Source organism: Cricetulus griseus (assembly GCF_003668045.3).
Source record: "Cricetulus griseus strain 17A/GY chromosome 1 unlocalized genomic scaffold, alternate assembly CriGri-PICRH-1.0 chr1_0, whole genome shotgun sequence".
Taxonomy (NCBI): domain Eukaryota; kingdom Metazoa; phylum Chordata; class Mammalia; order Rodentia; family Cricetidae; genus Cricetulus; species Cricetulus griseus.
In genome coordinates, this window is record NW_023276806.1 from 129,313,541 (window position 1) to 129,556,114 (window position 242,574).

At 48.7% G+C, this 242,574-nt stretch overlaps 13 protein-coding genes, 3 long non-coding RNA genes, 1 other non-coding gene and 2 pseudogenes across 47 annotated transcripts; 11 read left to right on the forward strand and 8 right to left on the reverse strand.

Moving 5' to 3' along the window:
- The first annotated feature begins 3,632 nt into the window (after positions 1-3,632).
- Positions 3,633-26,382, forward strand: Erbb3 (erb-b2 receptor tyrosine kinase 3). The gene is made up of 29 exons (XM_035451355.1): positions 3,633-3,940; positions 5,440-5,499; positions 7,152-7,348; positions 8,121-8,307; positions 8,971-9,096; positions 9,696-9,761; positions 9,910-10,028; positions 10,142-10,283; positions 11,798-11,911; positions 11,996-12,116; positions 13,857-13,930; positions 14,439-14,529; positions 14,902-15,107; positions 15,289-15,421; positions 16,069-16,159; positions 16,331-16,485; positions 17,491-17,544; positions 19,529-19,664; positions 20,590-20,709; positions 20,834-20,932; positions 21,155-21,340; positions 21,459-21,614; positions 21,843-21,918; positions 22,110-22,256; positions 22,360-22,457; positions 22,545-22,733; positions 22,835-22,906; positions 23,103-23,403; positions 23,542-26,382. The coding sequence occupies exons 1-29, from the start codon at positions 3,751-3,753 to the stop codon at positions 24,069-24,071; spliced, it is 4,236 nt and encodes a 1,411-aa protein (XP_035307246.1). The 5' UTR covers positions 3,633-3,750; the 3' UTR covers positions 24,072-26,382.
- Positions 26,383-27,918: 1,536 nt separating this feature from the next.
- Positions 27,919-35,602, forward strand: Pa2g4 (proliferation-associated 2G4). The gene is made up of 13 exons (XM_027392163.2): positions 27,919-28,158; positions 30,225-30,353; positions 30,587-30,692; positions 30,784-30,853; positions 31,033-31,125; positions 32,590-32,653; positions 32,853-32,931; positions 33,444-33,522; positions 33,604-33,737; positions 34,300-34,394; positions 34,479-34,606; positions 34,740-34,793; positions 34,925-35,602. The coding sequence occupies exons 1-13, from the start codon at positions 28,071-28,073 to the stop codon at positions 34,988-34,990; spliced, it is 1,185 nt and encodes a 394-aa protein (XP_027247964.1). The 5' UTR covers positions 27,919-28,070; the 3' UTR covers positions 34,991-35,602.
- A 6,484-nt stretch (positions 35,603-42,086) lies between these two features.
- Positions 42,087-46,437, forward strand: Zc3h10 (zinc finger CCCH-type containing 10). 3 transcript variants are annotated; one of them, XM_027392164.2, is made up of 4 exons: positions 42,088-42,367; positions 42,808-42,877; positions 43,133-43,196; positions 44,500-46,437. In XM_027392164.2, exon 4 carries the CDS (start codon positions 44,549-44,551, stop codon positions 45,854-45,856), a length of 1,308 nt encoding a protein of 435 aa, XP_027247965.1. In that variant the 5' UTR covers positions 42,088-42,367; positions 42,808-42,877; positions 43,133-43,196; positions 44,500-44,548; the 3' UTR covers positions 45,857-46,437. The 3 variants fall into 3 exon arrangements, with proteins under 3 accessions (XP_027247966.1, XP_027247965.1, XP_027247967.1); XM_027392165.2 differs by lacking the exon at positions 42,808-42,877 and having other exon boundaries at positions 42,087-42,367; XM_027392166.2 differs by lacking the exon at positions 42,088-42,367 and having other exon boundaries at positions 42,379-42,877.
- Positions 46,438-62,544: 16,107 nt separating this feature from the next.
- On the forward strand, positions 62,545-75,946 carry Esyt1 (extended synaptotagmin 1). The gene is made up of 31 exons (XM_027392710.2): positions 62,545-62,959; positions 65,042-65,083; positions 65,678-65,812; positions 65,919-65,992; positions 66,112-66,184; positions 66,327-66,416; positions 66,639-66,694; positions 67,320-67,443; positions 67,526-67,702; positions 67,807-67,889; positions 68,357-68,405; positions 68,528-68,614; positions 68,703-68,795; positions 69,000-69,071; positions 69,175-69,261; positions 70,540-70,689; positions 70,934-71,080; positions 71,182-71,358; positions 71,497-71,579; positions 71,657-71,705; positions 71,792-71,881; positions 71,959-72,054; positions 72,234-72,305; positions 72,389-72,475; positions 73,638-73,778; positions 74,082-74,236; positions 74,324-74,422; positions 74,507-74,638; positions 74,882-74,987; positions 75,175-75,224; positions 75,535-75,946. The coding sequence occupies exons 1-31, from the start codon at positions 62,597-62,599 to the stop codon at positions 75,572-75,574; spliced, it is 3,279 nt and encodes a 1,092-aa protein (XP_027248511.1). The 5' UTR covers positions 62,545-62,596; the 3' UTR covers positions 75,575-75,946.
- LOC107979708 lies at positions 68,750-84,657 on the reverse strand. Its single transcript, XR_004771674.1, has 3 exons — positions 84,041-84,657; positions 76,891-77,022; positions 68,750-68,879 (listed from the first exon to the last, which is right to left on the reverse strand). It is a non-coding gene; the product is annotated as an uncharacterized LOC107979708 (long non-coding RNA).
- A 111-nt stretch (positions 84,658-84,768) lies between these two features.
- On the forward strand, positions 84,769-89,892 carry Myl6b (myosin light chain 6B). The gene is made up of 7 exons (XM_027392740.2): positions 84,769-84,905; positions 86,161-86,377; positions 86,916-86,943; positions 87,189-87,332; positions 88,859-89,032; positions 89,419-89,496; positions 89,607-89,892. The coding sequence occupies exons 2-7, from the start codon at positions 86,207-86,209 to the stop codon at positions 89,633-89,635; spliced, it is 624 nt and encodes a 207-aa protein (XP_027248541.1). The 5' UTR covers positions 84,769-84,905; positions 86,161-86,206; the 3' UTR covers positions 89,636-89,892.
- LOC113833039 lies at positions 87,819-87,918 on the reverse strand (annotated as a pseudogene).
- A 198-nt stretch (positions 89,893-90,090) lies between the features above and the next one.
- On the forward strand, positions 90,091-93,197 carry Myl6 (myosin light chain 6). 3 transcript variants are annotated; one of them, XM_027392760.2, is made up of 7 exons: positions 90,091-90,230; positions 90,427-90,454; positions 91,295-91,438; positions 91,623-91,796; positions 91,887-91,964; positions 92,269-92,313; positions 93,014-93,197. In XM_027392760.2, exons 1-6 carry the CDS (start codon positions 90,228-90,230, stop codon positions 92,295-92,297), a joined length of 456 nt encoding a protein of 151 aa, XP_027248561.1. In that variant the 5' UTR covers positions 90,091-90,227; the 3' UTR covers positions 92,298-92,313; positions 93,014-93,197. The 3 variants fall into 3 exon arrangements, with proteins under 3 accessions (XP_027248561.1, XP_027248560.1, XP_027248559.1); XM_027392759.2 differs by lacking the exon at positions 92,269-92,313; XM_027392758.2 differs by lacking the exons at positions 92,269-92,313; positions 93,014-93,197 and having other exon boundaries at positions 91,887-92,011.
- Positions 93,198-94,489: 1,292 nt separating this feature from the next.
- On the reverse strand, positions 94,490-122,089 carry Smarcc2 (SWI/SNF related, matrix associated, actin dependent regulator of chromatin subfamily c member 2). Of its 13 annotated transcripts, none has more exons than XM_027392685.2 (29): positions 121,929-122,089; positions 119,848-119,967; positions 118,804-118,889; positions 117,976-118,057; positions 117,789-117,881; positions 116,143-116,212; positions 115,844-115,913; positions 112,901-112,976; positions 112,626-112,757; positions 112,408-112,538; positions 112,002-112,126; positions 107,591-107,650; positions 107,419-107,456; positions 107,045-107,175; positions 106,740-106,811; positions 102,063-102,176; positions 101,540-101,693; positions 100,761-100,853; positions 100,394-100,510; positions 100,244-100,306; positions 99,704-99,962; positions 99,320-99,481; positions 98,982-99,046; positions 98,435-98,576; positions 98,180-98,346; positions 97,718-97,852; positions 96,574-96,934; positions 95,842-96,270; positions 94,490-95,252 (listed from the first exon to the last, which is right to left on the reverse strand). In XM_027392685.2, exons 1-29 carry the CDS (start codon positions 122,037-122,039, stop codon positions 95,176-95,178), a joined length of 3,735 nt encoding a protein of 1,244 aa, XP_027248486.1. In that variant the 5' UTR covers positions 122,040-122,089; the 3' UTR covers positions 94,490-95,175. The 13 variants fall into 13 exon arrangements, with proteins under 13 accessions (XP_027248486.1, XP_027248487.1, XP_027248485.1 ...); XM_027392686.2 differs by having other exon boundaries at positions 98,435-98,570; positions 100,394-100,513; XM_027392684.2 differs by having other exon boundaries at positions 100,394-100,513.
- A 653-nt stretch (positions 122,090-122,742) lies between these two features.
- Positions 122,743-122,824, forward strand: Trnas-cga. Its single transcript has one exon. It is a non-coding gene; the product is annotated as a tRNA-Ser (tRNA).
- A 7,498-nt stretch (positions 122,825-130,322) lies between these two features.
- Positions 130,323-134,954, reverse strand: LOC118239466. Its single transcript, XR_004771673.1, has 2 exons — positions 133,513-134,954; positions 130,323-130,482 (listed from the first exon to the last, which is right to left on the reverse strand). It is a non-coding gene; the product is annotated as an uncharacterized LOC118239466 (long non-coding RNA).
- A 1,674-nt stretch (positions 134,955-136,628) lies between these two features.
- Rnf41 (ring finger protein 41) lies at positions 136,629-160,619 on the reverse strand. Of its 2 annotated transcripts, none has more exons than XM_035450704.1 (8): positions 160,437-160,619; positions 156,185-156,370; positions 147,925-148,037; positions 140,642-140,913; positions 139,611-139,746; positions 139,125-139,228; positions 137,841-138,222; positions 136,629-137,488 (listed from the first exon to the last, which is right to left on the reverse strand). In XM_035450704.1, the coding sequence occupies exons 3-7, from the start codon at positions 148,012-148,014 to the stop codon at positions 137,871-137,873; spliced, it is 954 nt and encodes a 317-aa protein (XP_035306595.1). In that variant the 5' UTR covers positions 148,015-148,037; positions 156,185-156,370; positions 160,437-160,619; the 3' UTR covers positions 136,629-137,488; positions 137,841-137,870. The 2 variants fall into 2 exon arrangements, with proteins under 2 accessions (XP_035306595.1, XP_035306596.1); XM_035450705.1 differs by having other exon boundaries at positions 160,356-160,619.
- Positions 160,620-160,711: 92 nt separating this feature from the next.
- On the forward strand, positions 160,712-170,359 carry Nabp2 (nucleic acid binding protein 2). 5 transcript variants are annotated; one of them, XM_027392746.2, is made up of 7 exons: positions 160,712-161,022; positions 162,668-162,769; positions 163,204-163,342; positions 163,441-163,512; positions 163,682-163,763; positions 163,853-163,916; positions 169,864-170,359. In XM_027392746.2, exons 2-7 carry the CDS (start codon positions 162,691-162,693, stop codon positions 170,061-170,063), a joined length of 636 nt encoding a protein of 211 aa, XP_027248547.1. In that variant the 5' UTR covers positions 160,712-161,022; positions 162,668-162,690; the 3' UTR covers positions 170,064-170,359. The 5 variants fall into 5 exon arrangements, with proteins under 5 accessions (XP_027248547.1, XP_027248543.1, XP_027248544.1 ...); XM_027392742.2 differs by lacking the exon at positions 160,712-161,022 and adding an exon at positions 161,316-161,337; XM_027392743.2 differs by lacking the exon at positions 160,712-161,022 and adding an exon at positions 162,124-162,268.
- A 23-nt stretch (positions 170,360-170,382) lies between these two features.
- On the forward strand, positions 170,383-175,957 carry Slc39a5 (solute carrier family 39 member 5). 8 transcript variants are annotated; one of them, XM_035450700.1, is made up of 13 exons: positions 170,383-170,400; positions 170,499-170,788; positions 170,888-170,970; positions 171,619-171,971; positions 172,336-172,519; positions 173,272-173,434; positions 173,605-173,774; positions 173,987-174,127; positions 174,487-174,580; positions 174,669-174,839; positions 174,989-175,069; positions 175,176-175,366; positions 175,693-175,957. In XM_035450700.1, the coding sequence occupies exons 4-13, from the start codon at positions 171,688-171,690 to the stop codon at positions 175,834-175,836; spliced, it is 1,623 nt and encodes a 540-aa protein (XP_035306591.1). In that variant the 5' UTR covers positions 170,383-170,400; positions 170,499-170,788; positions 170,888-170,970; positions 171,619-171,687; the 3' UTR covers positions 175,837-175,957. The 8 variants fall into 8 exon arrangements, with proteins under 8 accessions (XP_035306591.1, XP_035306592.1, XP_035306593.1 ...); XM_035450701.1 differs by having other exon boundaries at positions 170,499-170,584; XM_027392722.2 differs by lacking the exon at positions 170,383-170,400 and having other exon boundaries at positions 170,495-170,584; positions 170,729-170,788.
- On the reverse strand, positions 175,914-195,991 carry Ankrd52 (ankyrin repeat domain 52). Of its 2 annotated transcripts, none has more exons than XM_027392712.2 (28): positions 195,835-195,958; positions 195,428-195,559; positions 194,898-194,976; positions 194,641-194,711; positions 193,437-193,637; positions 192,266-192,353; positions 191,952-192,094; positions 191,465-191,677; positions 191,155-191,233; positions 190,779-190,893; positions 190,491-190,573; positions 190,291-190,408; positions 190,033-190,101; positions 189,757-189,897; positions 189,599-189,679; positions 186,117-186,228; positions 185,870-185,941; positions 184,847-185,048; positions 184,540-184,627; positions 184,310-184,427; positions 183,321-183,540; positions 183,093-183,180; positions 182,919-183,002; positions 182,686-182,831; positions 182,379-182,461; positions 182,114-182,196; positions 181,847-181,938; positions 175,914-181,443 (listed from the first exon to the last, which is right to left on the reverse strand). In XM_027392712.2, exons 1-28 carry the CDS (start codon positions 195,859-195,861, stop codon positions 181,193-181,195), a joined length of 3,279 nt encoding a protein of 1,092 aa, XP_027248513.1. In that variant the 5' UTR covers positions 195,862-195,958; the 3' UTR covers positions 175,914-181,192. The 2 variants fall into 2 exon arrangements, with proteins under 2 accessions (XP_027248513.1, XP_027248514.1); XM_027392713.2 differs by having other exon boundaries at positions 181,193-181,443; positions 195,428-195,511; positions 195,835-195,991.
- Positions 195,992-202,599: 6,608 nt separating this feature from the next.
- LOC113833019 lies at positions 202,600-207,102 on the reverse strand. The gene is made up of 3 exons (XR_003480565.2): positions 206,154-207,102; positions 204,500-204,639; positions 202,600-202,884 (listed from the first exon to the last, which is right to left on the reverse strand). It is a non-coding gene; the product is annotated as an uncharacterized LOC113833019 (long non-coding RNA).
- LOC103164104 lies at positions 203,207-203,711 on the forward strand (annotated as a pseudogene).
- Coq10a (coenzyme Q10A) lies at positions 207,080-214,804 on the forward strand. Of its 2 annotated transcripts, none has more exons than XM_027392747.2 (5): positions 207,080-207,222; positions 207,773-207,919; positions 212,746-212,938; positions 213,779-213,880; positions 214,101-214,804. In XM_027392747.2, exons 1-5 carry the CDS (start codon positions 207,080-207,082, stop codon positions 214,266-214,268), a joined length of 753 nt encoding a protein of 250 aa, XP_027248548.1. In that variant the 3' UTR covers positions 214,269-214,804. The 2 variants fall into 2 exon arrangements, with proteins under 2 accessions (XP_027248548.1, XP_027248549.1); XM_027392748.2 differs by lacking the exon at positions 207,080-207,222 and adding an exon at positions 207,229-207,392 and having other exon boundaries at positions 214,101-214,268.
- A 701-nt stretch (positions 214,805-215,505) lies between these two features.
- Positions 215,506-237,804, reverse strand: Cs (citrate synthase). Its single transcript, XM_027392728.1, has 11 exons — positions 237,597-237,804; positions 225,262-225,312; positions 224,196-224,303; positions 223,294-223,359; positions 221,929-222,060; positions 221,574-221,762; positions 219,501-219,700; positions 218,633-218,762; positions 218,405-218,506; positions 217,785-217,994; positions 215,506-216,955 (listed from the first exon to the last, which is right to left on the reverse strand). Exons 1-11 carry the CDS (start codon positions 237,636-237,638, stop codon positions 216,785-216,787), a joined length of 1,401 nt encoding a protein of 466 aa, XP_027248529.1. The 5' UTR covers positions 237,639-237,804; the 3' UTR covers positions 215,506-216,784.
- Between the last annotated feature and the right edge of the window lie 4,770 nt (positions 237,805-242,574).

The following is a 242,574-nucleotide window of genomic DNA, read 5'->3' on the forward strand; positions in this document are numbered from 1 at the left end:
TACTCTCGGCATCCCTAGGAGCCTGTAGTTCTTAGTGTGGGTTGAGACCCCTGTCTTTCCCCCATGTACTTCTGTCTGTTGTTGCTGTCCTCGTTCAGCTCGTGTTTGGCCGGTCATGTTGGTGAGACTTTATGGGAGCCGCCGCTGACATTCGTAGGAGACAGTAAACTCTCATCCTGTGGCTCTTACAATCTCACCACCTGTTCTCCTGAATGTCCCCTGAGACTTAGGTTCAGGAGTTGTTTTGTCGATGTGTCTACCCGAACTGGGCTCCCGATGATATAGTTCAATCTGTGTGCACCTTTTTTTCAATTTTTTGAGTAAGACTTCAGGAACCCGAATTGCCTCATTCGGACACTGACCATTGGAAACAGTGACACAGCCTCTAGCCAAGAACTGAGACAGTAGGGTTGATGTAAGTTTGAGGTCTCAAAAACAAAACAGGGCCTAATGATATGACTTTCTCACATATAAATAGATAGATAAAAATAAATGTAATTTAAAAATTATTAAGAGTCCGGTGGAGGTTCATGCCTTTTAATCCCAACACTTGGGAAACAGAGGCAGGTGGATCTCTGTGAGTCTGAGGCCAGCCTGGTCTACAGAGTGAGTTCCAGGACAGCCAAGGCTGTTACCGAAAGAAACTGTCTCTAAAAATAAAATAATAATAAAATAAAGGCACCTGCTGTCAAACTTGATAGCCTCAGTCTGGGTCCTCAGGATCCACTGGTAGACAGAGAGAACTAATCCCCCCCACAAGTTGTCTTCTGATCTTGGCATGTCCACGTGCACACATGCACACACACACACACACACACACACACACACAAAAGTTGGGGGGGGCAAGAATGAAGAAAGATAATGGGATGCAGGAAAAATAGACAGTGTTCACAAAAGCCTCCCTTCTTTCAATTAATTTATTCATGGCAGAGATGAATTTATTCATAGGAGCCCTTAACAGAGGCAGTCAGCAACACAGCAGTTTTGTGCACTGTTTATATTCCAGATGCTTAGAATGCTGTTTCACTTAGTGGGGAAGAATGAACTGAAGTGCCCAGAGCGAATATATCTTGGGTCTAGCTGGAGTGGTGGAAATGAGGATAACACAGCAAGCATTCACTAAATGCTTCATAAATGTTGAGAACAGCGTAGTTACTGGGGACTCTTGGCCTGCCTCTTCCTTATTTATTTGTTGTTTGTTTATTGCCTCCCGAGTGCTGGGATTAAATGCTTGCGCCACCAATGCCTGGCTCACTCTCTCTCTCTCCTCTCCTTCCTTCCTTCTTCTTCTTCCTCCTCCTCCTTTTTCTTTTTTCCAAGACAGGATTACTCTGTGTATAGCCTTTGCTGTCCTGGCACTCACTCTGTAGATCAGGCTGGCCTTGAATTCAGAGATCCACGGGCCTCTGCCTCCTGAGTACTGGTGATTAAAGCTGTGTGCCACCACCACCTGGCTGGCATATTCTTAATTGATGTTCCCTCCTCGAAGATGACTTCAGCTTGTGTCAGATTGACATAAAACTGCCCAGCACACCCATCAAATTGAGATGAATGTGTGATGATGTGAAGCCACGTGGTGGTGGCACACGCCTTTAGTCCCAGGGCTCGGGAGACAGAAGCAGGTGGGTCTCTGTGAGTTCAAGACCAGCCTGGTCTACAAGAGCTAGTTCCAGCCTCCAAAGCCAGAGAGAAACCCTGTCTCGAAAACAACAACAACAAAAGAAAACTATTTGATTGGGGGTATGCAGGTGGGACAGGAGGCCCTTAAGGCCCTTGTCACCTGATGGGAGGTACTCCTCCCTGTTGTGCTGGCTATCGAATCTCAATCCATGCCTACAGCTAAGCAACATTTGAATACTGAATTACATCCCAGCCCTGGAAAGAGTTTGAATATGACCAGATGAAGACTTGGTATACTATCATAAGAAACCCTAGGTCGCTGAACGGTTGTAGCCCACATCTTTGATTCTAGCACTCAGGAGGCAGAGGCAGGTGGATCTCTGCGAGTTTGGGGCTAGTGTGTTCTACAGAGCGAGTTCCAGGACAACCGAGGCTACACTGGGAAACCCTGTCTTGAAAAACCGAAAGAAAACAGAAAGAAAGAAAGAAAAAAGGAAAGAAAGAAAGGAAGAAAGAAAGAAAGACGGGGAGAGAGAAAGAAAGGAAAGAGGGAAATCCTGGGTCAAACTTTGAGCTCCTCCTCTTCTGTCACAATGAATCACATAGATAGATCTGGAGAAAATTCACAAGTTTCCAGTTCTGAAAAGATGAGGTGACATCCCTAGCTCATGTATTCTTTTTTTTTTTTTTTTTTTTTGTGGGTTTGGGTCACGTGTTTGTGTGAATTTTGTAAATTTTCTCCAAATCTACGTATCTATGTGGTACATGGTGACAGAAGGGGAGGGGCTCAAAGTATGACCCAGCATTTCTTTCTTTCTTTTTTGGTTTTTCGAGGCCAGCCTGAGCTATATGAGACCCTGTCTCAAAAAAACAAAACGAAAAAAACAAAAGAAAGGTTTTTAGCTAGTAGCTTTCGCCCAGGGGCAAGGGACAGTAAGTTCTCCAGGCAAGATGTGGAATGCCAACCTAAGGGATGGGAAATGCAACGGGCTGGGCACCAGGAGGCGCCCGTCGGACCCGCCCGGGACCTAGCAACCCAGGGTATGCGAGGCGGGAGGTCCCGGGAGCTGTGCGGTTCCTAGGCGCCTTCTGTAGCCACCTCTCTGCGCTCCTCTTCACTGTCCCCTCCGGGTGTGAGCGCCGCGGTGGCGACGGTGGAAGAGAGGCGGGAACCACGGACAGACGGACGGCGGGACGGACGGACGGCGCGGTCGGTCGGTCGTCCCGGCGTGGACTCGGTCAGAGACAGCTGTTCTCTGCGGCGGCCGTGGGGGGCAGCAGAGGGGACCGCGACAGGTGCGGGAGCCCCTCCCAGGGCAGAAGTGGGAAGGCGGGCTCCGGGGTATGTTCCCAGGCTGGAAACCACCCCCGCCCCCCAAACAAATCCCCCCGAGAGGCCGGGCCGGCGCCGGGTCTGCGGGAGGAAGCGGCCGGAGACAGTGCAATTTCACGCGGCCTCCGGGGCTCGGGTTCCCGGGCCGGATACTTGAGTTATGGGGCTTTGCGTACCGGGGAAAGGGAGGTGGCATGGACTCTAGGCTAAAAAACAACCTCCCACTCAGAAAAGTAGAAATATTCACACTCCAAAAGAAAAGAAAAAAACAAACCCCTCAAGTGATCCAACCGGCTAGGGGAGTTGGGTGATTTGGTTAATGGGCGAGGCCAGCTTTCAGGGGGCTGGGCTTTGGCGCTCTCCCCACCCGCATCCACTACCTTTCCCCGGCCCGGGGACATTTGGGTTCTTGATGTCTTCTTAGCCATCTCCGGGGGAAATTGCTAGAGTGAGACCCCTCCTTGACCCTCTTGGCCAAGCTGCGGGCTGGCGGGGCGCGCTCCGGGCGGGTGTCCCAGGCTGCAGCCACCGGCGACTCCAGCCTCGCACAGGAGGGGGCGCGGCCGTGACTCACACCCCCTTCCCCCTTCCCCTCCCTCCGTCCCTCCTTCCCAGACAGACACCCTCCTCTGCCGTCCCGCTCGGGACTCCGACTCCGGCTCCTGCTGCAGTTTGCAATCTCCGATTGCCGCCACCACCTATGCGCCGGGCTGCTCAGGTGGCTGTCGCTTCGATGTCCTAACCCAGGGGCCCCCGGGCCAGACTCGGCTGGGCTCCCTTCACCCTCCGCTGCAATCATGAGGGCGATTGGGACTCTGCAGGTGCTGGGCTTCCTTCTCAGCCTGACCCGGGGTTCCGAGATGGGCAACTCTCAGGCAGGTAAGCGGCGCGGGGAGCCTCAGCCGGCTGGAAGCGGAGAGCGAGCGCGACCTGAGCGCGCGCAGACCCTGGGCAAGGGGTTCGGGTTCTGGCGCGCTCAACTGCGGGGTGCGACCCCGAGTCTACCGGGACCACCTTGGAGGGGAGCGTGTGGCTTGATTCTCGGAGTGGGCTGGGCAGGGACTGCATTCCTGGATGCCTTCTCCCCTTCTCCCCCGGGGCGTCGCTGACCCTCTGATTGGTGTTTTTCTGATCAGGTTGATGTGGACAGCATCTGAGGGCCTTGCAGAGAGGGCGGGCAGGGACCCTTCTGCAAACCCGAGGAGCCTTGACTTGAAGGGTCTCGGTTTGCTCTCTGGCTCCCTGGTCCCCACCCCACCCGCCCCAGGTTTCAGCAACCCCCAGTTTCGTTGTTTTGCCGGCAGGGCGGAGCTATGCAAGGGTTGAAGTTGTTGTTTTCTGATGTTGGAAAAACAAGAATGGCACCTCCTCTTCCGTGAGTGGGGCTGCCTTGAGAAGGCTGAGATTAACCTGAGGGCCAAGTCCAGGTGACTTCAGAGTGAGAGGCCTCACGGAGGCTGGCTGGCTGCCTTCCCACAAGATAAGCTGGTCCCCAACTTAGCCAGTTTCTCTTTACCGAGGCCGGGTCAATTCAATTAACATGTGGAGCATCTACTATGTACTGTACTATTTCCTGAGCTGCAGGTGTGGGGGAAAGGACAGTTAGCCCTAGTTCTCTCTCTCCTACCTTCTGAACATCCTATTCCGTGAACTCGCTCCTAGACCCAACTTCTTCCCTTCCCCCATTCAGTTGTCTAACTTCAGACAGAGGCTAGATTTTACTTCTCTATACCCCCATTCCACGCCGTCTGAGCCCATTCCTCTGGCTGTCTCTGGGACTAGGGGCACCTGGAGAGTTCTGGGGCTGGTGTACTTCGAGTCCCGTTGATCTCGCTTCACGCCCACCCCATCTCATCTTGGGGTACAGCCAGGGCCCCTTCCCCAGAGTGGGAGTGGGAGAAACCACCTGTGCTTCCCCCACAGTTGCTGGGCCTAAATTTAGCCCCTGGGATCTTGAGGCGTGAACACTCCCAGCTGGTGGAGGGGGTGGTCTGGAGACTGGAGGGGGAGGTGCCAGGGGAGTGACCGGATCACTCTTCCATCTGATTGTGTGCTCTCTCCCCCTCTGTCCCCCCCAACCAGGAACCCAGGAGTCCGGGATTCCCACCACCCTCCCCGAGAAGCAGGGAGCAGGCATGGTTGAGTCTCTCTCTACCCTTTATCTCTATCCTGCAGCCTCTGGGCATCCGGCCCTGTCTCAAGCCTTGTATAGCCCCTTTGTCCCCTTGTGTGTGTGGCTGGGGCAGTGGAGGGGAGACTTCTGAGGGGCTGCATGTTCTTGCTCTGTCCAACCCCAGTCTGTGCTCTACATATAAGAAGGGCTCTGACATCGCTCCTCTTTGAGCTTAGGTCCCACCAACAGGCAGTTCTTGCTGCTTCCTTGCCGCCGGTCCCCAAGTTGCCTGGCTCCTCCTGGGTAGTTGTTTATACTCCCGTCCTGCCCAGGCCCTTTGCCCCTGTTTGTGAAATATGGACTTTGCCCTCAGGGTGGCAGGTAACCGAGACCTGTAAGGCCCTTGCAAAGCATAAGACGCAAGGTGTACAAGGTACTGTGGGCAGATGGGATGCGCTGGCCACTTGTGATACGTCTCAATACAGACTCCAGGCAGGGCCAGAGCGATATATGTTTCTGAGCCGGGGAACTGTGTACATGTTGGTGCACCAGTTGTGCACGGTGTGGCAGTGCTCAACACACGTACACACCACTTCCCTATACAGAGATCCTAGCTCCTCCCTTATCTGGGAGAAGGGTTGGCAGAGGGGTGTCCTGCCAGGAAGGGGACAGGGGTGGGGCAGTTTCAGAAATGACTAACCTTCCTAGTCTTTCACTTCAGCCCGAGGACCCTGGGGTTCCCAGGTGCCTCTGGGAGCCTCCAGGCTGTTCATGCCTCCTTGCTGGGAATAGCTCACTCTTTCTGTTATGGAGACTGATAGGGAAGAGGGCTTTATTTATTTATTTATTTATTTATTTATTTATCGGTTTTCCGAGACAGGGTTTCTTTGTTTAGCTTTGGAGTCTATCCTGGCACTCGCTCTGTAGACCAGGCTGACCACGAACTCACAGAGATCAGCCTGCCTCCTCCCAAGTGCTGGCCTAGGGATAAGGATCTTAAAGAAGGGGCCAGACCAGAGGTGTATGTAGCAGGAGGAGCTGGGGCCTCTGCTCTCTCTCCCACTGTTATGCTCTTGCCCTGCCTCAGGGAAGGGTGGTGAAAGCAGGTGGTTCGCACCCCTACCTCTACCCTCCCCATATGCTCTTCCTCTGTGTCAGAGGAAAGATCCATAGAGCACCAAGGACCAAGACTTCCCTTTTTACAAAGGAAAGTGAAAGCCTGAGACTGGAGTGTACTGGCCACTCTTCTGGCTCTCCCCTGGAGCCATCTCTCCTGCTGAGGAGCATTGCCACTGTTAGAAGTCTTTAATGAATCCTGCTGACAGTGAAATTGGGAAGAAGGCTTCAGAGGGTGTGAAGGGTCTGTTCTGTTTCTCTCCGGGGCTGGAGAGGTGCTGGGGGAGCTGGAGCATGTTGGCTTAGGGGAAGGGAGTAGAAGAGAAGCCAGAATTCAGGAAAGGGGAGGTCGCCAGCTCCTTATCCAGCTTTGGAGACAAAGCTCCCATTGACCCCCACCCTACTACCAGGGCTTGTCCCTGAAGTGAGGTCACTTGTCTGAGCCCAAAGCTCCGGGGTAAGAGGGGGGTGCTGCTGAGGATGGGGTGTCTGGGATAGGGTGGGGCAGCCCCCTCCTCCTGGATAGAATCGACTCATTGTGGGCTGAACTGTGTGGCCCCAGGCACTGCCCCCATCCCACCCTCTGTAGACACAATAGGGGCTGTGTGCTAGCCCCAAAGAGATGTTTATTCCAGGGCCTTAGAGAGAGGCAGGATGGGGGCAGAGAAGTAAGTGCCTTAGTTGACGAGGAGAGGAGAGGGCAATCAAAGTTTGATCCCTGCCTAATGTGTCCTTTCCAGGGAGAGGAAAAGTCCCCTGATGTCTTCCTTCTGTATTAACCCCTCAGTGCCCAAATTAGTCCCTGAAAGAGGTCCATTGGGGACCCTGGTGAGGAAAAGCACACATTTCACCTTTCTGTTTGGAATGGCCAGGGGATCGTGGAAGTGAGGAGACCCCAGCCTTGGAGTTCTAGTGGGCAGGGTCAGAGGCAACCGAATGTAACTGAGGGCAACTGAGGGGTTTATATAGAGGGGACATCTAGCTTACCTGACTGCCCCACCTCCATTTTTACAGTGTGTCCTGGGACTCTGAATGGGCTGAGTGTGACTGGCGATGCCGAGAATCAATACCAGACGCTGTACAAGCTCTACGAGAGGTGTGAGGTGGTGATGGGCAACCTGGAGATTGTTCTCACAGGACACAATGCTGACCTTTCCTTCCTGCAGGTGCGGTGCACAGCCCCTCCCTCAGCCTGACTCCTCTTGGTCCCTCCTGCCTTCCCCTAGAAAATGCCTCCCCTTTCTCAGGACCACCCTCTGCTGCACTCAGGAGCTCTGAAGGCTCAAACCTCTATCCTTAGGAAGACAGTGACTATAGTGGGGGGGGGGGGGTCTGGTCCTGTAACCAGGGACGTGTAGAAGCTGGTCACAAGAAAGAACAGGTGGTGTTCTAGTATACAGAACTATACAGTAAGCCACCCAAGGACACAGAGGCATCTGGAGAGATGAGGAAGGGACTAAGCTAGAACCTTCCTGTTATGAGTGACTCTGAGAAGAAATGTGGACCCTCAGTCATCTCTGTGGCCGTTTGTTCACGAAAGTGGCACAGTGGTGTGACAGCCTACTCCCTACAAATTAGGAACTAGAAGGAATTCAGAGCTGGGGTTCTAGCTCAGTGGTGGGCTGCTTGCAGAACATGCTTGAGGTCCTGGAATCAGTGTCTTCCTCCCCCTCCCCCTGAGGCTGGGTACAGTGACATGCACTTGCAAGCTCATCTCCTGAGGAAGCTGAGGTAGAACAATGCCCAGGAGTTCAGGGCTAATGAGTTCAGGACTGGAGTCAAAGGGCCACTGTGGCTCAGTGGTAGAGCACTTTAACATTAGGATAATAATAATAAAATAAAAAGAGTCAAGGGTTTCTTTCTCGGTGCTTTAAGGGACAGAGGGGCCCGAGGCCTTAGCCCCTGTCCCTGTCACTGATGTGACCTGCTCTGTCACAGTGGATCCGAGAAGTGACAGGCTACGTCCTGGTGGCCATGAATGAATTCTCCACGCTACCCTTGCCTAACCTCCGAGTGGTACGGGGAACCCAGGTCTACGACGGGAAGTTTGCCATCTTTGTCATGTTGAATTACAACACCAACTCCAGCCACGCTCTCCGCCAGCTCCGCTTCAACCAGCTTACTGGTTAGTGTCCGTGATCCCTTCTGGTCTTGTCCTCTCTGCCGACAGGCACATCCTCGATGACGACCTAAGATAGCTCACTCTAAGCTCATCTGCTCAGCTACCCACTTCCGTGGTGGCCTAAAAGCCCACCGTGCTTTAAGCCGTAGAGGGCCCCAGGAGGGATCTGGGGGCATCTGCTGCAGGAGGGAGGGACTTTGTGTGACTGTGGGGCTGGAATCGGATCTGTTGCCCATTCCTCCAACTTTGAAGTATAAGAGTCTCTTGATATCCCTCCTTCCCTGGGATCTTGTCTTTGCTCCGACCAGCTGGAAGAGCACAGTGGGTTAAACACCACCCAGGCACCCTGTGCTCATCCCCTGCTCTCTCCTTACACTCAGGTAAACCCGGGAATGAATCAGGATGTCCTGTCCTCCTCTCTCTGCCCCTCCCCCACTGGCTAAACCGGATCTAGACAGGTGTCTGAGGAGGCAGGAGTTTCTTTAGCCTGGCTCCTCCTCTGCTAGCGAGGGTCAGCCAGTTTTTCCTGAAGCCTGAATCTGATTGGACCACCTGTGGGTCAGGCCCATGATCCCCCTGGGTCTGAGTGTCCTTTGGATTGGTAGGAAGGTAGAGAGGAGGAGTTGTGCTGTGGTCTCCAGCCTGTGGCCTTTCTTCCCACCACAGAGATTCTGTCAGGGGGTGTCTATATTGAGAAGAATGACAAACTTTGCCATATGGATACAATCGACTGGAGGGACATCGTGAGGGTTCAGGGTGCTGACATTGTGGTGAAGAACAATGGTAGAAACTGTAAGTGGTGGTGATCAAGATGGCCCCGCTTGCCCCCAGCAAACCAAAGAGACTCCTTTCCCATCCCTGCTAGATCCTTTATCAGAACCCAGCTCCCCCAGACAGTTTCCTCAGGCCCTTGACCCAAGAGCCTGCCTCCCAGGAGGGACCAGGTCAGCCTCCTGGAGCTCAAACTAGTGTGTCCAGAGAAGAGGCCAAGCTTGTCTGGATGCTAAGCAGGGAGACCAGAACTCTGGACTAACCCCTGTTGTTCCTGACAATATGACATCTCTGCTGCTCTGACCTAGTCTACTCAGGCACAGGATCTGTTTGTCTGGGAGGAACCAAGTTCCTGGGATGACACTGGGGCTGAGGTTGGCATCTGCCCCAGCCCCTCCCTTTCAGCTGCCCAGTGGGTAGTGTGGGGGAGTGGCTCCACCCCTTGTTGACAGGTTCACTTGCGCCCAGCCCTGCTCTCCAAGGGCAGGGAGGGACACAGCCCAGGGCTCTTGCTTCCTGGGATTGAGGTGTTTGTGTGCTGACATCATACCCTGTTGATTCAAGTGAGCCTTTCTCAGTCAGCCCTGATGGTCCTGTGTGTTGTCCTGTTTCCCATCCAGGTCCACCCTGTCATGAGGTCTGCAAGGGGCGATGCTGGGGGCCTGGCCCAGAAGACTGCCAGATATGTGGGTTTGAATTTCCTTCTAAAGAGTTCAAGCTCACACCCTCTCATACCCCTACCCATGCAATCCTGCCTGTGCCAATCCTAACCGTTAGAATGGGCGATGGCCTCTGAATTCAGCCCTGACTGCCAGGCTTTCTCTCTTTTCCTAGTGACCAAGACTATCTGTGCCCCTCAGTGTAACGGACATTGTTTTGGGCCCAACCCTAACCAGTGCTGCCATGATGAGTGTGCAGGAGGCTGCTCTGGGCCCCAGGACACAGATTGCTTTGTACGTAATGGTACTGACTGTCTGTGATCTGAAATGGGGGTATAGGCTTTGGGGAGCAGTAGAGGTATATAGACAGTATAAATGTTAGCAATCTTTTTTTTTTTTATCCTCAGGCCTGCCGACACTTCAACGACAGTGGAGCCTGTGTGCCCCGGTGTCCACAGCCTCTTGTGTACAACAAGCTAACATTCCAGCTTGAACCCAACCCCCATACTAAGTATCAGTACGGAGGGGTCTGTGTGGCCAGCTGTCCCCGTAAGTGTTTGAGGGGAAGGGACAATAATAGTGGACCCAAGATTCTAGAAACAAGTTTGGAATGCAAAATTGGGTTGTTAGATGTTAACTAGGGGAACCTAGATGTGATCATGTGACCTCAACTAGTGAGTGACTTCTATGTCCATGCTCCTCACTGCTTCCCCTAGACTTCTAGCTGTGGCCAGTTGGAACAACAAATGGCAAAGGGGGCTTCGAATGCAGCTTAGCTGACAGAGTGCTTGCCTAGTGTGCACAAGCCCTGGGTTTGAGAACTCCAATACCATAAACTGGGCAAAATAGTGTGCTATAACCCCCAGAGATAGAGATGGGGGTAGGGAGGATGATCAGAGACTCCTGGTTATCCTCAGCTACATGAAGAGTCTAATGCCAGGGCTAGAAACACAGCTCAACAGCTGAGACCAATTGCTGCCCTGTATGTAGTACCCATATCAGGACTCAGCCCCTAGTACCATTATCAGGCAACCCATGGTAGCCTACAGTTATAGTTATAGGGGATATGGCATCCTCTTCTGGACTCCTTGGGTGCCAGGCACAAATGTGGTACACAAAATAAATTTTGTATATATACACAAAATAAATAGGAAGCTGGAGAGATGGCTCAGTGGTTAAGAGCACTTGCTGCTCTTCCAAAAGACCTGAGTTTGATTCCCAGCACCCATACAGGGGTATCTGATGCCTCTGACCTTCAAGGGTACCCATACACACACAGACAGATGCACATACACATAATTAAACATAACAAAAATATTTTTTTTTCCTTTTGGTTTTTCGAGACAGGGTTTCTCTGTGTAGCCCTGGCTATCCTGGAGCTTACTCTGTAGACCAGGTTGTCCTTAAACTCAGAGATCCACCTGCCTCGGCCTCCTGAGTACTGGGATTAAAGGCATGTGCCATCACTGCCCTGCTAATTAAATTATTTTCTAAAAAAAAAGTTTGAGACCATTTTTTAAATTTCCTTATTTATGTACTTTATATATATGGGTGTTTATCCATATGTACATTTGCATACCAGAAGAGGGCATTGGATCTCATGGGATTCAGATGGTTGTGAGCCACCATGTGGGTGCCAAGAATTGAACTCAGGACTTCTGGAGGAGGAGCCAGTGCTGTTAACCCAATGAGCCATCCCTCCAGCCCCTAGAGGGCATCTTAAAAACAAAGAGATGTCTAATTTATAGGACAGACCTGAGAAACCCTAGGTTGTAGGTGGGGCAAATCCAGTGCAGGAGAAACGGGTGAAAAGGAGCAGTCTTAGAAGTTGGCAGTATAGGGGCTGGAGAGATGGTTAACAGCACTGGCTCCTCCTCCAGAGGTCCTGAGTTCAATTCCCAGCAACCACGTGGTGGCTCACAACCATCTGTAATGAGATCTGGTGCTGTCTTCTGGTGTGCAGGCATACATGGGGGCAGATTGTTGTATACATAATAAATAAATCCTTAAAAAAAAAAAAAAGAAGTTGGCAGTATATCTAATGGTGATTTCCTCTTTCCTAGATAACTTTGTGGTGGATCAGACATCTTGTGTCAGGGCTTGCCCTCCTGACAAGATGGAAGTAGATAAAAATGGACTCAAAATCTGTGAGCCTTGTGGAGGGTTGTGCCCAAAAGGTGAGCTGGAAGCAGTGAGAATTATACCCACCCTTTTCTCTAAGGTGACCCAGGACCCAGCACTGAGACTCTTGTGTTTTACAGCCTGTGAGGGGACAGGCTCTGGAAGCCGCTACCAGACTGTGGACTCCAGCAACATTGATGGGTTTGTGAACTGCACCAAGATCCTGGGCAACCTTGACTTCCTCATCACAGGCCTCAACGGGTGAGAGACTCTGCTCTCCTGCCCTACTCCCCCCCCCCCCCGCCCTCCGCCACACAACCCTTTCAATGGCTTAAACCCTCCATGCAGCTGACTAGAAATGTAAGGCATTAAAAACTCTTAGGTGCTACAAAGGACCTGAGAGAATGTATAACTCCACCTTCCACCTGGAGCTTGCATCCCTCAAGGGGCATCCCCAAGCAACACAGTATTACCCTGAGGAACGGTATGTGCAGGGACAGTGTAGGCCAGTGTGTGGACCAGCTAAAGTTTTCTACAAGTTCTTCCTTAAATCTAAATAAGAGGAAGCCAGAGATGTAACAGTTTACAGAGACAGGTTAACAGCTGTCTATGTCTCTAGCACACCCACCCACACACCCAAAAAATGATGAAAACAATTGTCTATTTTTAATTTTTTTACATTTATTTGTTTATTTTGTTTTTTTGAGACAGCGTTTCTCTCTGTGTAGCTTTGGACCCTGTCCTGGCACTCACTCTGGAGACCAGGCTGGTCTTGAACTCACATAGATCCCCCTGCCTCTGCCTCCCAAGTGCTGGGATAAAAGGTGTGTGCCACCACCGCCCAGCTGCTTTTGCTGATTTTATTCTATGTGTATCCACATTTTGCCTGCATATGTCTCTGAACCATGTGTGTCCCTGGTGCCCACAGAGCTCTGAAGAAGACACTGGATCCCCTGAAACTGGAGTTAGGGATGACTGTGAGCCATTATGTAGTTGCTAAGAACCAAACCCAAGCCGGGCGGTGGTGGCGCACGGATCTCTGTGAGTTCGAGACCAGTCTGGTCTACAAGAGCTAGTTCCAGGACAGCCTCCAAAGCCACAGAGAAACCCTGTCTTGAAAAACCAAAAAAAAAAGAACCAAACCCAGACCTTCTGCAAGAGCAGCTAGTGTTGTTTTCTCCAGGCAGGGTTTCCCTGTGTAGCCCTGGCTGTCCTGGAACTTGATCTGTAGACCAGGCTGGCCTCAAACTCAGAGATCTTTCTGCTGCTACCTTCTGAGTGCTGGGATTAAAGGCAAGTGCCATCATGCCCAGCTACATATGTTTTTGTTGTGTTTTGTTTTTGAGCATTGTTTTAAAAAATCATTTCTCTCTTTTCCTCCCTATACACACAGGCACGTACACCTTTACCTCAGTTTTGTTTTGATTTGTTTTTCCAGTGAGATAAGGTCTCCATATGTAGTCCAGTTTGGCCTTCGACCTTGCCACCCTTGTTCAGCCTCCTAAGTTTTAGTGCTGACATTGTAGGCGTGTGCTTTCACCTTTGCCCTGGTTTGTTTATTTTTTTTTTTTTATGCTGTATGGGTGTTTTGCCTCTATATATGTCTGTGCACCGTGTGCATGCAGTGCCCGAGATGACCAGAAGAGGGCGTCTAATTCTATGGAGCTGGAGTTACAGACAGTTGTGAGCAGCCCTGGGCCATTTCTTTTTTTTTTTTTTTTGGCGAGAGATGCTCCGGCCGCATGTATTTGTTTGTGTTTCCCACACCACCAGCACCTCTCCAAGGAGTTCTGTTTCCTTAGGATGAAGACTATGATTTAGGAGCCAAGAGGCTGGGTTATAATACCACAGCTTGCTTAGCATATTTAAAGCCCTGGGTTTGATCCCCGGCACAGCAGGGAAAAATGACATCTGGAAACTGTGTTTTGAGGTGTGATGTGTTTATTACCACTGAGTCATGCATGCCTCTTCTTTGTTGAAAAGTTTTCACTATTCCCCCAGAGACCCCTGGCACAAGATCCCTGCGCTGGACCCAGAGAAGCTCAATGTTTTCAGGACGGTCCGGGAGATCACAGGTGAGGAAGATCAAAGACTTCCTTTGCTGGAAGGAGCAGATGACCCACCGACATGCATTATAGTTAAACCACTTAAGAGAAGTCACACTCGAGGACTGGAGAGGTGGCTCAGAGGTCCTGAGTTCAATTCCCAGCAACGATATGGTGGCTCACAACCATCTGTAAGGAGATGTGGTGCCCTCTTCTGGCATGCAGGCATACATGCAGGCAGAATGCTGTATATAAATAATAATAAAAAAAAAGTTACACTCTTCTGGACAGAAGTGGCGCACGCCTTTAACCCCAGCACTCGGGAGGCACAGGCAGATGGATCTCTTTGAGTTTGAGTCCAGCCTGGTCTTCAGAGAGAGTTCCATACAGCCTTCAAAACAATACAGAGAAACCCTGTCTCGAAAAAAAAAAAGGAAAGAAAAAAAAAAGTCACACTCCAAGGCACAGTGGGACAGTGACAGGGAACCTGAGGGCAGGAGAAGACTCCCTGCTTATATGCCTCTCTCCAACCCCTCAGGGTACCTAAACATCCAGTCCTGGCCTCCTCACATGCACAACTTCAGTGTGTTTTCCAACCTGACAACCATCGGGGGCAGAAGCCTCTACAAGTGAGTAAGGTGGAGGTGATATCTTCTCCAGACATTGCGATGGGCGTCTCCTTATGAAACACAGCGCGTCTCCCAACCAACAGCCCCCAGTAGTCTGCTAACACAATGGGGGGGGGCAAATGTGGGGTTGTAACCTTAACATTGCAGAGGCTGACCCAGGAGGGTCACAGCAAGTTCAAGACCAGCTTGGGCTGCATAGTGAATTCCTGACCTGCCTCAGAGATGTAGTAAGATCTGTCTCAGAAAACAATCCCGCCAAAAGAGGGAATCCCTCTCCATGGCTCTAACTTAGCCTGGAGCAAATTTGTTGAGTGGAAATAAATCCCACTTTCCCTTTATAGTCTGCCTTCTAATTCTGCCTCCTTATTCCAGCCGGGGCTTCTCCTTGTTGATCATGAAGAACCTGAATGTCACATCCCTGGGCCTCCGGTCCCTGAAGGAAATTAGTGCTGGGCGTGTCTACATAAGTGCCAATCAGCAGCTCTGCTACCACCATTCTCTGAACTGGACAAGACTGCTCCGGGGGCCTTCGGATGACAGACTTGACATCAAGTATAATCGGTCTCCGAGAGAATGTGGTGAGAGGAAGGGCCTACCAGGAGTAAGAACTGGTGGTTGGGGAGGTGAGACCCTCAAAGTGGAGTAGGCTTGAGGGATGGAGCCAGTAAGGACGTGGGACGTGGCAGCAATGAAGAACTGTTCAGAAGAAGGCTTCCTGGGAGTCCTGAGTCTTTTCTTAACCTGTCTGTTCTTTTCCAGAGGCAGAGGGTAAAGTGTGTGACCCACTGTGCTCCTCCGGGGGATGCTGGGGCCCAGGCCCTGGCCAGTGCTTGTCTTGTCGAAACTACAGCCGGGAAGGTGTCTGTGTGACTCACTGCAACTTCCTGAAAGGGTACAGTGTGGAGGATGCCAAGAGGGTGGAGTAAGGCCCAGGGATGGATGGAGGAGTTCAGGCGCTAATGAACTGTGATTTTCACTCTCCCTTCCCCCCCTCCTCCCACCCCCCACTCACTCTGTAGCCCAGACGGGCCTTAAATCCTTCTGTCTAAACCTTCCAAATGCTGGGATTACAGCTATGAGCCACCGTGTCTGGCTCGATCGAAGGGAGCAAGGGAGTGAGGGAGTGGGGGCAGGGAGAGACAGACAGACAGGACCTTATAGTCTTGGCCTGGAACTTGCTATGCAGGACCAGACAGGACTCAGAGATCTTCCTGCTTCTGCTTCCTGAGCGCTGAGGTTAAAGGTGTGCATGACCACATCTGGTCCTCTATTTCTTTCTTGTTTGCTTGCCTGCCTGCTAGCTTTTGTTTTTATACAGGGTCTCACTCTGTAATCCAGGCAGGCCTTGAACTCATGGAAATCTTCCTGCCTTAGCTTCCAAAGTTCTGGGATTACAGATGTGAGCCACCACCCCTGGCTTTGTAGGCAGCTTTCTGCTTGTGTCTTGGTGAGCATGAAGCAGAAAGCCCTTATTACAGAATAAGGGCATGAAGGTCAGAACTTTGGAAGTGACCTCCCTCTGTCTGTCCCCCACTGCAGGGAGCCTCGGGAGTTTGCTCATGAGGGTGAATGTTTCTCCTGCCACCCAGAATGCCTTCCCATGGAGGGCACCAGCACGTGCAATGGCTCGGTACAGTAGCAGCCTTGGGATCTGTGAGGGAGATGGGCAATGTCTACAGAATGATATGGCCAAATTCCCAGGGGAGCCTGAGAACCCTGGGATCTGTACATGAGAATCCTGAAGGGATAAAGGCTGGAATTAATACTGAGATCTCATTCTCCACAATCCTCTTCTACTCAGGGCTCTGAGGCTTGTGCTCAATGTACCCATTTCCGTGATGGGCCCCACTGTGTCAACAGCTGCCCCCATGGAATCCTAGGTGCCAAGGGTCCAATCTACAAGTACCCAGATGCTCAGAATGAATGTCGGCCCTGCCATGAGAACTGCACTCAGGGGTGAGTGATGGGATGAAAAGGAGGTGGGGGAGTGGGGACATTTAATTAGGATGAGGGGAGAAGCAAGAAGAGAGGTTCAGCTACTTAAGACTCACTTCCAGGGCTGGAGAGATGGCTCAGTGGTTAAGAACACTAGCTGGTCTTCCAGAGCTACTGAGTTCAATTCCTAGCAACCACATGATGGCTCACAACCATCTGTAGTGAGATCTGGTGCCTTCTTCTGGCAGGCATATATGCAGGCAGGACACTATATATATAATAAATAAATAAATCTAAAAAAAATTCACTTCCAGCTACAGAGTAAAGGACTGGAGGAAGAGAAACTCACAGCACGAAAGTAGACCACCGTTAGGGGAAGCTAGAATAAGCTCGGGAGTTTAATTCAAGAAAAATTGTAGTGAGCCAGAGATGGGGAATGAGATACTCAAGAGGGGTGGGAGTGGAGTCTCCTCTGTTTAGGAGCTCAGTTTGGGGCTCCCGGTGCCACAATAGGTTTGTTCTGAAAGAAGCTTTTATATGTAGAGGTTCTTGGACCTGAGTCTCTATTGTCTCTTAAAAAATTACTTTTAGGGCTGGAGAGATGGCTCAGAGGTTAAGAGCACTGACTGTTCTTCCAGAGGTCCTGAGTTCAATTCCCAGCAACCACATGGTGGCTCACAACCACCTTGAATGAGATCTGGTGCCCTCTGCCGGCATGCAGGCAGAAGACTGCATACATAATAAATAAAATCTTTTAAAAAATTACTTTTATAGGAGTTGCATGTAAAAACAATTACTTTATAAATATTTATTGTGTATATGGGCACAGTGTGTGCATGTGTGCTATGGTGTGTGTATGGAGATCAAATGACAACTTAAGGAAGTTGACTCTCTCCTTCCCTTATATGGTTTCCAGGGATCAAACTCAGGTCCTCAGGCTTGGCAGCAAGGACCTTTACTGCTGAGCCACCTTGTTGGCCCAAACCTCTATTGTCTACCCACTAATAAGGTGGTTTTCTTTTCTAGGTGTAAGGGACCAGAACTACAAGACTGTTTAGGCCAAACAGAGGCATTAATGAGGTAAGATGAACTTGGAGATTGTGGAACCCAGGAATATTTGGGAGAAAGACTGCTATTCATTCTGCTTTTTTTTTGGGGGGGGGGGCTGGGATCAAAGGTGTGCACCACCACTGCCTGACTCATTCTGCCTTTTGAAAAATGTTATGTGTATGGTTTTATCTGCATGTATATCTTTGCGTGACTTGTTTGCCTAGTCTCCTTGGATGCCAGAAGAGGGCATGGGATATCTTGGAACTGGAATTATGGATGCTTGTGAGTCATCGAGTAGGTGCTGGGACTCGAACTCAGGTCCTCCACAAGGGCAGCCAATGCTCTCCAGTGTCCCATTCTGCCCTTGTTTTAAAACTTATTATATGTATATATTTTAAGATTTATGTATTTATTTTGTATACAGTGTTCTGCCTGCATGTGTGCTGGCAGGCCAGAAGAGGGCACCACATCTCATTACAGATGGTTGTGAGCCACCATGTGGTTGCTGGGAATTGAACTCAGGACCTCTGAAAAGAACAACCAGTGCTCTTAACCTCTGAGCCATCTCTCCAGCCGCTATTTTTTATATTTTTTGTTGATTTTGCTTTTTGTGCTGGCTGGCACAAAACTTGTTATGTAGACCAGACAGGCCTATAACTCAGAGATCCACCTGCCTCTGCCTCCCTAATACTGGGATTAAAGGTGTGTATCACTACATCTGCCTTTTAAAATAATTATTTTTTATTTTTATATGTGTGAGTAATGCCTGAAGGTGTGTGTGTGTGTACCATGTGGGCCTGGTGTTGGGGAAGGCCAGCAGATAGCACTGGAGTCCCCTGGATCCGGAGTTATATATGGTTATGAACTATGATGTAGCTTCTGGGAACCAAACCTGAGTCCTCTGAAAGTGCTCCTAACAGCTGAACCATCTTTCCAGTCTCTTCCCTGCTACCCCTGCCTTTTTTTTTTTTTTTTAAGATAAAGTCTTATTTTATTTATTTATTTATTTATTGGTTTTTCAAGACAGGTTTTCTCTGTGTAGCTTTGGAGCCTATCCTGGCACTCGCTCTGGAGACAAGGCTGGCCTCGAACTCACAGAGATCCACCTGCTTCTGCCTCCCGAGTGCTGGGATTAAAGGTGTGCGCCACCAAAGCCGGGCTCAACTTTTTTATTTTTAATTACATGTATTTGTGTGACTCAGAAGAGGTTGTCAGATCCCCTGGAACTGGAATTAAAGGTGGTTGTGAACCACCATTTGGGTGTTGGGAACTGAACCCAGGTCCTCTGCAGGATCGGCCAGTGCTTCTAACCTCTGAGCCATCTCTCTAAACCCCCCTCACTACCACCCTTTAAATAATATTTGTTACTTATTCTTTTTGTTTTGTTTTGTTTTGTTTTTGTTTTTCCAGACAGGGTTTTGCTGTGGCTTTGGAGGCTGTCCTGGAACTAGCTCTTGTAGACCAGGCTGGTCTCGAACTCAAGAGATCCGCCTGCCTCTGCCTCCCGAGTGTTGACATTAAAGGCATGCGCCACCACTGCCCGGCCTTTTTGTTACCTATTCTTTGGAAATTTAGTACATTTATATAATGTATTTTGATCATACCAATCCACCATTATCTCCCACTAGGTCCCCCTAATGCCCTTAGCGTGTCCCCTTCCTGATTTCCTGTCCTCCTTTTTACTATCACTATTAATAATCCTGAGTCCATTTAGTGTAACCCATATGTGTGTGTGCGCGCGCGTGTGCACGAGCTGAACCGTCCACTAGGGTCATTCTTTAATTTATATATATATATATATATATTCCACCATCACTGGACTCAAGAATCATGGCTTCCGGCATTCCCTTCCTAAAATTAGCTTACACTAGCTTAGAAGTCTCATATTTAGGCTGACTCCTTCAGTGCTCATGGATATTTGTAGAGGTGAATGCTAACTCAGATGTATACCATATAAGTGACATTTGTGAAGCTGCTGTAAACTTAGGATGCTGGTCTTTTCTATATCCCATAGCAAAACCCATCTGGCAATGGCTGGGATGGTCGGACTGCCCGTGGCTCTTCTGATTCTGGGAGTCGTTTTTCTCTATTGGCGTGGACGTAGGATTCAGAATAAAAGAGCGATGAGGCGCTACTTGGAACGGGGTGAGGTAAGTATTAGCTTGACTTTGGGAGACACCCTTACAATCTGCTCCTGGGGTAAGTGGTAGGACATGGATGCTACTCCTCTTCTCTTTCCCTAGAATATAGTCCCTTTCTTTAAGAGGACAGTGTAGAGTGATGGATGCTTGCTCAACATATGCGAAGACCTGTCCAATCCCAGAAACACACATGTACATAGATGTACACACCAGTCCACACCAGAAGTGGGAACATGTATTGTCATCTTGCTCTTGCCATTTGCCATGACTTTGAAGGAACTGCTTTCCTTGTCTGTGCCTCAGTTTATGTAACTTAGATATAAACATTCATATTCATCGTTTATGTCTGATGGGTAGATATAAGGGCTGATGGGTTAGAGTGGTGTGGGGAGAGCTTGCTCGACAGATGTTTTGGAACATGGTGGTAACTCCAGAACTTAGAAGGCCGGGGCAGGGCAAGCCAGTCTGACCTATACAGCAAGCCCTCATCTTAGAGTGAGGGGAGAGAGGGATAAACAACAAGAACCAGCCTTGTGTGAGAGGTCTTCAAGTTGGAGTACAACTGTATCTCCTCCCCTCATGCTGCTCAGAGGGAAACCAAGCTTCTGGGTTCTTCTCTTGTAGACCAGGCTGGTTTCGAACTCAAGATCTGCCTGCCTCTGCCTCCCAAGTGCTGGGATTAAAGGCGTGCACCACCACTGCCCGGCAAACCTCTGGGTTCTTCTCATCAGCACAGTTTCCTCAGTCCTGTTGTTCCTTGAAGGACCTGTTGTTCCTCAATGAAACTACATTACTTTCCAGGACTAAAGACTGTCTTTCTTCCTGCCCTCAGCTCTGGGCTCTGCTGCCCTTGGCGTCCACCTGTGGGGGGCAGGTGGGAGTGGGCTTGTGGGAGTAGGCTTTTCTAAGTGTCTCCTTCCTATTTGCTCCTCAGAGCATCGAGCCTCTGGACCCCAGCGAGAAGGCAAACAAAGTCTTGGCTAGAATCTTCAAAGAGACAGAGCTGAGGAAGCTTAAAGTGCTGGGCTCTGGTGTCTTTGGAACTGTCCACAAGGTGAATGACTCACGGAAGCCTGGAGAAGCGGGGAGAAGACGTCAGAAAAATGGGAGAAGGATTTTGGCAAAAGATTAACATGAAAAGAATGATTTTTTTTTTATGTCTACCCCAAACTTTTCAGGGGGTTTGGATCCCTGAGGGAGAATCCATCAAGATTCCAGTCTGCATTAAAGTCATCGAGGACAAGAGTGGGCGGCAGAGTTTTCAATCTGTGACTGATGTAAGTGAAGGAAGGCAAGCCCGAATGCCACTAAAAGAAAGGCAGTGCTGGATCCAGGCATGTAGACATACGATCTTGTGTTGGCAGGCAGTGTGTGAGATCCATGTTAGGCATGCTGTACTTGTATGTTAGAGGGATCTCTGGATTGGGTGGACTGGGTGTGCTTTTGTGGAGTGAACCTGGACCTGTTTCTTCCTGGCTAATACCTCCTACGTTTTGCAGCATATGCTGGCCATTGGTAGCCTAGACCATGCCCACATTGTGCGTCTCCTGGGACTATGCCCAGGATCGGCTCTGCAGCTTGTCACTCAGTACTTGCCTCTGGGCTCCCTCCTTGATTATGTGAGGCAGCACCGTGGAGCACTGGGGCCACAGCTGCTGCTCAACTGGGGAGTACAAATTGCCAAGGTGAGAGGAGACTGTGATAGCCGCCGCTGACTGGGGAAAGTCAGGGCCTGCCTGAGGTCTGAGGACACGGGGTTTGGGCAGCTTCTGTTGCTCAGTGACTGGCCGGCTCTTCCTCTAGGGTATGTATTACCTCGAGGAACACAGCATGGTGCACAGGGACCTCGCTCTCCGCAATGTGCTGCTCAAGTCACCCAGTCAGGTGCAGGTGGCAGATTTCGGTGTGGCTGACCTTTTGCCACCAGAAGACAAGCAGTTACTACACAGCGAGGCCAAGGTAAGGTGACAAGGGTGGGGATGTCCAGTAGGAGGAGCCTGGAGTACGGAGTAGTGGGGGCTCTTTCTGAGATATGTAGGTGAGCCGTGGTCAGTCTGAGGAGAGGGAACTGAGAATGGCAGAAAATGTTAAGTTCAGAAAACAAAGGATGGTAGAGAACTTGTGGTTTAAAGACAGTAAGGACATTTGTGAAAATTAACTGATAATACCTTTATCTTTCATCTTCAGACTCCAATTAAGTGGATGGCCCTTGAATGTATCCACTTTGGGAAATACACACACCAGAGTGATGTCTGGAGTTACGGTGCGCATACCTGGCTGCCCCCATGTCATCAGCCCAAGTCCCCCACTATCTTTTGTGTCTCCTCTTCTTAGGAACTCTCCACCTAACTAACTTTTGATCCTTGTATTAAAGCAGTCTACCTCCCCTTTACTATTTTTAAATAGCCTGTATCTATTTTTCATACTTTACTAGTTCACTTCTTTCTACATCAGGTGTTACAGTTTGGGAGTTGATGACTTTCGGGGCAGAGCCCTATGCGGGGCTGAGACTGGCTGAGATACCAGACCTGCTAGAGAAGGGAGAGCGGTTAGCACAGCCCCAGATCTGCACCATTGATGTCTACATGGTCATGGTCAAGTGTGAGTTGTTTGCTGACCCCTGCTTTTCTAGCTGACTGCCTTCCTTTCTCCTCCATGGCTGGCTCTCTTCTCTTCTGCACTAACCCCTCCATCTCATCCACAGGTTGGATGATTGATGAGAATATCCGCCCGACCTTTAAAGAACTAGCCAATGAGTTCACCAGGATGGCCCGTGACCCACCTCGGTATCTGGTCATAAAGGTGAGGAGGGGTTTGAGGGTGCCAAGTCATTTAGAGAGAAGACCTGGTTGGAACTAGAATCCACCTGATGGCTATCTGCTCCTGTAGAGGGAGAGTGGGCCTGGAATGCCTCCTGGGGCAGAACCCTCTGCCCTGACAAACAAAGAGCTGGAGGAAGTAGAGCTGGAGCCTGAGCTGGACCTGGACCTGGATCTGGAGGCCGAGGAGGACAACCTGGCGACCACACTGGGCTCTGCCCTCAGCTTACCGCTGGGAACGCTCACCCGGCCTCGTGGGGTAGGACACCTTCTTAGTGCAGAGGATTCTGCTCCATGAACCCTCCATGCTAAAAGAGTTCTTCCTTCATTTTAACCCTTTTCTTTCCTTTCTCATCCTAGAGCCAGAGTCTTTTAAGCCCCTCCTCTGGGTACATGCCCATGAACCAGAGTAATCTCGGGCAGGCTTGTCTGGTAAGTCGGCAGCTGGAGGCTGGGGTGGCAGAGAGTCTTAAGGGCTTGGAAGTGTTGATAGAGATATGGAGGGAAGACGCTTCAAATCTTGAAGGTTTAATCAACACCCTGCAATAGAGAAGGCCTTGGACAACCACGCCTCCTTCTAAATCAGTTTAACTCTCCTTGTATTGTTGCCTGTTATTTTCCTCCTTAGGATTCTGCAGTTCTGGGGGGTAGCGAACAGTGCCCCCGTCCCATCTCTCTGCATCCAATTCCACGGGGACGTCTGGCCTCAGAGTCATCAGAGGGCCATGTGACAGGCTCTGAGGCTGAATTCCAAGAGAAAGTGTCGGTGTGTAGAAGCCGGAGCCGGAGCCGGAGCCCTCGGCCACGTGGAGACAGCGCCTACCATTCACAGCGACACAGCCTGCTTACCCCTGTCACCCCGCTCTCTCCACCAGGATTAGAGGAAGAGGATGTCAATGGCTATGTCATGCCAGATACACACCTCAAAGGTACCTGGCTTTTTCTCCAAGCTCCCCTAGATTCTTTCATATTTTCTGATGTCTCCTAGTCATTTGTTTTGTAACTTACCCCATTCCTTGTTATTTCTCTGAAGTTCTATACATACTTGTAATTTTTCTCAACCGCAGGTACATCCTCCTCCCGGGAAGGTACTCTTTCTTCTTCGGTAGGTCTCAGCTCTGTGCTGGGTACTGAAGAAGAAGATGAGGACGAGGAGTATGAATACATGAACCGGAAGAGAAGGAGCAGCCCACCTCGGCCCCCTAGGCCTGGTTCCCTTGAAGAGCTGGGTTACGAGTACATGGATGTGGCCTCAGACCTCAGTGCTTCTCTGGGCAGCACGCAGAGTTGCCCACTCCATCCTGTGGCCATCGTGCCCTCTGCTGGCACAACTCCAGATGAGGACTATGAATATATGAACCGCAGGCGCGGTGTAGGTGGTGGCGGGGGCGATTATGCGGCCATGGGGGCCTGCCCTGCAGCTGAACAAGGGTATGAAGAGATGAGAGCTTTCCAGGGGCCTGGACATCATGCCCCCCATGTTCGATATGCCCGCCTCAAAACTCTGCGTAGTTTAGAAGCCACCGACTCTGCCTTTGACAACCCTGATTACTGGCATAGCAGGCTTTTTCCCAAGGCGAATGCCCAGAGAACTTAACCTCTGCTCCTTGAGACTCTCGGGGAGCATTTGTTGGCAGCTAGTGCCTCTTGAGGGTACCCCTTCCTCACCCCTCTCCCTCAAGTCCCATTTCTCCAGTCCTAGACAATGCCGTCCAGTCTTTGGAGACTTGTAAACATATCCTCACAAAATTTTTGTGGTATATAGCCAGATGTGCACTTTCTTCTCTTACTCCAACCCCAGGAGAAGAGAAGGTTTTCCTATTTGTCTACTTTCCCAGTCCCATCCCTCGGCTTCCTCAGGGAGACTCCCTGGAGAGATGAAGGATTACTCTCTAAGCCCCTTTCTCTCAGGCTCTTACTTGTTAGGATTGGACTTGGCCTTCGTTTCCCATCAGACTGTCCTAAGGAAGAAGAGATTTAGCAGAGCTGGAGGAAGAAAGTAAACTTTTGGCTCATGAGACTTTTTTTTTTTTTTTTTTTTTTTTTTTTTGAGACAGGGTTTCTCTGTGTATCTTTGGAGCCTGTCCTGGCACTTGTTCTGGAGACCAGGCTGGCCTCGAACTCACAGAGATCTGCCTGCCGCTGTCTCCCAAGTGCTGGGATTAAAGGCGTGTGCCACTAAAGCCGGCGCTCATGAGACTCTTAATCCCATGGAGAGACTGAGAAGCTTAAAACATGTGGAGTAAAGAAAGTTAGGTGTAGATACCAATAACTATGAATTGAACATTTACTATGAGCCAGGCATCATCAAACTGAACTCTGCCTGCATTATCTCAATTACAGTCTCCACAGCTTTGTGAGGTAGAGCTCATCACATTTCACCAATGCAGGAGTCCCCCTGAGTGTTCCAAAATAGCCAATACGTCCCTGAGTCTGTGGATAGTACTGAATCCTGTAGTGTTTGTTTGGTTTTTGTTTTTTTTTTTCGAGACAGGGTTTCTCTGTGTTGTCCTGGCTGACCTGGAACTTGATCTGTAGACCAGGCTGGCCTTGAGTTCAGAGATCCCCTCTGCCTCTGCTTCCTGAATGCTGGGACTAAAGACGTGCATCACTATCACCTAGCCTATAGGTTTTTTTTTTTTAATATTTTAGTTGGTTTACAAAACTGAATGTTATAGCTTAGTGCCTTTTCCGTCTTACCTAAGAACTTATCATCCATTACGGCCGTCATTTTTTTAGTTTGAAGTGCCACAGCAAAAGTAGTATTTGTCTATCTTCATAATTTCATGGATTTGTTATTATAGATCTTACCATATGACCCCCCCCCATATGAAGTCAAGAACTTTGACCTTTTTTCAAACAAATACTTCTCGGAATTGCCAGCATCACTACTCTTGCATTCTAGGCCCATTTGTAGGTAAAATAAGGGTATTTGAACACAAGTACTGTGATGTCACTGTTGGTCAGTCTAATAACAGGTGGGTCGTGAAGTGACTAAGGATATTTGGTATGGATGCCCTAGGCAAAGAGAGGATTCGTCTACCAGGTGGGACAGAAAAGGATGGTTGTAGTTTCATCATGCTATTCAGAATGGTGTGCAATTTAAACTTGAGGGACTATTTATTTCAGGAACTTGTCATTCAATATTTCAGATTGTAGTTGATCGTGGGTTATTAAAACTGTGGACAGCAAAACCTCAGATAGGGGACTGAGCCATGAAGAAATTAAGCAGCAGGTCTAGGATTCAAAATCTTCCCAATTCTAATGCCTGTACTTTTTACTATAAGGTATCAAGGAGTACCTGTGTCAAGCCCTTGTAAGGTGTGTGTGTGTGTGTGTGTGTGTGTGTGTGTGAGAGAGAGACAGAGACAGAGACAGAGACAGAGATAGAAACAGGGTCTCACTCTGCAGAGTGACCTGGAACTATGTAGCCCAGGAGGATGGCCTTGAACTCAACTCACAGCAATCCTGTCTCAGCCTCCCAAGTTGTGAACTGCCAGACTCCTTGTTTGTGCACAGAATCAAGCAAACGCCAAAGGGCCACATTTTCCTCCAGCACACAGGCTTCTCATCTCAGGAAGGAGTGAAGACAACACAGAAGGACAAATAACTGGACATTTTCATAGCCCACATATGTTGTGGATAATATACACTCCTTACAGTCAATTCACAAAGGTTCCAAGACTCATTTTAGGAATTATTCTTAACCAGTAATGAGAAACTTCTTGTGGGATAGAAAGAGGATCCATCTTCAGACCTCAGTCTTCCTGGATGGGAACTGAGGGAAAATGTCTTCTTGTACCATTAAAGTTTTTTTGTTTTGTTTTTATACATGTCTGAATAAAGATGCCAAGTTTCTTTTGGATTTTTATCAACTGAAGAGTGCATTGAGACCATCCCTTTTCTTTGCTTCTTAGCAATCAGTAGCTTCCTCTGCTCCTGACATTCCCAATTTTTTATTTAAATGTTTTTTTAATAATTCAACTTTATTGTGTTTGCATTGGTATGAAGGTGTCAGATCCTCTGAAACTGGAATTACAGATAGTGCGTGCTGTCAAGTGGTTGCTGGGAATTGATCCTGGGACCTTTGGAAGAGCAGCCAGTGCTCCTAACCTCTGAGCCATCTCTCCAGCTTTATTTAAATGTTAAGATCTTATTTATTTATTTATTTATTTATTTATTTATGGTTTATCGAGATAGGGTTTCTCTGTGTAGCTTTGGAGACCAGGCTGACCTCGAACTCACAGAGATCCGCCTGCCTCTGTCTCGTGAGTGCTGGGATTAAAGGCGTGTGCCACCAACGCTCGGTTTAAGAGTTTATTTTTAAACCTGGGTAGCCGGGCATTGGTGAACAAGAGCTAGTTCTAGGACAGTCTCCAAAGCCACAGGGAAACCGTCTCGAAAAACAAAAACGCAAAAAAGCATACAAACAAAAAAAATGGGTATATGAGGGAGTAGGGGCTGGCAATGGTGAGTGCAGTGCCCAAATTACAAGCTGCTTGGCATGGTGCTGCGAACTCCCTCCACAGGAATACCAGGTTATAAACGCTGAGCCTTTTCTCCAGACCCTGTTTCTACTCCTTTTTATTAACCCGTTTTACTGGGAATCGCTACAAAGTAGCAAGTGTAAACAAGAAAAGCCAAAGCGCTTGCTTGGGAAAAGAGAAAAACCCCAAATCTTGTTTGTTTTTTCCTACATAGGTTGAATACTGAAAGCCTGAAATAATTCAGAACTCATTCTCTTTGGAGTGACCAAATACCTCCTAAACATTTCCCTTAGATGCCCCCATCAAAACCTACCGCTGGAACAATAGTGCCATTTTACTCTAGTATAGTAGCAAGTCTGGCCTTATTAGCAGGCCACGGTAAATGAATAATCTTTCGGACTGTCTAGTTAAGTCTGTTCAGTTAGTCCCTCGCTCCCAGCACCGCCTCCGCTCGGCCCCTTCCTGTTCTCCCAGCAGAGGAGGACTGGACCAGCCAGGCCGGTCACGCTTGCCTACCCGGGAATCCGAAGCTGCCCGCCCTAGGTGTACCAACAGTGACCCTGGTCCTCTAGCTCCACCCTGCTCCACCCTGTTCCACCCTGTTCCGCGGCCTCTAAACCCTCTTCTCCGCTTAGCTCCGCCCCGCCTCGCTTAGCCCGCCCCCCTCTGTTACGAGTTCTGGCTCCGAGCTCCCGTGAATGAGGTTTTTCCCGTAGAGACCACGCTTTCCCTCAAGCTCCCCAACGGCTCCGCCTTCCCGCCGGAGCCAGACCCTTCCCAGCGTGCCCGGCGATTCCGGCGTGCGCAGACCTGGGAGGGCAAGGCCCCAGGGCCTGGCGGCGGGGCGCGAGGAGCAGGCTGGGAATTGTAGTTCCTGAGCACACGAGGGCGGCTGGAGGCTGGACGCCGGCCGGACTCATTGTCCCAGCGTGCCCTGCGCTTCAGCCCGCGCGCTCGCAGCTTCTCGCTCTCTGCGCCCGCCCTCCCGCTCCCTTGCTTGCTCGCGCTTTCCTCGCGGATCGAAGAGACTCTAGCTACAGCTTGTGGCTGGAAGGGAGACGGAGGCCGCAGCTCAGGGAAAGTGAAGCTGCAGTAGTGGTGGTAGGAAGATGTCGGGCGAAGACGAGCAGCAGGAGCAAACTATCGCCGAGGACCTGGTCGTGACCAAGTATAAGATGGGGGGCGACATCGCCAACCGTGAGTGCGGCCTCGGGGGTCTTGGAATCGAGGCTGAGAGGGAGAGGTTTGGGGCTGTCTCCCGAGGGGCTGGAGCGGCTGGGTCTTGCGGAGTGAGCCACCGAGGGGCGCGTGCCGACGACCAGGGGCGACGTGGTGGGGAGATCTGGTGTCGCCCCGGGGACTGAGCAGCCATGCCTGGGCTGGAGAGAGTGGAGGTGCGGGCCGGCGACCGCGAGGAGCGCAGAGAGGGGCCCAGACATGCTCCGACCCTAGGCGGTTGGTAAGGAGGCAAGGCGCGTCGTCTTCTGCCCGTCACCCTTCGGTCTGTCGGGATCTCTGCTTCCACTGACTGGCAGCTGTGAGGCTACCTCGGAAAGGGTGCTGCTCCCAGCTGTTGGCGACATAAGCGCCCCTCTGGCAGTCGCGGGTCCTGACCCGTAGGAGCCAGGCCGGCACGTGTTGCCAGGTCCCTGTGCGGATCGCTGGCTCCCCACTTCCTCTACTACCGTGCTTCCCCACCACGTGCTTCAGAAAAGTCTCAACTTCAGGTCCCCCTGGTGGGGGCCCCCTTCTCCCCTGGCCTAGCCCGAGGGACCGTTGAGGGGCACGTCTGCAGCTTCTAACACAACTCTTAAAGACAATCGGTTTTCTACACTAGGTTGATGACTGCTGCCCCAGCCTGTGAAATGGCCTTGAATATTTGTTTTTAGAGGCTTGACAGTGTTCTGAGGTCCTGCTTAGAACACAGCTAGGCAAGCCTGTCAATAATGCTGGGACGGGACGGAGAGGAACACTGATTTTTTTAGGGTTATTATAAGTATTTCTTGCTCTTTCTCAACAGTTGTCTGCCACTTGGGCTCTTTCCAGTTGTCTCTTCGTGTCAGTCCCGTCCCGTCCCATGCACCCCCTCCCGGGGGTGGGGGGGAATTTCTGTCCTACTCTTGTAGACCAGGCTGGCCTCAGATCCGTCTATCTCTTCTTCCCAAGTGCTGGAATTAAAGGCCTGTGCCACCAGACCACACCCGGCTCTCTTTTCCATTTTTTAAAAGCCTCTTAATAGAGATAGAAACTATTAGGACTTTAAAATGGTCTTGACAAAATTGAAGAAGGTATTTAGGATGCCTTTAGTTAAAACCGAGTTGTTTTTTTTTTTTTTTTTTTTTTTTGTATTCCAAAGAATAACCAAAACACTATTAAGCCTTGAATCCCCATGGATCATAGAGAGGACGGATACAAAATAATATCCCTATCTGGGGTAGTTTTAGTATTTGATATTATTGGTTTAAATCAGACAAAATTTCTATCCGTACTATTTGAAGCTTTAGGCAATTTGACTTTAGATAATAATTTTGAAACTGATCACGTTTCCTTGAGATCTCAAAGTAAACCTTGAGTCTCCTGAATCTTTGAGACCTTAGATTAATTCCCCTGGTCTTATATGCTTGTATATGGGGAAATGCATCTACATAAATTGTGATTACTAACACCTAATTAGAGTGTCTAGGGAAGGGAAGAAGGTAGCATTTAACAATGCTTCAACTTTGACTCAGCAATTCTATGTGTACCTTCCCTTGTCCCTGACGCCTATAAATTTCTTCTGCTCTGCTTGTGCATATGGGGTGTCTTGAGCACAGTTCCCTAACGTTCATGATTCTGTATGCCATAACATCTTTGGTAGGTGCAAGACTCTCGTCTATCCAGGTGTCAAATAATTTACAGAAGAGAAGTAAGCGCTGGCCTTTTTTATTTTAGGAAAGGAAGGTAGAAAGGAAGACTGGGCGTGATAGTGCCTGGTGCCAGCACTTGTCGGGGAGACACAGGCAGGCCATCTCTTGAGTTCCTGTCCAGCCTGGTGTACATAGTTCTAGGAAAGCCAGGGGTGTGTCTCAAAAAAGCAAAATAAACAACAACAAAAAAAGGTAGACATTAAAGTGGATAGATTGTACCAGGACACAAAATTTGTTTCCTTTCCACTTCCTGCCTTAAGACAATGACACTAGGGAGTATTAGAAAATGAATTCAACTTCACATCTAATTAGATGATGAATGCAAGCAGGACTGACCTGATGGGATTCTGTCTCCAGGGGTACTCCGATCTTTGGTGGAAGCCTCCAGCTCAGGTGTATCAGTGCTGAGCCTGTGTGAGAAAGGCGATGCCATGATAATGGAAGAGACAGGGAAAATCTTCAAGAAGGAAAAGGAAATGAAGAAAGGTAAACGGGAAAGAATACTCTTCTTAATTTCTCCCATTTGACCGTATCCATCTAGCCCCGCCCCCCCCCCATTGTAAAGTCCACGCCATCTCTGATTAACATATTTGGAAATCTGGAGTAGCAAATGGGATGGGTGTAGTTTCCTCTCCTGATCTACACTGAGTAAGTTTAAGGAAGGCAGCGGGTGCTGCCAAGGCAGAGCCAGGCAGTAAGGTTGATGGTTCTTTTTACAGGTGTTGCCTTCCCTACCAGCATTTCCGTAAATAACTGTGTGTGTCACTTCTCCCCTTTGAAGAGTGACCAGGACTATATACTCAAGGAAGGTGACTTGGTAAAAATGTAAGGTTAAGCCATTCTGGAGTATTTGTCATTTTCCTACACATTTAAGCAGGGTCGGTTCCTAATGAAGTGTTCTATCCTTGCCTTTCAGTGACCTTGGGGTCCATGTGGATGGCTTCATTGCTAATGTGGCTCACACTTTTGTAATTGGTGTGGCTCAGGTGGGTAGCATGCCTTTTCAGTGTTGGTAAGGGGATATGCTCCACTCTGTCGTACCACATAATCTTAAGAGTATCCAGAGAAGCAAAAAGAAACCACTTTCTGGTGTGTTGTGTGATTGGCTGGCCTCGAATATGAACATAGTGAGCTTTGCAGTGATACTAGTTATATTTCTCCACAGGGGACCCAGGTAACAGGCCGGAAAGCAGATGTCATTAAGGCAGCTCATCTTTGTGCCGAAGCTGCCTTACGACTGGTCAAACCCGGAAACCAGGTAAGGTGCTTCCTTCCTGTTGCAAAGATGAATCAGGCACCCTGAAAACAGCAAATAACTAAGTATCTACCACAGTACATGCAAGGTGTAGGGAATGTGACTTCTTACCGTGGAGCCTATAAAGGCCATTTTTAGATTTTGTATGTGCACTTTCACCCCAAAATAATTTGGGGTAGGTAATGAACAATGAAACACGTTTCTTAAAACTGTGCATGAAAAGGATAGAAAAAGTGCTGGCAAATTCGTGCCTAACAAACAAATTCTTTTGTTGTTTGGAGGGGGGAGCGTATCAGGAAGCCCAGATAGGATAGAGTTCTTGTGAACTAACATTAATTGTGTTAGATTGTTGGTGAACATTATTCAGAAAACTACTGAAAACTTAAGACTGTCTTTTTGTGTGCCCTTCTTTTTGTTCTGTTTGTATTTAATCCTTATAATTACTTAAGTTGCATACTTTTTACTTATAATTCTGCCTTTGTTTCCTTATAATACTATTGACTAAAGAGTTGTTTTCAAGCCTAGCCTATAGTAATTTCTGAAATTAGTTGTTACTATTATTTTTTATTGGTTATTTGCATAATGGTTAGTCTATAGTTGTGGAATCATGCAATCTATGCGTCTTATTGTTTTTTTGAGACAGGGTAGGGTTTCTTTATGTAGCCTTGGCTGTCCTGGAACTCACTCTGACCAGGCTGGCATCAAATTCAGAGAGATCTGCCTGCCTCTTCCCAAGTTCTGGGACTAAAGGTGTGCGCTGCCACGGCCCAGCACGTTTAACTTTTTTTTTAAAGTCACCCGCCCCAACCCAATCCCAAACCCCACCCTGTGTCACTGATTCTGTCTTCCTCCCCTGAGATTACAAGTGTGTGCCACCACACTTCACATTTGGTCAACAGTAGTCTTGAGCTCAAATTTCCTCAAAATAGGAGAAATGAAATTGAACCATGGCTCTTGTATCAGAGGGATTAAATTAGTGTCTTGGGTAAAGAGGAATAATTAGGACCAGAAAGGACTCTTGTTGCCAAGCCTGCTGACCTGTTGGTCCCTAGGACCTACCTGACCAAAAGTGAGAACTGACTCCTTTTGTTTATTTTGAAACACGTCTTATACTGTGTAGACCAGGCCGGCCTTGAACTCAGAGATCCTCCTCTCTGCCTCCCAAGTCTGGGGTTAAAGGTGTGCACCACCATGGCTGGCACAGAATTTAGTTTTTTGAGGCAGGGTTTCTCTGTGTAGCCCTGGCTGTCCTGGAACTCACTCTGTAGACCAGGCTGGCTTCTACACCATAGCCTAACTGCATTTTTACTATACATGTTTTATTCTGTAGGAATGATAAGATTGTGAATGAGAATCACTGGTACTTGACAGGGGTGGAGTGGGGGGGGGGCATGTCAGAAAATCTATTATGAGAGTAAGTTGGAAAGAGTAGTTATCTCACCTTTTCATTTGCTCTTGTACTTCTAGAACACACAAGTGACAGAAGCCTGGAACAAAGTTGCTCACTCATTTAATTGCACACCAATAGAAGGTGAGACTTCAGATAATGGGGTTAAAGGTCTGGTGGTGAGTGGTGTGGTAGGATTAAGGATCCATCCTAGCTCCGGCTTTGTTGAAGGAAGAAATCTCTCTGTGCCCCGTTTCCATAGCCAGGCATAATGGAGCCATTAAACTAGATTTGGAAGCTGTTAGGGGGCCATATAAGGTGCCATGCTTTCTCCTGTCTGCAGGTATGCTGTCACACCAGTTGAAGCAGCATGTGATCGATGGAGAGAAAACAATTATCCAGAATCCTACAGACCAGCAGAAGTAGGTGCCAGCTCCATTCTTTGCCTTTTACCATGCTGTAGTCGCTGTCAGGGTTATTTGTCCATGCCCATACTTTGATCATGGTTACCTTCTTTTTGTGTGTTGTTGGGGCTTTTGTTTGTTTCTCAGTGTAACAGTGCTATTTGTCCTGGAACTCTGTAGATCTGTCCTAAAGTGCTTTAATCCCAGATACTGGGATTAAAGGTGTTCACCACCACCGCCCAGTTAGGATTTTAATTATATCTGTCTAAACAAACACTTAAGTGCAGGTACCCTTAGAAGCCAGAGGCATCGATCTCTTTGGTGCTTGTTTGGGTGCTGAGAATCGAACTTGGGTCCGAAGGAGCGGTATGTGCTCTTAATTACTGAGCCATCCTTCTTCTGGGCACTAGTCACTGTGTATGTAGTCCTGACTGGCCTACATCAGTCTGCCTCTTGATGCCTGGGATCATAGGCTTGCACCCTTTATGTATATGCCTGGCTTACTCTTAGGGTTCCTGTATTCATTTTAGGAAGGACCATGAAAAGGCCGAGTTTGAGGTACATGAAGTTTATGCTGTGGATGTCCTAGTCAGCTCAGGAGAAGGCAAGGTAAGAATTCCATAGTTAGCAAAAGGGATAACTTGAAGGTGTGTTCAACAGACCATATTTGACCTAACTTAACTCTCTTAGGCCAAAGATGCAGGACAGAGAACCACCATTTACAAACGAGACCCCTCTAAACAATACGGCCTGAAAATGAAAACTTCACGTGCCTTTTTCAGTGAGGTGGAAAGGCGTTTTGATGCCATGCCATTTACTTTAAGGTACTGCATATAGCAAGAACAGGACTGGGAACCAGTCTGACTCAGTGTGTACACCCAGAAGCATCCTCCCTTCCCTTGGCCCTCCCTCCCTCCCCCTCTCTCTCCTGCCCAGACTTGTAGCTCTTGCCTGAATGCATGTCCTCTGTCCTGCCCATCTCCTTACTGGATATAATATACAAGAGCAACCCCAGACAGTTTCTGCATGAGGATAGAGGTGATTTAAGAGCATGCTTGACTAAGTGTGGTGGCAAATGCTTGTGATGCAACACTCCAGAGGCTGAGGCAGAAGAGTTTTAAGTTAGCCTGAGCTGCACTAAGCAAGAAATTGAAAACAACAGGACCAGTTGCTTGTGCAGTCGCAGGTCAAGAGCTGTGCAAGACCCAAGTTCAGCCCGTGAAACCTATGCAGTAGTAGAAGGGTAAACCAACTTCAAAAGTTGTCCTCTGGCCTGCACACCCATGCCCTGCCCTCCAGCCCCTATCATACCTGCAGTCACACTAATAAAAATAAGTCTTAACAATATGGGGTCATTAAGGAGACCTGAATGTTGTCTCTTCCCAGAGCATTTGAAGATGAGAAGAAGGCTCGAATGGGTGTAGTAGAGTGTGCCAAACATGAGTTACTACAGCCATTTAATGTTCTCTATGAGAAGGAGGGTGAGTCCTAAGAAGGGTTTCATTTTAGAGTCCCCTCCCTTTAACTTCAGAAAAAAAGTGTGACTGGGACTTGTTTTCCCGTAGGTGAATTTGTTGCCCAGTTTAAATTTACAGTCCTACTCATGCCCAATGGCCCCATGCGGATAACCAGTGGTCCCTTTGAGCCTGACCTCTACAAGTCTGACATGGAAGTCCAGGATGCAGAGCTAAAGGTTAGTGTTGGGTAGGAAATGGTGAACATGGGGCACCTAGGTACCTGTGAAAGTCCCGAAAGGAATTGCAAAGCAGGAGAAATGCTTTATCTATCCCACGTTTCTCAGGGTTTGCCTTCTTCCTGTCTTCTAGGCTCTTCTCCAGAGTTCTGCAAGTCGAAAAACCCAGAAAAAGAAGAAAAAGAAGGTGTGTGATGATCTGGTGGGAATCTTTCTGATAGTGGTGGGGAATGAGCCCACCCTTCTCTGCTTCAGGATAGATACTTTGGGAGTTAGTGCCAAAGAAGTTGGGAATTGATGTCTTGTTTTGGAATGTAGGCCTCCAAGACTGCAGAGAATGCCACCAGTGGAGAAACATTAGAAGAGAATGAAGCTGGGGACTGAGGTGGGTCCCGTATCCCCAGCTTGCCATTCCTGCCTCATCCCCTTCCCACCGCACCCCAGGCTCTGTGAAGTGCAGTTCGTCTTCTCCACCCAAGACCACCAGCAGAGTGAGCGGGGTCTTCTGCCCCACCCAGTTCCCACACACATTCGCCCACCCACTCTTTCCAACAAAAAACCAGCTCCAACTGACTCTGGTCTTGGGAGGCCAGGCTTCCCGGCCAGCCACTGAAGACTACTTTCAGTAGAAAAAGAAATTGAATAATAAAATCAGGAGTCAAAACCCATCGTCTTCAAGCCCCCTCTTTCTGGCCTTTTCTACTCTGCTTGGTCAAGGTTTGTGGCTCTACAACAGAACAAAGGAGGCTAAGTTAGCCACCACCACTAAAACCTCAGCTGAAACTTTTTATGTCACTGATGTCATTTTTCTCATTCTTTTGGGGGCTTTTCTGTTTCCCACTGTCACTGGGTATTTAATCTGCCTTCAAGGAGGAGGACCGGTTGTATTTTTTACTCACCTGTGGCAGATCCTTCATGATAAAGGGTACCTGGTTAGACCCTTCCCATTTTAGATACTGAAGTCTCCATTAAAAGATTCTTATCTCTCATTAGTCATTTTTGTTCTTCAGTTTTCAGTTGTAAAGCAGTCGTCATCCCCACCATGTTGTTGGTTTTGTTCCTTCCGTCTCCCCTCTCCCGAAAACCAGTGGGTTTTCCTCAGGGTCCACCTTAGAACCTACATTGAAAATCCCACTGTGAGTTTTTTGTTCCAGATTTGATTTTTTTTTTCTTCTTCCTATTTTTTTGGTTTGAGACAGAGTCTCACTATGTAGCTCTGGCTATCCTGGAACTATGTAGCCCAGGCTGGCCTCAAACTTGGAGATCCACTTGCCTCTGCTTCATGAGCACTGGAACCAAAGGCGTGCGCCACCACGCCCGCTTCCTGTTTGAAATATTTTGAGTTCCCTCCCAAGAAAGAAAAACCAGGAACCAGAGGAGTAGACTGAAGAGAACTGACTTTCAGATTGTGGACTTGGATGGCTCCTGGGGATTTGTAGAGAAAAGGTTACAATTTGTACCTCTGGCATGCTGTCCCAGGGAACCAAGGCTCCCACTAACTTAAGCGGTTTTTGAATTGACATGGCATTAAAATAAATTTGGATTTGCTTATAATGTAATGCATTTGTTCTTTCTTTTTTTTTTTTTTCCTTTGTAGCAGTGGTGTGTATGGAAGTTTCTCTATAGTTTCTCTGTGTAGCTCTGGCTGTTCATGAAAACTGCAGACCAGCCTGGCCTTGAGCTCAGATCTCCCAGCTTCTGCCTCCTAGTAGAACTAAGTGCATATACCACCACTGTGTAGCTGAGCTACCTCTTAAGCTTTTTCCCTCCCTGTTGCTCAGAGGTTGGAAGACTCATTCAAGGAAATGATCAACTGGAGGACTGTCCGTTTAGGAAGTAACATCTTGTTTTATATGTAGCTGGCTGTCCCGGAACTCTGTGTAGACCAGTCTGGCTTTGAATTTTCAGATCCTCCTGCCTCTGCCTGCCTCCCAAGTGCTTGAATTAAAGGCATGTGCCGCCATACCTGGTTTTGGAATCTCAAAATAACTACTTACTCTGGAAGTTTGGTAATTCAAAGTATGCAAGCATTGTTGTGTTAGGACTGGGGCACTTACTGTGTATTGGCAGAGGCAACACAGCAAGTTTGCCTTAGTTCATGAGTGCTGGGATTACAGGCATAAGTCAAGTACACCTCATTTATTCAGTGCTGGGGGAATCTTTTGTGCATTCACGCTACCAACTACATCCCTAGTCACCCAAAATCTGTTAGACAAGTTTTCAGTGTGTGATGGTCTTGAGTAATGTTGCTATATTTGAAGCCCTGTTGAACTATGAATGCTTGGGTGAGCAAAAGCTTAAGGGTGAATATGTACAACCTCTGTTACAAAGTACAGAGGTTTGATTTGGTATTCCTCAAACTCATGGTAATAATCCTGCCTCAGCCTCAGCTAGTGTTCTCAGTGTGCCAAGTCTGATTGGCTGGTAGTAGACACGCTTATTGAGAGAGTATGTGGGGACAGAGAATAATGGGGGAAAGTCTTCCTTAATTCTTCTGCAAACCTAAAACCATTATAAACGTGAGCCATGTAAACTGGCAATAAAGATTTGTAAAATGTTCTTATTTTGAGACACACTCAGGCTATAAAATCATTCTGTTAAGAGTTTTTAGAGCCAGGGTGGTGGTGGCACACGCCTTTAATTCCAGTACTCGGGAGGCAGAGGCAGGTGGATCACTGGTCCTATCTGTTGACCAGTGTCTGAAAAAGGAAAATTGAAGGGCTAAAAATGGGAATAGGTCAGTTAATAGTTCAGACCCAGCAGTTTGTCCTCTGACTTGTGTTTTGTTTTGGGGAATCTCTTTATAAAGTCCTATCTGTTCTGGAACTCACTATGTAAACTAGGTGACCTCAAACTCACAGATCCACCTAGTGTTAGGTTCATACACACCATGACTGGCCACAATGAGGAAATTTTCAGGAAACTACTGGGAAGGAAGGATTATAATTTACATACACATAAAAATCTCTTAAGTATGGAGGCTGGAAAGATGGCTCAGCGGTTAAGAGCACTGACTGTTCTTCCAAGAGGTCCTGAGTTCAATTCCCAGCAACCACATGGTTGCTCACAACCATCTTGAATGAGATCTGGTGCCCTTTGCTGGCATGAAGGCAGAAGACTATACATAATAAACAAACAAATAATAAAATCTTTAAAAAAAATTTCAAGTATTGAGCCAGGTGTGGCTTTACACACTTTTTTTTTTTTTTTTTTTTTTTTGTTTTTTTCGAGACAGGGTTTCTCTTTTTGGAGGCTGTCCTGGAACTAGCTCTTGTAGACCAGGCTGGTCTTGAACTCACAGAGATCCCACTGCCTCTGCCTCCCGAGTGCTGGGATTAAAGGCATGCACCACCAACGCCCAGGGGCTTTACACACTTTTAATCTCGGTTCTTGTGAGACCAATGTCTTGAGTCTGTGGTTATTGTCATCTATGGATCCTGGCTGGCCAAAGCTACAACACAATGAAACCTTGTCTCAAAAATATCTGAAGTATTTTAACAAGATGAAGTCTTCTATACTTGTTTCTGAGTTTTTTATGCAGGCTAGCCTTGAACCTGCTGTGTATCACAAGCTGCTTGCATAGAATTTATGATCCTTCTGCTTCAGCCTTCTAAATGCTAAGATTGCAGACAGGCATGTTGCTACTATGCCTGTTCTCCCTTTCTTTGGAATTCAAGACATCCTCCACTACACCTGCCTTTTCTCCCTGTCTTTTTTTTTTTTTTTTTTTTAAGATTTTATTATGTATATAACATTCTGCTTCTATGTATATCTGCACACCAGAAGAGGGCACCAGATCTCATAACTGATGGTTGTGAGCCACCATGTGGTTTCTGGGAATTGAACTCAGGACCTCTGGAAGAGCAGTCAGTACTCTTAACCTCTGTGCCATCTCTCCAGCCCCCCTCTCCCTTTCTTTTTAAATCCTTAACTCTTCTAGTTTTTTTTTTTTGGGGGGGGGGTTGGTGGTTTCCCACCCGGAGACAGAGTTTCTATGTGAACAGCCCTGGCTGTCCTGAAACTCAGGTTGTAGACCAGGCTGGCGTTGAACTCACTGAGATCTGCCTCCCTAGTGCTAGGATTAGAGGTGTGATCCACCCACACCCATCTTCCCCCATGCCTCCTCCACACACAAAAATCTTAAGTAGCGTAGGCAAACCTGGAACTCACTGGGTAGAGGAGACTGGCCTCAAACTCATCTCCTTGCCATCATCTCCTGGGCGATGGGATTAAAGGTGTGTGCCACTATATCCTGGTAGCCAAATATAATAGGAACTGCTTTCATTAATTCAGGTAATTATCATCTGACAATAAGACTGGAAAGAAGGTTTAGCCATAGCTGTCCTCACAGCGATCCACCTGTCTCTGTCTCCTTAGTGCTGGGATTAAAGGTGTGCTGCACCAGCTTTGCCTAGATGAGAAAATGTAGCTTCCAGAAACTGGGTCACAGTTTCTGCTGGAATCCTATGTAAGGACATGGAAGAAGGAAGCCTTTGCTCTTTGCCAGCTTGTCTGTGCCTGCTAGCAAGCTCATTCCTGCACTAGCATTAGAGCTGACTTCTTCAGGATTCCAGCACAAATTGGAGAGCGGCTGAGACCTCCACCTTGTGGACTGAGCAACATCGAACTCTTCAGTTTCTCTATTCCCAGCCAGCCAGAGTTGGATTAGCTGGACTGCAGCCTGTAAATCATTCCAATAAATCCCCTTTTTATAAACTCTGTTGTCCTTGAGAACCCCAATACATTACCCTAAAAGAGGAGTTAAAGGACACCTCCAGGCCAGGACTGGTGGCACGCACCTTTAATTCCCAGCACTAGGGAGGCAGAGGCAGGCAGATCTCTGTGAGTTCAGTGCCAGCCTGGACTACACATCACATTTCAGAACAGCTAGGGCAACACAGAGAAACCCTGTCTTGAAAAACCAAGAGTTCTAAACTCATGAGACCTTCTCAAAACAAAGCAGTGTAAGTGACAGGTGGGGTCCAGAGGACCTGAGTTCATTCCCAGCACCCATGCTGGACAGCTCACAACAGCTTGTGAAGATGGCTTCAGGGAATTCAAATGCCCCTTGTGGCCTCAGCTGGCACCTGCATGCCCCTGCATATACAGAGACACCAATTTTAAAAATTCCTAGGTATAGTGGCTTAAAATCAAAGCACCACGAACGATAATGTCTCTTTGTAGTAGGGAAGCTTTCTCAACTTGCCATTTTACATCCTCCTGTTTCTAATTTTTTGGGGGACTGTTTTGTTTTTTTGATACAAGGTTTCTCTGCATAGCTATGGTTGCCCTGGAACTCACTCTGAACACTAGGCTGGCCTGGAAGAGAGCGGCCTGTCTCTGTCTCCAGAGTGCTGGGATTAAAGGCGTGCCGTACCTGCATTCGTCTGTTTCTAAAACCTTAAATCTTTAGAATTTTGGAAATCAAACTATTTACACAGCAACATAACTGGGGTGGGGGTGGGGGTTCTGGGGCAGTTAAACCAAAATGAAATTAGGAATTATTTATGCATTTATTTAGGTAGGGCGTCATTATGTAGACTATGCTGGTCGACAGATATTTGCCTGCCTCTGCATCAGACTCTCAAGAATCCCAAGAATGGGACCACCAACACGCCACTCCAAAACCAGTAACTTTTTTTTTTTTTTTAAGCTTTTCGAGACAGGATTTTTCTACAGCCCTGGCTGTCCTGGAACTCACTCTGTAGATCACGCTGACCTTGGTCTCAGATATCAACCTGTCTCTGCCTTACGAGTGCTGGGATTAAAGGAGCCTATCCTGGTACTCGTTCTGGAGACCAGGCTGGCCTCGAACTCTCAGAGATCCGCCTGCCTCTGCCTCCCGAGTGCTGGGATTAAAGGCGTGCGCCACCAACGCCCGGCTAAAACCAGTAATTCTTATTACAAGCCACACCTAATCGTAGTAAAATGGAGGTATTTACCAAGAAACTGCAACTCCCAAGAAGCAACGTGGGAGTAAACGGAAGTTAATTTTTCCTCCATCTACTTTTTCATTCCCATATGGGAAACGGGTGCGCGTACTGAAATAATACAAGGCCCTTAAAATAAACCTTAGAAAAGGTGAGGCTTGGTAACTCGCACTCAAAATATTTTGTTTTCCTCCCGTAAAACAGCCGGAAGTCACCGTTCCTCGCTCGAGCCGCCCTGCCCCGCCCCTCGGGGGAAAACAGGAGGGCGGGGCGTCGTCGGAAGTGACGACACTAAGCACGCCCTTAAATAGCAGTAGGCCGCTCTCCCCGCTCTCTCGGCCTTAGCGCCATCTTCCTTGGTGAGTGGCCGTGTTCCTGCCTCCCGGGCTTTGGAGTGCAATCCGTTCACATCGGACCCCTGCGTCTACCATCATCGCAGCAAACTAACTGTAACCTTTTTCTCTTTCGCTCCAGGGACTCCTGCGCCATGAGAGCGAAGGTGAGCATTTCCTAAGTGCTGAGCTTGGGCGGTGGGAGGAGGAGGTCCAGCCAGGGAATCTCCGCCATCGTTCCTCTCCTGGTTTCCGAAGGTGCTCAGGGGACGGTTGGGAGAGGCCGGCCTGAGCCTCGGTAGTCCCCGGTGGGGAGAGGATGGGGAGGAGAGCCGGTGTGTAAACACCGCCGCGATTCCTTCCAGTTCTTCGTCAGGGCTGGTTTCCTGTTGTCCGTGGCTAAGCCTGTTGCTAACATCTCTTTTTCCCCCCTCACGTGATCGGGCTTCTAGTGGAGGAAGAAGCGTATGCGCAGGTATGTTGACGACTACGGAGGGCAGTGGGGCGAAGCATGGTGGGGTCTCGTTGAGCCCAGGAAAAAAAAAATAAAAAAAAGGAAACCGTAAGCTGGAAGTGTTGGTGGCGGAGGCAGGCGCTCCCACACGTCCATGCAGTGCGAGCTCCAGCGCCTGCGGATCCCGCCAGCCTTTTCACGTCCTGTGAAGACGATGGTTGGAAGGAGGAACCCTGCAGGTTTGTCTGCTTTCCGTTGCAGGCTGAAGCGCAAGAGAAGAAAGATGAGGCAGAGGTCCAAGTAAACCTGCGGGTGCACCCAGCGAGGCCGAGGAGCGGAAGAGGAGGCCGGGGCGGGATGCTGGTACGAGCTGCTGGACCGACCGTGCCGCCGCCGGTCTGAGTCTCGACTGAGGGACCCGGAGCCCGCGGACACCGCCTCCGAGGCCGGCCTGCCTCCCTACAACAACAGCCCACGGTCCCCACAACAGCGGGCCTGCGGCGATCTGGACTCGTTCTGTTCTCACTGTGGCCCCGTGTAACCCGTGTACAATAAACCATCTTTCTCACTGTCTGAGCTGAAGAATCAAATGGCTGTTACGTGTTTTTTGCGGCTCGGTGGGGTGGGGAGGTTTTTATTAGGTGGTGTAGTTTGGTCTGTGCTGTCGAGTGAGTGTCCCGGAGCCGGCAGGGGCGACGGGCACCCCGGGTGTTTTGTGATCCGGCTGGAACCGGGAGTCGTCCGCATGGCTGTGCGCCTGGGGTCGCGGAACCAAGTTGCCTGCGTCCCCCGTGGGCGCCGTGCACAAGTTTACGCGGTTTGTGTTCCGGGTCCGGCTGGGTCGTGTTGCCATGGTGACGCGCAAGGCTTGCTGGGAGCTTCCTGCGGCTAGCCGCACTCGGAGTAGACCATAGAGTGTGGTTCCGGGTCTGGCGGCTGGAGCGTCCCTCCTTCCGCAGGAAGCGGAAGAGCCGTGGGGTGGGCGGCTCTTTGTCGAAGCTAGAGGACCGGCAGGCGGCAGCAGCAACTACGGCGGCGGCGGCAGGTGAGGGAGGCGGGAGACTTAGGTGGAGGCCGCGCCCGGAGGGGAGGAGTCGGGGCTGGCCCAGCGGCTGGGCTCTGCCGGGCCGCACGAGTCCCCCTCCCCTCCGAACCGGCCTGGCTCTCCCTGGCTTCCCAGGACAGAGCCCCTTCTCTGACCCCGCTTCACGAGCAAACGCCAGCTCCGTGACGTCACAGCCCTGCCCATCCCCTCAGCCTGATGTCACCCCCTCCCCGCTCACGGTGCGCTTCCTTAGTGTCCTAGTCACCTGGTCCACGGCCGAGCGCTGGCGCCACTTCGCGGAGCCGGCCAGGCCAACCAGACTTGCAGGGAAACTCGTAGGACTTTTCGTGAACTCCAGGGTGCTGGGGACCGTTTTAGTCACCGCCCTCAAGCCTAATCTCGCCTTCCCACTGTACTGTCAAGTTTTTGCCCTTGTCCAGCTTTCAGGTTCGGCGTCCCGAACTCCAACCCTAGATCGGACTCTGATCCCCATATCCTTCTCATCTTGAGGTAAAGCTCCCCCTCACCCTTCACCGAGAACTGTCTTTTTTTTTTGCAACCCAGCTTCCCAGGCTTTATTGGTCGGTTCTAGCCCTTACCCTTCTCCCTCTGAGAGGTGACAACTTGTAAGAGAATCCTGAAAAGCCACAGAGCTCTTAACGTTCTGTCAGCATTCATTCCAATTCATGAAAACCACCCCATAAGCCCTTCATGCTTTTTCCCTCTTCCACCCAAATCTCTGTTTTTTGTTTGTTTCTTGTTCAGAACCCAGCAGTGATGTGGAAGTGGAGACTCAAAGGAGCCCCGGACTTCACCTGAGCTACCTCAGGTATTAATTCTAGGGTAATTGGGTGAGAAAAAGTGTCATATCCGGTATCTGCTCTGGTAAGACTTAGACAGGTCAGGCTTTGAGGACATTGTTCACCTGGTCTTTTATCTCTACTAAGGGTTTGTCATCTCTTTACCACTTGTTTCTTTTATTCTGAGGCTACTCTTCTTCGTTGTGCTGATTCCTGTGTATCTCTGGCCTCTGATCTGATTAGTCATTTTAGGAAAATCTAAAGGCAAAGTCAAGGAAACGGTATGAATGGGATAATAAGTCAAAGCCAGGAAAATAGAGAAAGATATCCTTATGCCCAAAGGGAAATGTATGAACTATTTGGACAGCAGGGGGAGCCTGAATACTACTTAGGAACCCTTAGACACGTGGTAGCAGGGACTCCCAGTCTTACTTGGGGAATAGAGAGAAGGGAGGGCTAGAATTAGGGCAGTGGACTGACATTCCAGAGCTCTCTTGGGAAACAGGAGACTTAAAAAGCTTTTATAGAGTCTATAAATAAAGAGGATTTTTATGGGGGTAGGGAGGTGCTATGGTTTGATATTAGTGGGATCTTTTCATGGAGGGAGGTGTGGAAGAAAGGTCACCACCGTTAACCCCTTCCCACCTCCACCATGCCGCAGTTTTGCCCTAGGGACCTAGAGGAAGAGATTTGAGATCAGAGCCTCTTTCCCTGAAGTGGAGGGGTCTGTGTGTGTGTGTGCGCGTGCGCGCGCGCGCGTGCGGGTGTGTAACAGACTGGGAGATTAACAGCTTTAAGGACCGCCCTCCAGCTGGTGACAGTAGTCACCTGAAGAGTCACACAGGATTTCTAAAATACATGGAGACTTAAGCTAAGTTCACATGGAAGAGGGGTTAAGGGACATTTTGTTACTGATACTCCTCTATCTACAAGTTCTCAAAGCTAAATAGCCTACCTTAGAGCACTGTTTCCAGTCTGTCTGTTCACGAACCAACACCTTTTAAATTTCTCTCCCACGACTTCAGTGAGCAGGGAAGGTAAAATCTAACACTAGTCTCTCCCTGCCCCCTCCTGGCTCATCATTAGTAACAGTGGTTTCATCCCAGCTCTCTCCCTCCTCCGTTAGCCAGACAAGTGTGAATCATGCCAGCCAAGACCAGGTGCACAAGGGCCTGGGTGGGACTTCTTGCAAGTCAGCCAGGCCAGCTAGAATTCTTCTCCTTCAGATTCTCCATCTCCAAAGCCATTGCCCTAGAAGACTGCCCACAGTATAGTCAGGAAGAGCAGGAGCCCACTGGAGGACCTGTCTGACACAGTTCTCTTTTTTAACAGTCACCAAGAGTGGCAAGAAAAGGAAGAAAACCCTGAGTTGGGGACCAGGATGCCTGACCGGGACAACTATGCCAACGGCACTGGGAACAGCAGTGGAGGCCCTGGAGGTGGTGGCAGTGAGGAGGCCAGTGGGGCAGGGACAGGCAGTGGGGGGGCCACCTCAGACGCCATCTGCAGAGACTTCCTGAGGAACGTGTGCAAGCGAGGCAAGCGTTGCAGATACCGCCACCCAGACATGAGTGAGGTGTCCAACTTGGGGGTGAGCAAAAATGAATTTATTTTCTGCCATGACTTCCAAAACAAGGAATGTAGCCGCCCAAACTGCCGCTTCATCCATGGCTCCAAGGAAGATGAGGATGGGTATAAGAAGACAGGAGAACTGCCTCCTCGGCTGAGGCAGAAAGTGGCCGCTGGGCTGGGTCTTTCCCCTGCTGACTTACCCAATGGTAAGGAGGAGGTCCCTATCTGCCGTGACTTCCTCAAAGGTGACTGTCAGAGAGGTACCAAGTGCAAATTCCGTCATCTGCAAAGGGATTTTGAATTTGATGCCCGAGGTGGAGGAGGTACTGGAGGTGGAGGCTCCACAGGCTCTGTTCCCCAGGGACGACGCCATGATCTCTACGATATCTACGACCTTCCTGAAAGGGGCTTTGAGGACCATGAGCCAGGCCCTAAGCGCCGGAGAGGTGGATGCTGCCCTCCTGATGGCCCCCATTTTGAATCCTATGAGTATAATCTGGCCCCGCCCCGTGGAGTGGAGTGCAGACTGCTAGAAGAGGAGAATGCCATGCTCAGGAAACGAGTGGAAGAGCTAAAGAAACAAGTCAGCAACCTGCTGGCCACCAATGAGGTACTTCTGGAACAGAATGCCCAGTTCCGAAATCAGGCCAAGGTCATGACCCTGAGCTCCACTGCACCAGCGACTGAGCAAACCCTGGCCCCCACTGTGGGCACTGTGGCCACTTTTAACCATGGCATTGCCCAGACTCACACTACTCTGAGCAGCCAGGCTCTACAGCCTCGCCCTGTATCCCAGCAAGAACTAGTGGCCCCTGCTGGAGCCCCAGCTGCTCCCCCAACCAATGCTGCACCTCCTGCTGCTCCACCACCCCCACCTCCACACTTGAACCCAGAGATCACGCCTCTGTCAGCCGCTCTGGCTCAAACCATCGCCCAGGGTATGGCACCCCCACCTGTCTCCATGGCCCCTGTAGCTGTGTCTGTGGCTCCTGTGGCTCCTGTGGCTGTGTCCATGGCCCAGCCCTTGGCAGGAATCACAATGAGCCATACTACTACTCCTATGGTGACTTACCCCATTGCTTCCCAGAGCATGCGTATCACAGCCATGCCACACTGACAGGACTAATGGACACTCTACTCCCTGTCACAGCGTCCGAGGGCTGGGGTCCAGGGGGGGCCTTCCAGGCCGTGTCTGAAGGGCCACTCAAAAACTAGGACAAGAGACTGCAAGGAATATACTTTGTAGGAGCATCTCCTGAGGCAGGGTTGTGCCTGTGTGTTCTCCCCATTATTGAGAGGGTCCTCTCCCGTCCTTCAGGCCTCACTCATACAGAGGCTTGCATAGGGAAGAAAGGACTAAGGGACCGTGTTCGCTCATAGGAAGTTGGAGATGTCCCTGGTCTTGTCCTCGCTTGTGAACAGCACAAGTCCAGCACTGGTATGGGAAGAGAGAAATTCCCCACCCAGAGGGACAGCCAGGAAAGATGGGGAAAGTGGGCGGTCAGGAGAGAAGGCCTCACACGAGCCTTCAGATGGTTTGGGGCCCAGAACTACTCCTGGGCCCCTGGGAAGGCTGGGACCATAATACTCCAACCCAAAGACTAGGGGAACATTCACTTACCAAGCTTGGCCTGGAAATCTGTAGGGCAGTGCCCACTACTTTCCAAAGAAATAAAAGATTATTTTTTAACAAAGGAAGTAAGTGAAAATTGCTTAGGTGGCTGTTGGGAAAGATGGGAGCATAAAGTAGACTTCATGCCAAAAATAAGGGAAAGAGCTACCCTTGTAGCTTGTGTAAGTTGGGTAGAGATGTAAAATGGCCAATGGGGCTTTGGTCTGGGGAAGGCACTCTGTGGGATAAGAGAAATGGAGCCACCCAGTCTAGTTTAAAAATAGCCCCATCTGTTTCTAGTCTCTGTCTTCATGTGCTGTTCCCAGGTTACCTTAGTAACCAGGGCTCTTAGGGTCATTTAGGGGGGCAGGTACTAAGGAGGGTGTATGTACTGAGAAATGGGGATCTGGGGTGTTAGGTGCTTGACAGATAATTCCCTCATTCAAACAGTAGGACAGGTGGTGTTGCCTCTTGGAGTTGTTGATGGCAGTTTGTGGCCTTCTGCTCCAACACTGCTTCGTGGCCAGAGCTTTAAGCTTTCCAGGCTTCAGACATGCTAGGAAAAGGCATATGTGGTATTAGTAGACCTCTAATCCTAGAACTGGGAAGGAGGAGGCCAGAGGATCATGAGTTCAGGGTCAGCCTGAAGACTCAGCTCAAAAAAATAATACAGGAAAAGGTGTTGATCCTTTCTTCTCTCGCTACACAAGACCAGGAGGTTTTAAACCACCCATGGGTTGTTAAGACAATGACCCCAATAGCTAAACTGTCTCCTCCATCTATGGCTAATGGTAAGGGGACAAACATGATTGTGCTTGCTTCCTCCATTGCATTTCCAGTTACCTATCGGCTCTATTGTCTGGTTGATCATTCAGGGTGGTCACACCTGGGTTTGGAGACGGGGGTTGCTAGATCATGGTCAGTCCTTGAAAAATAATTTTTTAAAGTGGGGGAATGGTGTAGCACATGCCTACAGTCCCAGCTACTTAGGAGGCTGAAGTGAGGAAAGGAGAGCACTAAAGACAAAAGTGTGGGTCAGTTGGAATGGTGAGATAGAGAGTTGAGTGGGTAAAGGTACCTGCTGCCAACCACACTGGCAACCTGAGTTCCACATAGAGAAGAACCAACTCATATAAATTGGCTGTGAGCTCCAAACATGTACTCTAAACTGTACAGCCTGTACATGCTCCCACACTATGCACACTTGTTTTTTCGAGACAGGGTTTCGAAAAGCTTTGGAGCCTGTCCTGGCACTCACTCTGTGGACCAGACTGGCCTCAAACTCACAGAGATCTGCCTGTCTCCCGAGTGTTTTTTTTTTTTTTTTTTTTTTTTTTTTTTTAAGATTTATTAGTGTACAGTGTTCTCCCTGCAGGCCAGGGACCAGATCACATTATAAATGTTTGTGAGGCATCATGTAGTTGCTGGGAATTGCACTCGGGTTCTCTGGAGGAGGAGCCAGTGACTGAGCCATCTTCCCACCCATCCACCCACCCCTCTTTCTCTCTTTTTTCTTGAGGCAGGGTTTCTCCATATGGTCCTGGATGTTCTGGGCTTCCCTCTGTAGAACAAGCTGGCCTTGAACTCAGAGATCCAACTGCCTCTACCTCCCAAGTGCTGAGATTAGCACAAAAGGTGTGTGCCCCCATATTTGGCACCTACAATTTCTTAAAATGGGCAAATACTACTTATGGATTTTAGAAACATCTTTGTTAAACTTAGGGTTTTTTTTTTTTACACCATTTTGGATTATTAGAAGAGATAGCTTATGAATGGTTAGGAATAAGATTACACATACCATCATGAATTCTCAAATCCTACCTCCATTTCCTTCATGCCAAATGTCTAAGTAGTAGTGATTTGGCAACTGTAGATACCAGGTGTGTGAATGCACTCAAGTTACAGATCATCAGCTATACACATGTTGGCCACGTTGGGTTTAACGCTCATTGCAATGAAAGGGAAAGTGAAACGCTGAGCATAGGAGTATGCCACAACAGAAAGGCGGTAGAAATTAGAGGGGCTAGGGCATGGAGGCACAAACCTGCCGTCCCAGCACTTGGAAGGAAGAGGCAGAAGGTGCTCCTGCAGAGAACCTAAGTTTGGTTCCCAGCCCACACTGGGCAGCTCTCAACCATCTGTAACCCCATCTCTAGGGGGGTGTCTGACATCTGGACTCTGAGGGCACCTGCACTCCACATCCACATACCCCACACAGATACAAATGTCTACACACACATATTTTATTTTAAAAGGGGAGAAACTTCATTTGGGATTTGGGTAAGTGGTTTGGGGGTTTAGGGAAGTGAGTGTTCTTCTGGATTGGGTATTGTCAAAGGAGGCAGGGGTCATTCTACAATTGGGTGTCTTTATCTAAAAGGGTTGGCCACGGGTGCTAAAGCTGTGATGGTGACAGAGCAGCGATCACTCCAGCTTAGAAGCAAATGTTTGCTTCTTTGTGGCTTACACACTAATCTTATGCTTAAAATTGTGAATTGGTTGTATTTCTTTTTTTTTTTTTTTTTTGGTTTTTCGAGACAGAGTTTCTCTGTGTAGCTTTGGAGCCTATCCTGGCACTCCTCTGGAGACCAGGCTGGCCTTGAACTCACAGAGATTCGCCTGCCTCTGCCTCCCGAGTGCTGGGATTAAAGGGGTGCACCACCACCATCTGGCCATCACAGTCAGTGTTGACAGTATTGGGCTGATATTTTGTATTTGGTTCAACACTAAACCTGTGAACCCATCAGCTCAATGATAAAACCTGGCTGGCTCTGTCAGGCCAGCTCCTAGACATCAGGAGATAATGGGTGTGTTTGTCTCTGTGTGTGTGTGTGGGGGGGTGCGCTTAAGTCATGCCGGTAGTATGTGCATGTGTGTGCTCACACTTGATCAACCAGGTTCACATTCCCAGTTCTAGTACCCCACCTCCCCCAAAACACAAAACTGGAGAGATGGTTCAGTGGTTAAGTGAATTGGCTGCTCTTCCAGGGGACTAGGTTTGATTCCCAGCACCCACACAGCTGCTCCCAGCAGTCTAACTCCAGTTCCAGGGGATGCAACACCCTCTTCTGGCTTTCGTGGGGCTCCACAAACAAGTGGTACAGAGACATGTACTCAAGCACACACAAATACCCATAAAATAAATGATCAACAACAAAGCATTCAAGGTCAGCCTTGGCTATTTAGCAAGTTCAAAGCCAGTCATGAGACCCTGTTTTAAAAACATAAAAACCACACCATGTGAAACTTTCCCTGGGAAAAGGTGAACAATCCCCTTATTCACCCCAGGGTAGGAACAATAGACCCATAATGAGCAATTTGAATCTAGCTTGATAAGCCAATGAGTTCATTAGGTTTAATTAATTAAGTAGGCTTTTCTCTGTGTAGCCCTGGCTGTCCTGGAATTCACTCTGTATAGCAGGCTGGCCTCGAACTCACACAGATCCACTGCCTCTGCTGGGATTAAAGGCATGCACCACCACTGCCCAGCTCATTAGGTTTACTTTGAGGAACATGAGTGAAGCGATACCCAAACAGCCCTACCAAAGTGTCCCCTCAACGTGGGTCTTCCACTCCTGCTTTATGTGCTGTATCGCCTCCTCTGAGACCATGTGACATGGGCAGGGTTCCTTGGAAAGGACCACACAGGAGGAAGTGAATTGCTGGGATCTCACTTGGAGGGATGTAATAATGACCCTATACCGTCTACGGGGCAACTTCAGCAGGATGAAGATCTTGCTGAGGGGTTTTTGTAGGGTACTCATAGCTGCTTTGATGGAGATAGAAAGAGGAGATGGGGGCTAAGACAGGAGGAACCTCAAACCGAGTGGCCAAGAGGGCAAGAGGCAGAGACCCCAGCAGCCAAAATGGCTGTTTCTATAGGAATCAGAGAAGCTGGGGGAAGCAGTCCCTGGGTTAGAGTTTGGAGTAGGTGGCACATATGGCAGCCAGGACTCTGTAACAGGTAGGGACTATTCCCATCTCTCCTAGAAGGAGGCAGGAGGGTCAAGGGACCCTCACCTGAGTATCCAGCCAACCCTGCCTACCAACTGTATGCAATTCTGCCCTAATTGCCTTGGGGTATTGGTTCATGGGGGCGGGGCTAGAGGATAAAGGTGGGAGAGGCTGAGGGGAAGGGGCCCTCTCAGCCATGAGACGGCCCTGAGGACACTGTCATCCCTCCTGAGTGCTGACTGCCCGGTGTGGCTGCTTTAAGGTCACCACCTATGCTCTTGCTCATAGCTTCTCACTCGACGTTCTGTAGGTGAGCCTAATGACTCACGGGTCCCACTCCTTCCCGTGAACTTCGGTGGAATTTTGGGTTGTCGCTGGAACTTTAGAATGAGGGGATAAATATTGTGTCTCCCCCAGAGGTGTTTTAGCCACACTGCTCTTGCAGAGGACCTGAGTTTGGTTCCCAGCACCCAAATCAGCAGTTCACTACTGCCTGTAATTCTAGACACACACACACACACACACACACACACACACACACACACACACCTGTTTGTATGGGTTTATGTGCATATTCACACGCGTGTGTGCTGATTCACGAGGATGGAGGCCAGAAGAAGGCAACCCCAATCCTGGCACCCACCTAAGAAGCTGGGCCCCTGAACAAGCCTATGCATCTTTCCCAGAGGGACAGAGAATCAATCGCTGGGTCTTGCTGGTTTATAGCCAACCCAAGAACCCACCAGCACCAGCTTCAGGGTTAGACTGCCTTAAGAGAACAGTCAAAGCTGAAGAGGAGGATCAGGAATTCAAGGACAGTCTCAGCTACATAGCAGGTTCCAGGTCAACCTGGGCTACAAGAAACCCTAGATCAAATAAAGAAAATTGGGTCTAGAGAGAGATGAGTTAGAATTACTGGCTGTGCCTGGAGGTGGTGACACACACCTTTGATCCCAGTTCTCAGGAGGCAGAGGCAGGTGGATCTCTGTGAGTTCAAGGCCAGTCTGGTCTACAAAGTGAGTTCCAGAACAGCCAGGGCTGTTACACAAAGAAACCCAGTCTTGAAAGAAAGAAAGAAAGAAAGAAAGAAAGAAAGAAAGAAAGAAAGAAAGAGAAAGAAAGAGAAAGAAAGAAAAGTAAGCACTGGCTGCCCTTCCACAGGATCTGGGTTCTATTCCCAGCACACACACTCACACACACCACTACTCACAACCTCCTGTAACTACAGTCCCAGGGGAATAACACCTTCTCCTAAACTCCTCAGGTACCAGGCACTCATGTGCCACACAGACACACACACACACACACACACACACACACACACACACATATATATATATATATATATATATATATATATAATATATATATTTTTTTTTTTTTTTTTTTTTTCAGACAGGGTTTTTCTGTGTAGCCCTGGCTGTCCTGGAACTCACTCTGTAGACCAAGCCACCTGCCTCTGCCTCCACCCGGCTATAAAATAAAAATAAGGAATTGAAAACAAAACACGTGTATATTCTGCTAGGTTTCCATTACTAAGGAATCGGGCCAGCATTCAATTAGGGAGTCTGACTCCGGTCTATAATAAAGCTATCCGACTGACGGTAGCTTTTGAAGATGAGTAAAGACGAAAGCTTCCAAAATCCTGTCTCCCCTCCCGTCTTCTAGAGTGTGTTGAGATCGAATACCACATCCGACCCTGTGCTTCCCGTCGGAAGCAATGATGGTTCATACGTGCACCCAGAAGTCCAGGAAGTGTAGGTCCCCTACTCAAGCCTTGTCCATCGAGATGCTGCTTTTTACAGTATATAACCACCAGGTGGCGCCCGAGGCGCAAGATTGACAACAGACGGAGCCCCACCCTGTTTGTACTGATAAGGCATGGCAGTTAAACCTGTGGCTCCGGTGTCGTAGCTGTGACAAAACCTTCCTGAAGATGTTCTATGTGGAGTCTTGAGAGATCTCACGATGGGGATGGATGAGGAAGGGAAGCCAGAACTGCGCCTCCAGAGCTCAGCCTGTCTATTCAGCAGGCTCCTTTTCCTCTGCTCTGGTTTTGGTGACCAGAGAGCGCTCCAACTAAGGAAGTTCCACTCTTTGCAGTCACCATTCTCTTCCAACCTCTTTTCCTGCTTGCTCACGTCTGGGAATGTGGAGCGCCTGAGTAAGAGAGACAGAATTGTGCCTCAGGAAGTTCTGAAATGGGATGGGGCAGTCTAGAGAAAGGAAAGTAAAACTTAGATTGCTTTTTGAAGCAGTATAGAAGGTGAGTCCTGTGTTTTTCTGCCTAGCAGAGGAAGTTGGGTTGGTTACTTGGGAGAGATCAGGTCTGTAGCTTTGTGTGTCTCAGTTACTGTCCTGCTGTGAAGGGACCAGCAAGACCAAGGCAGCTCTTACAAAAGAAAGTCCTTAGAAAATTCCAGCACTTGGGAGGCAGAGGATCTCTGTGAGTTCAAGATCAGCCTGGTCTACAAGAGCTAGTTCCAGCACAGCCTCCAAAGCCACAAAGAAACCCTGCCTCGAACAACAACAACAAAACAAAACAACAACAAAAAATGTAGCCCAAACTTTATGGGTCTGATTCCAGCCAGGACAGATCAGCGGTGCCAACCATTGCAACCCACACATCTCTCTGTCTTGAAGCAATCCCTCAATGATTCCACCTTGCTGACCTACTCATAGGGAAATGCAGAGATAATAATAACAACAATAGTAATAAACCAAACCTAAAGCCAAAAATAAAAAGGCAGGGCCAATGAGTCAGTGCAGAACACACCCAAGACACCAAGTTCTTAGCACAAGGAGATTTATTACCCTGGATGGGGGGGGGGGGGCTGCCTCTTGATTGGACAAAGGCAGACAGCAAGCAGCAGGTGTTTTGTTTTTTGCAGGAGTGGGTTTTTAAGGAGGAAAAATGAGAGGTCTGTGTTAGAATGAGTACCTTCCTGCTGAAACTGAGGCATCTTTGTTAGGGACCCAAGGAAACTGGAATGTTAGTCAAGGCCCGGAAGAGAGGGCTGTGCCAGTCGCTGTCCAGGCTCTGCAGGACCCTCTGGGGCTGGAACATCTGGGGCTAGCCACTTTGGAGCTGTCTAGGATGCAGATTCTGAGGGAACACCTGGAGTTGCTTAGCTGCTGGAGCAGTCAGGGGCTGATTTGAAATCTACTGGGACAGGTAGACCAGGGACAGAAGGTAGAGTTAAGGAGTTTAGGGGAAAAATCTTTATCTTGGGTGAAATTTTTAGGCCCATGGTCTTGGTAGTTGTGGGAAGAGAGACCAGGGAAAGGGGGAGAGATCCCTTCTTCAGGAATAGACAGATGGGGAAATGTAGGCCGTTGGTTGGTGGGAGAACCTTACCTGAAGCCCATTTGACTGTGACAAATGGATTCAAGTTGATTTCCTGAAGTTTATATGAATTTTTTAAGTTTAGAAAAGAGATAAAAGTTTTAGATGTGGTCGGACGGTGGTGGCGCACGCCTTTAATCCCAGCACTCGGGAGGCAGAGGCAGGTGGATCTCTGTGAGTTCGAGGCCAGCCTGGTCTACAGAGCTAGTTCCAGGACAGCCTCCAAAGCCACAGAGAAACCCTGCTCTGAAAAAAAAAAAAAAAAAAAAAAAAAAAACCCACACCTACAATGTATGTCAGTGAACTAACCCCACCTCCATTATATAGCCTTTCCTGCTCACCAAGTTATAAAGGTCTGAAGTTATGACAGTCTAAGAAAATGATACGAGCGAAGAAGTTGGAGAATGTAGTCTGTAAATGAAAGCTCTAAGGTCTGAGGTATAAACGCTTCAGTGAGTTGTGAGGGTCTGAGTAGTCCTGGCTGTCCTGGAACTCTCTCTGTAGACCAGGCTGGCTTTGAACTCACTGAGATCCGCCTACCTCTGCCTCCCAAGTGCTGGGACTAAAGGCGTGCACCACCACCTGGGCTGTAAAAAGGTTTTATCTGGGGGCTGGAGAGATGGCTCAGCAGTTAAGACACTGGGTTCAGTTCCCAGCACCCACACGGCAGCTCACAACTGTCTATAACTGCAAGAGCTGACACACCCCACGCAGACATACATGCAGGCAAGACACCAATGCACATAAAACTTTACACACACACACACACACACACACTTTGTTTTTATTTTATCTGCCTGGATGAGAGTCAGGTGGGTTTGGAGAAAGCACAGAAGGGATTTAGTATTTGAGTGAAATATTTGATATCAGCAGCAAATGACATCCTGTGTGGAAGGGTTAGAGATGTTATATAATACGCAGCCTGGAGGGAATGTGTGAGTGGTGAGGGATGGAGAGCAGCTGGATGGACAACCATGTCAACACTATCATTGCCTTTAGTGAGAATGGAGGGTTAGTCTGATGTGCCTTGTGGTGAACCAGGCCAGTTTGAGAGGGCAAGAGACTCCAGGAGGCTATGGATATATGAAGAGTCAGTAATTTTGTTGTCTTTGTTGTGGTTGTTTGTTTGGTTTGGTTTTTCAAGACAGGGTTTCTTTGTGTGTATTCCTGGCTGTCCTGGAACTCACAGAGATCCGCCTGCCTCTGCCTCCGGAGTGCTGGGATTAAAGGTGTGTGCACTACCATGGATGTTTAGAGTCAGTCTATACCACTAACAATGTATTTTTGGCAATTTGGAAGGCTCTGACAAGGGCTGCTAATTCTGCCTGTAATGTGTGGGGGTAAAGAGGATGGCACCCTCTGAGACCACTGCATACCCTGCAATATTGTATGATGTTTTGGCTCTTTTGCTTTTTTTTTTTTAAGATTTTATTTATTTATTTATTATGTATACAACATTCGGCTTCCATGTATATCTGCATATCAGAAGAGGGCACCAGATCTCATAACGGATGGTTGTGAGCCACCATGTGGTTGCTGGGAATTGAACTCAGGACCTCTGGAAGAACAGTCAGTGCTCTTAACCTCTGAGCCATCTCTCCAGCCCCCTCTTTTTGCTTTTTTTGAGGGGCCCACCACCCAGCTCCCAGGGAAATCACACACAGAGACTCATTCTTAGTTATGAGTGCCCAGCGTTAGCTTGGGCACTTTCTAGCCAGCTCTTCTTAAATTATCCCATCTACCTTTCCCCTCGGGGCTTTTCTCTTTCTTCCATATACCTTACTTTCCTTCTTACTCCACGGGTGGCTGGTTTGGTGGCTCAGTGAATGGACCCTGACGTCCTCCTCTGTTTGTTCTCTCCTTGCTCCTCCTCTTCCTCAGTTCTCTGTCCTCTCTGCCCGCCAGCCCCGCCCATACCTACTCCTGCCTCCATAATGGCCGTTCAGCTCTTTATTAAAACCACTAGGTGTTTTAGACAGGCAAAAAATCACAGCTTCACAGAGTTAAGCAAATGCAGCATAAACAAAAGCCACACACCTTAAAATAATATTCTACCACACTGCAACACAGTGGCCGTCCGACAGAAAGGAGTGGCCATCTGTATAAAAAGTGTAGGCAGAGGCAGAAGTAGTTAAAGGGCCCTCTGGTATGTGCCAATAGGGGAGGGCTCTTCCAGGCTCTGGGAGGGAGTGGAGAGGATCTGGGGAACGTTGAGGCAGATGGATAAGCTTGGATGGGTTGAGGAGAGGACAGTAAGGGATGTGAGCCATGTGTGTATGATAGAAGTTTGCAGGGGCAGAATCCAAGGCGGTGGAAGGCACTGGAGTCCTCTGTAAGTTAGGAGTGAAGAGTGGTGGTACTAGGGTGTGTGGGGTGGATCCCAGAGTTAAGTTGTTAGATTTAGAAAGGAAGAGAGAGACTGGCAAGGCCACAGAAGGTGTTGTCTAGAGTTTTGGAATGGCAATCCACACGGGCAAAGGCTGCCCCTAGAAAGTGTTCCAAGACTCTAAGGGCACAACCTAGTTCTTTTGAAGAATAAAGATGGAAAGGCCTGTGTAGGTCTGGGAAGCAGAGAGCCAGGGCTAAAAGAAGAGAGGCTTTTTTTAGATATATAATTTATTTATTTTTATTTTATTCGCACGTATGTCTGTGTGAGGGTGTCAAATCTTGAGAGTTACAGACGGTTTCGAGCTGTCATGTAGTTGCTGGGAATTGAACCCAGGTCCTCTGCAAGAACAGCCAGTGAGGAGGGAGTTTTTAAGTTTAAAGAATTTTTCAATGGGAGGAAGAGGCTAATGGGAGATGTAGAAGTGCGTATCCATGATCAGAGGAAATTGGCCGTCTCTAAAAAGGAAATCAGTTTGGATCTTGAGGGCAGAGATAAGGAGTGAAGACGGACAAAGTGGGCTAAAATGAGGCGTTTATGGGTTGCGGTGAGACAGAACCCAAAATAGGTGACTTGGGGAGAGGAGAGTTTAGCTTTGAAAGGTGAGACCCAGTAACTCCTGGAGCTGAGAGAATTGAGCAGTGAGGTGACATCAGATTGGCTGTCAGAAAGGGAAGGATTGTAAAGGAGGAGGCCATCTACACACTGAAGAAGGTGGGAGGGGGGAAGGAGGACACAGGCCAGGTGCCTGGCCAAAGTCGTGGGGAAGGACAGCCCAGGTCGGTTGTCAGGATGGGTGAGTATCGGGTCTGTCCAAGTAAGACAAAAAGATCTTGAGAATGAACACCTAGGGGTATTGAGAAAAAAAAAATCTTTAAGGTCTAGGCCTGAGAAGTGAGTAGTGTTTCCAGGGATATTAGATAATGGTTGAGGACCCGAGGGTGGAGAGGGACAAATGGCAGTGTTAATGGAGAAAGGTCTTGGACTAGGTGGAAGGTTCTGTTAGGGTTTTTTGACTGCCAGTATGGGAGTATTGTATGGTGAAGAGTTGGAGAAGCACAGAAACTTCCTTTTTTCCTTTGAGACAGGGTTTCTTCATAGCTTTGGAGCCTGTCCTGGAACTCACTCTGTAGACCAGGCTGGCCTGGAACTCACAGAGACCTGCCTGCCTCTGCCTCCCGAGTGCTGGGACTAAAGGTGTGCGCCACCACCGCCCGGCTGCATAGAAACTTCTTGAATAAAAAGGATTGAGTGGCTGGGCGGTGGTGGCGCACACCTTTAGTCTCAGCACTCAGGAGGCAGAGGCAGGCGGGTCTCTGTGAGTTTGAGACCAGCCTGATCTACAGAGTGAGTCCCAGGACAGCCCCAGAGCTATTACACAGAGAAACCCTGTCTTGCACATCCCGTCCTCCAGTCCCCTCCCCCAAAAGAGAGGCTTGGATGTGGGTTTGAAGCCTGAGGCTGGTTAAAGGTAGGGGTGTTGGTGTTTGTATATACAGACGGGAGAGTCTTTAAGTGTAATGGAAAGGGGTTCTGGGGGGTGGGGGAGTGTACAAATGGAGGCTGGAGAAAGGAGAAGGAGGGACATAGGGGTATTTTAGGAGCTGTTGTCGGGGTAGAAGTCAAATTTTCAAATTTTATGTGAATTTGGGAAAGGGTATCTGTTTTTTGTTTGTTTGATTTTTTTTTTGTTTTTTTTTTTTGTTTTTTGTTTTTTTTTTTTTGAGACAGGGTTTCTCTGTGTAGCTTTGGAAGCTGTCTGGAACTAACTCTTGTAGATCAGGCTGGTCTTGAACTCATAGAGATCCGCCTGCCTCTGCCTCCAGAGTGCTGGGATTAAAGGCATGCACCACCACCGCCGGCAGGTATCTCTTTCTAAGGGAATGGGGAGAAATGAGTGGGAAAAGGAAAGACCGGGCACAGTGCCACATGCCTGTAATTCCAACACTTGAATTGATGAGGCAGGAGGATCAGGAGTTCAAGGCCAGTCATAGCTCCTCTGAGTCTGAGATAGGAAAGCCTGTCAAGTCAAAAAAAACCAAAACCAAAAAAGGCCTGTAGAGATGGCTCAGTAGTTAAGAGCATATACCACTCTTCCAGAGGTCCTGAGATCAATTCTCAACACCCATATTACATAGACCATGACTCCAGGGGTATCTGATGCCTCAGGCACCTGTACACATACATCCACACACAAACACATTACACATGATTAAAACAAAATAAATAAATAAATAAATAAATCTTGGCTCCAAGGGCTCTTCGAGCCTGTGTAGAGCGCCCGCTCCCTTTCTGTCTCCCCTGCCGCCATGGCGTCCATGAAAAAGCCTATGGCGAGGAGAGGCAAAAAAAAAAAAAAAAAAAGAAGAAGAAGCAGGTTTTGAAGTTCACCCTTGACTGCACCCACCCTGTAGAAGATGGGATCATGGACACTGCCAATTTCGAGCTGTTCCTCCAGGAGAGAATCAAGGTGAACAGGAAAGCTGGGAATCTGGAGGGGTTGTGACCATCGAACAGAGCAAGAGCAAGATCACGGTCACTTCTGAGGTGTCTTTCTCCAAAAAGTATCTGAAATATCTCACCAAGAAATACCTGAAGAAGAACAGGGTGTGAGCTGTTGCCAACAGCAAAGAGGGCTATGAGATGCACTACTTCCAGATTAACCAGGACGAGGACGAGGAGGAGGATTAAGATGCATTGGTCTGCTACAAGGATGACAGGAGCTGACAGTCCGGGCAGTGGAGGAGAGGATGGCCTAGAAGCCCCTCCCCTAGAATGAGAGTGATGACTACTCTCTATGCTATCCTAGAGCCCTCATCCAGTGGCTGATGGAAGCAGAGACAGACATCCACAGAAATACACTGAGCTGAAATCTGGAACCTAGTTGTAGAGAGGGAGGAATGAAGATCGAAGGGGTCTGTACCAGGTTGGAGAAACCCACAGAAACAGTTGGCCTGTAAAAGGGAAAGCACATCGACCCCAGACGCTGTCTGAGAGGCTAGTGCGGGACTAATCCAGCCCCCTGATCATGGATGCCAATAAGGAGGCCCCTGCACTCCGGGGAGCCTCCAGAGGTGGACTGGCATTTTTTCCCTGGTGTGTGTGGGGGACTTTGAGAGCCCATCCCACGTGAAGGGATGCGCTCTGTCTCTGGACACATGGGGAGGGGCCTAGGCCCAGCACAGGAAGATTTGGTGGACTTTGTGGAGCCCCGGTTGGGGGCCCTACCCTGCCTGGGGAGTGGTGGGTGGATGGGGTGGGGGGTAGGTTGGAGGTGGGGGAGAAGGGATGGGGTGAGGGGAGGGAGAGGGGACTTACATGTGAAACAAGCCTGTTCCCTAACTTGAATTAATAAAAAAAAAAAAAGGGAAAAGAAAAAAAAAAAAAAGAAAGCAACCAGTGCATTCTATTCAAAAAACTGATATGTTAGAAACCCATAGAGCCAGGGCTACTTCTTTGCTGTGGGATCTACTCCAAAAACTATGTGGTCTTCACCCTGACCTCACTCCACTATATACCAGAAGCCCCCTTCTAAGTTGTGACAATCTGAGTGGCCTCCAGATGTTGCCAGATATCCCCAGGGAGCAAAGTCACCCTGGTTGAGAAGCACTGCTGAAGAGTAATACAAAACTATAAATGTCTCAATGATCTGATGAGGATGTCCTTCTGTGTATATGTTTCTCTTATTGGTTGATGAATAAAATACTGTGTGGCTAGTGGCCAGGCAGGAAGGATAGGCGGGGCTACCAGAGGAGGAAAATTCTGGGAAGTGTAGGCAGAGAGAAGAAGAAAAAAAAAAAAGATGCATTGGTCTGCAATGTTTTGTATCAATTCATAAATAAAATTTAGGAACAAAAAATAAAAATAAAAATAAATCTTTAGAAAAACAATGAAAAACCTAGAACTCTTTGTCAGGCTTGGCAGAGCTTCAGTAGATAAAAGTATTTGCTATGCAGAGCCAGTGACCTGAGTTCAGTCCTTGGGCCCAAGATGGAAGGGCCAACCCCTGAAAGCTGTCTGTCCTCTGAGCTCTACATGCACACATACACAGTATGTATATGTGACTATATGTATCATATATAAATATATATGATAGCTATATATATATCTATATATATATGGTAGCTATATATATGGTAGCTATATATAGATATAGATATAGATATATAGATATAGATATGGTGTATATATATTCCATGTAAAAGTGGGGAGAGAACAAACTTTACAAGGTTATTCTCTTATCTACCCATGCACACACTACACATAAAATATATTTTTTAAAGGCAAGGTTTGGTGGTATATAACTTTAATTTCAGCATTTGGGAGGCAGAGGCAGTTGAATTTCTGTAAGTTCTGTAAGTTCAAAGCCAGCCTGCTCTACAGAGTGAGTTCCAGGCCAGCCAGGGCTACACAGTGAAATCATTTTTGAAAGCTGTGTATGTACTACGGGGTTCATGGTAGGATCAGAGGACGACTCTCAGAAGTTGACTTTCCACATCCACCACGTGGTCTGGGGCATTGAACTCAGGTCATCAGGTTTGGTGGCAAGTGCTTTGTCCACTGAGCCATCTCTATGGCCCTCCATTTTAGAATAAGTCTCACTGAGTTGGAACTTGCTAATTAGGCTAGACTGGAAGGTCAGCCAGCCCTAGAAACCCTCCCTCAGCCTTCCCAGAGCTGGGACTCAGGCACATGCCGCCACACTCAGGGGTGTGTGTGTGCATGTGTGTGTGCATGTGTGTGTGCATTGCATGTGTGCATTGTGCATGTGTGCATGCGTGTGTGCATGTGTGTGCATGTGTGTGCATGTGTGTGTTGGGGGAGCCATGTGGAGGTCAGCCTTCAGCCTTCAGATGTCAGCCCTTACCTTTCTGCTTCCGAGGCAGGATCACTCTGCTGCTTCATAAACCTGGCGCTGGCTCTGGAGCCATTGGAGGGTCTCTTGTTTCCATGTCCCATTTCCCTAAAGGTGCCAGTGAGATTACAAATGCTCTCACAGGAGTGCGGGGATCTGAACTCAGGTCCTCAGGCTTGCAGAGCATAGACCTTTACCCACCAAGCACTTGCTTGTGGGTGCTGGGGACCTAGCTTAGGTCCTCATGGGTCACATGGACTGAGGCATCTCCCAGCCTCCTCCTTCCCTCCTTCTGTATTCCTTACCTTCCTTTGGTTTTTACTATGTATCTCAGGTTGTCTTAGCCTCCCAAATGCTGGCATTACAGCTGTGAGACATCCTGCCTGGCAGAATTCATTGTAGTGTCTTAGAAATCCCCAGTTGTGCTGACTAGGTGTTTTTTGTTTGTTTTTTGTTTTTGTTTTTTTTGTCGACTTGACACAAGCAAGAGTCATCTGAGAGTAGGGAACCTCTATTGAGAAAATGCCTCCATTAGATCAGGCTGTAGGTAAGCCTGTAGAGCATCTTCTTAGTGATTAGTGGGAAGAACCCAGCCCATGGTGGGTGGTGCCATCCCTGGCTGGTGGTCCTGGGTTCTATAAGAAAGCAGACTGAGCAAGCCATAGGAAGCAAGCCAGTAAGCAGCTCCCCTCCACCGCCTCTGCACCAGCTCCAGCCCCCAGGTTCCTTCCTAGTTTGACTTCCTGTCCTGGCTTCCTTCATTGATGGACCACGATGTATTAAGTGTGAGCCATAGACCCTTTCCTCCCCAACTTGCTTTTGGTCAGCAGCAATAGTCACCCTGACTAAGACACCAAGCATCAGAAAGTTATTGGAAAATGTAATTGCTTTGGTGTCAATTTAGTCTTAATTTGCCCCCTGTGACAGATGACTAACTGGGAGATTCGAGAGACAAAACCTCGCTTCTTATGTACTCTTCTCCCCTTCCCCACTTCCTCCAAGCCTGGGACATTAGAACTCTCATTATTAGAATATTAAAATTCTCATTCTCCAGCTGTTTAGTTGTGCCATCTCACAGACAAGGTAGATGACCGAGGACAAGGATCGACAGACAGGGTCGGTCACCCGAGGCTCTCATTCCAAATAGGGTCAGATCCCTTACTTTTTGTGAGGGCAGCCAGGAAGAGCTCAGAACATAAAGGCTATTCTTAGACTCAGAACTTGGGAAAGTTGACAGAGTGTGTGTCAGATTCAGGCGGAGACTGCCAAACCATCGGAATGGGTGGAAAGGCAAAGAATGACCACCGGCTACCCTCGACACCAGCTGACTCTCAACTCAGAGTAGCGGCTCTGCATGACGTCACTCCACAGGCTCTCCAATCCCACGTGGGAGGAGCCGTTGCTACCACCTCTTTAAGTGGGACGCCACGCCCTGTTCTTTCTCGGACCAGTCAAATGCTGTCTTTTGGTTTCTTTCCTCCTTTTCCCGCCATCCAGCCCGCCCATCTTGACCCGCTGGTCCAATCACGGAGGTCCTGTCACCCCAAGCCCCCTGGCTTCCCAGGTCTACGCGGCCGGCGCGAACCAACCCCAGCGGGCAGGGGCGTGGCGTAGCTTGAGGTCCCCCCGGAGCACTATTTTGCAGCGGGGAGCTGGCCCAGACGCCAGTCAGTCGGGAGGGTGCTGCGAGAGGCCGGCCGCCCCATGGAGCGCCCCCCTGGAGAAGAGGGCGCTGGCTCCGCGCCCGAGGAGCAGCCCCCTGCCACCGACCCCACGGGGGGCCCGGGCTCCGGGGTCCCTCCTGCCGGCCCTGGGGCGGCGAGCGAGGCCCTGGCGGTGCTGACTTCCTTCGGGCGGCGCTTGTTGGTGCTGGTGCCCGTGTACCTGGCCGGGGCAGCGGGTCTCAGCGTGGGCTTCGTGCTGTTCGGCCTCGCCCTCTACCTGGGCTGGCGCCGGGTCCGCGATGGGAAGGAGCGGAGCCTGCGGGCGGCGAGGCAGCTGCTGGATGACGAGGAGCGGATCACGGCCAGAACGCTTTATATGAGCCACCGGGAATTACCTGCCTGGGTGAGTTGCCACTTCGGTCCTTGGTGCAGTAGAGCTCTTTCCTAGTCCTTCAGCCCGGGATCTCCCTCCTTGTGAAGCCAGCTCCCCGCTCGGGACAGCGGGGGGGACGGGACCCCCAGTCTTCACCTCGTCCGTCCCGTCCCGTTAGCGCTTGCTTGCTGGGACGCCCAGCTCTTGGACCGGACTTCACTCGCTCTCTCCGCCCACCCTTGCCGCAGAGCGGATGCTTCCACAGAATCGGGACTTACTTCTTCCTCGGTCTGCTCCGACTACGGCAGTGCATCTGAGCGGCCGCTCCCAGCCAAGCAAGCGTGGAGCGCTCGCGCCTCCTGACTGTGTTACTCGCGCCTTCGCCACGCTGCCTCTGGGGATCCCTCCCCACCCCACCCCATCCCACCCCATCCCCGTGATCGCTCAGAGGTTCCCTCGCCTCGGCTAGCTCTTTCAAGGCTTTTTATCCACTTAAGGACATAAGGGTGTCCCGTTTCCTGCCTTGCTCCTAGGTACCCGCTGAGACCCAACCCTGCGAGCATTGTCCAGCACCTGGAAATGACCCGCCGCAGTCGCCTTCCAGCCTCAAGCCAGCCGGGCTACGGGGCGGCCAAGGGGAGGGAGGGTGTTGCTGGGAAGAGAGAGGGTATTGCGGCTGGCCGCCTTTTGGTTTCTGCTGTAGTTCCCGCTGCGCTCTCTATTCGCACCCTGGGCGGCCCCACCCTTTTCCGGACTGTGGGCATCCTTCGCTTGCTTGCTCAACTGACCCAGGCCCTATTACTGTACCCTGTCTCCTGGGCTGAAACAGATGCCTCTCCCTGGCCTTGCTAAAGCTGAGCGGGCTACCAGCCCCTCCCTGGTACCCTGCTAGTTAGGTAGAGAGTGGCAGACACAGTCACGCTCACCATGCCCTGGAGAGAAAAAGGAAGGAATGGTTCTATCTACCCCAAGCAGCAACTGTTACTCCTACCCCTTATCATAGGAATTAATCCAATTAATCCTCTCTCTCCCCACTCCTTGCAGAGCACAGGTGTTCTTTCCCTTAAAAGGAGTCACCCAGGGAGAGAGAGGAGAGAGGAGAGAGAGAGAGAGAGAGAGAGAGAGAGAGAGAGAGAGAGAGAGAGAGTAGGTAGGAAGGGAAAGAGAGAGAGACCTCTGCGGAGGCTTGCGCAGGCACTAGCGCACCAGCGCACCAGGCCTAAGTAGCTCTTTCAGCCCCTCCCTAAGGTTATCAAAGGGTTGGTTTCTTCTTCACCTTCTTAGACAGAAGCCTACACCCAGTCCCAGGGGAGCAAAGAAGGCTGGACAAAGGAACCAGGACTTCTTCATCCCAGGATTCCTTAGAGCTCTGATTTGACAGGATCTCCTCCTGAAAGAATGTGCCCTTCTCTTTCAGACTCCTCCCCCTCCCCCTCCTTTGCCCCAGAAGCTGCCATTTCATATCTCTGAGCTGTCTGAAGCATCTGTATGTAGCCTACATCCCACCAGCCCTTACTAAAGGAGCCCGTGTGACCAAATTCTAAGGACAGACGTCTCCTGCCCCCAGGATTGTATGTTTAAATATGCATTAAAACCTTTTTCTTACTGGGTATGGTAGCATAAATCTTTAATCCCAGCACCCGGGAGGCAAAAGCAGGTGGATCTCTGTGAGTTCGAGGCCAGCCTGCTCTATACAGCAAATTCCAGGAAAGCCAGGGCTACATAATGAGACCCTGTCTACAAACAAAAGGAAACAACTTTGCACTTTCATTCATATATATATATGTCCATTGCATCAATGGACACAAAATAAAGAAGTTAAAAAAAATATAGCCCAGGCTAGGTTTGAACTAGGACCCTCTTGCCTCTACCTTCCAAGTGTTGGGAATATAGGTTTGTGTCCCTGTGCCCAGCCAAAACATTTTCTTAACAAACTCAGGTTTTGCTTTAAAAGGGAGAGGAAAAGAGAGGAAGGGAAGAAACCCCAGCACACCCAGCCAGAGGGACATGGCCCATCTCTGGTGCGCCCCCCCCCACTGGCCTCATAGGAAGCACAGACGTATGTATGTATGTATGTATGTTTGTCCCTGATTTTGCCATCCCCACTTCCAGGTCAGCTTCCCGGATGTGGAAAAGGCTGAATGGCTAAACAAGGTGAGGACTGTTTTGTTTTTGATTTTCACTGAGTGGGGTTTATTACTCTTTCCACACCTCGGTTCCAGCTTGAGCCTAGTCCCAAAAGCTGCCCGTGGGGATGACTCTATCTTCCTGCCCCAAAGGGGGCCCCAGACTCTTTTGGTCATCCCAGCTCAGCATCACTGCCCAGAAAACGGCTATGTGCTATCATGTCCAGAACTTGCCTTTAGACCAGTGCTTCTCAACCTTCCTCATGCTGTGATGACCCCCACAACCATAAGATCATTTTCTTTAAAGATTTATTTATTTATTATGTATACAACATTCTGCTTCCATGTATATCTGCGCACCAGATCTCATAAAGGATGGTTGAGAGCCACCATGTGGTTGCTGGGAATTGAACTCAGGACCTCTGGAAGAGCAGTCGGTGCTCTTAACCTCTGAGCCATCTCTCCAGCCCCCCATAAGATCATTTTTGTTGCTACTTCATAACTGTGATTTTGTTAGCTATGAATCATAATGTAAATATCTTTGTTTTCTGATGGTCTTAGGGGTTGAGAACCACTGCTTTAATGGGAAAGCAGACTCTTCTGATTTTTCTTTTCCTCCCAGATTCTGGCCCAGGTATGGCCCTTCCTTGGACAATATATGGAGAAGCTGCTGGCTGAAACGGTGGCGCCAGCTGTCCGGGGTGCTAACCCCCATCTGCAAACATTCACATTTACGAGAGTGGAGCTAGGTGAAAAGGTGTGTAGGGGGCGGGAGGATATAGATAAGGGTTTGGGGAGGCGCCCCAAGGGCTGGGATGTTCCCCTTTCCTCCTGCCTCTTTCTGAGATTGCCTCTCTCTTTAGCCAGCACGCATCATCGGAGTCAAGGTTCACCCTAGTCAGAGGAAAGACCAGATTCTATTGGACTTGAATGTCAGGTAGCTCACCACCCGCCTGGGTGGGTGGGTCCTGGTCACCCATGGCTGCTTTGTTCCCCCTCCTCTCCGATAAGCCTCGCACTAACCTAACCGTTATTCTTTCCCTCACTGCCTCCCAGCTATGTAGGCGACGTGCAGATTGATGTGGAAGTGAAGAAATATTTCTGCAAAGCAGGCGTCAAGGGCATGCAGGTGGGCGGATGTCAGGGGCCTCCTTACCGGGTCCACCCGAAGTTTCGTGGGCTGTGGGAAGAACAGTCAAGGTTGGGAAGTACGGGAGGTCATGGGGTCTCTTCTGGGGAAGACTTTTGTCTCCTTGCTCTTCTTGCTCTAGCTCCATGGCGTTCTGCGGGTGATTCTTGAGCCACTCATGGGGGACCTTCCTATCGTGGGGGCTGTGTCGATGTTCTTCATCAAACGCCCGGTAAGAGAGACCATCGGTGGGAGATGAGAAACAGGCTGCGGGGGGGAGGGGTGTGAAGAAGAAAGGTGGCGCAGAAGGTAGCTACAGGGATTGAGAAGACTGATAAAAAGCCAAAATGACTAAGGGGCGCCATGCATGCATACCACGCATGGGCACATCAGTCGGCTGAGTGCAACCTCACTCTCTGGGATCCATCCTGACTCGTCTGCCCTGTTCTTCCAGACACTTGACATCAACTGGACAGGGATGACCAATCTGCTGGATATCCCAGGACTTAGGTATTGAGGACCTTTGAGTATCCTTCCCAAATATCCCAGTTGGGGGCCGAGGGTTCAGAGATGCAAAGAAGTGAAACCCAAGCCTGTGCCCTCAAGACCTCACTGCAGTTGTGGAGATCAGACATAAACTCCAAGAAAGTTTCAGAATGGGATTTTTTTGTCTCCCGTGGAGGGATGTGTATACTTTGGTAGGGAATTAGAGATTCCTCAAGCCGGGGGTGGGGGTGGAGACACAGCGAGAAAGGTTGGGAATGGCAAGGGGGGGTTAGCGTCCAAAGAGGACTCTCAGAGTCTTCCACTCTGGTGAGATAGCTCAGTGGGCAAAGGCATTCGACGCCGAGTCTGATGGGTACTGCTTGGCTGTCGTCTGACATAGGAAACAAGTGTGACTAGGAGAAAGAGAAAGACTGCTTCCTAAACTAGGTGTGGTGGCACACACCTGTAATCCCAGCAGCTGGGAGTTGGCGGCAGGCAGAGTTCAGTGCCAGCATGGGCTATATAACAGATCCTAACCCAGCCAGGGATATGCAGTGGGATTTAAAAGGTTGAAATCTCTCTCTGCCTTAAGAAACACAGTGGGGGGCAGCTAGAACTTGAGCCCTTTTTCTTCCCTGCTCCCTTTCAGCTCTCTCTCTGACACCATGATCATGGATTCTATCGCTGCCTTCCTCGTGTTGCCCAACCGACTGCTGGTGCCCCTCGTACCTGACCTTCAAGATGTGGCCCAGTTGCGCTCCCCACTGCCCAGGGTATGATATCTGAGTAGACTGATCTCTCTCAAGACTCCTGTGCTGGGTTCTTAGTTTCTCACCAGCTGGTTACTAACTCCAGGGCATTATTCGGATTCACCTTCTGGCAGCCCGAGGGCTGAGTTCCAAAGACAAGTACGTTAAAGGCCTGATTGAGGGCAAATCAGACCCCTATGCGCTTGTCCGTGTGGGCACCCAGACATTCTGCAGTCGTGTCATCGACGAGGAGCTCAACCCTCACTGGGGAGAGACTTATGAGGTAGGAAGCTGAGGAGCAGGGGTGGCGGGTGGCGGGAGAAGCTGCTGATTGGACGGCCCTGACAGCTGCAGCCCATGAGACCTGTAGTCCACTGTGCTCTCCAGGTGATAGTGCACGAGGTCCCGGGACAGGAGATCGAGGTAGAGGTATTTGACAAAGATCCAGATAAAGATGATTTTCTGGGAAGGTAAGACTGCACATTTTAGATTCTAAAGTCCCAGTACGCCCCAGAGTCTGGAGGTAGTAGAGCATGTGCACACACACACACACACACACACACACACACACACACACACACACACACACACACACACACACACACGTCTCCCCTCCTCCCAACCTTAGTGTAAGATCCTCATGAGGCTAGAGAGATAGCTCAGCGGTTAAGCATATGTACTTAAGCATGAGTCCTCTTGCAGAGGACTCGAGTTTAATTGCTAGCACCCATGGGAGGTTACAACCTCCTATAACTCCAGCCCCAAGTCCTCTGGCTTCCCTAGACACCTTCACACAGACCACACACTGAAGTTTTACAAATAAATAAAAAGGGTTCTCTGGTTATTTCTGGAGGGCTACTGGCTTGCTATTAATTATCACTCCCCTTTTCTCTCCCCTGCCCTCTCTTTTCTCCCCCACCCCCTCCCCACTTTCCAGAATGAAGCTGGATGTGGGGAAGGTATTACAGGCTGGAGTCCTGGATGATGTAAGTTGGGAGAGAGGGATGTGGGAGGCACCTCACCCTGTGGGCGACTGATAGCTGCTGCCTTGGTGAAGAGTGGTTGGGTGGGTGTCTGATCCCTATTCACTTTCTTCTACTTCCTTCAGTGGTACCCTCTGCAAGGTGGGCAAGGCCAAGTTCATTTGAGGCTAGAATGGCTATCGCTTTTGCCAGATGCAGAAAAATTGGATCAGGTAAGCTGCTTAGGAAACAGGAGGCAGGCAGGGAGGTGACATTTGGGGGTCAGGATGATGAGGTCTGACCACTGTTCCCTCCTCCCAGGTCCTACAGTGGAATCGGGGCATCAGTTCACGACCGGAGCCACCATCAGCTGCCATCCTGGTTGTGTACTTGGATCGGGCCCAGGATCTTCCTGTGAGTTTGGCTTGTGGAGTGGTGAACAGAGCCTTGGGGAAAGGATGGCCACTCCTTCCTGGCTGAGCATGAGGGTGCCCCTGCCTGCAAAGGAGTAACGCAAAGGTTCTAAGGAGGAAGAGTGTGCTGGGCCTACATTCCTTCATCAAGCCCCAGACGTGCAGCATGCAAAGGATAATCTCTACATTCTGTCCCCCAATACAGCTGAAGAAGGGAAACAAGGAACCCAACCCCATGGTGCAACTGTCAGTTCAGGATGTGACACGGGAGAGCAAGGTAAGAACAGCACGGGCTCTTCTTCAGGATGCTTGCAATTGTAAGTACCAGCCCAAAGGAGAATGGTGCTGGGTACATGTCCTATGCCATCATCACTTCTCAGGCTACCTACAGCACCAACTGCCCAGTGTGGGAAGAAGCCTTCCGGTTTTTCCTGCAAGACCCTCGCAGCCAGGAGCTTGATGTGCAGGTGAGAGCCGCCTTATCCTGTCACCTCCATGTTTACTGGTATGGCTTGTTCCCTCAATGTTTTACTTTACTTTCGAGCACTCGTGTGTGTGTGTGTGTGTGTGTGTGTGTGTGTGTGTGTGTGTGTGTGTGTGTGTGTGTTCACGTGTGCATGTGCTCGAGTGTGATGCTGGGGATTAATTCAGGGCCTCATCTGCTCTAGGCATTAGGTTAGGGTTTTCTGTTTTATTTGGAGACAGGGTCTCTTGATATATCCTGCTTGTTACAGAGATCTTCTTGCCTCTTCCTCTCAAGTGTTGGGATTAAAGGCATGAGCAGCCACATTCAGTTTTTTTTTTTTTTTAAAGATTCATTTATTATGAATACAACATTCTGCCTCCATGTCTGCCTGCAGGCCAGAAGAGAGCACTAGATCTCATTAAAGATGGTTGTGAGCCACCATGTGGTTGCTGGGAATTGAACTCAGTGCTTTTAACCTCTGAGCCATCTTTCCAGCCCCCCAGTTTTGTTTTTTTGGCATTTACCTGCCTCTCTGCCTTAGTGCTTAAAGGTATATGCTACCACACCAGGCCTAGAATTCATTTTTATAATTGGTAACTCTGTACTTGAGATGAGTAACTTTTATGGTATGTAGATTGTGCCCCAATAAAACTAACATTTTAAAGGTCATAGGAAAAATCCTGAAACCCAGTATCATAGCTTCCTTGCTCACTGGTCAGTTTCATAGAGGAAACACGTACGTGCCGATTGTACCACCCTTGAAGATGCCCAGAGAAGACGTGGGGGTGGAGCAAGTAGGATTTGGAGACTGGGGGCTAGCGAAGCACTGGCTCAGTGGGTAAAGATATACAGCCTGGTGACTGCAGTTCAACCCCTAGAATATACATAGAGGTGAAGAGGGAGCCAACTCTCACAAAATTGTCCTCTGACCTGCACACATGTGCACGGGACACATCCCATCCGTGTAAGTCATGCACTCACACCCAGTGAACAGTGTTGTATTGTTTTTTCAAACATTTATAGAGTTTGTGAAGGAACAAAGATTTCAACTAAACCTAAAGGATGGATAAATAGGGTTGAAATAGGCAGGAGGGAGAGAATGAAAACTCCCTCAGGGGGACAGAATGAGCAAAGGTAGAAGGGATGGTGGTGCTGAAAAATGATAGCTCTGCGTGGAATGAAAGGTTTGTACCTCGGGTGAGTGGGGTGTAGGAGGACAGCTGGAGTCACACTATAGCTTCCTCAATCTGGCTTCGCCTCACTCCTTCTGTACCGGTAGGTGAAGGATGATTCCAGGGCCCTGACATTAGGGGCACTGACTCTCCCGCTGGCTCGCCTGTTGACTGCCTCTGAACTCACCCTGGATCAGTGGTTCCAGCTCAGCAGCTCGGGCCCAAACTCCAGGCTCTACATGAAACTGGTCATGCGGGTACGGTGATTGGGGGGGGGGCAGGTGCTGGGGGCATGGGAGGGAGGAGAGGCCTGTGGGTCCCTTGGTATTCAGAGCATGGGAGGGGAAGCATATTCAGATCAAAGGATCTAGCCTCTGTGGATGTGTCTGAGGCACATTAAAAAATGTTTGTTGATCTGACCTGAGGAAGGAATGAGAGGAGCCCAGTGGAGGCAAGGCAGCCTGCACGGTGATTTATCGGCCATCACACTGTTTTTTGCAGATCTTATACTTAGATTCATCTGAAATCTGCTTCCCCACTGTACCCGGTGCCCAAGACCTGGACGGTGACGGCCCCCAGACAGGCAGCAGTGTGGATGCCCCACCTCGGCCCTGTCACACAACTCCTAACAACCACTTTGGGACGGAGGTAAGTTGGTACCTGGAAACAATAAGGCCCTGTTTGCCCACACTGTGCCAAGCCTGCTCTAGGGCTGGTTCTGAGCTCTTGTCCATCTGTCCTTCCTGCAGAGTGTTCTTCGGATCCATGTACTAGAGGCTCAGGACCTGATTGCCAAAGACCGTTTCCTGGGGGGGTTGGTGAAGGGCAAATCAGACCCCTACGTCAAACTGAAGGTGGCAGGACGGAGTTTCCGGAGCCATGTTGTTCGGGAGGACCTCAATCCCCGCTGGAATGAGGTTTTTGAGGTCAGAACCGAGTAACTGGACTCCTGTCTGCCCCACAGGGGCTGCCAATCCTCCCTAGTCAGGTGGTAGGGGGTGGGCAGACATGACATATGGAGAGGAAAAGAAGTCCCTTTCATCTGCACTGTCTCCTCCCATTAGGTGATTGTCACATCGATTCCAGGCCAAGAGCTTGAGATTGAGGTCTTTGATAAGGACTTGGACAAGGATGACTTTCTGGGCAGGTAAGAGTCAAGAGTTCAGGGGGACAGGAAACGCTGGCCTGTATCACCCACCAGCCCCTTGTCTCCATTCTCCACAGGTATAAAGTGAGTCTCACCACAGTCCTCAACAGTGGCTTCCTTGATGAGGTGAGCATGAGGTGAGACCCATGCTGCCTCCTCCTCCTCACGCACCTGGTCTCATCCTCAAGACTTTTCCCTGCCTGTCTCCACAGTGGCTGACCCTGGAGGATGTTCCATCTGGCCGCCTGCACTTACGCCTGGAGCGTCTGACCCCTAGACCTACTGCTGCTGAGTTGGAAGAGGTGAGGACACGTGGGGACAGGATGGAGTGGGCTGAGCCCCCTGCCAGCTCCCACCCACGGCCCACTCTGTGTCTCAGGTGCTGCAGGTCAACAGCCTGATCCAGACCCAGAAGAGCTCAGAGCTGGCGGCAGCCCTGCTGTCTGTCTACTTGGAACGGGCAGAAGATCTGCCAGTAAGAGCAGCTCCCCATGCCTCCCAAGAGCAGTTCCCCATTCCTTTGCTTTGGCTTCATAGCCCCTCTTCAGGCTCCCTTGGGTTTGAGTGAGCCTTGGGGGTGGGGGCTATGAAGTGCAAATGGAGATGTGGTTATGCCTTTAATTTGTAAATCTGTGACCCATGCTGTCCCTCCAGCTCCGGAAAGGCACCAAGCCCCCCAGCCCATATGCTACTCTCAGCGTAGGAGAGACTTCCCATAAAACCAAGGTAGGCGCAGATGCTTTGTAACGGGATCCTTCACTGCTAAGAATGAGTGATCACCACTGACCATAACCCCTCTTCTCCAACAGACTGTTTCCCAAACGTCAGCCCCCATCTGGGAGGAGAGTGCCTCATTTCTCATCAGGAAGCCACATGCTGAGAGCCTGGAGCTTCAGGTACTCAACTCACTGCAGACTCCAACCACAGCTATTATAATCCCGGCACTCGGGAGGCAGAGGCATTCCGATCTCTGTGAGTTCGAGGGCAGCCTGGTCTATAAGAGCGAGTGCCAGGATAGGCTCCAAAGCCACAGAGAAACCCTGTCTTGAAACAAACAAACAAAACAAAACAAAATTTTAAAAAAATTATGAGCTGGACAGTGGTGGCCCACACCTTTAATCCCAGCACTCAGGAGGTAGAGTCAGGTGGATCTCTGAGTTCGAGGCCAGCCTGGTCTCCAGAGTGAGTTCTAGGACAGCCATGGCTACACAGAGGGAAAAAAAAAAAAAAAAAAAACAGTAGTGAGACAAAAAATAGAAGGTGTGTGTCATGTCAGCTCTTCTGTAAAGTTAGTAAGAGGGCAGGGAGATGTCAGCATGCATGAAACACAAGCTGGAAAGCCTAACGACCTGAGTTTGTTCTTTGGGACCTACTCCTAAAAGTGGTCTTCTGACAGCTACACTCAGAATCATGACAGTCATGCACTTATAACACTTAATAACATTCAAGTTTAAAAAGTCAGGAAATACTAAGAGATACAGGTGTATATACTAGTTAGAATTATAGAACAAAGCAAATGTTTTAAAATTTTATTTTAAAGGGTGGGTACCACCATGCCTGGCAATTTACTTTTAGTTTTTTTCATTCTTTTTCCCTCTCTGCTGGTACTACTGGTAAACCTGAGAAGGCTTATGAAGTAGAGACTACTTTAAGAAAGGAAAAGCTAGGCTGGGTGGTGGCTCCCGCCTTTTATCCCAGCACCGGGTGTGTATGGGGGTGTGGGAAGTGGGGGTGGGGTGGAGGTGGGGGACCGCAGAGGCAGGCAGATCTCTGTGAGTTCCAAGCCAGTCTGCTCTACAAAGTGAGTTTCAGGACAGCCAGGACTGTTACAGAGAGAAAAGCTAGGCGTGATGGCACACACCTGTAATCCCAGCACTGGGGAGGCAGCCTGGATGAGGCATATTCTCAGAAAGGGGTTTGTAGGGGGCGGGGGTAGGGGGCTAGCAGCTGTAACATTTATTCTGTTCCTCCAAAAGGTGACTCTCTCATCAAAACCACCCAAGTGTTTGGATCATAAATGCTGAGCTTCCATCATTTATCAGTGCATTTACCTCACAGGTTCGGGGTGAAGGGACTGGTACCCTGGGCTCCATATCCCTGCCTCTCTCTGAGCTCCTCCAGGCAGAGCGACTCTGTTTAGACAGATGGTTTGCACTCAGCAGTGGTCAGGGCCAGGTGCTGATGAGAGCGCAGCTAGGGGTAAGTGCTGGGGGGGGCAGGGGAGGGGCAGGAGGGGCTCAGGGCAGGGGGCTCAGGGCAGGGGCAGGAGGGCTCAGGGCCAGGGGAGCTAAGGGAGGGCAGGAGGGCTCAGGGCCAGGGGGGCTCAGGGCAGGGGCAGGAGGGCTCAGGGCAAGGGGGCTCAGGGCAGGGGCAGGAGGGCTCAGGGCAGGGGCAGGGGGACTCAGGGCAGGAGGGCTCAGCGTGGATCAATACCCAAAGGGTGGGAGCAGGGGTGTCCTTCTAGTGAGGAAACTGCCCAGCTCACCGCTCTCCTGTCTCCAGATCCTGGTGTCCCAGCACTCAGGAGTGGAAGCCCACAGCCACAGCTATAGCCACAGCTCTTCTTCACTCAATGAGGAACCCGAGGCCTCAGGGATACCCAGCCACGCCACTTCCCCAGTGCTGGAGGTCAGGCATCGCCTACCACATGGTGACAGGTAAGGGGACTGGGATGGAGATGGTATGCAGGCAAGAATATGAAGTTTGACTCCTAGACGCTATGCTGTCTGTCTGTCTTTCCACAGCCCCTCTGAGGCTCCTGTTGGGCCTCTGGGCCAGGTGAAACTGACAGTGTGGTACCACAGTGATGAACAAAAGCTGGTTAGCATCATCCACAGCTGCCGGTGAGACCCTGCCCACCTGTCCTCCTCTGCAGTCCCCACGTCCTTTGCAACCAGTGCTTCAGTGACCACATCCTTTTGTCACAGGGCCCTTCGACAAAATGGCCGTGATCTCCCAGATCCCTATGTGTCACTGCTGCTACTACCAGACAAGAATCGAGGCACCAAGAGGAAGACCTCACAGAAGAAGAGGACTCTCAACCCCGAGTTCAATGAACGGTCAGTGAATGGGTGATTTATTTTTTCTTCGAGACAGGGTTTCTCTATGGCTTTGGAGGCTGTCCTGGAACTAGCTCTTGTAGAACAGGCTGGTCTCAAACTCACAGAGATCCTCCTGGCTCTGCCTCCTGAGTGCTGGGATTAATGGCGTGTGCGAGAATGGGGGATATTAATGGGTGATATTTACATGGAGGGGTGAGGCTTTGGCTGGGCCCTGAGTTCTAATGTCTAGTGCCTTCACAGGTTTGAGTGGGAGCTGCCCCTGGATGGGTCTCTCAGGAGAAAGCTAGATGTTTCAGTGAAGTCAAACTCTTCTTTCATGTCACGAGAGCGTGAGCTTCTGGGAAAGGTAAGAGGGTGAGGAGGCAGCAAAAATTAAAGCTGCTAGAACCACAGCGTCCCATTAAGGAGACAGCCAGGGTGCCAGCTGGGACATGGTCCTATCCTCTTGCGGTGGTTCATGATCATGTGACAATGGGGTATGGTCTTTGGAAATGTCAAAATAACATCTTGCCCCCTGCCATCCTCCAACCCAGGTACAGCTGGATCTTGCGGAGATAGACCTCTCCCAGGGTGCAGCCCAGTGGTGAGTGTCTACAGAGCAGCGGGTGGGACTGGGTGGGTACAGTGGAGAAACCCAGTCACAGAAGAGGAAAGATGTAGTGAAAGCTGAGAACCATTCGCCCCCTCAGCGCAGAAGCCCTGGGCCATGCCTTTCACTTAGGAGAGATGACAACTGTTCCTGGTGGCTGGTGGCTGTAGTTCCAGCCTATGAGGAGCTGGAGAGTTGAGAGTCCATACAAGTTCCAGCCAGCCTGGGACAGACAGAATGAGACTGACAGAACAAAACAGATGCAAGAGTCTTAACTCTCCTGAGCTCTGTCCTTGTTTCCTAGGTATGACCTGATGGATGACAAAGATAAGGGCAGTTCCTAGGAGCTGGGGACAGCCCGACATTGCTCTGTCTTCTTGCCTTGCCTCTTGCCTCAGTGTGATGAGCCCACAGCTAGGGCTCCAGGGCTGAGCCTGAACCCTTTTGCCTTCTGGGCCCAAATCGGGGTCTTTGCCTGACCAAAGAGAATCATATGTAACCTTTACTGCACGGCCTTTCCCCTTGGGCTCCTGGGGCAGGGACCTAAGCTGGCTACTTCCTCTTCTGCCTGCACCTCACTCTCCCTTCCCGACTCCTCAGGGCCTCATGCACCTGTGCCTGGCCACTGGTAGCACCAGCAGTGGCACCAAATCATGCCAAATACAGCTTTTGGAAAGCTCTTTTTTACATAATAAAAAATATACAGAAAAACAATGCTTCATGAACTTGCATGTCATCCTTGCACAGTGCCATGCTAAGAGCTAAGTTAGTCTGTGCTGCTGAGTTGAGCCTAAGGTTTCCTGTGACTGCCAGGAGCCACCAGGGAGAACAAACACAGGTGTGAAGGTAGGCAGGCTCCGCTCGCCTCTTGGACTGCATGTAGAAAATGTACGGCTTCACCCACACCGTACTCAGTCTACTCTTGGAAAATATACGCGCTATGACGGCTACATCAGTCTGATTCACTGTGCCTCAACTGGGAACACTGAGGTCTGCCTCCAGGCCATTAGAAATTGGCCTGGAAGGGCTGGAGAGATGGCTCAGAGGTTAAGAGTACTGGCTAGTCTTCCAAAGGTCCTGAGTTCAATTCCCAGCAACCACATGGTGGCTCACAACCATCTGTAATGAAATCTGGTGCCCTCTTCTGGCTTGCAGGCACACATGCAGACAGAACACTTTTCTTTAAGAAAAGAAAAAAGAGGCTGGGTGTTGGTGGCACATGCCTTTAATCCCAGCTCTTGGGAGGCAGAGGCAGGCAGATCACTGTGAGTTGGAGGCCAGCCTGGTTTACAAAAGCTAGTTCCAGGACAGCTTCCAAAGCCACAGAGAAATCCTGTCTCAAAACAACAACAACAACAACAACAAAAAAAAAACCAAAAAACAACAACAAAACAAACAAAAAGATCCATTCACTTAGTAGTTAAAGCCTATGAAACTGCAGTAACCAAGGGAATTGGCCCACTGAGCTGGAAAGGGCTCATGTGTGAAGTATCGGAAGGGCAGACTGGAGCTTATCTACTGACCACTGCCGTCTGCCATCCAGAAATCTGCAAGTCCCACCACAGCACCAGGTTCATAAAGTCAAGGATAGCAGCCATATCCAAAGAGGCTTCAGGGCCACCTGAGTCCTGAGAAATATTTCACGTCTGGATCTACTCACCTTGCAAGAGTTATCTTTTCATTTGCTGAAACGGTCTCCTGTACCCCAGGCTGCCAAGGAAGGCTCCAACTTCACGTCTTCCTTCTAAGTGCCGGGATCACAGGTGTGCACTACCACAACTGGCCTGTTTGTCTTAATAAAAAACAAAGCAACAACAGAGTCACATGTTAGCCCAGGCTGGCCTCAAACTCATGGTAGCCCTGCTGCAGCATCCTCCTGGAGAGCTAGAGTTACAAGCATGACCTCTGAGCCATCTCTCTGAGCCATCTCTCCAGCCCAATAATAAATAAATCTTAAGCCGGGTGTTGGTGGTGCACGCCTTTAATCTCAGCACTTGGGAGGCAGAGGCAGGCGAATCTCTGTGAGTTTGAGGCCAGCCTGGTCTACAGAGCGAGTGCCAGGATAGGCTCCAAAGCTACACAGAGAAACCCTGTCTCGAAAAACAAAACAAAACAACAAGAACAACAAAAAGAAGTCTCACTTTGTGGCCCTGGCTGGCCTGGAATTCACAGAGATCTGCCTTAGGGGCAGGAGATCTCTGAGGAGCTCCAGGCCAGCCAAGGCTGTATAGGGGGACCTTGTCTCAAAAACCCAATTTCAAATGAAAGTATTTGAGTTAACTGGACCCCAAGGAAACATCTCCCTTCCGTCATAGCATCTGTTTCAGATCTTTACCATGTTTAGATTCATCTCCTCCCCTTCCTCCTTAGCAAGTCAAATCCCCTCACCGACTTCAGGGTGAAAATGTAAACGGTATGCATGGAAATGCTCCCATCCCTCAGGTCTCTTGTGTCCCTGGACACTAACTGTAGTGTGATATCAGCTCTTGACTTTCTCCAGGTATCCATTCATTCTACAAATATTTCAGGACTGCAATGGACCAGGGGACCTGGTTCTTCTTGATTGTGGACGGTAACTGTGTATGCATGTTCGAGCATGCGTGTGCATGGTGGAAGAGTGCATAAGAGACCAAGGGAATAGCCAGAAATAGGTGGCCCACGCCTTAATCCCAGCACTCGGGAGGCAGAGGCAGGCAGATCTCTGTGAGTTCAAGGCCAGCCTGGTCTACAGAGTGAGTGCCAGGATAGGCTCCAAAGCTATACAGAGAAACCCTGTCTCCAAAAACAAAAACAAACAAACAAAAAGACCAAGGGAACAACCTGAGCAACCAAGATGGTTATCTTAAAGATCTGCAGGCTACTGGGCGTGGCTGGACAGCAATGCAGACAGTACAGGAACTAAATGTTTGAAGCTGAGGCTGTGTTCCCTTTGTGGGCTGGGCCGGCATGCCTGGCAAGAGCTCAGTTGCCACTTAATCTTTATCAAAACACATGAACCCTGGTAAAAGCCTGTGACCCCAGCACTCAGGAGGCTAAGGCAGAAGGACTGTCACAGTTTAAAGACAGAGTGGGCTAATAAGAGAGTTCTAGGACAGCCTTGAATATAGGGTAAGATCCTGTATCAAAAAACAAACAAACAACAACCACTGGCAAAAGGCCTGGTGTGGGGGCAAACGCTGTAACCTCAGTACTTGGGAGGTGAAGGCAGGAGGGTCAGGAGTTCATGGCCATCCTCAGATACACAACCAGTTCCAGGCCAGCCCCGTCTCACAACGAAACAAAAATAAAACACATAGATTACAAATATGGAAGGGTTTCAAAAGGAGAGATGACATAAGACATACATTTCGAGGTGGGTGGGCAAATGGCTCATCTGTTAAAGCCACCTGCCACCAACTGCAAACAACTGAGTTTGACCCCCCCAGAGCCCACACAGTAGGAACCAATTCTCACAAGCTGTCCTCTGACCTTAGCAACCCCCCACCTCCACAAAAACAAAAAGCTTTAGTCCCAGCACTCAGGAGGCAGAGGCAGAGGGATCTCTGTAAGTTTGAGGCCACAACCAAGACTATAAAGAAAGACCCTGTCTCAAAAAAAAGGAAAAAAAAAGATAGTGCATTTTAAAATTATCATTGTTTAGCTGGGCATTGGGGGCGCACACCTTTAATCCCAGCACTCGGGAGGCAGAGGCAGGAGGATCTCTGTGAGTTCGAGACCAGCCTGGTCTACGGAGCGAGTTCCAGGACCACCTCCATAACTACTGGGAAACCTTGTCTAGAAAAACAAAAAGCACAAAGCAAACAAACAAAAAATTATCATTATTTATTAACGCCTAGATTACCCTTGTGTTTGGTAGCTTGTTCTCTGTGCTTTCCAGCAGGCTGAAAAAAAAAAAAAAACAAAAAGAAAAAAAAAGGAAAAAAACCTTTTTTGGAAAAAAAACAAAAAGATTTCTAGGCCCTAGCAGACCTGGAGGAGCAATCTACAAGTCTGCTGGCATACAAAGTTCCCAGGAGATTTAAAAGAACGGCTAAGTCTATGACTTCTGCCTTAGAAAAGGAAACTGGTTTTACTTATTAAAACCAACTTTTCTATTTATATCTTTCATCTCATACAAGTCTATAAAAATAACCTAAGAAGGGCTTCGTAAACTAAGTATGGTAAGACCTCCTCACTTGTCCTTTTGATTGTGGGTTATCTACAGTGTCACGATTTTGACTGCTGTGACAATATACCATGAGCAACATCGAGTCGGAAAGGGAAGGGTTTATTTTGCTTACACTTCCAGGTAACAGTCTATGCCTGAGGGCAGTCAGGACAGGGACTCAAGCAGGGCAGGACCTGGAGGCAGGAGCTGATGCAGAGGCCAGGAAGGGTGCTGCTTTACTGGCTTGTTCTGCTTGCTTTCTCAAGGCACCCAGGACCTCTTCCCAGGGATGGCAACACCCTCAATGGGCTGGGCCCTCCAGCATCAATCACTAAATAAGAAAATGTAGCCACGTGGTGGTGGCGTACACCTTTAATCAGAACACTAGTAGGCAAAGGCAGGCCAATCTCTGTGTGTAAAAAAGCCAGCCTAGTCTACAGAGCTAGTTCTAGGACAGCTAGGGCTACACAGAGAAACTCTGTCTCTAAAAACAAACAAAAAAAGAAAGAGAGAGAGAGAGAGAGAGAGAGAGAGAGAGAGAGAGAGAGAGAGAGGGAGGGAGAGAGAGAGAAAGATGAGAAAAGAAGGAAGAAGGAAGAAGGAAGAAGGAAGAAGAAGAAGAAGAAGAAGAAGAAGAAGAAGAAGAAGAAGAAGAAGAAGAAGAAGAAGAAAAGAAAGAAAATGCCTTTGCCAATTTCCTGGAGGCAGTTTCTCAATTGAGGTTCCCATCTCCCAAGTGACTCTAGCTTGTGTCAGGGTGACATATGACCACCATGGATCACTGACCCCTTGTCAATTTGACATATAAACACATCATTAATAAGCCATAACCTTTCCCTTTCTGTTTATTTCCAAGATCACATATTAATATCAAAATCACAATATAAAACATTCCAAAACTTAAAAGTACCACTAACTTTAAAAATTCAAACAATAGGGCTGTCAAGAAGACTCAGGAGAACAATGGATGAGCCAGGCACACGACTTTAATCCCAGCACTTGGGAGACAAAAGCAGGCAGATCTCAGTGAGTTCGAGGCCAGCCTGGTCTACAGAGCAAGTTCCAGGGCAGGCTTCCAAAGCTATGGAGAAACCCTGTCTCAAAAAACAAACAAAAAATTAAAACAACAACAAGAAAGAACAATGGATGATCTTCCAGAGGACCTGGGTTCAATTCCCAGCACCTACATGACAGCTCAGAATTGTTTGTAGCTCCAGTTCAAGGGTATCTGGCACCCTCTTGCAGACATATATGCAGGCAAATCATCAATGCACATACAAATAAATTTTTAAAAACCTCAGTGAAAGTCCAAAGTCTATTTAAAATATTCAAAAATTGATCAACTATGGGCTCCTGTAAGATAAAAAATAATGCCTTTAATCCCAGCATTCAGGAGGCCAATCTCTGAGTTGGAGGCCACTCTGGTCTGCAGAGCAAGTTCTAGGATAGCCAAGGCAACACAAAGAAACTCTGTCTCAAAACAAAACAAAAAGTTACTTTCTTACTTCAAGAGGAAGAACCAGCTTACAATTACAATCAGAACAAAGCAAAACCAAATTCCAACAGTATATAAATAACTGGGCATTCAATGTCTGTGATTCACTCCTGATCTGGGCTCTTCCAAAGAGCCTGCCTGGGTCTCCTCTCTGGCTCCACTCTCTGCAGCACACACACAGCTTGTCTTCTAGGCTAGGCTATCTCCACACCATAGCTGTTGCTGTTCTTCGGGGTCATCCTCTAGTACTGGCATCTCTGAAACACTGGGGTCTTCTACTGCACCTGGGCTGCACTTTCACCAATAGCCTCTCCTGGGCTCTCTTCAGGGACCCCAGGCCTGCCATGGTGTCAAGCCTCAGCTGCTCTTGTATGACCTCTTCATGCCTTCAAAACATAGCTAACTGGGTGACTTTTTTTTTTTTTTTTTTAATTCAAGACAGGGTTTCTCTGTAGGTTTGGAAGCTGTCCTGCAACTCTCTTTGAAGACCAGGCTGGCCTGGAACTCACAGAGATCCGACTGCCTCTGCCTCTTGAGTGTTGGATTTAAAGGCATGCGCCACCACTGCCCAGCTAATTGGGTGACTCCTACACTACTGAGTTCAGCTAACAGCATGAGGTTCAACCTTGACTGCCTCTGAAACATAGTTTTTGTGTTGTAACTCTGAGGGAACACTTTCCAGGAGTGTTCGCCTCAATGAATCACAGCTGATTCTTTGGCCCCCGCTGACCAGATAGCCGATTCTTCATGCAAAAGGCCCACAGTCTTTGCTTCCCTCTAAAACTTCACAAGCCAGCCTCTGTGTTCTGCACCACTCCTGATAATTTGTGTCTTTTGAGATCCCACAGAACAGCCCACTTATAGGGTTTGATGAAATGCTGAAGAGTCCAGACTCAAGAACAAAGAGTGTTTAATATTCCAGCATGAGCTAGGCAGTGTTGGCACACCCCTTTAAACCCAGCACTTGGGAGGCAGAGGAAAGCAGATCTCTGAGAGTTCAAGATCAGCCTGGTACAAACAAACACACACACACACACACACACACACACACACACACACACCAGAAACCCTGTCTTGAAAACCCCCCCAAAAAATTATATATATATATATATATATAATATATATATATAGATAATAAAGAGAAGTCATGCTGGACAACATATCTAGTTAAGAGACAGACAGGCTGGGTTTCAAGAGACCTTGCCTTAAAACAATTTTTTTTTTTTTTTTTTTTTTTTTTTTTTTTTTGGTGATGGAGACTGACCCTAGAACCTGAACCATTGCAGACAATTGCTGTCCTGTCAAGCTCTAACTGCAGCCCCTTTTACGGCTGTTTTTGGAGAGGTAGTCTTGCTATATAACCCAGGCTGTTCTCTAACGTTTGTTCTTCCGCCATCTCCAGACCTGGGGTTACACATAGGCACCACCACACCTGCTTTCTTGAGTTCTCTTTCTGGTTTAAGACTAGGTCTTCATGTGACCCAGACTGGACTAAAACTATATAGTTGCAGCTATCTCTGAGCCTCGAACTCTCCTGGCTCCACCTCTTGAGTGGTAGGATAGTTGGTGTGTGCCACCTGTCTACTTTATCTGATTCTGGACTTTGTGAATGCTAGGGAGACACAAGGGAACTATGTTCCCAGTCCAACATAACCACTCTCCTTAACTCCCAAAATCCCCTGTACTCTACCACAGAGCTAAATTCTCAGTTTCTCGATTCGATTTTTTTTAAGATTTTATTTATTATGTTTACAACATTCTGCTTCCGTGTATATCTGCACACCAGAAGAGGGGACCAGATCTCAAAATGGATGGTTGTGAGCCACCATGTGGTTGCTGGGAATTGAACTCAGGACCTCTAGAAGAGCAGGCGGTGCTCTTATCCTCTGAGCCATCTCTCCAGCCCCATTCTTGACATGTTTGTAGCACTTATATTCCATTCTGTCTCATAAATGTTAACATGTTGCCGGGCGGTGGTGGCGCACGCCTTTAATCCCAGCACTCGGGAGACAGAGGCTGGTAGATCTCTGTTAGTTAGAGACCAGCCTGGTCTACAAGAGCTAGTTCCAGGACAGTCACCAAAGCCACAGAGAAACCCTGTCTCAAAAAAAACAAAAACAAAACAAAACAAAACAGTTAACATGTCTAACTATATGGCAGGAGAAATGGCTCCATGGTTAAGAGCACTGGATCAGGGTTCCGGTTCCGTTCGGTTCCCAATACCCACCCACACAGCAGTGTGCAACTTTCTGAAACTACAGTTCCAAGGGATCCAATGAGGTCTGTGACCTCCTAAGGCATTGGGCATACACATGGTACACACTTACATGCAGGCAAAACATTCACTCATAAAAATATAACCTTGGGTACATGGTGGCACATGCCTTCAATCCCATTTCTTGGGAATGAAAGGAATCAGGCATTTCCTTTCTTTTTCCCTCTCTCTTTCCTGTGGTTCCCCTGGGGCAGATAGAACTTTTCCTGTCTTCCTCTTCTCTTCTGTCCTCTGTTTCTGTGTCTCTTTGCCTCTTTTCTCTTTCCTTCTCCCACCCCCTTCCCTTTCTAACAAAACTAAGCTCTGTCCGCCCCGACATGTTTGTCCCTCTGCCTTGGTCACCCTCGACTGCCATGGAATCCACTCAGGTCCCCCTGGTGCTTTATCATAACTGGGAGGGAGACAGGTGGATCTCTGTGGTGTGAGTTCTAGGCCGGCCTGGTCTAAACAGTGAGTTCCAGGACAGTCAGGGCTATGTAGTGACCCTGTCTCAATAAATAAGAAACAAATAAATCCATAAACCTTAAAAACTTTAACATGCCTAATTATGAGTTATTTTACAGGAGGGCCGAGTGAGAGAAAATGCTTGTCTGAGCCCATATTCTTTATCACCTCCACAGAAAGTGACCCCAGAGAAGTCACACTCCCTTTATCAGTCCCCAGTCTCAGGAGGAGAGAGAGCCTCCAGGAATATTGTTTCCTATATCATGTTATTTCTTTCCTTTCTGTTTTGTGGGACTGGATCTCCTGTAGCACAGGCTGGCTTCAACTTCCTATGGCCAATGACATCTGATTCTTCCTGCCTGCACCTCCTGAGTGCCGGGACCCCAGAGCTTTGTGCTTGGTGAGCAAACACTATACCAAGTGAGCTACACCCCAGCACCGGTACAGACCTTTTTACTCTTCGGGAGCTTTCTCCAGCCAGGAAGAGTGCGTTTCTGGCCACAAAGTTGGCTCGTGCCTCATTGTTCCTACGGTACCACCGGGAGTTCTCTACGCTGGGCTATTTCTGGTCCGCTTGCTTTCACAAGCTTGAGGCACCCCGCCAGAGAGCATTTACTCGGCTGGCTCGGGACGGTGGTCCTGTTCCCTCTCGGCACTCAGGCCTTTGGTAAACGCCAGGGAGAGAGGGCGAACGTCCCGGCTGGGCAGTGGTGTCTGAGAAGGGAAGGGCTGTGCAGCCCTGCGCTGCATTTCAGGGCATCTCTGAACCCCGGGGGGCACCGCAGGGCAAACCCACGCATGGCTCAAATTGTCTGGGACAGGGGACCAGGCTTAAGTGCAAATCTTAACATCTACTTCGGGAACCAGCTTCCTAAGATCAAATGTAAAAATGACAGAAGAAAAAAAGATTCAAAACTTTGCAAGTTACTGCTCCAGGCCACACGATCCCGCGGGCTTGCTTCTCCGCAGCTAACTGCTTGCTGCAGGAAGCGAAAGCGATCGGATCGCAGCTGCAGCCACGCCCCGAGCCCTGCGGGCGTCCCTGGTCCGCAGCCGTGGGGTCATGGGTGGAGAAGAGCAAGCCCTTTCCGTTCCGGAACCCGCGAACACTGCCGAGTCTGAGTCACCAACTGCCACCGCGGGCCGGAAGTCATCGCCACTTCTCACCGAAGGAGAGAGGTTTCCGGTGAGCGCGCACGGACTACAACTCCCGGCATGCTCCGCGGTCGCCCCAGTTAACCCCTCCCGGCCTGGAACAGCCCTTAGTCTCACCCCGCCCCCCTTACCCCCCGGCCCTTCTTCGCACCCGGCAAGGTGAGTTTTGCAGGGTTGGGTGGGCCTTTTCCCTCTGTGGTTTAGGAGTATGAATGAGAGAGACAGGCGTGTTGTCTGCAGAAGGATTTCTTATTTTCCAAAAAATGGGACAATTTGCAGTGAAAAGAACCTGACGCCCTTTTGCAAATAGGAGACACACTATCTCTACCCGAGTCTCAGGGCCTAAGTGGAATGACCAGTTTCTCAGAATGCTATCCAAATCTTCTTTCTCCAAGAATAGAGTTGCCAGAACCTCCTCCCAGCTCCCAAACGCGACCCCTTCCCTTTGCCAGCGCTGGCAGCAAGGTTTGTGACTTAAAGCTGAGCTCAGGTTTTTATCATGGGGCTGATTGCAGTGTGGGTGTGGGAATACCCACCAAACCCAGAGGAGACCCTGTCACCTTTTGGATTAGCGAATCTAGGCTCATTGTTTCCCAGAACCCTCCCTTCACGTGTGTGTGTGTGTGTGTGTGTGTGTGTGTGTGTGTGTGTGTGTGTGTTCGCCCGCGCGTTCCCTCCAAGCTCATTAGGCATCCTAACCTTCTGTCCGATTTGATAACAGTACCTTGTTGAAAAACGTTCTTTCTTTGGAATTGTGTGTGGCACATGTTAAACCCAAACCTGTCGACACCTGCACCCATAAATCAGCACTAGGTGCAGAAGACAGTGGGTAAAGTCACTGTTCGGTTCCTGTGCATATTCCAGGTTGGGGGCAGGTGAGGGCCCAGGGACTACACTTTTAATGTTCATTAAACTATGGGTATGGGCAAAGGGTGTGGAAAGACACCCCCATCACAAACACACCTTTTACTGTTTCCAGACCTTAGTTAAGATTTTCCCACTTCACAATAGGCTCTTCCTAAGCTGGCCAGGTCCCACTCCATCCCCAAGTCCTTCCATTGCTTGGGCTAATGCAGGGTTTTTTTGTTTGTTGAGGTTTTTTCCCCCCCTCTTCTCTTCACTCCTATCTATCTCAGTATCACTGGCAAGCATCCTAGTCTTACCCTGGAGGTTAAATCTGAGAAGTCTCTTGTTTCTTCCCCCTGCCCTTAAAGGAAACAATATTCTTGTCAGCTTTGGGGGAGGAGTGGCAGAGGGAAGAAAACTTTGGGGCAGGAGTCCTGAGCTACAGGAGGCCAGGGGAGTGAAGGCAGACTCACATAACTCTCCTGTCCCTCACCCTTGCCACCGCCAACTGGCTCCCTGCCCCTGCCCCCGCCCCTTGACATCCCAGACTCCCTGCCTATTTAAACAGAGATGGGTGCCCCCACCGGCACACTGTCCTTTGGCCACCTGACATCATGCCTCCCAAGAAGGATGTTCCTGTGAAGAAACCAGCAGGACCCTCCATCTCTAAGCCTGCTGCCAGGTCTACAGCAGGGACCACTCCAGCCAAGACCAAGACTGAGTCAGCTGCCCCCCAGACTCCTGCAAAAACCCAGGAGCCCCCTGTTGATCTCTCCAAAGTGGTGGTAAGTCCCAGCAAAGTGCGAATTTGGAAGCGGGCGGTTCAAGGATGTGATACAGCCTAGCGGATTAGGGAATGTTTGGGAAAAGTAGGGGATGAATGAACACTATGAGTTTGGGGGTTCCCAGGCCAGGCCAGTTTCAAGGTGAAGGGAGAGAGCTGCTGTCTGCCCCTGGCTAGCTAACTCAAAAGGCCACATCTCTGAACCTCAGGAGGGGGGACTGAAGAGGACAGGCTTGTTAGACAATCACAGCTGGGGGCAGGGGTAAATTTAGCCTTTGTTCAGCCCCCAGTTATGTGAGGGATGCAGGGCTCAGGGCAGTGGAGGGAGGGGAACAGGTGGCATGGGATTAACCCTGTTCCCAGGAAACCCTCCCCCTATAATTCCTCTTGGGATTCTCCCAAGGCCCAGAGCTGGGAATGGGACTGAAGTGGCAGGGCCCCTCCCCAGAAGTGGCTGCCAGTAGGTTGGGAGAGCTAGAGAGGGATTGAAAAGACTCTGTCATCTCTCCTTACTTGCTCTCCCCGTACCCCCCTCACAGATCGAGTTTAACAAGGACCAGCTGGAGGGTGAGAAGCCTTTTCCTAAACCCCATTGTCCAATCCCAAACCACTGGTCAGATCCTCTGTTCTCTCAACTACAGTTCTGACCTTGAAACCTCCCACACTTTTGTCCTCTTAACCTCCCTTGCTTCGTCCAGCTGCAGCACACAGTGCTCTGCCCTGCTCTAGCACCTCATTTCCCAACTGAACCTCCTTTATGTCTGAGGTGATGCGAATTCCCTGGTCGACACTGCCTTCTGCTTGCATCTCAGAGTTCAAAGAGGCCTTTGAGCTGTTTGACCGAGTGGGTGATGGCAAGATCCTGTACAGCCAGTGTGGGGACTTGATGAGAGCCCTGGGCCAGAACCCTACCAACGCCGAGGTGCTGAAGGTCCTGGGGAACCCCAAGAGTGATGGTGAGAGGAACCTTGGGATATGTGGGCTTTTCAGTCTTCTTTTTCTTGGTGCTGGAGATTGAATACAGGGCTCTGCCCTGGGACGCTAAGCTCGCCCCCGTTTTTTGTTTTTTTGTTTTTTTTTTTTTTTTTTTTTTTCTAGACAGGGTTTCTCTGTGTAGCCCTGGCTGTCCTGGAACTCATTCTGTAGACCAGGCTGGCCTCGAACTCACAGAGATTCTCCTGCCTCTGCCTCCTGAGCGCTGGGATTAAAGGCGTGCACTATCACCGCCTGGCTTTTTTTTTTTTTTTTTTTTTTTTTTTTTTGGTTTTTTCGAGACAGGGTTTCTCTGTGGCTTTGGAGACTGTCCTGGAACTAGCTCTTGTAGACCAGGCTGGTCTCGAACTCAGAGAGATCCGCCTGCCTCTGCCTCCTGAGTGCTGGGATTAAAGGTGTGAGCCACCAACGCCCAGCTCCGCTTGGCCTTTTCTTCCTTTTTTTTTTTTTTTAATATGGAACACTTCACAAATTCGTGTGTCATCCTTGTGCTGGGATCATGCTAATCTTGGCATTGTTCCCATTTTAGTAGATGTGCTGCTGAAGCACAACTGAGCTCCATTTCCAGCCTGTAACTTTCTTCGCGCCTCCCCACAACAAGGGTCTCAGTATGCTAGCCAAGAATGACCTTAAATTCCGATCCTCTACCTCCTGACTACTTCTGCCTACCACAGAGTGCTGGGATCACTCCAGTTTGTGTGGTGCTGGAGTGGAATCTGGTGCCTGTGGAAGACGGGCAAGCCCTTTATTGCTGAGCCTTGCTCTTTTACTCTCTGAGACACTCACTAAGTTTCTTGGGGGACAGCCTTGACTTCACTCTGGCATCTGCTGCCCTTGAACCTACAGCTCTATCCTAGCAGCTCTAACAACGTTGGCTGTCCTGGGACTCAATACATAGACCAGGCTGGCCTCAAACTCACAGACATCTGCCGGCCTCTGCCTCTGACTGCTGGGACTGAAGATGTGAGCCACCACTCATGGCTTAGCAGTTTTCTCTGTCTCGAATGTGTCATTACCACTTCACTACATCCCCAGCGCTTCCTTTTTTATTTTCCTGTTGAGATGAAGTCTTACTAAATTGTTCTGGCTGGCCTTAAATCTGCCTGGCTGTTATGCCTCACTGCAGTATCAGTTTTCCATGACAGAATATTGGTAAGGTGATGAAGGATGCTGGGATGGACCTCAGAACTTCAAAAGCTGTTGAACACAGGGCAGGAAAACATCCTGAATGCTGAAGGGATAAAAAATCACTATGGCAGGAATGGATGCAACTGGACCCTACATCTCAATGACCTCACTTTTTTTTTTTTTTTTTTTTTTTTTTTTTTTGAGACAGGGTTTCTCTGTGTAGTTATGGAGTCTTTCCTGGAACTCTTTAGACCAGGCTGGCCTTGAACTCACAGGGATCCGCCTGCCTCTGCCTCCGGAGTGCTGGGATTAAAGGCATGCGCCACCACTGCCTGGCCTCTCACCTCTTTTTAATCTCCAGAGCTCAAGTCCCGACGTGTGGACTTTGAGACGTTCCTGCCCATGCTCCAAGCAGTAGCCAAGAACCGGGACCAAGGCACATATGAGGACTACCTAGAGGGGCTTCGCGTGTTTGACAAAGAGGGCAATGGCAAAGTCATGGGAGCAGAGCTCAGACATGTTCTTACCACTCTCGGTGAGGCAGGGACCAGAACTGTGGGATGGAGAAGGGGGTGGGACCACAACGCCTGGAATGGGAGTGCAGTCCTGCAATCATGGGCAGGGACTTAGGGGGACTGAGTTGAGGAGGCAGAATTCTGAGGGGCTCGCTCATCCAGAGGCTACAGTGTCCAGCAAGGAGCAGAGAAGAGGGAATGAGGTTGGCAGCCTCATGTCCCCTTTTGCAAGCCAGACTTGTGCTGATTCCCTGCAAGTTTCAACTCTTGCTTTTGTTTCGTGGTCTGTCAAAGCTTTCACCAGTTGCAAGGCAAGGCTGATGTGGGCCACATGGAGAGAAAAGGGCAGGGTGGGAGGGGGGCTCGGGCTAGTGAGGCAGGAGCTCTAACTGTGTTTGGGGTTCAGGAGAGAAGATGACTGAGGAGGAGGTGGAGACTGTCCTAGCAGGCCACGAGGACAGCAATGGCTGCATCAACTATGAGGGTGAGGGGGCACGAGCAGACCTTTGTGTGGGTGGGTGCACCCTCGGTTACCTAAAGTTCCACGGATTGCCCTTCAGTCAGTCTCAAGTCCTCTCGCCTCCTCCCGTGCAGCCTTCCTGAAGCACATCCTAAGCCTGTGAGCTCCACAGGTAGTCCTCCAGCCCCTAGTGTCGCCCTGAGAGGAAAGGCTCCTCGACCAACCAGATAGACGACCAGGCAGTGCGATTTCCCGTCGGTCCGTCCGTCCGCAGCGCGAGCGCCGGGGCTGGACAACTTTCTCCTCCCCAAGCAGTCCAGCGGGGTCGGATGCTGGATCGCCCCACCTTCCGGGCGGCCGGAGGCGCGTTCCTGCCACTAGGCGGCCCTTAGAGCTTTGAAATAAAGACCTGGCTCCTGCTTTGGTCTCCGACTGTTTTCTGTGGAGGAAGGGGAGGGAGGGAGGTGGGTTAGTCCTGTCTTCGGCCAAAAAGCCCAGATTCGCTGCTCTTTGCGCAGCTCGGAAGAGTGGCATCCAGCGAGTCGCAGCCCCGCGGCGGTTTCTGAACCGAGGGCGGGGCCGCTCGCCGCGTTACTAATGTAGTGGCGTCATCGACATGGGCCCCGACTAGCATCCCTATTGGACGGAGCGGCAGACGGTGACGTCATACGCCCTGGGACGTGCTAAGGCTAGGGCTGGGTCGGGAGTCGGAGCCATTACTGCCGGAGAAAGTCCCGCAGAGCTGAGCGGCCAAGATGGTGGGTCCCGGGCATCGGGAGCTTAGGGGGCTGTGGGGAGAGGAGGGGAGCCCGTGGGTGGGTGCGGGCAAGCTCGGACGCGGGGGTGGGAGGCCTAGGGCTCCCTCTGCCTCAGCTGCAAAAACGGGAGTTGTGGTTCAGTTTGTAAGGCCGGGATAGACTTGAGGTGCTCACCAACCCCTTCTTCTCCGAGCAGTGTGACTTCACCGAGGACCAGACCGCAGGTAGGCAGTCTCTGACCCCCAACTGAGGTCACCCTCACCGAGAGGGACCCCCTCTAGCATCTGCTCTCTGATGCCCGTCTGTCATCTCTGCAGCACTCCCGGGAGAGTGCCCCGTGGGTTTCCTCCTCCTCCTCCTCCTCTCTGGAGCCTCCTCCATTTTCTGTTCTCATCCTTTCTTCCTTCCCCTCCCACTCTAGATCTGAGCCCCAGGCACTGGGTGAGTTTTAGGTGGTGTGTGGGTATGTGGAACGACTTTGTCCGATTAATGCCTGCTGTGTGTCGGGTCTACTTATGCCTGTGTTTTGCCTCTTCTAATCGGCCACTTTTGCCTCTCCTGCTACAACTTGTCCCCTCCTTCAGCTTGGATTGTGTATACTGTAAAGTGCAGTGACTTGATATTTTGTGAAGATGGGGCCTGGAAAGTTTGTTAGGGATGTGACTTAGCTTCCCTCCTGGAAGATCTCTGTAAGAGGAAGGCTGGAAGAATGACCCTAGAGTCCCCAGCCGCCGCTCCTACTTCCTTATATGGACAGGACCCAGCCCGGGTGGTGGCAAATTCCTACGTAGTGTAGTAGAAGTGAAGCAGCTAACCTGCTGCAGGCTCAGGCGGTGTGTAAATGAATAGGTGGATATCACCTTGTGCTGGGCGGAAGAAGGCTGTGTGTCTTTATGCGGGACATTTGAGTTGGTAGAAATGCATCCCTGTGAGCAGTCTTGGGTGTACAGGAGGACAAGAGATCTGGTTTCTCCAACATAACTAAAGCTGGATTGGCCGGCAGAGCTCTGCAGTGAGGATGGGCTTAATCCCCCCAAGCTGTTGTTGTTCATCTGAACCCTTAGAATTCAAGGAAGCTTTCCAGCTGTTTGACCGAACTGGCGATGGCAAAATCCTGTACAGCCAGTGTGGGGACGTGATGAGGGCCCTGGGCCAGAACCCTACCAACGCCGAGGTGCTGAAGGTCCTGGGGAACCCCAAAAGTGATGGTGAGCATCTCAAGAGCTTAGTGTGCCAGTGGGCTTATGGTTGTTTGGCTAAAAGCACCCCTTTATCTTCATAGGGCCCAGATAGCCAGTCCCACAGGTTTTCCCTCTTCTGGCCAGAGTTAACAGTTTACTTGTGTTCCAAGGACATTTCTCTTGTGTGACTCTTGTCCCTCCTGTGAGGCAGAGATGAATGTGAAGGTGCTGGACTTTGAGCACTTCCTGCCCATGCTGCAGACTGTGGCCAAGAACAAGGACCAGGGGACTTATGAGGATTATGTTGAAGGCCTTCGTGTGTTTGACAAGGAAGGGAATGGTACCGTCATGGGTGCAGAAATCCGTCATGTCCTTGTCACACTGGGTAAGACTCTGTGACCTGGTCTGGAGCTGAGCTGCCACTTTGATATACCTCACCTGTCACCCAGTTCTAAAAATGCTCTTTCCTCTGCAGGGGAGAAGATGACAGAGGAGGAGGTGGAGATGCTGGTGGCAGGACATGAGGACAGCAACGGTTGCATCAACTATGAAGGTCAGTGTCGAACTGTGAACTGGAGCCTTTGAGGAGGAAATGGTCTTTTAGGCATGCTAGGGACAGCGCCTGAGGGGGTTTGCTCCTAGGCTTGGTTCCAAAAGGGAGACAGGAGTCAAGGGGCAAGGCCCAGTCCAGCCTGGGAGGGAGCTACTGGGGGGTATGATGGTAATGGAAGGGCTGTTGGAGTATCAAGGGTGGGTAGGGAATGGGAAGTAAACAGAATGTCTGTTCTCCCACTGCCTGACCCTTCACCCCATGTCTGTGTCTTGTCTTCACCATTAATGTCTCTTCCTTCCTGCAGCATTTGTGAGGCATATCCTGTCGGGGTGACGGGCCCATGGGGCGGGTACGGCTCCTCCCAGCCTCTCTAGTACTTCCCTGGTGTTTCCTTTTTTCCCCAACCTGTGCTCTCTAGCCCCCTGCCCATAGCCTACTACCAGCTGACTTCTTCCTGGCATGATTCTGCATGGAGCTGGCTCGGGAGGGAAGGGATTCCTCAATAATAAGGAAAGCAGCTTGGGGGTGTGGTACCTCCTTACTTCTCTCTGGTCTTTGAGGTTGGACTTACAGGGTCTTGGTGCTGGTGTCTGGAAACTCACCAGCTTGTAGACAAGGCCTGCCTTATGGTGGTTCTTTGGCCCTGGAGCATGGAGAGTTGGCAAAGGGGGGGGGTGGGCTGCTTGCCCCATTCTGCTGCTATAACAGAACAGTTTTCTCTATCCCTCTGCTGGACAGCTTGGAGGTACCCTAACCCAAAACTGTCTTCTCCCGCCAGTGGCTGACAGTAGCTATAGGTGTAGTTGAGAACTTCTCTGCCTCTGCTGTGTTCTTGCTGCTCAGCGTGGGGTGGGGGACTAACAGCTGGTGGGAGGGGAACCAGGGACAGAGAGAACTGGTCACTCAAGGTGGCCCTTTTGCAAACTGACCCCAAGGCTGGTTGCTGTAAGCATGTTCCTCATACCACCTTCATGGTCTTGCAGTCTCCTGGCCCATGGTGTACCCTCCCCAGCCCTTTCCTTGGCTTACTCCAGTTCTCCTCTCCACAGAGCTTGTCCGGATGGTGCTGAATGGCTGAGGACATTTCCATATTGCAAGCCGGTGCCTTGCCCAGAGTGAGATTTCTATGCTATGTGGCCCCTCCTAGGCTCCCTTATCACAGCACCTTTGCCCATCTGGTCTCTTCTGGATGATGTTTGCCTTCACTAAATAAAATGCTCTCTTTTTTCCCTATTTTGGTTGTTTTCTTCCCTGAGCAGGGTTAGAGAGGAGGAAGCTGAGGTGGTAATATCTGTCCTGAGACAAAGCTCAATGCTGAGGGTTGGGGTTAGGGAAGCTGAATTAGTGCCAGTGGTAACCATGGCCTCATTAATGAAAGGCTCCCCTTTGGGGAATGAAGAAAGCCATTAATCCCTATAGGATCACAGCTAGCTACTACGTATTTGTGGGGGGAGGGCATTGTTTTGTTCTGTTCTGTGTCAGGTTAAATTTCTTGGTCCTAGGGCTTCTGTGAAACAGGCCCCTACCCTCTCAAGTACTGAACACCTTTGTGGGAAAGCCTGTGAATGTTTACTGGAACTAAAATGCCAGGACATATTAGTACTGTCACATCTGCAGGAATGGAGCGAGTAACAACAGAAGGGTGTGGGTGTGGGTGTGTGTGGGGGTGCCTCCTTCCTAATAAGGGAAGGAATGTAGCCACTGTCTAAAAGGATTTAGTCCATGCAGTAGGGATGTGCTTCCAAGAGCTATTTTCAGAGTAGGTGAGAGCCACTGCTGCTGCAGTGCAGTCCTAATTGCTGGGTTGCCTCTGGCCTCTTACGGCAAGAGACTGACATCTCCAGGCCTGTGGTAAATGTCCAGGGAGGGACTCCAGGAAGGCTGCCCCCAGCCCAGTCTGCCCCCAGTGCCAAGCAGCCACAGGTAAGAGAACACAGAGGCATCCACAAGATGGAACTAAAAGCAAATTAATTTATAAAAAAAAAAAAAAGAAAAGAACAAAGAAAGAATTTTACAGAAAACTTTGAACAGAAGAAAGATGCCAAGATGCAGAGGAAAAGAAACACTGAGACAGGAGGATCAAAGGGCCTGGCAGGAGGACCAAGCATTGGTGTAGAGCCTGGAATCTTGTCTGCCTCACAAAGAGGGTGAAGAGGGAGACTTTAGTGGAGAGGCCCTGGTGCCCAGGGAGCACAGCCATGCCGCGCTGCTCCCAACTCTCTGTCCTCATTTGGGGACCGCCTAACTATCAGTGAGGTTCTGCCAGGCTTGGCAGGAGAGGGCAGAAGTTAGCAGAGTATCCGTCCCACTGTCAAAAGTAGGTGTTTAAGTGCTTTTCAAATTTCCAGAGTTTACAGACTGCCCATCCTCTTAGAGCTCCCAATGATTTCCATGTCTTCTAAACGCTCAGAAACAACCAAGGAAAGCAGGAAGAACAGCCCTCACCATGGCCCTTTCTTCCTCTATTACCTACCACGGAATCCCCCCCAAAATACATTTCCCCACCAAATACACATACACTGACATCAACTAAGCAGGTGACTTTTTAAAAACAAACACAAAGCTGACATTCAGAGGGAAAGGTCATTGGCTGAGCTGGGGTGGCCTAAAACAGCAACAATGACGAAGCAGCAGGAGGGGTTAGCGTGAACTGGAATGGGTAAGGGGCTGACTCAGTACTACCAAGGGGCTCGGGGAGACAGGCTTGGTACCCTATTCCATCCCCACAACTTGCCCCCAAACTTTAATTCCTCTTAAAACCTGCCCTTCCCCCTTTAAAAAAAAATGTTTTTTGTTTTTTTTTTTGTGGGCTCCAATGTGTCTTTTTAAAACCTCCCTTTTTAAGGGCTGCGTTTTCATGTTATCCACTTCAAGAATGCAGTAAGTCTGAAGGGGGTGTGCCCTCAGAAGTGGTTAGTAGAACCTCGTAAAAGCATCTTTCCCCAGCCCTTCCTTTGAGGGCACCATCTCCATCCTATCCTCCCTCCCAGGCATTAGAAACATCTTTTAGTCAGAAGTCCGTGGATAAGAACTGGATATAAAACTGCACACCTCTGCTGGGCATGGTGGGGGCGGTGAAGGGGCAGGAAGAGCTTTCCTTACGTAGTGCCGAACTCTCCAGGCTGAGGGAGGGTCCCAGTAGTGGGGGAGGGCTGTTCCTGGAACTGTGATCTCCACAGGGAGTGAGGGGGAGAGATGGCTGGCTGGCTCCTCACTGTGGAGGTGGCACAGGGGTGACTGTGCCTGGGCTTGGAGCTGTGGGGTCTGGAGGCAGGGGGGTGCCTGGGTCTGTGGAGAAAAGGAAGACAAGTGAGCTGGAGCAGGCAGAGACGGCTCCATCCCCAGACTCCACGCACGCACGCACGCACGCACGCACGCAAGCACGCACGCACACACGCGCACACAGAGAACTGGGCGTGGCATGCAGTGGGCGGGTAGATGAGTGAGGTGCCCACTCTGTGGAACTTCTTTTCCCAATACCCTTTAACACCTGACACTGGGAAAATCTCATACCCCAAACCATCCTCCTGCCCCCAAGGACTCTAAATGGGGCATCTGAATGTGGTGGGAACAAGCAAAGGAGTGCCATCGTCATGCAAATGGGTAGCTAGTTTCCAGGTTTACAGCTGAAGTCCTCTGTGCCACTGGACTCCTCCATGACCCACCAGTGAAAGGCCCCAACGTCATCCCAGGGGTGGCAGCTGCCAAATTGGGAAATGGAGGACAGGCAGAGAGGCCCTTCCTCCTGTATTCTAGTTTTACCAGACTGTTGAAAACAGTTGTGGAAATCCTAGCATCTAACCCTTCCCCGCTTGCCCTCCCTCCCACCGTGTGGAACCCTCTCCCTCACCCTTCTCCCCTCCTGGCCCCTTCTCACCTGGCAGTGGACTGGCACTGGGCAGGAGGTTGCCCTGAACAGCTGCCACAATGGCAGGGCTCTGGGCTGCGGCGGATCCGAGCCCCGGCCCGAGAGGCAAGGAAGATGGCATGGTGGTGGTCGCCGGCAGGTTAGGATGTAGAGGGTTCGCCATGGACACAGGCAGGTTAGGTGGGGGGATAGTGCCCGGGGCAAACGGGAGATGGTGGTGATGCCCATGCAGGTTAGGAGGAGGGGGAAGGTTAATACTAATGGAGTCAGCTAGACTACCAAATGGGATGATGGATGGAGCAGCAGGAGGAGGAGGAGGCGGCATGCCAAAAGGCAAACCCAAAGGAGCATTACCCGCCACGCCTGGGTGCCCGCTGCCTGGCACTGCCCCTGGCATCATTGAGGGAGGAGTTTGTTGGTTGGGGAACGGTGAGGGGCCTAGAAACAAAGAGGACAAAGAGGTGAGAGGTGAACCCTTGCGTACCAGCTCCAGCCTCACTAGCCACGAGCTGGTGCCACCTCCCCTTTTCCTGACACTAGAATAAGTGGTAAATTCTTGGAATAAAACCCCAGATATCTGTTTGGGAAAAATCCCTGCTGGTTTGGGGACAGAATATAATGGCGCCCACCTGTAGAAACTACAACCAACTCATCTCTGGGCCCATCAGGTCATCCCTTCAAGAAACCAGAATGTTTGGCTGGCTCTCTACAGCCAACACACACTGCAGAACTCATACTCACCATGGGGTCCAGGGGGGGGTACCCCTGGTGGGACTGCCCCAGGCTGGGGGGCTCCAGCTGCTTGTGGCTGCTGGGGCCCTGCAGTTGTCCCTGCCTGCCCGATCTGTTCAGAAGGACCCAAGCTTCCAGGAGGGGCCCCACTGCCAGCAGGAGCAGGGGCCACAGCTGCTGGAGCCACGGCTAGGCCATGGGCTGTGGGTGGCCCGGCAGCCCCGGCTGGGGGCAGAGCTGGCTGCTGCTGCTGCTGCTGCTGCTGCATGTGCTGGAAGTGCTGCTGCCGGGCCCTCATCTCTGCGTACTTCAGCTGCTCCATGTGGAAGGCTTGTCGGTCGGCCAGGAGCTGCTGCCGCTGATACTCCAGCTGCCAGTGCCGACGGAATACTGTTACCAGGTCCCACAAGATACTTGGGCAAATGCCTCGGCCTACTTTCTCTTTTCAAAGACCCTATCTCTCAGCTGGTGTTTCCCCAAGACCGAACCCTTGCTTCCTTTGTCCTCTGCATCCCACTCTTTTCATGCCTCCTCCCGGTATCCACATCCCTCTTCACTGCATGTTAGCAGATATGGTGTGGTTCTGGTTCATTTCAATCCCAAAACTCTGAACCTGTTATTACTCATTTCCAGTTCCTATCAACTTAAGTTTTCTTCCTTCAAAATCTGCTAAAAACTTACTGTTCTTAGGAAGCATTCCCACATGGATACACTGGCCCCTTGAATTTTGACTTTATTCTGAATCTCCCAGCACATAGTGTCCCCCCCCCCCCCCCCCGATACAGGGTTTCTCTGTGTAGCTTTGGAGCCTATTCTGGCACTCGCCACTCGCTCTAGAGACCAGGCTGGCCTCGAACTCACAGAGACCCACTTGCCTCTGCCTCTGGAGTGCTGGGATTAAAGGCGTGCGCCACCAACGCCCACTTGGCCAGGCACTCAGCTTTATGAAAATCTAGTAAGAGGTAAGCATTGCTTGCTGCCAGACCTAGAGATGTAGCAGTCAAAAAGCCTACTTAGCGGCTCACCTGTGGAAGTCGCTAGGAACCCTGCCCTACTCCTGTCTGCTGTGATGTCCTGTCAGCCTCAGGACCCCTAAGCCCAGTTTCTGGCAGGGCTCCAGGCTCCTGCTGACTTCTGACTGGATGCTACTCACTGCTTCTCGCTCCCGGTCCATTATCGTCTCCAGCTCCTCAAAATGGCGGAGTTTGATCTCTAGTTTCTTCATTTGGGTCTCCACCAGCAGAGCCACCAAAGACTTGATCTTCCTCTCTTCAACAGCAGCCAGGTGCTAGGCAAAGAGTGTGACAGGGTCAGCCTGAGGACTCAGTGACAGACACCCCAGAGAGAGAGGGAAGGACAGAGGCTGGCAGGTTTAAGAAGGAAGTATCGATGATCACAACTCACAATAGTGTAACTGTAACTGTTTTAAATGAAAAGCATGTAGAAAAAGAACAGCAAATGCTAAGACAAGTAAAAGACATTAAAGGGCTAGAAACAGCCAATGGTAAGCGATTTAGAAGTTTAAAGAGATGACTAACTCATCTAGGGTAAAAGTGAAAAGGAGCAGAAGGGAAGGTTAGAGGTGAGCAGCTTCCTCTCCAAGAGCCGCCCTCACCTTGGCTTTGACTGCAGCGGCGGCCAGGGCAGCCGCAGCAGCTGTGGAGAGGTTGCCCTCACCAATGTCTCGCTCCACCTTCGTTTTCCTTTCGCCTTCTGACTCCACCACTTCCTTCACGACTTCCTCCTGGCCTTCTTTTGGCTCCTTGTCTTTCTCAGGATCAACTGTGCCAGGACAGAGGTAGAATTAGCCTTATTTTAACGGCAGGCACACCCCCTTGTCATGTGTGCACGCGCCATGCTGAGCAGCTACCTATTGGGTCCGCATCGCTCTTCTCGGACTCCTTCTCGCTGTCCCCTTCTTTCCCTTTCTCCTCATCCTTCTTGGGAGCCTCACTGGCTTCCTCCTTTGCTTCTTCCTCTGCAGCCCCCGCTCCTTCCCGTGGTTCCTGCAGCTCCAGAAGAAAGGAAGACATCAGAGGATGCTGTTCTCACAGGGGCCCAGGCTAGTGACTGACTCAACCTCTTTATCTCTGTGCGTGCATGCACAGTATGTGCTGCACACACATGTATGGGTGTGTACATGCCAAGGCCAGAGCAGGACACTGAGTATCTTACTGCCTTAAGCCAGGTCCACCCTCCATTGGGGTCCTACAACGGGGTTACAGGCGTGTAAAACAATGCCAAACTTTTTACATAGGTGTTAGGGACTCTAATTCACATTTGTAGAACAAGCACTCTCACCCACTGAACGATCTGCTCAGCCCCACCGTGACCCCTGACTTCAAGAGACTACCCTTCCCCTGGATCCCTGATCACCACGGACAGCTTCTTCCAGACCCAGGCCACTCACTCCGTACCTTAGGCTCCTTCTTCTCATCTGATGTCTGGCCCTCTGCCCGTGCCTCATCAGTACTGCTTTCCTCTGGACCCATGGAGAAAGGAAAGAAAAGAAAAAAAAGTCTGAGAAGTCCCATCTATGTGACAATTTTCCAGTAGCTGAAACCTCAGGGACAAGACCAGTAGAAGGAAGCCCGATTCCCTATGGTGACATCATGAAGGAAAACATAACTCCATGGATTTTCTCTCCCACTTGTGCTGTGGTGGAGCCAGGCCAGGATGGGCATGGCACAGAGAGGCCAGCTGGCTCTAGATCTGGCTCTTGGTGAATGGGAAGAAATCTAAAGCTCCTGCTCACCAATGCGCTCAGGCTCATCAGCAGTGGTTCCCGCAATGCCGCTGCTTTCCAGACCAAAGGCAGGGTCTGCTTTGCCTGTGACCTTGGCTGCTTCTTCCACTTTCCGCACATGGGCTTCCACCAGGGCTGTGGGCACCTCTTCCTTCATTCTGGAGAACTCTTCTGTAAGACCCAGAGGGGGAGAGGCTGGGACAGTTCTGGTCACCCCTGTGCAAGCTTTCTCATGAGCCCGGCTTCCTCTAAGAGCAACACGGAGTTAGACAGGTGCCTGACCTAAGGCAGCAACAGACAAGGCCAGCAGGGCAGCCAGACTTGAGGTTTCACTGTGAGCATCTAACCTTGTAAAAGTAAACTAAGAAGGCCAGCCCCCCTCCCCCAGATTACCTAGGGCTGACTTGGCAGCAGCAGAGGCAACTCGGGGATCGACGACAGAGGCCAGGAAGGCAACAGTGCTCATAACAGGGTTTCCCGACTGACTGAAGGGGATGGGCTGGTAGGCCAGAGGGCCTAGGGAGGCCTCTGAGTCCTCCAGGTATGGGTCTTCAATGGGAAGGCGAAGAAAATGCAAGATGCACTCATCCTGCGTGCGGCTTCCCACATGTTCAGACACTTTGTTCCAGTCATCCTTGTACATTTCCAGAGCCTGGTGGGAGTGGTGGAGACACAACTCCGCTTACTTCGCCACTTCCTTGAAGGTCAGCTCCCCCCATCCCACTAAAGGCATCTGGCTTCAAAGTCCTTGGTGTTCTGGGATTTCTGCATTCTGCTGGACCCAAGGGGGATCTCCAAGTAGCACACGAAGAAAGGATTTGGTATGACAGGAATGACAGACACCAGGCTGCATGAGCACTCCCCACGCACAGGCTGGCATCCCAGCCGCTTCTGTCCTCAGCAGAGACAGCACTCCGTGCTTTACCCAGTTACCTCTAGGAGCAGCAGCGTCTCCTGCTCTGTCCACTCCCGAGTGGCGCTGGCTGCAGCTTTGCTCTGCAGGGAAACAGAGGCGCCTCAGGATAGAGGAACCAAGCTATGTAGGGTGAAGGCTGTCAGGCCCAGGCTGGCTGCACCTCATACCTTGGAGGGGACACTCTTCTTTGTGTACATGTCTGTGCGCAGTCCAAAGTTTTGCATGTCTGTTGGTTTCTCTTTGCCTTTGTCAGGAAAGTTGAGCATTTGTTGGGAAGCAGAGCTCTGCTATTTGTGGAAGGAGGAAAAAAAAGAAGTAAATATAAGTGGCCACAGGGGCCAGAAGCAGAGAGAGAGAGAGAGAGAGAGAGAGAGAGAGAGAGAGAGAGAGAGAGAGAGAGAGAGAGAAAGGGATGCCTGGCTGGGCGGGACTTCCTCCCTTACTGCTGCAGCTCCTCTGCTCTCTTCTTTCCAGGCAGGGGTCCCCCAGTGAAGGGGCAAATAAACAGCCCAGGGGGGTCTGCACCCCACCTACCAGCTCTGGCTTGCCCTTAGCCGTCTCTGGCGCCAGGTCATCCAGCTCTTTGCCCTTCCGCCCAGCCTTGGTATCAGCATCAACCTGGCGGCCCTGGGGGACAGAGCTTGGCGTCATGGAAGCTGGGCAGGAAATGGCCAGGCCAAGGCCTTGGAGGCCTAAAGATCAAATGCTGGGCGGCCCAAAAGCTCTGGGGACACTCATGCCACTGTCCCATGCTGCCTCCATGATTAATTAGACATGTAGCTGGCATGACAGACATTTGTAGTCACATGCATCGTCACAGACTCTAAGGAGCTGGACAGTAGATCCTAATCCTAGATTCAGTTGGTATCTTTGTGTTATCCACACAATGTTTTCTTCTCTTTTTAAATAATGTATGAAATGGAAATGGGAAAAAATGAAGGTGATAATACTTATGAGGCAAAAAAATATGGGAAACATGGCAAAGCATAAAAACTTCATCTGAGTTATCACAAGTGACTTCTCTATCTGCTCTGTCTCCTACATTAGCCTGTCTGTTCCCTGGGATGAGGGGCAACTTCTCTCACTCACTCAACAAGTGCTTACAGCTTAGGTATTGGGACTAAAAGAAGGTGCTAAACACATGTGCTGATTCCTGTGGCCCCCTTCCAAGTCATGCTCAAAGAAGAAACCCTACCACACTCCTCAATCGTTACTCTAAAAAATATAAAAATAAAAAAGTAAACAGAAAAAGAAAAGTCCAAAGAAGCCCTGTCTTATCCACACACCCTTGTCCCCAGCACCCCTCACCCTACCTGTGGGGTCTTGGGCTGAAGAGGCACCAGCCCTGATGGTGTGTCCGCCAAGACATGGAAGTGAGAAGTGGGTGGAGGCCCCATTGGGGTTGGCCGGCTCTCGGCATCTACCTGGTAGTTAATAAGACCCCACTGTTCCAGGAAGGCATGGACCCTGTGAGAGAAAGGGAGGCTGGGTCACATGGGGAGGCCAGAAAGGAGAAGGAACCCTCCTATCGCCCACTCATTACCTCCAGTGAAACCCAGCTACACACCCCCAGCCTGGACCTCTCCATGCCCACACCCTAGTAACTGTCCTTTCCTAGATAGCTAGTAAAGTTCATCCAACTGTCTTTCAGCTAAGGACTCGGCCCTCTGTCCTCCTTTACATCACATTTCCAATCCCCTAACCCTGTTATGACAGGGCCTTTCCCTAGGTGTCTTCTCCTGCTTATGCCCTGTATTCCTGAAAGCATCTGTAGCTCTGCCACAGCCCACACACAGATGTCCTCTCATTCCCACTCTCCTCAGAAGAAAGACCCACCTCATGATAGCGCAGACATCACCCGCCAAGTTCCGCCGGCAGGCAGTGGATGTTAGATACTCCTGGGGATTCAGTCGGTAAGTGTCAATCATGAAGTTTCGATATGCCAGGTAGCTTAGAAGAATCAGAAAGACGAATAAGAGGAAGAAAATTAATGTTTGTTGAGGCCCAAGGAGGAAAAGTGATAAAAGTGCTAAAGATTCCTCCTGTGTGACAAAGATGGAAAAGACAAGATTGTTTAACTCAATGAGCACCCAGCATGTCTAACTGCGTAGCATTCCAATGTTTCCTGCTGGAGGCTGGAGAGGTAACCCAGTAGTTAGGAGCACAGAAGACCTAGGTTCAGTTTCCAGCATCCGCGTGGTGGTGCATAAGCACCCATAATTCCAGTTCCTGGGAATCTGGTACCCTCTTCTGAACTCCATGAGCACCAGCCACACATGGTACACATACATATATGCAAGCTAAACACTCACACATAAAATAGTACATCTAAAATACAAATGGCTCCTGTATGCTCCTTGATGGCTTTTTAATTAAATGAAGCATCCCTTAATTTTTTTTTTTTTTTTTTTCGAGACAGGGTTTCTCTGTGGCTTTGGAGGCTGAACCATCTCTTAATTTCACCTTGGATTCCTAGCTTCCCAGGTGCTGAGGCTACAGGACGGATCATCATGTTCATCTTACCCAACTTTTGAAATAATAATTTAAAGGTAAGGAAAAAAGATACCTGTTTCCCAAGACAAATCAAAGTCCTTATCCATGCAACCAGCCAGTCAGCCTGATGCTGGAAAAGGGCCTTAAAGGATTGTTCTTCTTTTTTCCCTCTCTTTCTCTCTCTCTCTCTCTCTCTCTCTCTCTCTCTCTCTCTCTCTCTCTCTCTCTCTCTCTCTCTCTCCTCGTTTTTCAAGCTTTGGAGCCTGTCCTGGAAACCAGACTGGCCTCAAACTCACAGAGATCCGCCTGTCTCTGCCTCCCGAATGCTGGGATTACAGGTGTGTACCACCCCCGCCTGGCTGCTTTTTTATGTGTGTGGGTGTTCTGCCTACACACATGTCTGTGTACTACATGCACATCTGGTACCAAGGATGTCAAATAGGGTTGTTAGCTCTCCAGGAACTGGGAGCTGCTGACAGATGTGAGTCACCACATGAGTACTGGGAATCAAGCCTGGGTCCTCTGCAAGAGCAGCCAGGGCCCTTTACCATTGAGGCATCTTTCCAGCCTTTAAGAGCTGCTTTTTCAGAGGCAGACACTCACAGCTAAACACTGAACTGAGCTCCTGGAACCTAGCTGCAGAGAGGGACGAATCCGGCTGGTGAAACCCACAGAACAGCTGACCTGAACAAGGGGGAACTCAGGGACCCCAGACTGATAGCTGAGAGGCCAGCATAGGACTGATCCAGACCCCCTTAACGTGGGTGTCAGCGAGGAGGCCTTGACAATCTATGGGGTCTCGGGTAGTATTTATCCCTGGCAAACAAATGGACTTTGGGAGCCCATTCCACATGGAGAAATGCTCTCAGTCTGGACAAATGGGGGAGGGCCTAGGCCCTGCCTAGGATATGACAGACTTTGAAGATTTCCCCACGGAGGGCTTCACCCTCCCTGGGGAGCAGAGGGGGGATGGGGTGAGGGCTTGGGGGGGTGTCGGTTGGGACCTGGGAGGAGGGGAGAGAGAGTTGGGAGTAACATGTGAAGCAAGCTTCTAATTTAAAATAATAATAATATTTTTAAAAAGAGCTGCTTTTTGGGGGGAGGGCCTAGGCCCTGCCCAGGATGATGTGACAGACTTTGGGGATCCCCCATGGAGGGCCTTACCCTCTCTGGGGAGCAGAAGGGGATGGGGGGGATTGGTAGGGGTTGGGGGAGGAGAGGAGGGAGAGGGAGCAGGGATTGACATGTGAAGCAGGCTTGTTTCTAATTTTAACTAATAAAAATAATTTTAAAAAGAGAGTTGCTTTTGTTTTGGCTCTTAAAATTTTTATTTATGGGGCTGGAGAGATGGCCCAGTGGTTAAGAGCACTGGCTGCTCTTCCAAAGGACCCGAGTTCAATTCCCAGCACCCACATGGCAGCTCATAGCTGTCTCTGTTACTCTAGTTCCAGCAGATCTGGCATCCTCACACAGACATATATACAGGCAAAACACCAATGCACAGAAAATAAAAATAAATAAAGACCCTGCCTCAAATTTAAAAAAAATTTTATTTATGATTTTTTTAACTTGTCATTGCTGAGACAGAGTCTTGTGTGGTACAGGCTGGCCTTCAACTTGGTCTACGGCACAACTCCATGTCCCAAGTGCTGGGATTATATACCACCATCCTGGCTTTTGATTATTTGTTTTCATTTATTTACTTATGTAGAGTCAGAGTCTCATGTAGCCTAAGCTGGCTTTAAATCTGCTAGATAGCCAAGGATAGCCTTGAACTGCCAATCCGCCTGCCTCTGCCTCCCACGTGCTGGTATTAAAGACCTGCACCACCACTGCTGGCTTAAAGTTAGTATTTAGATATAACAGTTTTTAAATTTATTTACATTTATTTATTCTTTGCATGTAGGCACTGGCAATCCATGGCCCACATGTGGAGGCTAGATGACGACATTCATGAGTTGGTTCTCTCCTTCCAGCATGTGGGACCCAGGGACCAAACTCAGGTCAGACTTGGAGCCTGTTGAGCCATCCTTTAAGCTCTCTCACTCCTTCTCTCTGTTTTCTTTTAAAACTCTATTATTTTTCATGCATTTTTGTTTGCTAATTTTATGTCTGTATGCACGAGCACCATGTAGACCCTAAATTGTCAGGTCTGACAGCAGGGGCTTTTACCCACAAAGCCATTTAGCTTGGTCTGGAACTTGCTTTGTAGCCCGGACTAGCCTACAGCTGCTCAAATGCTGGGATTACAGATGTAATTTATATTTTGAATTTAGAAAGTAAGACTTAAAGCCAGATGCCAGTCTTATCATGATGATGTTGTCAAGCTATCTGAAACCTAAGACTCCTCTGGTGTCATGCAGGGTGTCCATAAGCTGTGTCTGGCAGCTGCAGCTCAAGAAATGGCAGCTGCTGGGCTAGAGTGATGCAGACCCCAGCATCAGTGCTAGACCACTCAGAGCAGCCTGTGACTCCAATTCCCACAGATCCAACACCCTTCACATGTACACACCCACATACAATAGTTTAAAAAACAAAATACATATTGCTGGGTAGTGGAGGCAGGCTGATCTCTCTAAGTTCAAGGCCAGCCTGATCTACAGAGTGAGTTCCAGGACAACCAAGGCTACACAGAGAAACTCTGTCTCAAAACAAAACAAATCTGAATATTTAGAAAAAGGTAGCTGTTTATATATAAAGTATAAAATCTGAGAATCTGAGCCAGACTAGGGATCCAGATCCTGGTTTTACTGACTTATGTCATCTGTTCCCCGCACCAGGTCCTAGTCTGTAAACTAGAGACAATAGTTATGGGCCTTATGAGACAGACACTCAGACTAGCCAGAGCATGGTGGAGACTTAAGTCAGCACTGGGGGTGATGCTCTCAGTAGATGCCAGAGGTTCTCATTCACTATTCCTGAAAGCACACCACGTGGAATCATGACACCTGGTAACTAATTCCATTTCCTTTCTCACACAGTCCCTGCCCTCCTCAGGAGGAGAAAGAGACCCACACCAGCTGAGGAGGAAGGAGCAGGAGAGAAAGGATGACAGCACCGAGGGGAGCTCAGCAGCAGCAGGCACAAAGGGGACCCTGACCTCAGTCTCATCCACCTTGTCATGCGCTCAGCCAACACCCTAACCACAGGCAAATTCTAAGCTAGGTATCTTACAGGAGCCAGAGAGACAGACGAATAAGAAGTTTGCAGAGGGCTCAAGGTGGGAAGCTGTTAGGAGAGATTGTCCCCTACATGATACACACGGAAACTAGCACTTATCAGAGTCAATCAACACCAACTTATAAGCCCTAAAGCTGTAATTTTATTACTTACTTTTGAGATGGGTCTTACTATCTGGCCCTGGCTGGCCTCGTCCTCACAGAGATCTGGCATGTGTGACAGTGCTAGGAAGAGCTTCTGTGCACGCCAGGAACGTGTTCCACTATGGAGCCACATTCTCCAGCCTAACCCTGGACTTACACACCACGCTTCCAGAGTGCCACCCTATCTCACAATTCTGAGAACTGGACCTTCCTTTTCATTCCTTCTTTTGTTTTCTCCCCTTGGAGAAAGTCTGGCTAGGAAGCCCACACTGGTCTCAAATTTGAGTTCTTACTTCAGCTTCCCAAATGTGAGGATATGAGCCACCAGGGTTGACCTTATCTTGTTTCTCTATCAGAATTTCAACCTCGCCACAGTCATATCCATTTATTTAAAGTGGCTGCATATCCTAGGGTTGTGTGTGTTTCAGATAACAACAATTATGGACTGTACTTCTCTGCATCTATTATAACATTTGCCGAGTGGGAGCAATGGGTACTTGTCTTATACCAAAGACCATGCTCTCCTTTGTCATCCTCAGGCACACCTATGAACATGTTTTCACGTGTTAGGCTGTGGCTGGCCTGTGGCATCTGTCGTGTCTTTGTATACCTAACAGAGAGCCTGGCTAGATGCCGCTAAATCTGGAAGGGTGAATGCAGAAAGAACACCAAACAAAGTCATGGGCTGAAGTCTTACATCTCTGGAGTCTTGGACTTGTTCTTGCCGTTGAAGAACTCAGGCAGAGCCCTCCGTTCAATGGCGTGAACGCTGCAAGAGAAATCGCAGTAGACTCAGAAGGCATTAAGGGTGGAAGAGAAGCCCTTTTAAGGGGTATGGGGTCGGTAAGCAGCCCTAAACCCTAGCAGGGAGCCAGGAACTCCTAAAGTCCTGGAGTGTCTCTGGAAGGAAGAACACCGTCAGCCTCACTGAGGCACAAACATCTTCTGTGTGGGAGATGGGACTGGCACAGGGAAGGACAGGAGGGTAAGTTGGCCCCATACCTGTTGTAGTCAAACCAGGCGGCATAGCTGGGAATGATGATGTGGTGTGTCTGCTCAGTCACGTTGTCCTCGTGCAGGTCTGGGTTCTTGGTCTGCTCCCCTTTGTTGCCCGTGCTGCTGTCATCCTCATCCTATGAGCATGGAGGCTGCTGGACACTCAGCTCTCCCCCTCCCCGCCTAGCACCCGCAGCTTCTCCTACACCCAGGAGCATGGACACTAACAGGTGATGAGGGTGAGCACCATGGGCCCTGGGGCTCTGAGTGGCTGCAGCACTGAGCAACAGCTAGTTTACTCTATGGTGGGAAAAGCCCAGGCAGAAGGAACTCTAGTCACAATCCCACAGAGAGGTAGAGCCTCTCCACACTGGCTCCACCTTGCCCGTTGTCTCCATGCTTTCATCCTCCTGTTCATCTGAAAGGGAAAGAAGGCGAGCTTAAGGCCAGAGCCTCCAGGCAGCAAGCACCTCCTGGAAAGCCAGAAGGCTGGGGAGTCGAGCTGAGCTCTCCCTGCCTCCAGCACGGCCTGCCTTAGGCTCCCTGTCTTACCCAGGTCAGTCATGGTGCCTCCTTTGACTGGGGCCGACTCCGAGTCCTTCTTAGTGTTGACTGCCAGGAGAAAGAGCCATTGTATTAGACATGTTGGCCACAGTCAAGCCCTTACTTTCAATTGTTAGTAGTCTTTTTAATAAATAAGATCTATTTATTATGTATACAGCCTTTTGCCTGCATTCATTCCTGCACACCAGAAGAGGGCACCAGATCTCATTACAGATGGTTGTAAACCACCATGTGGTTGCTGGGAATTGAACTCAGGATCTCTGGAAGAGCAGCCAGTCCTCTGAGCCATCTCTCCAGCCCAACTATTAGTAGTTTTACAGATCTTGCTTTCTCAAAAAAGTTTGAAACACACTTGTTAATTTACTGCCTTACCCAACCAACAATTTCATTTAGCTTCTTTATCTATGTGTATGAACTCCCATGGTTCTCCTGCTCTGCCTCCCGAGAACCTGGCTCCCTGTATCACCTTTCATTATGAATTGGAAATAGATCATCCTGTAGATAAGTAGACATCATTCCATGATGCACGGACAACTGAACCTAGAGCTGCATGTGCAAGTGCCCCCCCAGGGTCACAGCCCTGGCCCCAAGCCTTTTCTTTTGTTTTTTGAGATGGTATCTCATGTATTCCAGGCTTCCAACTTGCTAAGTAACCAAGAATAACCAAGTTCTCCACTTCTTGAGTGCTAGGGTTACAGCCACGCACCACCATCAAGCCCAGTTACCCAGCACTTTTTTTTTTTCCTTTTTAATTTTTGGTTTTGGCTTTTTGAAACAGTCTCAGGCTGCAGAGATTGCTCTGCTGTTAACAGCACTGGTTGCTTTTAGAGAAGTCCTTTTCAGTTCCCAGCATTCACATGGCGGTTCACACCCATCTATAACTGTAGTCTGATGCCCTCTTCTGGTGTGCACATGTACATGCAAACACCCATATACATTAAATACATAAATAAATAATTAAAAAAAACAAACATACATTCAAGCAGCTCAGGTTGGTTTTGAATTTACCATGTGGCTAAGGCTGGCTTTGAACTCTTGTTCAACTAGCCTCTGCCTGCCAAGAGCTGGGATTACAGGTATGATCTAGTACACTTGACATTGCTTTTTCTTTTGAGACAGAGTCTCATTAAGTTGCCCGGGTTGATATTAGGTGTCATTCTGCAGCCCAGGTTGGCTTTGTACCACTCACAACCTTCCTGCCTCAGTCTTGCAAGTATGCTACACTACCAGGACTAGTTGAATGGTTAGGTATTTTTGTTTTGTTTTGTTTTTGTTTTTCGAGGCAGGCTTTCTCTGTGGCTTTGGAGGCTGTCCTGGAACTAGCTCTTGTAGACCAGGCTTGTCTCCAACTCACAGAGATCCGCCTGCCTCTGCCTCCCAAGTGCTGAGACTAAAGACGTACGCAACCACCACCAGGCTAACCTTGAACATTTTAAAGCAAACGACACTCTCCTCAGTCACACATAAAAGCTCAGGAGGAAACAGCTTCCCAAATCTCACCTTGAACTGTATTTCTGGAGTATTTGAGGCTAGTGGATAGGACAGAAACTGCAAACCAGTACTGGGTACAGTGGCCTCCACAGCAGAACCCTCATACAGTGTACCAAACATGGCCCACCAAAATACAGAAGAGACACAGGGTTTCTCTTTAGAGCTGTTCCTGCTGCCCTTTAGTTTTCTTTTTCTAAAAAAACTATTTGCTTTTTAATTATATGCATACATGTATATGCATGTGTAAAGGTGCCCCTGGAAGTCATTAGAGAGCACTGGATCCCCTGGAGATTGTTTATTTAATGTAAGCCATCTGGTGTGGGTACTGGGAACTCCAGGTCCTTTGCAAGCACAGGCACAGCACACACTCTTAGCTGCTGAGCCACTTTTAGCCCCAACATTTTTCTTTTAAAAAATTTCACAGCCAGGCAGTGGTGGCACATGCCTTTAATCCCAGCACTCAGGAGGCAGATGCAGGCAGATCTCTTGTGAGTTCGAGGCCAGCCTGGTCTCCAGAGTGAGTTCCAGGACAGGCTCCAAAGCTACAGAGAAACCCTGTCTTGAAAAACAAACAAAAATTTCAAATTTCCTGATCATGTGTGAGGAGTGTGTGTGTGTGTGTGTGTGTGTGTGTGTGTGTGTGTGTGTGTGTGTGTGTGTGTGTGTGTGTGTGTGTGTGTGTGTTGTGTGGAGGTCAGAGGTCTACATTGGTGTGATCTTATGTCACTGTCCTTTGTTTCTCACTGACCCTGAGCCCACTGATTCAGCTAGAATGACTAGTGTGCAAGGCCCTGGGTTCCTCCTGCCTCCACCTCAGCACGGGGATCATGGAACAAATTGCCACACTAGGCGTTTTATACGGGCACTAGGGATCTTAACTTGGATCTTCATGATGACTCATTCTGCAGCACTTTTGAGACAGGGTCTCTCTCATGTATCCCAGGCTGGTCTTCAACGACTATTCTCCTGCACCTCACATGTTGGAATTATAGGGCTGCAACACAGTACTGACTAAGCACTGAGCTCTGGGCTTCATGCATGCCAGGCAAGCACTCTCATAAGCAATATTCCCAGTCTAGCTACTTTCTTTACAAAGACAGATGGGGTGGGGGACACTGGGAGAGGAGTGAGGAGAAACTGAGGCTGGGGTGTGAAATAAATTTACTAAGACACTTTTTAAAAGACAAGCCTGGCGGTGGTGGCACACGCCTTTAATCCCAGAACTCGGAAGGCAGAGGCAGGTGGATCTCTGTGAGTTTGAGACCAGCATGGCCTACAGAGCAAGTTGTAGGACAACCTCCAAAGCAATACAGAGAAACTCTGTCTCAGGAAAAAAAAAAAAAAAAAAAAAAAGATTGACTGGTTGTGTGTGCGCACAAGCATGAACCACGGCAGAATCGTGGAAGCCAGAGGATAACTTTTGCGGAGTCAGCTCTCTCCTCCCAGTTTGTTTTGAAGCAGGGTCTTTCTGTGTTTTCTGCTGCTTTGTTTCCTATGGAAGCCTACTCACAGCCTGCCTTTTTTGTTTTTTTTTTTTCGAGATAGGGTTTAGAGTCCTTGGGCTTGAGTGGCAAGCACCGTTACCCACAGAGCCATCACATTGGCTCAGTTCCATTATTTAGAAATACTTATTTTTATTTATGTGTATCTGTATGTCTGTGAGAACAATACCAGGTGTATGCAGGTGTTCACAGAGGCCAGAAAATGAGTTCCAGGACAGCCAGGGTTACACAGAGAAACCCTGCCTTGAAAAACAAAAACAATAAATAAATAATTTTTTGAGATTCCTTTTGCTAGAATGCACATCTGTGTACCATCTGTATGCAGTGCCAGAAGAGGGTGTTGGATCCTATGGTACTGGAATTAGACAATTGTGAACCGCCTTTGTGGGTGCTGGGAATCAAACCTGTGTCTTCTAAAAGAGCAGTAATTGCTCTGAACCAATGAGCCAACTATCTAGTCCCAACCCAATCCATTTTTTAAATGATAATGTTTGCATATGTTTTATAATGGTCCTAAAGTAATGTTTTGGTGGTATAATTTGCATAATTTGTCTTGAAATATAGTTTATTGATGGGAATGTACAATCAAAAGTTATTAGGGTAGAGAGATAGCTCAACTAAAGTGCTTGTTGCACAAGCCTGAAGACCCAATCAATCCTCAGTACCCATGTAAAATGCCAGGCACAGGCAGTGGTGTGACCTCATAATCACAGTGATGGGGAAGTGGAGAGAAGCAGGTCCCTGAAGCTTTCTGGCAAACCAGACAAAACCTGAAGTCCCAGGTCTCAGAACACAAGGTAGGGGTGTGCAAGATGGTGCAGTTGCCAATCCCTGGAGGGTAGACGGAGAGAACCAACTACCAACTCCTACCGTTGTCCTCTGACCTCCACACATGCAAGTTCTCTCTCTCTCTCTCTCTCTCTCTCTCTCTCTCTCTCTCTCTCTCTTTCTCCCTCTCTCTCTCTCTCTCTCTCTCTCTCACACACACACACACACACACACACTGTAAAATAAATATTAAAAGCACAACGTACAGGCTCTGAGAAGTCACACCTAAAGCTGAACACTGGCCTCTACATGCTTGCATGTGTGCACACACACACAATAGGGTTTGGAGGGATAGAGCTGTAGCTCAGTGGTAGAACGTTTGCTAATGCACAGGTCCTAGGTTTGATCCTCGGGACAGAAAAACAGAGTTTGCAGACCACTGCTATTAGTTGGCAGCATGTCCATATCAGACATGAATATAACGCAGGAGGATTCCTTGGGGTAATGGCAACTTCACTAAGCAGCTATGTGGAAGGGAAAACTCCTTTAAAGATCTGGAAACTCAGCCTTTTTAGCAACTTGGCATAGCAGGGATGGGAAGGGTGGGGGCTGGTCTGGGGGCTCGGCTTGGCCCATACCTGTTTTGGGGAGTGTCACCTCTTCCACATTTGGGACTGGAGAGGGCTCATCCATGTCTTTCGTCAAGTCTTCTTGTTCCTCTTCTCTATGGCCTCGCTTTGACTTGGTATAAGGTGTTGAGGGTCTGGGAAGGAAAAGAGAGAAAGCCATCAGGGAGGAGCTGGGTGGAACAGAAACTGGTACATGCAGAGTGATGTGGGTGGAGCAGAAGGCTATCTGTTGGGCAGCTAAGCTTTCCTTCAGTTTCATGATGACTGGGACCAAAACCATCATAAGAGGACACAGGAAGATTCCTTCACCCTCCTCTCACTCCCAGCCAGGGGCAGTCACTTCAAGAAGCATTTGTCTTTCCTTTGACATGCATCAAGAGGACGTGCATGTGGGAGAGAGTGAGAGGTTGCATACCCTTTCTTAGCATTCTTCTTCTTAGCTTCTGGGGTTGGTGAAGGAGATGGAGAGCGCTTCCTCTTCTTATAGTTCCCTCCCTTCTTGTCCCGTCGGTCCGAATCCGGGCTGTTTACCTGCACATTAGAGAGCTGGGATGAATGTCAGCCTCCAGTTCCCACTGAGGCTGGTTCTGAGGTGTAAGCTAAGAGCTTAAGAAAAAGGAGCAGAATTTTCACCTCATCTGTCAATGTCTTAGCTGAAATCTTCTTCCGTCGGGAAACAGGGCTTTTGTCATCATTGACTTCATAGTCTTCCTCATTCATCCACTCATTGAAAGTGTCTGTGTCGAGGATCCACTTCGCATGAACCTGAGATACAAAGCAGGTCACACTGAGACTAACCAGAAGCCATGGCTCTGCCCAGAAAATCTCAGCATACTAAGCCCAAGTGCACAGAGCCCCTGCTCCCTGACAGAGATTCGGTCCTGGGGGTCCTTCCAAGGGTTTCTCACCTTCCTAGGTTTCTCAGGAGTAGGTGCATCTTCCACAGAGGCTTCAATTTCACTAGCTGGGATCCATGTGTCATAACTGCCAGAAGAGATTCAGCATCAAATAAAGACAACATGACGGGGTGGTGGAAGCAAGGCACAGTCTTGCACTTTTCAATTTTTTCTTCCACTGCATGGAGATGGAGCTAACAAGCTCTACCACTGAGTTATATACCCAGTCTTGCCTTTTCCATTTACAAAAAATATTCAGCTGTTGATTTGTCCAACTAAATTGGGATTCTCTTTACCTTAAAGCAATAAAAGCGTATTATAAAATATTTCAAGCTGCTGGGTATGGTGGCTTATGTCTGCAATCTCCGCACTCAGGAGGTTGAGGCAGGAAAATCGATGCAAGTTCAAAGCCAGCCTGAACTATTTAGAGAATTAAAGGCCAGACTGGTCAGAGTAGTCAGCTTGTCTCATAACAAAAATGCAAGAGGGCTAGATGTAGCTCAGTGGTGTGTAACTGTCGAGCAACACAGGCTCCTGGACTCCAGAAACTATCAACAACAAACCAGGAACAAAAACAATAAAGCCAGGCTTGGCAATGCTGCTTATAATCTCAGAACTCTAGAAGCTGAGGCAGGAAAATCTTGTGTCTGAGGCTGCCTGAGGAGCATAGTGACACTGTCTTAAAAGCCCAAATAGCAAACCAATCAACAAACAAAAACGATGATGAAGACAAAGAAGAAGGAGAAGGAGAAGGAGAAGGAGAAGGAGAAGGAGAAGAAGAAGAAGAAGAAGAAGAAGAAGAAGAAGAAGAAGAAGAAGAAGAAGAAGAAGAAACTTAAAAAAAAGTTTGAAAATAATCTAGCATAGGTGACTATGGGAATCTGAGACAGGGGATTGATTCCGTTGAGTCTTAGATCACACAGTGAGTCCTGGGTATCTGTATCAGCTCATACCACTCCTTCAAAAAAAAAAAAAATTACAATTATGCCTGGTGGTGGCAAAACCCTTAATCCCAGCACTCAGGAGGTAGAGGCAGAAGGATCACTGTGAGTTCAAGGCCAGCCTGGTCTACAGAGAGATCTAGGATAGCCAGAGAAACCATGTCTCAAAAAAACAAACAAAAAAAGAATTACAATTATATAATACTGGTATTGATGTGATGTTTTCTTTCATTTTTTTTTTAATCTTACATGCTACTTTTTTTCCCCCAAAAGGGAGGTCATCCCATGTCTCCTAGAGGGCTTAGAAGTCCGAGGCTCAAGCGACACTCCTGTCTCTACCCTCTGGGTATCTGAAACTACAGATGCTAACCAACATGTCTCACTTAAATTTGCCTATAAACTATCCATATTCTATCACTTTGAAGGCTGCATAATAGCCCAGGGTGATTATATACATTTTTGGAAACATTTTCCTAGTATTACACTGTTTTAACTTTTGTTTTAAGACATGATTTCACATAGCTTAGGCTGGCCCTAAACTTCCTAGGAAACTGAGGATGACTTTGAATTCTTAATTCTCTTCCTTTGGCTTCTCAAGTGTTGAGATTACAGATTGTGACAATGCTTGCCTTTGTTTTTGATCAAAACCTATGGACTTCAGCCATTGAAACGGCTCAGTGCGTACAAGTGATTGCCACACAAGCCTGGTGACCTGAGCTGGGTCCCTGGAATCCCACAGTGGAATGGAAGCACTGGCTTCCATCCCTGGCCTCCCAATGTGTACCTGTATACACACACTAAAGCATGCATATACAGACACACACACACAAATAAGAAAGGCCAGGGTTGGTAGAGCAACCCTTTAATCCTAACACTCAAGAGGGAGAGGCTGGTGGATCTCTGTGAATTCAAAGCCAGTTTGTTCTACAGAGCAAGTCAGGCTAGCCACGGCTGTGAGACCTTGTCTTAAACAAACTGTATGTATGTATGTATGCATGCATGCATGCATGCATGCATGCGTGTATGCATGTATGATAAAAAAGGAAATAAATTGACATGGGAATGATACAGTCAGCAAGCACACAGACCTGACTTCTATGCCAGAACCTATATAAAAATTCTGGGCATGGGGCTGAGGTGATGACTCAGTAGTTAAGAGCAACCATTGCTCTTATAGAGGACCCAGGGTCAGTTCCCAGCACCCATATTATGGCTCACAACTATCTCTAACTCCTGTTGAAGAGAATCCCCAGGCACCCTCTTCTGATCTCTGCAGGCACCAGGCATGCAGGTGGTGCACAAACATAAATGCAGGCAAAATGCTCACACACATAAAATTAAACAAACAAGCCAACAATGTGGTACAAGTTCTGAAACCCCAGAGCTTCAAAGGTACAGACAGCAGGAGCTCCAAGGCCCTCTGGCCATCCAGTCTACACCAGTTGGTGAGTTCCATGCCAATGAGAAACCCTGTCTCATTCCTGAGGATGAACTTGAGGTTATCCAATTAACCCCACACATACATACACAGAGTAGAAACACATTTTTAAAAATTGCTAGGCAGTGGTGGCGCACATATTTAGATCCCAGCATTTGGGAGGCAGAGGCAGGCGGATCTCTGTGAGTTCGAGGCCAGCCTGGTTTACAGAGTGAGTGCCAGGATAGGCTCCAAAGCTACACAAAGAAACCCTGTCTCAAAAAACAAAACAAAACAAATAAAAAAAAATAAATAAAAATCAAAGAAAAAGGAAGCAAACATACACACAAAAGCCAGTTTACATACAAGCACCGAGGAAGCTGAGGTAAAAGGATTGCTACAAGTTTGAGGCCAGCCTGATCTACATAGCAAGTTCCGTGCCAGCCTGGATTACATAGCAAAATTCTGTATCCCACCCCCACCCCCCCAAAAAACAAATAATGAAATAAACACCCAGAACAGTGCCTTCTTGCTCTGCCAGACAGCTTCTGTGTCTGGTTGCTGCTTCTCCTGACGGCCCTGAGAACCCATCCTCACCTGTCAGGGTAGTAGCCCCAGTGCAGAAGAACTTGTTTGTCCCTCTTCATGACGGGTCGCACCCATTCCTCTGAGGATAGAGACAGAGAAGAGGGAGCAATAAGCTGAGGGAAACACAAGGACTAGACAAAGACTCTACCTAAGCACTCTGCTCTTCTAGCAGGAGACTCAATAACGGGAATCCATGGGATGAGGATTCAGGATTGCAATGCCCAGAGCCTCAGGTGTGTATGGTGAACTAAGTTGTCCTCCATCCACCAGCCCAAGCCATCATAGCAGAGAGGAAGACCCGGTCTCACCTTCTTCTAGGTTCCCTGGGACAGGATACACAACATGGGAGGCATTGCTTTTATCCTCAGTGATGGTTCCCTGGATAGCACAGGGAAAAGCAGGTAAACCTACTTCCTTTTGAGTTACTCTCAGGTATAAATATAAGAATTAAAATCTAAGCACAGACCTGCCCGTCTAACTACATCTTTCTTGCAATGGCATTACGTGGCAAAAAAACACAGTGGTAACGATGTGTTAGCATTGGGGAAAAGCCAACGAATTAAATATTACCACAGACAACCCTCTGTGTGGATGCGCTGCATAGTGGAGAGGTGTGTGTGGCGTACTGCCTGTGTGTGTGTGTGTCTGTGTGTGTGTGTGTGGCGTACTGCCTGTGTGTGTGTGTGTGTGTGTGTGTGTGTGGCGTGTGTGTGTGTGTGTGTGTGTGTGTGTGTGTGTGTGTGTTGTGTGTTGTGTGTGTGTGTGTGTGTGTGTGTGTGTGTGTCTGTGTGTGTGTTGTGTGTGTGTGTGTGTCTGTGTGTGTGTGTGTGTGTGTGTGTGTGTGTGTGTGTGTGTGTGTGTGTGTGTGTGTGTGTGTGTCTGTGTGTGTGTGTGTGTCTGTGTGTGTGTGAGTGTGTGTGTGTGTCTGTGTGTGTGTGTGTGTGTGAGTGAGTGTGTGTGTGTGTGTGTGTGTGTGGCGTACTGCCTGTGTGTGTGTGTGTGTGTGTGTGTGTGTGTGTGTGTGTGTGTAAGCTAGAGGTCAACTACAAGTGACCTCTAGCTTCTATTTTCCACCTTATTTTTTTAAGACAGTGAACCAGGAGCTTGACATTTCAGATTAGCTGGTTAACAAGTCCCCGGGATCTACCTGTTTCTACTTCCTAGCTCTCGAGTCATAGGTAGAAACTACAACACCCAGGTTTTACATGTGTTCTGAGGATCCAGACTCAGTTCTTCATACTTACATAAGAAACTGAAGTCATCGTCCCAGCCCTACCCACCAGAAATTTAAAGTGGACTCTGTGCCCATCCATAATATCCCACTTCTCATTAAAAAGTAGTTCCAGTAGGGTGGTGGTGGCTCATGTCTTTAACCCCAGCACTCAGAAGGCAAAGGCAGGTGGATCTCTGTGAGTTCAAGGTCAGTGTGGTCTACAAAGTCACACAAACCCTGTCTCGAAAAACCAAACCAAACAAACAAATAAAAAGCAGTTCCAAAGAAGAGAGATTTTGTTGTGGTTGTTTTAATAGCATCACTTTTATAGCTGAGGCAGGCCTGAATACACTATGTAGCCAAGGATGACTTGAACTGTTTTGATCCTCCTGCCTCCACTTCCTAAGTGCCAGGGCACATCATGGCACCTGATTGCAGGGTTATGTTTATCTGAAATTAGGTCTGTCTAGTTCAGTGGAAGACATTCTCCTTCATCCAGGCCAATATAGTGCCAAGGGGCAGTGATAAGTCTATCAAGCCTGGGGAACAGAGCTGACAAGCAGGACAAGTGCTGTTCAAAGTGTGAGTAGAGAGGGCCACAGCACAGGGGAGAACGTGGCACAAGTTGCTTCCTGATGGAAGACACATCAGTTGTGGAGAAACGCACTGTAACAGGGGTGACAATGCGTGAACCAGTCAGGAGTTCAGGAGCCTGACTTACCTGCCTCCCTTCACACTTACCTGATGCCTCTTAACAATGTCTTTTAATTTTCCCAGCAGCTTAGGCTCAATCTCTGGGCACAGGAAAATGTTAGGTCGAGACAGGCAATTATTCTGTGAGGAGGAGAAGTGGATGAGATGAGGAGAGACTGCTTTATATTCTTTCTGCGAAAAGGAAAATGGATGGGAGGAAGGGCTTGAACGTTACCTGTACCAAGGACTTCTCAATGGTCATGAACATTTCTACATTGCGGTCCATGCGAGACGGATTCTGGAAATCGTAACGCCGCCTTGTAAAGGGATGATAATCTAGTAAGTTATAGTTTGTGTGAGGGCACAGGACTCATTTATGTTTTTATTTTATGTATATGGATGTTTCGCCATGTTTGTAAGCACCATGTAAATGCAATGCCTGAGGAGGCCGTAAGAGGTCATTGGATCTCCTGTAACTGGGTTACAGAGGGTTGTGAGCAGCCATGTGGGAGCAGGACCACATCTTCTGCAAGAGCAGCCAGTGCTTTAACCATTGAGCCATGTCTTTAGCCCCAAGGGTACATAACTTGTTTTTTTGTTTTTGTTTTTTTGGTTTTTCAGGATAGAGTTTCTCTGTGTAACAGTCCCAGCTATTCCTGGAACATACTCTGTAGACCAGGCTGGCCTCAAACTCACAGAGATCCACCTGTCTCTGCCTTCTGAGTACAGGGATTAAAGGCTTGTGCCACCAACTCCCAGCTTGGTACAGAACTTCTTAACAATTAGGAGGTAATATTGTCACAAATTTTGCCCAAGTCACAACTGCATGATTCACTCTATGTGTTAAATCAAAAGGACAAAGTTTGAGATGCCAACCTAAAAACCCTCTTCCCAGACACACTGGTTCTTGGGGACTGTTCTGGCTATGCCATCTATTTTTCTGATCTATCAAAATAAAAGACACATAGGATTTCTAATGCGTCCTCTGGCTTCAGAAGGACCCCAGGAAACACTGGGAATTTTCTTTAAACTAAACATGAACAGCAGAGAGAAGGCATCTCACCATCCCTGGTCACTCTTGAATTTGTAGGCAGCTGCCAGAATGTGGCACAGGGATCCTCCTGCTTTGAAATCTAGGAAACATTTGATCTACAAAATAGAGACCAGGAAGAAGTGTGAGTTACATTGTAAATAAAAACCTGCCACAAAAATCCCACTCTGAACTCATCTCCTTCTCAAATGTTTTGTTTTGTTTTGTTTGTTTTTTTGAAACAGGGTTTCTCTGTGTCTTTGGAGGCTGTCCTGAACTAGCTCTTGTAGACCAGGTTGGCCTCGAACTCACAAGAAATCTGCCTGCCTCTGCCTCCCAAGTTCTGGGATTAAAGACATCAGCCACCATTGCCTGCCAGGACACTGTCTTAAAAAGCAAACAGCCAGGCATTGGTGGCTGATGCCTTTAATGCCAGAACTTGGGAGTCAGAGGCAGGCGGATCTCTTGTGAGTTCAAGGCCAGCCTGGTCTACAAGAGCTAGTTCAGGACAGCCTCCAAAGACACAGAGAAACCCTGTCTCGAGAAACAAAACAACAACAAAAAAGAATCCCTGGAGGTATAAGCCACCATGTGGGTACTAGTAATGGTACCCAGATACTCTGCAAGTGCTCTTAACCACTGAGCCATCTCTCCTGCTCCCAAATGTCATACCCTTTTAAACCATAACCATGAGAGACACACCAGAGGACTAAACCCCATATTCTCAGATTACTTGTGGCACAGGGGTTTTCTAAAATAACAGGAATAGCCAGCTGGGGACTAGTTCAAGCTGTAATGCCCTGACTACTAATGACGACAATTACTGTAGGAAATAAACCTACCAAAATTACGAAATTTGAAGAGAAACAAGATGAATTTATTTTTTCTTTTGAGACAGGGTCTCATAACATGGGACACAGTATCAGAACTGCTATGTAAATCAGTTTGGCCTCCAACTTTTGATTCTCCTGCCTCAACCACCCTAATTCTGGGATTCTGTGTACTAGGAAAAGAAAATTTAAAGCAAAACAACAAAAACTCCCTTTCCAGTTTGGAGGATTCGTCCCTTGCACTCACCGGCAGTTTAGTAAGGGGTGCATTGCTGACATGCTTGCCAAAAACCTCTTCCTGAAACTGGAGCAACTGCACAACCAGGCTAGACAGGGACTTGTTGGTCGGTGGTTCTGCTTGTATGTACTGAGGAAGAAGGGAAAGGAAGAGAAACAGATTCTAGACACGCTCTCTACCACCTCCCGTTTCTTTTCCCTGTGTTCTTGGAAGCACCTGGGACAGAGTTGTGCCTTTCTCCTCCACGTTGTCTGTCTATATCAAAAGGGCTCTAGCAGCTCCTGCATTTTACTGTCAGTAGCCCAGGTTGCCAGCACTGGGGACAGACAGCAAGGAACACTTTGCACTCTTATTTAGCTGCACCCCAATGCTGGCATTGCACAACACCCTGATAGCTGGTCACCTCATCCCCAGCAAACAGTTAAAATCTTGAAGCTTTATGAAGTTCAAGGCAAGGCAACAAAAATCCCTTTGAGGCTCTAAGTGACACAACAATGTATTTCTTGGGGGAACACGATAAAAGACCAGGCTTCCACCCATAATGGTATCTTAAGAGAGCAAAGAAGAGAGGCAGGGCAATCTAACTTCAAAACTAAGCCTGTACATTTTGCTTCCACTGAAACCTGACATGATTGTCATTGTAGGGTCTCCTCTCTAGCAAGGAGGGCAGACCACCCACCGGGCCTGAGGATAAGTAGGAAGCCCGACATCTACCTATCCTTTTCTGAGGAAACAATGACCTCAAGCATTTCCCTATGGTGCTACCTGGAATCCTACCTTTCTGTTTTGTTCACTGATCCAAGGAACTAATTTTCTCTTTACCTTTTGACCCTTATTTCCTCTACCCTAATCAGAGTCAGACCTCTCTCGGTGGGAGGTGTCAAAAGATCTGTGAAGGGAGAAGTAGATGACAAAGAGTTCAGCACTTGAAAGCTGAATCGGGTCACAGCTGTCAATCCCCTTGGGGCGATAGACTAAGACCCTTGTCTGGTCTCCCTTCAAAAGGTCAAAAGCAGACTGGGAAGCAGAACCTCATGCTGGGGGTACACACAGGAGTCACAGACCCAACAGCTGTTTGTCAAGAGTCTTGACACCCATAGAGACCCCAACTCAAAGCAGGGTTAGTGGAGAGTTCTGAGGCTGACCACTGTATTCTGACAGGTTGCAAAGCTGGGATAGGAAGAGTTGGGGGCTGTAAAAGAAAATAAGTGGTGGGGGGGGGAACCTTAGGCAGGGGTATCTAGGAAGCAGGCCATATCCAGGAAAAAAAAAAAAAAAAGCCTAGAGACAATGAAAACACCAGAATGAGATTTGGGTTTTTTTTTTGTTGTTGTTGTTGTTGTTTGCTATGTTTTTAAAAACAGGTAGGGCTTCTTGAACCCTTTTGTTCACCACCCTTATTATTTCCAGTTACGGGGTGGGGGTGGGGACTGGCGATATGAAGCTTACCCTATCCTCTGGCCCTCAAAACCCAAGCGACGCTGGCTAGCTAGCTAGCTAGCTAGGCTGGGTTGCAGAGCGACTTTATTGTGAAGCCAAGGGGCCCGATGCCCTGGCCCCCGAGGAGGAGGGAAGGGGATAAAGCCTGGGGGACAGGTGATCCCCCAGGTAGAGACGCTTCCCACGGCCTGTCCCGTGCCTGTCTACCCTCCCGCTTTCTCCGTCTGTCTCTGGACGGATACAAAGCACCGAGGAGGGAGGCCCGGGCCGTGCCGGTACCTGGCTCGGCGGGGAAGCTCCGGCGCGGGGGGTGGGGGAGACACCGCGGCTCGCACACCGGAGGAGAGGAGGCGCGCGGCGGTACCCGGCCGACCGGGTGGCCGGCTCTGGACCGGTTAGCCTCCGGGAGAGCGAGGGCGATCGGGCCCTGGGCCGCCGCCCCGAGCCCCGGGCGAGCCCCGGGCAGAGGGCACAGTGGGGGCGGGGTGGGGAGGGGGCGCGGCGCTGCGCTGCGCGGGGAGGCCGCGGGGAGGGGCGCGGCGCGGCGCGGGGCGGCGAGGCGAGGCTAGGCGAGGCGGCCCGAGGGTGGGCCGGCCCCGGGAGAGCCGCGGCCCGCGAGCCCTTTGTCCCGGCCCGCCAGCCCGGCGTACCTTCTTGTAGTTCTTGCCGAGCCAGAGCCGCACGTTGTCGAACTGGGTCACGGTGTCCGCGGCCTCGTAGTACTTCACGTTGGGGCCGCCGTCCTTCTTCCGCACCGCCATCTTCTCGGGCTCGGGCCCCGCCGCCGCCGCCGCCCGCCCGCCCCGCTCAGCTCAGCTCAGCTCAGCTCCCGCCTCCTCCTCCGCCCGCCTCCCGCCGCCGCCTCCCCGCCACGGCCGCCGCCTCCCGCCGCCTGGGCCGGCCCCGGCCCGCGGGAGCGCCCCCTGCTGGCGGCCCGGCCCGACGCGGCCACAGCGAGCGGGCTCCGGGGCGGTGGCGGCGAGCCTCGCTCGCGGGTGGGTGGCGGCTGCTCCCCGGGGTCCCGCAGCGGGAGTGGGGACCCCATGGGGGACCCCGGTCTACAGGAGCTCCGCCCGCCCCTAACCCCGAGTGGCCCCCATCATGCGCGCTCCCTTCCCTCCAATAAGTCCCTTTCATCTCCTCCCATTCCGCTTTCGACCCCACGGGTGTTCCTGACGCTCCGGGTCCCGGTGCCGCCCAGCATCCCCCGGGGGTCGGGGCTCAGGTGAGGAGGGGGGTCTCTTCCCTCCGTTTGACTTTCCGGTCTTTTTGCCGACTGTCTGTGATTAAGGGATCGGTTTGCGAGCCCGGAGCCCCCGACCCTTCCGGGCCAGGCAGGCGGGATAGGAGGCAGCGGCTCCAGGTGTGCGCCTCGGGGCCGCCACCGCTGCGGGGTCGCACGCGCCTCCCTCGGGCGCCGCCCGGACCCTTTCTGTAAGCGCGCGGCGGAGCATGGTTTTGGGAGTCACGGTGGCCGAGTGGTTAAGGCGTTGGACTCGAAATCCAATGGGGTTTCCCCGCACAGGTTCGAATCCTGTTCGTGACGACATTCTCTGTTCCTTTTTTTTTTCCTCCGCCCCCGCCAGCCCCCCACCCCCATCTAAATGTGGAAGTGAAAAGATCGCATCGCTTCATTAGGTTAGGTGGGGGTAACATAGAAACTGATCGATGCACAGCTGTTCTGGCTGCTAGGTCACCAGGCAGTTTGAGAGATCTGTAACGATTCATGAGATAATGAAAGATTTGGGTGAAGATTTGTTTTGTTTGGGAATGTGTGTGTTGTGCAATGATAGTTAGTGGTGAAATTTCTAGGGAAAGAGGGCGTCTTGGAGATTTGTGACTAGAAGTCACACATGGAAGTCTTATGACACTGGAGACCGGAGAAACAAGCATTCCCTCATTTGGATGTTTAAGTTTGAGACAGGACCTCATGTATCCAGACTGCCCTTGAACTTGGACAGTAGCTAAGACTACCTTGAACTTTTTTCTGATCTTCCTGCCCTATGTTTCCAAGTGCTGGAGTTACAGGTGTGCTCACACACACCAGGTTCATGTCTTGTTGCTGAATCCAGGGGTTCAGGTGTATGCCAGGCAAGCATTCTCTGTTGAGTTGTGTTCCCTAGCCCACATTTGAAATTTCTTGAGATTAACTTCAGGTATGACAACAGGCCTAGAAGGAGGCCTATTGAAACTTAACCACTGCAGATGGTATTAGTACACGTTAGGTACCAGAAACAAGTTAAAATCTCCATGTACATTATTAACCAAACTAGGAAACTTGTCCTTTTCAACCTCTTACCCTTTCACCTTCCCTAGTGTTTGCAGGCTACTTGTTCTTTTTGTATTTCATGTCTTACATAGCGCAATCTTCTCCGAGAAGGAGCTCTGCGAATTCATGGAGCTGTCTATGTGTTGGTACGGGTTTCCCACCTTCATATGGCTGGCTCGCTGCTTCCCTGGCACCCCGATTAGCACAATGTCTAGCCTCACCCCCATCACTAAGTCCTCTGCATACCACAGGCTAGTCCTCCAGCTGGAACCTATCACTATCCCAGCACCAATGAGTTTCATGCAAGGAATCTTTCTGTTTGCTTTGTTTGTTTAGCTTTGTGAGACAAAGTTTCTCCTGTAACAGTCCTGGCTGTCCTGAAACTCGCTCTGTAGACCAGGCTGGTCTCAAACTCACGGAGATCCACCTGCCTCTGCCTCTTGAGAGCTGAGATTAAAGGTGTGTGCCACCACCCGTCAGTTGTTCGTTTGCTTTTTGAGGCAGTTTCACTGTAGTTCAGGGTGGCCTGCTGCAACTCAAACTCATGGCAGTCTTTCTAACTTGGTGCTCTGACTGCAAGATTACATGTTTGAGTCATCACACCCACCTTGCAGGGAATCTCTTTTTCCACAAAAAAACAAATTCTATTTATTCCCCCTTCTAAGTATGTTTTAAATCAGCTCAGTTTTCTCAGGGATGAGTGTGTAGTGGGCCTACCACTTGTCAGTCTTTTGAGAAGTTGCATATCTAGTGCATGTCTTTAATCCCAGCACTTGGAAGGCAGAGACAGGAGGATCTCTGGGAGTTCAAAGCCAGCCTGGTCTACAGAGTGAGTTCCATCCAGGATAGCCAGACCTAAGAAGTGAGACCCTGTTTGGGTCTATTGAGGCAGCCACACGACGACTAACCTTAACCCCTGTCATGGCTGTTTGTATGCCATGATGTAACCCTTAACCACTCTTAGCCGGTTTTTAACTAGATTCCATCCCCTGGTTATCTGGCCTTGTCTGGGCTGTTCTGTGTTGACACATCCTTACCTCCTCGATCTCCTCTGGTTGAATGTGATGTCTCCTGTACAATCTCAGCAGTTGGGAAGATTGCTTTTGGTTCAAGGTGAGGCTGAGTTGCCCTGACAACCTCTTTCAGTAAGGACTGGAGATGCAGCCCAGCTGGTGGAGTACTAGACTATGTGAAGCCTTGGGCTGAGTCCCTAGAACTATGTGAACTGCTACACACCTGTAATCCCAGCACTCTGGAGGTGGAAGCGGGAAGACTGGATGTTCAAAATCATCTTATGATACATAGCAAGTTTGAGGCTCTCCTATGCTACATGAGATCCTGGCTCAAAAAAAAAAAAAAAAAAAAAACCTTTCTGATCACCTGTTCCCCCTAATTGTACAGGAAGTCTTTCCTCTTCACACTCAAGTCTTCGACCTTGCTGTGTGAATGAATGTATTCGAGTTTTCATCTGCATTCAAACTGGACTGTAGGTGTTCTGAGAGTTAGGATTTTTTTTTTTAAATCTCTTCAACAAGGCTTTAAACATAGTTGTGATCACAGTAACTAACAGAATTCCATTCTTTTTTTTTTTTTTTTTTTTTTTGGCCTGCTTTCCTATTAAACTATTTGGAGAGCCAAAAGAAGAAATGACCAGCAGAGGGCAGTCAACAACCATCTTGTGAAGGGAAGAAGGCCCCAGTTTACAAAATGGAGGCTGCAGAGGGAAGGGACCTCCACAAGACTGGGAGCACTTGAAGACCATCCCTTCCACTCTCAAGATTCTTCCTTTAGAACTTTTAGGTGTGAGGCAGCAGGGTGCCTAACCTGTGGGTCCAACAGATACTTAGGATTTCTAGTTAGGCATGGTGGCACACCATTGTAATCCCAGCAAAGACAAGACTCAGGCAGGAGGATCATGAATCAGAGGTTAACTTGGGCTACATATTAAGTTCAAGGCCAGCCAAAAAAAATTTTAAATTATTTTTATTATGGAGGCAGATAGAGCTATTCTTCTGTCCTGACTGCCCAGTCCCAAATAATCGCACAAAAAAGCTTGTATTAATTATAGGATGATGGACCTATCGCTCAGGCTTGTTATTAACTAGCTCTTACAACTTAAATTAACCCGTTTTTATTACTCTACACTTTGCCATGTGGCTTGTGGCTTTACCTGCTGTCTAGCACATCTGGCACATCTTGTTCCTCTGGCACCTAGCTCACATCTCTCTCAAATCCACCCTTCTTTCTTCCTGCACCTGTTTGGCTTTCCCGCCTAGTCTTATTCAGCATGGCTATAGGCCAATTCAGCTTCATTATTAACCAGTGAGAAGAATACGTATTTACAGCATACAGAGGACTATCCCACGGCATTGTACACTTACTCTTTACTCTTCTACCCTTGTTTCTACCCCAACAGTCTCCTTGTGACTCCGTGTTGAGTGAGCTGTCCCCCTCCCTGCTCTTGGATATTTACATCCACTCAGTGTTTTAGTTCTCCGCTCGTCTCCAATTTATCTTCACTGAGATTGACAACCCTGCTCATTCTGGCCTCCTGTGAATCTTCCATAACACCTCTGTCTTAGGGTTTCAAGCTGTGAGGAACACCACCACCAAAAGCAAGCTGGGGAGGAAAGGGTCTATTTGGCTTAGGCTTCCATATCACCGTCCATCATTGAAGGAAGTCAGGGCAGGAACCTGGAGGCAGGAGCTGGACAGAGGCCACGAAAGGGGAGCTGCTTACAGGTTTGCTCAGCCTGCTTTCTTATAGAACCCTGGTCCACCATCCCAGAGATGGTACCACCCACATGGGCTGGGCCCTCCCCTACCAATCACTAAGAAAATACTTTACAGCTGGATCTTTTCGTTTGTTATTTTCTGTTTTTTTTTGTTTTGTTTTTTTTTTTTTTTTGATAAAGGGTTTCTCTATATTGCTTTGGAGGCTCTCCTGGAACTCACTCTGTAGACCAGGCTGGCCTGGAACTCAGAGATTCGTCTGCCTCTGCCTTCTGAGTGCTGGCATTAACCCACCACCAACACCTGGCCTTACAGCTGCATCTTATGGATTTTTTTCCCCCCAATTGGGGTTCCTTTCTCTCAGATGATTGTAGCCTGTGCCGAGTTGTGTTGTGGTAAACTAAACTCTTTTTGTACACTGTGAAGATGTGTTGATCTCATTGGTTTAATAAAGAGCTAAATGGCCAATAGCTAGGCCGGAAGAGGTGCAGGTGGAACTCTGCAAGGTGGTGGTGGGTTGGCCATCCAGAGGCACAGGAAGCAGGATGTGCAGGAGACTGAGGAACAAGCCATGAGCCATGTGGCAGCATGTCAATATGGGGTAATTTAAGTTGTAAGAGCTACTTAGTAACAAGCTTAAACTACCAGCTGAGCATTTATAATTAATAAGTCTCTGTCTGGTTATTTGGGAGCTGGCTGGTAGGACAGAAACATCCACCTACAAAGCTGACATAAAATTAGGCAGCACTTGAAATCCTCCTATCCCACTGGGTCGCTGCTTCATGAATTCAGACAGACTAAACCCGGCACCTTCACTTGACAATTCCAAATCACTATTTTCTTGTTTGCTGATTTACTTAATTTAGATAGCGTCTTACCAGGTAGCCCAGGCTGGTCTAGAATTGGTTTTGTAAGCCAGACTAGTCAACCTATCATCCTCTTTCCTTGGTGTCTTCAGTGCTGGAATTACAGGCAAGCTCCATACGCCACCCCCACCCCGGGTACTTGATTTGAGACAGAATCTCACTATGTAGACCATGCTGGCCTTGAACTCTGAACCACCTACCTCTATCTCCTCAGTACCGGAGTCAAAGGTGAGCACCACCATACTTGGGCCTGTTTTCTTTTACCGGTTTTCACTACATAGTCCAGGCTGGACTGGAACTTGCTGTGCTGTCTAAAATGGCCTCTAACTCCTGTTCTCTCCTGTGCTGGGGACTGAACCTGGGACCTTGGCATGCAAGTCCACTGAACTCCATCTCTAGCCTGGACATGACTTCTCAGCCCTCTGGCTCCAGCATTACATATGCCTGCAGTACAGGGGTGTAACACTGCTGAGTCCTTACAGGGCATCTGAAGAATGGAGAAATGACGCATACTCATGGACAGAAACAGGCATACAGAAAAGTTGAGATCAGGTAGACAGGACTCTCTGATGAGAAAGCTACACCACCCTGGAAGTTTCATGTGTTATTACATACAGTTGAACAGAGGTGAGAGGCGGGTTATTGACTACATCTGAAGGAGGTGTCAAGATTACTATATACAGCCACAGAGAAACCCTGTCTTGAAAAAACAAAAACAAACAAAAGGTTACTATATACAGCTGAACAGTTAAGTAGGTTTACTTAATCTCAGTGTAAGTCCTGTAGGGGAAGTCTTTAGGTGATATCAAGGCGGGGGGGGGAGGGGGGAGGGTGGACAAAGCTATGGTGGATATTTTCTACACAGACTATCAACTTCTGCTCATGGATAAGAGGAAGACTGCCATCCCTCCGAGCCTTGGGGCGGGGGCTTGCCATTTTCCCATGGCTGTGCCCGTGTCAAGGGATATATTCACTCGGCATCATCTGTTCCACATACAAAGTTTTTAGTGTGTGTGTTTGGGGGGTATGTTGGTGTGTGTGAGTACATGCCTGTGTGTGTATGTGGGGTGTGCTGGTGTACATGAGTACATGCCTGTACCAACCCATCCCATGTCATCCCCAACCCCCAAATTCATGGCTTTCTTCCTCCCTCCCTCCCATCTTCAAGGCATGGTTTCACTATGCAGCTAGGCTGGCCTTGAATTTATGGAAATCCACCAGCCTCTACCTCCTGAGGGCAACACTATTCTCAACCTTCTTTCTTATTGTCCCTCCACCTCTCTCCCCCTCACACACACATACTTAAATACATAAGCCAGGTGTGGTGACACACGCCTCTAATCCCAGCTGTCAGGAGATAGAGACTAGAGGGTCTATGAATTTGAGTCCAGCCTGGTCTACAGAGCAAGTTCCAGGGCAGCCAGGGCTACACAGATAAGACCCTGACTAGAAAACATAAAATAACTATAAGCTGCAGAGTTTATGAACAAATTTAGTGTTGTTGAGGTTTTTAGGACTAACCAGATTGCAGCTTTTCTTCTAGAGGTGGGGCTCCATGACATTTCCCTCATCCATGTGGGCATGTCAACTGGTGTTGGAACTGTTCAGGTCTTGTTTGGCCATTTTCTTGGGGTTTCATGGGTTCAGCTTCCTGTCATGTACAGAAGACACAATCTCACAGCTGTCTTTGTCTTCTCCCTCAGTGCTCCTGAGCCTCAGATGTAGGGTTGTGTTGTGGATGCATCAGTTGGTACTGGGCACCCCAGTCAGTTGTTTCTCTGCATTTTGGTCAGTTGTGGCTTTCTGTAATGGTCTTTGTCTGCTTCAAAATGAAGCATTTCAACTGAGGGGTGACAGCCACACTTACCTGTTGTGGAATATTAAAGGTGTGTTACATTCTTTTATGCTGTAGGATATTTGTTTAATGATGCATAGATGTGTTGCATTATTTTATGTTGCATTTGTTTAATTCTGTGAAGCTGTATTACTTTGCCTGTCTAAAACACCTGATGGGGCTGGGCAGTGGTGTCGCACACCTTTAATGCCAGCACTCTGGAGGAAGAGGCAGTCGGATCTCTGTGAGGACAGCCTGGTCTACAGAGTGAGTTCCAGGATAGCTTCCACAGCTATTGAGAAACCCTGCCTTGAAAAACAACAAAAACCAAACCAAACCAAAACATTTGATTGATCAAATAAAGAGGTGAACAGCCAATAGCAAGGCAGGACAGAGGCGGGGCCGGATACAGAGAGAAAAATAGGAAAAGAGAAAAGGAGGAGAGGAAGAGGCCAGGGGCCAGCCACTCAGTTGGCAAAGTAGTAGTAAAGAAAGACATGTAAGAGAAAGGTAAAAGCCCAGAGGCAAAAGATAGACAGGATAATTTAAGTTAAAAGCTGGCTAGAAACAGCCACACCAAGGCTAAGCATTGAAGAGTAAGAATAAGTCTCTATTTATTTGGGACCTGGGTGGGGATGCCCAAAGAGTAAAAAACAAAGTACACTTATCTGTGGGTATTAGGGTAAGTATTTAGGATACAGTTGGAAATTATACCGGTTCAAGAAGTGGCAATGGAATGAATGCCGGGCAGTGGTGGTGGCTGCCTTTAATCCCAGCACTTGGAAGGCAGAGGCAGGTGGAGCTCTGTGAGTTCCAGAACAGGCTCTAAAAGCTACAGGGAAACCCTGTCTTGGAAAAAAAAAAAAAAAAAAAAAAAAAAAAAAAAAGTGGCAGTGGTAGTTCCTCTAAGACCCATGACCTCATTAGCCACAACAGGTGGCTAGGGTCACCAGGCATGAATTCACCCTATTGAGTGGGCCTTAAATCAAGTTGGATAGCCACTATTGCATGTTTAGGGTTATCTTGCCCTGCTGGTCATTAGTGTGGTTCAGACTTTATAGTTGGGCAGGACCATTGATTGGTTTTCCCCTTTGGCAACTTAAGACCTGGTACTTGAGAGCTTGCCCTCAGAAGAGACTTTTGGTCGGATCCAGGTAGATTCCTCCAAGTCCTATAACCCCCCCCCCCCTTTTTTAACCTTCTATTCTTCCCAGTAGATATTTACATCTGAGCAGGTTGATCATCTCCTTACGACAGCCATTCCCTGCTATTCTCATGGCTCTCCTCATTAAACAGCAACAGGCTAATACTACTCTTCGGTGATCTCAGCTACAAACCAAAATAGGTTCATGCAACTCACTTTTATTTTATTTTATTTTATTTATGTGTATATATGTATGTAGTGTCAGTGTCATGGAGGCCAGAAGAGGGCATCAGATCCCCTGGGCTGGAATCACAGTTCTGAGATATCCAACGTGGGTCCTGAGAACTGAGTTCAGATCCTACGCAAAAACAGCAAATGCTCTTAATCCACTGAATCATCCATCCTCCTGCCCAAATTTTACACACACACACACACACACACACACACACACACACACACACACACACACACACAGAGTTTGGGGGGAGGTACACGACTGTAGGAAGAATCCAACATTTAATGTACCCTTACAAATTAATGACTTGCTTCAAATTTTAAAAGACTTGGTTAAGCTTCTGTGGTTTATCCAAAAGCAAATCATCAAGAGGACTTGGGCTAAACTGACCTTAACCTACACCTGCTAGGAAGGATGTTATGTCCAAGCATTTCAGGAACTCCTACAGCTGGTTTACTAGCCACTTTAAAAATGATTTATTACTTCAAAAGTACTTGAAAAAAAATCAGTCAACTTTGTCATATATCTTCTGTTCTATAATACCTCTAATTTACCTAGGTACCATTCATTTCCTTATATTTCTTTGTGCGTCTTCTCTAAGCATAGCTTTTTGAGATAGGTTTCAGGTTAGGAACTCAGTGAGTAGCAGATGAGGTTAATTTTTTGTTCCTTTTGCATGTACCTCCCACAAACTTGGATTATAGGTATGTCTCATCACGAGTAGCTTTATTATCTGAGACAGAGCTGGCTTGGTACTTAATTCAGTTTGCGGTTGCTTTGTTCTCATGGCACACCTCCTACTTCCAATTGTGGAGTGCTGGGATTACAGACATGCAGCATGGATGCTACTGTTTATTTAAATTAATTGCTAGAATGTACTCAACAGAGATTCATCTGTCTCTTCTTCCCAAGTGTTGGGATTAAAGATGTGCACCACCACTGCCTGGCCCACTGTGTTGTTTTTAAAGCAACAGCAGGCAGTAGGTTGCAAGCTGTAGTTTTCAGACCTCTCTGAGCTACAAAGAACACGTCCCAGAGCCCATGGTTTACCACCCTTGTTCCATATGCTGTCAGATCCCAGCACAATATCTTACTGTAATCGTGTACTCTTCTGTTAGGTAGGGTACCACTCTGCCACAGGAACCCTCCCTCATCCTGTTGAGTACTCTGTGGAGGGTAGACAGTATTTGTCCTGTCCCTCAATTGTTCCAAAAATGCATAAAGCTAGGGACAACCTCAGTTGGTGGAAAACTTGCCTATCATGTAGGAAGTTCCAGCCCCCAGTCCTGAATAAACCAGGGGTGGTGTGACTCATACCTGTAATCAACTCCCAGGAGGACCAGGTGTTCAAGGTAATCTTTATATTAAGGGAGAAGGGATTTATGTGTTGTGTGTGTTTTGTGTGTGTCCACAGAGACCAAGAGAGTATCAGATCCTATGAAGCTGTAGTTAAAGGTGCTTGAAAACTGCTGCAATGGGTGCTGGGAACTAAACTCCAAGTCTTCCAACAAGCAGTATGAAGTCCTAACTGCTGAATTCTTTCCCAAAATTACACAGCAATGAGACCAGTATGGGTTTACAGGAAACCTGTGTTGGATATTCTTGGTTGTCAGCTCGACTACAGCTGTAATTAACTAAAACCCAAGCAGCTGGGTACATATGTGAGGGATTTTTAAAATTAAATCATTTTAAGTGGGAAGACTCACTTTTAATATGGATCTTTTGAGGTGGGGAGATTCACCTGTAATCTAGGCCATATCTCCTGGTGGCAGCCTATACAAAGGACATGGAAGAAGAAAGTTCTGTCTTGTTGCCTGCTTGCCCTCACTCTTGATGGCAAACCGTTCCTTCACTAGCATTAGAGCATCCAATGAACTAAGTAATTTCTGAGTTTCTTAGATCTTCTTAGATCTTGGTGGACAGCCATTGCTGGACTAGCTGAACCACAAGAGGGCTATAAGCACCCTGCCCTGCATCCAGGCATATATGGTTTGAAAGAAAATGGCCCTCAAAGGAAGTGGCACCATTAAGAGGTGTGGTCTTGTTAGAGGAAGTGTGTTACTGTAGAGGTGGGCTTTGAGGTCTCATACAAGAGCACGTCCAGTGACAGACCACTTCCTGCCAGTCAAGCCATACGACTCTCAGCGCCATCTCCAGCACCATGTCTGCCTGCACAGCACCACGCTGCACCACGATAACAATGGACTAAATCTCTGAAAATGTGAGCTACCCTAATTAAATGTTTTTTCCTTTATTCCTTTCTAAGAGTTGCCATGGTCATGGTGTCTCTTCATAGCAATAGAAACCCTCAGACAACAGGGTTTCTCTGTGTAGCCCAACTCAGAGAACCACCTGCCACCCAAGTGCTGGGACTAAAGGCTTGTGTCACCATCATTCAGCTTCCAGCCACCTTAATAAACACCTCCCTCACCTTCCCCCTCTCTCTGTTCTGTTCCTATAGAGAACACTGACTAATACACATTGTGGTACCGAGAGTGGTTGAGAGCAACAGAAGAGTACAAGGATGAATTTTTAAGTATCTGGAAGAGGCTTTTCAGTTTGCCAACACCTACAGTTAACAAAGCCTCTCCTGGGAGCCCAGAGAACTGGAAGTCCATGGTGCAAACTATTTTACAAACTTGAGGAGACTAAGGCATTGGTTATCCTGATTCACCAATTGTGAGAGGCAACAGATTTGATGACTCTATATAAAAATTTGGCTATTTCTGGAAAAATAAAGAAAATGATGATTATGGTTGGTTTCTCCTAGTACCTCTGGATAAATTGACAAAAGAAAAGAATGCGGTCTGGGATAAAATTAACCAAATTCAAACATCTCAGAATATGGTGAAGGACAACAATGAATTCAGTGATAAAGCAGACCAGCTCCAGGGTTCTATAAACAAACAAGAGCGTTCTAAGTTTGCCCTGGAAGAGAATCCTCTCCTCAGCCAACACAGAGCTCAATTTGTAGAAAATCAAGGAAGCCCTCATAAGACTGGCTGAATTACAAAGACACCCAGCCTCTAAGGGTGTCGGTGGTTACAGTAAGAGCATTAGCTGCTATGGACTGGGGTCCTGGAACTTGCCCCCTTCGAAGATCCCAGAAGGCTGAGAACTTTGAACCCTCAGATTCTCAAGGGTTTATCTCACCTGAGGAAGTAGTCTCTCCACCCTCAGTAGAAGATTAACTTTTACCACCACAACCTGAAATATTGCCTTTCCAAATGGACGAAGGATGTGAAGATACTCCTGTCTTGAAAAACAGAAACAACAATAAAAAAGAAAACAAAGGTGAATTCAGCAAAGTGGGAGCTCAACAATCAACTAGAGAGAATGGCCAGTTCTGTGGACAGGCAGCCTCTTTCCCAGGGACAGGATCTGCCACTGCCAATGTGCACCTAACTAAGTGGCCATAGTGGCAGAGGTGGAGGTTTTATGTGGGCTCAACCACAGTGACTGCACTCACTGAAACTGCCCTGCAGGGCTAGGACCTCGTGGCAGGCTGACAACAGACCCCTTCCTCCATGGAAAGGAGAACACTTTGTCCTTATTGGAGGAGATACTTGTTCTGATTATGGATTTGCCTTTCCTGCACATGCTTTTGCCAAAACTACCATCTGTGGACTTGTCACCAACATGGTATTCCACACAGCAGTACTTCTGACCACGGAACTTAATTCATAGCCAGAGGAGTGCAACAGTGGACTCACGATCATGGATCCACTGGTCTTACCATGTTGCTACCTCCTGAAGCAGCTGGTCTGATAGAAAGATGAAATGGCCTTTTGGAGACAATTACAGTGCCAGGGAGTTGGCAGTAGCATGCAGGGCTGAGGCGGGGTTCTCCAGAAGGCAATGTATGAATACTCTGAATCAGTGTCCAATATATGGTAGTTTCTCCTACAGCCAGGCCCAAGGGTGGTTCCATTATCACTCCCTATCCTCTGAAACACTTCTGTCAGGAGGATCAATATTCCAGTGAACTGGAAGCTCAGACTCCCACCTGGCCACTTTGGATGTCCTTACACCATCAGGTTAAGATTACTATGAACTGGACTGCTCTCCACAAGGGAGGTATAAAAAGTTACGCCTGTAGTGCAGGAGATCTTTCAGGGTATCTCTTGGTGCTACCATGTCCTGTAATTAAATCCAATGGGAAACTTCAGCCTAACCCAGGCAGGGCAATGTAGGTGTGGATCACTCCTCCAGGAAAAGAATCAAGATCTACTTAAGTGCTGGCTGAGGATGGAGGAGATACACAATGGGTAGTAGAGGAAGGTGGTTACAAATAACAGCTAAGGCCACATGACCAGCTGTAGAAACGAGGATTATAACTGACACGTTTGTGTCCCATTTTGTTAAGAATGTGTGTGCTGCCTAGTTTATGTCAACTTGACAAAAACTGAGGAGCTATAGGAGCTGAGGGAGCCTCAACCAAGAAAATGCCCCCAGTCCAATACAGTCCAATAAATATTGGACTGTAGGCAAGCCTATTTTCTTATTGATTGATGGAGGTAGGGGAAGGAAGACAGCCCATTGTGGGTGGGGCCATCACTGGGTTCATTAAGAAAGCAGGCTGAGCTGGGCAGTGGTGGTTCAGCCTTTAATCCCAGCACCCAGGAAGCAGAGGCAGATGAATCTCAAGGCCAATGTTACACAGAGGAACCCCGTCTTGAAAAAGAAAAAGAAAAAGAAAAAGAAAAAAAAAAGAGCAGGCTGAACAAGTCATGGAAAACAAGCCAGTAAGCCACACCCCTCCATGGCCAGCATCAGCTCCCATCCTAACGCCCTTCAGTGATGAACAGTGATGTGGACGCATAAGCCAAATAGACCCCCTTCCTTCACAAGTGCTTCAGTCATGGTGTTATATCACCGTAATAACCCTGATAAAGACAGTATGTTTGTACAGGTATTTGTGGCTTTTTTTCTCTTGGCTTTTTGAGATGGGGTTTCTCTGTGTAGCCCTAGCTGCCCTGGAACTCACACTGTAGACCAGGTTGACCTTAAACTCAGAGATCCACCTGCCTCTGTCTCCCAAATGCTGGGATTAACAGTGTGCGCCACCACACCTGGCTGCCTTATTCCTTTGAGTCAATGTCTGTCACTGAACTTGGAGCTGGGTAGGGACCAGTAAGCTCCAGTGGGCCTCCGATCTCTGCCCCACACAGGAGGGAGTTAACGACATTCTTGACCGTGCTCAGTTTTTCTGCATGTGCTGGGAATTTGAACTCAGACCCTCATACTTGTGCAGCAAGAACTCTCACCTGCGGCCATCTCCCAGCCCAGCAAAGTCCTTATGGAGGTTTGCAGACAGCAGCATAGTTCTTTCCAGTCCCATCCCTGCACTTAGGTCCAGAGACCCCAGGGAGCAGAAGCTCCCCAACTGCAGTAGGCTTCCAGATGGAGGGTGCTTGCTGGAAAAAGAGGAGCCGGCAAGTCTTCTGGAGTGTCCCCCACATGCAGGAACGTTTAGGGAAACAGATTTCAGGCTAAAGGCATACTCAGAAGAGAATAGTTACATCCCTGGAGGCAGGAGGGCACAGAGCACAAGGACGTAATGTATGCATGTCAGTCTGTGGTCCATTACCAAGCCAGGGGGACAGGCAGTGAGAGAGAGGTCAAAGCAAGGAAGACTGACATAAGGGGAGTAGTTAAGAATTTAGAGTTGAGTGACAGGTTTATTAGTGAACACCATGGACAGCACGGACAGCACAACCAGAGAACTGCAGAGACACCAGCTTTCGACTCCTCACTCATCAGAGAGGAAGGAGGGGACAGTGTGGTCCTGGGCAAGGCAGGAAGGGGCAAAGAGGAATGAAAAAAAAAAAAAACAAAAAACAAAAAACAAACCACAGTAACCCTACAAAGTATAGCAGCCTCTTCAAATTCCTGAGCACGTTGCCTTAGAGCTGGAATACCAACTCTTCCTTATGGTCCTCAAGCTGCTTCCTTGCACCCTGATCCCAAAAGAGCCATGACTCAGCTCCCTCAACCAACAGCTGGCCTGGAACGAAACTCCCAAAGAGAAGCTAGTATATGGCGAAGGGGGTCCCGGACCTTGCCAATCCCACAGCAACATGAGCTTTTAAAACAATCATACTATTCCTCCTTGTCACCACAGGGACCCAGCAGTGACCCACAGAGCCCTGAATGGCCCCCAAGTCCTTAGGTGGACTAGGGTTGTGCAGTGTATTCAGCTTGTTTTTGGAAACATATCTAATCTGTACCCCATTTGAAGGTTAGAACCCAAATAAGCAGAAGTTTGCTCAGAAACCCAAGAGTTGCCTTCAATTTTGTCAATATATGTCAATTCTGGGGTTTCACAAGGAGACTGAGGGGCAGGGGCAAATTTCTTTATGGGGTACAGGCATTGGCGATGGACTGTCATAGCCAAAGCTCCTGTTTCAGACAGGGTGATGGAGGAGTAGGGCCAGAGCGGGTATCAGACCACAGGCTGTGCTGAAAAGGAAACATATAAAACAAACCCTACCCAGGCCCACCCTAACCAGAATCCCCACAATAGGAACAGCAAAAGAAAGGTTTTAAGTTTTGATTTTTTTTTTCTTTTTTCCTTTCTTAAAAAAAAAAAAAAAGGTAAATAAATTAAATTGCCAACAATGTGGCCAGGCTGGAGAGTAGGACAGCCATAACCAGGCCATTCTCTGAAAACAAAATCAGGTAACAGAAGGGATTTGTGACTCAAGAAATTTAAACAAACAATGCTAAAGGAAATCACACTAACTACAGTCACAGGGCTGGAGAGGGGCCTATGGAGGTACCAGGGACACGCCATGAGACACAGTGCTGGTGCTGGTCCTGGTCAGCAGAGCCGGACTGTAGCTTCCTGCTGAGTGTTAAGAACCCCAGGCGAACCCCACCCCAGCCCTGCCCTTCCCTAATTATGAAAGACTGAAGGAAAGAAGAGTTCGAATGGGCATCTCAGCGTCCCACCCTGCACACTCAGCAAGGCCTGCACCTCAGGGTGGGCTGCACAGGGGCGTGCGTGGCACAAAGTCCAGTCTTCCCCAAGAGTTGTCAGTGATGGCCGGGCACACCCTCAGCACTTCTGCAGGATGTCTGCTCCTCAGAGCTGCAGGGAGTCAGCAAGCCTGCCTGCTCGGATCTCCTGGTTTTGGAAGAGAGGGACAATTAGAGATTCCTCACTCCACCCTGATCCTCTGGGGAAAACAAATTTCTTTGTGCTTTCTGAAAAATATTTGGGATCCAGGGATCTTAGGCAGGAAAATACAGAAGTGGGGTTTTTCCCACCCAGACTGAAACTTTACAACGTTGTGGGGGGGAGGAATATGGCAGAAGGCAGGAACCTGTGTCCACCCGCTGAGAGGCTGAGCGAAGTGCCTCAAGATCCTTGGTGCCAGAAAAGCAGGGAGTGTGTGGCTCAATTACAAGCCACGGCATAAGGACAGTGCTCGAGCTCAGAGCTCAGCAGCTGGAGCAATGGGATTTTCCAATTCTACCTCTTCCTCATAGCCAGTTATGCTGCTCTCTTAGATCTCCTCCACACCATGCGCAAATATCATGACGAGCCCTGGCTCCTGCACCATGTCGTCACCCATATGCTGGTTCTCGCAGGCCATCACCACAACAGCCTGCTTGCCGGGGATGCGCTTAGCCACATAGTTCTCATAGTAGCGCCGGTTCATCTGTCTTGTCTCTAGTGTGGCAAGACCCTGGGGCCAGCTACGTTCATGTGCATTTTCAATCAGCTCGTTGACAATAGAGGCTGGGCAGCCGCTCTCCACCAAGGAGCGCTTGATTACAGCCTGGAGCACAGCGTCAGGGGTGGAGATCATCCCTCCCCAGCGGGTCACTCTTGCCGGCTGCAGGGAGTTCACCCACCTGTGTAGAGGGAGGGGTTAGGATGGTCATTCCAGCTCATGCTTTTCTCTGCTTTGGCTTTTTCTCCTGACAGAAATGATCGCTCCCTCTGAAGGACAATTGGCTTTCTTTTCAGCACTGGTCCAGAGAACTAGTTGATCCTATCCAGGTTATATCACTCGCCATACTCAATTCCACGAGTCTACAGTGTTACTCTTTGAAATCCCAATGCATGCACAGTGCCTACCATGCTGCAGTAACTGCTCACCCAGGGTGTACTCAACGAAACGTGCTCTGTACATACACTGTGTCCTCTCACACAGAGTGTTCTGAAGGAAGAAACGTGTTGTGTACACTGGGGCCTCTAATCCCACACTCTCAGTTCAGTCTATCAACTCTATATGCCTCCTAAACTGAAAGGGGCTTTAGACTTCCCTTGTTCACTTGTTTTTGCTGCATTTTAGATACTTTCACTGGATACACACAGCCTCTCCCCATCTCCCCCAAGACAGGGTTTCTCTGTTGTATCTCTGGCTGTCTTGGAACATAGTCTACAGACTATGCTGGCCTCGAATTCACAGAGATCCACCTGCCTCTGCCTCTCCTAGTGCTGGGACTAAAGGCGTGCAACACCACCACATAGCTCCTCTGGGTTTTAAGTTACCTGTTTGGTCCTGAGTGCCCCTCAGCTAACTCTGACAAGCTGCATCCTCAGGCAGGTTCCCCTCCATCCACCCCAATGAACAAGAGGTCCGTTCTGCAGCCAAGGGTTTTGTTCTTCTTTCAGCCCCTGTCCTTCACCCAACAGCAGCCCAGCCCTATTTCTCTTGCTGCCTTCATCTGCCACTCCCCTGCTCCTCCTCCTCGGGGGCCTTGATGCCAGGACATGGAGTGAGTGACCCCACATCCTGAGCGACACTCACTCGAGGATCTCATTGTACTCAATTGTCTCCTCCAGGTTCTGAAGGTTGGGGTTGACACTTCGGATCGCACGCATATAAGCCTTCAACAGCTGGATGTCTCGCTTCTGTGGGGTAGAAGGAGAACCAGAGGGGACACTTAAGCCAAGCAGCAGAGCTGAGAATGAGGGAGCTTGGGAGGGCTGAGGAACAGGCACTACAAGTTTCTTGGGGAAGACAGCAGAATGCTCTCCCCAGGACTCAGCAGAGTGGCTTTGTGAAGAAGGCACTCCATGTGTTAGGCTAAGAGTGATGTGAGCGAGAGGAAGGGAGTGGGAGCAGCCCCAGCCGATTCTCTTCTGAGCTGTAAGCAGAGCATCTGCTCATCAAGGCAGGAGATCAGGACACAAGGTGTGATACTCAGGAGGGATTTACAGAAAGGTGAGTGTAATTTTCTGTGATGGGCAGGAGGGATTTACAGAGAGCTGGGTGTAATTTTCTGGGCCTCACCTGTTCGGCCAGCTGGTGCTTGTGTTCAGCGGACGTCTTCTCCAGTTCTGCGATTCGAGTCTGCTGCTGCTGCACCACAGAGCGCAGGTGCTTAATGCAATTGTGATTTGGCAGCTCATCCTTGGGCATCTCCAGGCTGCAGTTCAGAGTCAGGTAAGAGCAAACAGGCTGTTCAGTGGGACCCGTGGGCTAACGGCTCACTGCTGAGTAAGCTTTCCAATACTCACTTCTAACAATCTCATCCTTCTCATGTTTTTCTCCCAAACATCCTCCTGGCCCTACAATGAACTTCCACCCTCAAAACTTAGTGTTGCGGAGGCCCCACCAACACCTTAAGACAAGGTCTCATGTGACCCATTTGTGGCCTCCCATTTGTGCCAAGGATGACTTTGGACTTCTGATCTCGTGCCTCCACCTCCCAAGTGCTGCAAGTACAGGTGTGACCACCATGCTGGCTCATGTGATGTTGGGGACAGAAAAAGTTTTGTGTGTCTAGGGAAGCAAGCACTCTACCAACTGGAAGTCACACAGCCCCACTCCCACCCCCCATTGCTGTCTTCTCCAGCTTTTAAGAGCCAGCCTGATTCTTAGGATGCTGTTCTAAATTAAGAGGGGAATTGCTGTGTCCTGTCAGGCTACTCTGTTGGATTCTACCTGCACTCATACATATTACTTCTGAGGAGTCCTGGATCACTGTCCCAGGTACCTACCAGCGCTTAATCAAGTATTTCCCACCTCACACAGACAGAAAATAGGGCACAAGGGAACATGAGAGGCTAGAAACTGGAGCAGGCAGCCTGACAGAGAGAGTATATTGGACTGGAGAGAAAGGAAAAGTGCCTCCATCTTAAGTGTTATCAGAGGTCACTGGGTTACTGTCCTCTTTCTGTTAACAATGCAAGACCAAAATGACCCTAGTTGGAAAGTGAGATCTGAGGGCCAGCAGGGAGTCAAGAAGCTCAGAAGTGTCCCTGGCCTACAGGCATGGGAATGGGAAGAGCCCTTATCTGAATGGAGGGAAGGACTCTCACCCACAGCCCTGGTCACAGGTCACAGGCCGCTTCGGGTTGTGCTCACAGTCACTGAGGTGGGACATGAGGTTGTCAAGCCGGACAACAGCACTGCAGCCAAACACAGCGTTGTCACAGGCAATCTGTAGCTTTGACAACATGTTCCGCATGATCCGAGGTACTGGGCGTAGGTGGGCAACCGTGACAACACTACGGTCTACCGGGCACGTCTGCTGCTGAGAGAACCACTGGGTGATGCAGGCGTTGCAGAAGGCATGCTCACAGTGAGGTGCCTAGGAGGGACACAAGGGAGTTAACAGGAGCTGAGAGCCTGGATCTACTGACGAGCCAGTCAAACCTCTGAGCAGGTCCTAGGACCAGAGCTCCAGGTGTCATGGTAAATTGCAGATCTATTTGGGGCAGGGCATTTTCGGGTCAGGCGTAAAACTCAGTTCCTGTGCTCAAGAGTTCAAATGAGTTGTGAGACAAGATAAACAAGCAAAGGTTATGTAACAGTAAGAGACATAAATAACATTCCAGGACAATGGGACGATGACAAGGCAGCCAGTTACTAATTGCTGACACAAGTGCAAACGCAATAACTGCTAATGACATCTAGAGGCAGGCATGCTCTTTCCACAGCACTTCCTTATGGAGAGGTCTTCAAGAATGATTCAGATGCAGTTTAGAGGGGCAAAGCCTCACTAACCACAGCAGGAATAATGGAGTACAAGACCTGCCAGTCCTCTACACTCCCCCACCCCACCCCCACATCCCATCACCCAGAAGACAGAGACAGGCGGAACTCTGTGAGTTCGAGGCCAACCTGGTCTACAGAATGAGTTCCAGGACAGGCTCCAAAGCTACAGAAAGACCCTGTCTCCCCCCCCCCAAAAAAAAAAAAAAACAGAAAAAGAAAACAAACAAACAAACAAAAAACCCAAGGGGGCTGGAGACATGGCTTAGAGGTTAAGAGCACTGAATGCTCTTCCAGAGGTCCTGAGTTCGATTCCCAGCAACCACATGGTGGCTCATGACCATCTATAGTGCCATCTTCTCATGTGCAGGCATACACGGAGGCAGAATGTTATATACATAATAAATAAAATCTTTAAAAAAAAAAAACTCAACAAATAAATAGAAAAGAGAGACAGAGTACAAGAGCGCCTCGTGGCAATACATGGACTGACGCAGAGGTCTCGTACATGCCTGCCCTATATGGGAAGACCTTATTACCCCAGAAAACAAATGGGGCTGGTGAGATGACTCAGTTGCTACCAAGCCTGAGTTAGATCCTTAGGATCCACATGGTTCCATGGACTGCCCGTACACACACACTCACACACACACACACACACACACTGAATAAATAAGTAAATGTAAGTAAAAAAATCCGGGTGTGGTGGTGCACACCTCTACTCCCATCTCTTGGGAAGCAGGCAGATCTCTTTAAGTTCCATGCCAGCCCAGTCTATACAGTGAGACCTTGTCTCAACAAACTGTCACTCTCAACCCCTAAACAAACAAACAGGGGCTGGAGAGATGATTCAGCAGTTAACAGCCCTGGCTGCTCTTCCAGAGGACCCAAGTTCAGTTCCCAGCACCCACATGGCAGCAGCTCACAATAAACTCTAACTTCCATTTCAGGGGATGACATCATCCCTTGAAACTTTTGACACCATCAGGAACCTAAATACATGTGAAATTCCCTCCCCCTCCAAATAAAAAATATTTTTTCTTTCTTATTCTCTCAGATAAAAAATATTTTTAAAGAATGAAAAGAAAACAAAAGACCCAACAACAAAGCAAGTAGCTAAAGTGGGGAAAAGTCTGAGAGCTAAGCGGGTTCTCTGTGTAGACTCCAGTTCTTCTCTCTCAGGCTTGTCCTACCCTTTCCCTGAGGTGTTGCCGCTGATTCACAACTGCTACACTTAGGCTGCTAAACAGGACTAGTGCATTTGAGGGACAGCGCTGTTCTCAGTTTTAAGTTCATGGTTGGGGTGGGGGTGGGTGTGTGTGTGTGGGGCACACTCAGCTCCCGGCACTCAGAAGTGTAAACTAAGTTCCAGGCTACTTACTGCGATTACACAACCATACCCTGATTCAAAAACCAAAGCAAGCCAGAAGGGTTAAAAATGCTATTGCGCCGGGCGTTGGTGGTGCAAGCCTTTAATCCCAGCACTCGGGAGGCAGAGGCAGGCGGATCTCTGTGAGTTCGAGGCCAGCCTGTTCTCCAGAGCGAGTGCCAAACTCGCTCCAAATGACACAGAGAAACCCTGTCTAGAAAAACAAAACAAAAAACAAAACAAAACAAAACAAAAAAACCCCAAAGCAACCCCATATATAAAGATGTACTTATTCCTTTGAGAAGGTTCCCTGGTCCCTGTGAAGACACTTTTTGGCAGCCAGCAATGGGCAACAGTGTACCTTTGATTTATTGTGTGTGCCTACATTTGGGGTGTGTTAGTGCAAGCGCATATGAACCATGGAGCTCCATCCACCGTGGGTTCCACAGAGTGAACTCAGGTCATCAGGCTCGTGTGGAATGTGCTTCAACCCATCTCACAGGCTCAGGTTTGATTTCTCAGAGACTGAGACACAGGACTGGGGAGATGGCTCAGCAGGTGAGATTGTCTTTTGGCCTCCACGTGTGCCATGGCACACCCGTGCCTATTGACATACACAAAATAATAAATGATAAAGTGTTAACTAAGAGGATATAAAATACACTAATAAAAAAGCTATTTATGAACAAATAAAATTAAAATGAAAAACTAAATCCTCAACATTATGTATGGTACTTCTCAAAACTTTTGCCCTTATGTTTTTTGAAACAAAGTCACATGTAGGTTACCCTGTCCTTGAAGTAGCTGTGTCAGAAGGGCTGGGTTCAGAGGCCACCACACTTTGTCAGAAGGGCTGGGTTCAGAGGCCACCGCACTTTCTATGTCAGAGGGGCTGGGTTCAGAGGCCAACACACTTTCTGTGTCAGAAGGGCTGTGTTCAGAGACCACCACACTTTCTTGGGTCATCTTAAAGTCTAAACATACCGTCTAAGGAAAAACACAAATCCTAGCTCTATCTGCTCTCCTCCATCATTGTTGCTACTAATCTATTTTAAGTGACTATCACATCGCCTCTGACCTAAATTATTAACTATGCCTGCCAACTGGTTTCTCTTGCCTTCTATTATCCTCTCTACATCTATCAGTCAGAGCCATTATTTCAAAGTGCCGACCGGGGCTGGGGACATAGCTCAGTGGCAGAAAACCTGCCTAGCAAGAACAAGGTGGTGGGTTCCATCTCTAGCACCACCAGAAAAAAAAAGAGAGAGAGAGAGAGAGAAATGAGCTAAGTTCCTTCCTTCCCTCTATACACTCTCTTTCATCGTTAAGACACCAACTAGAGAAGGGCTGCTGAGATAGCTCCGACAGGGTGCTTCCCGCAATACTGATGACCTGAGTTCAATACCCAGGACTCCTGTGGAAAAAGAAAATTGACTTCTACAAGTTGTCCTTTGAACTGTGTGAGTATATGCACTCATGCATGCACTCATACACATAAACATTCTAAATGTTTTTAAAAATTTAATTTAAAAATTTAAGAATGTAATTACATCAGAAAATACTTCTTAGCCAGGCAGTGGTGGCTCAGGCCTTTAATCCCAGCACTCTGAAGGCAGAGGCAGGCGGATCTCTGTGAGTCTGAGACCAGCCTGGTCTACAAGAGCTAGTTCCAGGACAGGCTCCAAAGCCACAAAGAAACCCTGTCTCGAAAAACCAAAAAAAAAAAAAAAAAAAAAAAAAAAAGAAGAAAATACTTCTTAAAAATATATTTGCTTTTTGCTTTTTTGAGACAAGGTTTCTCTGTGTGATAGCTCTAGCTGTCCTGGAACTCACTTTGTAAACCAGGCTGGTCTCAAGCTCAGAGAGCTACACCTGCCCCCTTTTTAAAGCCAGATTTGGTGACACACAATTTTAATCCTAGCACTCAGGAAACAAAAGCAGGTGAATCTCTATGAGTTTGAGGCCAGCCTGGTCTACATATCAAATTTCAGGACAGCCAGGGCTACACAGAGAGACCCTTTCACCAAGAAAAAAAAAAAGTTCACAATAGAGATACAAAATAAGTTAATAAAAACTAAATATGTACAGACTGGGCATGGTTGCACGTATGTACGGTAGCACGTATGTCTATTCCTCAAGCTAGGGAGGCTGAAACAGCAGAGTCAAGAATCTGAGACCAGAGCTAATGAGATGGCTCAGGAGGCTAATGCATTTCCCACCAAGTTTGGTGTCCTACGTACAATCACAGGGATACACATTGTGGAAGGAGAGAACAGACTTCTACTAGCACACCATGGCATGAATATGCGCGCGCGTGCGTGCGCACACACAGACACACAGACACACAGACACACACACACCCAGACCTACACACCCCTACCTTAGGAAAAAAAAAAGTCAGGACCTGCCTGGGCTATATAACAAAGCCCTGTCTCCAAAATATAAAAAATAAAAGCTACCTTTGAGGCACTGACCAGGTGGAGGCAGAAACAGATGTGTGGTTTTGGTGTATCTTGTATTATTTTGATTTCTTTTTTTCTTTCTTTTTCGTTTTTATTTTTGTTCTTCAAGACAGGGTTTCTCTGTGTAGTCCTGGCTGTCCTAGAACTCACTCTGTAGACCAGGCTGGTCTCAAACTCAGAGATCCGCCTGCCTCTGTCTCCCAAGTGCTGGGATTAAAGGCCTGAGCCACCACTGCCAGGCTACTATTTTGACTTCTTTTAAAAGGTATTATGTGTGTGTACAGAGTTGAGGGCAGGACAGAGGAGCAGGGCAGGGTAACAGGCAGGTGCGAAGGACTTTTTCCATCATGGATCCAGGGATTGAACTCAGGTCACAGGCTTATTTGCCAAGAGCTTAGCCATCCCACCAGCACACAAAGGCAGGGTCCACCTTGGCCTCCAACTTGAGGTCCTCCGGCTTTCACTTCTCTAGCATATCTAACTTCATGATCCACAACCAGCCTGATGACTTTTCTAAAATTTCATTCATTTTTATTTTATGTGCTTAAATGTTTTGCCAGCATGTTATGTCTGTCTATTTTCATGCCTCATACCCTTAGAGGCTAGAAGGTGGCAATGGATTCCCTAGAACTGGAGCTACAGAACTATCTGTAGGTGTTGGGATGCAAAGCCTGACCCTCGAAGTCCATGATTTTAAGCCATTTCTCCTGCCCCCATCTTTTTTTTTTTTTTTAAATTGGAAAAAAGGTTTTTCACACAATATATTCTGAGACCCTACAGCTGGACAATGTACAGAGAACACTCAGTCATAAGTGGGGTGTCTTTATCAAACCCCTCAACACAGGGCTCAGGGAGTCCTGCATAAGAGGTGCAAAGATGTAAGAGCCAGCAGGGGTCCCAGTACTTCCCTGGGGGAAGTGGACATGAGCCCCACTCCCAACCCAGAAGCTATCTCCAATTGACAATCACTACAAAAGAAAAATTAGTTTTTCCCTTGACTTTTAAAATTTGTTATTTTTATTATTTTTAATTGTGTGTAGGTGTATAAGTGCCTATGTGGGAGTATGTATACATGCATGTAGGTACCTGAGGAGGTCAGAGGTTTTGGAGCCCCTTAAAGCTGGAGTTAGGGCTGGAGAGATGGCTCAGAGGTTAAGAGCACTGACTGATCTTCCAGAGGTCCTGAGTTTAATTCCCAGCAACCACATGGTGGCTCACAACCATCCCTTTTGAGATCTGGTGCCCTCTTCTGGTGTGCAGATATACATGGAAGCAGAATGTTGCATACATTTAAAAAAAAAAAAAAAGCTGGAGTTAAAGGCAAATGACACCTAAAAAAACATGGTTGTTGGGACTCAATCTCAGGTTTTCTGGGACATCAAGTATTCTCAACCACTGCGCCATCTCTCCAGCTGCAACTTGATTTTGTAATCATTTCAATGTATATTACCCATTCATTAATAAGTAAATAGTTCAGTGGCAGGACAAATGCACACAGTTCTTTGGAAATATACCAACTATCACGAAGGCCACCTTCCTACTCTCTGAGGAGGCAAACACTGGAGATGGGTGAGCAGTTTCTGACTTGGGGTTCACTAATAACCATTCACCCCTCCACAGGTGATTCACCTTAAATGGCAGTGGCAATACCCTGCCAAGCCAGAGGGAGCAGGACTCACCCTGTGACCTCTTGACACCACCAGACAGCTGCTCCACACACATCTGATATGCCTTTAATAGCAACAGTCTACAAAGACACAGGAAGGGTTCTGGCTCCAAGACTGACAGCCACTGTTGTGGAGTCTGAACTTTATAAAACTGGAAAGAATCAACTCAAAGTCTCGAGGGAAGCCCTGTGAATTTTCTACAAGTAGCAAATGAGATGACTTTAACTCCTGTCCTGGTTTGGAAAATTGTTCTGTCTCAACTGACCAAGTGGCAAAGGACTAATTGGTATTTGCAAAATGAGGGCAATAAGGCTCATGTAGGATGATGTCCCATGAATGTCATTGTCAGTAATTTACCTTACAGCTTGCTAGGCAATCCTGAGCTTCTCAAAGAAGAACACCAATGACTCAAGAGCCTGGTCCGGCTGGTACAGGAAATGACCTATTGACCTGGCAGCTTTCACATCAAAATGCCAAGTACACAGCTCCATTGAACCTTTTCAGTAGATCCCAGGGAGAAAGAGTCGTCCCCCCGCCCCCCAACTTCTCCTATGTTAACAGCTGATCACACAAAGTATCACACTGTCCAAGCACAGTGAGAACTGATTGAGCAAATCTAGGTCAGTCACTGACAGAACATGGACCTTAGAGTTTTTAGAAGAGCAACTACCAAGCCACTGTAGGAAGAAACAGCACGTGATTACTGTACACCACAAATATCTCAGTGACCTCAGGATATCTGAACCCAACTCTAGAAAGACTCCAGAATGTTGTTACTTTTCTTGTGACCACAAATTCTCCTCTGTACCAAAGCTCTGCTGGAGGCAGGGATGGGAGAAGAACACAGGGACTTTCCCAGGGATCCATTCCTCAAGAGGATTTTTTGGCCTCGTGGTGATGCCACCTTTAAGCCCAGCACTTGGGAGGCAGAGGCAGGTGGATCTCTGTGAGTTCGAGACCAGCCTGGTCTACAAGAGCTAGTTCCAGGACAGCCTCCAAAGTCACAGAGAAACCCTGTCATAAAAAAAGAAAGAAAAAATAGAGTATTTTTTTTTGGCAGTTTTACTGCCATCAGCTGCCCCCACAAACCAGCCCTCGGACCCACTCACCTGTACTGGCTCCTCCAAGACTCCACTGCAAATAGGGCAGATAAGGTCCTCGTCAACATCCCCCTGGAAACGTGTTACATCATACCCCATGTCTCATCACTGAAACCCAGGTCCTGAAAGAAGAAACAGGAAAAAGAGGTCACTTCAGAAAAAGTCACATCCATGTGGCCACAGCTCCAGCTTACTGCCAAAATCCATCCATTTGTCCAACAGACATTCACTGAGAATCTAGTACCTGCCAGTTATGAGGAATACATCCAGATGGGAGCAGGTATTACATAAGCACACATATAAACCACAATGCAATGGAAGCCTCATCTTACACGGACAGCACTCCTAACCCGGCTGGAGGGAGGGTCTGAGATGTTTTCCACAGGTGTGTCCTCAGGGCAGTAAGCTAGCTGTGTGGAGGACTGGGATAGTAGCGCATTAGGCCCAGATGGGCTCAGAAAATGGCTGGCCTGAGGGGTACAAAGAACTGTCAAGACACAAGTCTGAACAGGCAAGCAAGGGCCAGGCCACCAGGAATCCTATGTGGAAATCTGGGTTTTGTCACAAAGGCCATGAGATGTCACTGAAAGGTTTAACAGTGAGCTGATGACATTTCTCTTTTAAAAACCACTGTGTTGCTGGGGTAGAGCTCAGGGGTAGAGTGCTTGCCTACTGTGCAGAGTTCCTGAGTTCAGCGATGCACACTTTTAACCTCATCACTGGGGAGGCAGAGGCAGAGGCAGGCAGATCTCTGAGAGTTTGAAGCCAGTCTGCTCTACAAACCGAGTTCTAGGACAGTCAGGGCACATAGACCTTGTCTGGAAAAAACCAAAACCAAACCCCCCCCCTGTGTCAACAAGGGAGAAACTGGAGACAAGAAAAGAAACTGTAGGCAGATAGTGAAGAGTCTGAACTGAGGGCCTGCGATGGGGAGACAGAGGCAGGAGAACAAGGACAGAGAACAGCAATGCTGCCACACCCGGCCTGTGAGCTTCCCAAGGGCAAACCCAAAGTCAATGAACAATGTCTATGGCCTCTCTGGATCCATCCAGCCGGTGGGCTAACAGGATCAAGAGTACTTGGATCCTGGAACAGCTGAACCATCAACCTGTGATATTCCCAAAGAGAGAAGTCAGTTCTCAGGAACATAGAAATCAGACCATCCAATTTTATTCTTCTTATCTATATTATTGTGTGTAGGATGGGGCATACATGCACAGTACATACATGGAGGTCTGCAGTGGCTTGAATAAGCCATGTGCCCCATGGGTTGCCAGCTGGTGGTGCTCTGAGGACAGCCCCACCCATACTCATTTCCCATTGTCTTGTCGCCCCCCCCATTTCTTTTCTTCCCTCTCCCTCTGTGTGTCTGTCTGTCTGCCTCCTCTCTTCCCCTGTCTGTCTGTGTGTGTGTGTGTGTGTGTGTGTGTGTGTGTGTGTGTGTGTCTGTCTGTCTGTCTCCCTACCCACCCTCCTCACCCTGTTTTCTCTCTGAGGATAAAAGATGTACCAGCCAGCTGCCTGCTCCTATTCCTGCTGATAGGCCAAAGGCCTTCCCTACCACTATGGACTCTAGTTCTCTGGAACCTTAAGCCCAAAACAATCCCTTCCTTAAGTTGTTCTCAGTCATGGTGTTTCATCAAAGCAACAAAAATAACCAGACAGTTCTATTTTGGTAATTTACACCTTCCTAAATTTTTTAAAAGTCCCTCCCCCAAAACAAGGATTCTCTGTATAGCTTTGGAGCCTATCCTGGCACTTGCTTTGTAGACCAGGCTGGCTTCCAACTCACAGAGATCCACCTGCCTCTTCCTCCCGAATGCTGGGATTAAAGGTGTGCACCACCAACTCCCGGCTTTAAAAAGTTTGTACAGACGCAAAATAACATCTTAGCATTACCTAGGATGCCTGTAAGGGAAGAATGAGTTAAGCACAGTGTGTTGCAAGGCATTGCACTACAGGAGAGATCCTGTCTCAGAAAATAAATAACACCTTTAATTCCAGCACTTGGGAGGCAGAAGCAGGCAGATCCTGGCAAGGTGGCACTAGCCTGTTCCACAAAGTTCCAACTTATAAACTGCAGAATGAGACTCTATCTCAAAAACAAAACAAATCAAGAGCGCTACAAGCTCAGTGAGAGATCCTGTCTCAGAAAATAAGGGATCTTTGTGAGTTTGAGGCCAGCCCTCTTGCTGTGTTTTTAAGATAGGGTCTCTGGGGGCTAGAGATGGCTCAGAGGTTAAGAGCATTGACTGTTCTTCCAGAGGTCCTGAGTTCAATTCCCAGCAACCACATGATGGCTCACAACCATCCCTAATGAGATCTGGTGCCCTCTTCTGGCCTGCAGGGATACATGCAGACAGAACACTGTATACATAATAAATAAATAAATCTTAAAAAAAAAAAAAAATGGCCCTCAATTTCTTTCACATAAACTAAGGTTATCTGGGGCAAAATGCCAAGGAAGTGATGTATGAAATCAGTGAATCAGACCAAGGACAGAGTGCTGATCTGGATGGGCAGCTGTGACACTACCCAGACCCTTGGCTCAAATCTAGCTGCTAAATTTCTCTACTGCAAAGTTACTACTTCTTCCTTGGTAATGAATGACCCCACAAAGATACTTTTTTGTTTTGTTTTATGTGGAACTCACTAAGTAAATCAGGCTGACCTAGAAATCACAGAGCTTCTCCTGGGATTAAAGGCCACCACTTGAGATGGCTCAGTAGTTAAGAGAGAGCACTTGCTGCTTTTGCAGAGGACCCAAGTTCTATTCCCAGGACCCACACCGTAGCTAACAACCACTTGTAACTCCAGTTCTCTTCTGACTTTCACTGGCATGCACACTGGACAGGAAAAAAGTCCCCACACACAAAATTACATAAATCTTTAATATGTGTCATATATACACACAATAGTAATTTTAAATGTTAAAAAACTTTACTTACATTTTTTCTCTCCTATCTTTCCTACAATGATCACGGCTTGGGATTTTTTTTTTGTTGTTTTTGTTGGTTTTTTGGGGGGAGGGTCTCAGAGATCAAACACCAAAGATGTTTTATTTACACTGATGAAGCCAACATTTATTGAACTTTACTGTGTGCTTGTCACGATTTTAAGCACTTTTAGCCTATTAACTAATCCTAGAACAACTCTATGAGGTGAACACTATCATTATTCAAGTTTTAATGATGAGTAATAGAGGCACAGAACTTAAAAAGCTTGTCCAGAATCATACAACAAACAGTGGCCAAACCAGATTCAGTGAAGCCCAGGCAGACTGGCTCCAGAGCCCAACCTTTTAACCACAATGCTTCACAGTATGAAAAAGACGAGTTAAAAACAGTGTGCATCGAAGGTCAATCTTTATAAAAAACACCTTTAAGTCACATGTTCAGGGCTGGTGAGAGGGCTCAGGGAATAAAGGTGTCCGATGCTAAACCTCAAGACCTGAGTTGGATCCTTGGAACCAACACTGTGAAGAGAGAAACCCGATTCCTACTTCACTCATGTACCATGACATGTGAGTACATATGCATATCACACACACACACTTTTTTAATGTAATAAGAAACCAACATAGGTTTATTTTGTTTGTTTATTTTTCTAGACATGGTTTCTCTGTAGATTTGGAGCCTGACCTGGCACTCATTCTGTAGACCAGTCTGGCCTTGAACTCACAGAGATTCACCTTCCTCCAATACAGTCTTAAAAGAAATCTAGATGTTGGAATTATGTTTTAGCTCAAGTGTTACATATTTGCAAGATTGACTTATTTACTTAATGATTGTCCTTTTATGTCTTGTTCTTTCCCCCATGTGTATATGTATTTGTGTGTCTATGTGTTTTTGCCTGTGTGCAGAGGACGCTCCAGATTGACATCAAGAATCCTCCTTGGCCAAAGCCCAGTTCTCACAATCATTGCCTGTGCATCAAGTGGTTTAAACATGGAGGTCTCCCTCCCTCTGCCCTTTTTCTCATTCTTAAGTGGCAACACAGATAATGGCTCATGTCTCTAATACTAACACTTGAGAGGTAGAGGTAACAGGATTCTAATTTTAGCTAACTTAGGCCAAATAACAAACTCCAAGACTGCTAGACTACATATTAAGAGTTCCCCCCAGCCCCCATGGTGGCTCACATTTAATCCCAGCACTCGGGAGGCAGAGGCAGGCGGATCTCTGTGAGTTTGAGGCCAGCCTGGTCTCTAGAGCGAGTGCCAGGATAGGCTCCAAAGCTACACAGAGAAACCCTCTCTCGAAACCCCCCCCAATCCCCCAAAAATACCAATCACATGAGATTCCAATGCCCCCTAAAATAAATAGCATGGGACACCCTGTCTATACACAGATGGCCAAGGAAAACAGAAAGCTTCTAATAGCTAAGGATTCGGCAGTCCCCTCATGTTCCCTACCTATAAAGGCAGAATTATAACACCCTGTGGAGATGCTAGTGTAGGGTTTGGAATGTAGCTCAGTGGTAAAGCGCTTGTTTGGCATGCTCAAGGTCTCAGGTCTAAAACGGAGCAGCAAAGTCAGTTATGTCTGTGCTGTGCACAATCTAATCCCAGCACTCAGAGGCAGAGGAAGGTGGATCTTCTGTGAGTTTGAGGCCAGTTTGGTCTACATAAGGAGTTCCAGGACAGCCAGGGCTACATGATAGAAAGGCCCTATCTCAACACACACACACACACACACACACAATCTCAAAACACACATACAAACCTGGCAGCAGCACAGGCATCTTTTTTTTAAAGATGTGCTGGCTAGTTTTATGTCAACTTGACACAAGCTACTTTCATCAGAGAGGAGGGGCCTCTACTGAGAAAATGCCTCCATAAAAGATGGGACTGAAGGCAAGCCTGTAAGGCATTTTCTTAATTAGTGACTGATGTGGGGAGGCCAGCTGTGGACTTGTGGTCCTGGGATCTTCAAGAAAGCAGGCTGAACAAGCCATGATGAGCAAGCCAGTAAGCAGCTCCTGCCTTCATGATCCTGCCCTGACTTCCTCAAGTGATGAACAGTCCAACTTGCTTTTGGTCATGGTGTTTCATCACAGCAATAGTAATCCTATCCAAGAAACAGGTACCAGGATTATGGGGTATATGTTTTTGAGAGGATTGAGGAATGACTTTGGGACTTTGGGCTAGAAAAGCCATCAAGTGTTCAAAGCTTGTTGTTGATCTCTTCCGTGGGGAGCTTGGATGACAAGAGCACTAAGAGAAATGCAGACTATAGGCCTGGCTTATGAATTTGCAGAGGGAAGTTTGAGAGTCACTTAAAGACTCTATAGGGCTGGGTGCAAATTTTGAGTTAAGAATCTGTGTTTCTGCGCCTTTAATCCCAGCACTCAAGAGGCAGAGGCAGGCGGATCTCTGTGAGTTCGAGGCTAGCCTGGTCTCCAGAGGGAGTGCCAGGATAGGCTTCAAAGCTACACAGAGAAACCCTGTCTCAAAAAAACCAAAAACCAAAACAAAACAAAAAAAGATGTGCCACCATGCCCAGCTATTTAGAGATTCTTAATCTATTTGCACAGACATGTAAGGCATGCACATTTTTCACACATACATGACCACATGCTAAAACAAGCATTAGAGCAACCACTTTTAACTCATGATTTATCTTTTAAGGTAAACGGGCACACTGTCACCATTCTTAACAAACGGATGAGGACAAGTCAGAGGTACATGATGTGGTCTCTTCTCCACACCCTCAATACAGCCTAGTCTCAATGACCACAAAAAGACCAGACACACAGGCAAACAGCTCCAAAACTTGACCCAGCCTAAGGAAACAGACAAGTCTTAGGAAATTTAACTATGTAAGAAACTAGCTGGTAAAAGACCTGACAGGTGTCCCTAGAACACCGTCACCGTATCTCCCTGTATCCTAAAGAATAGATCTAGAAAGAAGTGACATTCCCTTGCATTAATCCTTATACACAAAAGTAACTTGAAATAACCTAATGTGAACTAATTAGTTTAAAATAACCAGTCTATTTCATTTGTTTGTTTTCTCCAGCTTCTCAAAGTCAAACTCTTGTGCTCACCCACCAGAACACTTATTTTATGGAATGAAGAAGCCCGGATTCAAGAATAGAAGATAAAGCAGCTCAGGGCTGGAGATGTAGTCCAGTGATAGACTCTTTGCCTAGCTCACTCAAGGGTTCATCTCCATTACTGTGTTTAAAATGGGGCTGGTGAGGTGGCTCAGCAGCTGAAAGGTGCTTGCTATATGTTCAATCCCCGCAACCCACATAAAGGTGGAAAGAAAAGCGATGCCACCAAGTTGTCCTTTGACCTCCACATGTGTGCCAAAGAACAGCCCACCCAACTCATCGTGCACAGACAGCTTAATAATAAAATAAAACAATAACCAATTCTGCCAGGTAGTGGTGGCACACATCTTTAATCCCATCACTCGAGAGGCAGAGGCATGTGTGTATCTCTGTGAGTTTGAGGCCAGCCTGGTCTACAGAGTGAGCTCCAGGACAGTCAGGGCTACACAGAGAACCTTGTTTTGAAAACAAAAACAACCAGTTCTGAATAGGAACCTTAGCTCTAAAGCTATCCCTGACCAAAAGTGTTGTCCTGGGCTTCGGTTTTCTTACACTGTGTGACAGAAACACCTTGGTTATGTAATTTCCAAAGAGCTCTATGATTTCTATGATTGAGAATACAAAATGTAAAACAAAAATGGATATTAACTGGCATTTATATTACAAAAAGTACTTAGCTTTCCCATCAACTAACCTTCCCTCCTCAGCAACGCTCTTGGAAGGAAGGGGCTTCCTATTTTAGCAGGAGAAACTGTATACTGAAACTCTCTGCCGAACTCAAGTCTCCCCCTTGTGAGATGGGGAGCAGGGCTACCTGGCTTCTAAGCTCTATTCAATCCTAGGATGCTAGGACTGCCATTTACCGGAGGATATTTGACTAAGTGGGTTTTTGATTTGGAGATAGGGTTTCACTATGTAGGCCTGGCTTTCCTGGATTTCCTGGACCTCTCTGTGTAGACCAGGCTGGCCTTAAATTCACAGCAATCCATCTGCCTCTGCTTCCTGAGTGCTGGAATTAAAGGTGTGCGCCAGCCATTACACCTGGCTCAGAGGATTTTTAAGTTTGAGTTTCTTTGGCACATTTAATTTGAAATTCTTTTTTTTTTCTCTCTCTCTGTTGTTTAATACAGTGTATGGGCACATGTGTGCAGTGTCACTCCTGTGATCTAACCCCAGTGTGTCTCTAACCCGCGGGGCTTGTTTACAGGTTTTTTTTTTTTTTTTTTTTAAGATTTATTTATTTATTATGTATACAGTTTTCTGTCTGCATGTATCCCTGCAAGCCAGTAGAGGACACCAGATCTCATTACAGATGGTTGTGAGCCACCATGTGGTTGCTGGGAATTGAACTCAGGACCTCTGGAAGAGCAGTCAATGCTCTTAACCTCTGAGCCACCTCTCCAGCCCTGTTTACAGGTTTTTTTACAAGGCTGATGGGGATTTGAACTTGGGCCCTTTGCTTTTATAGCAAGAGCTCTTAATGAACTAAACCATCTTTTCAGCCTTAAATTGAATTTTTTTTAATTTTAATTTTTTTGTTTGTTTGTTTTTAGGCTTGTTTTAGCTCTTTTAATTTAAATTAACCCATTTCTGTTAATCTATGTGCTGCCCCAAGGCTCATTTACTCATCTACATACTTCCCATTCTGCCTGCTCTTCTTCCTCTCATGACTACATGACCCTGTGTAGGGCTACACAGGGTTTCTCTGTGTAGCCCTAGCTGTCCTGGAACTCTGTCTGTAGACCAGGTTGTCCTTGAACTCCTAGAGATCCACTTGCCTTTGCCTCCCTGGTGCTGGGCTCACCACCATTGCCTAATTGAGGGCCTATATTCTTTAAGAACTCATCAAATACCTAATTTAAGGCCTGATAGGCTTCAAAAGACAGCAGGGACTCCAGCTGTGCACCAGCACACGGCACTATTTGTGTGGTTAATCCACATCTTTTCATACTAACCATACACATTTCTTGCCGAAAGAAAAAACAGACAACCACTGTCTTCAAACTAAGCACAGGTATAACTCAGTGAGTGTACAAAATGAACAAATGTACCAACAAGATAAAACTGACTATCAACAAAATTAGACACATAAATAGGAGAGCATGCATTAACTGTAAAAAGCTCCAGGTAACCAGGCTGCCAAGGTCGGTAGGAACCTTTACCAGAAAGGAGAGGCAAGTCTGAAATGAGGTTCCAAATCAAGGTTGTTTACCTTCTAGGTGTGGGGGGCAGGTTCCCTGTTTACAAGGTTCCAACCCCCTGATGCCTCCACTCAGTGCCACTCAGGAGATGCTCCAAGTATCCCATCTTGTTGGCTATTGTCTGACTACTGCGTCTTTCTTCCTAGTAACAAGTTTCATGGCCAAGGTGTGGGTATGACGTCACAATCAGGAGCACTCTATTAATAGGAACATGGAAGAAAACATGTTAGTCAGCGGAACTACCTCCATTAAACAGTGAAGCAGAGGGAAGACTTGGATCTGGTGGGTGGGGCGCCCAGGTAGGGGATGAGAAACTCCTTTCAGGACTGCAGGTTTCTGTGTGTTTTGTCTAGTAGAGTCAAGCACAGAGGGACGGAGGGAGAGAGAAAGCAGCGGCTGGGCGGTGGTGGCGAACACCTTTATCCCAGCACCACATAAGGGGGCAGTGATTCAGGCCTATCATCTTAGTGCCCTGGAGGCAGATACAAGAAGACCAAAGTTCAAAAGGGTACATGGGACCCTTTCTTAAAATGCACACACACACATACATATATGTGGAATATTCTTTTACACTGTGCGAATAAATGCCACTGTAATTGAGTTAACAAAAAAGCTGATTGGCTGATGGCTAGTTAGGATTTTCGGGGCAGAGAAGATGCTGGGAAGAAGGATAAAGTCTGAGGAGACACCAGAAGTCATGAGAGGAAGAAGAGCAAGCAGAATGGGAAGCATGTAGATGAGTAAATGAGCCTTGGGGCAGCACATAGATTAACAGAAATGGGTTAATTTAAATTAAAAGAGCTAAAACAAGCCTAAGCCACGGCAGAGCATTTATAATTAATATAAGTCTCTGTGTGCTTATTTGGGAACTGGCTTGCAGGAAAGAAAAGTCCACCTACACGTATAGACACACATTAATTTTACAAAATTATTTTTATCTCATTTCTTATATATGGGTGTACTGCCTGCATATATGTCTGTGTACCACACCTGTGCCTGGTGCCTGAAGTTGATCCCCTGGTACTGGAGTTATAGACAGTTGTGAGCTGCCATTTGGGTGTTTGGACCTGAACCCTGGTTCTCTAAAAAGAGTAACCAGTGCTCTTAACCATGGAGTCATCTCTCCAGCCCCTGTGTATATACTTCTTTATTCAGCACATATAACAAGTAATGTCAAAAACTCCAAATTGGTGGCTATACAATATGTGAATCTATATTTCCCCTATACTAGCCTTTAATGTTTCCAAAGGGCTTTCACTTACATTATTTCCAGTCAAAATAATTCTGGAGGCCATGGATGGTGGTAGGCTCATGCCTGTAATCCCTACACTCAGTAAGCAAAATAGGAGAACTCTTGAGTTCGAGGCCAGCTCTGGCTATATAGCAAGTTTTAAACCAACCTAGGCTACATGGCCAAACCTTGTCTCAAACAAAAACAAAAAAATCTGGGCTGTAGATGCTGCTCAATAGTAGAGATTTACAATACCCAGCATTTACAGGTCACAGGGACCCAATCCTTAGTACCACAGGAAAACAAAAACAAGAAACCTGAGTTGGACATGATGGTGCATGCCTGTAATGCCAAGACTTGAAAAACTCAGAAGACAGTGAGTTTCAAGCCAGCTGGACTACACAGAGACCCTCCTGTCTCAATAAATCAAGAAGTCTATTTCTAAATTGTGTTCAGACCCAGTCTGAAATAATACTTAAAATCAGGCAAACAGTGGGAAAGCTGATGGACACCTGCAATACTAGCACCTGGGATTGAAGGAAGGAGGATCAGGAATTCAAGGCTAGCCTGGCCTATATGAGACCCTGTCTCAAAAAAATTAAAAAGTTCGGGCCGGACACTGGTGGCGCATGCCTTTAATCCCAGCACTCGGGAGGCAGAGGCAGGTGGATCTCTGTGAGTTTGAGGCCAGCCTGGTCTCCATATGGAGTGTCAGGATAAGCTCCAGAGAAACCCTGTCTCGAAAAACCAAAACAAACAAAAAACACTGTATAAGCTGGACAGTGGTAGCGCACGCCTTTAATCCCAGCACTCGGGAGACAGAGGCAGGCGGATCTCTGTGAGTTCAAGACCAGCCTCGTCTACAGAGTTCCAGGAGAGCCAGGGCTACACAGAGAAACCCTTTCTTGAAAAACAAAAAAAACAAAACAAAACAAAAAAATCCAGGTACTGCCTTCCACGTGGAAAACATTACTTTACACATAGACACCCAAGAATGCTGCTATAGGTGCAAAATGAGAAATACTCTGGAAGGAAATCGGGCTTTGAAAAAGGAGGGAAGAGGAGTGGGGCCTGAGGCAACGGGTGATACAAAAAAACAAGGTCAGGCATGGTGGAGTCTGTAATCCCAACACCTGGGAGGCTGAGACAGGAGGATCACTGCAAATTCAAGGTCAGCAGGGACTACAGGATGAGACCCTTCCTCAAATCATTGGTAAGGAGGGAAAAGTAGAGATGTTGCTCCAGGGTGGGCAACTTGTTCAGATATAGCAGTTAAACTGGGCTGACTAGATGCATGCCTACCGAGATAGAACCAAGTCCAAGTTTCCAGTGCCCTGAGAATTTGATTCAAAGAGGTACAGGAATGTTAACCAAACTCCTACTAATCAAACTCCTGTATCATATATATATATTTTTTTTTTTCAAGGGCTATGTTGGGATAAAATAATGGTGATTTTTACAAAGAATACAAATTCTCCAGAATATGGTACTTTGTTCATTAGTTCACCGTGCTCATCATCAACTACATGTTCACATGTCCTCTCAGAAGGAGAGATGATGTAAAACCTGGCACTTTCCCTTCTTCACAGTCCAGAAGAGGAGTGGTGGAGTTGATGTTCTTCTCCTCCCCATTTCCCAACAAGCTGGCACACACCTGTATCTCAAAAAATGCTTCCAGGAAGAGGTTCTATAGGCAATGCTCGGTCTCCTAGGGTCAAGACCCAGACCCAGAAATCAAAAAGCTTCCCGTGATGGGCAAATTAATAGGGGTTAATCTAAAAAAATAGATAAAGGGTTATTGACCAAGCAAAGAAGCAGGAGAGAGAGAGAGGTGTCTTGGGTTATTCCAGTCCTAGCTCTGCCACCCACCAACTTCAAATAAGGCATTGCAACCAGTTTCTCCAACTGTCAAACAGACGATGACATTTGCCCTATCTTACATACAGCAAATCAAACGACAAAATAAATAGGAAAGGAGATTCCAGACTGCTATTAGTTGTAGCAACAGAATGGCACAATAAATTCACAATGAGGACCAGAGGAAATGTTTGGAATTGCTTGTTCCCCCTTTTCAACTACTGGGAAGCAGGCCCTGTCACAGGGTCTACTGGTGACAGAGTATCAACATTAATGTACCCCTCTCCTTCCCTTACCACTATCCAATCCCATTCCTTCTTAGGGAAATACTAGCAGCCAGCAACACTGTAATTAGCTAACACTATTGTATAAGAAGTACCTGCCAAGATTCTCACAGGTCAGTCTCTGAGAACAGTGGCCTTGGTAACCGCCACAATTGCTACCAGTTGAGATGAAGCTAGTTTTTTAAAGGAAAAGTGTGTGCCGATCCCAAACATGCTCAATCCTGCTCGCTTTCGGCTCTCTCCTGTTCCTACTCTCTACCCACCAACTGTTCTGCCTCCTTGGGCTGGGGTGGGCTTCGTATAAAGCGAGTGGATGGATCGTGCGTGCGAGGGAGCGGGGCTGCAAATCATCCAGGGGCAAGGATGTCAGGAATGTAAGAGTCCTCCACGGAGGGGTGGGAGGGGAGAGGAGCGGCGAAGGAATAAAAGAGAAAGACAAGGCTGCCAAAGACAAGGCATGGGAAAGAAGCCAAGCTATGGCGCTTGGAGGGCGGAGGTTTGGGTTCCGTGGCTCCTGCCAAGGCTGGCCCCCAGAACGTTCCCCTCCTCGCCTCCAGGCCCGTCAATCATTGCCATTTAAACTCCACGTTGTCCCCTAGGCCGAGCCGTCTGCTCCTCCCCGGTCCTCGGGCCAGCCCAAGGCCACTCCCGCACTTCCCAAGGCTTCCCTGCTCCAGAGGACCTTCCCAAGCTCCTGAGCCCCCAGCTCGCCTCCCGACTCCTCCCAGCAGAGCTCCCTTCCTCCATCCTCCTCCCCCCCTCCACCCTTCCTCTCGACCCCCAGCACCTCCGACCCAGGCGCCTACCCACCGGGACCTCGCCCCCTCCGCTCCGCTCCGCTTCGCTCCCCTCCCCTCCCGGGTGAGAAGCTCGTTCAGGAGCGTTACGCACCGCCCTGGACACTGAGTGGGTTCTCCGGACGCGGGGCCGGGCTGCAGCTGAGGCCACGGCGGCCGCGGAGTGGCCTGGGTGCCGGCTCTCAGCCTCTCCCCGTAGGGGAAGGGGAAGGGGAAGGAAAGGATGGGGAAGAAGGTTCCAACCACTCCTGCTCGTCTCGGACTGACCCTTTTGCCACGCCCACCGCTGCTACGCAACGGGGCGGAAGTCCGTCACCAAACCCCGCCCCTTTGTTTAACTCGGCGGCGACGACCGGACGCTCCAAGCGAGCGGCCCCGGTTCGCTAGACCTCCGCTCTTGCCCGGAAGTTGTTAGAAACGGACCCCCGGCGGGATTTGATAGCCATTTGGGAGGGAGGACTCTATGCTCTCCAGGTGTAACGATCTGGGGCGACCGTGGATGTACTGCCCGGCCATGTCACTTCGTGTGCGATAACGCAGGTCTCGGGCGGGCGCTGCAGCTGATGCAACGTCGGGGCGAGATGGCCTCGGGACAACCGGTCTGCTACTGCTGCTGCTGCTGCTGCTGCAGCGTAACCTGCTGCTGTCCTCCCTGCCCCTCAGTTTCCAGAGCTGCTGTGGTCAGCATCGCGGAGCCTCCCGGCCTCGTGTCATGGGAAGGGACACAGCGGTTAACTCGGAAGGCTGCGGGGTGGGGAGGGGGGGAGGGAGGGAGGCAGGGAGGCAGGGTCACACCGCAAAGCTCTGACCCAGGGTGTTGTAAGGGTCGCCCGCCTCCCGGCCACATTCGATGGCTCTTGAGAAACTCAATCGTGCCCTGAAACACTGTGAAGGGTTTGGTTTCCTGAGGTTGCAGCTGCGCGATTGGGGGGTGTGGGTGGGAGAGAACCTGGACTTGGAAGTCACCGTGGAGCTTAAAGCGCTCTGCTATATAGGTAAGGGATCGAGCAAGGCAAGAAACGAGATTACATTTACCCCTTAGGCTAACCTGGTGCCAAACAGTATTTGTTATGTTGTCTTTTTAAAAAATTCACATTAGTGCATTTGTAACTCGTTTGTTTGTAAGAGGTAGTTGCCTTTGAGGACTGACAAGTACCCCGAGGGCACTAAAGGTGCTGGGTGTTTTAAGATCCAGTGAGAAAAGAAAATAGGAACCGGACATGCCCTGCGAAAAGACTTGCTTTTTATGTCCCGGATTCCATTTCTTCCAAAGGAGGCTGAATCTGCCTAATGTCTTTTCTAAAGCATAAATGCCACTTGATCCAGAGGCCTGGGCAGAACTGTTCAGTGTATTAAAGATGAAGGCCCCTATGTCTAAGTTAATGCCATATCCTAGGCATCGCTTTTTACCTAACTCTACATTTTCATGTATAAAACGGAATTTATATGTTTAAGAATAGCCGAGCAAAGAAGCGAAGAGAGGGGCTGGCATTCAAACTTCTGCCCGCTGCATTCCTAAGCCCTTGGACCTTTTTCCATTGTGCCACTACTTGAAAAGGAAAAAAAAAAAAAAAAAAAAACCCACAATCTTGCGAGCCTGGAGCGCCTTTTTCTGAGCCGAACTGAGGCGCCCCCTGGCGGTCGGTCCATCTTCTCCCGCGCGGAACTCATCTTCGTCGAGGCTCCTTTAATTCCTAAAACCTCCCCGTTCGTGGCGCGTGAATACCGGCGCCTGATTGGGTGGGCGGCGGCTGGAGGCGGGGTTTTTGGAGGGCAGATCAGCTCCCATTGGCTAGGGAAGGTCAGGGGACACTTCCGGGAATGTGTGCGCTCCCGCGTTCCACTCCGCAGCATCCGGCGGCAGCCAGCCCCCTGGCTCCCCCTGCGGGTGGCTTGGCGGTGTGCACAGTCCCGCCTGCTGGCTGGGTGGGTGGTGGGCTGTGAATGGGGGAGGGGACCGGGCGAGCTCTGGGTGTGGGGATGAGGGTGCAGGAAGATCCGCCGAGTAGGATTCTCTCCCCTGGCGCTGCTCCGGGTTCCCTAAGAGTCTCCTTGAGCCTCCCTGCTTCGGAGCGTGAGACCGAGAGCATCCTGACCGAGGGGCCTCGCAGCCCCTCAGCATCTTATCCAGAGATCTCTAAATTCTGATCGTGAAGTACGAGGCCCCCAGGGAAGTTCGTTTCTAACCTCCTAGAAGGGTTAGAGAGGGACCAAGGCTGCCGGATCCCCCCCCCGCCGCCGCCTGGTGTGGTGGGTAGGCCAAGCGGGGAGCATGGGGGCAGAGGCTCCAAGGCTTGAGCCTTCATCTCCGGTTTCCACTTCCAGCGGGGTGCCACGGTTCGGGAAGCATGACGACCGAGACCTTCGTGAAGGATATCAAGCCCGGGCTCAAGAATCTGAACCTTATCTTCATTGTGCTGGAGACAGGTGACTATGCATGCGCAGTGGGCTCGTGGGAGCAAAGGGGGAGGAGCATGGAGAGTGGGGGCACACGGGACCACCGCCTGAGTCCTTCACTTGCTGCCTGGACTGGGAGGAGGCTCCTCAAAGCCCTCCTCCAGTCCCTCTCAGACCGGCTGGCACGGGGAGCTGCCGGTGGGTAGAGTGGATAGAACTCTAGATAGCCTATAATGCCTCACTAGCCACGCGGGCCTTTTTCCACTCAGGGCTCTCTCCATGGTGCTGGACTCTCCACTGCCACCCCACATACACCCACGCGTAACCTCCTGCCCCCACGGAGGGATATGAGCTTTGTTCAGCTTCTACCCTTTAACCTCACTCAGCCAATGCCCAGACTTTCACTACCACCACCCCACCTGTATGACTTTAATTCCACCCCCATGTACTTCTTCCCTTAAAAGGCCGAGTGACAAAGACAAAGGACGGGCACGAGGTTCGGACCTGTAAAGTAGCAGACAAAACGGGCAGCATCAATATCTCAGTGTGGGACGACGTGGGCAACCTTATCCAGCCTGGGGACATTATCCGACTCACCAAAGGGTAAGTCAGGGCTCCTAGCAGCAACAGCTGTGGGGTTAAAAAGTCCCTACAGCTTTTCCTAAAGACTGAACCCTGCTCACCCTCACTCCACCCCACAGGTATGCCTCAGTGTTCAAAGGTTGTCTGACACTATACACTGGCCGTGGGGGTGACCTACAGAAGATTGGAGAGTAAGTTCAATCTTGGGAATCTGGAAAATAAGCCCCAGCCCCCCAAATGTGGGAAAGTTAGGGTTTACCAGAAGGCAACACAAACAAACCTGTGCAGTCCCACACCCCATGACTGGATCTGTCTGTGACCCAAAAGATGGGTCCAAGGCTTTGGCTTCTTTCTTTGCAGATTCTGCATGGTTTATTCTGAAGTTCCTAATTTCAGCGAGCCCAATCCAGAGTATAACACTCAGCAGGCACCCAACAAATCGGTGAGTCCCTGGGTCTGCAGCAAATAGGCAGAGGAGGCCAAAGCCGCATGGTGTTGAGGAGGGTCTGAGTGTGTAATCTGTACCTTCAGGTGCAGAGTGACAGCAGCCCTGCCACCCCTCAAGCCACCACAGGACCTCCTGCTGCCTCTCCAGGTAAATGAGTCCCTTTCTTTCCTTCCACTGGCCCCTTTAAATCCCATTCTCCCCAGCCAGGAAAGATGTCTTTCCCTTGTACCTTTCCCAAGTGTCTCTTCTCTCGAGATGTTTCCCCGATATCCAATTCTCCCTGTACCTTCATTATTTGTATACCTTCTTCGAGTCTCAGTAGTGGAAACCTGGAGTCCTCTTTCCTTTTGTTACCACCAGTTCAAAAAACAAAAATAACCGTTAGGAACAAACAGGCTTAGATGTAGCATATTTAAAATATTCTTGTAAATTCCTTGTAACAAGTCCATATGTACACACTCTCATATATATGTAAATATATGCAGTCATTATAAACCACTAAGTAATGGGAATATATTCTGAGAAATGGGTATACACACACACTTAGATTGTGTGGTCTACTTCATCCCTAAACTATGCAGCATAACCTATGTTTTTCTTTTTAATTTCTTGTCTTTTTCCTTCCTTTTTTTCTTTCTTTTACTACAGGGTCTCACTATGTAATTCAGGCTGGCCTCAAACTCGCAGATTCCCCCTGCTTAGGCCTCAGTAGTTCTGGGAATAAAGGCATAGGCTACAATTTAAAAAAAAAAAAAAAAATCATTATATTGTTTTCATGCCCATAATCCCAGCACTGGGGAGGAGATGAGGCAAAAGAATTGTCACAAGTTCCTATCTAGTCTAGGGTTTAAAGTTAGACCTGTCCCAAACCAACAATAAGTACAATAAACACCAAATTTTGATTTCCTTTTTCAAGTAGAAGAACTATATTCAGAATAATAAAGCAAATACAATATAGCAGGGTATGGTGGTACACATCCCAGCACTCGGGAGGCAGAGGCAGGAGAATCACTGTAAGTTTGGGGCCAGCCTGCTCTACATAGCAAATTCCAGGCCAAATACACAGCAAGCCCTTGTCTCAAAAAAGCAAAAAGCCAGGCTGTGATGGAGAACGCCTTTAATCCCAGCACTTGGGAGGCAGAGACAGGCAGGTCTCTCTGAGTTCCAAGTCAGCTTGGTCTACAAGAGTGAGTTCCAGGACAGCCAAAGCTACATATAGAAACTCTTCAAAAACCAACCAAACAAACAAACAAAACAAAAACAAAAAGAAAGAATTGTAAATACTTACGCAAGTAACATGATCACTCCATTGACTATAAAGTGATACACTGTACATAATTGTGTGCTATGCCTTTCTAAGGCCCACAACTCTGCAGGCTGGTTACACCAGCGTCACAACAAACTCATTAGTGTTTCATTATGCTGCAATTGCTATGGCTGCAGTATCACTAGGCAATGGGAAGTTTTTGATTTGTTGTAGACAGTCTGGTCTACAGAACTAGTTTCAGGACAGCCTGAACTACACAGAGAAATCCTGTTTCAAAAAAGAAAAAAGAAAAAAATGATATTTTTATCTATTTTTACTTTATATGTATGTTTTGCCTACATGTATATCTATCTATATCACATGCATGCAGTACCCACGGAGGCCAGATGAGAGCAACGGATCCTCTGGAACTGGAGTTATAGATGGTTGGTAGCTGAAGTGTGGGTGCTAGGAGCCAAACCTGGGTCAGCTGGAAGAGACGCCAGTGCTTTTAAACACTGAGCTGTGACCTAAGCCCTATGTGGTAGTCTCCTTGCTCTATCCATTGCTGGCTGAGACCAATGGTCACATATCCACAGTTACAATGAGAATGGCCAGAAGGTGGTGGCGCACGCCTTTAATCCCAGCACTACGGAGGCAAAGGCAGGCAGATCTCTGAATTCGAGACCACCCTAGTCTACAAGAGCTAGTTCCAGGACAGCCTCCAAGTACCATGATCACTCCATTGACTATAAAGTGATACACTGTACATAATTGTGTGCTATGCCTTTCTAAGGCCCACAACTCTGCAGGCTGGTTACACCAGCGTCACAACAAACTCATTAGTGTTTCATTATGCTGCAATTGCTATGGCTGCAGTATCACTAGGCAATGGGAAGAGAAACCCTGTCTTAAAAAAAAAAAAAACCTATGAGAATGGATTTATGCGTTCATGCTCTGCCTCAGCTTTTTTTCTCCATTCTCAGAATGGGCCATGCAAGCCCAGCAGAGCAATGCACACCTTTAATTCCATTTCTTGGTAGTCATCGACAGGAGGATCTCTGAGTTCAAGGCCAGCCTGGCCTACTTAGTGAGTTCCAGGATAGTCAGGATTATATAGATAGACTCTGTCTCAAAACAAAACAAAAAATACCAGAATGAGCCACCCACAGTGGGCTGGGTCTTCCCACATAATTACAGTTCCTGGAAGATAGGCCAAGAGGCCAGCCAATGTAGACAATCCGTCATATGATATATGATTGTATATTGTCACCTCCTGATTCTGGTTTTGCAGAGAACCTCCAATAACATAAAATTGATGCCACTTAATTCCACTATAAAAATTAGCATCTGTGTTTTCAGTTGAAAATTACTTAAGGGCTGAAGAGATGGCTTAGAGGTATAGAGCACTGGCTGCTCATGTGGAGGACCTGGTTTGGTTCCCAGGGCCCTCATGGCAGCTCCAGACAATGTGCAATTCTAGTTGCAAGGAATCCAGTGCCCCTTTTGACCTCAGATGTCCTGCTCAGGCACACACACACACACACACACACAAAATACTCTTACACAGAAAATAAAAATAAATGTGAAAGGAAAAGGAAAATGACTTATTGCTGGGCATGACACCTCAAGCCTATAAGCTTCACACTTGGGAGGCTGTAGTGGGAGGGATCATTCCAGGTTGGTGGCTAACCTGAACTACATAGCAAGTATTAGGCCAGTCAGAGACCCCATCTCAAATAAATAAATAAGAAAGAAGGAAGGAAAGATGTGACCGTTGGAGATGAAAGTAGCTCAGTACCAAGACCTTGGGTTCAGCCCATAAAATAAAAAACAATGGAAGGCTGGGCTGTGATGACGAAGCCTTTAATCCTGGCACTTAGGAGGCAGAAGCAGGTTAGGTCTCTGTCGGTTTGAGGCCAGCCTGGTCTACAGAGAGAGTTCCAGGATAGCCAGGCCTTCACAGAAAAACCTTGTCTTTTTAAAAAGAAAGAAAAAAAAAGTTGAAGCAGAAAATAAAATAGAATATTACTTTTGCAGGACTCTGATTTTGGGGTTTTTGCTGTTGTTTTTTTTAAGAGAAGGTTTCTCATAAGGCTGGCCTCAAACTTACTATGTAGCCAAACCTGACCTAGAATCTCTGCTTTTCCTACCTCTTCCTTCCAAGTGCTGGACTATAGGTGTGCTACCATCATGTCTAGCTACAAAAATATTTCTAATAAGGTACAGCCATGAGTCAGGCATGGTTGCTGTCTAGAACTTGAGCAGCAGAGGCAAGGGGAGTCACTACAAGTTCTGAGGACAGTGTGAGCGCCACAGAACCACAGAATGAGTTCCAGGCAAGCCTGGTCTCCATAGCAAGATTCTGTCTCAAAAAGAACAAAAAAACAAAAACAACAACAACAAAAAAGCACAAAGAAAATGTACACCTAAGACCAAATGCTGCTAAAATTCATTTGACAAACATTTATTCACTTTGTCGAAATGAGAAGTGTTTTCTTGTTTGGTTTGTTGTTGGTGGTGGTGTTTGCCTTGTAGATCTTTTTATTGTGTATTATTTTTTCTATATTTATTTATTTATTTTGGGAAGGAACACTCATGTGCCACAGTGGGCATGTGGAAATCAGAGGACAACTTATGGGTGTCTGTTCTCCTTTCCGCCATGTGGGTTCCAGGGATGGAACTCAAGCCACCAGGCTTGTCAGCAAGTGCTCTTACCTGCTAGGCCATCTTCCAGCCTCATGAGAGTGATGTAGTAGTGGTGATAGGTCTCATGTAGCCCAGGCTGACCTCCAACTGCTAGATAAGACCTAGAACTCATAGCCTTCCTACCTCCAGTTCTCCAGGTTTGTGCCACCATGCCTCAGGGCTTTATGAGCACCAGGTGTCTTAGTTTCCCTCCCAACGGTAAGCAGTATTGTGGAGGAAGGGTTTATCTAGCTCAGGGCTCCAGGTTACATGTAGTCAGTCATCACTGCAGTGAACAGACCTAAAGACAACTGGTCACACTGTGTGCATGGTGAGGAGCCAAGAACATGAAATCATGCTTGCTTGCTTGTGCTCAGCTCAGCTTCTCCAAATTAGAATGGTATCACCCACAGTGGGCTGGGTCTTCCCACATAATTAAATTACAACCTCCCATAGACATGCCCATGGACCAGCCAACATCTTGCCTCTTTCCTGGGTGATTCTAGGTTGTCAGGTTGACAGTCATAAGAAACCATCACACAAGGCAAGCACTCTAGTATGATCTGCACCCCAGCCCCCAGTTACAAAAGCTTAGTTTAAAAAGATATTTATTTTAATGTGTGTAGGTGTCTTGCTTATATGCATGTCTGTGTACCATGTGCTTCCCTGGGACCCACAGGGGCCAGAAGAGGGCGATAGATCCCATTGAACTAGTGTTATAGATGGTTGAGCCATGTGGGTGTTGGGGACTGAACCTGGAGCCTCTGCAAGAGCAGCCTGTGCTCCTCAATACTGAGCCATCTCTCTGGCCCCCAAAAGTTTTTGTTTGTTTTTAATGTACAGCACAAAATCTTAACATTGTTCTATATATTCACCTTTATCTGTGAACCTAGGAAAGGACTTTTCCCTTCAGTTTGGGCCACAGATATCTTAGTCCAGTAGAACAAAGAGTTGAGCAGGGACATGTTTCAAGAACCAGAACCAGCCGGGTGGTGTTGGTGGTGCATGTCTTTAATCCCAGTACTCGGGATGCAGGGACAGGTGGATCTCTGTGAGTTTCAAGCCAGCCTGGTCTACTGAGTTCCAGGACAGCCAGGACTGTTACACAGAGAAATCCTGTCCCTGTCTCAAAAAAAGCAAAAAGAAAACAGTAATCTATAGTTTCTATGTTATTTGGGGTTCATAGAGGCAGTCTCTATCTTCGTTTACCTACTAGATGTCAAGGAGTTAAATAAAGCACAGCGCCTACCTTTTGGGGTTTGTATCCTCTGGGAGCAACGATTACAATACTCTGAGATGGGGCAGGGACTGTGATAATATACAGTTACTGGAGTTATATCCTCTCACATTCAAGGCTCCATTAAAATATTTAAAATACATGGATGTGGGGGTAGGCTTGGCAGGATGATTCAGGAGGACTGCTGAACAACATCCCCAGAACATCTACATGGTAGGAGACAGACAACTCCCAAAGGTTGTATGTTCACACACACACATGCAGTGGGGGTGGTGAATGCTCGCTTTTTATTATCGTGCTGGGTATCTAACCGAGACCTCTCAAATGATAGACCCAGCCCCATCTTTTCATTAAGACACTCTCTCAGGGGCCTGAGCCTTGAACCAAACAACTAATTCTAGGTGTGGTTCCCAATGATACGGAGACACATAAGAGAAGCATATCATATCAGGGTTCATGGAGTAGCTTCCAGAATTATCAAGGGGTCCCATTCATACTTGTAGCCCATGACTTTTTGCATCCTATTCAGGACCGCCTGCCTAGGGGATGTTGCCACCCACAGTGGGTTGGGTCTTCCCACAAAATTAAGTTTATTACAATACCCTGTATACACACCCACAGACTAACCAATCACTCACTGACTCTTCCCCAGAGACTCTAGGTTGTGTCAAGTTGACAGTTAAAATTATCAAGGCTCCCCTGTTACGATGGTCATGGACTTCCCTGCTGAACTGTAAACCCCAATAAACTTTTATTTAAAAAAAAATATCCCTGTCTCAAAAGACCAATAAATAAAGAATTGTCAAGGCTAGAGCACAACTCAATGGGTCAGCATCCATGCAGTTATGCATGGTGACAACTCACCCACAGGACCTTGAGGGTCGACTCTCACCTAAATTCTGTGTTTCTTCTCCTACAACCAGCTTCTGAAAGCCAAAACGGGAACGGACCAAGCACCCAACCGGGCCCTGGCGGTGGCCCCCATCCCTCTCACACTGCCTCACATGCCCCCAGCACCCGAATCACTCGAAGCCAACCAAACCACACACCTTCTGGCCCCCCTGGCCCCTCCAGCAACCCTGTCAGTAACGGCAAAGAAACCCGCAGGAGCAGCAAGAGATAGCAAGAGACAAGTCCTCTCCCTTCCACCACGACCAGACCAGGTGTCTGCCCGAGAACAAGACAGTCTCCTACTGGGCTTCTGGCCTTGAGATTGGAGGGTGGAGTAGCTTCCCTGGAGGGGTGGTGAGCAGTGGCCTAACCCACCTCAAGCTCCTGCCCTCCTTGTCCTGCTGACGTTGCCTGTCCCCTGGGATCCAGGGCCCTCTGCCTGCCCTCCTTCCTCTGGAAAAGACAGTCTGTTTGTGTGTGGGGGTGGGGGATAGGAGGGTCTCCTTCCTAATAAATGTGCCCACTCTCTTCCGGACTGCTTTGTTTTTCCTAGGAATGGAGGTTAGCAGGTATGCAGTTAGGGAGTGTGGTGCCCAGGCAAGGAGGCCTTGGGCAATGCAAGCCTGCCCCTTTAAGGTAGTGTCCCTCCCCTGCCCCCTCCCTGCAGGTGACCCTTGTCCAGCCTTGCCTGCCACAAGAAGGCTGGGTGCCCCTTCCTCTGGGTGTCCTTTCTGTCTCCCGTCCTGCTGTCAGGTAATGCCAACCCCAAACCCCTGAACCAATCACCCTAATCAGACTTTGATCCCCAACCTTAAGCCAGGTCAGGTGTCAGGGGAGCCTGTTCTGGCGCCTTTTCCTCAACAGGGCCTCTTCCCCTTTGTTGTTCATTGATTACAGAGAGTGCTGATAGTTACTGCTTGCTGGAGTGGGAAATTGCTCTCTCTTCTGCTTCCCAGGGTGAGGGACTGCTAAGAACAGCTTCTTTGCTGAATGTGTCTGGGATTGCTACTTATCTGCCTCTTCCCCTGCTCTCCCCCCCTCACCCCACCCCCCCAGTTTAGGGACACCTTGGTTCAGCTTTCCAGGGAGTGTGGGGATGGGGTTGGAAGCAGATGAAGCAGCTCAGTACCAGATGTAAGGTACTCGGGGAGTGGATATTCAGAAGACTGGGGGAGGGGGGGGTACCGAATGGGTTATAAAATATTTAAGAGGAAAGAAACTGAGCACAGGTTCTTAACCATGTGGCTTCCCCAGGGCAGAGGGTGGCCCCTCCCCAGACAGGGCCTAGCAGAGACTGACTTTTGACCCCCCCATCCCAGAGACCAGTGAACCATTAACTCCTATATGAACCTTCCCACACTTGCCCCGCCCCCGGCTCCGCCCCAAAGCCAATGGGAAGGGGAAACCTATCCATTTCAGTCCTGTATGGGACGTGGCTTCCATTGCATCTGAAGGCTGAACTCCTGACTCAGGAATCTCTTAAGGGCCACAGTGAGGCCTTCCAGGGACCTGCGGTAACATCTCTCACATTGCCAGTAGGGGTGAGGCCCTGGATATTACGGGGGAATAGGGAGCTGGAGCAAAGTGAGAGGTGGGTCTAGGGAACCCAAGATGTTAGCCCACTTTGGACCACATGCAGGGAGAACTCTGGGTCAGGAAGCTGCTGCAGAAGGCAGAGGGGAGGGACAGAGGCAGTCTCAGATTAAGCTACATCAAGGGTATATGACCGCCCTGAGCTGAAGGGCAGAATCCCTGACCTGACCCCAACACCCCCCTCCTTGTTCTAGGACACAATCCTCAGGATGTTCCAAGGAAAATAGAAGTCAGAACCAGAGGCCCTAACCCACACCCCAGTGATGGGGCCCCCAGTGCGCCGTCTGTTGGCTGGCTTGTGTGTGGGGGTGGTCTTGGGCTGGGTAGGAGGCTCAGTCCCCAGCCTGGGCCCAGCTGAACAGGAACAGAACCACTACCTAGCCCAGCTGTTTGGCCTGTATGGAGAGAACGGGACACTGACTGCAGGGGGCCTGGCTCGGCTTCTCCACAGCCTAGGGCTGGGCCGAGTTCAGGGGCTTCGCCTGGGACACCATGAGCCTCCAACTGGGAGAGCTGCACCCCCAAGTGGCGACAATTTCACACACAGGTATTCATCTCTCTTTCAACCCCCAAAGGTCACATTTCCCAGCTCCACTCAGTGCTAACTCTCTAGTTGCCTAGTGCTGGCTTCTTGAAATGAATGACAAGTCCTCTAGGCCCCAGCTGCTCAGTGTCCTGCAAAGTCTGGCTTACCTCTATTGACTTTTAATTCTCCCATCTCCAGATCCTTGGGTCCTCAAAAGCCTTGGTCTTGATATGCACGTCTCCAGGCTGACTTGGCTTTCAATGTGGAGGCCTTCTGGCTTCTCCCCCCAGACCCACAGCTACCCACCCTAGGCTGTCCCTTCACCAGACTCAGGGCAGGTGCCTGGGAACTTGAGTGAGTCCGACTCTTAATTCATCTGATCTAGGCCCCAGGAACCGGAGCTGAGTGTGAATGTCTGGGCAGGAATGCCTCTGGGTCCTTCAGGCTGGGGTGAACTGGAGGAGTCAAAGGCCCCCGATCTGCCCCATGAGCCAGGGCCCTCAGGCCTAGACCTCTTTCACAGACTTCTGCTGCTGGACCATTCGTTGGCTGACCATCTGAATGAAGATGTAAGTCTGATGGTCTCTAGAGAGGGAGCAGGAGCCATTGCACTAGGTGGCCCAAAGTATTTGAAGAGGCAGTAACTGAAGAGGCAGTAACTGAATAGTTAGTTAGTATTAGATATGTTATTCTAATAGTGAAAGATAACTCCTTTGGCTTTAGTGCAGGCTGACCAAACTCAGGAGCCAAACTTAACACACAGTTCAGAGAAGTATCTTAGGATGGTTATGTGAAGAGGTGTCCTGGAGACGACGCTGTCTATCTAGAAAAAGTCACCATTTTTCCTTGTTTTGCATCCACAGGAAGGCAGCAGACAAAGCTGTCAGGTCCTGAGATTGGTTGACATGGCGCATCAGAAGGGGCATTCCAGCCTAGGCTGGATCAATACATGACAGGGATGTTGACAAAAGACAGACAGCCTGTCAGATTCTTTCCCTTCTAGGATTATGGTATGGAGGGCTCTAGTCTAGCTGCCAAAACAGCTCCATCACTAAAACAAAGAGATTTCCAGGGCATGAGAGGGAAATGACAGCAGTAGTCACTAGAAAACTGAGAAATTCACACTGAATACTTACAACAGACTGAATATTCACCAGTGATTAACACACATTGAGTCCCCTTATCCCCGGCTCTAATGCACATGTCAGTGTGAGCCAAGGGGACCCTAAGAGAGAACTGGGACTCCATGGAGAACAGATGTTGAGATCTGGGCTGTAGTTCACTGTGACTCCCTAACACACCATCCTCTCCTCAATCTCAGTGTCTGAATGGTTCCCAGCTGCTGGTCAATTTTGGCCTCAACCCTGTTGCTCCTCTGACCCCTCGTCAGTTTGCTCTGCTATGTCCAGCCCTGCTTTACCAGATTGACAGCCGTGTCTGCATCAAAACCCCAGCTCCAGCACCTCCAGGAGACGTACTGTCTGGTCAGTGAATGAGAAGGGGGGGCAACACCCTGCATCCTGGTAGGGAGGGGGGTCTCTTGCTGAGGAAGGGGGCTCACTGGGGTCCAATGTCCCTTTAGTGTATCTCTGCCCACATAGTGCCTCTGGGCTAGTCCTGGCCTAACATTAGCCTCACTATTTTTCCTTCCCAGCCCTGCTTCATAGTGCCCTGGCAGTCCTGCTGCTCAGCCTCCCTGCTCCCCTCTCCCTGCTGCTGCTGAGGCTCCTGGGACCTCGTGTGTTACGGCCGGTGCTAGGCTTCCTAGGGGCCCTGGCCGTGGGCACCCTTTGTGGAGACGCATTGCTACACCTGCTGCCCCACGTATGTGAAGCTCCATCTTCATACCCTGATCCCGTGGCAGCTAGCCTCCATGGATCCCTGTGTTCCTAGCCACAGACCCCTTGCCACTCTCTATCTGCTCCCACATCCTAAACCCTCACCTCTGGCTTCAGTCACAGCTGCCTTCACTGGGAGAAGGGGATGCTGTTGGGGGTAGGGGTTTCCAGGGTCTGCTCTGATCTACTTTCTGACAGGCACAAGGAGGGCAACACACAAGACATAGTGAGCAACCAGAGGAGGATCTGGGTCCAGGGCTATCAGTGCTTGGTGGCCTCTTCCTGCTCTTCGTGCTAGAAAACATGCTAGGACTTGTGCGGCACAGAAGGCTCAGGCCAGTGAGTGACACCCTTTTCTTCTACCAAACCCAGAATCCTAGCCAGGCCAGGAAATGAGGGGCACCGTGTGTTTCTGGACCTTGGCTGCTTGGCCAATTACACAGGACTTGTCTGCTACTGAGTGGGCATGGGCCTCTTAGCATAGACCCAGGACTTGTGGCCAAATGGCTTCTTTTCTGCAGTTCCTAACATTAAACATAAGGAAATGCCAACCTGGGAACGGGCATAGGTCAAAAAAAACATTCTCCAGGTGCTAGAAAGTGGAACCAGGTGTTCATTTTCCCAGCTGCTGGCCTGGTCTCCCCTTAGTCCCTGGCCCTGCTGCCTCCTCCACCAGGAGGGATGCCCTCCCATTTCAGAGATGCTGCAGGAACAAAAGGGATCTTGGAGAACCAAACCCTGACCCAGAGGACGGCAGTGGGATGGTCCTTCGACCCCTACAGGCAACTTCAGGTGACTAGAGGAGAAAATAAGTACACTAAGGAACTAGCCTGTAGTTCCCACTTGCAGTTACCCGACACTTGTCCTGGTCTTCTCACAGCAGAACCAGAGGTTCAGGGCCAGGGAGAGAACAGCCAGTCCCCACCAGCTCCAGCCGCTCCTAGGCACCGAGGCCACAGTCACGAGCATCGGGGTGGCAGCAGTCCTAGTATCGCATGGATGGTTCTCCTGGGAGATAGCCTTCACAACTTCACTGATGGGCTTGCACTAGGTTTGAGGCCACCCACGGGAGCGGAGGTGGGAGGCAGGGCTTTGAACCAGCAGGGACGGGAGAGCTGCCAGGAAGGTGGGAGAGGTGAGAGATGGAGCAGAGAGCAACTTCCAACTTTCTTCAAGAACAGCCTTTGATTCTGATGCCAGGTGCCGCCTTCTCTGACGGCTTCTCCAGTGGCCTCAGCACCACCCTAGCAGTCTTCTGCCACGAGCTGCCCCATGAACTGGGTAGGAATGGCAAACACAGGGTAGGTGGGCTCCAGAAAGGAGGCCTCTGAGGACAAAGTGAGGGGCAGCTCCGATTCACCCTCCTGTCCTTTGTCCCCCCAAACAGGTGACTTTGCCATGCTGCTTCAGGCAGGGCTGTCATTCCGGAGGTTGCTGCTGCTAAGCCTTGTTTCTGGAGTCCTGGGACTGGGGGGTGCAGCCCTCGGGGTGGGGCTCAGCTTGGGCCCTGTTCCCCTCACTCCCTGGGTGTTTGGGGTCACGGCTGGGGTCTTCCTCTATGTGGCCCTTGTGGATATGGTGAGAGATGGGGGATGGGCAGGGGGGTGTGGAGGAGAGGGAAGTGCCAGTCTGTCCATCTCCATCTCTAGGTCTGGAGAGTAGCGGCCCATGGCCCCACCAGAAAAAAAGTATCCGAAGGTGGGGGGGCACAGGATGGGGCAAGCTTGGTGGCATACACCTTCAATCCCATTGCTCAGGAAGGAGCAGAGTTCGAGGTCAACCTGGTCTACACAGAGGGCTGCAGGCCAGCAGGGCTAGACAGTGAGCTCTTGCCTCAGAAGAAGTAAACAAATAAGTGCCATAGGTAAGAGCAGAGTCCTGCTGACAGTCTCCTTTCCTTCCAGCTACCAGTCCTGCTGCGTCCTCCGGAGCCCCTGCCTGTGCTCCATGTGTTCCTGCAGGGGCTGGGGCTACTGCTGGGGGGCAGCCTCATGCTTACTATAGCCCTGCTGGAGGAACAGCTACTGCCCATGGTTCCTGATAGCTGATGGGGGCCAGTGGCAAAGGATCCAGGCTGCCCTTCCTTCCCCCCAACCACAGGAACGGAGGCGGGACACAGGGCCAGTAGGAGCAATAGGACTTTAATAAACAGAACCCGTCCCAAAGCCATGACTACGACAGTTGTACTTGCACCAAAACAGCATAGAAAACCGGGGTGTGGTGGGAGGGCTCAAAGCAGGTTGGGGGAGGACAAGAGTGGGGGCCTGGAGGATGTGGGGTGCGTCAGTCTTCAGGGATAGATAGCATTGTGCTTTAGCCCAGGTAGGAGGGGGAGGGGCAGGGCAAATGCACCAAGGTCCCCCTTTTTTTCTGCTGCCCTCAGCACCCTGGGGTGCAGGTATCTGGGCTTTATTGCTGCCTGCCAGCATTAAACACCCCTGACCCCAACACTAGCACCACAGGTGGATTGAGGGTAGGGAGCAGGGCCAGAGTGGGAAAATTGCTTAGAGAAAGATTCAACTAGAATCCAGTGAGTTGTGCTCAGTTCTCTTTACTTCCTACAACCGAGTACATGGGTCACAGGGTGGAGGGTGCAACAGGACATGGGACATGCCCCTCCGTGCCCCCCAACACACCTGCACACAGGACGGTGGTATCTGCAGCATCACAGGTCATGCAGGGCATGGGGAAGGGGAGGCTCACACACATAGATGCCCACAGTGGGTACCAGACAGAACACCCCTGAATATACACAGCTGTACATGGGAACCCCAGGTCCCCACCCAACCCTCTCCCCTGTCTTGCTGTTCCCCAGCAGGGGAACTGTATTGCTTTGAGAGAGCCACCCTGGGGCTGCTCTGCCAGGCACCCTCCCCTCCCTCCCACCCACCCCTATTTTGGCACATCTGCAAGACACACGGCAGCGAGAGTAGGTACCCTCCCTCCCAGGCTTCTGCGGCTTGGAGTTGGGGAAGGGGGTAGGAGATACCGTCCTCCATCTTTCCCCTAGCCCTTCCCAAACCCCTGCCAGACCCACTCCAGCCAAACCCACCCACCCCCGAAACATACACACACACACACACACACACACCCACCCACCATACACACACACCCACACACCCACGCACACGAAGCTGAGCTATCCAGGAATACGAGTGAACAAGATTGTCCAGGGTAGGAGCAGAGGCGGTAGGAAGGACTGGAAGCAGAGACCCCACCCTGGCATGGGTAAGACTGGCACAACAGCTACTTTAGTGCAACTGGAGGGGCGCCCAGAGTGAGGGTGGGGACAGGAGGGCCCAGGGAAAGGGCCTAACAGGAGTGAGCGAGGGCCAAGGGTGGGTCCTCTCGTCACCCGCCATCCTCTGCCCTCCCAAATGCAGTGACAGTGTCCCCCTCACACCTACGTGGGCAACAGCAGCCTCGGAGTCAGTACCTTCAAGTAATTCAAAGAGCAGACCCTCCCCACCCCAACTCCCTCCCATCTCTGGGAATTTGGTCGCTTCTCTACAGGGGTTGGGCTGGGAGGAGGGGTCCCCAAGTCAGACCCTTCTTTCTCTACCTCCCTCTTCCCCGACCACTGGGCTTGGTCCTCAAAGACCCCGCACCTCTGTCCTTGCCCAAGCTGGGTTAAGGCCCGAGGGTTGGAGCCACACAGAAGGGAAGAGGCTGCTTTGCTCCCCCGCCCCTTCCCCCACAGTAGGGTTCAGACTTGGCCTGCCCCAGGAGCAGGGCTTCTGGGCTAGGGTCTGTAAGGCTATTTTCCTTTGCGGTGGGAGAGGGGAAGGGGGCGGGGAATGAGCGCTGGGTGTGGGACAGGGTGAGGAGCGGCTGAGTGGGAAGAAGGAAGGGGCCTGCCCGCTGGAGCACAGTTAGCGGAGTCATTTCACAGAGAAACGCTCCTGTGCATAAGATACAGTGCGCGCGCACGTGCGTGCACACTCCCAGCCTGCCAGCCTGGCCCACCCCGCCCCTGGGGACCCCTTCCAAGACCATAGGGAGGGTTTTGGGGGTACAGTTGTAGAACCATTCACTCCGGCCCCACCGTCCCCACCTCCAGCCTCTTCTCCCCTCTCATCCAGGGAGGAGGAAGGTGCTTGGGTGGGCAGACAGCGGTGGAAACAGTATTGAGTTTTCCTTTGGTTACATATTGAAGGCAAAGGTGAGCTGGACTTACAGTCAAAACGGATAGGGGTGAGGAAGGAAGAGGGGCCATGGCTGGGGTTAGAGAGGGAGGCGGCCCTCCTCAGCCCCTCCACCCCAAGGAACACATGTCTACATGGGGTGGCAGTCCCTCAGTCTCATGTCTCCCACCCCCCACAGCACCAAACAAAAGGAGAAGCCCCCTCCCCCAGGGGCTACTCCCCACCCCAACCTGGGCTGTACATTCAGTGGTTTTCAGCAGTCCTATGGCTCAGGGGGCCATGGGGTGGGGGAGGTGGCCCACCAGTCTTAGAGTCTCAGTTGGACAGTGGCAGTGACCTGGGTCTGTTGGTCCATCCTGGGACCCACAGTTTGTGCCATTTGTTTTTCTGAAGGATGGTACACAACCCTACAATAGCCACCGCCCAATCAGAAACACCCCCTAAAATCAGAAACTAAAAACTGGCTCTTCTCATGTCGTCCTCTGATTCCCATGTCTGTTTCCCTGTCTCCTATGTAGCCCTCGCTCTGTCTCCTTTGCTGGGACCTAGGGCTGTCCCCAGGGTCCTAACTTGAAATAGGCCTTTTCACAAAAGTGCTTATTACTTGAAGCAAGTGCTTTTGAGCTGTGGTGGGGAGAGGGGAGGGGAGAGAAGGGGAGGGCAGGAGATGCTCCCTCCCCTCCCAACCCCCGCTTAAGATTGGGGGGCATATTCTGCCTGTTTTACTTCTCCACACCCGTTTAAGTCAAAGAGGTTTAAAAAAAATCTTAACATTAAAATAAATATGCAGTGGCCATGAGAATGGTCAAAATGCTTCAAAAAACACTAGGGGCTGGGGAGCCCAGGGTGGGGTGCGGGATTTCCTTTGGCATAAGGAGTGGAGGCTGCTCGCCCTCCAGGCCTCCTCATAGCCACATGAGGAGGGACAGAGGGCTCCCTGTCAATATTCCCAGCACTGCTGACAATGTGCCCAGGACAACAGGGAACAGACAACCACCAGAAATCTCATCTAGCAAAACAAAACAATGGGCCCCACCCCCGACAAACGCTGAGTCGGATTCCTCTGTCACGGTCAAGCATTGATAAAGGAGAACACGACTGATACCCCAAGTCATCCCTGGGGCAACCATTTCCCTGCTCCCCATGCCCCCCACCACCTAATTCCCAGCACCAAGATGAGAGGGAGGGGGGTGAAATGGGAAGATTTTAGGAGAGAGAACTGAAGTTAGGGAGCAAGCTATGCAGAACCAGCGGGGTGGGGGTGGGGTGGGGGCGGCAGCCCTTAAGAGAGGTCACATTGATTGTCGTATAGGGAAGGAGAGGGCATGAAGGGTTGCGGGCAAGAGGGGCACTGCAAGGCCCTTTGGCTTTGAAAACAAAAATAAAAACTAAAAGCTGCACAATCCTTCTCACCAAATAATGGTCATGTGGAAGCTTTGAAATGGTTTAGGATCTGAGGGGTAGGGGCAGAAAGACACAGAGATAAACAGGACCACAGAAAGGAAAGTCAAACACCCCAGGCTTCTGGGAACCAGCGTGAGGTATGGTGCAGGGTATCTGTGGGGAGGAAAGGCTCCCTGGGACAGCCCTTCTCCCCTCAGCTCACCCTGGGCAAGGGTGGCGAGACATTCAAGGGACACAACTGAAAAACGGGTAATGAGAGTAGAGCGAGCTTGGGTAGGGGAAGGAGGTGGAGGGATCCCTGGGAGGGACCCCTGTACTGTGTAAACGAAGCCCATCCAGTTCTCAGTTCTCAGGGGGCAATACTGATGGCAGCCAAACTGGGCGAGGGTGCACTGTGGGGTAGAGAGGGCAGGACCTCTATTCAAGTTCTGTGTCTTGGCCCCTGGCTGAGGTATTGCGTGTGAGGAAGGGACACTGGGTTTTGGGACTGAGTCCAACTGTGCAGAGGCTCACCAAGGAGATGGGTGGACAGGGCGTCTGAAGGGACCAGGGCCAGATGCAATGCTACATTTAAAGAGAACACTGCCCCTCCTCACTCCAACCCAGTTTGGCTTCTCAGGTACATTCCAGGAATCTATCAGTGCAGCGCCTGCTCAAACCCATCTCTCCCCATGCTGAGAAGGCAGGGACTGAGCCTCAGTGTCCATCTTTGCTCCCACTGGAGGAAGGCCTGGCTTCCCCAACAAGCAGTCCCTACACTGCCCCTGCTGTTCCCACCATCTTTGGCTTCATATCAGGAGTGACTGGGGCAGTGGATACTCTCGGACATGACAGAAAGTGGAGACAGACAGGGGGCATGGAGGAACTCTGGGATTGAAGGACACAGAAGGAAGAACACATTCCCTACCTCCACTCACATGCAAACACACACCTGAAACACAGAGGACATACTAGGGCTATAGTTTTGAAATGGGCAGGATATTAATTTGTTTCTTCCCCTAAAGAATAAAATGCTTACTTAAAAATTCATGACAAGCCTCAGAGTTCAGGGAGATGAGAGCCAAGGAGGGAATGGCCACAGGCTCCCCTCCCCAAAAAGAAGTTAAAAGAAGCAAGGTTAAAGTGCGTGGTTGGGGGCCAGGCTAGAAGTGGGGGACAGGAGCAGGCTGTGGGGGCAGAAGCAGCCCTTGGTTTGCACATAAGGAGCCAGGGGAGAGTGCGGGGTAAGGGCCAGGTTCAGTAGTTGCTGCTTCAAGTGTCTGCATTTGAATTTTAGGGGTGATAGGATATGGGGGGAAGCTCTAGGCCCCAGTGCTAAATACCCTCCCCCCTCATCCTCTAGCTGCCCCTGAAGGGGGAGGGGGACGCCCCCAGAGTGCTCACACAGTACCAGAAATTAAGGCTTCTCACTGCTGCAGGGATGGAGGGGCCAAGCGGGGAGGCAGTGATGGGTATGGAAGAGGAGGAGGGGTCTGCCTGGCAGCAGGGGCAAAGGGAGGGGGACACCGGAGAGTCAGAGGGAAGAGTTAGGGGAGCTGGCAGCAAACAGGGGAAACAGAGATGGAGTCAAAGAGGGGGGAGCCAGGCATTTAGCAATCATTTTGGGACACTTGGCAGAAGGGGTTGCCCTGGGGGGTACCAAGAGCCTGGGGTGCTCCCTGCGGGCCCCAGACCTCTGCCAGGCCAGGACAGTGTGGCAAAGGGGTGAGCAGCTGCTCCCCAGTGCTACCCTCCCCACCTCTGCCCCACCCCCAGTCGTGTTCTCCTTTAAAGTGCCCTAAATGTTTAGACTTTTTTTCTAAATAAATAGAATAAGATATCAAGCCACCGGCAGGGAGAGGGACACTGGAGGGGGCTACTCAGAGTAGCAGCCATCTAACCCAATGGCACCATGCCGCTCCTGGCTGTAGGGACAGGAGGCCCCGTGCGGCAGGGCGCCACAGCCACCCACCGTCTTGGCGGCTGCAATGCCGCAGTTCTTGAGCAGGCTGAAGCTGAAAGGGCTGACGGCGTCCTTGGGTGGGAAAGGCTTCATGGTGGAAAGGATCAAGGCCAGGCAGTCTGCCACATCTTTGTTGGGAGCACAGGCCAGTGCTGGGGTGTGACCTGTGGGCCAAGGGGGGAAACAAAGACTCAGGGTGCTGTGCCCCAAGCCCCCCACTCCTCCCAGGTCCTGAGCTCTCTGGGCTATGGAGGGGTACACCAAAGGGGACAAGCACCCATTGAGGTCAGGCAAGGGCCCATGAGTCCATGGCAAATTCTGACTGCAGGGCAAATTCTGACTGCAGGGATGATGGACTGGAGTGGGGGGTGGGGGCATGCACCCTGACCCTGCCAGATGCATCTAGCTCCATCAAATGTGCCTGTGAGACTTAGAATACTGGGTCCCTGCTCTCAAGAGGTCCCCTGGGAAGAAAATCTCATTTATAGCAAGGTTAAGAAGTCACCTCCTGAAGAATGTCCCTGACCCCAAACCTAAGAGAGGTGTGGGGTTCTGGACCCCACCCACCTTCTTCATCAACAGCCAGCACTGTGGCCCCACGACTCAGCAGGGCCTGCACCACAGAAGCTAGGCCGTTCCGGGCAGCAATGTGGAGTGGCCTTAGAAGGAAAACAAAGAAAGGACACTGAGCAGGATGCCAGGCTGCCTTGCCACTCCAAGGTGGGTGACAAGGACACTGAACAGATACTGTGAGCTCCAGGGAGCCCCTGGAGCATAGGTTGCTTTCTTCACCACCTGCCTCCCCCAGCCAGGAGCCCCTCCCCCAGTACTCACATCTGCAGTGCACTGTTAGTAGCATTGATAAGGCCAAGGTCTTGGGTTTCTGCCAGGATCATGAGGGCACATTTCTCGTGGCCCTAAGGAAGAGGAACAGAAAGTGGACACCTGTAGAGGAGAACCCTAACAGACAACAGGGCAGGGACAGGCGGGGGGGGGGGGAAAACGGACGGACGGACGGACACGGGACACGGACCCTGACTTCTGCTGCAGTCTACCCTGCAACCAAGTCCCCCATGTCACTGAGCCTACTTTAAGATACCTTGCTACAAGCCAAGTGCAGGGCAGTGTTCTTGTTCTCGTCCAGCACAGTCAAGTCTGCCTTCCCTCGATACAGCAGAAATTCTACAAAGGGAACGGACAGACTGGTGACTTCCTCCAGAACAGCATCCATCCTACTCACCTCCCTTGTCTGCACTCTGCAGGGACTTTGTGTCCCAGTCATAGAAGGTGGAACACCCAGAAACATCCTCTTGCATTATGAACCCCAGGTCCCCATATGCCCTGCAGGATGGGCTGGCCCATGCCATTAGCAGCCAGGGCTCCCTGCCATGGTGGCCCCTACACACCCACAGCAGCGGTCTGCCCATTCTCGGCTGCCGTCATGAGCGCAGTGCGGCCAGTGTGGTCAGTGGCATTCACTTCAGCTTGATGCTGCAACAGCATCCGGAGCCCAGAGACATTGTCCGCGAAGGCAGCGGCGTGAAGGGGGGTCCTGGAGGGGATGGGCAGAGTAGAGTGAAACAGGGAACGCTCTTCTCTTTGGCAGAAAGCAAAGCCAGAGGCTTGCTGTCACACTCACCGTCCTTTGGCGTCTCGGCTGTTCACAATCTTGGCACCCAGGGCTCCCAGCAGCATCTCTGTGGTGCTGTCCTGGTTATTAATTCTGTCATGGGGAGGTGGGGTCATCAGAAGCACAAAACTTGAGGGACTCCCCCGCCCTCAGCCCAGGGTCTCATCCTGAGAAGGCACTTACACTGCACAGTGCAAAGGGGTGAAGGGGTTTCCCTCCAAGTATGAGAATGGGCTGTGTTCAAGTAACAACTCCAGACAATCTTCATGTCCTGGCATGAGGAAGAGTATAGTGAGGGTGAGAAATGGCACAGCCCTCGGTCTGTCCTGTCCGGTCTCTGGCCCTCCAATCTACTTCCAGCTCCCTTCCTACAACACACATCCCTGTGCCTGCCAGAGGCCCCACTAGTACCAGTGTAGGAGGCCCAGTGCATGGGCGAGTATCCGCTGTAATCGACACCGGCATCTAGGGGGTCTGTGGAAAGGGCAGCCTGCAGCAGAGTCCGCAGCACTGCAGTATGGCCACAGGCTGAGGCCAGGTGAATAGGGGTGCGGCCCTTAAAGTCTCGGCACAGCACAAATGCATCATGGTCCAGCAGGGCAGCCAGGCAGTCCTCACAGCCAGTCACTGCCTGCAGGGCACACAGAGGTGAAAGCAGTGAGAAGCCACTCTTCTCCCAGTGGCTAGCTGCTGGGGGCTGGCCCAGGAGCAAGAACTACTTCCAAGAATCCATCCTTATCTCTACAAGAATTACAGTGTCAGGGATCAGCAGCTACTTTCCTGACAGGCACAATGGCCAGAGTCAATTCTGAAGCTCTTGGAACAAAAGACCAACTAGAGAGTGAGGAGACTGTGGGATCAAAGAACCTGTAGTCTCAGCTACTGAAGAGGCTGAGGCTGGAGGATCACTTGAGCCCAAGAGTAGAGGACCAGCCTGGGTGATATAGTGAGACCTCGCAAAATATCTGCCGGACACGGTGGTGCAGGCCTTTAATCCCAAGCACTTGGAAACCAGAGGCAGCCAGACCTTGTGAGTTCAAGGCCAGCTTGACCTACAGTCAGTTCAGTGCCTGCCAGGACTCCACAGTGAGATCCTGTCTATTAAAAAAAAAAAAAGAAACAAACCCTGATAGGATAGTAGCAACAGGATACATGGGTAGCCAGCATAGTCCAGGTGGTCTGAGCAAATGGCGGAGTATTGTGAGAAATATGATGTTACCAAGGAGGGGTATTCTTGCTCTGAGAGGAATGCTCTGGGAGGCATTCCTCTCAGAGCAAACACAGGCCCAATAAGACTCAGAAGCAAAATGCTATCTCCTCTTACTGACGCCGATGACCATTCAGGTGGATCCTGTGCTCCCACCCGAGGCCTGTCTGCGAGCAAACTTATTTCCACTCACCCCCCGATGGAGGGCGGTGCGGCCCCGGAGGTCAGCAGCATCAGCTGTGGATCCCTTCTCTAGCAGCAGGTGTACACAGTCCACATGACCATTCATAATGGCCAGCATCAGTGGGGTCCTACAGAGCGGCAGGAGAAAGGTGAGGGCCGTCACTTCTGTGTGGAGAAGACAGAGTGGACAAAGGGTGAATGTCTGGCAAAGGGGAGAAACATATTCTTGGACACACTCACTGTCCATAGGCGTCCATGACATCTGTGATGTCAGCTCGCTCCCCACTGTCAATCAGCAAGTGCAGGGAATCAGTGTGGCCAGAGGCAGCTGAAAGAAAAGGGAACCCCTATCAGGACAATGTCAGGAGGGAAGAAGGCAGGTCAGATCTGGACTCAAGGACTGGAGCTCTGTGAAGGCCTAGGGCAAGAAGAAAGCTTTAGGTAGGAAGCTATGGATCAGGGACTGGAAGCTTCCATCCTCGCCTTAGCCCACTCCCAACCCAACTGTTGGGGGGGATCTGGCAGTAGCTTGACGGGGGCCACTAACCAGCAGCATGTAGGGGTGTCCACTTGCGTTTACGCTCCTTGATGAGGGCAGAGGCACCATGGGCTGTGAGCACCTCCACACACTCAGTAGAGCCTCGCTCAGTGGCCAGGAAGAGCGCAGTGCGGCCCTTGTGGTCCCTTACATCCAGATTCACCAGCGTCTCAGCCAGCGTCTTCAGGGCTTCACAGTGACCATTGTAGGCCTGCGGGCAACCAACACACAACGTTAAAGACATTCTTCTTCCTACTCTGCTGCTGGGACTCGGGAAGCTCCGAGTACCACGAGCTCCATGGGTTCCTTCCAGAGAATCTGCTTGCCACATCTCAGTGAGAATGCAGACACAGGGCTGGCAGGATGGCTCAGTGGGTAAAAATCCTGCTGTTCAAGCCTTGAGGACCTGGACTCCATCCCTGGAGCCCAAATACAGGCAGAAATGCTGTGGAACAATCCTTTTGTACTTTGCAAAGATTTGTCACTATGATTGGTTTAATGAAGAAGCTGACTGGCCAATAGCTGAACAGCTGAATAAAGTTAGACAGGAAGGCCAAACTGACAATGCTGGGAAGGAGAAAGGCGGAGCAGAGTCAGGGGTCACCAGCCAGATCCAGACATAGTATATGAATGTGCCATGCTAATAAAGATACTGTCACATGGCACAGTGTAACAAGGAATATGGATTAACTTAAAATGTAAGAGGTAGTTAGTAATAAGCCTAAGCTATTGGCCAAGCACTTACAATTAATGTAAGTTTCTGGGTGGTAATTTGGAAGCAGCTCCCAGAATGAAAAACATATGCTCACAGGAGGGAAAATCAGCTCCACGAAGTTGTCCTCAGAACTTCACATGCACACCATGGTACATGCATGTCCGTACACACACATCAGTATACACACACACAAGCATTCATACTAAATAAAAAGCTTTGCGTTACTCTTTAAGAGACTACAGATGCAAGGATGGGGTCACAGTGCTAGCACAGCCAGGAGAGGACAAGAAGGCAAAAGGAAAAGATGATGGACTCACAGCTAAGTGCAAAGGGCTGACTGGAACAGTGCTCTCCACATCTTCCAGGCAGTTAAAGGACATCTCTAAGAGCTGCAATGAGGGAAAGCAAAGTCAGTCCATGCTGAGGTTCTGGAACTCCCCACATGTGGGCCCCTGCCACACTCAATCTCCCAATTCAACTTTACCTGGTTTAGTGATCATAAACCTGAAGGCAGATTACAGCCCTGTTCCTGCCCCCTCCCCCAGGCCAGGTCCCCATACATACCAGTTCGAGGTTCTGTCTGTTGCCGTAGGCGGCTGCATAGTGCACAGCTGTGTAGCCCTGCCTGTCCCGCAGGGAGGGGTCTGCACCATTATCCAATAAGAACTCCAGACAGCTGGGGAGCCAGGGATAGACTGTGAGGCAGGGGTAGTCCTGGCCCAGCGAAGGCGCAACTCTGGGAGGGGCAGGGGCAGGGGCCAGGGGCCAGGGAGCTCTACAGGCCTCCTTCTGGTCTATGGAAGTTCTCTACATCCTGCCTGTCCGTTCTTCAACCCCAGTTCTGGCTCCACCTGGACATCAGCTCCAGCCCTGTCCTTTACCCTCCAGACCCTCCTTCCATGCTTGGCTCACAGCCTTCTGCCGGTAAGCATGTTGATTCCTGCCTTCACGCATACCGAGACTTGCCGAATAGGCCTGCTTCTCCCCATATGGCTGAAGTACAACTCATCACAAATTCAGACCGTACTGTTTCTTCTGCTCTGAGGCCTTCTAAACATGCCAGTTCATTCTCTACTTGGTACCACTCGCTGGTGTTCATTTCCCTTAGTTGTAATAGTAATGACATCTAACATTTACCATGTATCATTATTGTACAGTAAGCATCTCATGTATATCCATTTAACTATCATAATTATTCTCAGAGCTAGATACCTTTTTTTAAAGACAGGGTTTCTCTGTGAAATGATCCTGGGTGTCCTGGAACTCTGTGGACCAGGCTGGCCTCAAACTCAGATCTGCCTGCCTCTGCCTCCCAACTGCTGGGATTAAAGGCGTGTGCCACCATCACCTGGCAAGCTACATAATTTTTTATCCCTACTAGAGTTGAGAAAATTTAAACAGAGGACAAAGAACCTTTCCAAAATCACAGAGCTTAGCCTCTTCAATGTGTGTGTGTGTGTGTTTTTTTTCTGAAGTCTCTCTGTGTAGTCCTGGCACTCACTATGCAGACCAGGCTGATCTCAAACCCAGATACACCTGCCTTTGCACCCTGAGTGCTGGGATTAACGGCATGCATCACCATGCCTGGTTTCTTGTCTGCTTTTTTGAGTCTCTTGTAGCCCAGGCTGACTGTAAACTCACACTGTTAACAGAGAACAACCTTAAATCCCTGAACTTCCTGCTTGTATCTCCTGAGCACTAGGGTTAAAGGGTCCGTGACACTATGCCCAACTTTTTTTTAAGATGGGGCTCATTTAATAGCCTTGGCTGTCATGGAAGTATCTACATAGACCAAGCTGGCCTTGAACAGATCAGCCTCTGCCTCCCAAATACTAGGATCAAAGGTGTGTACCATGATCACCAGCTCTTTAAAATCTCTGAAGTCTAAGATTTACAGAAAAATCATGAGGATATTTAGAGCCTCCATGCATCTCATAATCTCCTATTACCACCTCTTACCAATTTTCCCAACAGATGATTTCATTGTTTTTTAAGTGCGTGGTGTGTGTGAGAGAGAGAGAAACATGTGGGTGTCAGAAGTCAGGGCAACTTCCAACAGTCAGTTTCTCCTGCCACCACATGGGTCCCAGGGACCACACTCAGGTCATCAGGCTCAGAAGCCAGGGTCTTGTGTGGCCTTCCTGGAGGAAGCATGTTACTGGGGGTGGGTTTTGAGGTTTCAAATGCTCAAGCCAGGCCCAGTGTCTCGCCTCCCTGCCTGGTAGTTGGTTTTCAGAAGGAAAACATTCACTTTTTTTTGTATCACCTTGCTCTTGAGAGGTGATCTTGCTATATAGTCCAGGCAGGCCTAGAACTATATCCTCCTGTCCCAGACTCTTGAGTGCTGCTGCTGGTGGGCATTGTAAACTTTATTTTTAGGTGGGATTTTTTGCTTTCTGTGACAGAATCTCACAAAGCATGAGGTGTACTGGAACTCACAGCCATCTCCTGCTCAGATACCCAAGTGCTAGCTGGAGACTACAGGCCTGAGAACTGCAGACTGGAGACAGACTACAGGCGTGAGGGACTAAAGCATAAGGGACTACAAGCATAAGAGACTACAGCTAGCTGCTTGTTTTCCCCCTGAGAAGGGTCTCATGTAGCTCATGGCTGGCCTCAAACTCTCTGGAACAAGGCTGTCTTTGAATCCTGATCTTTCGTTATTCCTTGCACCTCCTCACCTCGAAAGGACTGGAATGATGGACATGTGCCATCAGCCACACCCAGGTGTTTCAGATTTTGGGTTTTTTGTTTTGTTTTGTTTTGTTTTTTTGGTTTTTCGAGACAGGGTTTCTCTGTGTAGCTTTGGACCTATCCTGGCACTCACTCTGGAGACCAGGCTGGCCTCGAACTCACAGAGATCCGCCTGCCTCTGCCTTCCAAGTGCTGGGATTAAAGGTGTGTGCCACCAACACCCAGCCCAGATTTTGTTTTTAAGACAGGGAATCAATACATAGTCCTTGCTGTCCTGGAACTCCCAGACATAATCTTTCCACTTCTGCCTCCCAAGTGTTGGAATTAGAGGTATATACCACTAGGCCTTTTTAATGAAGTTTTTTAAAATTAATTTATTATGTATATGGTGTTCTGCCTGTATGTATCCCTGCAAGCCAGAAGAGGGCACCAGATCTGTTTACAGATGGTTGTGAGCTACCATATGGTTGCTAAAAATTGAACTCAGGACCTCTGGAAGAACTGTCTGTGCTCTTAATCTCTGAGCCATCTCTCCAGCCCCCTTTGCAATGAAGTTTATGGAAACACAATTTTCCCCATTCATTTATGTCAGTGGCTTTCAACTAAGGACAATTTTGCCCGCTAGGCAAAAATTCCCAAAAATGTTTGGTTGTCACGTTGTTTTGATGCTGGAAACTGTTTTAACACTGTACCCTACCAATGAAATCCACCCTCCACTCCCCACACCAAAGCCCTGAAGTAATTCATCTGTTTTGTTTTTGAGAGAGAAAGTCTGGCTGTATAGTCCTGGCTGACCTGTAACTCGCTGCCTCTAAGTGCTAGGGATAATGGTATACCACCACCACGCCCAGTTTAAGTCATCTTCTATCCTTTAGTACAGTTAGGAGGTGGCCCAGTGGCATACTGCCTACTTAGAATGAACAAAGAACATTCCAGGATCAATCCCCAGAACTTCAGTACTTAGAACATGAGTGAACATTCAATTAAGCATCGAGTGTATGTAGCTTTTCCAGTGTTTCAAGAACCCCTGCTCAAGTCGGGCAGTGGTGGCACATGCCTTTAATTCCAGCAGGGGCAGGTGGATCTCTGAGTTTGAGGCCGGCCTGGTCTACAGAGCGAGTTCCAGGACAGTCAAGGCTACACAGATGAGCCCTGTTCTCAGAAAACAAAACAAAAAGAAGCCCCTGCTCCTTGAGAGGAGCTATATCTCATATCTGTCTTTCCCGACACACCCCACAATGCTGGCTAACTGACATGGCAGCACTGGTGTGTTGGCCACAGCGGTGGGAGGAGAAAAGAGCCAGGGTGGTGCTGTGGGGAAGGCACATCCCAGCATCCCCTTCAATACTCACAAGAAGGCCTCCTTCCTGCGGGATTCCTTCAGCAGCTCATCCTCTTCAGCATCATGGCTGGAAGCAGTGTGGGGTTCCGCTCTGGCGTAACAGAGCAGAAAGGTTAGGAGAGCTCAAGGAGGTGATGGGATGGAGAACAGCCACAGCAGGAGCCTCACCTCCGGTAGGTGTCAGAGGCAGCAGCATAGTGAAGGGGGGAACAGCCTTTACAGTCAGCCTCATTGACGCCAGCCCCGGCCGTCACCAGTGTCACTGCGCACTGGTAGCTACCATTGGCAGCTGCATAGTGCAGTGGGGTCCTGGAGAGTATGTTATAGAACAGATGAAAGAGGCAGATATGAACACCACAGATGTACAGTAAAAGAGCACACGGTAACACTCCTCCTCCCTCCATTCTCTCTCTAACCAGACACCAGCTCTGCACATTAACTTGCCTTCCAAACTTGTCTCGCCTTCTCAAGTCAGCTCCACTGCTCAACAGCAAATTAAGACATTCAACATTCCTAAAAGCAAACCAGGGGGCAAGAGTGAGAGCCTTGAAGCGTGGCCACCAACACAGGGAGAAGCTGAGAGGGCAGAACTCCAAGGTCTCTATCATGACTACGTTCACTGTCCAAGGGAAAGAGAGCTCCGCAGACAGTGGGGACCACACCCTGGCCCAGCTCACAAGGCCTAGGAGAAAAAGGACATACCCTCCAGAAGCAGCAGCATGAAGACAGGTGCGGCCAAGGTTGTCAGGTGTGTTGATGTCAAACCCAGCAGAAAGTACATGCTCATTGCTGAGTGAAGACACAATGCTATACAGCTGACCTGGAGGAGCACACCAGCCACAAATGGCACCCGGGAGCCCTGAGCCACCATCCTTCCCATCACCCAGCCAGCCAGCACATACCTGAAGAAAGAAGCTTCCGGCAACAGTCAGAGAATCCAAAGAGAACAGCTAAGTGCAGGGGAAACATGTCGTGGATGCCGCGCCTGGGAAGAAGTTGAGGGACTCAGCCCTTGGGCCAAGGATGACAAGTTACAGCGCTCCTTTCTGTGGCCCACCACCACCACCTTAGTCAGGGTAAGAGGGTTCCCAAACTTCCCTTTGACAAGCATCTTAGGACCTCTGTGTTTGATGTGAACAGTATTGCAGGACCTGATGTGGCCCATAAGTGGGTCAAGGGCCCTGTCTCACCGGGCGGTATCCGCGCCATTGGTCATGAGAGTGCTGATGAGCAGCTCGTGTCCGTAGCGGGCAGCCACATGTAGTGGTGTGTTCCCAAATTTGTCAGCACAATCAATCTCGCTACCTGAGACAAAGATACACACACAACCCAGGCACACCTTAGGCTTAAAGTCCACCATACCAGTTAGTGATCACTCAAGTGCCATTTATAATAGGTTGGATTGAATTAAGCATTCTCTATGCATTTTTTTGAAGCCTTAGACTGGGAAAAGGTAGAGTTCCAAATATCTATTCTGAGTAGAAGAAAGGCAGGGGTGGGGTGGGAAGGGGGTTCCTAAGGACCAGTCCCCTTGGAGGAAGGGAGCACAAAGTCTCGAGTCCATACCATTCTGGATGAGGATCTGCGAGCGGGTGAAACGGCCATGGATGGCAGCCATGTGGAGAGGGCTTTTTCCTTCTTTACTCTGTGGAAACACATGATGTTTATTAAATGTAAAGCAGACAGACTGTCCTGTTCCCTCTTTTAAGAACATATCAACCAAGACGGAAATATTATATGGTTACCCAACCACATTCTCAAGAACCTGGTAAGACCTAATCACCCCAGAAGACCCGTGGGTGGGTAATCCCCCAGAACTACGTGGATGTGGCTGGAGCCCCACAGCTATCTGTATGTACCTTATCCTCTTAAGTACCTGGTAGTTGACATCAGCCCCGTTATTGACCAACAGCTCCAAGCAGAGAGCGCCATTGGTGGAGACAGCTGCCACATGCAGTGGGGTGAAACCCTTGTCATTTGGCTGGTTGACATTGGCTCCTGCATTCACCAGTTCGATAGCCACGGCATCCTGGCCCAGGTAGCAAGCAATGTGCAAAGCTGTGTTTCCAAAAGCGTTGGGCTCATCGATCTGGATTTCCAGGGGTGAGGGTATGGATTATCAGTTAAAACAAAGTTAGAAGCAGCCAATTAGCCTAAGAGCCCTAGAAATCCTACTGTGTCTGCCCCTTCATGTTTCTGATCCAAAATTATGCTATTATATAACATAAGCCTTAATCAGACCCTTCCATCATACCCTCCAACCTTCAGAAACCACAACAATAGCTCCGGCACTCCCCTCTCTGTATCAGATTCTAACCTCTGACTCCCTGTCCTAAGCCCAGTGACAGTGCTATGGCTCTGACCTCAGCCCCCATGCGGAGCAAGTACTTCACCACTTCAATCTGGCCACTGGCTGCAGCTGTGTGGAGCAGCCCGTAGCCCTTTCGGTCTTTACAGCTGAGGTCTGCTCCACGTGCCGCCAGAAGTTTCAGGACCTCTAAATGCCCTAGAAGAAAAGGAGGGGATTTAAAAAAAAAAAAAGCAGACCTAGGGTGAACCCAAAGCTGCCCCCTAGCCCCCCAGGCCTCAAGGCTCCTCTCCACAAAGGTCACACAGATTCATCTCCCTGCCCTGGGAATCCTAAAGTGAAATTCCTCCTTTCCTTGTAGTCTCTCACCTAGGAAAGCTGCCCAGTGCAGTGGCTGCCGCTCCTTTTTATCGCAGACATTCAGGCTGGCTCCCTTGTTGAGGAGCAGGTTCACCGTCTATATGAGTATATAAAAGACACAGAGACAGGTTCATGCCCTCAACCTACCCCAAGGGCACAGGTGGTTGATTTCCTGAAAGAAAGGCAACCTGGTATCTTTTAGCTCCATGTTTGCAGTGCTGGGGGGTAGTGGCTAGTGCCTCTGTTCATGAACACAACAATCGGAAGGAACAGCAGGAACAGTGGGATCAGGAATCAAAAGATAACACTGGATAGAGGAAATTAAGGATCTCTTTGGATGCTCTGCTGACTCTCAGCATCTTAGGAGCCTCTGGAAGTGTGCCGGACAACATGGACCTTCTCTTCATAAAAAAACACACACACAAAAACATTCCCACCAAGTGGTGGTGGTGCACACCTTTAATCTCAGCACTCCAGAGGCAGAATCGGGAGGATCTCTGAGTCTAGAGTTCCAGGACAGCTTGATCTACACATCAAAACCCTGTCTTGAAAAAAACAAAACAAAACAAAAAACAAACAAAAATTCCCATGGACTCTCAAAAGGTCCTCCTGAAGTCCAAGTTGAATTTCAGGATACGTATTTATGGCACATGCCCACAATAACTAGTACTCGGGCAGGAAGACTGTCACAAGTTCAAGGCTGTCTCAAAATAAAAAGTAAAAAGAGCGATGTAGATCTATATTTGGGCAGTTGAACACCTACCATTGACGATACTAGGAGGCAAAAGCATTTCAATCATCTATGGGTTGAAAGAGCAGCCCTTACTAAGCATGTGTAACATGCTCAATAAAAAGTGTAAGCTGGGGATGGTAGTGCACATCTTGAATCCCAACACTCAGAAGGCAGAAGCAGGTAGACATAGGTGAGTTCAAGTTCAAGCCTAGCCTAATCTTCACAGCAAGTGCCAGGCCAGCCAAGCATATGTGGTAAGACCCTGTCTCAAAAAAAAAAAAAAAAAAAAAAAAAAAAAAAGCCACAAATCCTCAATCTAATACAATCTTTCAGTTGGTGCCTGAGCCCAAATGTTTGTGTGACTACCCAAGCTACTCCTGCCCCAGGAAGCACATAAAGAAAGGGAAGGGAAAGGGAGACTGTGTCTACACTGGAACAGCCCCTCACCTCAAGATGCCCACTGTGTACTGCATGGTGCAGAGCGCTGCGTCCGCTCCTGTCAGCCACATTGAGGCTGCTCAACAGGGGTGCCAGAGCCTCAGCACACTTGGTGGCCCGGTTGGCAGCAGCCACATGCAGTGGTGTCTGCCACAGCTTGTCCCGGGCATTCACATCAGCTGAATGTGCCAGCAGCAGCCCCAGCACCTTCTGTGGAGGAGCAAAGGACAAGAGAAGGTAAAAGGAGAGCAGGAAGTAAAGTAAGAGGAAGCAGGAGGGGTTGGCATAGCACACACGTGGTCCGCCTTCCCAGCACAGTCTCTTCATTTCCTCTACACCACCCAGTGTCTCCAAACCTGATTTCAGGAAAGCTTAAACATCTTTGCTTAGCTGAGACAAACAGGATCTCTCTTACTCAAGCCACCTGGCATCGATCACTCTCCAACCCAGCTCCTGAAAATCTTCACTCCCACATACATCCAACCCTAGGTTAAACTCAAAACACCCACCCCACCCCCCCAAAAGCCTACTTCCAGGAAAAACAAATGCTCCCACTAGATTAATTACAAAAAAACACCCTCCCTTTAGCCCTTCCATACACACCAAAATCATGTCTAATACCCCAATAAACATACTGGATCCTCTCCAAAATCAAGGCTAAAATGCTCCTCTTAAACACTACACACATCATTCTACTTGGCCTCAGCCACTACCACCACACCACCCCCTCATCCCCCCAGGAGCTGGAGCTAAGGAAGTGATGGAGGATCCACGAAGGGATCTTTCCCTCTCTTCAAGGTTGATGGCACCATAGCACAGACTCCACAAATGAGTTTGGACCCTTATGCGTCAACTTAAATGTGGCTTGAGGGGCGAGGACACAACAGCCACTACTGCCCACCCCATCACTAAGAGAAATCTTAATGCCCAAAGGGGGACCAGACTTAAGGTGGCCCCCAGGGAGGGATGACTCACTCAGGCCTGGCAGCAGGGCCCCCGCAGTCTGCCAGCCTAGTGTTAAGCTCTCTCTGACGTCACATCAGCTGGCAGCACTCAGCCCCCCTTTCCAGCCAGTTCTAGGGGCAGGAAGGAGGGGCCAAAGTCTGGTCTCCTCCCTATGTGGGGCAGAATAGTCCGCAGGGCAGAGAGCTGAGTTTCTCTAGCCTTTCAACCCATCCTTTTTGAAACGGTGAATTGAGGTGGGGGTCCATACCTCGTTTCGGGAAGCAGCGGCACGATGAAGAGGGGTCAGCCACAGTGTGTCCTTAGCGTTGACATTAGCACCTGTGTGGATACAGTTTCCTATTTTGTTGGGTTTGAGGGGGTGGGGGGGGGGAGGACCAGTAATGGCAGTGGGGGACCTGATGGACAGAGAGCCATTTCTGGACCAAGCACCAGCAAGCAATCCTTGGCTATGAAGAGACTTCACCCCTCCCTAGGTGCCACACCTTTCCAGCTCCCCACTTTTACCTGACATCAGTAGCAACTGGAGGATGGGGACATCGCCTACGTAGGCAGCAGCATGCAATGGGGTTCGCCTCTCTTGGTCCTGGAAAAGAGGAAAGAGAAGCGGCTGCAGAGAGAAATTACCCTGAACCCCGGTTCAAGTATGAGAACCCCCAATCCCTTCCTCTAGGTTCTGCAGGGTCTTAAATACCCATGGGGGGGGGTGGTTTCAAAAGCCAGCATCCTGGGAGGGTGGAGTCAGGGCCACCGACCGAGAAACCTACTCCTTCTTCCCGGAGGGGTGGGGGCGCTGCAGACCCCGATGGTTGAGAAGAGAACACCGTTTTTTTTTTTCTGGGTATCCCCAGACCCTCTGGTCGGTGCTCCATGCCTGACCAACCTCAAATGCGGAGTAGGCTCTCGTTTCTGAGTAGAAAGAGCTGCAGTTTCATCGGAGCGGGAGGAGAAACGGAGCCGCCCCACTTGCGGGGAGGGGTCCCGAACACCGGAGCCCGGATTCCGGCTCGCCATCCTCCCCGCTGCTCCCAACTCACCAGCACATTGATGTTCTCCTTCTGCGAGAGGAGAGAACGCACTTCCTCCACATCTCGGCTAAAGATGGCCTGGACCAGGGGCGGCTGCAGGGAGAGCCAGCTTTCAGGGAGCGGGCCCGAGCCAGAGCGGAACTGGGAGGTGGGGGAGCACACAGGTTGGATGGAGGGGGGCGTCGCTGGAGGGGCTCCGCCGCAGGGGTCCTGGCTGCAGCGGATTCCTGCGGTGCCCCCACCGGTCGCCAGGCCCCCAAGGACACCCGCTCCGCCGAGGGGAGCACGGCGTGGGGCGCGGCGGGAGCCGCGGGAACCCCGGGCTCGGGCCCAGCCTAGGCCGCACATCCCCGGGCTCGCGTGGCGGCGGCGCCGGGCCCTGGGAAGAGGACGTGGGGAAGGGCAGGAGGGCTGACCTGGTCCGTGATGCTGAGGATCCCCATGGCCCGGCCCAGGCTCCGTCCGCATCGAGCTCGCGCGGCGGCGGCAGCGGCAGCGGCAGCGGCTCCACCGGGGACACGGGGCGGCCCAGGCGGCGGCTGCGGCGGCGGCTGCGGGGAGAGGGCGGCCCCGCCTACCGGGGGCGGGCGAGCGGGAGCCCGCAGCGCTCCCTGGCGGCGAGCCTGGGCCGGGCCTCAGGGCGCTCTCCGCACAAGCGGCTGCCCAGGCCTCGGCTCCCTCCGCCCGCCCCGCGGCGCCAGGGCGAGCTGGGCGGCCCGGGCTCCTCCGCTGCGCTCGCCGCTGCAGCCCGGCGGCCCGAGAGGTGCCCGGCAGGGCCATGGCACGAACTCGGGTCTCGCTTCCCCCAGTGACTCCCGAACTCAGGAACAAACTGCCGGCTGGAATCCACCCGGGTCACGAAGCTCCAGCAGGGCAGACGCCTCCCGACCGCACTCACATCCTCAAGTCCTCCCAGATAGGGCAAACTCGAAGTATGGCGACCCGAGCGAGGCTCACATATGGCCCCAGAGCGAGTGTTCGCAGGGTAGAAAGAAAATAGCAAGATTGCTAAGTTGTGCAGAGAAATCCCAAGCAAGTCTGCTGCTTCAGGAAGCCTCCACAAAGAGCAGGACCCAAGGCCTCTAAGACCAACAGAAGGGACACCAACTCCATAGTTACCCCACTGCCAGGTTAGGGTAGTAACTGTCTCGCCCAGTAAAAAGGCTCACCCATTAATGAAATTAATGAAATTAATGGGTGGGGGGCAGCCAGTCAGAGACAGCCAGTCGGAAAGAAATGGGGGAAAGAAAAGTTGATAGATAGAGGGTACAATTTATAAGAGATAATTCAAGGCCAGGCACGAATCATGCCTCAAATTCCAGCACTCTGAAAATTGAGGCAAGACTGTGAGTTTAAGAACAGTCCCGGCTTTCTTCCTTTCTGTTGCTATGATAACACTGACCAAAAACGCCTAAAGGGAGGAAAGGGTTTAATTTCATCTTACACTTCCAGGGTACAGTTCTTCTTCGAAGAATGTTAGGGCAGAAACTCAAACAGAAACTGGTATGCAGAAGCAGAGTCGGGAGAGGAGTGCAGCTTGCAGGCTCAAGCTTATCTAAGTTTCTTATCAGGTCCAGGACCACCTGCCTAGGGATGGTTCCACCCACAGTGGCTGGGCCCTCCTACTCAATTGTCAAATAGCAAACGAGAAAGTGTTGGAGAGGCAGTTCAGCTAGTTAAAAGCAGGGACTACCCTTCCCAAAGACCCAGGTTCAATTCCCAACATCCACCAACATAGCAACTCAGAGCCGTTTATAACTCCAATTCCAGATAATTTGGTAGGCTTCTGGCCTCTCTGGTCACCAAGTATGCACTTGGTGGAGACCTAGTTATGCAGGTAAAACATCCATACATGTAATAAGTTTTTAAAGTTAAATTGAAAAGAAGAACAGAAATGCACCCTGACAGGTGATTCGATCTAGGCAATTTTCTTTCTTCCTTCCTTCCCTTCTTTCTATCTCCTTCTCCTCTTCCTCCTCCTCTTCTTTTTTCCAAGATATGATTGCTCTGTAGCTTTGAAGCCTGTCCTGTAACACAATCTGTAGACCAGCCCCCCTCTTTCTTTCTTTCTTTCTTTCTTTCTTTTTTCTTTCTTTCTTCTCCCTCCCCCCCCTTTTTTTTGAAACAGGTTCTCACTATGTAATTGTAGCCCTGATTGTCATGGAACTCACTATATAAACAGGCTGGCCTCTAACCCCCAGAGATCCGCCTGCCTCTGCCTTCTAAGTGCTGGGATTAAAATCATGTGCTACCTCTTCCCAGCTGTAACAATTATTTAACAGCAGGTAAAGGTACTTGTTGCCAAATCTAAGGACCTGAGTTCAACACCTGGGCCCCACACCGGCAGTGGTGGTACATGCTTTTTTTTGGGGGGGGTTGAGACAGGGTTTCTCTGTGTAGCTTTGGAGCCTATCCTGGCACTCGCTCTGGAGACGAGGCTGGCCTCGAACTCACAGAGATTCTCCTGCCTCTGCCTCTGCCTCCTGAGTGCTGGGATTAAAGGCTTGCGCCACCAACGCCCAGCTGTGGTGCATGCTTTTAATCCCAGTTCTTAGGAAGCAGCGGCAGGTGGGTCTCTGTTGAGGAGGACCGGTCTTCAGTCAAGGCAGTCAAGGGTATACAAGGGTATAGTTCAATATAGTGTACAAAGTAAATTCCAGGATAGCCAAGACTGTCACACAGAAAACCCTGTCTTCAGGACAGCCCCCAAAGCCACAGAGAAACCCTGTCTCAAAAAACCAAAAAAAAAAAAAAAAAAAAAAGAAAAGAAAGAAAAAGAAAACCCTGTCTTGAAAAACCAAAACCAACTTCCCCCCCCCAAAAAAAAAGAAAGAAAGAAAGAAAGATTGTACTTGCTGTCTTTACAGAGAACCCAAGTCTGGTCCCTGGGAACTGTGTAGCTGCCGACAACTGTCTACAACTCCAGTTTTTGGAGACTCAAGGCCTTCTGACCTCTTCAGGCACTAACTACAGGCACTTGGTGCATTTGCATACAAGCATGAAAACACTTCTATACATGGAATAAAAATAAACAAATTTTTAAATTATTACTATTTTTTTTAAAAGATAAAATTTCTCTTTGTAGCCTTGTCTGTCCTGGAATTCACTTTGTAGATCAGGCTGGCCTTGAACTCAGAGATCTGTCTGCCTCTGTCTCTCTAGTGCTGGTATTAAAGGCATGAGCTGGGAGGTGAAGGCGATCTGGCTGCCTGACCTGTCACCCCATTGATCGCCAGGGTTGATTCGGCTGATCTGGCTGGCTAGGCAGGTGTCCCCTTCCTCCCTTACTGCTCCATGTGTGTCCCTCCTGAAGCTGAAGAGCGCTCTGAAGAGGACGACCTTCCCCGAATAGAGGAGGACCGGTCTTCGGTCAAGGGTATACAAGTAGCTGCGCTCCCCTGCTAGAACCTCCAAACAAGCTCTCAAAGGCATGAGCTGACACCACTACCTGAATTTTTAAAAAATTATTTTTTAAAGATTTATTTATGTATTTTATGTATATGAGTTTTCGGTATGTATGTATGTATGCCTGCATCTCAGAAGAGGGCATTGGATCCTATTGTGGATGGTTGTGAGCCACCATGTGGTTGGTGGAAATTGAAGTCAGGACTTCTGGAAGAGCAGCCAGTGCGCTTAACCACTAGCCATCTCTCCAGCCCCTAAAAAAATTATTTTAAAATAAAAGAGGCTAGGGACTGGGTGGTGGTGGTGCACGCCTTTAATCACAGCAGTTGGGAGGCAGAGGCAGGCAGATCTCTGTGAGTTTGAGACCATCCTGGTCTACAAGAGCTAGTTCCAGGACAGCCTCCAAAGCCACAGAGAAACCCTGTCTTGAAAAACCAAAAACCAAAAAAAAAAAAAAAAGAGGCTAGGGTTAGTTGGGGTGGTGGTGGCACACGTCTTAATCCTAGCACTTGGGAGGCCGAAGCTTGTGGATCTCTGTTGCACAGAGAAACCTGTCTCAAAAAACAAAACAAAACAAAACAAAAAGTAGACTAGGATTGTAGTTCAGTTGGTAGACTGTTCCCCTAGCATGCGAGCATTCGAGATGTCTCAGGTTCAATCTTCAGCACCGTACAGAATTGATTGTGTGTGTGTGTGTGGGGGGGGGGTACACTTGAAATCCCAACCACTTAGGAAGCTGAGGTAGGCAGATCACACTTTTTAGTTCTGTGGGAGCTGTAGATGGAGTTCAGTGTCAGCCTGGGCAACTTAGTGAGGTCCTGTCTCAAATATAAATAAATAAATAAATAAATAAATAAATAAATAAATAAGTAAAGTTAAAAGAGGGCCAAGAGAGCGCACTCATATTCTTGCAGAAGACCAGAGCTCATTCCCAGTACCACATTGATGGCTCTCAACCACTTGGGTTTCTTTCGTTTTGTTTCGGTGTTTTGTTTGTTTGTTTGTTTTGTTTTGTTTTTGAGACAGGGTTTCTCTGTGGCTTTGGAGGCTGTCCTGGAACTTGCTCTTGTAGACCAGGCTGGTCTCGAACTCACAGAGATGTGTCTGGCTCTGCCTCCCAAGTGCTGGGATTAAAGATGTGTGCCATCAATGACCACTTGTAATTCCAAGGAATCTGATGCCCTCTTCTGGGCCACCTTCTGCACTGGCACTCATGCCCCCGCCCCAAACACACACATAGAACCAAATAAAAATAAAACAGATCTCAACAAAAGAAAAAGAGGACTGAGGATATAGCTAAATGTTAAACGGCTGTGGACAAGATTTCTCAGTGGATAAAGACACTTGTCACCATATTTTATGACCTGAGTTTAACCCCTGAAACCCATGTATTGGAAGAGGAGATCCTACTTCTGCAAGCTGTCCTCCAATCACTACACACAGGCCATGGCACACACATGCATTTGAATGCTGTGTGTACACACAGTAAGTAAGTAAATAAATGTAAAAATGGTTGGGTTTGGCCAGGGGGAAGTGGCACTCACCTTTAATCCCAGCACTCAGGAGGAAGAGGCAGGTGGATCTCTGTGAGTTTGAGGCCAGACTGGTCTACAGAGAGAGTTCCAGGATAGGCTCCAAAGCTACATAGAAACCCCGTCTAGGAAAAAAAAAGATTTTTTTGTTGTTGTTTGTATAAATGATAGAGTGTTTGCCTGGACTGTGTGAAGTCTTGGGTTTGATCCACAGCATTACAAATTGAAAAAAAAAAAAAAAAGTAGCACACACCCAAAACATAAGTATTGCTTTTTGTTGTTACTGTCTGTTGGTTAGTTAGTTTTCTTTTTTATTATTTAAATTGGAAACAATCTTGTTTTACATGTCAATCCCAGTTCCCTCTCCCTCCCCTCCTTTCCTGCCCCCTACGACCAACCCACTGTCCCATCCCTTTCTGCTCCCCAGGGAGGGTGAGGCCTTCCACTCTGTCTGTTATATCATTGGGGCAAGGCCTACATGCTCCCCCGTTTGTCTAGGTGGAGAGAATATCCCTCTATGTGGAAAGAATGGGCTCCCAAAGTCCATTCGTGTACTAAGGATAAATACTGATCCACTACCAGAGGTCCCATAGATGAACCAGACCTCCAAACTGACACCCACGATCAGGGGGTCTGGGTCAGTTCTATGCTGGTTTCCCATTTATCAGTCTGGGGTCCATGAGCTCCCCCTTGTTCAGGTCAGCTGTCTCTGTGGGTTTCTCCAGCCTGGTCTTGACCCCTTTGCTCATCACCCCCACCTCTCTGCAACTGGATTCCAGGAGATCAACTCAGTGTTTGGCTGTGGGTGTCTGCTTCTGCTTCCATAAGCTACTGGATGAAGGCTCTAGGATGGCATATAAGGTAGTCATCAATCTCATTATCAGGGAAGAGCATTTAAGATAGCCTCTCCACTATTGCTTAGATTGTCAGTTGGGGTTATCCTTGTAGATCTCTGGACATCTCTCTAGTGCCAGATTTCTCTTTAAATCTATAACGGCTCCCTCCATTATGGTATCTCTCTTTTCTTGCTCTCCTCTATTCTTCCCCCGACTCAACCTTCCTGTTCTCTCATGTCCTCCTCTCTGGTTAGTTGGTTTTCTAAGCCTCGAAAAGTCAGCATCTGGGACAGGCATTTTATATCTGAGAAGGTGGGAGGAGGAAAGAGAAATTGAACATAGCTGAAGATCACATGGATGCTAGTGCTTTAGCTGGCTGTTGGGAGTTAGCTTGGCCGTTGGGTGTGATGGGCCTTCCAGGAAGGGCTAAGCTAGGAATGACCCAAAGCAGAGGAGAGGAATACACACCATCCACTGCCCAAAATAGCTCTCAGTAACCTGAGGAAGGGGTTGAGCCCGAGTCACGTGCTGAGGCCTGGCTCAGGAGTGAAGGTGAATGAGGGAGAGAGCCAGACTGAATCTCACTGGGCAGCTGGAAAGGGGACGGGCTGGAGGTTACTTAGTCTCTACTGATATTCAGAGCCAGAATGAGGATTTCCCAGTAATGAAATATAGGAAATGATTTAGTAACATTGACACACATGGAGTGAAACTAAGGTAAGAGGATGGAACTGGTGACAAAGACCACCTGTGAACACAGTGGGACTTGCTGGGGATAGTGACACATAACCTGTGATCCTAGCCCTTGGGAGGTCGAGGTAGGAAGGTCAGAAGTTCAAGGTCAGCCTTGGCTACAAGGACAGTTCACGCCAGCTTGGGCTATTAAGACCTTGTCTCAAAACCCAGAAATTGTTGGAGGTGGAGGATCAGCATTTAGGAGTGCTAACTGGCCGGGCATTGGTGGCGCAAGCCTTTAATCCCAGCACTCAGGAGGCAGTGGCAGGAGGATCTCTGTGAGTTCGAGGCCAGCCTGGTCTCCAGAGTGAGTGCCAGGATAGGCGCCAAAGCTACACAGAAAAACCCTGTCTCGAAAAACAAAAAACAAAACAAAACAAAAAAAGGGGTGCTAACTGCTTATAACCATCTGAGGACCTACTGTCCCCCTGTCCCCTTTTGGCTGCTGTGTGTGTGTATGTATTGTGTTGTGTTTGTGTGTGTGTGTGTGTGTGTGTGTGTGTGTGTGTGTGTGTGTGAGAGAGAGAGAGAGAGAGAGAGAGAGAGAGAGCACAGACATACATTCATCCAAAACACCTATACACATAAAAAGTTAAAAATAATAAATTAGGTAACTCCAGGCTCTCTCTCTCTCTCTCTCTCTCTCTCTCTCTTTCTCTCTCTCTCTCTCCCATTCCTTCCTTCCCTCTCCTCTTTTTATTTTCTTTGATTTCTCTAAGACAAAGTCTTACTCTGTAGCCCTCAATGGCTTCAAACTCACTATGTAGCCTAGACTGTCCTGAAATTTATGCTGAGTTCTGAGAGCCTAAGTGTGCAGAACCAAGCATGACTTGCCTTGTCTTTCTTTAGACTGGTTTTCATTCTTCTAATGTAACAATAGACCCCCAGACCTTAGCATCGCCAACTCCATGATGGAAGTACCATCAGGCCATAAAAGTCAGTACATAGACAAGTTTACCTGCCAAAAAAACGAAAAAAAAGACATAATCTGTCAAAGTCCATAGTTCTGGGAAAGTCCCCAAATGCACTAACCTTGCCATTTGGCTTCTGTGGTTCCGATTCTGAATAATGTTTTTTGTTGACTAAAGCCAACTAGGATATGTTTTTTGCCCATAAAAAGCCCACCTTGAGGAAGGCTCACGGCTACACTGGTATCCTGAACACTCAGTGTGGTTTCCAGGTGGCTAATGAAGACTTTCTATTGGCTTACACCTATGTCTGAGCAGCCTTCCCTGGGGGCTGCCCCACAACAATAAAGAAGATTCAGTATATATACCGAACTAACTGGTCAGTAGGTAGAAACTTACGAGTTTTAAAAGTGTGGTGGGCTTTTCCTTTCTGCTGCCATGCCATCCAGACTGAGGAAGACCCAGAAACTCTGGGGTCACATGAGCCATGATTGCATTGGTAAAAACTGCAAGCATACAGGAGGCTTCAGGAATGCTGGAGGCATGCATCACCACAGGATCAACTTTGACAAATACCATCCAGGTTACTTTGGGAAAGTTGGTATGAGGCATTACCACTTAAAGATGAACCAGAGCTTCCGCCCGACTGTCAACCTGGATAAACTGTGGACACTGGTCAGTGAGCAGGCACGGGTCAACGCTGCCAAGAACAAGACTGGAGCTGCTCCCATCATTGATGTTGTGTGATCGGGCTACTACAAAGTTCTGGGGAAGGGAAACTCCTAAGCAGCCTGTCATCGTGAAAGACAAAGTTTTCAGCAGAAGAGCTGAAGAGAAGATAAAGGGTGTTGGAGGTGCCTGTGTCCTGGTAGCTTGAACCACCCAGGGAGGTTAATTAAATGCTAACATTTTCAAAAAAAAAAAAGTGTGGTGGGCACATCTTTAGCTCTAGCACTTGGGAGGCAGAGACAGACAGATCTCTGGGAATTTAAAGCTAGCCTCACCTACATAGGAAGTTCCAGGGCAGCCAGGAATATATAGTGAGAACTTGTCTCAAAACAAACAAGAAAGGAGTTATAGCCAAGCATGGTATACACAAATCTGTACCTCAGGTTTAGGAGGAATATCAGGAGTCCAAAGGCCAGCCTAGGGTGCACAACGAGTTTGAGAAAAGCCTGAGCTACATGAGACCCTGTCTCAAAACCAAAAAAAACAGGTTTTTGTTGTTTGTGTTTTTATAAAACTTGTAAGTTATGCCAAGTGTTCCTTTCTGAAATGTTTGTAGCCTAGGAAAACATGACAAACACATGAAACAAGGAGAAAATATAGGACACACGCTTGTTTATGTGGAATTCATTATTCAGGGCACCACTGACCTGGGTTCAGTCAAGAGTGTCTTCCTGGAGGAAGCTCTCAAAGGAAGCTAGTTATTGCTGTAGAATGGCAGGGAGACAACGAGAGGTAAAGAGAATGAACTAGGAAGGATTAAATGGAAGTAATTAGCTCTTTAATTAGTTGAAGAACAGCAAGCAAATTGGTTTTGTAGGGCTACTGGACCTCAGGGATTCCAAAGTAGTTAGCTCGGTTAAGACAGAGTGTTAATGAGGTCACAGTTCAGTCATGTATCCCAGTTAATTTCTCTCTTCTACTCAACTTGCTCCTTACACTTCACTCCAAGCAGCTGTCTCCTACGTCAGAGGAGGTGGGTCCAGACCAGAGGGTGACGCTGGAAGGAGCAAACCGCCCTTCAAGGTCATATGCCATCAGAACACCACATTCGGACTGGATAGAAGGAGATTCCGCAGCTGTAATGGGAAGAGATCATGACAGGTCCTCCCTGGAGGGCTTAGAGGGAAAGGTTCCATGCCCCCCAGGAAGGTGGAAGAAAAGTGGAAGGGAAGAGACAAAACATTCATTTGTTCATTAAAAAAAAACTTTTTATTAAGTGTGTGTGTGTGTGTATGTATGTGTGGATGTGGTGTGTGTGTGATGTGTGTGCATGTGCGATGTGTATGTGTGATATGTGTGTATGTGTATATATGTGTGTGTGTGGTGTGTGTATATGTATGTGTATGCATGTGTGTGATGTGTATTGTGATGTGTGTATATGTATGCATGTATGTGTGTGTATATGTGTGTGGTATGTGTGTATTCATATATGTGTGTGGTGTGTGTGTATGTATGTGTGTGTATGTATGTGTGTATGTGTGAGTGTATATGTGTATGTGTTTGTGTAGGTCAGAGAAGGTTCTTTCCATGGGGGGGTCCTGGGGATTGAACCCACATCTGGCTTGGCAGCAAACACCTTTACCCATTGAGTCATCAGGCCAGCCTCATCTTGGTTGAGATTGAATCCAGGGACTCATTTGTGTAAAAGCATTTGACTTGCATCACAGCATAGCTCTGATTGCCTGTCTTCTCCCTGCCACCATTTGATGGTCAGGCAAAGCTCAGATGAATATGGAGAGCATTAATACAGCAGAAGGGCTTGCTCTGTGACAGTCCCAATGTCCTTAAATTCAGCCTGACGTGGGAGAATTTGCTTGCTCTTGCATTCATCTAAGTCTAGTCTCTAATTTGTACTTTGTTTCTCTTCTTTACTTTACCTTTGTTCTTGGTATGTATGTATGTATGTATGTATGTATGTATGTATGTATGTAATGATCTGTCTACAGGCCAGAAGAGGGCGCCAGATCTCATTACAGATGGTTGTGAGCCACCATGTGGTTGCTGGGAACTGAACTCAGGACCTCTAGGAGAGCAACCAGTGCTCTTAACCTCTGAGCCATCTCTGCCTACCTCCTGTACTACTGGGATTAAAGGCATCAGCCACCACCACCTGGCACAAATTACTTTTTAAAAAGATAATTTGTTTTTATTTTGTGTGCACTGGTGGTTTGCCTGCATGTATGTCTGTGTATGAAGATGTTACATCCTGTGGAACTGGAGTTACAGACAGTTGTGTGCAGCCATGTGGGTGCTGGGAATAGAACCCAGTTCCTCTGGAAGAGCAGTCAGTGCTCTTACTGCTGAGCCATCTCTCCAGCTCCATTTGTTCTGACTTGTATCAAGAGCAACTGTTTTCTCCTTGAATCATGGGAAGTAGTAAGTGGTATTCACTGTTGGGCTTTGCCTGTGATGTCTCAGCCTCCATTGAGTACATGTGTTTCCAGACAATGATCGCTCTTTTCTCTAAAAGAGTAAATTTTGGCCAGTTGTGATGGCTCATGTCTGTAATCCCAGCAATTGGGAAGGAGTGTTCCTATGAGTTCAAGGTCAGCACAGGTTACAAAGCAAGATCACGTTTCAAAACAAACACCTCAAAGCGATCCTCTCCTGTGGTTCATGTCTGTAATCCCAGCAGGAAGACAAGACCTCCAAGAGTTCCAAGCCAGTCTGCCCCACATAGTGCTGGCGCCTTAAAGAACAAACAAAACATGTCGTCTGTTTGTTTTGGTTTGAGCCTGGGGCTTGGCTCAATGTGTAGACCTGGCTACTCTAAAACTGGCTATGTAGCCCAGGCTAGCCTAAAACTTGTGGCAATCCTCCTGCCTCAGCCTCCGACCTCTTTTCATACATATGAACGCTCCTAGGAACATTCATGAAGGAGTACTGCGAATTCAAGGCCAGTCCAGGCTAAGGAGCTGAACATCTTGTCTAGAATAACGAGAGGGGGAGGAAGAAAGAGGGAGGAGGGAGTGTAGAGCGAGGGGAGGGGTGCTATTCAAGTCGGCCCAGAGCTGGAAACGCTAAGATCCTTTTCCTAAGATGTCAATCAGCGGACGGGCAGAGCCTCCCAACTCTAACCCGCTGGTAGAGACGTTCCTCGGGACAGCTACAGACATCTGCCGTCGACACGCCCACGACGTCGCCTCTGCGCCTACGTACCAGGTCCTGTGACCACAGACTCGCCAAGTAGTTTGTGCCAGGCGACCTCGCTCTCTCTACCCCTCGAGCCACCTCGACAGCTCCGCTCAGACACGCACCCAGCGAGCGCCCTTTCTTTCTCTCCAGAGGTGTCAAAGAAACTACATCTACCGACAGGCAGCGTGGCCCTTTCCCTTCCTCCCTCGCCCTCCGTCTCCCGATCCCCGGCGACGGTGACGTGAGGGGACCCGGAGCTGCGGTCAGTGCGAGCGTGCCCGGCGACCGTGCCGGAGCGGAGGCCGCGCCGTGCGAGCCCTGCCCGCCCGGCCTACCCCGCAGCTCGCCGCAGCCGGGAGTGTGCCCGGGACGGCCGCGCGCATGGCCTCTGCGGGCGCGCGGAGGCTCCCGGCTCCGACGCGCGCGGCCGCCCGGAGCTGCGGCGGCGGCTTCTCGCTCCGCCCGGGCGCGCGCGCGGTTCCGCCCCCGCCCCCGGGCCCTCCGCGGCCGGCGCGGCCAATGAGGTGAGAGGCGGCCGGGCGGGCGGGCACGGGCATCTGTCCGCTCTGAGCGGGAGGGGGGTCCCCCGGCGGCGCCCCGAAGCTCTGAGGTGGAGGGCGGCAGGCCGGAGGAGAGCGGTGCCCTGCGAGCCCGAGTGGAGCTCGGGAGATACCGGTGCCATGCTCGGCTCGGGGTGGGTGCGTGCCAGCCACTTCTTGGCCACCGCGGGCGCCCCTGGCATTGGTGGGCCTGGCCGCACCGTGGGGATAGAGATGCTTCGCGTTTGCTTGCCGCAGTGGCGTTGCCTCAAAGGCAGCTTAGCTGGCACTGGGGACGTGTCCTTCTTTTTTCCCATCCCCACCCCTGGCCCTGTCCTCAGCCGCCCTCGACCTTTCGCACTCGTGACTGCCCGCCTGGCCAGCCAGCCCCGCTAGCTGCAGCAGGTGCTAGGGAGAGAAAAAGCTTGCCCGAACGACCTTCCTCCGTGATGCATCCCTCTTCCCCTTCACCTGGAATTGGCTGAATACAAAAAAAGAATCGTGACGCTGCCTCTCCTTTCCTTTTTGGCGCTAGGTTTCTGATTTCCTGTAACCTCTTCTTGCCCCGCGCTGCCCAGGTCTTGGCGGCTGAGGCTGGCCTACCTCCCAGTCGTTCCTTTATGGGCTTTGCCGCCCCCTTCACCAACAAGCGGAAGGCTTACTCGGAGCGTAGGATCATGGGGTGAGCATCCTTCTCTTCCACTCCAGATAAACCACCATGTGCCAATAGTGGGTAAGATTCGTATTGGGCCACCCGGCTCCCCGGCCAGCCTTGTTCCTAACTAAATTTCCCTCCTCGATTGTTCTACACGTGCGTTAGATGAGTCTAGAATTGGGTTACCTCACAGAAACGTATCAAAGCCACCGGGTACTTGGGTGTAGTGGCATAGGCCTGTAATCTGAGCTCTGGAGGCCAGAGGCGGGATTGCAAGCTGGAAGCCTCCCAGGGTTACTTAGCCCAGAGCCTATGTCATACATACTACATACTTATATTTGAGACACGGTCTTGTGTAGCCTCGGTTGGCCTTGAACTTGACGTGTAGTCAAGATAACTTTGAACTTCTAACTATCCTGCTTCCACCTGTCTCCCTAGAGCTGGGATAACAGGCATGTGCCACCATGCTGGTTTCATACAGTGTTGAGGATTGAGCCTTGCGCATGCTAAGAAACCACTTCCCGGCTCTTGTCTGTTTGTTGAGACCGGGTTTCTCTGTGTAGCTCTGGCTGTCCTGGAACTCACTCTGTAGACCAGGCTGGCCTCTGGCCTCGAACTCACAGAGATCCACCTGCCTCTGCCTCTCAAATGCTGGGATTAAAGGTGTGCACCACTATAGCCCAGCATCTCCTCTCTCTCTCTCTCTCTCTCTCTCTCTCTCTCTCTCTCTCTCTCTCTCTCTCTCTCTCTCTCGGCAGGATCCCATTATGCACCTCTGGCTGTCCACCTTGGAACTATATAGGCCAGGTTTTCTTGGTGGCTTCAAACTCACAGAGATTTGCCTGCTTCTGCCTCCTAAGTACTAGGACTAAAGGTTGTGCCACTATGCCAGGCTTCTTTTTTTGTTTGTTTGTTTGTTTTGAGACAAGGCCTTATTATGTAGCCCTGGAAGGCCTGGAACTTACAGCGATCCAAAGGCCTCTTTCTCCCAAATGCTGAGATTCAATGTGTGTACCACCGTGCCTAGCTGTAACAAAAATGCTTTTAAGATTTTTAAATTAACTCACTGGGCGTTGGTGGTGCACACCTTTGATCCCAGCTCTCCGGAGGCAGAGGCATTCGGATCTCTGTGAGTTCTAGGCCAGTCTGGTCTACAGAGCAAGTTCCAGGACAGCCTTTAAAACAATACAGAGAGATACTGTCTCAAACAACAACAACAAAAACCCAAAAATTTAAACTATAGAGACCAGAGAGTTGGCTCAGTGGTTAAGAGCACTTGTTTGATTCCCAGCCTGACACGGAGGTTCACTGCCTCCTCCAGCACCAGCACGCATGTACTGCACACATGCGCATGCATCCAGACAAAGCACTCATACACATAAAATAATAAAAGTAAACTGAAAAGTTTTTAACTATAAAAAAACTGGTGTGTGAGGGTGCTGGAGAGATTGTTTAATGATTAGGAGCCTGTACTGTTGAGTTCAGTTCCTAGCCCCTACATTAGGTAGCCTGTGTCTCTAGCTCCAGAGGCTCTTGTATCCCCTTCTGGACTGTGGACACATGCACTCAGGTACATACCAGCACCCCCCAGTCCCCCCCCCATAATTAATGGTACATGCTCACACTTTAGACTCTGGAGGCTTAGGCAGTGTCAGCCCACTAACCTGCACCACAGGCTATGCAGCTAGACCTTACTTAAAAATGGGGTGGTGGTGGTGAGATGACCATGGAGGTGAGGTACTGGCTACCAAGGCTGATGACCTGAGTTTGATCCATCCCCTGGATCACACATGGTGGAAGGGGAGAGCCAACCCTTAGGAGTTGTCTTCTGACCTGAGTGCAGACTGGCACAGCTCCCACACACAGATAAACAAATGTAAATTACTATTTCATTATTTGAGTCAGGTCTCTCTGTGTAACAGCCCTGGATGCCTTGGAGCTCACTGTAGACCAAACCTGCCTTCAGAGTGCTGGGATTAAAGGCATGTGCCACCATGCTGGGCCAGGACAGCCCTTGGGCCCTTGTTATGTACTAGCTGCTAGGTTGAATGGGTAAGCAATCCTAAGTGCTGAATTGCAGGTGAGTACTGCCATGCCCAATTATTTGTTTAAGGTTTAATTATGTGTAGCTGCACCCGTGAGTGCAGGTGTCCTTGGCGATGAGTTATTTCCTCCTGCTGGAGGTTGTAGTTGTGAAGGTTGTAAGCTGTGGGCTACCTGATGTGGGTGCTGGGAGTCAAACCTGGGTCTTCTGAAAGAGCAGCCAGTGCTCTTCACCAATGGGCCATCTCTCACCTACCTGGCCAGATTATGTGGTGCTAGGGACTGAAGGTAAGGCTTCACAAATGCCAAATAAGTGTTCTACCAGCTCAACTACACAGCCAGTTCATACTTGGAGGTACTTTACCTAAGTTGTCTTATTTAGTTCTCACAAGCACATGAACCAAGTACCATTAGCTCCAGTGTATTACAGAAAGAAAATGGAGGCACTGGTAATTTCCCTAAGTAAGGCCACATTATTAAGTTGTAGTTGCCGGGCATTGGTGGCGCACGCTTTTAATCCCAGCACTCTGTGAGTTCGAGGCCAGTCTGGTCTCCAGGATAGGCTTGGCTCCAAAGCTACACAGACAGAGAAACCCTGTCTGGAAAAACAAAAAAAACAAGAAGTTGTAGTGTTTCCAGGACTGCTGAGGCAGGAGGTTCATGAATTTGAAGCCAAATTGTGCTCCACAGTGAGTTTTAAGGTCAGCCTGGGCTAGACAACATGATTGTTTTAAAAAAAAAAAAAATCCAATGACTTGCTGGGCGTTGGTGGCGCACGCCTTTAATCCCAGCACTCGGGAGGCAGAGGCAGGCGGATCTCTGTGAGTTCGAGGCCAGCCTGGTCTCCAGAGCTAGTGCCAGGATAGGCTCCAAAGATACACAGAGAAACCCTGTCTCAAAAAACCAAAAAACCCCAAAAACAAAAAACAAAAAAAAACAAAAATCTAAAACACCTGGGTGTGGCTGATGGCACATGTCCATCATTCCAGTCCTTTTGAGGTGAGGAGGTGCAAGGGATAACGAAAGATCAGGATTCAAAGACAACCTTGTTCCAGAGAGTTTGAGGCCAGCCATGAGCTACATGAGACCCTTCTCAGGGGGAAAACAAACAGCTAGCTGTAGTCTCTTATGCATGTAGTCCCTTATGCTTTAGTCCCTCACGCCTGTAGTCTGTCTCCAGCCTGTAGTTCTCAGGCCTGTAGTCTCCAGCTAGCACTTGGGTATCTGAGCAGGAGATGGCTGTGAGTTCCAGTACACCTCATGCTTTGTGAGATTCTGTCACAGAAAGCAAAAAATCCCACCTAAAAATAAAGTTTACAATGCCCACCAGCAGCAGCACTCAAGAGTCTGGGACAGGAGGATATAGTTCTAGGCCTGCCTGGACTATATAGCAAGATCACCTCTCAAGAGCAAGGTGATACAAAAAAAAGTGAATGTTTTCCTTCTGAAAACCAACTACCAGGCAGGGAGGCGAGACACTGGGCCTGGCTTGAGCATTTGAAACCTCAAAACCCACCCCCAGTAACATGCTTCCTCCAGGAAGGCCACACAAGACCCTGGCTTCTGAGCCTGATGACCTGAGTGTGGTCCCTGGGACCCATGTGGTGGCAGGAGAAACTGACTGTTGGAAGTTGCCCTGACTTCTGACACCCACATGTTTCTCTCTCTCTCACACACACACCACGCACTTAAAAAACAATGAAATCATCTGTTGGGAAAATTGGTAAGAGGTGGTAATAGGAGATTATGAGATGCATGGAGGCTCTAAATATCCTCATGATTTTTCTGTAAATCTTAGTCTTCAGAGATTTTAAAGAGCTGGTGATCATGGTACACACCTTTGATCCTAGTATTTGGGAGGCAGAGGCTGATCTGTTCAAGGCCAGCTTGGTCTATGTAGATACTTCCATGACAGCCAAGGCTATTAAATGAGCCCCATCTTAAAAAAAAGTTGGGCATAGTGTCACGGACCCTTTAACCCTAGTGCTCAGGAGATACAAGCAGGAAGTTCAGGGATTTAAGGTTGTTCTCTGTTAACAGTGTGAGTTTACAGTCAGCCTGGGCTACAAGAGACTCAAAAAAGCAAACAAGAAACCAGGCATGGTGATGCATGCCGTTAATCCCAGCACTCAGGGTGCAAAGGCAGGTGTATCTGGGTTTGAGACCAGCCTGGTCTGCATAGTGAGTGCCAGGACTACACAGAGAGACTTCAGAAAAAAAAACACACACACACACACATTGAAGAGGCTAAGCTCTGTGATTTTGGAAAGGTTCTTTATCCTCTGTTTAAATTTTCTCAACTCTAGTAGGGGTAAAAATTTATCTAGCTTGCCAGGTGATGGTCTACAAGAGCTAGTTCCAGGACAGCCTCCAAAGCCACAGAGAAATCCTGCCTCAACTCCTCCCCCCCCAATCCAATGGCTCAGCAGGTTAAGAGACTTGGTAACAAGCCTGGTTAAGTTTGATTCCTCAAATCCATAATGATGGAAGGGGAGAATTAACTGCTTTTTATCTGACCTCCACGTGTTCCATACAAACACACACACAAAGTAAGTTACTCTCTGATCTTCACATATGTTCCATACATACAATTACAGAATTTAAAAAAATGTTAAAAAAAAATGAGACCTGGCTACCAATAAAGCTGACACTCTGTCATCTATAGCTTCTATTATGATAAAATGTATCATCATCCAGGTGTCTCTGTCTAGGTTCCTGGCTTGTGGGCAGAGACATTATTTCAGGGTCAATGTCGAGGAGGACCCTGAACTGGCTGGCAGCCTGCCCTCTCTCCATTCCTCTTGTCCTAGGTACTCGATGCAGGAGATGTATGAGGTGGTGTCCAATGTGCAAGAGTATCGTGAGTTTGTGCCGTGGTGTAAAAAGTCACTTGTCGTATCCAGCCGCAAGGGTCACCTGAAAGCCCAGCTGGAGGTTGGGTTCCCACCTGTCCTAGAACGTTATACCTCTGCAGTCTCAATGGTCAAACCACACATGGTCAAGGTGAGGCCATTATGGGAGGGATTTGGGGTGTTTTGTCCCTTAGCAGTTTCATACTAAAGGGTTATTATGGCTTTTCCTGTAATTGATTTCTACATGTTAAATATTTACCTAATATACCATTAAAGGGAAGGAAAAACACTTTCAACTATCTTGGGTGGTGGTGCTGGGCCAACCTTGGACATCACACATACCACACAAGTAGTTCCACCACGATAAACCCTCTAGCTCAGTGGTCTCAACCTTCCTACCTCGTCTACTTTTTTTTTTTGGTTTTTCGAGACTAATACAGTTCCTCATGGTGTGGGGACTCCAACCACAAAATTATTTCCATTCTTTTAAAAATATTTCACACATATTAGTGTTTTGTCGTTCTGTGAAGGTACCACATCCCCTGGAACTGGAGTTATAGACAGCTGTGAGCTGCTATGAAAGTGCTGGGAATTGAACCTGGGTCCTTTGGAAGAGCAGCCAGTATTTTTGTTTTTGGAGACAGGGTTTCTCTATGACTTTGGAGGCTGTCCTGGAACTTGCTCACGTAGACCAGGCTGATCTCGAACTCAGAGATCTGCCTGCCTCTGCCTCTCCAGTGCTGGGATTAAAGGCGTGTGCCGCCACCACCGCCACCACCACCACCAATATTCTTAACCACTGAGCCAGCCCTTTATTGCTACTTCAAAACTGTAATTTTGCTGTTATGCGACACAATGCGAATCCGTGTTGTCTGACTGTCTTGGGCAATCTGTGGATAATCCACAGGTTGAGAACTGCTGCTCTAGCTCCTTTACACAACCCCTGTCCTTTAATGTTTGGAGTTAACTAGCTGATTGTATCCTGTTCTAGGCTGTTTGCACTGATGGCAAGCTCTTCAACCACTTGGAGACTATTTGGAGATTCAGTCCTGGTATCCCTGCCTACCCTCGAACCTGCACTGTAGACTTCTCGGTGAGTCGGGTTTACACAGACCTGGAACAGGCATGAGGGTAAAATTGAGCACTTCAAGTCAATACGTATCCAATGGTCTAAGTCTCTATCAGATTTGTATTTTGCTCAGTTCTAAATTGGAGTTGGTCAGTAGTGTCTGGAGGGGGATGAGAAGGCAGCACACATCAGTATCCTTCCTACATGGCCTTGAAGTTTCTGACTGGCTCTTGTGCCTTTCCAGATTTCCTTTGAATTTCGCTCTCTGCTGCACTCCCAGCTGGCGACCATGTTTTTTGATGAGGTTGTCAAACAGAACGTTGCTGCCTTTGAGCGCCGGGCAGCCACCAAGTTTGGTCCAGAGACAGCCATCCCCCGAGAGCTGATGTTCCATGAAGTGCACCAGACTTGAGACAAAGGACTCTTCCCCTGCCTCCCCCTCTTCCCACCCACTTCTTATTTATTTGGTTTGGCTCTTGCTCAGAGAGAGGTCTAAGTTTTACCTCCCTATTCTTCCTAAACCGGGCTGCATGCTGGCTGGACGTGTGGGAAAAGATAGCAGATATGGAAGTGAGATACACACTGAAGTGTCAGGAGCGCTCTGAAAGCCTCATCCGGCCACGGCCAGTTCACACCCAACAAAAACCAGGGCAAGAAACCTTAATGCCCGGTCAAGCGAATCTAGTAACTTCCTCACACAGAGGTACTGGCTGGCAAGTAACTTTTACCCTGCTAAGATTTCTCAGGAGAAGAGAAAGGCAACCTGCCTCAGCTTAGGGACCTTTCATGCCGTCTGACAGAAGTGAAGAGCTGCTTCACCATCGGTGCCACAGAGCAGAGGAGGAGGAATCCCTTCACAGTATTGTCTACACTGTTGGATGTACCTTTCTCTTCCACATGGCCCGAGTCTGAGTTTTATAAACCTTCAATAAATTGTGGCAGTGTGAATTTGTCTTTTTTTGTATTGTTCCTCGGGGTAGGGGCAGGAGGGATAACATATTAAGTAGAGTGGAAGAAAGTCATAGCTTCCTTTCCTGTGGGAGTAAAGGTGTAAGAAGACAGCCTCTTGGACATGGTGTCCCTGCTAACTATAGTAGCATGGCCTGTATGCCAGGACCCACTACCTACCTTCTCGCCTATTTATAGACTTTTTCAGAAGGTCAGCTGAAGGAAGTCTCAGGACAGATTCATATGATTTTAGACCTCCCATATATCTAATGTCCCCCCTCAGGGCCACCCCTTATTTTGAGGGGGGCCTCCTTAATGAAAGTGGTAAAGAGAAGACAACCTACAGCACCCTCTAGTGTCTATGTTTGGATCTAGCAGTCTTTCTCCATTTGCCCTTGATACAGTTCTTGTCCCTTTCACCCAGTGGGCTACACCAGCTGGATTAGTCAGGCAAGGACTTGTGAGGTCTGCTACAGTCTTTCCAAATTAGGAGGGGTGGGGGCTAAAGGTAAAGGACTTCCTAACCTTGGGGGAAGACTGAACAAACGTCTTTTGGAAATCAGCCTTTCCTCTGAATGTCCAACTCACCTGAAGAAAAAGGAATACACAGAATCACTTATCACCCACTAGTTCAGACCTTCCTAACCAGACCCCTTACCTCATAATGATTCTTTCAGGCCTCATGTAATAGCAAGCTCAAGCATTGTTAATAAAAACATTTATTATTTTTCATTTTATACAGAACAACCTGACTTAACAGTTACCCAGGGGTTTACAGTGTGTCCATCTCAAAAAGTGTGGTACTGAGGTTTGGGTTCCACACAAACACAGGCAGGAATTTTGGGGCAAGGGGGGCACAACAGGAGTGTATCTCAACCCTTTCTCAGAGAAAAGGCAGTGGAGCATTCTGAGTCACTGAAAACCTGTGCAAATGGGGCTGCTAAAACAAACACTGCACTGTGAGCTCTGACACGGATAAATAAAGGGACACATCCTTGTCATGAGGGATGAGAATGCCCTCAGCCCTAGGTCCAACACATATTCAATTCTAAGTAATTTTTCTGTTCAAAAAGAAAGGCTAGAACCCCTGGGACCAGACCATGAAGAGGCTGGCCATTCCTGAGCCCTTGTTCTGTGTGCCAGAGCATATTAACAGGAGAAATCAAGGTCAGAGTGGCTTATGTTCCATGGAAGTAAAAGGCCTAGTTCACATTAAGTCTGATAAAGCCTAATGACTGGGAAGACCACAGGTCACAGACCTGCTAAGTAGAAGGACCCTAGCAGAGGCTAGGACAGGGAGACCCAGGGCATCCTCAGCTGAGGCACAGCAGGTATAGGAAGTCTGGAAGGAAGTAGACACTTCCAGACCTTCATTTCAATGGTATAATTTAAAAAGAGAAATAGAATCATATGCTGGGTACCAGTCACAATAAATACCATGCCACTTATGGTAACCGATAGCATAAAAAGTTGCCAAGGAGTTTCCAGCTAGCCAACAGATCTTGCTAGGAGGTGCTTGTGTACATGGGAAAAGGCCCTAGGGTTTGACACAGCTGACACCCAACAGGATTCCTATGGAAACAAAGGGGGCCTGGCCCTGGCCTCGATGGTGTGGAGGCTGGTGGATTAGAAGCAGAAGCTTCAGTGACTGCAGCTTTCCTGTAACCTGCTTTGACCTAAACAAGAGGAGCCAGACTCTCACTCTGGAGATGGTGGGCAGCCAGCTCTAACCTGACCACATGCATTAATTAGTCCTGGTCACTCTACAGTTGGTGGGCAACTCATACCAGGGAAGGGAGCTGGTGAGGGGAGAAGGGGTCACTTTTCATCTTTAATTTATATTTTAACTTCAAATGTATTTTCAGTGCCTCAGATACAGTTTAATCTTAAGTCTTAAAGGCCCCTGAAACAAAACAAAATTATACTTTATTTTTTAAGCTTCCTCATTTTCTTATAGTCAGTTTCCCCCAATCTCCCGTTTTACCCTGACTTAGAGTCCACAAATTTCATCAGACCATCCGTGCTCATGGACTTGGGCCTTTCTAGTGGGAAACCTAGGGCTCGGCTCCAGATGAGTTGTGCCAGCACACCCAGTGCCCTCGACACTCCAAACAGGACTGTGTAGTAATTCATCTCCGTCATGCCATAGTACTGTTAAGGTAGAAGAAAAGAAAAGGCTTTATTAAAAGCCAGAGACGGTGGCACATACAAGACAATAAGAACCTTAGAGACCCATTCCCCCCTTTCACCCATAGTCTTAGCCCACTCAGCCTTAACTAGAAAGGACATCAGGAAAAGCAAAGCAATTGCAATTCCCCAGGCCCTGCCATGAGACTGTGTCAAAGGGCTCTGTGAGGGAGGACAGAGGAGCCCTTGCTCCAGCGGAGCCTGGGGCTGTAGACCTAAAATTCTATCACGTAAGAGGCCAAGGCAGGAGATCAAAAGGTCAGGGGCCAAGGAAACAGCTTGGTTGGCAGACTGTTTGCCTCTCAAAGGCCGAGGACCCGAGTTCAGATTCCCAGCATGTACATAAGTCAGGGTGTAGCAGCATGTGTCTGAATCCTGTGAGCGGGAGATCCCTGGAGCTTGTCACTGATGAGTGGAATCAATGACCTCCGGGTTCACTAAGAGACCCTGTCTCCAAAAGAAAGATGAAAAGCAACAGAGGAAGACGCTTAACATCACCTCTGGCATCTACATGTATACACGCGTGCCAGCACACACACACACACACACACACACACACACACACACACACACACACTCTCTCACCACCAACTAGCTAGAGACCGTGTCAGGCCTGGTGGTGCATGTACTTGGAAGGCAGAAGCAGTGGATCTCTGAGTTCCAAGCCACTCAAGTTTACTGAGTGAGACCTTTCAATTAAGGGCCACACAAGAGGCTTTGGGACCCACGCCCCTATTGTGATTAGGAGTTGATGTGGTACAAGTGAGAGGGAAGCAGGAAAGAAAGGGCTCACCTGGAGCAGCACACCACTGTGAGCGTCCACGTTGGGCCAAGGATTCTTGGCCTTCCCTTGCTCTAAGAGGATGTTGGGCACAATCTTGTACAGTTGAGCAACCAGCTTAAACAAGGGGTCGTTAGGCAGATGCTTCAGAGCAAACTCCCTCTGACAGGAATATCGTGGGTCAGTCTTCCTTAGTACTGCATGACCATATCCTGGGACAACCTGTAAAGGGCAGGAGGGAGTGGGGAAAGTTACAGAGAAGCATATCCAGGTACATCACCCCCCTTCATTTTAAGGTAATTTGGTCCTGGTGGCTCAAATAGGATGGTAAATCCAAAGCCTGCCTGGGCATTTCAGTGAAACCCTGTCTCAAAATAAAGGGCTGGGAATATAGACCAGTGGCAGAGCAGCTGTCTAGCCAGCAGATGCTGGGGACAAGCCCGAGCAACACAGAAAAGAAAACTAAACCCACCAGGTAAACAGATGTGGAAACAATAGGAAAGGCGGCCTCTTCTGGCTAATGCAGGGGCTGTTTTTATTCTTTTTTTCTCCCCACTTGAGACAAGGTCTCGGCCTGGAATTTTCCTTCACACTGCAGTGTCTGAGTCTCAGTCTTTCTCCTGGTTGCTTACCCGTCCTGAGTTGAGTGTATTCCAGATGTAGTCTCGCAACTTCTCATCCGACACGTCTTTGCCTACCTCCTTCTGCAGCTGTGTCAGCCAGACAAGCACTTCCTACACGGTAGATGTAGGGTGGGGAAGAGGGACATCAGCACACATGTCAAGGAAAGAATGTCAAGATTAGGGGCAGAGCATGTGAGTAAAAAACACACAACAGGAAGCCACAAAAGCTAGGCTTACCTGATTTGCCAGCCCGTGCAGAGGCCCTGCGAGCCCATTCATGGCTGCTGCAAAGGACAGGTAAGGGTCTGAAAGGGCGCTGCCCACCAAGTGGCTGGTGTGGGCACTCACATTACCACCCTCGTGGTCACTGTGGGACAGAAGGCAGAGCCAAAGGGAAAGAAAAGGGCTGGTTATGGGTGACAGACATGGCTTTCCTTTTGCCCCATGGGCTCCCGACACCCACAGCGGTCAGTTGGACCTGCCCTGCTCCCTCTCTCCCCCACCAGTCTTCTTCACCCCACTGCCACTGTTAGGTTCAATGCAGAGCTCAAAGCCGCAGTAGGCAAACTATTTTCAGCTACTGAGCCCATTTTAATGACCATGACCACAAGAGGGCGCTCCTGGAAAGCTGACCTTCCTGGTGAGCAGCTTACCCCTTTCCAATCAGGAGAGATTTGCCTCAGCCTTTCAGCTTTTCTTCCTCATTTCTTGCCTACTTCTCATGTTACAAGATGCTTCTATCCCTCTGCTACAGACCGTCTGTTCCCAGATAATAACACTAAGGAGCTTGTCCTGGCACTCACTCTGTAGACCAGGCTGGCCTCTGCCTCCCAAGTGCTGGGATTTAAGGTATTGCAGCCTAATGCTTTAACCACCACCACCCGGCAAAGGAGCTTTTATAATATACCCCTATCCATCCCGCCCCCCCATTTGCTGGGACCTTTAGTCCTGGCATTTGGGAGGCAGAGGCAGGAGGATCTTTACAAGTTTGAGGCCAGCACAGGCAAGGCTATGTAGAAAGATCCTGTTTCACAAACAAACCAAGAAAGAGTTTCTCATCATTCCAGGCACCTGAGCAGGGATATAATTACTAACTGTAGCTCACCTGTGGATGGTGAGGTACAAACGCATAAGCTCAGTGAACTGTGGTTCAGTATAGCCTAACATGTTGGTAAAATTGTGGGACCAGTCCAGCTTAGAGTCAATGGCACCAATGCTGCTGCCTTCCCGGTAAAGATTCCGGTAGATTTTTGCTGCCACACAAGGGAGCTTTGCAATCAGGTCCATACAATCTTCATAAATCAACTGATGAAAGAAAAGACGGAGAAAAAAAGGGAATTACATGCAAAGCATTAGGCTGCAATACTGTTTTGTTTGTCCTTCAACAGTATCTGGGTTGACAGCAGTATGCTGGGCGGTTCTGCATTTCAGGTATAGAATGACAATAACCATATGCTGAGCAAATGACTGCAGCCGAGGCTTCTAGTGTCTGCAGTGTGTGCCCTACTGGACCTGTCTTGTCCACTCACAGAGGACTCAGGTAAGTATTAAAGGGAGATCTGAACCCTGATCTGCTGCTTTGTGACGTTCTCAGGACACTAAACAGATGTGATATCACTATTATTACTACTGTGTGTGTAAGGGAGCAGGGGCTACACAGGCCACAGCACACAGTGAGATCAGAGGGTGACTCTGTGAAGTCCCTTCTTCCTGCCACCTTTATGTGGGCTCTGGGGACTGAGGTCAGAATTCTAGGATTGCTCAGCTTTACCTGCTGAGCCATCTCACTGGCCCATTTCTAAATTAATTCTTTATTTCTTTATTCTAATGTTTAATTTAATTCTGCATTTTAGTTCCAGTGAAAATTTATTACATATGTTAAGAATCAAATAGTGCTGACCAATTATTGAATAGCAAAAGCTTCAAGGTTTTAGATACATATTATGCTATATATATCATAAGGTTTCGATACCATATACTTTAATAGAAAACTTGCCCAGCATGTAGGGGGGCCTAGGTTTGATATCTGGCAATTGCCTAAAAATTCACCTAAAACATGGGGCTGGAGAGATGGTCTGTAGTTAAGAGCACTTGTTCTTGGAGACGGCCCAGGTTCAATTCCCAGCACTCAACATGGTAGCTAATGACGATCTAACTCCAGTTTCAGAGGGTCAGATGCCCTCTCTGACCTCCACATACACTGCACACATGTGGTGCACAGACATACTTGCAGACAAAACACCCACACATGTAAAAAAAACAAAAAACAAACAAACAAAAACCTTGAAAAATATACCCCAAGAAGAAAGAGCACACAAACTGGCTACTGAAAACATATACACACCAGGCAGTAGTGGGCACGCCTGTAATCCCAGCACCTGGCAGGCAGAGACAGGCGATCTCTGTGAATGGCCAGAATGGTCTACAGAGTGAGTTCCAGGAGGCTGTTACATTGAGAAACCCCACCTCAAAGGAAAACAACAACAAAACCCAAACATATACACAAGTAACATTATACGGACTGAGCAGGTTATATTCACCTGTTTAGGAACACACACATGGGATGTCCTCGTCATACTTGGTGGTATGTGTGGAATTGGAAAAGGATGGTAGTAGCGTGTGCTGTGCAATGCACGGGGACAATACCGTGGCCTTTCCAAACACCAACAGCGGGATTCAAACTAGTGAGGTCACTTTTCATTTTTCAGAAAATAAAGTTTGTTTTGGGATCTCTTCTCTCCCGACAGTATATATGATCTAACTCAGAATGTGACAGGCATTAGTCCGCATAGACTACAGTGTGATTCGCTATCGTTCACCCAAACTCTGAGGCATAATGAAAGTTCCCCTTATTTGGGGCTGGTGAGATGGTTCAGTGGGCGAACCTGACAGAGTTTGATCACTGGTACCGACATTGTACGAGGAGCAAACAGATTCCTGTCATTTGTACTCTGACCTCCACATGCTGTATGAGCGCACAAGCAACGCAAATAAACAGTGCTCCATCTTCTTTATAATTAACAGAAGGCACCTACTGGCCTACAGTGAATTTCTGTTTTAGTGTTGGGGACCAACTCAGGGCCTCACTCATGGTGTATGCTCGGTGATCCCAGCTTCTAGTGGTCTGTGAGTGGATTCCTGGAGAACCTCATTACAGTCCCCCACTCAGGGTTCCTACCTCCCAGTACTTGGTTCTGTTGATGCCCTCCGAGTACGCCCGGGCAAAATTACTTTCACTGTTAAGGGCTGTGATGGCCGCGCTGAGTTGAGACATGGGGTGCAGATTAGTAGGAAAGTTGTCCAGCATGGTGACCACATGAGAAGGCAGAGCTGCCCTTCTGGCCCATTCTTGTGAGAGCCAAGACACCTGTGAAAAAGGAGAACTGCTCAAACACAGAACAGTAATTAAGACCCAAGTAAAGATAATCACAGGGCTCAGTACAACCCACTTCGACTGCCAGATCCAGTTCTTCTCAAAGTGCTCTGCAGAGAAAACCAGGGCAGGGGAACGGGACAGCCAATGCTGACCATACCTGTTCCTCTGTAGGCATCTGTCCAGTTACCAGCAGCCAAAATAAGCCCTCAGGTAGGGGTTCTTCCCCACCCTTAGCCTTAGGCAGCAGTTTTTGGCATTCAGGGATACTGTGGCCTCGAAAACGGATGCCCTTGAGAGAGAAGAGTGATAATTACAACCAAATGTATTATCTATCAGTCATACAGCTGACTGGTCCTAGTCATAACAGACATTCAGGTGGGTAAACACACGTGACACTAGCCTGATGGCCTTAGTTTGATCCCTGGGACTCACAGTGATGCAAGAGAACTGACTCCCACAAGTTGTCGTCTGACCTCCACATTTATAATGTGGTACTTGTACCTGGGCACATACATGAACATGCACACACAAAGTACAAGTTTTAACTTTAAAAAAATGCTACAAATATGTTAAAAAAAAAAAAAAACAAAAACAAAAACCCAGGCATGATGGTGCACACCTTTAATTCCGGCAGATGGGAGGCAGAGGCAGGCAGAGTTCTAGGCCAGCCTGAACTACAGAGTGAGACAGCCAAGACTACACAGAGAAACCCTGCCTCAAAACAAAGATCCACAGAGAAAACCTGCCTCGAAAAAAACCAAACCAAACCAAACCCAAAAACCAAAACAACAACAACAAAATTATTTTGGTATCAGAGTATGTCTATGTAGTTCTGGCACTCACTCATTATGAAGACAGGGTGGCCTTGAACTCAGAGATCCAACAGCCTCTGCCTCCTGAGTGCTGGAATTAAAGATGTGCACCACCATAGTTAGCTATTTTTATTATTTATTCATTTATTAATTGGTTTTTCGAGACAGGGTTTCTTTGTGGTTTTGGAGGCTGTCCTGGAACTAGCTCTTGTAGACCAGGCTGGCCTCGAACTCACAGAGATCCACCTGACTCTGCCTCCCAAGTACTGGGATTAAAGGCGTGCGCCACAAATGCCCAGCTATTTTTATTATTTTTAATTGTGCACCTGAATGTGAGTCTGTGTGTGGGTATAGTATGTCTTCTTAACTGCTAAACCACCTCTCTAGCCCCATGTGTTTTGTTTGTTTGTTCCAATTAAAATGCAAAGGGGGGGAGGGCCGCACTGGTCATGAATTCAAGACCAAGCCAGCCAAGGCTACACAGTGAGACCTATTTCAAAAAAAAAAACAAGAACCAAAACCAAAACCAAACCCCAGTACTTTCCAATATTAATTGTTTACATATTGACTTTTGCCTTTGTTCCCTTATCCTGTGCCCTGATACACTAAAGAGAAAGTGCTCTTTCTTGTCCTGTTCAGACGTATTCTGCACTGTTCAGTTTTCACATGGGTTTGTATGATCAGACCCACTATTATGGATGGTGTCTTACCTCATCAGGATCAAGAACAGATGTTTCATACACAAGTCCTTTCATGCCTCTCATGCCACCATACATCTAAGGAAAGAAGTTGTGCCAATTGTCAGACTGGCTGGGACCAGAATGGTGGTCAGAGCTTCATGGAACTCTGAAGACGTTTACTCTCTTACTGCAAGACTACACTTAGGAGGCCATTTCTGGGGGTTGAATTTCTGGACACTTACACCGAGTCACTACTGTTTCTTTAATATACACACCTTTGCTTCCTTTTCTTCCTTTCTTTCCTTCCTTCTTTCTTTCTTTTAAAGACATTTATTTTTATTTATTATGTATACATTATTCCTCCTGCATATATCTCTGCAGGCCAGAAGAGGACGCCAGATCTCATTATGGATGGTTGTGAGCCACCATGGTGCTGGGAATTAAACTCAGGACCTCTAGAAGAGCAGCCAGTGCTCTTAACCTCTGAGCCATCTCTCCAGCCCCTGCTTCCTTTTCTTAACTGTATTTTTTTTTTTTCCTGACGATTCTTAACCCCCTCCACATTAAATCTATTATGACATTAGGTCTATTATAGAATTAGATCTACTATGGGCAAAGGGAAGGAGGCAATGACTAAAAATTGTTAGCAGAGTTGCTCAAACTCTAATGGCTGAGGAAGATATCCTAAGGCTGTACCAGAGGATTTTTATTGGGGCTACAGTTTAACTGGATGGCTGTCACAACATCAATCAAAAGACAGTCCCAGCCCTAGCTAAAGAGCTGGGAACAGGACTAGAAGCCACATTCACCCTTGTCATAGGTAAACACTCTCAACACTTCTGTACAGAACAGAAAGAACATTTCTGAATACCAGTGAAGAAAATGGTTCCCTGTGGTACCCATCACAGCTAAGATGCTACCTCGGCCCTTACCATGTCCACGGTGATCTGGCCCACCACCGTCTTCCCATGCTGCTGTCTGAAGGCTTTAATTCTGGCCTGCTCCTTGGGTATCAGATTGCTCAGTACATCTTTTAGATTCTAGAAATGGAAATAGAAGGATTAAGTGACAGGAAACTGTATAGGGCTTCCTACGGTAAAGAAGGTATGTGAAGACTGCTTGTCAACATTTCTCTACCTGCCAGGCCCGAGGAGGAGGGAATAAAGAGCTTCATTTTGCAGAGATGAAACTGTCCTGGATATGGACAGTGGTGTCCATTTAATTAATGATTAAAAAGTCAGGAATGGTGGGTGCATATCTAAAATCCTAGCCCTCCAGAGGCAGACAGATGAATGAGGCCACCCTATCTCAGGAACTTAATAAAAGGGCTATATAATAAGACCTTGTATTAGGAATTTAAAAAAAAAAAAAAGTTAAAAGTAAATTTTATTTCATTTAGGGGTCATGAGTATGGTTTACTGGTAAAGTCCTTGCCTAGCACACGTGAAGCCCTGGGTTTAATGTACAGCATTAAAAAGGGAGGGGGGGCATTTGCTATTTCCACAGCACTACTCCACTGTATATTTCTTAAGGGGCTGGAGAGATGGCTCAGCAGTTAGCACTCTGCTCTCCCAGAGGACCCAGGTTCAATTCCCAGCACCCACACAGCAGCTAACAATTGTCTGTAATTCCAGTTCCAGGGGATCCACCACCTTTACACAGACATACATGCAGGCAAAACACCAATGCACATAAATTTTTAAAAATATTTCTCAACGCCCGTGGTGGTGGCGCACACCTTTAATCCCAGCACTTGGGAGGCAGAGGCAGGAGGATCTCTGTGAGTTCAAGGCCAGCCTGGTCTTCAAAGAAAGTTCCAGGACAGTCTCCAAACCTGCAGAGAAACCCTGTGTCGAAAAACAAACAAACAAAAAATCATAGCAATAATAATTATTGGCAATTCCAATAGATATAAGATAATAAGGCAAATAACTGCCAAACTCTCTATCCTGAGGTTAGATTGCTGCAAGGATTCTGCACTCCTTAGCCAGATCTTACCGTGGAAGAAGCACTGGCATGCCGGACAGCAAGAACAAGGCAGGATGAATTCTGCAAAGAGATCAAGACAAAACACTTATTAGCACCCTTCCCTCCTTTGCATCAAGGAGTTGCAGAGACTTGGTCTCTCCATTTTCACCTTTTAAGACAGTTTGCATAGTTTTATCAGGCCATAAACAGCCTGGCAGAAGCCTGCTTCTTATACCCACAGCATCCATCATTAGTGTTCCTTTAAAAGTTTCTCTCTTGCCGGGGGTTGGTGGCGCATGCCTTTAATCCCAGCCCTCGGAAGGAAGAGGCAGGCAGATCTCTGTGAGTTCGAGGCCAGCCTGGTCTCCAAAGCGAGTGCCAGGATAGGCTCCAAAGCTACACAGAGAAACCCTGTCTCGAAAAACCAAAAAAAAAAAAAAAAGTTTCTCTCTCTCACACCAGGGCTCCTGGACATCACAGTTGTTATACAGAGCATCTAGTCCATGTAAAGCTAATTGTCAATATTTGTGAGTGGCCCCCAAGAAAACTGGCTTATTACTGCTAAGAAATCTCCATCACAGCTGGGCCATGGTGGTGCATGCCTGTAGTTCCAGCACTTGGGAGGCAAAGGCAGGTGGATCTCTGTGAGTTCAAGGCCAGCTTGGTCTACAGCTTGAGTTCCAGGACAGCCAGGACTGTTACAGAGAAACCCTCAACCTCTCCCAAAACAAACAAACTTCATTACTTAGTCTTTTAGCATCACCTAACCTGTCCAATCTACGACAGCCTACAGGCACAATAGCATTTTTTGTTTGTTTGTTTTTCGAGACAGGGTTTCTGTGTAGCTCTGTGTATCCTGGCACTCGCTCTGGCTGGCCTCCAACTCACAGAGATCCACCTGCCTCTGCCTCCCAAGTGCTGAGATTAAAGGCGTGCACCACCAACGCTCAGCCTCATACACATAAAATTAATTATTACAAGAAAAAGAAAAGTTAAGGAATTAGAGGAATTTTAAAGGTAGGTAAGTCACCCTTCGAGCTGTATGTGACTTCTGTTTTTAGGTGTCAATTTGAGAGATTAAAAATACCTTTTTTGACAAGGTATTTTCATAGGGCTCTGGCTGGCTTTGAACTCTGAGATCAGCTTGTCTCTGCCTCCCAAGTTCTGGGCTAAAAGGCCTGTGTCACCACTCCTGGCATTCTTATACATTATCTATGTATACTTATACTGCACACACACACACACACACACACACACACACACACACACACACACACACACACAATCTTACTCTCTAAAACCTTAACCACAAACTATTCCAAATGATAAAGGAAAAATTCAAGTTAGAACAACTTTAATTAAAAGATTTGGAAAGGAAAGCTAAGCATGGGTGGTTCACACCTGTAAACCCAGCACTTGAGGTGACTTGAGACTCAGAGGCAGTAGGATCACAACTTCTATGCCAACTTCAATCTACGGAATGAGACATGTCTGAGAGATGGCTCAGCAAGCAGGAGTTACCAGGAGCCCCACAGCTGCTTACAACCATCCATAACTCTAGTTCTAGGAAATCTAATGCCCTCTTCTGGCTTCCACAGGCACCAGGCACAGATGGTACACAGTCATACATACAGGCAAAACACCCATACACAAAAAATAAACTAACAATCCCAGAACCAGGAGGCCGAGGCATGAAAATCAGAAGATCACCCTCAGCCACAAGAGTTCTGTGCCCAGCCTTAAACAAAAGAGACCATGTCCCAAAAATAAACAAATAAACAAATTAATGGAAATTCAGACTTGGAACTCAGACCTAATTTCAACCTATAGTTTACATGGAAAAACACAGCAAGTCCTAAATACAGGTCTGCCATTTTTTATTCCGTTACTTTGGCTACGAGACCTAACATAGTGTCACTTTTTAAATCTCTACAGTGGTTATAAAAAGCCAATTTTAGGGGTGTGGCAGATGACTCAGTGGGCAAGTTTACTCTGCAAGTATAAAGACCAAGCCCAAATCTCTAGCACCCTCATAAAAGCCAGACATCAATACTAAATTGTACTCTGTTAAATTACTAGGCATTTTGTTATCAAATAAATGTAAACTGTAAGTTCTTTTCAGTTTTAACATATTTATTTTAAATGCATTTCAAGTCCATAACTAGTACCCTGTAAAAATATAGGCAGTAATTAAAAAAGAAAAGAAAAACAACAAAACAACACAGCAGCTTGTACCTAGAACTCAGAATCCTACCAGTCAACCTAACCAAAAAAGGGCGAGCTTCCTGTCCCTAGGCATGAGAGCAGACAATTACAGAAGACACCCAAACTTGTCCCTGGCCTCCATATGTACATGTCCCACACACAGGAAGCCAATTTCAGAACAGTTGAATAAACTACAGGAAAGCATGTGGAGGGGCTGGAGAGGTTGCTCAGCAGTTTGGACCCAGCACATGGTGGATCACAACCATCCAAACCTCCAGTCCCAGAGGATCTGGATCCCCTCTCCTAATCGCCATGGGAACCAGGTGGCGTGAAGACAGATGCACGTGTGCGCGCACATGCGCACACCTTTATCCCAGTATTCAGGAGGCAGAGGCAGGCCGATCTCTGTGAGTTAAGAGACCAGCCTAGTCTACAAGAGCTTGTTCTAGGACAGCCTCCAAAGACACAGAGAAACCCTGTCTCAAAACCCTGCCCCCCAAAAAATCTAAAAGAAAATTTCTAAAGCGTGTAGGACACTGATTTGTACATAGGTAATAATTTCAATACTTGTTTCTTAAAAATGCACCAGTCTCAGGCAGGGTGGTGGTGGTGCACACCTTTTAAACCCAGCACTTGGGAGGCAGAGGCAGGTGGATCTCAGTGTGTTTGAGGCCAACCTGGTCTACAAGTGAGTTCTAGGACAGCCAGGACTGTTACACACAGAAACCCCGTGTGTGGGGGTGGGGTTGGGGGGGTTGTTGTTGTTGGTGGTGGTGAACTGGTCTTGTATGGCATGGTAGTGACATGCTTATAATCCCAGCAATACAATGGCCGAAGCAGGAGGATTCAAGTTCCAGGCTAGCCTGGGCTACAGAGTGAAATCATGTACTTGAAAAAAGTAAAAAGCCAGGAGTCATGGCCACAGGCCTATGATAATACAACCATTTGGAAGGTGTGTAGAAGGAGGAATCAAAAATTCAACACCAGTCTCTGCTACATACCATATCCAGTCTGAGGCTGCATGAGCTACGTGAGACCCTATCCCAAAAGAAGGAAAACAAAAAACAAACAAACAGAACTGTATTGGCTATAATATACCATCAAGTGTCAAAACTCCCAGGGGGCTGGAGAGATGGCTCAGGAGTTAAGAGCACTGGCTGCTCTTCCAGAAGTCCTTAGTTCAATTCCCAGCAACCACATGGTGACTCACAACCATCTGTAATGAGATCTGGTGCCCTCTTCTAGCATGCAGGTATGCATGCAGATAGAGTAGTCATACATGCCCAGCCAGAATACACCACAATAAGATCAGTCAAATCCTAGGGAATGGTGAATGGAGAATCTCCTTTAACAAACAATAAAACAGGAAGTAATCCTCAACTCCCTATTTTCTTCGGAGGGGTGTCATTTTTAGTGTTTTTGAGACAGGATCACCCATGGTACAGGTTGTTCCTGAACTCACTATGTAGCCAAGGCTAGCCTCAAACTCCTGTTCCTTCTGCTTTCTACCAAAATGATGGGATCACAGGTTTGTTGGTTTGTTTGGTTTTGTTTTGTTTTTGTTTTGAGACTAGGGTTATTACTCTACAACTAAGTGTATTCTGGAACTCTATATAATAATCATGATGACCTGGACCCCTATGATCTCCACTGGCGGCACTAGCAGCTCTAGATAGGAGGTTCTGGAGAAAGGCCGCATCCAAGCCACATATGCCTCCACTCAGCTTCTCAGTGGTTCTCATAGAGAGCTGCAGAATGGCCTTGCACAGTACACTCAGGTCATACTCACTGATGTGGCAGACAGATCACTTTTGAATGTCCAACTCCCAACTCCTCCCCTACCCCAGAGCTGTGACAGCAAGGATTTTGGCTTCTGGTTGCTTGCCAGAAGTAGTCACCTCACTATCAGGTGAGTCAGGCAGTACTTCACTCAATAGGTCAGTTCCTTCATGGCAAGAGCCAGAAAGAGCTGCTCAAGCTTGGTGAACACTGGCTGACAGCCAGGATTCCCTACAGCGGGGAAGTGGAAGCACCCAGCTCAATAAGAGGCCTCTCCAAACCTCACATGCTGTTTCGTTGAGTTTGCTCATCTTATTTATTCATTCAGGTTTTTTAAGACAGGTTTTCTCTGTGTAACAGCTCTGCCTGTCCTGAAACTCACTTTGTAGACCAGATCTCTCAAACTCAGAGAGATCCGAATTTTATTTATTGAGATAGACAGGATCTCATGTAGCACAAGCTGGCTTTGAATCAATGCTCCTCTTGTGAACTCCTGAGTACTGGGATTACAGGTGTGCTTGTTTTACACCTGAACGAGCACATCTTCTGGCTTGCTTCATTTCTGAGACAAAGTCCCACGACATAGCCCAGGCTGGCCTGGACCCACCTGTTTTGACCTCATGAGAGCTGAACTGTAGGCACAAGGTATGATTCAGTGAGTTTACTATTACTGATGGAAGTAGATTACGGTTCTCAAATGTGCTGACACCAAGAAAAGTAAATAAAAATTATATATATAAAATTGCCTCTATCTTACAGGGCTAAAAGGGGAAAAGACTAATGAAGCTATATTCAGGTAATGCATCGAAAAACTTCTATACACTACTTAAGAATATTCCCACTAAAATAGGACAGTGGGTAAATTGCCAAATATCAGTGAACTCCACATTCTGGAATCTTATTTGGATAACCACTGAATACAGTAGTTATCTTAATTCTCTCATCTTATTACTAATTACTAAGAAGGGTTCTCTCTCTTTAACGAGGGGGGGGGCGGGACAATTGTTCCTTGCTCTCCATCCTAGGCACATCTTCCTACATTCCCAGGAACTCCAACATTAAAAACTTGAGCTAGGACAGACATAATGCCAAAAGCCTTTAACCCCAGCACTTGGGAGAGGCAAGCATCTCTGTGTGAGTTTGACCAGCCCTGGACTATACAGAGCTCCAAGAAAACCAGGGATACACAGACCCTGTCTTAAAATTAAAAAAAAAAAAAAAAAAAAAGCAGCAGCAGCAGCAGCTAAGTTGGTGGTGGTGGAAAGATGGCTCAGTGGTTAAAAGGGCCTGGGTTCAATTCCCAGCACCCACAGAATGGCTCAAAACTGTCAGTAACTCCAGCTCCAGGGCTTCCACTTGCATCTTTTGGCCTCTTAAGGCAGCAGGCATTTACACAGTGCATAGACAAACATTTAGACAAAACATCTATAAATATAAAACAAAACAAAAAAAAGCCTTGAGAGAAATCACCCTGATTTTAACAAGATACTGTCATCAATAGATGACAAAACAAAATAGAAGCAAAAATATCAGCAGAATTTGCCATCACCAGTAGGAAAAACCCTGAGCTACAGAGGCTTCTAATGCAGAAAGTACTGCTTGTATAAGGAAAAAAGAAAGAAGCCAAGTGGTGGTAGCACACACCCTTAATTCCAGCACTCGGGAGGCAGGGGCAGGCGAATCTCTGTGAGTTCCAGGATAGTTAAGGCTACAGAGAGAAACCCTGTCCTGAAAAACAAGCCAACCAACCAACCAAATAAATAATGCCAGGGGTGGGCAGGAGAGATGGCTCAGAGGTTAAGAGCATCGACTGCTCTTCCAAGGGTCCTGAGTTCAATTCCCAGCAACCACATGGTAGCTCACAATCATCCATTATGAGATCTGGTGCCCTCTTCTGGTGTGCAGATATACACAGAAGCAGAATGTTGTATACATAATAAATAAATAAAATCTTAAAAAAAATAAATAATGCCAGGGGCAGTATAGAATCCCAACATTCTGGAGAAGCAGGCAGATCTGAGAGTTCAAGGCAAGCTTGATCTATATAGTGAGTTCCAGATCACCAGGAATATATACTAAGACCCTGCCTAAAAAAAAATAAAATTATGCAGCAGAGTTCAGTTTCTAGCACAGTACTGGATAGCTCACATACCCTTCAACAATAGCTGTGAGGGATCTGAAGCCACCACACTCAGGGAAAATACTCAAGCATGCGCAAAGTGAAACAAGTCAGGCAGTGTACAGTCCTGCTCAGCTTTAATTCTACACAGAGGCAAGTGGATCTCTGTGAGTTTGAGAGCTTGGTTCACACATCAAGTTCTAGAACAGCTAGACCTACATTGTGAGACTCTGTTTCAAAAATAAAAACACCAGTCTAGCCGGGCGTTTGTGACGCACGCCTTTAATCTCAGCACTCGGGAGGCAGAAGCAGGTGGATCTCTGTGAGTTCGAGGCCAGCCTGGTCTCCAGATTGAGTGCCAGGATAGGCTCCAAAGCTACACAGAGAAACCCTGTCTCGGAAAAAAAAAACAAAACCCACCAGTCTCTTTAGCATATCAATCACAAAAATAAGTTAAGACATGAAGGCCTGTCATGGCGGTACACACTCTTGGGAGTTTAAAGCCTGTCTCAGTTACATTGGACCCTGTCTGAGAGAAACTCAAAAGGAAATAAAACTCAAAACAAACAACAACAAAAAAACTGGTGTAGGACAAAGAATCCTCTCTTTCCAGAACCAGGTCAGAGAACTAAAGCCCTTTAAAGCCTGTGTTTCACAATGGCCATGCTAGAAGTTAGCCTGCAATGTTTGGTCAGGCCCCAGCAGAGTAGTCCAGATCTCTGACCCCCTTAATACTAACAGGAATCCTCTTGATAATTCTGTCATTTTTCTTTAAAAATTCTATTACAGTATTATTTAAGTGCTTGAGTCACACAGACAGACACCCACACGCCTAACCCCAACCACCCATCCCATGGCTTTGCTGTAGAGGTCAGAGAACAAATTACAGAATTGGTCCTATCTTTCAAATATGTGGGACTGGTGTGGTCACCAGAGGTTCTACTTGCCTACAGGTTCACTAATTTATTCAGACAGAAAGACCATAAACCTCAGAAAAGGACTGAGTTGCCAAAATAGAAGACAAAGAATAGAATCTTAACTTTTAGTTTCATCAGAAACCCACAGTGTTCTTTATGAGTTTGCTTATTTTATTAAGTATTTTTAGAATTGTGTGTGTGAGACAGGATCTCATTACATAGCCTTTGCTGACTTCAAACCAGAGATCTATCAGCCTCTGCTTTAAAATGATGGGATTAAGGTAAGCACCAACACGATTAGCTTATAAAATTTATTTTTAAAGGTTCCTTTTAACTTATGTGTCTGAGTATGCCACTTGTGTGCAGGTACCCAAGAAGGCCAGAAGAGGGTGGAAGATCCCCTGGACCTTGAGGTAAAGCCACAGGTCTTCTACAAGAGTAGTTCATGCTCGTAACCAATTTATCATCTCTCCAGATTCAACTTAATGTTTTTTATTTTTTATTTATTATTTTTCTTGGTTTTTCAAGACAGGGTTTCTCTGTGGCTTTGGAGACTGTCCTGGCACTAGCAATTGTAGACCAAGCTGGTCTTGAACTCACGTATTTTTTTTTTTTGATGTATTAACTTTTATTACTTTTAATTAGAAATTTATGCCTGGGCTGCTAAGAAGGTCCGGCAAGTAAAAGAACTTGCTGCCAAACCTGATGATATGAGTTTGTGGACAGAGAAAAAAAATAACTCACACCAATGGTCCTGACACCCAAGAGTGCTGTGGACATTCACCCAGGCACAAATAGTTACATATACACTAAAAGTAATGATTGTTACCTCAACATTTCTTGGAAATAATAAATGATTTCCTCGTTTCTGCTACATTTTTTTCTTTTTAACAAGCTTTAGCTCCTAACACTGTCACTCTGTAGACCAGGCTGAACTCCCAGAGATCCATCTGCCTCTGCCTCCCGAGTGCTGGGTTTTACATGAATCCTTTGCTAAATCAGGTGAAAAAATTAAGCTGGGTGTGGTGGGTCAAGCCTACAATCCCAGCATCACACATCATCAGACCAAAAAGTAAAAACTGTCAGATTCCATGACACTTCTTCAGAATTACCATCTGATCAAGCACCCAGGTAACAAGAAAGTCTGGGCAGCTGAGAAGAGCGGGCAGCTGCTGAGAAGATACTGTAAAGTTGCCTCACTGCTCCAGATTTCACACCCTACCATTTTCCCCAAAAGCACTGACACAAGGCACAAGAAATTACTGTGTGGCTTTAGTTAAGATCTGAGTCTGGTTTCCTGTACATAGATGCTCAGATTCTAAGGGCCAGGAATGCCACAGATCCCTCCTCAAGTTCACTGAGCACTCATCTATCCTTGCTGCCTGGATATGCCAACGTCTTCAGATTCACCTGCTCCCCACTTAAAGGCCAGTAGGAACAAATAGACTTATCCCACAATTAACCAATTAACACAAGGTTAAGCGCCACTTGGTCAATGAAAGTAGATAGAGATTAGAGCCTTGCCTTCAAAAGTTCTGAGTGTTAAGCCTGTTTCATGGGAGAAAAATAATTGCTTTGTTGAAATTAATTTCAGACTAGGTCTTATAGAAAATGGGTAGTGGTGTAGGCATGCTTTAAGTCACTGTTAATATAAAACTGCACTAATCTTTTCAAAGTTCCAAATATCCTAATCTAGAAGTAATTCTCAATGACACAAAATTACCTTTAAGATGGATGAGTATGATGGTGCAAGCCATAACTCCAGCACCTGGGATAGACTTAAGAAAGAGGTCATGCAGGGTGGTGGTGGAGCACGCCTTTAATCCCAGCACTAAGTAAGCAGAAGCAGGTGGATCTCTGTGAATTCAACGCCAGTCTGGTCTACAAAGAAAGTTCCAGAACAGCCAGAGCTGTTACAGAGAAACCCTGTCTCAAAAAATAAAATGAGAGAATTTTTGGCCAGATTGGGCTACATGATGAGATTCTGTCTGATTAAGCATATTGACTTCAAAAGCCTAAAGGTGACCCAATGGTCCTATTCCAATTCCTGACCTAACTACAAACCCAGATCACCTGTGAAAACCAAGCTCAAATATGAGGGGTTTAAAAACAAAACAAAACAAAAAAACAATTTTTTTCTTTCTAATTGTCTCCCCCCCCCTTAACAGGTTTCATTATGTAGCCCCCAGCTGTCCTAAAACTCCTGGAACATGAGATCTTCCTACCTCAGCTTCTTCAGCCCTGAAATTACAGCCATGCCTTAGTGAAGTGATTCTAGAACACACTCACATTCCTCTCCCTCTCTCTCTCTCTCTCTCTCTGGAGTTTTATAAACCTTGGGTCTTACACACTGAAGTCAAACACTCAATCCCAGCACTTGGGAGGCAGAGGCAGACGGATCTTTGGGAGTTCAGCCTGGTCTACAGAGTGAGTTCCAGGACAAGCTCCAAAGCAATACAGAGAAACCCTGTCTCGGAAAAACAAACAAACAAACAAACAAAATAAAGATTTATTACCAATGACTAATCAAACTGGGGGCTAATTTAGAAAGTGTAGGCAGACAAGAATGATGCTGATATGCTGATAGGCTCCTCAGAATCCCAGGTACACTGCAGACTCTCTAGAAATTCTACTCCTTAATTTTGTTAAGGCTTTGACAGCTTTATGCATTACTGTTTTCTCTCTGTGTGTGTGTCTGTGTATACACATACATGTTGTGTGTCAAAGAGTAACTTTGTGTCTTCCTCTACTGGCCTTCACCTTATTAATATTTTTAATAGTCTCTCATTCAAATCCATTTCTGCTAGATTGACTGGCAACCTAGACCCCTAGTTCCCTTCTGTCTCCACTCTTCCCCACAAACCAGCCCTATGAGGGTTATAGACACATGTAATGGAACATGGCTTTTGGGTGGAGATTATGTCGTGGAATGTTCTTTTACACTGTGTGAAGGTGTCACTGTGATTTATTTAATAAAAAGCTAAACGGCCCAGTAGCTAGATATAGCAGGGACTTTTGGACAGAGAGCGCTCTGGGAAGAAGGAGGTGTTGCCATCGAAATGGAGAGTTAGCAAGATGGGCAATACAGAGTAAAGGTAACTGAGCCACACAAAGAATGCAGATTAAAAGATATGGGTGAAGTTATAAGAGCTAGTGGGACAAGCCTAAACTATAGGCCGAGCTTTTATAATTAATAATAAGCCTTCGTGTCAGCTTTCTTTCTTTCTTTCTTTCTTTCTTTCTTTCTTTCTTTCTTTCTTTCTTTCTTTCTTTCTTTCTTTTTTGGTGAGTTGGCAGCCCCAAAGAAAAGTTTGAACTCAGGTCCTTAGGCTTGCACAGCAAGCACTTAACCTTGGAGTTCAAGCTTAATGGAACTCACTCTCTATGCAGCCCAGGATGACCTTGAATTCTTAATGATCCTCCTGTGTTTGTTTACAGTAGAGAGCCACCATGCTCTGCTTCAGGGCCTTGATAATATTAAGAGTAAACCTTAGCCGGGCATTGGTGGTGCATGCCTTTAATCCCAGCACTTGGGAGGCAGAGGCAGGCAGACCTCTGTGAGTTCAAGGCCTGGTCTCCAGTGCGAGTGCCAGGACAGCCTCCAAAGCTACACAGAGAAACCCCTGTCTCGAAAAACCAAAAAGAGTAAACCTTACCCCTTTTCTTGGAGACAGGGTATCACGTAGCTTAGGATGGTCTCAAACTCACTATACAGCTACTGTCTCCAAGTGCTGGGGTGGCAGGTATGTTACCATCACACTCAATGAGAGGCAAACAGAGATCCAGGCATGCCAAGCAAGTACTTGACCAATTGAGTCCAAGAGACTTCTAAGGTTTCCAGAATGGCAGCCCAGTCATTCCCCAAAACACTCTAGAGATTTCCTAGGGCTTTCACAGGCAAGACAAACTCAAAAGGTAAATCCAAAGGCCTTTCAAGTTCAGTTGTGTTAGACTATCTGGTCTGGGTTAGCAGCTCCGAAATGTTCTAATTATAGGTTCACTATTCTGCCAATACACTGTTTGGAACTTGCTTCATTTCCCAAGAGGAGTCCTTACCCAGTTCCCTGGCAGCAGGAGCAGCAACAGCCAAGACAGACAAGTGTCTACCAAATAAGCAATATCTACCTTGTTTCTGGGTGCTCAAACGAACCCCAAGATAAACCCTATGGGTTTTGTGGTAAGTCTGACAACTATGCATCACATACAGCCAGTCAAAACCATTCTCAGTCTTTTCCTCCCTCCAAGCATGACCAGCTATCTGCTGAAGAAAAAAAAATCCTCAGTTTTTTACAGCAGCCAAGGTCGTATGTGGCATTGTCCCCACTTGGATTAGAAGGCTGAGATTCCCTCAGCACAACTGGATCCCTGTTTAAAGGGCCGAGCTATGCAGAACCCAAAGTAGTGAGAAAGGCAAAAATAATAATAATAATAATAATAATAATAATAATAATAATAATAATAATAATAATCCAAGTTAAAGGGCCTTAGGGAATAAGAGGAAGTACTCCTCTTAGAGGAGACTTAAGAAAACAGCTAAAACCCGCATAAGTTTAGTAGATTCAGTCATGTGACCCCGGATGGTGTTACTCCTCTTGCCTGTCTTCATTTATTGGCCTGCAGCTTGGTGGAACAACCTTTCTGGTTCTCGCTGGAGTCATAGGCGATATTCTATCAGCAGGTTTAACAGAAATGCCCCACCCTATCCAAGCTCCTCCTATATACAGTTAAGTGAAAGCGTCCCAAGGACAAAGAGGAGCTGGGGGGTGAGGGGGGGTCTACTCCTCTCCCCAAACTGACCCGGCCGGGTCACTCAAGAGGCTACAATTACGAGAAACAGGTCCTGACAGGACTCACCCTACAATGCAGAGCCCAAACCAGCCCGGGCTCCAGCTCTGGCCCAGTGACAAAGTGAGCAGCACATCTGCTCACCGCCCCCGGTGCCCCTGCAAACAATTCTTCCCCTAACTACGGCGACACGGCACGCCACACCTCTCCTCTCCTCCGGCCCTTCTGCCCGGGCCATGCATCCCTCCCTCACTTGCACCACGGAAAGATGCTGTGACAGTCAGGCCGGAGCTCCGGGGGCCCCGGGCCGCCAAGGACCGCACGCAGGCTGGCCGGCCGGCGCCGGCAGCGTTCACCTTAGCGCCGGAAGGAAGGGCAGCGCGGCACATGGCCTAGGAGATGCAGGAAGGGCTGGCTGGCGGCCGGCCAGGCGCCGGGCCCCTTTAAGGCGCGGAGGGCTGCGCGTCGGGGCGGGCGGGCGGGCGGCTCGGTGCCGGAGGGCCTGCGGTCGCCTCGGCCCCACCCCGCGACGACGCCGCTCCCCTGCTTTGGTCGCTCACCTTGGCTCCCAAGAGCCGGGCTGCAGCAGTGAGAAGAGCCATGGCGGGACCAACTCCGGAACCTGGCGGGAAGGGAGCGCGGGGAGCGAGAACCTACAGCTGGAACCGCAGCGGCCGCCGCTGTAACGGAGACCGCGCCAACCGGCGGACAAGGTTGAAAGGAGGCGGAGGAGGGAGGGGAGACAAACCGGCAGAGGCGCCCAGCCCAGGGTCCTCAGCGAGGCCCCGCCCCCTGGCCGAAACCCGAGCCCGCCCCTCTCCTGGGACAAGCCTCGGGCGCGGCCATTGGCCCAGGGCTGAAGAGGGGCGGGACTTGTGCCCTTGACAGATGTTAGGGCGGGGGAGGATTGGACCCTGCGGATTAGGCTAATTTGAAGTGGGCGGAGAGGGGACCGTAGGTGCCTTAGGATGTGCCTGAGAACTCAGTTAACTTCCTTCTTTGGCTCTTGCCTTTGCCCTTAACGCTTTCTGCTTCTCCGGAGAGCAGGAAAGATACAGTTCCAGCACGCGACTCTTGAAGGTCACAGTACCTCAGCACCACTGATCGTGGAGCCCCCCCCACCCCCACCCCCCGCAACCGGCTTGGCGTGCTTCCTTAAAGGATGTCTTTGGTTAATGACTTCACTGCCGTGCAGTTGACATCATGTGGAAAGCAGCATATGATGCCAAAGTTGGCTGTTTGACGAAGATCATCAGAAACCCTGCTAGTATAGATACTGACCCCACTATGTGGAGAAGAGCCAAAACAGGCGCCTGAGTATCTAGTGCTGTCTGTAAACTGTAGGGAATGTTAAGTCTTACAAAGGCCCTCTTAACGTGAAGGCCCCTGAATCTCTCAGTCTTTGGGTCCTGGGCATACACTGTCATTCTTGATATAACCCCATAGAGCCAGCCCACCTCACATTTAGCAAGAGGGTGCAGATATACCCTCCAGGCATTAGACACTCCCTGGTTTTTGTGACGTCGTTCACAGTATTTCCAAAGGACTCCAGGACACTTCTCCTACTTGGCTATCTCTCTCATCCTCTGCTCCACCAGAAACCATGGCGCTAAATGACACAAGAATTTAAGATGATCTTACACATCACTGCGTAGAGCACCTAAGCCTATCATTGCAATTGGCGTAAGGGTGGAGAGAAAATGACCCAAGGATCAGGCCACCTTATCAATCTTCCCACGCGGCAGTAACAAAGTGCAGAGGTCTCAGTATCCATGTAAGCTAATAGTCCTTTTTTGTAGAGGATATAGTTTGTGGCTTAGACTTGGAAAAAGAGAAAGAAAACCCTCACTCCCCCCAAGTTCTCTCAAAAGCGGTTCATATCTGCCCAGCAGTGTTCTGGCCCAGGAATCAGGTAGTTCTTCGGAGAAAATCTTATCTAGAGAAACCACATCCTTGGAGAAGTAATGACCCCAGCTATCTCCCTAGGAACTTCAAAGATTCACTGATCAATATTGGCTCCCAATTTAGCATCTCACATAAGGTTTCCTCATAACCCCAGAATAGTCTGACCTGGCCCATTTCCCCTAGTTAATTATCCACAGAGACTAGCTAGCAGATAGGAGGGCTGAACTCCAGTGCTCTAAGAAAAAAGAGTTGTCCCATCAGGTGAGGCTACCAAAGGGGCAATTATTGGGTGGCCATAATGACAACTAGCATTTTAATAATTGCAGGGAGAATGTGCGGACAGTAGTGTTTTAATTCTCTTGGTATTGGCTCCTGGATTTTAACTTCAACATTCGAAGTTGTTTAATCCTGATATTGTTATAAAAGTGAAAGCTCAAACAGGCTAAGTACAGTCTCCCAAAAGCTGAGTCTGTGTGTCAGTCTGTCTCTGAGTGCTGGGAATGAAAAATATAGCTTCTAAGCAGGGTGGTGGTAGTGAACGTCTTTAATCCCGTCACTCAGGAGACAAAGGCAGGTGGATCTCTGAATTCTAGGCCAGCCTGGTCTACGGAGTGAGTTCTAGGACAACCAAAGCTACACAGAGAAACCCTGTCTTGTGGGGGAATGGGGGTGGGGCAGAGTGGTTTATCTAAGGTGCTATACTAATATTCAAACACTAAGCCACAGTCCAGTCTAATCTCTTTCTGAACATAGGTGGGAAAGTTAAGACTGCCATAAATATAATAGCTAAGTAAATCCCAGGTCCAAATATGATCAAGTGAGTGAATACAGGAATGGACAACGGAGAAGGCCCAGGCTTGACATCAGTGTGACCTTGGGAGGATGTAAAATGCACAGGGACAATGGTGCCCCCTGGTGGTCAAAAGCAAATGAGTGCATGCAGACTCTAGAACTCTCTTAGCGTTGGCTACTGTAGGTAAAATGAACTTCCTTACTTAGACAGTGGCTTGCTCTCTGTGTGTATACAAGAACATGTGTGTGGTCTAAGCCATGAGTCGGCGGCACATGTATATAATCCCAACATTTTGGAGGTGGAGGCAGGAAGATCTGGAGTCCAAGGTCATCTTTGGTTACAGAGTAAATTCAAGGATAGCCTGGAGTATATGAGATCCTGTCTAAAAGAAAAATTAAATTTAATCTGAGGCAAAGGCTCACTAAATTGCCCAGGTTGGCCTAGAACGTCTGATCCTCCTGTCTCAACCCTTGGAATAACCAGTCACGCACTGCTATGCCCAGCTGACGAAAGCCAAGATGTATTTAGTGCTTACTGCTCCAAGTTACTATCTAACTATAGTACATGAGTCACCTTAATTAATCCTCACGACTCTAAAATATGTAGTAATAGTACCTTTAAGGAGGAGGAGACTCAGATAAAATATCTTGCCAAGTCCATTGCTCATAATTAGCCTCCATAGAATTCAGACTCAAGTCAATCTCATTCCAGAGCCAGTGTCTGGATGCCAGGCTTTACCATTTACCCCATAGGTGCTGGGGATCAAATCCAAGACATCCTGCATACTAGGCAAATATTCTACCAGGGAGCTACACCCTGACCCCAGAGGGTTTTGAATCATGGTCAATGGTGTCCTGGAGACATCAGCACAATGTCTGGCTATAAAGATACTTTAAAAGATAACAAGTATGCAGTCTCACCCATCTGTAAAACCTTTGCACACCCATAACTGGAGACACCCACCCTAGAACACATACATGATTAAAAAAAAAAAAAAAAGAACCACCTAGTAGCTAAAATGACCAAGGTGAACAAGATGGATGTCATTCCCTTGTAGTGGTAGGAACCAAACAGAAGGGTTCATGCACACAAGGCAAGTGTTCTAATGTGAACTACAATGTCAATCCTAAGACATTTTGGTGGAGAAACAGGGTCTTATACTATTGCCCAGGCTGGCTTCAAATTCCTAGGCTCAAGTAATCCTTCTGCCTCAGCCTCCCAAACAGCTTGCACCACCAACACCCGGCTGTAAAATGGTGTAATTATTAAAAACGTATCTACTTATTTATCTTGTGGCTCGTGCATGCACTCACTTTTGTCACTGTGTACACATGGAGGTCAGAGGTCAACTTGTGAGAGTCAGTTCTCTCTTACCAAGTGGGATCCTGGGATTGAACTCAGGTCAGGCTTGGCAGCAAATCTTGCCAGCCCTTTTTTTGAGGCCAGGTCTATGAAGCCCAGCTGTCCTCCAATTCTGGGCAGTCCTGCCTCATGTCTGCAAATGATGGTTCCTAGGGTGGGCCACCATACCCAGCTTCAGCTGTTGTAGTTGTCATTGTTTAATCTGAGGGATGGGTGCTACACAAGTGTGTAGACCAGGATTTGATCTCTGGACCTACCCAGGAGAGAACTGACTCCCAAAAGTTGTTCTCTGACCTCCAAATGCAGTCCACAAACAAAATAAAGGTAAAATTAAAAAACAAAGAATCCAGGCTGGAGTGATGGCTTAGTGGTTAAGAACACTGACTGTTCTTCCAGAGGTCCTGAGTTCAATTCCCAGCAACCACATGGTGGCTCACAACCACCTGGAATGAAATCTGGTGCCCTCTACTGGCCTGCAGGCAGAAGACTGTACAGACTGTATACGTAATAAATAAATAAAATCTTTAAAAAAAAAAAAAAAAGAATTAAAAAAAAACCAAAAAACAAAGAATCCAGCCCGGCAGTGGTGGTACTCGCCTTTAATCCCAGCACTTGAGACAGGTGGATCTCTGAGTTCGAGGCTTTACACAGAGAAACCAAAATAAATAAATATAAAAACCCCAGATTCCACCCCCAACCCAGCAACTCCATAGAGAAACAATAACAACAAAAAAAAATTGAACAATTCATTCAGATGCCCTAAAGCATATTCCTGAGACAAGAATGTTTTTACACTCTGAAACATCTCAACAGCAGGGTGTTTAAGAAGTTGCAAAAGGTAGGTATCTTAGATTTCCAATACTATGTCCAGGACAGAATAGTCTACTAGATACTAGATTATCAATGGTTTGTGATACTTGAGGATAAGACCTTTTTTTTTTTTTTTTTTGAGACAGTGTTTCTCCATAATTTTGGAGCCTGCCCTGGAACTTGCTTTGTAGACCAGGTTGGCCTTGAACTCACAGAGACCCTCCTGCCTCTGCCTCCCAAGTGCTGGGACTAAAGGCGTTCACCTCCTCCACTTGGCGTAAAATCTTTTTTTTTTTTTTTTGGTCTTTCGAGACAGGGTTTCTCAGTGGCTTTGGAGCTTATCCTGGCACTCTGTAGACCAGGCTAGCCTCGAACACACAAAGATCCGCCTGCCTCTGCCTCCCGAGTGCTGGGATTACAGGCATGAGCCACCAATGCCCAGCTGATAAAATCTTTTTTTAACAGTGGATCAAAACCAGGGATGTTTACATGTTAGACAAATATTTTACCACTGAACTATATCCCAAACAAAAGAAAGATACACTTTAATGGTTGCTGTTTGCATCAAGACCAAAACTTAGGGATAGCAAGTAAGGCCTTTCATTAAGCAACACTCCTTACCTCCTCCTGTGTCCCTATCTGACAATACCCTCACTTTTCAGCTGAGC

Bases quoted from the DNA above. Each gene is read 5' to 3' on its own strand.
- Myl6 (XM_027392758.2), top strand. The intron at 90,455-91,294 runs GTAGGCAGTCTC...CTGAACCCTTAG, and splicing joins CACCGAGGACCAGACCGCAG to AATTCAAGGAAGCTTTCCAG. The intron at 91,797-91,886 runs GTAAGACTCTGT...TTTCCTCTGCAG, and splicing joins TCATGTCCTTGTCACACTGG to GGGAGAAGATGACAGAGGAG.
- Smarcc2 (XM_027392684.2), bottom strand. From the start codon at position 122,039: ATGGCGGTGCGGAAGAAGGACGGCGGCCCCAACGTGAAGTACTACGAG. The intron at 112,539-112,625 runs GTGAAAATTCTG...CATTCATCCCAG, and splicing joins CTAAGACATTGACAGATGAG to CTCTCTAATGTGCAGGTAAA. The intron at 106,812-107,044 runs GTATGGGGCCAA...TTTCTCTTGCAG, and splicing joins GCCTGGTTTGACTACAACAG to CGTTCACGCCATTGAACGGA.
- Esyt1 (XM_027392710.2), top strand. From the start codon at position 62,597: ATGGAGCGCCCCCCTGGAGAAGAGGGCGCTGGCTCCGCGCCCGAGGAG. The intron at 70,690-70,933 runs GTACGGTGATTG...TGTTTTTTGCAG, and splicing joins ACATGAAACTGGTCATGCGG to ATCTTATACTTAGATTCATC. The intron at 74,988-75,174 runs GTAAGAGGGTGA...CCTCCAACCCAG, and splicing joins AGCGTGAGCTTCTGGGAAAG to GTACAGCTGGATCTTGCGGA.
- Ankrd52 (XM_027392712.2), bottom strand. From the start codon at position 195,861: ATGGGGATCCTCAGCATCACGGACCAG. The intron at 183,181-183,320 runs GTACTAGTGGGG...TCCTCATGCCAG, and splicing joins GCACTGGGCCTCCTACACTG to GACATGAAGATTGTCTGGAG. The intron at 183,003-183,092 runs GTAAGTGCCTTC...TCCCCATGACAG, and splicing joins ACCCCTTTGCACTGTGCAGT to AATTAATAACCAGGACAGCA.
- Myl6b (XM_027392740.2), top strand. From the start codon at position 86,207: ATGCCTCCCAAGAAGGATGTTCCTGTGAAGAAACCAGCAGGACCCTCC. The intron at 86,944-87,188 runs GTGAGAAGCCTT...CTTGCATCTCAG, and splicing joins TAACAAGGACCAGCTGGAGG to AGTTCAAAGAGGCCTTTGAG. The intron at 89,033-89,418 runs GTGAGGCAGGGA...TTTGGGGTTCAG, and splicing joins ACATGTTCTTACCACTCTCG to GAGAGAAGATGACTGAGGAG.
- Pa2g4 (XM_027392163.2), top strand. From the start codon at position 28,071: ATGTCGGGCGAAGACGAGCAGCAGGAGCAAACTATCGCCGAGGACCTG. The intron at 31,126-32,589 runs GTAAGGTGCTTC...TTGTACTTCTAG, and splicing joins TGGTCAAACCCGGAAACCAG to AACACACAAGTGACAGAAGC. The intron at 33,523-33,603 runs GTAAGAATTCCA...TAACTCTCTTAG, and splicing joins TCAGCTCAGGAGAAGGCAAG to GCCAAAGATGCAGGACAGAG.
- Coq10a (XM_027392747.2), top strand. From the start codon at position 207,080: ATGGCCTCTGCGGGCGCGCGGAGGCTCCCGGCTCCGACGCGCGCGGCC. The intron at 207,223-207,772 runs GTGAGAGGCGGC...TTTTGGCGCTAG, and splicing joins CGGCCGGCGCGGCCAATGAG to GTTTCTGATTTCCTGTAACC. The intron at 212,939-213,778 runs GTGAGGCCATTA...ATCCTGTTCTAG, and splicing joins TCAAACCACACATGGTCAAG to GCTGTTTGCACTGATGGCAA.
- Slc39a5 (XM_035450700.1), top strand. From the start codon at position 171,688: ATGGGGCCCCCAGTGCGCCGTCTGTTGGCTGGCTTGTGTGTGGGGGTG. The intron at 174,128-174,486 runs GTGAGTGACACC...CTCCCATTTCAG, and splicing joins GGCACAGAAGGCTCAGGCCA to AGATGCTGCAGGAACAAAAG. The intron at 174,840-174,988 runs GTTTGAGGCCAC...TTCTGATGCCAG, and splicing joins CACTGATGGGCTTGCACTAG to GTGCCGCCTTCTCTGACGGC.
- Cs (XM_027392728.1), bottom strand. From the start codon at position 237,638: ATGGCTCTTCTCACTGCTGCAGCCCGGCTCTTGGGAGCCAAG. The intron at 218,763-219,500 runs GTGAGCTACAGT...TCTGTCCCACAG, and splicing joins TTGTACCTCACCATCCACAG to TGACCACGAGGGTGGTAATG. The intron at 216,956-217,784 runs GTGAGCCCTTTC...CTACCTTAACAG, and splicing joins ACAGTGGTGTGCTGCTCCAG to TACTATGGCATGACGGAGAT.
- Erbb3 (XM_035451355.1), top strand. From the start codon at position 3,751: ATGAGGGCGATTGGGACTCTGCAGGTGCTGGGCTTCCTTCTCAGCCTG. The intron at 3,941-5,439 runs GTGCGACCCCGA...CTTTGCCCTCAG, and splicing joins CTGGCGCGCTCAACTGCGGG to GGTGGCAGGTAACCGAGACC. The intron at 21,341-21,458 runs GTGAGAGGAGAC...CTCTTCCTCTAG, and splicing joins GGGGAGTACAAATTGCCAAG to GGTATGTATTACCTCGAGGA.
- Rnf41 (XM_035450704.1), bottom strand. From the start codon at position 148,014: ATGGGGTATGATGTAACACGTTTCCAGGGGGATGTTGACGAGGACCTT. The intron at 140,914-147,924 runs GTGAGTGGGTCC...TGTCCCTCCTAG, and splicing joins TCTTGGAGGAGCCAGTACAG to GCACCTCACTGTGAGCATGC. The intron at 139,747-140,641 runs GTGAGAGTCCTT...TCTGAACTGCAG, and splicing joins ACCTGTGACCAGGGCTGTGG to CCTGGAGATGCCCAAGGATG.
- Zc3h10 (XM_027392165.2), top strand. From the start codon at position 44,549: ATGCCTGACCGGGACAACTATGCCAACGGCACTGGGAACAGCAGTGGA.
- Nabp2 (XM_027392746.2), top strand. From the start codon at position 162,691: ATGACGACCGAGACCTTCGTGAAGGATATCAAGCCCGGGCTCAAGAAT. The intron at 163,513-163,681 runs GTAAGTTCAATC...CTTTCTTTGCAG, and splicing joins GACCTACAGAAGATTGGAGA to ATTCTGCATGGTTTATTCTG. The intron at 163,764-163,852 runs GTGAGTCCCTGG...CTGTACCTTCAG, and splicing joins AGCAGGCACCCAACAAATCG to GTGCAGAGTGACAGCAGCCC.